The following is a 202,759-nucleotide window of genomic DNA, read 5'->3' as shown; positions in this document are numbered from 1 at the left end:
ATTAGACTTTACACTGATCTGAACGGCTTGATCGGTATCGGCCGATAATTAGCATTTTATGCTGATCGGCTTTAATGTCATAATTCGCCGATCCTTTCTCGTTGGAATGAGAAACTTTCTCCTTTGAATAAGAAAGTTTCTCATTTGAATGAGAAACGTCTACCTGTCTGTCTACCTGTGAGTGGTATCTTATTTACACAAAGACACACACACAAATATGGCTCAGCAATTCTATAGCCTATACTGCTATATTCGTGTGATGAAAGTTTACATTTATACTCACCTTATCTTCTTTTGGTTGGTCGTTTACACTATCAGGTATATTCCTTGTTTTGAGGAAAGAGAGCAATTCCTCTTCTGTTACCATTACCTCAGCTGACATGCACTGGAAGCAAGTTGTAAATAAGCTACTGTACGGCTACCCGCCCGCAGGAAGCTACCGTTAGCAGATAAATAAGCTACCCCTCACAGGTTGATGTTTCTCATTCAAATGAGTCAGACTACTGCAATAAAATGTTGCATTCCGATTACACCGCATCACGTTTTTACAATCGCTGAGCTTTATCAACTTAAACGCAACCGGATACACTTGTTACCATGGCGACAACAACAATAATGGATCGCGCCGTGTGTTTAGAAGAACACAATGGGGAAAAACGTGTTCGTGGTCACTGGTGCTCGGGACAGGACGTTCGTTTAAGGCTTGCTTGAGGAATGTTCACGTACTTTTAATACGATACCGCTTGCAAGCAGGCAACAAAACGCTATGTAGCCTAGCAAGCTAGTGCTAGCACTAACAGTTGTAAGCGTTTAATTACAATAAAGTAATTACAGTAATTTAGCACCCATTATTTCTGTCATGTTGTAATGTTGGTTTGACCTGACTGATTAGAATACATGATCTGACTAGAGCAGTAATTTCGAACCTTTATGGAGCCAAGGCACATATTTTACAATTGAAACATCTCACGACACACCAACAAACAAAACGTGGTTACATTAATTACTGTATGTACTTCCTGCCATCTAATAGAAGACCATTCATTTGTTATGTCTGTCACGATGCCTCACTGGCATAAATAGATGAACAAAGATACATTATTTGTTGTAAATATAATTTTTTTGAGCAATTAAGTCCACAAGTATAAACAGTGAATGAACAAGTCATTTAAATAGACACATTGCTCTGTCTTGTGATCGTTTTTTTAAACTCGCTGATCGGTGATGGGTGATCGGCCCCAAAAATCCTTATCGTGTAAAGCCTTACAGAGATGTAGGTCAATTTTGAAATTAACATGTATAAATATAATCTGTGTCATAATTGTGACACAGTTGAACCTCTGAAATCATACAATTCAGAACTGAACCAAACGTTTAAGGGAATATACAGTATGTTTCTTTTTCAAACTGCCACGCCTCAGCTCAGAGCATTTTAGGATCAACTGGATGTTTTTTTTTTTTTTTCTGTTTGGCTCTCTGTAGCTTTTAAGGGTAATTTTTAAAAACTTTAATTTGAAAATCCTAAGTATAGTTTAAAAATTGTAACAAATAGGGAGGTGACTGAATGCAACCCTTTGATGTTACGTTATTATTTCAAAATTAATGTGTATACATACATCTTGTAATTCTAATAATGCTGTTTTTTACATAATTTTTCAACATTAAAATGTTTAATTTGTTATTACTTTTTTAAAAACCCATCTGGTGCAACTCGTATTTGCCAGTGTTGACCTTTGACCATTGACCGAGAAGGGCAGTTATGATTGAGCCCTATGAACTCTGCCTAGCAACAAGTGGTTGCGCAAATATGATTTGAAAATATATCTGAACAATTCTGTTGATCAACAGTATGTATGTATTATTCCATATAAAATTCCACTGCCAAAGAGTTTTATTTAGTTTCCCTACCGGATGTTTGTTGAAAATAATAAATAAAATAGCAATTTGAAAATGTATTAATCAATCTTGTGTCAAAAGAAAAATGGACAAGCTTTCTGAATGAAACATGTTTGCACAAAAGCCTTTATGACTCCTGTCTTTTCTTTTTGAAAAACAAATATATTTCAAGGGCTTCCGTTCTGTAGCATTCTTCTCTGCTTTCTCTGATGTTCAAGCTGATTTTGATTTTCACATTTGCTTGCTCATTCTTTTTTAGTCCTCCTTTGAGCCAGCTCTTTTTTGGTGGTAGATTGTGAAACAACAAGAATGTGTTTTATTCTCGTGTGGTCTGACCCGGCACATTTGTTTTCAATTTGATTTGATTTTGGAAAAGACATCCACGATAGAGTGAATGATGGTTACATGATGGTTCACATGTAAAATCTTGAGCCAAGGCCAGGTCATGCAGTCTCTGTTGTACAGATGCTTTCTGCTGTATTTCCTTCTCGTCCACTCCTCTTCTGGTTCTGTCCAAACAAAGTCACCTGGCTGGGTATTGTGGGAGATTGTAAAGTTTTCATTGAGCCCATGTGGAAATGATTTAGCCGTAATCTCCAGTAATTGTGACTGTAACACAGAAACAGGCTGGAACACATGGGCCTCCTATTTTTCTTCAGGGTCACGACAGGCTTATCTCAATATTTAGCGTTTTGCCTGATTGAGTTATCGTATCACATTTGCTGTTAAGAGCTGAGTGATGTCAACAAATGTAACCAGAGAGCATGAAATGTTGCTTTAAATCAGGTTCCCGTTTGAAGAAAGCGCACACAGCCATGTCAGCACATCCCCAGTGGGTCCTGACTTTTTAAAATGCATGACATTTAAGGCCGCTGCGGAGATGTTCGACTAAAATGCTGTTAAAAAAAAATATCACCATTAGTCTGTGACCTATCCTCCATCTCAACCCAGTTTTCCGCCCAAAACACATTCACACACACACACATACACACACACACACACACACACACAGAAAGAGGACACACTGCTAAGGTGCAAATGGTTTGTCTCTCCCTACGCATCAGTGAATCAACACCGCTCCCTCACCTTCTCTCTCCCCTGCCTGCTCCTTCTTGACTCTGTCCATCAAAACTCTACCTCAGTCACCCCTGTCTCTTTTAAAGCATTGTCTCTTCCTCACTTTAACAGTGGTAGATTATGGAGAGGGCAAAGGGGGTGCAGAATTTCAAAACGAAATAAACAAACAGTTGTATTTTAGTCAAAGTCGTCGTACTACCTCTCTCAACTAACTAAGAGTCCTTGTCAGTCATGGTAATAGTTTGCCATGAAGTTTTCAAGGTTGGGACCTTGGCTATTTTGTACAGTAAACCCTGTTTAATGCGGCGGATACATTCCAGATTTAAAAAAATAAATAAATAAAAAATAACACTCAATTTAAACACATTTAAATGTATTAAAACATTTTTACAAAATATTTCTTAGCACCTGCTCTCTCGCTTCTCTCTCTCTTCTCTGTCTCTCTCTATCTCTCTCTCTTTCTCTCACATACAATTCTCAAAATAAGAGTTTTAATCTGCTTGCTTCAAGCTATTTGTCACTCCCAGTTGAAGCTTACTATAAAACAGACACATAAAACAAAAGATAATTCAATATTGTACTTTTAAACACCATAACGCTCCACCAAACCAAGAAATTTCATTGACAAAAGTCTCCCAGCTTAATGCTAACATATATGAAATGCTATGCAGGGGCTAACTCTACTTAACTCATCTTTACCGTGCCGCTTAAACCTAAATAGAATAATTAAAATAATATTTAATAAGTAAAATAATAAATAAAGAAATATATAAATATCCACGGTGGCCGACTGGTTAGAGCGTCTGCCTCACAGTTCTGAGGACCGGGGTTCAATCCCCGGCCCCGCCTGTGTGGAGTTTGCATGTTCTCCCCGTGCCTGCGTGGGTTTTCTCCGGGCACTCCGGTTTCCTCCCACATCCCAAAAACATGCATGGTAGGTTAATTGACAACTCTAAATTGCCCGTAGGTGTGAATGTGAGTGCGAATGGTTGTTTGTTTGTATGTGCCCTGCGATTGGCTGGCAACCAGTTCAGGGTGTACCCCGCCTCCTGCCCGATGATAGCTGGGATAGGCTCCAGCACGCCCGCGACCCTAGTGAGGAGAAGCGGCTCAGAAAATGGATGGATGGATGGATGGATGGATATATATAAATAAATTATAATAAAATAAATTATACAAGAGCTCCGTTTACATTGACATTTACCATGCAGAAGGTGCATAGTTTTATTCGCTCCTTGTTGAATTGTCCACATGTTGCGTGAAACTGACAGTAGATTAGAGGTCAGAGCAAGATTGAAGTCTCCCAACAACCAGTATTAGGGCGGTGGGATCATAAATGTCAATGACTGGGAGGGTGGAATTGTAATTTCGCAATCGCAGCATGCATGACGTCAGTTATGTTTGTTACAAGCTGAGTTTGAATGTAAACAAACAAGTGCAGTTTTCTAACAGCCATTAATGTAGTTCGTCCGTTGACGGGTAACACATACAGATGGAATGGTTCAATTCTTTTCTCCAATTTAGTCATTCATCTCTCTCGCTTCACTTTATTTTATCTCTTCTCTTTCTATATCTTCCCATAAGCATTCTTTGTTGAATAGACGTCGGCCAACCGGCTCCAAGCTGGTGTGAAACTCTTCGCGTTTCTGTCATCATATAGACAAACGGCGAAAGTCCAATAGCGCCAATATTCTCTACTCAACAAAATACTATGGCTAAAATGCTGCAAATAATGCAAATGGCCCAGTATGACGCAAAAAGGGTGGAATGTGTAAAATAATGGAGAAGTAATGTAGCTGTGGTAAACAGGCTGTCAGTGAAGGCCCACACAACAAGCACCAATAATCTCCACGAAAGAGTGTCATGGCCAAAACGCTGAAAAAGTCCAAAACCACTTTCCGTGATGCAAAACAAGCATTACATAATTTTAAAGAAAAGAAAACAGGTGGAAAAGTACAAATTAGGGTAACATTAGCGGAACTGTTGTAACAAGCTGACAACTCGCAGGTGCCTCTCGGACATCTAACAAAAATTAGCAAAGGTAATTATAAATCTTCAAACAACTGCTACTTTAAAGGTGTAGTTTGCAATTTACCAGAACTTTTTGTCATCACTTTTTTTTCCATATTTATTAAAACTGTCAGTATGGCCTGACAGTAGTACATAAGTATAGTGATCTGTGGGAGAAAAAAAATCTGCCTTCTCTGAACCCATTTTATACCTCTGATCTGACTTTTGAGACACCACAGTGCCCGAGGAAACACAACCAATCAGAAACAGAAGACTTCACTAATATGTGTCAGTCATGGGCACACCTCCGCAGCTGCTCGGATTTCAGGAGTTTTGCAATATAGCGTGGCCGTGAACAATGAGCCGCAATATGGCAGGGGAACAGTTTTACTTTTACTGATGTTTATGTTATATTTACATTAACAAATGTGATGTGACTTGTTACAAACTCAGATTCAGGTATTGAGCAAAACTGCACAACACAATCCAACTGACTTTGAGAGGTGGGGGACACTTGAGCCAATCCCCAGTAAAATATTGCAGGTTCACAGGTTACAGAGCTCAAATACTTGATGCCACTCCTCGTCATCACCGGTCCATCATGCTTTCCATTTTTTCGTGAGCCCCGTGTCCCTCAAACACACTCTCACACATCCTGATGAATGAGCAATCTTGTTGCATAGCATGCAGTCATCCTTGTCCATGTTTGATAATGACTCTTTTGATTCTTCTATTCCAGTGCTGTGGCGAATGACAGGGACATGGAGCTGGAAGCAATGCAGTTATCATATAAAACACATCAAGTGCGAAGCCACAAAGCCTACAAGTGATTAAAACCCGTCAACTCAGGGTTACTTCATCACAACCATTAGTCTTTTCTTGTCCTACCTTCTGGCTGTAAAAACCCACAGAGCCTTACCCCTCCCTGTGTGTTAATAATATTCACTCTGCCTCTGATACATTAGCCAGTGAATGATAGGGCAAAGCCCCGGCCTAATTGCTTTCTTCTTGTAAAGTCTCAATTCATTTTTGCTGAGGAGACATGGCGATGTGTGCCTGTGCACATTCACACACACACATTCTCATGCACACTTACACACACACATAGCCCCACCTTCCACACTCCTGTTTTATGATGGATGGGGCTGAGGATGCATGGGAGGGTGAGGGGACGGGAGGACGGGGGGCTAGAAGACTGCACATGTGCATGTACTAAGTGTGTGTGTGTGTGTGTGTGTGTGTGTGTGTAGGTGTGTGTGTGTGTGTTGGCTGGAAAAAGAAAAAGAGAGGGAAGCTGAGCAGAGGAGCTCTGATTAACGACACAGAGAAGGGGTCCCAGAGGAGCGTGGGGGCTGGGGGACAGAACTATCTAGGGCCAGTAGATAGAGAGAGAGAGAGAAATAGAGAGAGAGAGAGAGAGAGAGAGAGAGAGAGAGAGAGCGTGAGAGAGAGAGAGAGAGAGAGAGAGAAAGGGGTGGGTGGGAGGGAATTTGTTTTCTTTTCATATGTTTCATTAAGAGAATTCACAGTCGCATGAAACTTCCATTCATCACTGCTTCAGTAAGGCCTCTCTCGGTTTGCTGCACTGCCGTCCTTCTGTATTTGACACACACATACTGATTAAATCGTCTCCTCTAACCTGCCTTATAATTGTGGAGGCCTGAGGCTTGTGTCCATAGTTTTGTCAGCAGAGGAAAAAGTGTTGCCAGAGCGTGGGCCATCACCTCTCCCTGATTGCACATGAGAGGAAAGGTAATGGAGGTGTAATAGCACCTTAAGTACCCTGCTCTCACTGGCACTCCCTGTATAGCATTACCTCTTTAGTCTAGATGTGTGAATGAGGGGATGTGGGCATTGGCATATGTCCATGTGTAAGTTTTCGTGTGTGTAGTGAATCAGAGAAGACCTTCCATGTCTGTGTGCGTGTGTGTGTGTGTGCGTGCGTGCGTGCGTGCATGCAAGCATGTGCGCTGAAATACATTAGATGGAGGTTTGTTTTGTTTTCCCAGCGGGTCGTCTAAGTGGCAGCGATCAAAGAGAAAGATGGAGGTTAACTGACCAGACCTGAGAAGCTCCACATAGGGACCTGAGGGACACGTCTCTGTTAGCCCAGGTAGCAATCATCTGACACACACACACACACACACACACACACAAAATCAGCAGAGAGAGGGAAGGAGGATGACCCATGGGAGTCTGAAGATCTGTAAGGTCCAAAGTTACTTTGTGATTTCGCTCACAAAGCCACAGCCCTTTCACACAATAGCCACAACCTCAGATACGCTCACCACAAAATAGTTATATCCCAACTCCTGCTTCAATTCTGCCACAAAAACATTTAGAAGTCCTATAAAGTAAGTACTGTATAAGTTCGATTTTGAGGGTCCCTGGAGAGGAAGCCAATAACTAGTGTTGTGGTAGAAAGTTAGATGTGTATATCTCAAAGTAACGACTCATGTATGCCCGAGGACCAGCATTTCTGCTGCAAGTTAAGCTGGAAGTTATCAAAAAAATTATTCAAGAGAAAAGAATGTGTGTGCAATTGTGTGAGTTACAGGAGTGTGTGTGTGTGTGTGTGTGTATGTGTGTGTGTGTGTGTGTGTGTGTGTGTGTGTGTGTGTGTGTGTGTGTGTGTGTGTGTGTGTGAAAATGAATGAGAGATAACCATCAGAGGCAGCTGCTGTGGTGAAGAGAGACAGCAAACACCAGCTAGAAATTTCCTTGAAAACGACTTTGACGACTTGTTGGTTCAACAAATGCTTGAATCTACCACATGGTAGTTGTGAGATCAAAGCCTTGTGAAACTTTTTAGCCAATTATTTGTCAGCTGTTGCACGTATATAATTTTAAATAAATCAAAGCAGCAACACAAATTAAATTGTTCTCTTGTTCTCGTTTTGAAAAGTATGTCAACCTATACAACCAATCTTGGTACAATTTATATTGCATTCATACTGTACAGTACACACTGTAACACTACATGTCTGTTTCCTTTAGCATGGAAACTTGTCTGAATAGCATTCATGTAAAATAGTCGACCTCAGTACTGGATGTTATATTTTTATTTTTGATAAACTATTGATTAACTCTACATTGCTACCTCATTTTTAAACTGCTGAAATTAATTAAATTAATACATACAAAAGCACAATCCCATGAAGAGATCCTGTATTTTAAAAAATCTGCCTTTACGTTGATAATGCGCTTTTGTTTGACATAAAAGACATTGACAGAGAGGTATTCATTTAACAACATGTTTATTATTGTGGATCACCATGCAGTAGTGTTGTAACACTCGAGACCGGTCTCAAGACTACATTTTGAAGGTCTTGGTCTTGTCTCAGACTTGACTCCCAAAAGTCTTGGTCTTGTCTCGGTCTCGGACTGGCCAGACTCAGGATTTTCCATCGAGACAGGTTGAGAGCAGCACTGATCTGTTTATTCTTCAACTTCATTAATGTGATAATAAGGAGAACCAATTGATAAAATAACAAATACCTTCAATTAATGTGTTACTATCCCCCAGCCACCTGTGTAATGACTGCAACCTGACATGTACTTTTGGGACAAAACCATGAGAGGTTCCTACATTCATTTAAAAAAAAAAAAGGTTACTGGCCGGTCATTTCATTCACTTAAGTCTAACATGTCACTGGTAATCAATAATTTCATGTTTTTAAGATTAACATGATTAAATCAAGTAGAATTTGCATAAAATCTGGTCAATTTAACATTTAATAGCTTATTTGATGTCGTGATACCACGAGGAAATCACGTTACTATGCTGAGAGGTCATCAGAAGTCAAAATTTAACAAATGGACCATTTGCAGTGGTAATATTGCTTGGGCTTGTCTATGCTTCAAACCTGAGCTACCCTCAAGTCAAGTTTATTTGTATAGCCTTTAATCACAAAAGAGTCTCAAAGGGCTTCACAGGCCCAAAGTTGGCAATTATTGATCTAAAATACACCTTTGAAGCTCTGGAGAAGGTAGTCATGGAATTTCAGTCGATGGAAACAAACTTTTCACAAAAGTGCAAGTTCTCAAAACATTAGTTTCACATGAGAAATTTAAGTGAGAATCATCTCACCATGTTTTTTTTTTCACTGTCATATGTTGTGCAAATGTTAAGGGGGGGAATACATTTTGGAGTATTTTTCCAAGTAATTTTTCAGCAATAATTGTAACTGCCAATTTGAATATTGTCACATGCAGTACAATTTCATTTCAATAGCTCCTGTTTTTTTTAACTGGGTTAGCTTAAATAGACCAAACAACCAAACACACTCTACTACCCTGAATAAATTAAAGTTCCCATGCCATCAGAATAATTTTTTTTCTACTGTTTTATGCATAACATAGGTCAAAATGCGTGTGTGGCCTTGTTTAAGTTTGGCATCGATGGGGTTGGGTGGCACAGTGGATGACTGGTTAGCACATCTGCCTCATGGTTCTGAAGATCTTGGTTCAAATCCAGCTTCGCCTGTGTGGAGTTTGCATGTTCTCCACGTGCCGGCGTAGGTTTTCTCCGGGTACCGCAGTTTCCTCCCACATCCCAAAAACATGCGTGGTAGGTTAATTGAGGACTATAAATTGTCCGTAGGTGTGAATGTGAGTGGGAATCGTTGTTTGTTTATATGTGCCCTGCGATTGGCTGGCGACCAGTTCAGGGTGTACCCCGCCACTCGTCCAAAGATAGCTGGGATAGGCTCCAGCACGCCCGCATCCCTAGTGAGGATAAGCGATACAGAAAATGAATGAAGGAATTAATCTATGGGGTTGGTCAATAGCGTTTGAACACCAAAACCGCTTGCAAACGACAGGATTTGAAATTGCCGACGGTGTGACATAGTTATGCCAGTTAATATTCAAGTACCTGCCCATTTCGTGGTTGCTACACGGCCATTGTTCTCGGGAAAAATTGCTGAGTGACAACGCAGCTGCGTCTTGTGCAAAGCTTAAAGTCTGTTTCACCTGCTAAATTCAGGGGAGTTGAGGAATTAGTTTTGGGAGAAATTCCTAAGCATTTCACAACCAGAATTCTGTTGTGTTAGGGCCCATTTTGTAGAGGATGGCTTTGTAAAGTAAACTTTCACATACTGCTGGAAATACATTTCCGGGTTTGGAGTGAGCCAGCCAGCTGGCTGAGCAGCCACCTCAAGTCATGCAAATACAGAATATAAATGCATTTGCATGTGTTGTGTTTTACAACAACACTTAACTATCTTGATAATGTTGAATGTAACTGCAGTCACTCTCACCAAAATGTGTGCAACAGATGAACACCGTGAGCTGGTGACTTTCTAGTGATAGAATAGGAACCGTTTTCAAAATATCCTCCTCTCTTTTCCTTCACCCACGTGACACGTCCCCTCCTCTGTGGGGTTGTGACTTGTGAGTAAATGGCGAACAGTCCAACACTTGGTTAGTTCTACTTCACAATGATAGTGTAAGAGCCCCCCCAACCCTCACGTCTGAATGAAATGAACGCAAGGTTGCTATGAATGCTTGGCCGGCCACCGAGATAACACCATTTGCCATCGGGCAATCAGAGCAAAGCTTTTTTCCATATTTATATTGGGGAAGATGAGTGATCCAATCAGAGCAAAGCATATTTACACGTCACATATTAATGAGAAATCCAGCCGTCTCATCTGCCATTCGTAAAAAGACCAACAAGAATAGCTAGTTATTTTTTTCCGTGTGGACACTGAAATAACTCTCAGTTCCTGCCTCCTCTGCACCAATTGAGAGGGATTTTTGTAGAGGGGACATTATTATGAGACCCCACTGCAGCTCATTATTGTGTTGATTATATCACTCACCTTTGAAAAAAAGTGAGGGAAGATGACGTAGTTAAAGGCTTTTTGTACGGTGGTGGCATATAACCGCGGCGGACTTTGATGGGCACGACGGACTCGCGCAGTGTTTGTACAATTTTAATCAATGATACCATAATAAATTAGCGATTTATTGATTTAGCATTTTAAATTAGTAATTGAACATTATTTTGGGGTGCTTTTATGTTGATGTGAGTGTGGAATGGTATATGATAGCAATATAAGGTATAATACCAACCTGAACAAAGCGGTGTTTGGAAACTAAAACAAGATGTTTTTTTTATTGTTTTATTTTTTTTAATTATTTCCTGAAAAAAAATCATTTTGGAGGTCGGGGATTCTGCCCGAAAGTGACAACATATAAAATATGAGTAAATAGTGCCACTTTATAGCATAGTACATTTCTTTGTCCACACCGGCTATGCAGTGAATTTGGCCTCCAGTTCCGTTACAAACGTCACACCAAAAAGACATGGCGGCGTATCGATTTTGGGGATGAAAAAGAGACGTTCTCAGTGCAATTAGTTATTTACCGATTATGCCAAAATGGATTGATATTATTGGAAATGATTGCCAGTTTCATTTTCTTGTGCAGAAAATACATGAAGGAAACTTTTTAGTGAAATATAGGCCATCTGGACACTATAGGTCCTTTAAGAAATATACTGGTGACAGATGCTGGTAACCAGATGCTGGTAACCAAAGCCTGCCATTCCAGGGTCGTGAGTGCATGTCTCTCTTTAGTGCCCAATAGTCTCTGCACTATTCTCAAAATGAAATTCAGAAGAAGCTCAGTCCTTCGAGAGAACTTTATCGTCAGTTCCAGATAAAATATGTTTAGCTTTTGTGAGTGAGCAAGAGTCTAGGTACAGTATAGTAGCTTGTAATGTAATGTTACTGCACTGTTAACACAATCCTTTCAAAAACATTTGTACATGTTTCATAAATAAAGCTTGCTAAAATTAACAAAGCAAGACCTCCTCCTATCTACAGTATATGGGCTCCATACATTTCAAATTAATGGTATCTTATTTTTCTACCAAATCACAAAAAGGTAGTTCTGGGCTCAATTCAAATGGAACAAAGGACCACGTCTCTTATATTTAAACAGCTCCAAAGAATTAACTTACGTGTTTGCTGTTTTCTTTGGCCTTTAACGACACTTACAGTGAAGCCCTATTTCTTGTGGCATTTTCATCTCAGACCCACCAGCAACTTGTGACAATCTGTTACATAGACAGCCCATATAACAAAAAATGCTATAGTGGTACATTCACCCAGCTTCAGTGCAAGCAGTGTGGGTTCTATTTTCACTCAGTGATGGTGTGAATACAGAAGAAGCAATGTAAAAAAATGGGTGGATGGATGGATAGATGGTTTCACCCCTCCCAGACACTTTGAACACTCAAACTGATTAAAACAGAGTTACATTGATTAAAACACACTTTCTAAATTATTTCTTAGCACCGGTCCTCACGCTCTCATTGTAATGTGTCAGTCGCAAACGATCTGGTTCTTAGATCCAGCTCTTTGAAGTGAACAACGGGAGCCGATCTTTGTTTTTTTTCCTCATCTTTTTCTGTTAAAGCTACGTGTGACTGGTCGAGATGTGTGGCGGAGCTAGCTTGCCCTAACTAAGCAGACAGGGGGAAGGGGAGGTAACAGACAAGTAGCTCATTGCTACATAATGAGAGACTACACACAGCTGAGTTGAAAATATTTTCACAAAAAAAGAAGTACAATTTGGACACAAAGTTAATAGATAGTCCAAGGGCAGAGTGTAGACTTTGAAAAATTTAAATGTCATATCGGGCAGGCTCCACAAACAACCTGCATTAGGTATATTCGAATTGTTGTTTGTTTGCAACCTTTAACCATTACCCATTACAGGAGCAAAGAAAAGCAAGGGAACCTGCTTTTCATGTGCCGTGCGAGTGTGTATACTGCAATTGTTGCTGCTCCAACAATAGTTCAACAATCCTCAAAAATATTACACTTCTTTGATGTTCCTCCTTGGTGTTTGTATTTTACTTATATAATGTAATAATAATAATATAATGTATTTCTAAAATAAGTAATTGATTTTACACATTATGAATTAGAAGTAACAGAAATATTGCCATTTGGCAGCCAAAAGGGCCGTCTCTTTTTAGGTGGCCAAGCCTAAAGAACAGTCTCTCGAAAAAGAGACTACTGTATGGCTAGTACAGTTCTCCAAATAAAAGGCAAAGCATAATTGCTTCAAGCTGTTTATTTGTCACTTCCAGTTGAAGTTCATTGTAAATAAAACAAAAGAGAATTAAACATTGTCTATTTAACTAACACCAAAATGTTCAACTAAACTATGTTATTCGGGGCGTGCTCGTCTCTTACGCTTAAATACGCTTTATCTCTTTCAGTAGACCTCAGTGTTGCCTGGCATGTTGCAGCACAACGTAGTCACTGAACAGCAGTATTAAAAAAATAACTATTAAAAAACCTTTTAACTAACACTGAAGTGTTCATTCATCCATAAAGCTCATTAGGTGACTGTTCCGAAGTAAATTAATAATAAAAATCTGAAGTCTCTTGTGGCGGGTGAACGATAAACCGCGGGGGAACACTTTATTCCAATTTCAGAAGACTCAGCCCAATCAGGGGTATTAAGCTTAGAATATACACCAATGTGCAATTTCGGGACTTATAGTCTTATAGACGGCTGCATCACCATCCATGTTGTCACTTGTCATTAAAATTACTATTTTGGCTAATTGCTTATTTTGTTTAACAGTGGTTGACTAATTTTTATTTGTTATTATTTTAAGTGGCGGCACGGTGGCCGACTGGTTAGAGCGTCAGCCTCACAGTTTTGAGGACCGGGGTTCAATCCCCGGCCCCGCCTGTGTGGAGTTTGCATGTTCTCCCCGTGCCTGCGTGGGTTTTCTCCAGGCACTCCGGTTTCCTCCCACATCCCAAGAACATGCATGAATTGGTGACTCTAAATTGCCCGTAGGTGTGAATGTGAGTGCAAATGGTTGTTTGTTTATGTGTGCCCTGCGATTGGCTGGCAACCAGTTCAGGGTGTACCCTGCCTCCTGCCCGATGATAGCTGGGATAGGCTCCAGCACGCCCGCGACCCTAGTGAGGAGAAGCGGCTCAGAAAATGGATGGATATTTTAAGTATGAATGGTGTGCCTCTGGGACATTAATAGCTGCATTACCATGTTGTTATTTGTCATTAAAGTGAATAGTGTTTTATTTTCATTTTTTAGGATATTGTTAACAGTGGTTAACCTTTTTTTAACTTGTATGACAGTTAAGAAAGTTCAAATTTTACTTTTGAGGTACTCTGGAGCACACAACAAAAGGAACATGGTTGCAAGTACAAATACACACAGCAGCATGTCTCTGCATTTGTTATTAGCTTTCCCGAAATTAACCTTATCTGTTAACAAATAAAAGACAATACTTTACAATTAATGCTTGCGGTATCAAAATTAAGGACGTCAGACTGACAAAAGCAAACCTTTTAGGCTGCTCAAGTTTTAATAGATAACATATTTAGCTCAAGAACAAGTATCCCTTACTCATTCATTCATCTTCCGTTCCGCTTATCCTCACTTGGGTCGCGGAGATGCTGGAGCCTATCCCAGCAATCTTCGGGCGAGAGGCAGGGTACACCCTGAACTGGTCACCAGCCAATCGCAGGGCACATAAAAACAAACAACCATTCACGCGCACATTTACATCTAAGGGCAATTTAGAGTCTTCAATCAACCTACCATGCATGTTTTTGGGATGTGGGAGGAAACCGGAGTGCCCGGAGAAAAACCACACAGGCACGGGTAGAACATGCAAACTCCACACAGGCGGGGCCAGGATTCAAACCCCGGACCTCAGAACTGTGAGGCAGATGTGCTAACCAGTCGTCCACCGTGCCGCATCCCTTACTTGTAAGTTAAATCTGATCCCATGACATTGAGAGACGGGTTTTAAGAAAATAGCTTCTAGTGTGTGTGCATATGCGTGTGTGTCTGGAACAGGATGCCGCTGCTGGGTAACATCTCTGTCAGGGTGGCTTTGCTCCATCACCACCCCACTTCCACATGCACACACACACCCACACACTCCATCAGCACCCGCTCAAGACTCATCAGTCGCAACGGAGCACATGTGGCCAGAGTATTCTAAACAAAGCTTTATAAAGAGCTCAGCTAAGACAGTCCAATGTGACAGTCAGGTTACTAATGATGTCTAGAGACCGCTAAATACGCCAGTGACAGACCAACGGCCTGCATGCCATGCACACAAACACCTCACACACACGCGCGCGCGTGTTTTCCTTTTGGTGTGCATGAACAAACTCTCACAATCACTCTGGAGGGGTGGAACACATGACCACTGGGACAAACACATACACACTTTGTGCCCAAGGGCATCTGTCCACAGCCTAAGAGCTCCCAACTGTTAAAAAAAACAGCTTAATTAGCTCGGTGGAGGAACTAGCGAAATACATCCATAGACACAGACACCGCCCACACACACTCAGAAGTGCATTGATCCTTCCCAACTCTGGGCCTCTAATTGGTGTGTAGATGATACTGTGAGAGTGTGGGATCTTTCAGGCAAACAGAACGACTTCCATTCTTTATTTCTCATTTAAAGTTAAAATACACCCACAAATTTTCCCAGTCACAGTGTATTCTACCTGATATTCCTTTGGAGAGTCTTATCTCTCTGGGTTTAATCATTTTTCTGCATAAAGTACACACAGGAGCCTTAAAATCTGAAACATTCCTGTGCCATAAATATCTAATAGTTATAACTTTGCTGAACAGAATTGAAAAACCAAGATTCCTAACAAATGCATGTCAATTTCTTACAGTGAGCAGTGAGTTCAAATATACACACACAACCTCCCACACACACATAAGAGCAAGTTGTGAGAGTCCGTTATCGAGAGCAAATGGAGTCGAGTTATTTCCACAAAGGGTCTCAGTGGGTCTTGTGGATCTCGACTCTCGCCGACTGGGAGCGATTTAGAGAAAGGCACACTGGTATATTAGTAACTGAAGACGTCTGGGGACAAAGCTGCTCTCTAAAATCCTATGCCTGCACTGTGACCTCTGCTGAGACTGGGACATGCTCTCCCTCCTTTTTTTCCTTCACTGACCATCAACTTTGTTCTTTTTGCTTTGACTTTTGGGTCATTTTTTACTCACGCTAGGTCATTTCTCTTCTACATCTTTTCTTTTACATCATCTCTTTCTAGATCTCTTTCTTTCACTCAATTGTATTCATATTCTAGCCCATTTTTCCACATTTCTCTCTCTTACATGCATCCCATCTCTCTATCCCCCTCCCTCATTGGCCCCAGGGACGGACTGCTGATAGACTGTGTACACCAGCTGCCCAGGGGCTATTTTTAAGGAGCATTTGTCCTTCTTCTTCCCTCTGGAGACTGACTCAACCCAGCAACATCTCGTCCATGCACAATCACATGCACACACAAACACACATAGGCATTAACACATGCACTCATTAGCCCAGGAGCAAGCGTGTCCCACACTTTTTTCTCACAGACGCACACTCCGTCCAAGGGCATTCTGTAAATGTGGGGGCAGCTTGTAGGGCCACAGCCGACTGCTTAACTGCACAGGAGCCCTGGCGCTCCCTGGTCGGCCTCAGAGGGCTCATAAAGCTGACCCTTCCTCCCAGGTAGCGGGCTAATACTCTCCCTTGTTCTACCAATGCTTTACGATATAGTTTGTAAAACAATACTGTAAAACACTGTTGCAAACTATTGCGTCAGACTACTTTCATCGCTAAACCCGCAGCAGCCAATAGGGGCCCTCAGATAGTGCATACAGGAAGTGACAAGATCACGGTCTTATTTAAATCTACTGCTCCAACATGTCAAGAAATAAAAAATATTGTTGTGAAAAATGAGACAAAAATGAATGATGCAATTTGTCTTCACTGAGAAAAACTGAAATATGACAAAAATTCCAAGTTCACATGTAACCTTGGAAGTGATTATAAGGGGAACTTGTTAACAAGCTTTTGAAATTAAATTCAAAGTATCAAAATCTGGGTTGGGTCTGCGCCGCGTTCAACCGCCACTGCTGCTCAAAGTACATATAAGGCATAAAATGAATCCTAAAACAACTGCTCCGGCAACCTCGTTAAGACATTATTTACTTTCATCGTTAGGCAAGGAAGAGGACACTAAAAATCTGTCAGCAGCCTGAAACGCCTGCTCAAGTGTCTGAGCGCTGCTTAATTGTGCCATTTATCAGCCAAAAAAGCCTACACACTCATAAATAAACACAATGCCTGTGCAAAGGAATTATAAAAATGTCAGGGCTAATCCACAAGTGAGGCCAGCGTTGATGCATATTAAGCGATTTAGTCAGTGAAGAAGTGAAGCAAAAAAATATGATGGTTAATTTAAGAGTCATTAAAATTGCATGAATGTGCATTGCGCTTGCTTGGAGTGGGATTTTCTCTGATCGCTAGAGAAGAGGGAGAAAGAGCAATACAATCTGCCACACATTGTGGGCTATAAGCTCACTGATTGATCACAGCAGAGCCCAGCAAGCCTGAGAGGGAGTCCGAATCAATGCTTCTGATACTGTAGAGCTAATGTATGTGACACACGTGGGTGTGTGTGTGTGTAGGTGTGTGTGTGTGTGTGCGTGTGTGTGTATCGTATTTTGTCTGCACACATTTACAGCCTTGTGTGTTTCATGCATATTGAAGTGCATGCGTTTGTGTCTCCCTCATTTTAGGAGAGACAATGTTGTACATTCCACAGGGGAACACAATCATTACCGAAGCAGGAACCCAAGCCTGGAGGCCAAGGCTCTGCATGTTGTGTGAATAGATTGGGCTACTTTCTCACTGAGACGTGCTATGAACAGACAGTCCACTATTACCAGCGGCCTACAGGTCAAACCTAACTGTCACCTCATTTCATCTGGGTGTAAACACTTAAAGGACGACAAAAACAAAGTTATCCCACCATGGCACTCTGGCAATGATGAACTGATCTTTGCTTCATGCACAAACCGCATCAGTCCATCAATTATACTTAATTTAAGCACCAGAAAAAGTTGAGTGCGTTTCTTCTGTGAGGTGACATTTACAGTAGTCCTAGATAGTTTAGTTCAAACCTAAGTTTCCTAACAGGCCTCTGAGGGCCAAATCAGCTCAGAAGCTCTCTGCTGCCCTCTGTTGGTGGCTACTACTCACCGTCCTTTCCCATGTATGACAAGCAGGTACCAACATATGGCAGCTGTCGATCTCACCAAATAACAGGTGTGTGAGCGATTCCTCTCTTTCCCACCATGCCCCTTCTCTTTTGTCAATTTCCCTGCTGACATAAAGCAGACAAACTATGGCTGGGTTAATTTCCCCTGTTGCTTTCGCGCGCTCGCACACACACACACACACACACACACACACACACACACACAGACACACACATACATCGTAGCACGGCCCACAGGAAACTATTGTTCCATCATAATAGACGACAATCAGAGGTGATGCCAGCTGTCACCAGATACCGTATTTGTTTGTCACACTCAGCTTTCCATGTGCTGATGTGATGTACCTGCACATACTTTGCTTAAGTCTTAGGCCACCGCTATTATTGTTTTCATTACATTTTGTACAGTGCAGTCATATTTGACATAATGTAAAGTTGTGGTGTCATGGGGTCTTTAGATTTTAGTCAGAATGTGAATCAAGTTGTACATGATGGAATTTTCACCATTGGAGTCATTGTATGTTCATCATACTCCATTCAACGGGAAGTAGTCTGCTAATGTTTTTCATTTTTGTTAACAATTTGGCCACGACAAAGGTATGCCTAGTTATACAGTATGTGCTCTCATTGGCGCAAGGCAAGAAGAACAAATAAGATTTTTGCACCATACTGTAAATATCGTATGCAATGTAGTTTCTCTTGTCCTCCCAGCCACTAAATTAAGCATGACATATCTAGGTTGCGATAGTCCTGTACACAGAATAATGCTGCTATACACCATTGATTACACAAATCTACACGTACACACTCACCAGCCTTAATAAACACAAAGATGTGTCTCTAATAACCTCTGTCTCTGCAAAGAATGTTCTCCCTTTTGCTTCATGCATCCTTGGTACTTCCTCATTCAGTCATTTTAAACATATTTCTCTTGGTCCAGATTCCTTTCATATTTATTGTTAGTGTGCTTCCAGAGCTTGTAGTCATAAAAATTGTTCCTGCATGCTCTCAGTATGACACAATAGAGTTGATTTTGATTGACACCACTGGTGAGGTCTAAAAAATATGAATATTTACACTATTAGTATTAGTCATAGTAAAAATTCCAGTCACATCACATACATACGCTTAAACCACCCTTGATCTATAAACAGACTGAGAAGGGAGGGCCTTGATTGGCTGAGAGGATGATTGACAGTTGAACGAGTGGAACCTTTGAATGTAAAACTCAAAAGAAAGATGGGAAGCGTGTTTGTGCGGGTCCCAAGGGGGGAAATGCCTGGGTTTTACACACGTGCACACATACATGCACGCGCGCGCACACACTCACAGTCTTGCTCTACTTTGAGCTGTGCTCCACTTGAAAGCATCAATGCTCCCCGTTGTTTGAGACTAGCTGAGTGTTGCACTGCAAAGGAACTTACAGGTCTTTATATTCTTGTAGGTGGACAGGTGTGTGACGAAATCCAAACAGGTACCACGGTGTCCATCCATCATGGCCACTGTCTTACTATTCTCCTCTATTCCTCATTCTTTCTCGTGCTGCCTTCTGTTTTTGTATTTCTTGTTTTAATCTCCTCTTTTGTTGTTTCTATTCTCATCCCCAGAGATGCAAATGAATGTGTTTCATTCACATCCTAAGCTTCAGGTAAAGCCCAGAACAGCAAATTATTTCCCATTCAATTTTCAATGAGCATTTTGTTTTCTGTATCATTCAAGTAACGGGGATATTTATGTTTTATCCAAGGATGCAAACATACTATAGTGATACATAGTCAAATGATATTAAAATAACAAAATACACTGTGTTCTGCAAATGCTGCATGATTCACAATGGTGAAGGCACTGTGCCCTTGACTATCCCCCTGCTAAAAGTAAGTCTTAGCCAATTAACAGTGTCTTCCACTAGGTCTAAGTGCACACACACAAACACACGCGTGTGCACTCACACACACCCAAATCCTTGCAGCTCATGGGACTAAACCTCATTAACTGCTGTGAGACAGACACTCGCTCTTTAATCAATCCTTTTCTAAGACTGCATGCACATGGAGGAGAACCAAGACAATACAACACAAACACACACATACACACACACATGTACACGAATGTTGGGAGAGGTGTATCTACGTTCACACACCGATCTCCCAGAGAGAAAAACATGGTCATTTGCCAGGGTGATTCAACTCTGAAACACCCTAATTACATCGACAAAGCCACTTTGTTTTGGAGCTGGATAAAATGTGAATGATTTAGCATATTATTATTATGCCTCTAAAATATTAACCAACCTCCAGGGAATATATCTGTTCTTTTAAATATATGCAAATGATTTTATTTTGGTTTGGTTTGTTTCCAATGACTTTTGTGAATTGTGTTTGGATAATTAAATGAGTGCATGCAGATGTAGAATGGTAAGCGGGGCCTGCGCAATGATCGACCAGATTAGCATACAAATTAGGAATGGCGCACCTCGACTGATAATCGACTAACTTTTGTTTTCACTTCAGCCTTGACCCATTTGAAACATCCACCAAGCGTCTGGCCTTGAAGTGCAAATGTAAACACTGGCTTTTAATTGATAAGATGTATTTGATATTGTCCTTCATTAACACTTTCTCTTGTGTCAGGCTCTTTCAGTTATGATTGCCCTTTTTTTGCAGACATTTTTGCACACAACCACTGGATTGATGTTGTAGGAGCTAGACAATGGTAATTCTGCAATGACTTAGCTGTACAATTGGTAGCCTATCATGACAGGCACAAGTTTTTCAGTACAAAAGGTTGATGTGTCTTACTTCACTGATTGCCTTGTCAGTGGGTTCTCCTTTTTACATTCCTTTTGGTAACTTGTGATGTGATTCTATTATTATAATAATTGTCACCTATGTAAACCTAAGTAGGATTGTGGGGGTGCTGGAGCCTATCTGAGCTGACATGACATTCACATTTACGTTCACACCTTCGGGCAATTTAGAGTTTTCAATTAACCTGACTTGCCTGTTTTTTGACTGTGGTATGAAATTGGAGTACCCACAGGAAAGCCACTCAAGTAGAGGGAGAACATGGAAACCCAATGCAGATTCAAATCTGGAACCTTCTTTCTGTGTGCATGACAGCTGTAACCACGGGGCCATTAGTCCTATTACTGTTTACCTATATGCCAAAATGACATCAAACTACAATCAAGGACATTTCACACCGTATTCTCAGACATTTTGAGGAAAATGTGAAAGTGTGCTGCATAATGTTTACAAAGGTGTAAAAGAAAATCCTGCATACATCACTTTATCCACCAAAATGTCAAAGGTCAACCCATCCATCCATCAATTTTCTGAGCCGCTTCTCCTCACTAGGGTCGCGGGCGTGCTGGAGCCTATCCCAGCTGTCATCGGGCAGGAGGCGGGGTACACCCTGAACTGGTTGCCAGCCAATCGCAGGGCACATAGAAACAAACAACCATTCGCACTCACAGTCATGCCTACGGGCAGTTTAGAGTCTCCAATTAATGCATGTTTTTGGGATGTGGGAGGAAACCGGAGTGCCCGGAGAAAACCTACGCAGGCACGGGGAGAACATGCAAACTCCACACAGGCGGGGCCGGGGATTGAACACGGGTCCTCAGAACTGTGAGGCTGACGCTCTAACCAGTCGGTCACCGTGCCGCCAAAGGTCAACCCACTTCTCAAAATTTTTTTTTTTTCTTCAAATGGGGAGCCTCTTCATCGTATCTCAGTAACCATTAATTTTTATTCCAATGAAGATCAAATTCTTTTGAACGCCTGGATATTTTAGCCAAGCTTGTTTTATTTCCCACTACTTCCTCTACGATTATCGAGGTACTTAAACTGTAAGGACAGTTAAAATTCTGTATCTCTTCAGCTTATGTAAAACACAGTGGTGTCGGCACTGTACAGCACTGCTCCATTCATTTGTATTGCTTCTATGCCCTCTAAAGCCCCGTGCTCTGTCCCATTTCTCCCATTGCCTCAGGTCCTTCTTTGACACCTCTGGCATTGTAATGAACCAATCAGAGACACTGTCCTTGAGAATCTCACTTTGCTCATTTTCATACCCCCCCCCCCCCCCCCCCCCTTACTCTCACTCAGATTTATAACCTCTACTCCTTACAGCTCCAGATGTTTTGTTCTGCTTTTTACTCTCTGTAATTGCTAATTCAATCTGGTAGTAAAGGAGCAGATGCTCGCTGGATTTGAGCGTACCTGCGTGGCTTCCTGTCTCGGCCACGTTCGAGGAAAAAGGATTTAGTGTAACATCGCGACTCGTAAATATAAGCTTTCAACATTACAAGAACCTAATTTTCCTCATGTTGGAAAAAGCACAAATCTGCACAGATATCAGCTTCCATTATACAATGCATGAGTGTCCCCTTTAAATCACAGTTGCTGAGCTTTGCCATAGTTTAGTTCTGTCAGCTGACTTTGGAAGCCTTAGCAGCAGTGGGAGCCTCTCTCTGCACTGTTTTTATTATTATCATCTCTCATCCTTTTTCTCACCAGAGAAAGTGGCAGTCAAGTCCAGTTTAAAGAGAAAAATAAACAGACTGGTTATCCACAGGAATGGGAAAGCTGCTTTTGTCCCATTAGGAACATCTGTGTGTGCGGTTTAAGATCACAGCAGGATGTGTGTCTCTGTGTGTAGGTGTGTGTGTGTGTGTGTGTGTGTGTGTATGTGTGTGTGTGTGTGTGTAGGTGTGTGTGTGTGTGTGTGTGTGTGTGTGTGTGACTTTGAGCATGTCACAATTGGACTTATTACTGAAGCGCATTCAATACATGCATACTCAGATAGATATGTTTTATGTAATCGGCTACATATGTGTGTGAAGCCTTTACTGATTTACAAGAAAACTTGACATACACAATGCTTTCTCACATGCCCAAACACACGCACACACACACACCACAGTGGACCTGTCATGTGTCACGGAGACAGGGGTCAGATACTGCTTGATGTGTGTGGGGGTTATATCGCTTGGGAAAAGGACCTAAGATCTAACCGAGGCTGCAAAGGGGCCAACAAAAACAGCATGGAATACAACTGTGGAGAAAGAACACTCACATGGACAAAAGGGAAGTGGAGCCTCACAGAATGACTCCACAGGAACAGAATTGTTAAATTATAGCTAATGTGAGGGGAACAATAAGCATTGTTATGAAATGTTAATAAAGAATAATGATAGTCACAAAAGTTCCATTTTCTTGTACATTTCCGTGTTAAGATACCCTAAGCGTGGTTCTAAGTCAATTCAATCATTGGAACGTTGGAGTTGTAAACACTCAACGTGGACTTTCAAGTTTCAACATTGACTGACATTTACAGTGCCGGTACTTTAACATGCTTACTCAAACGAAGCAGAAAGGCTCATGGAATTCATCTCAGTTTCAGAGAAGTCGGCGCGCCCCCTAGCTGTAAGTATCATAATTCCATTACATTTGATATGGAAGCAGAAAAGTTGTCACTTGAAAAATCATGTCACATGAGATTAGATGAGTGGAAAATAGTATTTTGTTATTATTTTTTACAAAACATGAAACTCTAACAGCCTGATATTGTTTGGGATCAAGACAATTACGCTAATTTTTCAACATGTACCCACTCTATCTACACATATGAGGACAGATTTCTGATGTTTCAGGACACATGGGCTTTTCAAATCTTTGATTGAATACTTTGCTCTCCTCAGCATTCACACAGTCTAAAAACACACACACATTGTTGACAGAGAGTGTCTCAGGCAACATCATTTACCACTTAGGCCCCTCCCAGAGGAGCACGCCATGCCTAATGTGTGGCAGATAGCTTGATCGCTCTGGCTATCTCGAGAAGTGCACGTCAATCAACAGTTCACGTCAACGTCACAGAAGCATAGTGTTCCTGAAAGATCTTTTTACTGAGTGCCTTTCTATCTATCGCCTAACACACATTCACACATGCACAATCACACACGGCCATTTCCATCTCAGCAATCACTTCTCCTAGAGTTCTGCTCTTCGGACGTGTAACAGTAATTGAGGTTGCTCCCTTGGGTGCAGTGCATTCTGGGTCGTTAAGTGCTGTTTCTTGTTGTTCTTTCTCTCCAAAGGCTTGTATTTTGGCTATTGTGTTGTTTCCTTTTGCTCTCCTATAGAAGTCACGGGCCGATTTACGTGTATCATTAGAGTGTCCTGTTGGATGTTGGCCTTCTGTCCTAGTGCTATACTTAATCAATAAGACAAAAAGGCTTTAGATGTTGTTGTTTTTTTTGTATAAGCACGCAAGTCACAGGAGAATCGGATGTGTATTTAAAAACATGACCAAACCTCTACTGTCAGTCATTTTATTGTCTTTTCTCTTCATGAACTTCTTCTATAGCTAAGCTGACACTCATATCAGTCAAGTGTTCACACACACCACGCTGACCTCGCTGCTCGCCACATCAGGCCTGGGTTCAGTGCGCCCCCGTGACCTTTGTGTGCGTTGATGACGTCGTCCGTCCAGAAGAGGGAGTGATTGATCTGGATTGACACAAACAGCCAGTGCCCTAGCTCGCCTGTCACACAGCATCACTGGGCCATTGCATGCCTGAATGCCAGATGAGGGGGGAGAGAGCGAAAGAACATAGGGGGTGACCTGCTCACTTTCATGTGGCTGGAGCACACTTGGACAAAAATGAAAGGTTTTGGTTTGACTGTGGAGCATGAGAAGTTTGTCAAGATACTACAAAAATATACCGAAAACTACTCAAGAGAGTGCAGACCTCCAACAAGGCCATACATTTCAAACAGCAAGTCGTGGCATCCACTCTGACAGACACCCTGCCTCAATTGGTCTGTCTACTAGAACAAATAAACCTAATAACCTAATAAGCCTCATCTCTAGCATTTTCCCCTTCTTATAAAATTCTATACAGTTGTTCATTAAGTCGGAATAAAATTTCTATCTTGTTGGTGAAGACAAAGGAGATGATCATGGAAATCAGGAAATCCAAAAGAATTGACCACATTGCCCTCTGTATCAATGGAGAGGTAGTAGGGTGGAAAGCTTCAAGTTCCTCGGAGTCCACATCTCAGCAGACCTCACTTGTTCAACCAACATCTCCAATCAGGTGGGGAAAGCATGTCAAAGACAGTACTTCCTCTGGAAACTAAGCCAAGTCTCCCCCAACACCTGCTGATACAGTTTTACAGATCTACCATGGAGAGCCTCCTAACCTACTGCTGCACAAGTTTGTTCAGCAGCTGTACTGCAAAGGACCTGCAACACGTGGCGAAAACAGCAGAGTGGGTGATTGAATGTACACTACCCACCATCAGGGACACCTACACTGGCAGACTACTAAGGAAAGCCAGTGGAATTATAAAGGACCCCCGTCACACTGGACACTCACTTCCCCCCCCCCCCCCCCCCCCCCCTCCCCACTTCCTCTGGAAAACACCACAGGACATTAAATTTTAGAACCACGAGGCTTCTTCCACCAAGTTGTGAAATGCATCTGCCCCCCACCCCCACAGTAAGAACTAATTACTAAAACCCCTATCCTTTTTACTAGGCTTTACACGATCAGGATTTTTGGGGCCGATCAGCGAGTTTAAAAAAACGATAACCGATCACCGATACGATCACAAGATGGAGCAATGTGTGTATTTAAATGACCTGTTCATTTACCGTATATACTTGTGTACTTAATTGCTCAAAACATTATATTTACAATAAATAATGTATCTTTGTTCCTCTATTTATGCCAGTGAGGCATAGTGACAGACAGAACAAATGAATGGTCTTCTATTAGATGGCAGGAAGTAAATACAGTAATTAATGTATCCAATTTTTGTGACAGTTTTGTTTCTTGGTGTGCCATGAGATTTTTCAATTGTAAAATATGTTCCATGGCTACATAAAGATTGGAAATCACTGCTCTAGTCAGATCGTGTATTCTAATCAGTAAGGTCAAACCAACATTGCATGATAGAAATAATGGGTGCTAACTTACTGTAATTAAATTACTTTATTTTTAATTAAATTACTTCACCCACACCGAAACTTTACAGCATGATTCGACAAAACGGCGGCATGTTTACGTCCAACCGTTCATGCTCGCAGTAGCTTGCTAGGCTACATAACGTTTTATTGCCTGCTTGTGAGCCGTATCCTATTAAAAGTACGTGAACATACCTCAAGCAAGCCTGAAACGAACGTCCTCTCCTGTCCTGAGCACCGGTGACCACCAACACATGTTTTCCCCCATTTTGTCCTTATAATACAGTCACCTCACTCCATTCTTTTTTTTTTAAAATAACTTTATTGGCAGTCAGATATTTCCAATACTACGTCAAAAGACATGCGACAAGGCTAAAAATAAACTAGCTTTTGGATTCAAATATACTGTGGACGCGGCGACGCGGAGTAAATATCTTTTGAGGAGCCGATCAACGACGTCATTGATCGGATCGGCGAATTATGACATTAAAGCCGATCAGCATAAAATGCTAAATATCGGCCGATACCGATCAGCCCGATAAAATCGGTGTAAAGTCTACTTTTTACATGTAAGTGCAATATAATGAACAAGAACTGCAATACTAGGTGGGGGGAAAATGTACAAGACCCATATGTAAATAATCATATAACTACATATAGAGTAATATGGTCATTCTCCTAAATGTGAACAATTGTTTGTTCTGTAAATCAGTGTCTTATAATAATTACAATATAATAGTAATTGTGTAATTCTGTTCTTTCTATTCTATTCTCATCTTTTATTCTGTAGCACCAAACAAATGTAATGCATGAATTAAATTAGCCTGGATTATGAGACAAATAATGTAATATTTGACAGTTGCTTTCCCCACCCATTTGCTTTCCCCACCAATTTCCCCACCCATCTGGACAAAAGTAATTACTGATGCATTGTGTGTTTTCTTGACATAGTTATGTGATCACACAAATGATGAAAATGCATAGGAAACAAGAAATTGTGGCTCCTCTCCAAGATGTATGTATTATTTCTTGGGTGATTATCTAGAAGAACACAAAATGCATTATGCGCTACCTTTTCATTCAAGGTATTCATTAATTTGGGATGGGTGGCAGTAGTTTAGCTAGTCTGAACGGAATTGGAACCCAGGGGTCATGACCAACAAAAAATATCGCTGTAAATAGTTGTTGGAGAGATGGTGGTCTGCTCCCTGACTACTGTTGAGGTGCCATTGAGCAAGGTACCCCACCTTCCTAATTCAAGTGGTGCAGCACTGCATGCCCTTTGCAGTCTGACATTGCTCCTTGCATCCCTGCATGTATGTGATCTGATTCTGTGCCTTGTGCAACACAAATATACAGCAGCGTGTGAGTTGAATTTCACCTTGAGGGATTATAATTAGTATAATAATAATTAAGAACAAAATTTAAAACATTAAAAGCAGGAGCAAATTTTAACTGGGCAAAATTATATATTCACTATTGCTCTGGTTATTCCATCTAAACATAATAGTAGGCTACAGTAATAATGATGGAGACTACGTAGTGTTGATTGTGATCAGATTTTGGCTCAGAAAAACGCTTGCAGAAGTTCGTTTATTAGGTCAATTAGTATCTACATTTTTTTTCACAATAATGCACCAAGCTATTTGCACTTTCGGGTCTTTACTTAAACATGACTGTAACTACAGCATTCGTGGAGGCGTTTCCACTTTTCAGTACCAGTTGGGATGTTTTTTAATGTAATGACACCAGTTGTGAATTCCCGCAGTAACCTTTATTGACGGCATGGTGGTGCGTTTGCGCCTCCTGTCTAGAACGAGAGGTGTGACGACACTTTACTTTTCGCATTTCAAGGTTTGGTGTCGGTGTTGGGCTCGACTAAAGCGTTTTAGCGAGGCGGAGAGCTTCTTAGCGCCAATATGCTGAATATGTGGAAGGTTCGGGAGCTGGTTGACAAAGCGTGAGTATCTCGAAGGTGTTTCAAGTTGTTTCTGTGCGGAGTTTACCTGTTTGAAAGAGACACGTATCAAAAACTTTGACGTCACGTCGCTCTAACAAGTTAGCTAGCATGTACGCTGCTAACCATGGATGGCACACAACAACCACTATTTCAACATATACCATTTATATGTAGTTTCCACTTTTGTGTCTGCTGTTATGAGATAGTTTGTAAGGTCGCGACAAATGTATTGTTGGTGTTTCTTGTTGACAGATCTAGTTAACTCCCGAAGCCAACAAGCTAATTTCTTAGCTTACTGGCTAGGTGGCTAATTGACCAGGCTAGCCTGCCCAGCTAGTTTGACAGCTTAGGACAGTGGAAGTAAGAATGTTGTGGTACCACAAGTATCGCTCGACGCCCACAGCTTGAAATAATAATATTTATATATTTCAATACATAAACTCACCGTATGACGTGGCTGTTATGGCACTCGTCGTTAAGTTTTACTCACTTCAGCTACACTGTATGGCTATAGAGTATGTGAACGTCTGTCTAGCATGTCGAACAAGACTGAACCCGTGAATCTATCAGACACTGTCTTATAGTGTTATTATATAATATGTTGTTGGCGTGTCCAACAGCGTATTTCCAAAAGTCATTTGCGCAAAAAACAACAACAACGTGCGTTTGCAATATCACCGTTTTAAATCAGCTCGGTGTAAATTGAGACTTAACAAGCGAAATGATTTGACAAACATGCAAGTAATTCCTCTTTACATTGTGATTCTTAGATATCAATCCATTATAATGTCACTTGTTTTATGTCATACTAAGCTCAAGCCAGTAGTAATTAATTACCTGCTCTAAAATCGACTAGCAACTTCTAATGGTTTTATTTTATTTAAGTTTTTGAAGTTTCATTTGGCTTATATTTGTCTGTGACAGGCAATAATTACATTTTTGCAGTCAATTTTTGCAGACTAAGACTTATGAAGGTTATTAGTTTTTTTGTAAACAAACAAGGGGTCTTAGGTGAGTAGATGTTTTTGGAACTGTAAATTGATCTTTTTAAGTATTAACACACTCACAAAATTAAGTGTGTGTTTGTGTTATGCATCATTCACAGTGATGTAGTATAATTACTGTAACAAGTTTCTGACTGTATGCTTTGGTTAACTTTTGTTTGTTTAGTTAATACATATAATTGAAGATGACTGGGTGTGTTAATAGTAAAGCACGTTGGCTCATGAGAATCAGCAAACCTTTGACTAACAACGGAAATATATGTGATAGTACAGTACTGTTATAACTGTCAGAATGCAACTTCCGCTTTATCGCCAATATCTAAGGCAATGGCAAACAGCGAATAGATAAAGCACTGCATCATCACATGCTTTTTTAGTACCCTTTTAAGAGGAGACGAGGCGTTGTGCAGTATTTTAACAGACCACAGAGGCTGAGGATACATGCTGATCGTACAACTTACAGAATGTGACTGGAAGAAATTGAACTACATTATTAGTTATAAAGATGTATCTAGGGAGCCATAGCCAAAAGGGGCCTTCTTCGTATTATAATGGTGAAAAAAATACAAAGAAATGCCACTGTAATAATGATGAAACACATTGTTTGCCATGGACTTAGTTTTCTTCTCCAAAGAACACTATGTACTCCAAGTGTAAACCTTGTGCTGCTGGACAAAGTGACACAGCCTGTCTCCACGACCACAGAACAGGGTGTATCCCGTTTTAACTACCACCAGTTCAATGTTGCTCTTTCGGGCCTCGTGCTGCAGGGGTATCAATATGTGAGGATGTGCTGGATGTAAACATTGTTCCCACCATGTTTTGGTTGATGTTCTGATTGCAGTTCTTGAGATACTCATAATAAAAAGTTAGGTTATACTATACTGTAGATTATGATTCTGTAGTCTTCAGAAACCATAACTGACTCTTAAGAATGGACACGAGACCTGCAATGAGTACTGTAGTACACTGTTAGACATTTCATAGGGTTTTTACGTTAACGTAGTGGCAACGGTGTTGCCACTAAAAACAATACCACGATGCAAGTGTTGCCACTAAGTTACTGTAAACTTGAATTACAGTAACTTACTATGATATTCAGAATCTTACTGTATTTTTGTGCCAAAGTGTTTTTTTAACATCAATTTAAACAAATACAATAGCTCTGTGAAATCCCATGATGCATTGGAAACTACAGTAAATTACTGTATAATCACTTTGACGTATTCTACTGTATTGTATGTGCTAAACAACTAGACTTTACAGAAATGTCTAACATTGTAGATGCCTAGGTGGTCCAATACAAACTGTTCTGTGATACCAGTTGACTTCTGATTTGTTAGAATTTAGATTTTTCTTTCCCTATTGTAAGTAATGGCAATTGATTCACCATTATAAAATATTTGTTTTACTGAACAGGCAATATTGTAGGTAACATTCTTAATCTCCATACAAGTGTAAAAATAAGTTAACTGATGAGTAATAGAAAGAAATAAAGCTACTCACATTAAGTGAAAAAGGTTTGCTGAAAGTGAGTTGACATTGTGCATTGCACTTTCTAACATTCGTAATTGTCATACAAGCGTAAAAGGAAATTACCTGTATTTGAAACAATGAATTGTGCACTTTCCATTTACGGTTATGACATGATGGATGTGGCGCAGTGGAAGGATTACTGCATGTGCATGGAAGGTTAGTCTCTTCACATAAAGACTGCTCAACTGACTAGGCTGAATACATGCTTGTTTTATTGTCGTCAATGACATCCCAAACAGAAACATGAAAAAGCAAAACATACTTGTGGAGTTCGTTCTCTTGATGTTCACTGAGATGAAGTCTCATGAGATTTTCTTGAAGTCTTGCTCATTTTGTTGTTATCTGTCATGAAGTTCCACATTACACTTTTGAGTCATATCTTTACATAATTTTTTTGATACGTTCCAAAATGAATGACCCTGAGAGGTTACTGTGTCGAACGGAAGATGGCCCCAAATTCTTTTGCAAGTTTTTTATTCTTTTGTGGCTTAACCTCTACATACTTGTCAGTATATTTGTGCCATTTTGTGACTGTTCAAAGAGGTCACATTCTAACAACAAACAGAAGTTGCATCATGTTGTGCAGAATGATCGAATGGATAAATTCAACACGTGGCTGTAGTTTGTATTATCATCACAAAGTATTTTCACAGACAACTGAGCCCCCCTCATCAATTACATTGTGCATGCTTAACTACCAATGTAGATTTTTTGTTTTCTTTTTCATTTTTTTTACATTAAATTGGACAAACCAAATCATTCATAACTATATTTTACTGACCTACTTTTTCCTTGTAACTTTATTTAAATGTCACCAAACAAGAGTTCTCTCTCTCACACTCACAATGAGTGCAGTTGCTGTCTCTTCTCGGTGCTGTTTAGTCTCACTGGACCACATTCACTAAGAAAACCTAGAAAAGTTTTTACTTAGCGCACAAGTTGACCATATATGCAAAATCACCACTTGATTCATGATACGTACGTATCCGGGGTAGTCCAATCTGCTTAAACCGCGCCACTGTTTCCTTAAAAGGACAATCGTTTGACGAATCTCAGCCAATGCGTGAAGGTTGAAAGTTGCGACACATGGCCCCAAAACCGTCATTACTTTCTTAATCTTTATCCTATTTTCAAAAGGTTCGTATCATCGGAAAGCTTGTTAAACACATAAACTCACAACATGTAATAATGATGTTAAATCATTTTTCATTAATTCCAAAATTCAATCAGAGAAAGCTGCACAAAAACATGCATAGAAAAAATACATTAAATGTCAAGAATTAACAAACTGCACAAGTTGTTAAAATGGATAGTAAGGGATACGCTTTACACGATCAGGATTTTTGGGGCCGATCAACAAGTCTAAAAAAACGATAATCGATCACCGATCCGATCAGAAGATGGAGCAATGTGTCTATTTAAATGACCTGTTCATTTACTGTATATACTTGTATACTTACTTGCTCAAAAAAATTATATTTATAATAAATAATATATCTTTGTTCATCACTTTATGCCAGTGAGGCATAGTGACAGACAGAACAAATGAATGGTCTTCTATTAGATGGCAGTAATTAATGTATCAACTTTTTGTGACATTTTTGTTTGTTGATGTGCCGTGAGATTTTTCAATTGTACAATATGTTCCTTGGCTCCATAAAGGTTGGAAATCACTGCTGTAGTCAGATCGTGTATTCTAATCAGTCAGATCAAAGCAACATTACAACGTGACAGAAATAATGGGTGCTAACTTACTGTAATTAAATTACTTTATTGTAATTAAATTACTTTATTGTAATTAAATTACTTTATTGTAATTAAATTACTTTATTGTAATTAAATTACTTCACCCACACCGAAACTTTACAGCATGATTCGACGGAACGGCGGCATGTTTACGTACAACCGTTAGCGCTAGCACTAGCTTGCTAGGCTACAGAACGTTTTTGTTGCCTGCTTGCGAGCCGTATCATATTAAAAGTACCTGAACATACCTCAAGCAAGCCTTAAACGAACGTCCTCTCCTGTCCTGAGCACCGGTGGCCACCAACACACGTTTTTCCCCATTTTGTCCTTATAATCGGCGCGATCCACTCTTGTTATCGTCGCCACGGTAACGAGTGTATCCAGTCGCATTTGAGTTGACGATAAAGCCCAATGATCGTAAAAAACGGGACGCGGTGGTATCGGAATACAAGATTTTATTGCAGTAGTCTGACATAGTGCAATCGTGAAAAAGCAAATTTGTCTTGTAGTCTGATCCAGTCGGGCATTACATGTCTGTCTCAGACGTGTTGTCTGTCCCACACTGCCGACATGTTTTTTTAAATTTTTTTTAACGTTTTTCCCCATTTTGTCCTTATAATACAGTCACCTCACTCCATTCTTTATTTTTTAAATAACTTTATTGGCCATCAGATATTTACAGTACTACATCAAAATACACGCGACAAGGCTAAAAATAAACTAGCTTTTGGATTCAAATATACTGTGCACGATGGCGACGCGGAGCCAATGTCTTTTGTGGAGCGAATTATGACATTAAAGCCGACCACCATAAAATGCTAATTGTCGGCCGATACCAATCAGGCCGATAAAATCGGTGTAAAGTCTAGTAAGGGATGAATATAGCACAACAAAGAGGCATTTGTAGTTGATAAAATTCATTAGCGTTGGAAGCGACAGAAAATATCGAAGCCATGCCAGTCGGAGTTACATCACAAGCAAGCCAGCGACAATGCGTGTGATCTGATCTTTTTGACGGTCCTTTGTCAACTGTAGATTTCGGGAAATGTTCGAGATTTTTAGACTGCATATGTACAACCCCAATTCCAATAAAGTTGGGACGTTGTGTTAATACAATGATTTGCAAATCATGTTCAACCTATATTTAATTGAATACACTACAAAGACAAGATATTTAATGTTCAAACTGATAAACTTTATTGTTTTTAGCAAATAATCATGAACTTAGAATTATATGGCTGCAACACGTTCCCAAAAAGCTGGGATAGCGTCATGTTTACCACTGTGTTACATCACCTTTTCTTTTAACAACATTCAATAAACGTTTGGGAACTGAGGACACTAATTTTTGAAGCTTTGTAGGTGGAATTCTTTCCCATTCTTGCTTGATGTACAGCTTCAGCTGTTCAACAGTCCGGGGTCTCCGTTGTGGTATTTTACGCTTCATAATGCGCGACACATTTTAAATGGGAGACAGGTCTGGACTGCAGGCAGGCCAGTCTAGTACCCGCACTCTTTTACTACGAAGCCACACTGTTGTAACACGTGCAGAATGTGGTTTGGCATTGTCTTGCTGAAATAAGCAGAGGCGTCCATGAAAAAGACATTGCTTGGATGGCAGCATATGTTTCTCCAAAACCTGTGTGTACCTTCCAGCATTAATGGTGCCTTCACAGATGTGTAAGTTACCCAAGCACTAACACAGCCCCATACCTCACAGACGCTGGCTTTTGAACTTTGCGTCCAAGTTGAAATGCAGACTCGTCGGACCACAGAACACTTTTCCACTTTGCATCTATGATGAGCTCGGGCCCAGAGAAACCGGCGGCATTTCTGGGTGTTGTTGATAAATGACTTTTGCTTTGCATAGTAGAGTTTCAAGTTGCACTTACGGATGTAGCGCCGAACTGTATTTACTGACATTGGTTTTCTGAAGTGTTCCTGAGCCCATGTGATGATATCCTTTACACATTGATGTCGGTTTTTGATGCAGTGCCGCCTGAGGGATCGAAGGTCACAGGCATTCAATGTTGGTTTTCGGCCTTGCCGCTTACATGCAGTGATTTCTCCAGATTCTCTGAACCTTTTGATCCTATTATGGACCGTAGATGATGAAATCCCTAAATTCCTTGCAATTGTACGTTGAGGAACATTGTCCTTAAACTGTTAGACGATTTTCTCACGCACTTGTTCACAAAGAGGTGAACAAAGAGGTGAACCTCGCCCCATTTTGCTTGTGAATGACTGAGCAATTCAGGGAAGCTCATTTTATACCCAATCATGGCACCCACCTGTTCCCAATTAGCCTGTTCACCTGTGGGATGTTCCAAACAGGTGTTTGATGAGCATTCCTCAACTTTCTCAGTCTTTTTTGCCACCTGTCCCAGCTTTTTTGGAACGTGTTGCAGCCATAAAATTCTAAGTTCATGATTATTTCCTAAAAACAATCAAGTTTATCAGTTTGAACATTAAATATCTTGTCTTTGTAGTGTTTTCAATTAAATGTACTTTGAACATGATTTGCAAATCATTGTATTCTGTTTTTGTTCATGTTTAACACAACGTCCCTACTTCATTGGAATTGGGGTTGTACTTGATCGATATTAAAACTGAAGCCTTGGATTAATGTGAGCAGTTTGCTTCTCTGGGTGCACGATCCATGCATGAACCTGCGCAATCTGCTCGTTAAGTGACTACTGCCAATACACAGACAGTGGCGGATACACTACTATATACATATAATATATACATTACTTACATGCAGCACATACAAAGAGGAACGAGGGTAAAAATGGTAAGTACCTTTTCACAGTTAGGACATTAGTCAACTCATTAGCAAATTCCTGAATTAAGTTATTATCATTAAAATAATTATTATTGTTTTTATGAATGACTGTAGTATCAATTCATTGTGTATCTTGGGTAAAATGTGTGTTTGACATTTTGTTCAAAAGCTGATCATTATTTGTACATACGCATGATCTAAGGATGTTCTAAATTTGTTCGCAGAATACAAACATTGATAAATCACAGATTTGTGCATCAAACGTGCATACCCATGATTTAAGCACAAATCTACGTGTTCGCACAGTTGGTAAACGTGACCCATTGACCCTTTAATGTTCTAAACTGGACACCTTTGCTTTTGTTCGTTCAGGTCTGTGTTATTATTTATTCCTTTTTTGAATGCTGGGTTCATCGAAAGAGCTCACCCAAGCACTCCCCTTTGTCCCATTGTCCACAGGCTGAAAGAATAAGTTTATGGGTGTGTCAATAATGATGTCTTTTTTGCTCGTTGTTTAATCAATAACTATGTGATTTGGATAGTAACTACAAAATATATTTTTCACGTAAGCAACATTTGATGTGTATGTTATGTTTTTATTTTCTTCTTTTTTAATTCTCCTGCACAGAACCAATGTGGTGATGAACTACTCCGAGGTGGAGTCTAAAGTCAGAGAGGCCACCAATGATGACCCCTGGGGACCACCAGGACAACTGATGAGTGAAATTTCAAGGTTAGCACAATACTCACTATGTTCAGGGTAGGGCTGCACGATTATGTCCAAAATAATAATCACGATTATTTTGATCCATATTGTAATCACAATTATTAATCACGATTATTCCTCATGTTAGGGAATAATCTGTTTTTCATTGCAGTACCTTTCAACAAACAATATGTAACAGTTTTCAGTGCAAAATTAATCTTTAAAGTGGCACTAAACAGGCCCAAAAAATGGCCTGTAAATTCAACACACCACAGAGAAGAGCAATGTTAACAAGTCTGCCAAATTTTAATGAATAAAAAAAATCGGCAAGTATATAGAATCAGGTTTCAAAACTTGAATAATAAGGGCCACCTCTCAGCTCTCAGACACTGTGGGAGTGTTGAATGGATGCGCCAAAAGGAATCAAACATACTGAGACGGTGATAGCTTTTATGATGTAAAATCACGTGAGGATGTTCGACTTCTAAATTGAATGGTTATTATGGAATATAATCCTAAAAATAAGAACACAGGTAAACTTACTCTCGTTGTTGGTGACATAATGTCACAGCGGAACATGGCATCTGACAACAGCGGGACTGTAGGAGGAAGCCCAGTTAGTTAAACAGTCGGCACTGCCCCATGCACAAGTATGAAGTTACCCACGAAGCCATGTTATCTCCGGTGAAAGTTTACAAAACGAAATGCGCACTGCAGAGTCACGTTGATGTTCAGCTCGCCATCTGCATGTTTTTAAAATGTCAATCCATAGTATTTTTATTTCCTAATTTTTTGGGAGCTTAAAAAACGTCACCAAGTTCTTCTGTAAATTGAAGCATCCAGTTAAGACGCATTTTCAGGGTGTAGCCATCGTTAGCTTGCTAACTGCACGCTGGCGTGGTAAATGGAGCTTTTTATTGAAGCTAAGCACCGCTAACACTCAATGAGCATCTAAACGAAATGATGTCACTTTGTCCTTATATAGTGGGTGGAGGCAACACTTGCTAGAAAGATCACAGGGCTGTGTTTTAGCTCCGCCCACAAAATCAAGAAAATTCAAACGATGGAAAAGATGCTTACGCTATACATAGATAGATACGCTGCATCTTTTTGCACAATTGTCAAAAAAAAAAAAACATGTAAATTGTACCGGCATTACCAGATAACTAGCAGCCCTTTGTTGCTCAGTGACTGTTTTTCTCAAAGTCTTTCTGTCTCAAAAGTGTTCTCTGTGAATTGACTGTCTGTTGTCGTACTAGAGCGGCTCCAACTACCAGAGACAAATTCCTTGTGTATTTTTTGGACATACTTGGCAAATAAAGATGATTCTGATATAGCTCAACAATGCAGCACTATATTGTAATAATTCATTGCATTTGTTTTCAGCACTTCAAGCATATTTATTGCATTTAGAAGCAAATCACAGATATCTGCTTAGAGCCCCTTTTTAAATAAGGATAAATGATTGATAAATGATGATAAAATATTGAATATAATAAAAAAATAAATGTACCCCAAAAAATTCTACTTTAACAAGGGCTAACTGAATAAACAAAGTGCAATCGTGAATTGCAACTTAATGGAAGCAAATACAGTTAATGCATAAAACGCAATAACATTAGGCTGCAAGCACCAACTTTTCATTTGAAAATCCCTGTCGTCAATATAGTGACTAGTCAAGGACGAGTACGTCTCCTTCTGCTCAACAGTCGTGCACGGTCACAAACTGCAAAGAACTCGACAATTGTGATTTACCTCTCTATTCTGCCTTTTTTGTTTTTTTTTAAATACTGTCAAGGCAGCCGCTACGATCGATTAACGATTAATAGTGTCCTGCCGTGACACGCCGCCTCTCCGCCAATGTGCTGAGAGGGCCAAATTCTAAGACAACCCAGATAAAATATCGAGTATGATCCATTCTATATACTAGTTTTAATATGTTACCCATTTCTTGCTTCTGTAACTATGACAATGTTCAGAGCAACCTTCATGTACGAGCAGTTCCCAGAGGTGATGAACATGCTGTGGATCCGCATGCTGAGAGACAACAAGAAGAACTGGAGGAGAGTCTACAAGGTCTGCTGGCCATGTACCACAAAATCTTTGCACACATACAGTATGTAAAGCAAGGGCAGAGACCCATGGTCACATTGGATAGACTGTAGACTTTATTTTATTACTCATTAACACACCTAAACTATTGTTTGAAATGGAAGAAATTGGATGTTAGACATTTTTAATATCTCCTGAATTGTTTGCACCAGCCTAAAAGGAAATCCCTCTTGACCATTTTGGCTTGTATTCTACAATATGCATTTTTAGAATTAATACTTAAGAGTATGAAAAGTATGTTCTGTCCTGCTCTGCAGTCCCTACTGCTGCTTGCTCATCTAATCAGGAATGGATCAGAGCGGGTTGTCACTAGTGCCAGAGAACATCTCTATGACCTGAGATCACTAGAAAGCTACCACTTTGTCGGTAAGTGTTTTTCTCCTCTTCCTCTAATTTACTCAGTATTTAAGAGGAGTGCATATGCCACCATGTCTACCCACCGCAACTCATTGTCACCTTAATTCTAAAGTTCTGGTTGGATAATGAGAGGCTTTCTCCGAACAGAATGTTAATTAACAAAAGCTTTAGTGTGAGCTATGATGAAAGCTTTGCTTATTCCACAATTCCTTTTACACACACACACACACACAGAGTTCCCTAAAGCTGCTTTCATTATTTTCAAGCATGGGTGTATTTAAGGTGCAGTTCTAGGAAAGAGCATTCATTTTCTACTCAACAATGTTTAACTTTAGAGTGGTCTGTGTACGTGAGTCAGCACAGTAACACTTTTTTTTAACTCAATCCTTGTGTTAATGCTACATATATGTACCATTTCTAGACGAACATGGGAAGGACCAAGGAGTGAATGTGCGCCAGAAGGTGAAGGAGATGGTGGAGTTTGTCCAGGATGATGAAAGGCTGAGGGAAGAGAGGAAGAAGGCCAAGAAAAACAAAGATAAATATGTTGGTGTGTCTTCTGACAGTAGAGGATACAGAGGTTACTGTAAGTCCATTCTTGGCAAATGTATCTAAACTAATCTCAGTCCCTTTAACAAAAAACTTTGACGTTACTGACCTAATTCTACTGCTGTGATTTACTCAAGCGGGGGACAGGTATGACTCCAGTGAAAGCCGCAACCGGTGGGATGATGACTGGGAGAACAACAAAGGGCAGTTCCCTTTCAGCGATAAGTTGGGAGAGATCAGTGACAAGATTGGAAGCACCATTGACGATACTATCAGCAAGTTTAGGAAGAAGGACAGAGACGACTCACCAGACCGATTTAGGTAGGGGGAGTGAGTGTCCCAATGTTCCAAATATCAACAATCATCAGTCAAATACATCTCTGTATGCAAACACACCATTCACGCCAGTAAGGCTGATTTTAAATTTATTGAAAGCTTCCAAAAATTACGATTATTATTACTATTTTTTTCCTGTGCATTTTATTTTCCACAATAGTGCACAGGACTGGGAATGAAGTGGACTACAAAAATTAATTGCTTTTGTTTGAAATACCTTTTGTCTTAGTATTATGAAAAATTCCAATGAAGTTGGGACGTTGTGTTAAACATAAATAAAAACAGAATCCAATGATTTCCAAATCATTTTCAACTAATATTTAATTGAATACACTACAAAGACAACATATTTAATGTTCAAACTGATAAACTTTATTGTTTTTAGCAAATAATCATTAACTTAGGAATTTTATGGCTGCAACACATTCCAAAAAAGCTGGGACAGGGTCATGTTTACCACTGTGTTACATCACCTTTTCTTTTAACAACATTCAATAAACGTTTGGGAACTGAGGACACTAATTGTTGAAGCTCTGTAGGTGGAATTCTTTCCCATTCTTGCTTGAGGTACAGCTTCAGCTGTTCAACAGTCCGGGGTCTCTGTTGTCGTATTTTACACTTCATAATGCGCCACACATTTTCAATGGGAGACAGGTCTGGACTGCAGGAAGGCCAGTCTAGTACCCGCACTCTTTTACTACGAAGCCACGCTGTTGTAACACGTGCAGAATATCGTTTGGCATTGTCTTATGAAATAAGCAGGGACGTCCATGAAAAAGACGTTGCTTGGGATGGCAGCATATGTTTCTCCAAAACCTGTATGTACCTTTCAGCATTTATGATGCCTTCACAGATGTGTAAGTTACTCATGCCATTGGCACTAACAGAGCCCCATACCATCACAGATGCTGGCTTTTGAACTTTGCATCCATAACAGTCCGGATGGTTCTTTTCCTCTTTGGCCCGGAGGACACGACGTCCACAATTTCAAAAAACAATTTGAAATGTGGACTCATCGGACCACAGAACACTTTGCATCAGTCCATCTTAGATGAGCTTGGGTCCAGAGAAGCCGGCGGCGTTTCTGGGTGTTGTTGATAAATGGCTTTTGCGTTGCATAGTAGAGTTTCAAGTTGCACTTACGGATGTAGCGCCGAACTGTATTTACTGACATTGGTTTTCTGAAGTGTTTCTGAGCCTATGTGGTGATATCCTTTACACATTGTCGGTTTTTGATGCAGTGCCGCCTGAGGGATCGAAGGTCACGGGCATTCAATGTTGGTTTTCGGCCTTGCCGCTTACATGCAGTGATTTCTCCAGATTCTCTGAAACTTTTGATGATATTATGGACTGTAGATGATGAAATCCCTCAATTCCTTGCAATTGTACATTGAGGAACATTGTCCTTAAATTGTTTGACTATTTTCTCACGCACTTGTTCACAAAAAGGTGAACCTCGCCCCATCATTGCTTGTGTATGACTGAGCAATTCAGGGAAGCTCCTTTTATACCCAATCATGGCACCCCCCTGTTCACCTGTGGGATGTTCCAAAGAGGTGTTTGATGAGCATTCCTCAGTTTTCTCAGTCTTTTTTGCCACGTCCCAGCTTTTTTGGAACATGTTGCAGCCATAAAGTTAATGATTATTTGCTAATAACAATAAAGTTCATCAGTTTGAACATTAAATATCTTGTCTTTGTACTGTATTCGATTAAATATAGGTTGAACATGATTTGCAAATCATTATATTCTGTTTTTCTTTGTTTAACACAGCGTCCCAACTTCATTGGAATTGGGGTCGTAGGATGCAGTAAATTGCTGACTATTTTGAACAATGGAATTGCTCTGTCCTTCCCACCCTTTAAATATTTGCAGTCATAACTGCAGCGTTTAGAAAATATAAATCACAATTCATGGATAAATGAGGAAAAAACTTTGGAGTTATAGCTGGAATGTGTTTCTGTCATCTGTTACTTTTCCTTTTTTATTTTTTTGGGAGGCATATTCAGTCGGGTATGGTTAGTTAAAATCTTGCACTTGTGGCAACTTGGCTTGGAATTTACTAGGGGGTGGAAATAATTTCTTTTTGATATTTTCACAATATTTTGCCAAAGATATTGATAATATCGCACACAGCCTAAGCATAATGTATATTGGAAGGAGAGTACATCATGTCTATGCAAATTGTTGTGATTTCCACCCTGTCCCAAAAGGGTCGCCACTGCAAGTCAGTTGTGAATAAGGAAGAACACATGAATCATACAAGTCTCCAACATATGAATTCTTTTAATACACATCTTATGGTATATCCATATTTGAAAAGACTGATGAAATTCATGCTTCCAATACTTGTTTTTAATCAAAGGGGGGGAAACACATTACTGGAAAAGTCTATTTGGCAGATGTAGTCATGTTTTTAGTAGGTCAACAAAATATAGTCATGAGTTGATGTTTCTATCTCTAAATGAAAGGGGAAAAAAACAGCAATCTAGGTAAGTTAAGACTGGACAATATAATTAAAGAGGAAAGCTTATTAGTAAAAATATTCATGACAATACAAAATAAAGCCATCAGTTCAGTCCCTCTGCACAAACTGTTGCAGCTTTTCTTAGTGATGAGAATTTGACCGTATTGAAGATTTACAAAATGGTAAATAAATGCTAATGAGAACATAGAAGTTAGACCACAAAAGAACAAATACTTAGAACTAAGAATGAAGGGCCATTTTTTGGTGTACATTTAAATGTTTTAAGATGTTCAAAGGACACAGGGAAATGTAATTTTCCCCCAATTTTAAACTGGTTCCAAGTGTTGTTTTATAGCAAAGCAGTGACTTGCTTTGTTGGTTCTGACTCATGTAAATATTCCACTGCAACACTGTGTCGTGTGCCAACACAAGTACAGCTTTCCATTACCAAGATGACCAGGGTCACGGCTAGGGACTTGCTAGTTACTACTTGTGCTCAAGCAGCAGGTTTTACACAGTAAAAGCATTGGCTATATTTTCAATTGCACTTTATCACCAAGCCCCCGAATTGCGGTTGTCAGTGAGTGTGCAGATCCATAATACCTCCATCACAATATCGATAATTTCTCACACCCCTAGAATGTGTATATCATCACTTGCTTAAGGGCAAACTGAGTTTAATACAGTATTCAAAATGTTACAAATATCTCAAGAAGATAGCATTCAGTATGGGCTTTCTATAATTTGTTAATTTCCCTTTTTTACCAGTGACACTGAGGAGGAGCGAGGTCGTTCGTCTCAGAATGGCAAATCAAGCAAAGAGTTCAAAGATGAAGAAGAGACTGTTACCACTAAGAGTGTACAAATAGTCCAAGCAACAGAGACTACAGCCACCCGCAAGAGAGGTGGTGTCCCATCAAAGAAAGTGGACTTGGGGGCAGCGGCCCAGTACACAGGAGAGAAGAGTCCAAACGCCACTACCGAACAGGTTACGTCTGGATACACTTCAGATAAACTCAATGTTGCTGCAAGCACCATATGTCCCTCTTCTGATCTATCTGTATTTTCTATTGCAGCCCCAATCAACAGCAACACAGTCCTCGAGTAGTGGACTAGTTGACTTACTAATGGTGGACTCAACACCTTCACAGCCTGCTTCCACAGGTATAATACACGTAACCCATTTTCAGGCATTTGGGGTTATTCCCTTTATTTAAACTGTGTTTTGGAGGAGGTATATTGGTGTTAGTTTTGGTGTCTGGTCCAGATGTCAATTTCTCACCAAGTGCTCATACCAAGTAAAATAAATGTAAATGCTGCTTTTGTGGTGTGTAAAAAAAAAAAAAGTATGGTTAGGCACATTGCATATCTTGATTCAACCAAACTACATGTGAATAGAAAATAGAATAGTAAATATAGTAAATAGAGCTCATGCACCTCCTGGTGACTTTTAAGGAGACAAATTGCAACAGATTCAGTTGCCATCAAAATAAACAAAGCTTCACAGCTTAATTAAATACCTGCATCAATACCCACAGTGCAAAGGGTACAGCGGTGTCGTGTAACTTAGTTTAAATCTGTAACATGACATGTCTATCTGTTTGGGCTTGCTCTCTCTCACACACGCACAATACAGGTCCATACGGTGAAGTTGATTTGCTAAGTCTGTGCACCTGGCTTTTCAAGGCAATGGGAAATGCCGATCTGATGGCCTTACAAGCTAGCTGTCACGCTATCTTGCTTCAAACCGACAGTCTTGGACTTGTCACAGTGCGCAGCTGCTGGTGCTAGCATCAGATTTTGGGGACAGTTAGAGGAGGGAGCTAATTTAAAGGAACTAAGTGCACCAGATGTTTTTTGGAGTAGTCCCTGGTGAGTGAAGAGGGCGGGAGGACTGAACAGATGTCACCACCTCTCCTTTCTGCCGAACACTCCTGAACACACTGAAGGAACACTAACTGTCAGCTGAGCACCTGGAGCTCTTCTCTAAAATGGACATCTTTATGACTTTCTCATTGCAGACTTGAGTGGATTTGCCGACTTCTCTTCACCTGCTGCTTCAGCCGGCCTTTCCGCAGGATCTGGTAGGATTCAAGACTTTCTTTTAAGTGTGTGTTGTTCCATTGTAGCTACTCCAGCATACTGCTAGATTATTCAGAAGGAAAGCTGGCCATATGGTGCATGCTACCTGCTCTGCATAACATGAACAGACACACATCAGCTCCAGTTATGGATGACAAGGAGACAGCGACAGAGGCAAGTGGGGCGGTGGTGGATGGGGGTGTGGAGGAAGTTGAGACGGAGAGACAACAAGCAGAATCAATTCAATTACATTTTAAAATGTGGCATCAGTTATCACTAAAAATACCATCCATAAAAATGGACTGACCCTACTTAGACTCAACTGTTTATAGCGAGGACAGGTCTGATTTGTTGGCAGATGCATCAGTGTCACAGAAACCTTTGCACAAATATATGTTTTTGTTACTCTTTCATCCTGCAGCTGCACAAGTCTCCAGCAAAAACGGAGACTTTGGAGAGTGGAATGCGTTCCCTGGTGGCCAGATGCCAGCATCTGCTCAGCCTGTAGACGTCAGTGGAAATGACCTTTTTGGAGCCATGAGAGCAGCTCCTGCTCTCACCACTGCCCCAGTCGCCGCTGCAGGCTCCAGTTCGTCCTCAGCAGATCTATTTGACTTGATGGGGCCAACTCAGACATTTACTTCCTCTCAGAGCCTCAACTTCAGCATGAATAGTACACAGACCATGAACACGGGCGTGCCTCAGTCGAAGTCACAGGTATGCATGGTTGCACTCATACACCAATGCATCCATCCTGAATAATTTATCAATATGCTTAGCATTACATGACATCAGTTTCATGCTGACATTTTGGGGAGAATTATACTTGACATATTCTGAGTGCTGATATGATCAGTTAATCTTCCTTGACTGATGTGTACGATTCAAAATGTGCTAGAGAGCATACGACATAGAGGAAACGATATCACAATACTCTACAGCATTTGTGTTATAACCTATATAAATATGCTTTTTAACTAAAAATGCAACCATGTGAAATGTTTTTTATATTTCTTTAAAAAAAGAAATGTAACCTGAACAAAAATGAAATAATCACATCAATCAATCATAGTATACCCAATTGATACTTAATAAAGATTTGATGTAATGAAACAAAGTACAACTTAACTGATTTTAATTAGTTATTGCAAAACTTAACCAATGAAATCTGATATTTTGCATTAGATACGAGGACAGGAGATGTCACATGACGTTTTGTGACGTCTGTTGTTGGAATTGATAAAACAATGTTGCTTCTGGAGACAAATCATTTTGCAATTTGTATTTTTTAAAGACAAAAGACAGGACATGATCAAGAGAGCATGACAGTGAAGAAACAAAAGACATAATTATTTCAACACAGTCACATGATCAAAGGTAATTGTGTGGGGTAAAACAAACACAATGCCTTCTATGTTACGGGAGTTTTACATAATGGTAATGTTAGTTTTTATTGCTTGTATACAAGTTGTTGGGTCTGTGGAGCCACAATCTACCCATTCAAGTATCAGATTATACATTTGTTAGCTGCCTATTCTGAAGAGGAATGTCAATAAGTGAGTCGTTATGAATTTTGCCATCAATTGTAACATGATACATTTACATGATACCACCCCCTGGCAGGTTTTTTTCAACACATGACTTTCCAGGTGTCTGAATATTCTCATTCATCCAGGTCATTTTATTCTCCGGGCATTGAATCGATTGCAACTGGACTAGTCTAGTCTGAGCGTGCAATTGGCATGCTGACTTCAGGAATGTCCACCATAGCTGTTGCCCGTGAATTGAATGTGCATTTCTCTACCATAAGCCGTCTCCAAAGGCGTTACAGACAATTTGGCAGTACATCCAACCGGCTTCACAACCGCAGACCATGTGTAACCACACCAGCCCAGGACCTCCACATCCAGCATGTTCACCTCCAAGATCGTCTGAGACCAGCCACCCGGACAGCTGCTGCAACAATCTGTTTGCATAACCAAAGAATTTCTGCACAAACTGTCAGAAACCGTCTCAGGGAAGCTCATCTGCATGCTCGTCGTCCTCATCGGGGTCTCGACCTGACTGCATTTCGTCTTCGTAACCGACTTGAGTGGGCGAATGCTCACATTCGATGGCGTCTGGCACGTTGGAGAGGTGTTCTCTTCATGGATAAATCCCGGTTTTCACTGTTCAGGGCAGATGGCAGACAGCGTGTGTGGCGTCGTTTGGATGAGCGGTTTGCTGATGTCAGCGTTGTGGATCGAGTGGCGGTGGGGTTATGGTATTGGCAGGCGTAAGTTATGGGCAACGAACGTAGGTGCATTTTATTGATGGCATTTTGAATGCACAGAGATACCATGACGAGATACTGAGGCCAATTGTTGTGCCATTCATCCACGACCATCACCTCATGTTGCAGCATGATATTGCACGGCTCCATGTTGCAAGAATCTATACACGATTCCTGGAAGCTGAAAACATCACAGTTCTTGCATGGCCAGCATATTCCCCGGACATGTCATCCATTGAGAATGTTTGGGATGCTCTGGATCAACTCTATGCGAAGGAGAGTCACATCAGATACTGACTGGTTTTCTGACCCCCCAGACCCCTACAATAAAGCAAAACTACACATTTCAAAGTGGCCTTTTGTTGTGGCATATCCAGAGTGAAGGCTTCCATGTGTCAAGCAGACCAGGAGAAGCTCATCCATGCTTTTAGCTCAAGTAGACTTGACTATTGTAATGGTCTTCTGACTGGACTCCCTAAAAAGAGCATTAAACAGCTGCAGCTTGGGTTCTGACCAAAACAAAGAGGCCAGAGCATATTACTCCAATTCTAAAGTCTTTACACTGGCTTCCAGTCAGTTCTGCTACTGGTCTATAAATCACTAAATGGTTTAGGTCCTGAAGACATGCTAATGGAATATAAACCCACTACGGCTCTGAGATCGACAGTCTCCGGTCAAATAGTGGAGCACAGAGTCCAAAGCAAGCATGGTGAAGCAGCATTTAGCTATTATGCTGCACACAAATGGAATAAGTTGCCAACAGCAGTGACGTAAGCCCCAAGTGTGCATGTTTTTAAGTCCAGGTTAAAAACTCTTCTTTTTTTCCCCATGCTTTTTAGAGCATTTCCACTTTTAAATGATATTTCTTGCACTGTACGCTGTTTTAATTGTATTTTTATTTTATTTTTTTTAAAAATGTTTATATGCTGTTTTTTCTTTGTTTTTAAATGCTTTTAATCATGTAAAGCACATGGAGTTACCTTGTGTATGAAATGCGCTATATAAATAATTTTTTTTGCAAAACATGAATATTGTTTTCTCTGCCAAGGACAAAGAGAAATGCCTGAAGACTTGGATCATTATGATACTGTTGATTACATTCTATCAAGCTCTCTTTAGAATTGTGAAAACCTGACATTTATATATTACAATGATCTAGGCAGGGTGCTGTGTGGTTAAGACTGCTTTTTTTTTTTTTTTTTTTTTTTTTTTTTTAAAGTACATTGTTTATACCTTTTCCAGCCCCTCCAGAACTTTGGGGCGCCTCTACAACCGCAGACTGCTCAGCAGGGAGTCATTTCTCAGGGTGCTGCAGCCAAAGCATCGCTCCCTTCCACCTGGTCAGACCACTCGGTGAACATCAGCCTTGACTTTTTGGGACCTGGCATGCAGGCACCCAAGCAGAGTCAACCAACCCTCAACACACTTCAACAAGGTAATAGACATTGACAAAAATTCTCATTCCATGACCCAGCTGCTTTCAAGCATCCTGTCACTAATACAGTACAGTGTGTGATTGCATTCAACAAGGATTTACATATTTGGTTGTGTACCACATGGTGCAACTGCAACATGAAAGGCTGATACACTCACAAGTAGTGTAACTAGGGAGATGCTCATGAATAAACAATCATTAAGATCATTAAGAATTTTGTCAATCTGGCAATCTTTTGGCAGTGTAGTCCTAATGAATATGGCAACAAACAGCCAGGTTTACAATTCATTTAATTTCATCTACAGTGGAACCTCTAATCTACTTCAGAGATAAAAAGAGATAAACATAAGTGATATTTAAACATTCTTAACTTTAATGCAAATGTAAAAATAAGTTAACCACTGCTACTAGCAAAACATACAAACAATGAAACAATGAGTGTAATGGTAAAGAGTAGTGTAAATGCATCACAGATGCCCCTCATGCATCTCTCAGCAATGTCTACACTGCATTCCTTATAAATTGGTGCATGACAGTCAATCTGCTTTTCAGACAGAAATCACTAAAGCAGGACATTGCGTTGTCAGAAGTGCATTTCTACTGTAAATATTACGGAGCAACATCAGTGAGGTTGAAGGACTCATCACCAATAATTCTCTCTTAAATACAGTGGAACCTTACTTCATGAACGTGCCTGTGAATATTCTCATTCATCCAGGTCGTTTCATTCTCGGCGCATTGAATCGATTGCAACTGGACTGTTCTGGTTGTCTTAGAAGACATTTCACCTCTCATCTGAGCTGGCTTCATCAGTTCATGCACAAGGGTTAGTTAGGACAGCACTAGACTGGGTTGGTGTGTAAACGCAACTATTTATCCTCCAAGTTGGAGGCACACCCCAAGCCACGAATGGTATCATTCTTTTGGAATGCAAAAAAACGACATTCGTTAAGATGCCTTGCAGAGAGGCCACTGGCAAGTCGTTCGGTGAAAACTCCCTCATTACTATTCCATTCAGTTGTAAAAGAGTTGTGGAGCAGCCTCGTGGCCAAAAGGTGCTATGTTTTTGTTTTAATTTGTTGCAGTGAGAAGTATCGAGTAGCTTTGTAAACGCCAAAAGTACGGCATTGTATGTGGGAGATATATGTAGGTGGTGTTTTAAGCCATATCATTTGACGAACCACCCTGTTCATGAAGAAATTGTTTACAAACAACATAATTTATAATAAAAGCGCGCACCCTAAACGAGCACTGTTAAATCTAACTTGTTGAATACATTGCAGGCAACCAAGCCACTGCCAACATGCTGTCCCAGGGATTTTCTACAATGAGCATTGGACCCTCTGCAGTCAGACCGCCTGTCAACACTATGATGCACCCCGCTGCTGGAATAGGAATGGCGTCCAACCCTGGCATGATGGCAATGGGCATGACCCCCAACCAGGCAATGATGGGGATGTCAATGGCTTCCAACCAGGGCCTGATGGGTATGGGAATGGGCATGAACATGGGAGGGATGACGATGGCAATGCCTAGTGCCATGGGAATGGGAATGAACCCCGCAATGGTTCAGCAGTCCAAACAAGACGCCTTCGCTGACTTTGGTAACTTTGGGAAGTGATGGAGAGCCGAGATGAGCTGAGTGGCTAGTGGTGAAGGATTGTTTTGAGCTTCAAACAAAGAGTACTTGAATAATGTCAACTCTCACAATACCAACACATTGCAATCTCTTTATTTTAAACAAATAATGCTGTGTAGTGAAATGGATCTAAATGGATTGTGTGTGTGTGTGTGTGTGTGTGTGTGTGTGTGTGTGGTTGAACCAATGATCGGTGCAGTCTTCAGACAGCTACTGTAAATTGTGTGCCTTGCTGGTCATGAATGTCAGGTGTGCTTGCTTTTATAACCTCAATCAACTGAAATCAGCAGAATAGCAAAAATGTATATACATGTGTATCGGTAGATGCATCACTTTTTGAGATGCCTCCTATTGAATGATGACCTTGGAGAATATGATCAGCCATTTTAACTTTTTAATCTATCGAGTTACCTCTCATTTTGTCCTGTCTTCCTTTAGCCTGTAAGTAGAAATGTACATCTCCATCCTCGAAGTTAGAAAGAACACGGTGATGGGGGGTAACAATGTTAACAGTTAGGTCATCGACACAAAAGTGATTCAAATTAACAGCAAATTGTTAACTTCACACGCCATAATCATCATTGGGTGCAGAAAGCAGTCTTTCACAACCAGACCATCCTTTCTTATTGGTACAATATTGTGGTTCTTCTCTTGCTGGTGTACATCTATAAATTACTTCTGAAGAAAAGTATAATCACTTGGCATGCAGATAAAATAATCAGTACTTGGAGAATGTTTTTTTGTTGTTTGTTTGTTTTTTAAACACCCCCACCCTCCAAGTACAACCCAGAGTGCCTGGATGACCTTTGCCTTTTTGCTTCAGTTAACTTCCATAAAGGAGACAATGTGACCACGCAGTGTTGAAGGCAGCAACCACACCATGTACAAATACTGTACGTTTGTACTCGTGCCTCAAGCCAAGTAAACTGTCTGTACACAAACCAGGCAGTCGTCTTAATTACTTCACTTTTGCTGTTTGTTTGTCCCTTTAACATCTTTACTTCCTCACTTTAGTTGTGTAATTCTGTTGGTGCAGCCTCTATGCCGATTGCATCACATTTGTGTTTTCTTTTTTCACATTTACAACGGCTCACATGCAGTATTTGTCAGTTTGTGTGGATGTGCGTGCGTGCATTTCCCATATGACTTAGCAAGTGTCGTGAAAGATAAGCGAGAGGACTAACTGGTGCTGATCTGTTAGATGCACATACAAAGCACTGCTCCTCGCTGGATCAAGTGCCTCCTGACCCTTTTAACTGTAATATTACATAAATCATGGGTGCCTGAGATATATATATTTTTTTGGTTTGCCAATGATGTTATCACACACACCAACTCCAAGGAAGTGGATCCTGCAGCCTCAGGGCGCTCACCCTGATACAGTGTAGCCTTTTATTGAAGTCTGGAGCATTACAATGACCAAAATCTGTTTTATGAAGGTTTATTTTTTTTACTTTTCATCTCAAAATAAAAATGCGGTTGTTACTGAAACACTAGTATGCAAATATTTAAAAAAACATATTTTGAGAATTTTTGCATTATTCCCATTTTGATTTACACAGCAATATTGTTTATTTACAACATTAAACTGTTGATTGAAATGACCTAATGGTGTGTGTTATTTGGTGTTTTGTGTCATTAGCGTCATTTGAAAGAGCTTCAAGCAGCGCAAGTAATTTTAGCTGATGGAAACGTGATCAAAAGTATCAGATCTAAGTAAATATTAAAAGTGCACTGCATACTGGCAGCGTTTGGAAATTGTGGTAGGCATTTTAATAGTGACTACTTGGTCCATTTGGCATTTAATTGTAATGGCCAATCAATGGCAGCCTTTACAACCCAAACCAGAAGATTTTCCCTTATTTTCTACATGTCACTAAAGTGTTATATGCCAGTTTGTACGGATACTGTAAATAAAGATTTTTTTTTTTAAATAAAAAACTGCTTATACGGCAGTCGTTTGACGGCATCCGTCCTCTTTGTTTCATAGTTGCAAGCAATTCGTCTCTAGTCGAGCTGACTACAGAACACCTGTCTGGACGATCGGGGGAAATAAACGTGAAGTTTGGAGAAAAGACATGAAAAACTGATGACGCAGTGACGGAAACTATGTCACTAAAACGTTCAGTAAAATGATTCGAAAAGCAACGCGTGAAACTACGTTCTGGTTTAGAATAAGGCAACTGACCTACTTTAAAAGGACTCAAAATCAAAATGGAAAAATACAACAGAAAAATCGGTAAAACGATGAGCAACCTCCACCATTACAACAAAATCTACAACTTCAACGAGATGCAGTAAATTGCGCTTTTATGGGTAATAAGCCCATTAAAGAGTAAAAGCAATCCGAGACGTCAAGACAAATGACAGATTTTGAGTGCCATCTGCAATCTCGAGCGTCGCAAACTCAATTATTCATAATGCATTTATAAAGTCCGCTGAGACCGCGCTGTCATTCCTGCTCAAACTAACTGGAAAAGCAACATCAGGAGACAAGCCGCAGACGATGGCCCCGCCCTAAGCACCGTGTGTATGCTGACACCTGCTGGATGAGGACGATAATACACCCACGCAACCCGTCAATCAATCAATAAAATGAATCCAGTTCATGTTTGTTTGGCCCCGGATAGAGCAAATAATACACAACATTGCTTCGGGGTAAAATCTCTGTTAATCGGGTTGGCAAACTTTTACTTTGAAAACGGACAGATGGGCCAGGTCAATTGTAGATTTAAAAAAAAAAAAAAAAAAAGGTTATTTTAATAATAAAAGAATATTTCATTCTCATTTTGTATTTCATTTATCATGAATTTAAATGATTAATAAATTCTTAAAATTAATAATTAACCAAAACTATTAAAACAAACATTGGGTCCCTGCAGCCTCCTCCGAGTGGCCGGTTGTCGTATCGCTTTGGTGGGGCCGGCGGACCGCCCAGGGTCGGTGTGGGACGTGTCCCGTCCGCCGGGGGTGCTCTCGTGTGGACTCCTGGGCCCGATCCCGCCTCTCGATTGATTGGGTGGGGTCCTCAGCGTCCGCAGTACAGGCACAGCAATTACGGGACACTTCTGTCAGTCATTGTGCATGCAAAACGGTGTCGATTCACTTTCATGCGTCCACAGGCACACACCCCTGGGACTTTTTCACTGGGTGTGGGGACACTCACTTATTGTGACAAGTAACTCATGAATATGCAAATTGCTTTGGCATCCCCTCACACTCACACTCTCGTCCTATAGACTTTTATCATTTACGTAGTCACTCCCACCACACTTTAGTTGTACAGCCGGGTTCACGACCCTTGTCCTGCATGCTTCTTCTCCTGTTCTTGTCCTGTCCTTCCCTCACAGGGTGTAGCACTACTGCCCCATACAACACTCATATCTAATGTTTCATTGTTCTAGATATGTAATGATTTAGTTTTCTCATCTTGTTTACAATTAGTGCTTTGTCTCTTGTCTTCATCTCTCAGTCCCATCAAGAAACTTAGTTCTGTTCGACTCTAATTCTCAATAAATATAAATTATAATACTAAGAAACCACAGCTGCACCTTAAAAACTCCACTGTGACATAGTAAAACTGTTCCGGCATTAAAGGGAAACAGAACCTCCATTCTGCTTGACCTAACAACCGAACAGGTAAAAAAAAAAAAAAAAAAAAAAGGATATTTTTTGTATTAATTACTCTTTAGGTATGACAAAAATTTTACTTTTCTTTTTTAAATATACAATTTTCAAGAAGGTTCTGATTTCCACATGCTCCAACACGTGAACAGTATGAAATGCTTCATGTTTTGATGTTTAACTTATGTGTTCACATATTTAAACGTGTTCTAATATTGTTAAATGCAATGCAAAAATGTTGAACCTCGACTCCTCAGCCTTTCCCTTCTTTCTAACCATCCTCCTTCAATTCATTTTAACCATCGCTCATTCATCGCTTATTGTAGGACAAATACTGTTCATGGACAAGTGGGGTTTATTAGTCATTAAGTAACATCCGTGCACTGTACCCATGCATATTTTATTCTGTTGCATTTATTTTTATCTTCATGTACAGTGACTGCACTAATATATCAGTTGAGAGCTGTTTATTAAGGCCATAAAGGCACCTGAGAAAGCTATAGGGTCATCTAAATCTGGAAAAGGGTTTCTGTACCATTCAATTAAAAAATAATTTGACTTTATCATTATAATCACTGAGACTCGCACTGCTTTATATTTGTGTTACACACCACCCAAAGAACCAGATCATACACATGCCTGCATGCAGGATAAGTGTTAGTGTGAAGAGCCTCCTGCGGCCAAGTCCTTACAAATGAGCAACTCCGGCCCCTGGTCACAAATGTGCTGTGTTTCAGTAAAGGAGATCACTTTTTGAAACCCCCATGATTGGATTTATTTGTGTCCATGTGTGTGACATATCCGTACTGTATTATTCGTCCTTGGCAGAGGTCTGCGCATTACTGAGTTCTGATGTGGAAGATCGCCTGACATGTAAAAGAAAGACACCAACATTAACAGGCAACAAGGTTTAATTCCTCAACTACAAGGTGATTTGCGTGGAACACAATGCAAATCTTACATATCAACATGATATACGGTCTGATCGACTCTGGGTTCTCACAAATTGAACCAGAGATCTCTGGCAGTTCATTGCAGTGCATTCAACATATTGCAATGCAGATGATAACACACAGTTTTAGATTAGGTAGCACAAAAAGAAATGCCTAGTCGGGCTGTCATAGCGGTTGAGGGTTGATCAGGAGAACATTTTCTCCCCGGATAAATAGCTGGTTGATGTGGCGAGTATGGACCTTGCCATACGCCCTGCACTCTTTCTCCTGACCTGCCTTTGCACCCTTTGGTGGCTCCGATGTCTTGTTGTCATCTCTCTGCCTGGCAGGGTGAGCGGACAAGTGTTCTGAAGTCACCTGTGGGTTTGAAGGGGGACCCTGGCTGCTTTCTCCCTGGATGGGGTGCTTCGATGTTTCTCCTTCCCCTCCTGAGCTCTCCTGGAGCTTCAGCTTCTCAAAGAGCTGCACAAACAGTTCGGCCACATTGGGATCAGGTAAGGTGCATAAAACATTATCCACAATAGAATTCCGAGGAATGATTTAAAGTGTATTTTCCTGCCTTGCCTCCAATAAACGCCCCTCAAGAACAAACCTCTGGTATATTGTAACATGTACTGTAATATATTTTAATTCAGTATATACAGTATGTATATTATATGGGGTTTCCCTATTTCATTTCAGGTATCGTTTGGACAGATGAGGCCATCATCATTTTATAGATTAGGCTTTGCAGTTTTTTTAAGCATATCACTTTCTTACCCATTGTTCGCCCATCACTATTGGAGAAGTGTTGCAAAATTGTTGCCAGTCAAGAAGTTTTTGTCCCTGACTGCAGTTCAGCGCCAGTTTAAAGCTTTATGGCCATCACACTGCTCCGAAACGTAAGTTTCAAAACGTAAGTAAACAAGTTTCTCGAAACAGGATCTGTTTTACACAAACCACTCAGTGAAAAGCCTGCTACGACCACTATGGATGAAAACAGAGAACTCTTGAGGCAAGCGTTCACACAAAGCCAGGGTAAGTTTATCTGGAGGGCTACACTGGGACTCAGCATTAAAAAAAAGCTCGATTCAGCCGATTCTTCTGCGAGTGATAAAGATTTACTGCACTTCAGGTTGTTCAAAGTCTTCAGGCGGAAGATTATGATGCTCAACCAGGCGGCAAATTTGCAACACTGCTCCGATCTCAATTGGCAAACCATGGGCAAGCTTACAAAAACTGCAAAGCCAAAGCTGTAAAATAATGATGCCCTCTTAAAAAAATAAATAAATAAATAAATAAAACAAATAAAAAAACACTTTGAATGCTCTGCAGTTATATAACAAAATGACCTTTTTGAGGAAATACAGTTCATGTAGCATGCCACTGTATGCCCCTCACTTGTGCTAACTTCCAGCTTCACCTGAAAGGTTTGGCACTTACACGACCCTTTCTATTATTACAAGGATATCCAATGCTGGGATCTAAAATTCCACCTTCTCAAAGATAATTTGCTTAGATGTAGAAACGCAGTGCACCATACCGAGAGATGTTAATCAGACATACAATGACAAAGTAGTAAATACCCGTGAAATGGTGAGGGCTTTCTCATGGTGCAAGGCCTTCCCAAGAAGAGGCTCTCTATACGTCTCATCAACGTCAACCATGGCCTGGAAACGAGACAGCAATCAGCAACCATCGTGAATCGCAGTCACATCGAAGCGCTCACCAAATTCCAGAACTTGTCGAAGGCCACAACAAAGCCGGAGCACACGCCCCTCAGTCCTTTGAAGGTCCTGATGTGAACTTTGACTCTTATCCTCTGCTCCACACATTTGTGCAGCTCACCCAAAGGGCTGCCTTTGCATACTGCACACAAACAGATTTCATGTCAGTTTAAGCAGTAATATTTGTGGAGGGATATGTGTTAGGTAGGCAGGATCCTTGTCTAGGTGTGTGTGGTGAGGCGAGTTAAAATAACTGTAATGCCTTCTATGGTTGGTTATATGTATACTGAATAGCTATTCATATGCTTTAAGATTATAGTATATAACTAGTACCTGATTTGTTGTTAATCCAATACAATAGCAACAACATACTTGGGAGAAAATATTTTTTTCCCTGTCTATTAGTCATTAGTTCAGTTTTATGATGTAAAGTGAATTAAAGGGACAAGGCATCACTTGGCACTAACCAATGTACTCTAATAATTACAATGATCACAAAAGGTTAGGGACATTTCTTTTGGATGTGATTTCAGGGTGAACCTAAAATGCACTTTTCAGGTAAACTTAATTTGACCTTCTCAAAACGTTTGTCCAACGTATCAGTACTACTTGCACAACTTTTTAACAAGGAGCTGAGTAGTAAAATTCCCTACAGGCGTTTCCCTACAGGCGTTTGAGCCATGACTCGACCAATACATTTCTAAGGACGTCCACTTGTTTGCCTTTCTATGTCTCTCCCAGTCTTGCGCGCTCTCGCTCTCTCTACTAGTTGTGCAAAAAAAATAATAATTATAATAATCAAATTAGGCTCACCTGAAAAGATTACAGTGCATTTTTGGTTCATCCTGAAAATGTAACCGACAGCAGAATATTACTAAGGCTTTCTGAGTGGTGCATTATTATCCACATGTTTATTAATCAAGTATGAGGAATTTTCCTTTTCTATAAGTGTAATATCAATGCTGTGTGTTGAACCTACAGGTCATCCTAGTCAGGACATTTTTGGGGGTCTTGTGTCGCCGTGGCTGTGGTGTGCGGCTGCTGCTTCCTCCCTCCTCGTCCTCATCCACTGACTTCTTGGTCACCATGAGCTTCTTGAGTCTCTCGATACGCTCCGGGTCGGCGACCCCTTTCAAGGCCTTCAGTCGCTTTTTCTCCACATTTTCCGGCTTGGCTCTACCCCGGCCCCCCTTTAGGAACCCCTCGTACTCGGCGACATTGTTGAAACATTTGATGTTTGGAAAAGGCAGCGGTACCGTGGGCGAGTACAGGGCCAAAAGTGGGTCGAACTTTTCAGAACACACGTCTATTTTAGAAGCGTCATCGTCCCGTGCCACAGATGAGGTACTAGCGCTGGAAGCGGAGTGTTTTTCTTTACTATCTGGCTCCTTAATTCTCCTGTCCCTCTCTTTCTCCTCCATGTTTGTTTGAAACAACCGCAGGCAGGCGAACACATATCGTAAGGCATCATGGGAAACTACTCAAAGTTTTGTAGGGAAAGGGTTCACTCTGCAACATTTAGGAACCATTGATTGCCTGGTTCGTTTAAACGTATCGCCTGCGTTTTAATATCTGTAATGTCTAAATGTTCAGTAATACATAATACATTGTATATTCAAGGAGGGTGGGGTGTGGGGGTGGCAAAATGTCGTCCGTAACGACACTACAAACGTGACCTCTCCATTTCAGTGCGCGAAATAGACGATCTTTACGTGCGTCCATGCTCTCCAGAAACCTCTGTATTAAACGTAATATATTTAGCCGAAAATCAATCTGTCTTGTCACTCATGCTAAATTCCAGTTATAACTCAGTGTATTATGATTTTATACAATTACACACGGTGAGAACATTGGCTTGTATGTGTTTGTTAATATAAGGTGTTAGTAATCCGGAACGGTGATCATAATGTCTGTTTTGTCAGTGCGACGGTACACAGTGACGGAGCAAATATTTAGGAGGACCAGTTAGTTAGACTATCAAGTAAATACAGCGATAGAAGGGTGGTTTTAATGCGGTTATTTTGCTTATAGTTGGCCTAAAAGATATCCGTCGTCTCAAGTGCGGTAAACTTGCTTGGTTAGAAAGAAAAAAAAACTGTCGTAATGCTGATTATTATTAAGAGCATTGTAATTCTTGTCTCTTGTTGTATTGTCGCTTTGTTAGAATACAGGAAAATACACATAATCTGACTGATCTCATTCAGGGCGTTTGGAAGACCTGTATGCTATTTTAATTGATTCGACTATGTTTTGTTACATTAATCTGGAAAAATTCTGTATACAGTATATGCTACAGTTTGACACTGAATCTAAACATACTATATGTTGTTAAGGCCCCCCCATTGCCCACTCGTAAAATCTTCCTTGCTTAATTAAGGCCTTATTGGATTAAAATGAGAACATATTACACCAATTGTTAATAAATCCGGATTTGTTTTGTTGCATGAACAGATTGATGCAGATTTTAAATTTCTGCAGACTTCGCAAAGGTGTCAAGTCTTGTGCTGTCAGATCCCTAGCCTGTTTATTTACTTCCACTAGTGCCATGGCTAAAAGCAAGTTTGAATATGTGCGTAACTTTGAAGTAGATGACACATGTCTGAGAAACTGCTACATTGTCGTGAGGCTGGATGGGCGCAACTTCCACAGGTGGGTGTCCTTTACTTGATGCACATCAGTGATCTTTGTAGGAAAGTAATTGTATCAAACTATAGATCATATTTAACTGTATCGCTGTTGTGTTTCAGGTTTGCAGAGCAACACAAGTTCACCAAGCCCAATGACAACAGGGCCCTGGGTCTAATGACCCGCAGCGCCCGCTCAGTCATAGAGGAGCTAGAGGATATTATCATTGCCTATGGACAAAGTGATGAGTTCAGTTTTGTTTTTAAGAGGACCTCCACCTGGTTCAAGAGAAGAGCCAGGTACATGTATGTGTGTGTGTGCGCGCGCGCGCCCATGTATTATCATCTCGTGTTGTTGTGTATCTGACTTGTTTTCTCCGGCCAGCAAGCTGATGACCCTCGTGGCCTCGCAATTCTCGTCGTCTTATGTCTTTCACTGGAAAGACTTTTTTGGAGAGCAGCCTCTCCTCTACCCGCCAGGATTTGATGGACGTGTGGTACTATATCCTAGCAATCGCAACCTGAAAGACTATCTGAGCTGGAGGCAAGCAGACTGTAAGTATGTTACAACTGTTATTACACTGATGATAGTAACAAATGTGTCAGGCTGATTTTGTTGCCTCTTCCAGGTCACATAAATAATTTGTACAACACAGTGTTTTGGACCCTTGTACAAAAAGGTGGACTAACCACTGTTCAAGCAGAGGATCGCTTAAAGGTGACTATTCAACGCACAGTATAGTTAATTCATGTCTGGGTTATCATCTAAAGGTTTATTTAAAATATGTATTACTATGTATAAAGACCCAGGGGGTCATAGGGTTCACGACACAGTTTCTCTCTATTACTAACCTATGCCAATGCAATAATAAACTGCCGATTACAGTAAGTATTTGAATGAAAAATAATTTTAGGTCATAAATATGTAATATAATAAGTAATCAATTGAAAAGCAGTTACAAAAAATAACAATATCTCTACGACTGTGAGTGGCTGGCACACTGTAAGGGGAGCAAACTGGTTCGTCGTGCACTGTTGCTTACCATGAAACATAAACAATGCAATTTATCAATTCATGAAAAACAAATCCTGTTAGTATGAATATTTTAATTGTTTCTTGGAAGCTATACACCATCAAATTTATTAATGTTTTTTTTTTTCTTTCGTGGCAGGAAGTTGTTCGGTTGGTTATTGACAGTCTTCTCTTGCCAAATCTGTGCCATATTTAGATCTGCAGTTATTTTCGTCTGCCACAAGATGGCGTTAATTATCTTTCTAGCGACCTGGAGTTGTCTCATAATTTGTCGCATTTCTGTAAGCCATCCATCCATTTTCTGTACCGCTTATCTTCGCTAGGGTCGCAGGCGTGCTGGAGCCTATCCCAGCTATCTTCGGGCGAGAGGCGGGGTACACCCTGAACTGGTCGCCAGCCAATCGCAGGGCACATATAAACAAACAACCATTCACACTCACATTCACACCTACAGGCAATTTAGAGTCTTCAATTAGCCTACCACGCATGTTTTTTTGGGATGTGGGAGGAAACTGGAGTACCCAGAGAAAACCCATGCAGGCAGGGTGAGAACATGCAAAGTCCACACAGGTGAGGCCAGGATTCGAACCCCGGTCCTCAGAACTGTGAGGCAGATGTGTTAACCAGTCGGCCACCGTGAAAACATTTTTGTAACCGTTACTTATTGAATAGCCACTGATAAATATCAGTGCATTTAATGTTTTAGACATGACATAAAAACTAATTATTGATGAGTTTGTGTTTAAAACATGTTTTTTCATAATTTTTATTTAATACATTCTTGACGCACACTATCACATTTGTGTTTTCTTTCAGGGAACATTAGCTGCGGACAAAAATGAAATCCTGTTCTCAGAGTTTGACATCAACTACAACAAGGAACCGGCTGTCAATAGGAAAGGCACCACTCTCATCTGGGAAAAGGTCAGATTTCATGACGCTTTTTTGCTTTTTTTTTTTTTTTTTTCTACTTGAGATCTTGAGCTAAAGTATTTATATATCAGCAATTTTAAAAATATATATTTTCTATAATGTTCCCTGAAAGTGTAACCTTGTCTTTATCTTTTTTTAAAATCTTTTTTGTTTTTCCAGCATGATGAAACTCTCATCACAGAAGTAATGAATGACAAGAGGAAGGAAGTGTGTGGCACTCCTCGGAGCAGGAAGCGTGTGCAGGCCTACCATTCTGATATAATAGGCGAAGACTTTTGGGATCAGCATTCCAATATTCTGGAAGATGATGGCTGCTAGTGCTGTGGAAAATAAACACACATCATGTTGGTTGTGAGACTAGGGAATCAATTGGTTTACTCAACATACAGTTTATATAGCTTAACAAGTGACATCTTAGCTCTTGTACATTGGTGGTCATTACCCTAGACCGGCAGCAATCACCTTTGAGGCAGACAGCAATCACCCTTGACCAAAACATGTTTCGTACTGCACAGTGGTTTATCGTGATCTCGTCTAACCATGCCAAAGTTAAGAATGTGTTATTTTTCCAATGTAATTCCACCCTTTTGGGGGTCACTCAACCCCTAAATCAAACGAAAATGTCGCTAAACGAGAAGACTGGATGGACTTCATCTCCGCTATGGCGGCGTCCTTCCTCAAATGCGGTCCCCGGGTTGCCGTCATCTCATTGCATATGCCTCGGCCTCAAATGGCTTACCTCCTGTAATCTCTGCCCAAAAAGAGATACTCTGTCTCCCATGGTTTTTAACAACTACCAACCCCTTTACAACCTTCCCCAATAATGGAATGATAATCAATCATTAAACCCATGACTTAATCAATTGTACTCTTCATGCATGTGTAGTTAAGTTTACTAATCATATTTAGCATTAGTACAATCAAGTGAACAAACAATCACTTCTAGAATTCCCCCCTTGGACAGGATTTATCCTGGCTACATCAAAACATTGGAGCAAGCTCATGTTCCCAGAAAGGAGAAGAAAAATCCCTCTGATGCTGTAAAATGAGGTATGGTCATAGTTGACCTTGGGGTAGTGTACCTTGTGGACATGATAGAAAAAACAACCTCCCCCCACGAGCCATCCACAGTACTGCTCACACTAGACCACCAATGGGATTTCTCAACTTACAATTCTGAGTCATCCACAGAGCCTTATACTCATCTGGAACCCCCTAGGTATTACACTGGCATCCATCTACTCAATTGCTATCTAAAGAATTAGCTGGTGCCTCACTTTTTGACAGTGCAGAAATGTTACTTTTTAGGTAACCTGTGTCCAGTCTGCCATAGCTGCAATGAGTTGGACCAGTCTGACCTATGTTGATGGGTTTTAATGTCCCCATCCAGTTCCTGGAAAACACGGAATGCAGATTTTTTTTAGTGCCGAAATGTAATTGAGCGGTAGGGTGAAGTTGCAGTTGCTGAGTACACCCACAACTTCTCAAAACCTCCATTCTGGGTTTTGGTGAAACAAATTTACCGACTACACTACTAATCCAGACTTGATACATAAATGAATTACGACTGCATGAGTTTAAAATATTAATTGTATTCTACTATCTTGTACACATTTTGAAGATATTATGCATACTGAGTTTAATATTAACCACTATGAATTAAGCCAACTTGTAATTTAGTGCAATGGACTTAAAATATTAGGTTTAGTAAATATTCAAATAATTGCTTTTGCAAAAGATTGAAAGTTAAATCAACTTGCATTTTAGTTGTACTAAATAGTTACTTTTGCTCAGGTTTTCATTATTGCATCACTAGTAGGGCTGCAACTAATGATTATTTTAATAATTTATTAATCTGTCAATTATTTTTGAGTAATCGATGAATCAGAGGGGAAAAAAACATTTTAAAAAATGTCCATGGAATTGAGTCATAATGAATACATGTTTGCTTTTTCTTCGCTGTCAATTTGAAATAATGTCATGTTTTGTAATAAAGGGATGGAAATAAAGTTGTCCCCCAGATGAATAGAAAAATAGACATTAATCGTTTAGTAAAATGTTGTAAGCTCTAATATTAAAGTATCTTATAAAGTCTTTAAGGTACATTGAATCTACCGTGACCACAAGTTCCTGTTGTGTGTGTGCATATACAAAACCTGTGCAGTAAAAGCAGCTGGGCTGAGCAATGTGGTTAACTCAAGCTGTTAGTGATGTGTTGGTCGCGAACGAAACTCCTCTAAGATCCGGGCACCCATTCGTGCAATGAGAAGAATAAAAGACAAGCATTTGAACCTGGTATTAATGAAGTTTCCAGTGTGTCTAATGCAACTGTTGCACATTGTAGTAATGTCAGTCCCTTCTGAGAGAACTTTCTCCCAAACAGAGGAAAACAATTTATGACAGAAGAAACCAGATCAGCTCCTCAAAGCGGAGCAATTTAACTACAGATAAGTTATCTGAATGTTATTGTTTTTTTTCCCTCCACATTTTAATTTACTGTATATTTTGTTGTGTGTTTTGCAGTGATTCTGTGTTGTTTCACTTTAAATTTGTTTTACAGAACAAAATATGTATTAGTTACACTCGAAATAAGTATGTTTTTATTTTTTGTATTGTAGCACCAAGTAGCGTGAATGAATAAAGGCATATTTTTATAATATGGGAAATATTGCACATTTTAATATAAATATGCATAATTTTACATTATTTTTGCATAATAAATTAAGTAACAAAAATTCAGAAGAGCCATTCTAGAACCGAAAGAGGCGGCTCTTTTTATTGAGCCAATCCAAAAGAGTTGGTTCTCTGAAAAGAACCGAATTCCCATCATTGAACCCATCGTCAAGCTTGTGGCTCTGTTCTTCACAGGCCTAATTTTTAACCACCTATTCACAGTTGCCCCAAACACTAGAGCTACTGATAAACTGTATCACACACTCACATCCAATCATATTAAACTGTAAAGGCATCTTTAAGCATGGGTTGGGTAAGCGGGTTGTGCAGCCAGCCCGATGAGAGATTTTTTTTCCCCCTGCAGACTTTACACTGCCTTTGTATTGTCAACAAAGTTGCTATCACTCATTTTCGTAACCTTATCAGCACATTCGTGTTTGCTCTCATGACCCCTTGCTTTGTTTCTCTCTCGTCTTCTTCCTTCTCCTGTGTGCTGCTGAGTGTGCTCTCACTTCTCCCCATCTCTGCTCGGCGCAGTCAGGGAGAGAGACGACGCCACACATATTGACCAATCACGTGTGGGCTCTCTCTTCAGTGAAAGATGAAAGCGGCTCCCAATCACGAGCCGAGAGTCATCGTTCACTTCAGAGATCGGCCTTACTTTTTTTTTTTTTTTTCCTATAGCTCGATGCATAAGACATAATTCGTTGTGTTCACACACCTCACACATTGTGTTTGAAGCAAAGATTAAGCGCTTGGCAGGAGTTCTCAGTCTTGGGTCTCTGCCATGCAGAAGTGAATGGATTTGTTGGCCTGCACTGTCATCAGTGCTAAGAATACCTTCACACACACCCCGAGTACACTCTATCCCCCTGACATGTGCTCCGTGGCATATTTATCATCACACTTCTAAATGACCGCCTCAGTATGAATGGCTACTGTGAAAGAACCCGACTGTATTTCATTTCTTTCATAAGCTCACTTACTGTAAGTGCTTTATTTTTGGGTCAGTTGACCTCTTTCAAGCTACTGTAGTTTCCCTCATGGCTGCTTTAGATTTGTAACACCAGTGAATGAATATGTCACACTGCTTAATGCACTGGCATGCTTTAAAAAAAAAAAAAATGCAGCTGCGTTCAGGACAATTCACTTTGGGCCACAGCCAAGCTCAACACAGTTTCTGACCCGACTTGTGGCCTCACAGAACACATTTCATTTAGGAGAACGTGGAGGCAAGTGGATCACTTATTTCAAGACAGTATGCACCTACATTCGAGCCTGCTAGTTGAAACTTGTTAGGAATATCATATTTCCTAAAGTAGTGGGATGTTTATTTACTTACCAGTGAGTACCAGGTGTCCACTCGGGATATGGCATATTATTGTACAAACACTTTTTTAAATTTAAGTCAAGAATAAATAAATAAATAATTAAATTAAATAACGGTGCATGTTTCACATTGTTTTAAATAGTTCTATTAGGGGTATAGTGTCCTTTTTAAAAAAAATAATAATTTATTAACAAAAGCTACAATAGTCATTTAAGACCTGTTATATCTTCTCTCATGTTGTGATGGGTCACTCACTCATTTAATTGTTAATAGTATTTTTGGGGCTAACTGTTTGGTAAAGGTTTAATTTGATAATCCTGACTTTCATATTGTATACTCGCAGTACAGGAGAGCGTTATAATAGCTGTATAAAATGACTCCGAGAGTTAAAAAGAGGTCTGCAGATTCTTTATCTAGAGCATTCTCTTTTTGGGCTCCAGTACTCTGGATTGCCCTAGCCGTGTAAATTATGGTGACTACTTACTGGAGGTCAACGACACCGTGGTGTTTGTTGACCTTGACCGTTAGGTAACTTCGTAACCACTTTTACAACTGAAGGGAATATCAATGAGGGAGTTTCCACCCAACGACTCTGGTGGACTGACAACAACCTCCTGGCCAAGCGGCTTAACGGCTCTCCCCCTTTTTTCCATTTCAAAAGAATGATTTCATACATGGTTTGGGACATGCCTCTAAGTTGGAGCATAAATAGTTGAGTCTTCCACACAAACACTGGCTAGTCTGTTCTACCTACGCCTTGTTGCATGAACTGATGACGCCTGCTCGGATCAGAGGAGAAACATTTTCGAAGACAACAAGAACAGTCAAGTGGCGATCGATTCGGTGGCCTGTGAATCGATTCAATGGGTTAAGAATGAAATGACCTGGATGAAAAACTATTTCGTCTCAAAAATTTACTGTCAAACAAAACATAAAACAAATGGAATGACGTGTATTTAACACAACCAAATAGCTTTGCTTCAGGTCGTACGTCAGACAGCCTAAATAATAGCATTGGTCTCGCAATGTTATAACCCACAAGCAATTGATTTTTTAACATAAATGGCAACGCAACATATGTAGACATAACATACCAATACTCACAAGCGCATATATTCTTTATCCTTTGCATAGAGCGACTGTTACTGCAGCTTACTAGGGAATTCTGACCATCCATCCATCCATTTTCTGAGCCGCTTCTCCTCACTAGGGTCGTGGGCGTGCTGGAGCCTATCCCAGCTATCATCGGGCAGGAGGCGGGGTACACTCTGAACCGGTTGCCAGCCAATCGCAGGGCACATACAAACAAACAACCATTCGCACTCACTTTCACACCTACAGGCAATTTAGAGTCTCCAATGCATGCATGTTTTTGGGATGTGGGAGGAAACCGGAGTGCCCGGAGAAAACCCACGCAGGCACGGGGAGAACATGCAAACTCCACACAGGCGGGGCCGGGGATTGAACCCCGCACCTCAGAACTGTGAGGCTGACGCTATAACCAGTCGGCCACCGTATTCTGACCAGCTCCGTGGATATATGTCTGTGTTATGTCTGTGTGGCCAGGTGGCCAATGCACACACACCGGAAGGACCATCACAATGTCCATTAAATTAAAGCAAGTGGCGAAAAGGGTTGAATTCTTTACATTTTGTTTAATGATTTAATTATATATGTTTTTATAAAGTACAGTATTATTGAGTGCTCTTTTAACACAACACTATTCTTGTTTTATTTTGTTTGTTGTTGAATAGCATTTTCATTTATTTCAGTGGGAAAGATGATTTGACAAGCGTGTTTACAGAACAAATTTAAATCTCTCAAGGGTCCACTGTATAGGAAAAATGTATTATGGGAATTTTCAGCATAATTTGTAGTCACGATTTCGCTGTTTGATTTTGGTCATTCAACTCACTGAATTTCTGGAATGCCACGTTGGATTTTTACCCGTCGTGGTGCCATTGTGCAGTAATTATGATTTATGATGTCTTGTTGAATGCTTTCATCATACGGTATTGTTTTGTATTGCCGCCTTTGCGCACGCATGCGTGTGGGCGCGCGTGTGCTCAAGGGGAGGGATCGCTGAGAATGTCCGTAATCCCTCAGAGGAGCGGCGCCTCATCGCCATGTCACACCGACAGAGAGTCTCCTTGCGTCGGATTTAAGCAATCCCAGCGAGCGTGCACATTGATGTCTCTCCTGTCCGAATCCACTGAGAGCCTCTTGTGTTTAGGATGCGTTCTCCTCCTCTCCATGGCGCGCCGTCCTCCCTTCTCTGCCTGTCCCTCATTGCGCTCCTCCGTTGGGCTCAGCCCGCTGTGCAAGTCGCTGTTGGCCGCGGTGAGTCTGTCTTGTTTACATCGATGAATGGCTTTAATGTAATTAATGCATATTTCTAGAAGGAGCGTCCACTATTCGTTGCATTTTGGAGAGGCACTCACGATTGCATGGAGCAATCAATAAGACGTCTTCTCGGTAGCCTTAAACAGCTGTATGAAGTGTTAGGGTATTTATGAAAGTTGCATAATGTAAAATTGCTGCCTGGAGCAATATACACTCACCTGGTCATAACATTAGGTACAATTGCTCAATCAAATGAGCCTATCGGTTACAGTAAAAACTAATACTGTACTGTATATGATATAGGCTGGTGGACCACTACTGCTTTAACTATTGCATCAGTATTGAATTATTCCAATAAGATATCGCTTTAGATAAAAGTGGCAGCGTGCCTTCCATTGTGCAATCTGCAATCTAATCCAACACGACGCAAGATCCACTGCGTTTAAATGGCATCATTCCTATGGTGCTTCCAGGGATACCCCAGCAATGTAGTAGCTCCACAATAGGCAAGTGCCTTGTGTGCTGTTACATCAATTATTCATGCAAATAATTCACATATTGTGTTTGTTTAACAGAGACTTGCACTAATACGTGCCTCAGTTCATAGAGCTGTATTGTACCTAAACCGACAGAGATGAGTACATAATTTAATAACCGATTTGGTAACCTAAATTGAAGTCACATTGGCTGCCTCTCCATTAAGCAATGGAACCATTTTCAAAACCCAATTCCAATTAAGTTGGGATGTTGCGTAAAATGTAAAAAAAAAAAAAAACAGAATAAAATGATTTGCAAATCCTTTTCAACATATATTCAACTGAATACGCTACAAAGACAAGATATGTAATGTTCAAAGTGACGAAAGTTAATGTTCTATTTGCAAAAATGTTCTCTCATTTTTTTATTTGATGCCTGCGACACATTCCAAAAATGCTGGGACAGGGGCAACAAAAGACTGGTAAAATTTAAGAATGCTCAAAAAACACCTGTTTGGAACATTCCACGGGTGAACAGGTTAATTGGAAGCAGGTGAGTGTCATGATTGGGTATAAAAGGGGCATCCCTGTAAGGTTCAGTTTTAGATTTGGAATTTCCTAGTATTTAAATGTGTGCCCTGTAAGATTTAAAATTCTCACTGAGACGCACCATCAGCTAAAATATTGCAAAATTAAATCATATTCCAGCAACCAAGTAGTTTGTATTGGGCTGTTGGACCACAATCCTATTACCTAGTTCATCTAATCAGTATGTATGCAATTATCTAAATCTACACCTTTCTGCAGGAGAAAGCGGTGCAGTGGAGGGTTATGAGATCACCTATCCCAGATGGCTGCATCCTCACAGGCACAGCAGGTCTGCCGGCAGAGAGGTGAGTCGTCTCGGTATGTTAATGTGATAAACTGATTAAAGACACTATGGCACGTTTTTTTTTTTAAGCTCTGAGTTGAATACTGTATCTTCACAGCATCCTGCCGAAGCTCAAGTTGTCATCTCAGCTGAAGGCCAGGAGCTACAGCTGCACCTGGAGAGGAATGAGTGAGTCTATATATAGCATGTGCATTATATGGGGCGAGTTAAGAGGCGTTTATGACGATGCTCAACTGATCCCATACATGCAAGGCATCCATACTGTCTGCTAGAGGTGCACTAGACTAGACATCCCGACCAGCTTGTTTGTTTGACCAGATGTTAGTTGACACATAGACACTTGAATGAGGTCAGGGACCCCACGGGCACTGGGCTGGAGATTACCGGTGATGTGTTTGGACGAGAGAGTGTGGTGTTGACACCCGATCTGTGTGCCTTTTGGCGAACAGGAAGTTATACTGCGCCACATCCCGCAATCTGGTGGCTCTGAGTGCTTCCCGTCCAGTAAGTATGATATGTCGATTGATAAGACAGCGTCTTATTTAATGGACAGTGTGGTAGCTTGGTGGGTTGTCAGTCAGTGCTCTTGAGATGTCTGTGGTGACAATGAACACACAAGTGCAATCGGAGGATTTTATAAACATTAGAAACACATTTTGCCCCTCTAATGTATGCCTTTAGTCCTTCATTCCTTCACCCTCACATACACACAAACACAATTAACAAGCTGTAACTCCTGTGTGTCTGACTGACTCGCCCCTGAGGGATTTACCCTCTATGTGCTCCCTCCCCAGGAGGTGGTCGCACTCTTATATTTCCTTCTGGTCGGGGATACTTCATCAATCACTCGCTTGTGTACTGGATGTGGAGGGGGAAAACAAGTAGACACTATGATAAGAGAGCATGTCTTACTTTATTACATTATACACTTACCGGCCGGAAAAGTGTTGAAACTATTTTTGAGCAACTTCTCAACAGTTTCCTGGAATGTAAATTATTTCAACATGTTATGGCTGTATTAGCTCAAAAGGGTGCTTCTACTAAATACTGAGAAAAGGGTCTGAATACTTATGGCTGTGTGATATTTCAGTTTTTCTTTTTTAATAGTTTTTTTTCTGTCAATACGTGGTGCTGTGTGTGCATTGAGGAAAAAAAATGAACTTAAATTATTTGAGCAAATGGCTGCAATATAACAGAATGAAAATTAAGGGGGTCTGAATACTTTCTATACCCACTGTATATGATCACACCAGTCCTTATGATAGCACTACAGAATATTTTTTAACATGAATTCATTCATTTTATGTTTTGCTAGTTTGTATTGCTTCCATTTCCATATAAAGCAGGTCATACAATCCTGTACTTTGACTGCCAGCAGCAATTGTAATCCAATACACACATGCACACACACATTCAACAAATTCCAAAGCAGAGTGATGTCTAATCAGCATTGTAACTCTCAATCTGTACAATCAAATGAGGTTCACATCTGGATTCATTTTTCATTGATAGATATTAATTTAACAATACCGAAAGTTAATTATTGTAGTTGTAATCTGGAACTATATTACATCATACTGAGAGGTGTGTTTAATGTTTTGGTCCTGTCATGTAGCAAAATATTAAAATAATAGAACATTGTTTATGTCAGTCAAACGTAATGAAATTAGACTGTATAAATGAGACGCGCTAGGTACTCTTAAGTGTCGTCTACGTGGCTTTACCTTTTCACAAGATCATAAACACTCAACTTCACACTTTCAGGGTCACCTCCTTTTTCTGAACACGAGTTACTCTTCGGTAGTACTCATAACTGTTCCTTTAAACAGCTGTAGGAATAGGAACATGAATTGTATGTAGGCAAAGAGACAAAATCAAGCAAAGTCGACTTCTTCCAAAGAAAAGATCCAAAACAAATGTGGCACTAATGCACAGGTATAGACTTAACAATATGTTTATTATTGTGGCTGTAGTTTGCATCATTTGTAGAGGTGTTACTGATATTTGCCATACTATGTTCAGCTTCATGAGAGGGTTTAAATTGTTTCTACAGCTCTTTAGTGGTGGACAGTGTTGGACGGTGTCCAGAATCAATCCATTTACTATATGTCCTCCTCTTTTGCTTTGTACATTTGCCTGAGCTTTTATCTTAATGAAAGACACAGATTTGGTTCAGGGCCAGGTATGGATTGGTGTGCTGACTCAAAGAGCTGGAAAAGGGAGGTAAAAAAAAAAAAAGGGTGAATGATTAGATGATTTCAAGGGTTGAGGTAAGTAAGGAAAGGGACAATATGAAGTGGGCCCTCTTTTCCATAGACAGAATATGACAGGGATATGTCACTCTGGGCTCTATTTTCATAGACCGCGGATCTGCGGCGGTGCGTAAATGCTGGCGTATCCTGATTATCCTGCAAGCGCAAGGCAAGTTTTCCCACCAACGCCAACCTGGGCGTTTCAGCGCAGCGAGGGTGTGCCATTGGTGATGTCCCCGGCGGCGTGACAATCTGGTGTCAGGAAATTGGTTTAAACTTACACCTGCTGATACCACGTCTAAAGGCTTCTTTATACTTGCGCGGACGGCAACCGCGCTGACGTCACTGCGGCTATCCCGCACGCAGTTTGTCTTGATACTCGCAACCCACCCGCGCTGTTTTGAAAGTGTGCTGCAGTTCTCCAAGTCGGGGCTGTCACTACGGCTGGTATTGGCTAGGACGCCACAGGGTGGCCTTTACGCTGCATTTTGTGGCCATTTCTGGTAGCCATTTTTACTTTCCTTTCCGTAACAAGGAACAAACCAACAACAATGCCGACCGTGGAACAGAGTCTGCTAGAACAAATGGACCAAGATGACCAGATGATACGTTTAATTATGCTGCAAAATTGATTGAGAAGGTGGCGGAGTAGGTGCTATGTGGAACCGGGAGGAACCCTGATTACATAATCACAGCATGTGACTAAAACGGACCAATCACGAGAGATGATCTCCGGTATTCTACGTGCACTACAATTTCTGCCGTGTGCGTGACAAGCAACACAGAGGGGCCGCGTGGGCCAATCTGTCGGTCACGTGATGCAATGCGAGCGTTGTCGGGAGCGCGGGTGTATGAAGAGGCCTTCACTTTTGGCGCATCTGGTCTAACGAGATTTTAATTAATTTGACTGGGCCACAGGCAGACAGATACTGAGGTCCGCTGACATGTTTGGTGGATGTCAAACTTATTTAATTCATAAATATATGAACAGTGGGCCTAAAACCCTCTCAATCATTGTAGAAATCAAGTCATTGAATGTATTATTACTATTATTATCATAATCGTCATTATTTTTTAAATCATCCCACTGGCTGGGACGCAGCTATATCGGGGGGAATCACACAAACAATCGGGGTTGGGGATAGATAGATCCGCGTTAGATCGCTGTGATTGCGCATTGTCCTCTTCTGCACATCTCCATGCGAGATTGTGTGTTGCATTTAAAGGGAATGAGAGGAGCCATTTTGATTGGATACAGGATTGAAGTTGGCTGCAATCACACCCATAGCAGCACAGACGTCCCTCTTTTAAATGCGCAGGCGTGTGCTGGTCCATGAAATTATCAACATTGGGTCTAACCATCCTCCGCGCAGAGTTACGCTACATGCCGCGCCGGATTTACGCCAGTCACGAAAATAAAGCCTTCAGTCTTCATTGGTCAGTCTACTTGTCGATCAGTACACTCCGTACAGTGATTGTTGGGTTACTTTACGTCACTCAGCCGTCATTGGTCAGGCCACATTTCTTATTCACACTTTATTGGTCTGTTTATATCAATGATTTTTCGCAGCAGCAAGGATTTCCATCAGTGAGTTTACCTACAGTATTTACCAGGCCATAGGCCATTTGATGGCACACAGAGAGACTAAACGTGTTTTTGATCATCAGAGCTTTATTATGAAAATCAGCTGCATTTGCCTGTGCCTCTGTCAAAATGCTCATCTCGGTCCCGTGAAACACAAAAATGTAAGCTCACAAGCTAGAAATTAAAAAAAAAAAAAAACAAACATGTTTGGAGAGCTTCTTCGAAAAGGGGAATAGATCAAATAATGAAACTGAGGAAAAGCCTACAACTTCCAAGAAAAATAAGATTGGATATATTTTGAGACTATATATAAAATAATTACTTAAGTTGTATTGCTAGACGTGGGTGCAGCAAACGTGCTTGACGTAATACCTGTATGTCGTGACAAATGAGGCAATGAAGCCATCAAAACTGCTTCTGCAAGGACTGAGGACCCAGCATGAAATGACAAGCCTTTGGAGTTTTTCTGAGTAAAAAATAAAAATAAAAGATTACCCCAAGATGGAACATCGTCCTCTCCTCCTCCTAATTACCACAACTAAATTCAACATAATCTTGAGTTTTATATTTAATCCTTTGCTTTTGTTTGTTTCCATCCCAGTCCGTCAAAATGTGTCTTTATGTGAAACCGCCCGGTAGTGCTCAAAAGTTTGGCGACCACTGCAGGAGTAAATAGTGTCTAGCAGCAAGATTTTATTTTATTTTTTGTAGTTTTTTTTACCAGTTCCAAATGTTGAATAGAAATAATTAACTTTTTGTAATCTGTGACTTTTTAATTGTCCTTCTTGCTAACTTTAAACAAATATTGCCTTCAGGAGATTTACCCGTTACTGTCCCTCCCATCACCTTTCCTGTTTTCCCAACTTCACCTCGTGTCTTCCACTGTCACTCCTAAAAAAACCGAGCAGCCCAGTCTCCCTTCTTTTCTTCTCCTGATATTCCCCAGAGCGCTGAGGACAAACATGCATCTCCCACTCGTTGACTGGTGTCATGCTTTGTGACCACATGCAGGCTCACTGCTAATGCTCACAGAATACACAAACAAGGCTTAAAGCTTTGACATGATGGATTTCAGGGTTAGGGATCAGAGAGTAGGAGATGTATTCGCTTGTCCCTGGTTCACATTATGCTTAGTCTCCTGAAACGTCTTCCTGCAGACGTCTGTGCTTGCTCATGACAAACAAGCGGGCTGACAGACCACACCATTTCGCCATGCAATAAAAGCCTATAAATCATCCGCTGCCTGCGTCAGCCTCCTGCCCCCCTCTCCTTGTGTGCGGTGATCATCTGATACGATGAGAGAATGCGACCAACTGACCTTAATGCATTACCCCACAGCTCCTCCTCTTCTCTTCAACCCCCTTCACTATCTCCAAAGTACATTTGCATTGCTACCCCCCCTCCCAACAGAAGTTGAACCAAGTCTTTGTCTCACTTGCCCGACAGGCGTGATTCAGCCAGCAATGTGCTCCTCAATCACAGCATCTGTCCTCATCCTGGACCTCATCCAAACTCTAAAAAGTCCCCAAAGGCCAGCACATTTATTTACCCCTTTTTTATAGTCTTCATTGAAAAGTGCTTGCGTCATTTAGCAGGATAAAATTCTACTGAAAGGCTTTTTAGATATGATGTAGAGTTTGGACTCTACATCTAGAAATTGTCATAATTTAAGCAATACAACGTTTTGCAGAACAAGTTAAGCCTCAGTTTAAGGCGTTTTGTAAGTTATGGGTAAATGTAGAAATGGGTGTTTAGTAACGTTTTGGGGAGGGACAAACAGGCTTTCTTCACCTTTCTCAGTCATTATACAGTACAGAGAGTTTTTATTAAAGTGGTTGTGGATTCGATTTTTGTGTCCAAATTCAAGTGATCCTTGGTTCAGTTTCATGTAACTTCCTTCTGTGACACATTTGATTGCATAACTGTTCTTAAAAAAAAGTTTGATAGCTAAACTTAAAAACACATTTTCTTATACAAGTATATATTAAGCCCCAAATTATCCCTCCATCCATTTTCCGTACCGCTTATCCTCACTACGGTTTTCGGGTGTGCTGGAGCCTATCCCAGCTATCTTTGGGCGAGAGGGGGGGTATACCCTGAACTGGTGGTCACCCAGTCGTAGGGCACATACAAACAAACAACCATTCACACTGCCATTAACACCTACAGGCAATCTAGAGACTTCAATTAACCTGCCATGCATGTTTTCTGGATGTGGGAGGAAACCGGAGTACCCGTAGAAAACTCAACACGGACATGGGGAGAACATGCAAACTCCACACAGGAAGGCCGGAATCCAATTTTGAACCCAGGACCTCTGAACTGTGATGCGGATGTTCTAATCACACAGCCATCGTGCAGCCTACCCAATTACAAAATGAAAAAAAATCACTGTAACTAAAATTTCAGTACATTAGTACAGTATTTTGAATTATTTTGTAAAAAATAGTATGTACATACATCAGTCCTCAGGAAATCAAGTTAAAATTGATGTACAAATGACGAAAAGCTAATCTATCATGACATTATTTGTTAATCAGCTGGAGATGCTTGATTTTTATAGCATTTATTATGTTTTCCTATTGCTAAACATTTATTATGTTTTCCTATTGCTATGCACTTTTTACTCCTTGTGTAGAAACGGATGATATCATAGACCGTATTTTTACTGGCTTAGTAGTTACAGCAGAAAGTAACGTAAACTGCAACCAAAACCACTGATGTGTTTTTCATCTTAATCTGAATGTTAATTAAATTATCCCCTCAAGTAGTGATTATATCTTTTTATGAAAGGCATGTTGCGTCTATTTGTCATGCATTGGCAGATTTAACAGCATGCACTCTGGTGCACATGCTGTCATTCCCAAAGGAGCAGTATAGGATCATAAATGTAGAGAGCAAGAGTTACTGTGATATCATCCATGCTATGTGATTATGAAAACAGCACCAAGCTAAAACTAAATCAGTCATCTCCCATTTTGCCTGTATTTCTGCTACCATGAGCGATGGTGAATGTTACATGTGCGCAGAGAGCATGCTAGGAATCTTTTGGGGAGCCGAAGGAAGCGTTAATGAGCAAGGGGTTACACCAGGACGGTGATATCAGCTCGCCTAAATTCCCACTAAACGATTAAGATTATGCTGTACTTTTGTCCAATTTGACCATGCGTGTCATTTGCTGACAGTGGTTGACTTGTTTTTATATTTGTATGCCAACTAAAAATTTTAAAAAGTGATGTGTGACACACATCTGTGGTTTGAGTGTTTTATTGTTTTTATGTTACTATTAACAGATTACAGTACATACTGTATGTATGAATAATCTGTGATTGGCTGGGGACCAGTCCAGGGTGTCCCCTGCCTCGCACCCAAAGTCAGCCGGGGTACGCTACAACTCAACTGTGACCCGAATGAGGAGGGGTATAGAAAATTGAAGGATGGACAGTTAATAATGTTTAAAAGTTTAGTTAGTGGAACTAAATTAAATTCAATGCCCCTTATTTTCTTGGATAAAGGTTTTTGAAAGGTTCTACTGTAGTTGCTCTCCCGATATGAGGAAGAAGAAAATACAATATAGAAGGGTTGAGACTCAGTCAGAGGCAGGCTTTATGCAGCAAACGCCAATTTTACAGTATAGAGCTGCAAATCCTAAAGTGCTCATTTCCGTCAACCTACTTTTCATCTGGCAAAGCAGGAAAAGGAATATAAAGATAGTTAAGGACATATCCCCTGAAGTGACTGCAAAGCTTCACATAAAGAGGATTCCAAAATAAAAAGCAAGAGCATCACTAAGGATGTGTTCCATATGTGCTTGAGACCTCAGTCTAATCCAGCATCCCTTCTCTGTCTGTTCTCATTGCGTCATAGCTACAGATGGTTTGATGGATATTAGCAAAACTGTATGGCAGGAGGAATCGAAACAGTTTTTTGTGGGGGAGAGAAAAAAACAGCTGTGGAGTAGGGAAGGGTTATGAATGGAAACAGGAAGGATGGATGGGTTGAGTGAGACAGGGAGGAGGACTGCATGACAAACATCTGGACGAGTAGGTTGTAATGCTCTGCAAAGATTTTGGAGTAATTCTTTGAGACCGTCTGTTTTACGACGCATACGACTCCTCGTAAACAGTGCTTACTGCAAACTGTTTGCATAATGCACATGCTGTGCTGGAAGGTCCAACAGTAGATCCATTAATTGTCGTCAACAATGTATTTTGTATTTTGTTGCATTTTTGCATGGCCACAACAATTTATTTTGTTAAATTTTATTTTGTTTCATGTCGGCATGTGGTAGTAGCAATAGTTCTAGCAGTCTCGTTGAAAGTAAAAGATTACATTACTACATTATTATTGAATATCATTATAAATTACTAGTAGCGTACTAATACCACTCCCAAGTTTCCTTGTCTATCTCTCTCTTCCCACAAATGGTCCAGCAGGCAGATCACCTCCCCACACTTAATAATTAGTAATATTTTAAACACTAATATATGATCCGTAAAGCTTCAATATAATTTCAAACTCATCATACAACATTACCCTTAAAAAAAAAAATGACGTAGATAGGATTTGATTTTGAACAAATGCACCGGAAGCGTGAGGACGCTGGCGTGTAGGAAGCTACTTCGCCAACTGTAAAAGACCAATTTCTACTTTCATATTTGCCATTACATTACGTTTTAGATTCAATGATCCATAGATACTCTGATTATTTTTTATTTTTTTAGATACCGGTACATTTATCTCCAGTTCTGCACTTACTGTACCTTAAATTGAGTAGCTAGCCGTTACCAGCTGATCAGCTGTCAACTTCCACCCCTGCCAATAGTATAGAATAGTTGAGTTAACTGTACTTATCATACAAAGTGCATTGAAAAACTGTAACGTCCTTCAATAAAATGAATGAGTGTGTCCAAACCGGTACTATAAATAAAAGTGAAATGTCTTCCCCCAGGCAGCTGTTGACCCCTGGGTATCAGGAAATATGTTACACTCCGGATGGAAGTCGCAGGTCCTTCTCCCCTATCAACTTGGTAAGTGTGTGAGACACTCTAGTAAGCTTCAATGGAAGTCCGGTGAAGAGAAATGCATCACCTTGCTAAAGGAGAAACATGAGACATGGATTGTTCCGGTGATGTGGCTAACAAGCATGGAGATGGTTGTACATTTAATAAGCTGCATGTTTATATTAGATTTTCTAGTTCCAGAGTCACTGTTTGTACCATGGAGAGGTTGTGGGTGTGGACGGTTCCAGCGTGGCTGTTAGCACATGCTCAGGACTCAGGTAAGAAACACGTGAGGTGGAGCTGCTTGAGAGATGTACATTATGTTACAAGATTACAGTATCACCATATTTTGACAAAGAATACGATCGGGCAATTGAGTGATGCTTGATGTTGGAACATTGGTTCAGTGTTTTTTTTTTTTTTTTGCCTAGACATGATAGATTCAAGCATTTTCAGAAATCAAAGCTGCAGTGAAATTCCTTTTGAAGGGATATAAATAGCTTGTGTATTATTACTGGTATCACAAGATAACGATATAACGCATTACTTTCTCAATATTTTGTCCCACACCTACTAATGTTTTACATTGCTCTCCAAAACCTCCTTTGGAATATTTGTTATATTGTAGAAACTATATATACTATTATAAAAGAAAATATAGAAAAAGAAAAGAAATGAAAGATTTTAACAAGCCCACAGCACTTAAAGGGGTCAAAATATGGAAAATTGACTTTGTTTTGTGATGTGTCCGCATGCGCAGTTCACACACTAATTGCTGTAATTTTGGCAGCTTGGTGAGTAAAAATGCAATGAATGCTTTTGTCTATGGGTGCTTGTTTTTTGTTGTTGTTGTTGTTGTTTTTTGGTTTTTTGGGGTTTTTTTTTGCAAGTAGTAGCCATTTGCCTTGTGCCTTGTGGCAACACCCTAGCTCCACCCCCTGGTTTGTAACGAAAGCCGTACTTGTTGGCCCAACAGTAGAAGAAGGTGGGGTGAGCAATGGCTCATTTAGATGAGAAAGGACGACCGTCAAAAGAGGGTGAGTTCAGTGTGGCTTAAAAAATAGGGTGTAAAGAGTACTGCATTTCTTGATCCTTGGGGTATTTTGAGGAAAGAATCCCACAGATATGTTAAGACACCTGGGAATTGTTTAAAATATTGAAAATATAACATATGTCTCCTTTAAAACAGATAATTATTACATGAAGGCTTGTAAGTGTTCAGCTTTTCTCTGCTTTTTTAGTCGATAAAAGCATAATTAATGAATGAATGTACTATAATTGTTTACCAACTGTGTCAAATATTTTAACGGTTGGTCTTAAAATATTGAATGTATAAGTTAAAATCTTTTGCCACATAAATTTGGCCAATACAGACCTTCAACGAAGGATTTATTTAAAAATCATGAAAATAATAGATAATGTCTGGTGGAAATTGATCATCTCAAATCTGTAAACTATTACAGAATAGAATAACTGTTCTGATACACTCATGAGACATAAAGACAAATTATTTTACAGTTGTAATACAAAGCCTGTACACCAGTGTAAGAGTTGAAATCCTGCTTAAGCAGACAAAATGACAGGAAACTGTCTTGCATGGCTAGTGACTAGTGCAATGCAGTAGGTTCGGAGGTTTCAGCCCGGTGAGGAGATCCTGTGTTTTCTTCTGGTTTGGATCCAACACTTGAAGCAGTGGAAAACACTTTCAGAACTCTTAGCCGTATGTGTGTGTGTGTGTGTTTTTTTTTTTTTTTTTTTCTGTCTGTTGCTCTCTATTTAAATGATTCGATTAATTCTAAAGAAGCTTCTCCAGGCATGGCGGGACACGTGGGTGTGTGTTCAAACCTCCCCAGATGTGCAGTGCAGCGGCTTGAGCTGCTGATCCATTACCTATTACATTATGTACCTGGCCCAATTCAAATGTTTTTCTCCTCTACACTATAGTTGGATCTGGTTAGAATCCAAGCAGCATACAGAGGCTGAAAATTAAAAATACAGTAAATAATGGATAAATAATGTTTAAATTATGACTTGTGACTAGGACAGCAGCAACATTTTCCCCCATTTTTCTTGAAATTTTTTTTTTATAGAGAGCAGTCCATTGAAATGTTGTACCAGGGATTAACCTCCATCCCATACAATTGTCTCTGTCTCAATTGGCAATAAACAAATAGGAAAAAGAAGAAAATCAGAACAAATATTAAATTGATTCATGTACATATGTTGTATACTGCACACATATTCTTTATGAATTGAGAGGCAAAATCCAAATAAAGTTATAATTAGCCCACAATTTAAGTCTGAATATGGGTAAATGTTGACTTGAGTTTAATATGGCATATATAGCATTCGTTAACATCTAATTTTAAGTCCCTTCAAAATATATTGGAACGTTTTTCCCAATCTAAAAATTTCAGGTGTAAATTGTGCTTAAACGAAATTTTTTGCTAGATTTTATGCAAAAGAAGGTATTAGCAACACAGATCTACTGTATAGTGATTTGCTACTGCTGGATGGAACCATGAGCAGCACTTTTTTATTTCCCACAGGGGACTAATTTCTTTAAACGCAAGCGTCAGCTACCTCATTGAGCCTGTCTCCACGGAGACGTCTCAGCACGTTGTTTTCCGAGCCGAGAGTCTCCATCTTCCTCCTAGAAGCTGCCTGCAGCGCCATAGTAACGAGGAGGCGCTTGGCACCTTCCTCCATGGGATGACATCACCACAAAGGTCAAGGGTGAGTGGTCTTGAAAAAAACAAAAAAAACAATACAGTGCATACTGTCATCGGCGAGTCACTATGTAACTATACCAATCAATTAAAGGAACAAAGAGACCTGAGTCAGAATATGAAATACGTGGAGCTGCTGTTGGTGGCAGACAAGGCTGAGGTAAGAATGTTGTCATTATTTTATATGTGCATCTTTAACTAGTGATAGTCATCGCCTTTGTTTTGGAGTTGTTTTTTTCAGTATTTACAGTATATTAGGAAATGGAATAATAATCCATTACTAGAGTGTTGCGTATTTTGTCAGTTGTGTGGAATGAATGAAGACAAAATGGAGTGTACTGTGCATACTGGCTGAACCCAGCGGAGCCGTTGTTGATTTGTCCTCAACAAGTATGTTAGTTTGCGACGAATAACAAAATGACGTCAGCAAAGGTTTACATCCACACAGACAGGCAGTTTGTTTTATACAACAGCATCAAAGCTGGAGTTCAGAGCATTCCGAGAGACATTTTCCCATCTCATTAAAATAATAAAAACATTGAGTGGCTTGATTGTTAAATTCCCTAAGAGTGAAGCAAGGACATTTCGTCAACCGCATATCCCAAGGTCTAAAAGCATGAAGCAGGCTTAATATTATATGGTTTATGCATTATTTGTTGAAAATATATACTCATCAAGTCACAAATGAAAGTAGACCTTCCTTATCAGATCAAATACAAGAGCTATAATAATTTAATATGGGCGGATGCATTAAAATAAATTAGTGTTGTGTAAAACTTTATTTATTATAGTACTTCAATTCAAAAAGTGATATTCATATATGATAGAGATTAATTTCACTCACAGTAAAATGTTTCAGGGTTTTATTTTTTATATATAATGTTGATGATGATAGATTGCAGCTAATGAAAATCCAAAATTCTCCATCTCCCGAAATTATAATATTACATAAAATAGAATAGATTGCAGAATATTTTAAATCTAGAAATTAGGTAAGAATTGGCCTAGTAAAAAGTATTACTATGTTTAATGAATCTGTGTTAATATGAGTGTCACTTATTTAATTCAACTTCTGAAATAAATGTACTATTCCTCACAATTCATTAGACGAGTACTGGATCATACCGAGAACTGTTGTAATATTTTACCATTCTCATGTAGCTAAATATGAAAAAAGGTGCAATGAAGTTGTACAACATTGCAAACAACACCCATAATGATATACAGTCTCGTAAAATAATACATCTCTGACAGTATCAATTAAAAATGAGCATAATTATCTTTGAAAGGGCAGACATTTTCAAGGCAGCTCTTGTATTGTAGGTTAAATCTAAGTCAACTACTGATTCAAATCACAAGTTCCTTGTTTAAGTAGATCGAGGATGAAGAACATTGTATGGGTGTGCCTTATTTGCTGTTAACGAGATGTTTGTGGTGTATGTGGTTTTCAGTTTGACAAACATGGGAGTAGTCTCGAGAAGACCAAACTGAAATTACTGGAAGCTGCCAATTTAGTTGACAAGGTAATCCCTTTGTATATAACCTAGACCTCACGAGTATCCTTTAGCATCTTTATATTCCTTACTTCTACCTTGCAATGCACCGTATCCACACATATGCAGTACTACAAGGCTTTGCGCATCCGTGTGGCGCTGATCGGTCTGGAGGTGTGGACCAGCCAGGACATGATCAACGTGTCCGACAACCCGCATAGCACGCTGGCGGCGTTCCTGTCCTGGAGACGCAAACAACTTCACACGCTCCACAACGACAATGCTCAGCTCATCACGTCAGTATCCCCTCACGAGATGTCAACTTCATCTTGATTGTGAGAGTTGCAATCATACGGAATCTGCAACATGAACGTGGTTTTTATTGATTTTTTTGTCTTAAGGCGCATGAGTGACTTAGCCTACTAAGTTGCGCGCATTACAGTATGTTATGCAACTTAAGAAGTTTTATGAGAGTTTTAAATTGGGTTATTTAGTAAGTTTTAACTGTCTTGTGTGCTCTCAGGTACCGTGCAATCCCGTTGTTGAGCTAATGCGCACTTTGTGTCACCAGGGGAAAGTCATTCCAGGGTACCACCATCGGGCTCGCACCTCTCAAAGCCATGTGCTCTGAATACCAGTCTGGGGGCGTGAACACAGTGAGAAACGGATATTGCATTTAGTCTAGATGTTAAGTACACTCAATGTGAACATTTCCTGTGCATGTCTGTACTGTAAGTACAGTAGATATTAAGTCTTCATACCCCTGTTAAAATTCCAGGTTTTATTTCTTTTGGCCTCAAGGGCCAAATCTGATTTTTAAAACAGACAGATGGGCCATGTAATTTGTAGATGAGATTAAAGAAAAATGTGTATATAATTTATTTAAAATTAAAATAATTGATTATCGTTCTGAATTTTATTTTCTAGTATCCATGATTGTAATTGTTGTATTTTACCGTTTTCCCAAGCAGCAAACAGAGGAAAAATCACTCTCAACCGACCACAGGGAAATAATCCTTTAGAGCTTACTCTTTTTGTCTTGGCTGTGGGGTAGGGGGCTTTTCTTACAAGAAAAACATTCCCCCAAAATTGGATCTAAATACATTTTGTTAAAACACATGATGCCTCTCAAAATCTGTGGCGTGATCTGAAGAGGGTTATGCACAGGAGACGTCCTTGCAATCTGAACGCTTTTGCAAGGAAGAGGGGGCATATTGTTAAGTCAACATTTGCCATGCTGGTAGACTACAACCTACAAAGACTGATTGTTGTAATATAAGCAAAGTAAACTTCAACAACATATTAGTTTACACTACAAAAATAAAAATGTAACCAAGATTAAATATCTTAAATCCAGGCAAAAAAAATGCATGTTCTTTAGCTGTCAAGATATTTCTCCTTAACGGGCGGTTTTTGTAAAAGTACATTTAACTTGCTCAAAGCATTTTTTTCCCAGAAAAATCTTAAGATTTTATAACTTGTTAGTGAGATGTTATTACTGGTTATGAGCAAGTTTAGCAGAAAAATAAGACATTGCATGATTCTATATCAGGGGTGTCAAACTCAAATTCACAGTGGGCCAAAATTAAAAACTGGGACAAAGTTGCGGGCCAAACTCAATATTTATTGAAAATTGATTGTGTACAGGTATGTTTTCCCTTCGCTCCTGATATGTAATGCTAAACCTTATCATATGAAAGCAAATTTAACTGAATCTGGAATAAGCAAACTTTAATATTATAATCACATGAAAAATCAAGTGTGCAATAAAAGACAGTGGTATTTATTTCTATTTAAATTGAGAAAATCTGTAGATCTGGAATCTAAAAGCTCTTGTGAACAGATAATCTCCCTCCTTGAAAGCTCCTGTGTTTTGTTTGGCCACTTTTGGGAAGGGGAGGTGTAAATTTGCCTGAAGAGACTGGTAGCATAGTTGCTAATGACTGCAACAGAAAAGGATGGGGTATTTTGTAGTATTAGTGGCGCATGCACTATATACTGCACTGGCGGGCCAGCTCTACCCTAATACACATTTGATATGATCTCACGGGCCGAATATAATTACATCGTGGGCCAAATCTGGCAGGCCTAAGTTTGACATTTATGCTCTAGGTGTAATTAGTGTATGTAGGTATAATTAGTATAAATACACTAGTTTTAAAACATTGACAGATTTCTTTTTTTTTTTCTAGGCTGGCTATGTTTACTCGTTTTGTTCTATTGGAAGATAATTTTGTTCATATTAATTTGATTCTCATTTTATTACTTTTACGTTTATTTTTTACACCCGTTTTTGCAGTGAAGGATGTGCATATTTGTGCCACGTGGTGATGTTTATCCCCCCCTAAATGATGCAATTTTTAAAATTGAATTGTTCACATTATAGTTAACATGTAATGTGAAAAAAGTTTTGAAATGATTCAGCTTGATCTTGTTTTTTGTTTGTTTGTTTTGCATCACAAGAACCTGGCATTTTAACAAGAGCGTGTATTCATGAGGAGACTGAACGTCAGTTCAAACCATTAACTTTGAAAATGTGTCTGTGCACCTGTGATTGTGGAAAAGGACCACTCTGAGTCAGCTGTTGGCGTCGCCGCCACCATGGCGCATGAGATGGGCCATAACTTCGGCATGAGTCATGACAGCACTGGCTGCTGCCAGGCCAAAGCAGAGGATGGGGGTTGCATCATGGCAGCTGCTACAGGGTAGCTACACTGGGATTACAGTCGGTTGTTTTTTTTTTTGTTTTTTTTGTTGTTGTTGATTATAATGCTGTATCGTGGAAAATTTTAAGAATCAATTCTATAACAGGCGGCACTGTGGGTGACTGGTTAGCACATCTGCCTCACAGTTCTGAGGACCCGGGTTCAAATCCTGCCTCGCCTGTGTGGACTTTGCATGTTCTCCCCATGCCTGCGTGGGTTTTCTCCGGGTACTCCGGTTTCCCCCCACGTCCCAAAAACATGCATGGTAGGTTAATTGAAGATTCTAAATTGCCCGTATGTGTGAATGTGAGTGCAAATGGTTGTTTGTTTATACTGTATGTAACCTGAGTCAGCTGGGATGGACTCCAGCACACCCATGACCCTAGTTAGGATAAGCAGTTCGGACAATGGATGGATGGAATTCTATAACACCCATATATAACTTAAATGTCTTTCAGCTCAGGGCAGACGTCCAACAAGGCAAAACTTATAACAAAAGTTTAAAGAAAAAAAGACTTATTACGACTTTGATGACAAAGAAAAACATGGTGCATTATGAGTCCAAGAGGTCGATGGTTCCAATAACACAATCGGTACCTAAACGAGAAAAAATGATCTGTTTTGATAGCGTGCCTATTGTAACAACATATTTATTATGGTGGTTATAATTTTGAGTGTGTCTCTGAGATCAGGTGTTTTAATCTTGGGTTGGTCCTTCGTCTGTGGAGTTTGCATGTCCTCCCCGTACCAATGTGGGTTTTCTCTGGGTACTCCGTCTTTCTTCTACATTACAAAAACATGTATCTTAGCTTCATTGAAGACTCTAAATTGTGCATAAGTGTGAATGTGAGTGTGATTGGGTTTTTGTCTTTATGTGCCGTGCGATTGACTGGCAACCAGAGCAGTATGTACCCTACCTCTCGCCCAAAGCCAGCTGGGTTAGGCTCCAGTTCACCCGCGACCCTAATAAGGGTAAGCACTGTAGAAAATTGTTGGACAGATAGTTTAAAGTGGGTTAGCGCTATCCTGTCTCAATCAAATATGTTAAAGGCAGAATATTTGCTACATTTTTTTTCTTGCGTTCGATCATTTGAGGTGTACATAAGGTGTACATCAGGTGTACACAATAATGCGTCCCATGAGTGTATAATTATTTTCATTTGTACTGTATGCCTCGCAGGCACCCGTTTCCACGAGTGTTTAACACTTGTAACATGCGGGAGCTGCAGAGCTACTTGAGCTCTGGAGGAGGAAAGTGTCTCTTCAATGAGCCAAACACCAGAGCCATGTATGGAGGACAGCGCTGCGGCAATGGCTACCTGGAGGATGGGGAGGAATGTGACTGTGGGGAAGAAGACGTCAGTGTTTTGCTGTCAGTGTAGTATTTGTATGTATGATGAAAGGACTCATCAGTTACCTTCTACACAGGAGTGTACCAGTCCCTGCTGTAACGCAAACAACTGCACTTTAAAAGCTGGAGCCGAGTGCGCCCACGGTGTCTGCTGTCATAACTGCAAGGTACGCACGTCATCAACAATATGACAGTCATGTGACCAGGGTTTTGTTCACGTCCAATCTCCTTTCATTTCGCCATGTTAAGATGAAGAGTCCAGGGGTGCTCTGTCGAGCCCCCTCGGGCCAGTGTGACCTGCCCGAGTACTGCGATGGCAAGGCTGAGTCTTGCCCAGCTAACTTCTATTTGGTGGATGGCACATCATGTGCGGATGGGAAGGCTTACTGTTACACTGGCATGTGCCTCACGCTGGAGCAACAGTGCCGCTCACTTTGGGGACGAGGTGGGTAGAGCATGTGCGCAGGAACATTCAACTTTATTGTCATTGTTTGTTGCACAAAACCGAGATAGGGTGGAGATACAAGCACACCAGAAAGAAAGAAAAATACAGTATATAAAAGAGCCAAACTGCAAACCTTCTGTAGAATAAGACAGGGACAGACATATGACAGAGACATGCTCTGAACATATATTTTAACATAAAATGGCAGGGCAATGTAATGTAAACCATATAGAACTGTGCTCAATGAATGTCACAGATTTACTATTATAACAATATTGGATATTCGTCACAATATAAACAGAGGTTAAAAAAAAAAAAAGAAGAGGTGTCAGTTTTGAGAAATTTGATTCAAAAACTTGACTTGGACAGAAAAAGTCACTTGTTGCAGTCTTTTCCTTCTCAGTCACACTGTGAATGCGAATAGTCTTTTGTCTTTATGTGCCCTGCAATTCACTGCCAACCAGTCCAGGGTGTACATGGCCTCTCGCCTAATGTCAGCGGTGACTCCAGCACACCTGCAACTCTAATGAGGACAAGCACTATAGAAAACGAATGGGTTTATTTAAATGTAACTATGAAGAATAAAGAGTACATTGATTACTTCATTGTTTAAGGATGTAAATGAAGGCACATTGTGAATGGAGTCCTTATCTTGTAACGTTACATTAGCCCTCTCTTGTGGTTGATTTAAGGATTACTTATAAGCTTTCCAAACATGCAAGACTACAAAATAATTATCTCCATTTCACCCTGTTGCTAAAACCTTTCTGCCAACCAAATTTAAAGATTATTGTAGCAAACAATTTTATTGACATTTTTATGAATCTTTTTTATATTCAATGCTATCAAACAGAAGGTGTCTGAAATAGCTGAGGGGAAAATACATGTTATGTAAAACGTTTATGTATGGAATGGGAAATTTTCTTCAATACCAGGTGACTTCTCAAAAAGATCTTAAAGTAAGGTACTGTTCATACAGTACCATGATTTATGTTAATGGATGAAGATCATGTGCCAGCCATGTAAATGTATATTTAGACAAAAATAAATTAGATCAATCAAACATCTAAAGGTTTGGTTAAAAAAAAGACAGGGATAATTTTTGTATGTAGCTGATTTCAGAGTATACGAAGAGCTGTTGAAGGTCGTAGCAGAGGTCAGACGTTAGCCTCACTGGCGGAGCCTCAAAAATTGTTGCTGGCTGGTGTCCAAATTCACACTGAGACAGAACTTCCCTGGAGCGTTGTATTACGGGAGTCCCACACAGTACAGTGAGGGATGCCATCTGCTCTCCATCAAGGTGGTCAAATAACACACGGTGCGCATGGATGTGCGTGGGTGTGTGTCCTTTACAGATGGCCGTCCAGCCCATGACGTGTGTTTTAAGAAGGTCAATGAAGCTGGCGACATGTACGGGAACTGCGGCAAAGATCTGTTTGGGAAATTCAGGAGCTGTAAGGACAGGTAAGATACACATTAAACATATTGCACTTAGACAACTGTATTTGATTTCATTGAAAAAGTATTTAATTTCTATATCATCCAAACCGAAGAATTTTATGTTACCTTTTCTTTGTTTGTGCCAGAGATGCTAAATGCGGGAAGATCCAGTGTTTATCGTCAGAATCCAAGCCAATAGAGAGCAATGCAGTTCGCATTGAGACCACAGTAAGTGTGGGCAACAAGAGGGTGCAGTGCATGGGAACGCACGTGTACAAGCCTGGGCAGAGAGACGAGGAGGTACAGGGAGACACTCTTGACCCAGGCCTCGTCATGACAGGCACCAAATGTGGCGATGACTCAGTGAGACTATAACGATTTAAAATCATTATATCTTGTCTGTCTCTTTCCACCCACATTTGAGTTTGTTCATTTCAATTCATTTCCCACTCTCAATAGATTTGCTTTGATGGCGAATGCCGTAATGCATCTTTCCTCAGAGCTGATGACTGCCATACCAAATGTAATGGACATGGGGTGAGTTTTGTGTGAGTGTGAATGAGTTGACATTATGAAAGCTCTTTGAGTACCTTGAAAGTAAAAAGGTCCATATCGCCCATTTGAGACTAATGTAAGTTGAAGTACAGTACTGCGTTTCTGTAGGACTGTAATAAAAAGTACCTCCAAAGTGGCCTCCACTCGAATAGACAGTGTGCCTCAATAAACGCCTCGTGTGCCTTTCGCAAAAGGCCTCTCCTCAAATGAATACCTCTGTTTTACCCCTCAGGAAACAATAACTGCTAAAATAACAGATAAAATATGTCATGCTGTACCACCATTACATTACACATCATTACCACATTAACTCTTGTTGTTGTTTTGCTTTTTAATCAGGAGTCATTCATTGTGATCCATTTGTAGAAATAGTTTTTTTTTCATGGTACTAGTAAATTATCACTATCTCCAAGTATAGTTCTTTGCAACTATGGTAAGTTTGTAAACAAAACTATATATACTGTAATTGACAAAGGGGATGTGATTAGTTTTGAGTGCAACTGTACAGTATATTGTATTTATTGTATGATATTGTAATATATTATTCTAACTGTTGGTCACTGATGGTGTAGTGGTACACTCGCCTGACTTTTGTTTGGGTGACTGTGAATGGTTGTCTGTGTCTATATGTGCCCTGTGACTGACTGGCGACCAGTTCAGGATGTAGTCCGCCTTTCGCCCGAAGCCAGGTGGGATAGGCTCCAGCGCCCCGTGACTCTAACAGGATATTTATAAAAATGTTGTAGTGGCAAAAGGAGGGCTCAACTCAGTATTTTCTTACATTGTCACTTCCTGTTGGTAGCTGTCATGTGGCCCAACACTTTTGTCCAAGAAGTGTGCCTCTGAAGATCTAAAATGTCATACAACTGAAAGATCCAAACAGGAAATAGTTATGCAAAAACGTATCTCCTCTTCTCTCGCCAGCTGTGTAACAACAACCACAACTGCCACTGTGAGAGTGGCTGGGCCCCTCCTTTGTGTAACCAGAGAGGGCCGGGCGGGAGTCTGGACAGTGGACCTGTCATCAGTCACAGTGAGACAACATCCTTCAGTGTATGAATTAGGGCTGCACGATATTTGGAAAAAAATGACGTGATTTTGTATTTATTTTTATTTTTTTTTAAACCTGCGATATACGTATATTGCAATGTGAAGTAATACAGGATCAGTGTTGGGAAAGTTCATTTCATCGTTCAAAAATATTAGCTGGTTTAGTTCATAATTCAAAGATTGGAACTAAGTCCAAAACCAAACTAGTTCAAAGTTCTTTTTTTTCAATATGTTGCTGATGGGCTATTATCCTCAAAACACTGGCATTTCATTTTTCTATTGTTGCCACCCTTTCAGTCCACACTAGTAGCCAGCTGCAGCTTTCACCCTACAATCTCAAAAACATGAGGAAAAACTTGTGGCTTGAATGGTGTTTTTTTTAATGACAGGACTTTTGTCCTTAAAGTGCAAACAAAAACATGCAACACAGTACGACAGGAACAACAGTGAAAGGACAAAATCGATAACATTGCATTCCTCGCAGCTCAGCCTGACTATATTAAAAAAATAATTGATCTACTCTTACATTACAAAACTAAATACATTTCATATTATCACAATGGCGGCACGGTGGCTGACTGGTTAGAGCGTCAGCCTCACAGTTCTGAGGTGCGGGGTTCAATCCCCGTCCCCGCCTGTGTGGAGTTTGCATGTTCTCCCCGTGCCTGCGTGGGTTTTCTCCGGGCACTCCGGTTTCCTCCCACATCCCAAAAACATGCATTAATTGGAGACTCTAAATTGCCCGTAGGCATGACTGTGAGTGCGAATGGATGTTTGTTTCTATGTGTCCTGCGATTGGCTGGCAACCAGTTCAGGGTGTACCCCGCCTCCTGCCCGATGACAGCTGGGATAGGCTCCAGCACACCCGCGACCCTAGTGAGGTGAAGCGGCTCAGAAAATGGATGGATATTATCACAATGTCACTATGCTCCTTTCACACACTGTATTCTAACAGGTAGCCTCCTTCCAGTCCTGCTGGTCCTTCTTCTGCTTTTCTTTGTTCTGTTGGCTGTTGGACTTTGGTGTTGCTATAAACATAAACTCCAGCCACTTAAAACATCAACTCCAATCACTGTACCAAGGTATCTAATGCTGAACTCAGCGTATTAAGTTAGTTTGTATTTGCTTGACTTTGAAAATATTTGCATATGTGCTTGTGTTTGGACCTTCAGTTGTTCAATCCCGGCCGAAGCCAAGCCTCTTCATGCAGACGGTCATGTGAACGGTCACACCAACCCAACATTCTTGCTTAAGAAACAAGACTCGGACCAACAGGTATAGAAATGGATAATCAAAACTAACATATGGGAGTTGAACATCATATTCCTGGCTCACAGTTCTGAAGTTTGGTGTTCGAGTGTGAATGGTGTTTCGAGATACAGGGCGTTGCTCGGATTTTTTTGTCTTGAGTTGTGGGCAAACATTCGCGTTACGAGCGCTAGCTACGGTGCCAGCAAATGTCACAACCAGTAATATGGCAGATACTGAAGAATTCTTCAAAAAAGAGGCCAGGTGCTTCCTTCAAGCTTGTTTTTTGCCACTCCCCGTTGAAGTTAACTTAAAACTTAACATATAACAGAGAGAATTTCACACTGTGTATTTAACTAAGCCATCAAATCTGTCATCATCATGCTAACACACAATACACAATGCCACAGCGGGGCTAACGAAACTAGCATTGAAGTCGAGGTAATTGTTAACCTTTAAACAACTCATATTTGAACACAAGCTGTAGCAACACGTGCAGACGGCACATATAACGATACTCACAGATATATATTATTTATCCCCTGCGAAAAACAACTCATAATATTGCAGCTTAGATACAATGTTCTTCTTTTGTCTTTCATCAAATCTACATGCATGTCTTTTTATATTTTACTGCCCCCTGTTGGGAAGCACACCAGAAGATGGCCATTGAATTATCATGATGCACAAACTGTTTGTTTACATTTTATTTATTTATGTGATTACTTTGCTTTTATAATTTAGACTATTGTATAGTGCTATTTTTATTGTTTAAAAAAAACACATTGCAAAAATGTGGTGGTGTTTTTGGGATGCTGGAACAGACTAATTGCATTTCCATTAATTTCAATTGGAAAAGATGATTTGAGATGTGGGTTTTGTGTTACAAGCGTGGTCACAGAACGAATTAAATTCGTAAGTCAAGGCACCACTGTACAGTGAACTGCCACTGATTGCAGAGGATAAGAACTGAGTTGTGCCATGAATAGCAAAAATGATGCATCCCTGACTTCAGTTCCTTAGCCACAAGACATGGCTTTGGCCCGAGCAGAAAAAGAGTGAATAAGTGATGTTTTTGGCAAATACTAGAGGATAGAAAAAAAATAAAAAATAGGCAAATTTGTGAATGCTGAACTGAAAATATGTGGTGGTTCACTGTACAATACATCTTTTAGGAGGAATTTTAAGCTACTACCAGTCCTTTTACAATATTAGCACACATTAGTAAAATTTTTGTATTATTTTTTTTTAAACATAGGGAAAGTCCTCTCCACATCTGAGCCGGGCGTATCCAAGCCGGCCCAAACATACTGCCGTGCGTCCTGCCGTGAAGCCCCCACCTGTACCAGTGCATGCTGCTCAGCAGAGTGGGCCGCAGAATCTTATCCAGAGACAATCCTCACTTCAAAGCAACAGTCCCTTTAAACCTGAGCTGAGGCAAAAGCAGGCTCCTCCGCCACCTTCGCCTGCACTTTCACCCTCCGCACCCCGACCAGAGCCACCTAACAGGCCTCCGCCACCTTGTCCTGGCAGCAAAGCGCCAGCGGTTAATAGGATTTCGTGGATCAACATTTACACGGAGCCTTATGTGAATTATTAACCGCATTTCTTTTTGTTGTGACTTACAGTACCAATCGAGAGCCCAACCTGTCCCCACTGATGTGCTGCTGAAGGGAAAGTCTGCTGAACAGAAAAAGCCAAACAGGTAACTGTTTAACTTAACTGGATTTATACTGCATTGACTTAGACTGGATTTATACTGCATTGCTATAGTGAAACAATTCTGATTAGTTGTTCTCTCAAGTGGCTCAATTCAATATGATTCATGGAAGTATAAATACAAAAAATGCATTGAATCGGATATCTTCAGATTGGAATCAAGCCTCTCGCAAATACCTGCTTGACCTCATCAAAATACATAAACACACTTAAAAAAAATAAAAAAATAAAAAAACTCCCGCTACGGTGGAAGAACAGACAATGTTTATGTGGCAGTTACCATCATTTAAATTTATCCGGTACGGGAGAAGTCAGCCCAGGCCAACTTTGAATATTTGTAGTCTTTCTATATTATTGTTTACTTCCGCGTTGTCACTGCCTGTTGTTGACGCCTGTGGTGTTAGTTTTGTGCAATTGTGTTTTTCTAAAAATCAACTTGCTCCAAACAATTGTCTACTGCAGTAATGCGCTTCAATATAAAATAATGTAGTAATCCACATGCCATAACATTGCCATTAAAAATGTAAACCGAAAAAAAGAAACTTGAAACTCAGGAAGTTTAACTGAAAAAAAACACAAAAAAAACAGTTACTGAAAAAAAATGTACAGGTATGTGAAGGGTAAATCTGAAGATTGACATTGAAAGACACATCATGACATATCATAACAGTGAAAATGTTATTAGAGTTAAAAGCCATTGCTTACTCGATGTATTTTTATTTTAACCTTTTTTTTTTTGCTTTTTGTCACGAGCCATAATGCTAATTATGAGCCAGTTTTAGATAGACCGCTGCTCGAGTGAAGTGGGAAAAGAAAGTGCCTCAGTCGCTGGTGCACTTTCAGCTGTTTATTATATGGTACAGAGTCAAACACTGAAAGACTACTGCATATGACAACATCTTTTTATTATTCCAGCTCTTGTATTGCATCTCATTTATTTGTTCAACAGTGTATTAGTCATCAATCTTAATGTTATTGTTTCACTCCTTCTAGATTTTGAACCAAAAGCTCAGGGAGATGTTGAGGACCAATTTGATCGCATGAACATAATGTCCGTACTTGACACCCTGGACCTGTGGACTGCATTCTATTTATGCGGTAGCCATGTGGAAATAAATGTGAATGATTTCATATGTCAGCAGTGTTGTAAAACAGTGGCTGGAGTATTTATTCCCAAAGTGAAGAAAAAAATGAAATGTTTACAGTATCGACTAAACATGGTGCCTCTGAAAGAGCATCGGCTGTAAATGGATGTCTTACATTAAGAAAATACGCCAGTACTGAAGTGGTTATGCCTCTTTTTTGTGAGTAATATTGGGATTTTAACTGGACTCATGAAACAGTTGAGATGCATATGATCTCATTTTTATATTCTTTTGGAAGGCCATTCTATATTTTATGTGGATTTTGTTTTTATAGCTTTATTTTAAAACCTTTGTACATACAATAAATATTCTGTACAATATTGCCATTTCTACATTCTACTGGTAATGAGAATTTTGTTTAACCCAAACCCTTGGTCCACACCAAGAGTTTTATTTTATTCATTTTATTTTTTATTATGTTAAACCCTCTTGACTTGCACCGTGATTTTAATTTAATCAAATTTGAAATCAGTGTAAATGAAGATTACATGTTGCTTGTCCGTCACGTACAGGTACATCTCAATAAATTAGAATAGTGTCAAAAGCTTAATTTAGTTGGGTAGTTTAATTCGAATTATAGATGAACTACACACACTCAGAGTGAAATATTTCATGATTTATTTTTAATATTCATGTATAATTTTAATAATTATAGTTTACGGCAAACTAAAACCCCAAATTCCTGATCTTCAGAAACTAGAATATCATGTAACAACCAATCAAGAAACAAACACAATTATTTTTAATGTAGAAATTGGGCAGGAATTTGCCCTCTGAAAAGTATTTTCCCAAGAGTTTAATACATCATCATAATGTATGAGTACTGAACTAAACCATCTACCATATTCTACTTTATTTGAGATGTACCTGTATACATCATTGCCAAAGGTAGGCATTGCAATAGGGAAGTGTTAGAATTAAGGTACTATTAAAGACTTTGGGAACTAAGTAACATGGAAGCAGAGTTGCCATTTTGTGTCCTTTCCGAAGATCTATGCAAACTCAGGCACTGTAACATTGAATTTCCAACTGGAAGACATTAAAAATATTTAATGTTTCACCTAATATTTGTCACCTTTTTGAGTTTTTCTTATTCAGACAAGGAAGAAAGGAAAGCAACACCTCGATTATACAGAAAGCAGAGAGAAGAAAAGAAGGGGGAAAAAAACATAACTTAATATAATAAATATCCTTTATTAAGCTGCTTTTTGATCTCTTCTAATCAAAAGTCTCTTAAATACCCAGAGTAGACCACATGAACAAACACACACATGCACACACACTGAAAAATACTGCATGTACTCAGGACACTCAATAGAAGTGATGAGAGTGTGCCATTGAGGGACACTTGTCTGCACTAGCAGACAGGTTTAATTGCAAGTACACTCCCCCGCTGAGCACAATTAGTGTCTGACTAGCGTGTCCCTTCCTGCTGTGATTCATTTATAATAGATGATTATTGGCTGAAGGATGAAACACCCCTGCCTTTTCTCACAGCGGGTGAGCGTGAGGGGGCAGCCAGGGGTTGGTAAAGAGACTACTGCAGCCTTGTCAAAAGACCTAATCACGTTTTGGGGATTTTTAACTTTTAATTTAGATCATCTCAACCTTTTCAAAACACTTTCTCCCTATCAGTCGCTGATTAAAGCTTGATTGTATTCACCCTGATCCCCATTATCATCTTCACATCGGGGCCTGTACTGTAGACCTGAATAGACAAATGGATGTGTAGACGCCGGCTGATTGACTGGTACTTACGTATTAACAATGGGTTGGTCCTACCAACTGTATTGTTGTATTGTGGTCTTCTTGCCCTCAATGTTTTGTGTCCAGATCTCCACCCCAGGGACTGATGGCAGCTTATAAAGTTAAGTCTTGCTCACTTTGAGGCGCTTGCTTCAGGCAAAGAAAGGTCAACATCAATGATTAATGAGAGGGAAAATGTCACAGAGAGGCGAGGCCGTAGAAAGAGGAATTCAGTGTGGACGCTTACATTCAACATTTTAAACAATTCTGATAACAGGTGGCTGGAGGCATCATTTGAAAAATAGATCATTATCAGAGACTCAGACAGAACCTATCCTATCCGTCCCGGGAAAAAAAACTTGGGCACAGTTTTCTTTCATGTTGTTTATCGCTTGACGTGAGAGCTCTTGACCTATCACCTTCACGCAGATCAATGAGGAGTAGCGAGTCCATTGAATGGGTTCCATTTGAGTTCAGAGGAAAAGACCAATTAGAGAGCCTCATGGATGCCCTTATGAAAATATATTTAATGAACTGATGTCAGCGGGGGATCATCCGGTGATTTATGATCCAGCTCGGTAACGTGTCATCTGCAGATTTTGACAGACACGACCTATAAGGCACTCTTGTTCGAGATGATTTTATTGTAAACACTGGTATGAATGCGAAAAGAACAAGACTGGAATTACAGACTTCCACAAGTGCAAAAAACACTGACATTTAAGATAAACTGGGTTAAACGTGTTTCCAAGAGGAGCCAGGTCAATATTAAATAGAATGAACTAACATTTTTCACTGTACGTACTTCAAAAAAGCTGCACTTTACAAACAGCATTCACTGACGGAAAAATACATAGGTTTAATGTAATAAGCCCCAAATCATTATTATTTTATTATTATTACTTGTTGAATGGATGTCCTCTAGCAGGAAATGACACAAGAAAGTGGCAAAATACTAAATTGTTGAAATTGAAAAGGATTGATTTCCTTGATAATTTTGAGAAAACACATCTATTCGACACATCGAATGAACTATACATTTAGAGCACACTGAATAATTTGGGATGTGGAAAATGTCAAAATGTATTTAAAAAAATGAAAATAGAATTCTCTTTTTAAATTAACATTTTGTCCTTTTCAACTTTTTATTGTAGTTCAACTTTGCAATCTGCCTTTTTTTCTGCCTATTATTTCAATTTCAATTGACTCAAGAAGACATACACAAGAAATTCCCCATATACCCGTAACTGCTCTGTGCCTGTACAAATGATGATAAATCTCCTTATCTTTTGCCATTTTTGTGTCATTACCAGCCAGAACATGACCATTCAAAAAATAGAAACATTCACTTACTCAAAATTAGGCCCAGTTATATACATAATTGTGGGCTTAATTGTCTGTCTACTTTACATGCAGTTTAGATTTTTTATACATATTGACACAAATACTTTATCCTCATCCAACCAACAATGAGCAATAATTTAAACAGATAGTACTACTGTACAATTAGTTGTATTCCACACTAATTGCACCCCACAAAAGATGAACACAGAAATACACAGAACATCAGTGATTACATTGTGCAGTCCAATTCGTGGAGAGAAGAAAGATGTTGTTGATATCATTCTGAGGATTAGCTGGTCGTTAATTTCTCTCGTGGTGGTCCTGATGGTCCCACGGCACCGGGTCATTTTCATCCAAATGTGATCCGGACTCCCTCTCGTGCCAGAACTGCTCCACGTCGGGCAGGATGAGCCCATCTTTGTCGACATCGCCTCCTCCTCTCACTGCGCCTTGGGCATCTCTGCTGGTTTCCGGCTTGGTGCTTGATGATCCAATGCTCCTCTCACTCCTCTGCTGGCCAGAGGTCTCTGGTCTGGGACAAGGTGACTGGAGCGAGGTGGGTTTGTGAGGTCCGGGCTTGGAGGGAGGATGCTTGCGCAGGGTGAGGCGCCTCCACAGCCCGCGGTAGCCCTCTCGGAACTCCTCGGAGAGGCAGACCACGATGAGGGGGTTGATGAGCGACAGCGAGAAGGTGAGCAGCTGTGCCGAGAGGGCGATGAGAACAGGAGGAGGTGAGATGAAGTTCTGCGATCCTCCTGTCGCTCCGTCTGCCGAGAGGCGCTCCCAAACCCACACCACCCACTGTGGAAGCCAGAGGATGGCAGTGGCTATGGTGAGGTTGAAGAGCATCAAGGTGAGCTTCCTGGACCTGATCTGTGTGCGGAGATTCTGAGTCTTACTGGTGCGGCGCTGGCACTGGCTGTAAGCCTTCCAGAAGTACATCAGGGAAAAGCTGAGGGGGGCACAGTACACTCCCAGTGGGTACGCCTTTATGTACACAAACATGAACCCCCATGCTTCAGGGGGGACATGCAGCACACACATGAGCCCGTGGAGCCCTCGTTGCAGCGTGGCAAAGAGCCAGAGAGGGATGGGGACGCTGCAAGCCGACAGCCAGATGAAGAAGAAAACCACGAGGATGGAACCAAGGTGGATGCTCACCTGCTTGGTCGGGTTGGACACGTAGCGGTAGCAGGCTTTTGCCATGACGGCCACCGTGAAGCTCTTGGCCGCCAGGCACGAGTGAAAGAACCAGTTGGACGTCTTGCACACCACCCAGCCCAGAGTCCAGCTGGCCCTGGAGTAGGAGGCGGCCCGGAAGGGCACGGTAAAGAGCAGCACCAGGCTGTCGGCGAACATCAAGTTGAAGATGAGGGAGTTGATGAGGGACAGTTTGCCCTTGTGGGCGTTGGAAAACAAGATGGCCATGGCGGTTAAATTACATGCCAAGCCCAGGACACAAATGATGCCCAGGATGGCCGGCACCAGGACCCTCAGCTCGCTGGGGTCCAAATGTTGAAAAGAGCCGCCATCGTTGAATGACCACTTGGTTAAAGAGCTGTTCATCCCCGTCGAATTGTTCCCAGACAGTTTGTTCATCTCTCCCCTGAAAAATGAGACAAATTGAAAATGATGTAAAAAATGACAGAAACGATTTCACCCTGATTTATATATATAAAACAGATTGAATGTTGTTGTATGGATCGCCAGTGTATGATCAGAGGGAAGCGGCTGTCTGCCTGTGGATTTATTTCAAGACATGAAGCTGCAGCTTGTGTGGCGACTTATAAAGATGCTGTTTGATTGACAGCTGGGGTGCCCATGCATTTGACAATAGGCGGTAGACTCAGATCTCACGGGGCCAATTAAGGAGACCTCAGTGATAAGTACCATTTCGCATGACTTAACACATGCAGGTGATGAGGATTATTTTATACTGAAGCCATTCTATTTCACGAAAGACAAAAGTAACAACTAACAAAACTGCAATTTATTGATGCTGTGGGAAAATAGTAATGACCTTAATTCTTTTAAGTCTAAGAAATATTGTGTCCTTTTTGGGTGTAAAAAGGTCAATAAATTTCCCCCACACTTTTGGTAATACTATACAATTTATCAGTACAGTATATATTATGAAATTAATATTATTTTTATATCATAAATTTACTAGCATAGCATTATTATAAAAATTCCCCAGCTATACTTGTCAGCACCCTGAAAAGGGGCACCGGCTTTCTTTTTACACATGAATTACAGTAAGTTGAGTTCTTTCTTTTGTTCACATTTATATTTTTATATATACAAACCCTAATTCCAATAAAGGTGGGATGTTGTGTAAAACGTAAATAAAAATGTTACGTGTGTTCAAATTTCTAGACTGTCTCACTATTGTTCTGCTGTGGTTCTCACCCCTAGTCCCCTTGTCCAATCTATCCCGCTGTCTGTCCCCTCATGCCATTTTCTGTAAGGCTGCATTTTCAATAAACATCAGCATAATTTAAAAAATTTAAAATAAGAGGGAGTATTTCAAACTCCCCTGTTGCACAGCAAAACATTTTCAGCACAAAGACATACAGATCCACCATTCTGCAAGGCCATGCACCTGAACTGGACAGCTTTGAATTTTTTTTTAAATAAAATAAAAAATGAAACCCTAATTTGAAACCATAAACCTCTTTTGAAACCCTACTTGGAAACTGTAACCCGTTTTTAAACCCTAACCCTGTTTTGAAACCCAACTTTGAACCCCTAGCCCCGTTTTGAAACCCTAATTTGAAACCCTAACCCTGTTTTGAAACCCTACTTTAAAATCCTTATCCTGTTTTGAAAGCATAATTTGAAACCCTAACCCTGTTTTAAACCCTTCTTCGAAACCCTAACCCGGTTTTGAAAGCATAATTTGAAACCCTAACCCTGTTTTAAACCCTTCTTCGAAACCCTAACCCGGTTTTGAAAGCATAATTTGAAACCATAACCCTGTTTTGAAACCCTACTTTGAAACTGTATCCCATGTTTTGAAACCCTAACCCTGTTTTGAAACCCAACTTTGAAACCCTAGCCCAGTTTTGAAACCTTAATTTGAAACCCTAGCATTGTTTTGAAATCCTACTTCGAAACCGTACCCCTGTTTTGAAACCCTAATTTGAAAAACTAACTCTGTTTTGAAACCTTACTTTGAGACCCTAACCCTGTTTTGAAAATCTAATTTGAAACCCTAACCCTGTTTTGAAACCCTAATTTCAAAAACTAACCCTGTTTTGAAACCTCACTTTAAGACCCTAACCCTGTTTTGAAACCTCACTTTAAGACCCTAACCCTGTTTTGAAGCCTTACTTTGAGACCATAACCCTGTTTTGAAACCCTAATTTGAAAACCTAACCCTATTTTGAAACCTTACTTTGAGACCCAAACCCTGTTGTGAAACCCTAATTTGAAATACTAACCCTGTTTTGAAACCTTACTTTGAGACCATAACTCTGTTTTGAAAACCTAATTTGAAACCCTAAAACGTTCTTTAAACCCTCATTTGAAACGTTAAAGAAGTTTTGAAACCCGAATTTGAAACCCTAACCCATGTTTGTAACCCTACTTTGAAACTCTAACCCTGTTTTGAAACCCTAATTTGAAATCTTTATCCTGTTTTGAACCCCTCCTTTGAGACCCTAATCCTGTTTTGAAACTCTACTTTGAGACCCTAACCCTGTTTTGAAACCCGAATTTGAAACCCTAACCATGTTTTGAAACCCTACTTTGAAATTCTAATCCGTTTTCAAACCCTAAACCTGTTTTTAAGCCCTAATTTGATACCCTACCCATGTTTTAAACCCTAACCCTGATTTGCAACCCCAATTTGAAACAGTAGTGCTTTTTTAAAACCCTAATTTGAAAACCTAAAACTGTGTTGAAACCCTAACCCGGGTTTCAAATTAAGGTTCCAAAACAACCTTAATTTGAAACCCGAGCGCTGTCTTGAACCTTGAAATTTTATTAAATTAAATTCCGTTCTTCTATAGAAACTGTAGAATGGCCTGCCTGCAGTCCAGACCTGTCTCCCATTGAAAATGCGTGGCGCATTATGAAGGACAAAATACGACAACTAAGACCCCGGACTTGAGAAACTGAAGTTGTACATCAAGCAAGAATTGGAAAAGAAGCAAAAAGGTTGCACGCATCAAATTCAAAATGAATGAATATTTGCAAAAAACATATAGTTTATCAGTTTGAACATCAAATATCTTGTCTTTGTAGTGTATTCAATTGCATATAGGTTAAGGATTTGCAAATCATTGTATTGTTTGTATTTCCATTTTAAACAATGTCTCACCTACATTGGAATTGGGGTTTGTGTTATAATTGAATTCATAATTATTATATCATAATAATCATCATCATATTAATAAATCAATTCATCTATTATCATTATTACACACTTTTGCGCTACATTATTATTATTATAGCGCTTTGTCCACATGGGGGGCCCACTTACTTCAAAGGCTGCTTGATACACAGAATCAGAGGTTTGGTTTGAACTTGCACATCTTTATTACATTTTTTAATCAAAAAAAGTCCAGTAAGCATGAAGACTGCATGGTCATTCGTATTATTACATTCTGAGCTATAAAAGTTTCACAAATTAAGTTTGTTTTAAAGTTTGTACAGTATGAATTCCCTGATTTCACAGAGTTTGCTTAGACCTTTTTATTTAGTGCTTACCTCAGTGGACGCTGGCTCTTCACACAAAACTTCAGACAGGTGCTAAATTCCAACCTGCAACATGTGACCACCCTCCTCCGACAAGTATGGACAAACAATCTGAGATAAAAACACGACTTAAGAAAGTAACTACGACCCCACAGAGTGCTCCAGATGGTCTGTAGAAGTTCAATGATCTAAATGTCATCAAGTGTTGTCCATCACATGCAACATTTTAGAATTGTAATTTGTCTCTTAAAGGGGACATATTATGGAAAATTCACATGCGCCACATACACAGTAAAGCGTACAAACCGCTGCCTACACGAGTTAAAGCCCAGTGTGCCCAACCCCCCCCCACACACACATACACACAGACACACGGGCCGGCCACAGCGCACTCTCGCCGGCGAGAGGATGAGAGAGACAGCCCCTGAAGCCTCGCAAGTCGCAAAGCTCAGGCTCCTGAAAACGGCAAGACAGCGTATAAGGTGTACAATGTATGTCCTACAATTCTTGATTCTTGACGTATTTTGATGAAAGGAGACAAGTTATTTAGTCACCAAGAAACAATTTTCAATTGTGAAAAAATGCATATTATGTCTCCTTTAAGGGGAAATTACAACTTTATTTTCTTTGTACATTTATCGGTGAATCAATTGGTGCTTTTATTATTTCAAGGAGGGAAATGAGATTCTAATGTCACTTGTAAACCGACCTCACATTGCCGACAGGCTTGTACTGTACTTACATTGTACACGTCTTAGTGTTAAAGCCCCTGGAGGCGTCGTCATTCTTGTTACCTCAAGCATTGCTTTGCAATAAAACCATTTTGTTCATTGAAGAGACAGACGAGAAACAAAACAAAACCCCTAAAGTTGAAACATTTACACTCCTGCCCGATGCTCACAACCCCTACATTGAACCCCCACATACCAAAAGAAGGCACCACAGCAGCTAACCACAATCATTGATAAAATAAAACCATTAAAAATAGTCTCATTCACATCACAGACTAAAGTAGAAAGACTCATCACTTGTCTGTCACAGGCAGAAAAGTCTCTTCTTCTGCCCTTTGAAATTTGCAGCAGCAGGTGGTGCCGTCCCAAATGATGCCTCACTTGCACTGCAGCAGATTGATAGAGAGGAGGCGCTCTTGGTACATGACAACGAGTCACTATCACGTGCTCGGTTTTGGTCATTGTATCCACACCCCCTTCTTTGTCTCCAGGGTCTTGCTACATCTTGTTGCTCATGCAGCTGTAATCTTGTTGTGCAGGATTCCCTTCTGTCCGTGTGCGTATGGCTAAATAAATTAAATGATAGGAAAACTTTGTCACGTCCCCAAAGATTCCAGAACTACGTCCATTTGCGGGAAAACACTGCACATTCTCAGTGCAAATCAGGTTAGCAGTGACAAGCCCCAGGGAGGCCCAGGATGTACATCAGGACTCCATACTGCTTTCTGTGTTTAGACAAACACAACCCGACGCCCCGCACGTGTCAGCACGCTTTAGTTGACCTTGTCTTGGAAGATGTAAAGGTTGTTGGTGGCCGCTACGGCAATGATGTTCTCGTGCGGGTGCCACGTCGTGTGAAGGATCTTCTTGCTGAAGTCTAAGCTGTCCACGCTGATCTCATCCTTTCTGCGTTTGCCGCCCACGCACACCTGCCAGAACAGTATGCCCGATCAGGGGGAGCAGTTTTACAGCAAATAAACACTACAACAATGACCACACGCACAATATATTTATATTTAACATGTTTCAAATGTGGCAGCACAGTGGACAACTGGTTGGCACATCTGCTTCACAGTTGTGAGGACCGGGGTTCAAATCCCATCCCCGCCTATGTGGAGTTTGCTTGTTCTCCCCGTGCCTGCGTGGGTTTTCTCCAGGTACTCCAGTTTCCTCCCACATCCCAAAAACATGCATGCTAGGTTAATGGAAAACTGTAAATTGCCCATAGGTGTGAATGTGAGTCCAAATGGTTGCTTGTTTCTATGTGCCCTTCTACTGGCTGGCGACCAGTTCAGGGTGTACCCCACCTCTCGCCCGAAGATAGCTGGGATAGACTCCAGCACGCCCGCGACCCTAGTGAGGTTGTGGTACAGAAAATGGATGGATGGATGTATCAAATGTTCCGCTTTTACAAAAATAATAATGTTCAGTTTCTATTGACACTGTCAGGATAGTATAGTGAACCCCCGTCTAACGCAGGGGCTACGCTCAAGACCCACACGCAACGGGTGAAAAGCCACGATATACCGTAGAGACCACATTAAAAGAGCCTATACTGTATAATTTTATCACTTCCACATGCTTTAAACACATTTAAACATAATTGAACATCAAAAAATGCCATTATAAAATGTCTAGAAAACAATTGACACTATTGACAAGCACCGTGAGCAGTGACTACCCTTAGATGTCAGTGATGGCTAAGGCATGGCGTTCCATAGCCAGTTGTTTTGTCAAGCTGGAACACAAATAAAGCATTCTTAACTACAATGGCCACAAATCCATAAAATGTATTGCTATTGACCACGGATTCCCACAATATGGTCTGGATTTCTGCAACAGAAAAATTCCACAAAATATGTCTGCAATATAGCAGGGCCGCAGTGGGGGGTTGGGGGGGGTGGGGGGGGCACTGTATTCACAAAAACAACGTTTATTATGGCCGTGGCTGCAGTTTGCAGTCGTGTAGAACTGTACTGTATCACAATGACAGCAGTGCCTAATATTTCAGTTAACTCTGTTAATACACATTAACACTTAAGTCTGTTTGAAATGTTGCTTGTACCTTGCGAGGCTTGAGAATGGCTCTGGGCTTGCTGTTTTCTCTGGATGCTTCCAGCGTGACATCCCGTTTTGTGTTCCGGTCAAACATTCGGAAGAAGTTGTTATAGGAGCCGGTCATTATGACGCTGAGTGGAGAGCAGAAAGTAGAGAGAGGAGTGTGTTATTGGGTCTGATGGGAGGTGGGTGTACGGATGGAGGCAATGTCACCTGTCTGATCCATTCCAGACACACTCGAACTTGTCAAAGATGCAGTCGTTTTCATAGAGGGAGCAAAGTTTGCCCCGTAAGTAGTCGTGAACCTAGAAAAAAAAAACACAAAAATAATCATGTTGGGAATGTCAAAGCACCCTCCCATGTCACTTCATTCATGTATGTGTGTGTGTACAAGTACATTTTGTCACATACTCAATAATCTGAAATAATGTAAAATGTGTATTAAGCACAATAACTATGAGGTCTATGAATAATTGTTGAGTGGGTGTCAGGTTTAGAGCTTGAGTGTTTGACATGCAACCTAGGGTGAATATCAAATGTTTGCTTTAATAAAAGATTTGTAAATAAAAGCAGAAAAATATGTCATCGTATGAACTTATCTTGACAATATAATAACAGATGTAGAAAGCCATTATTTTATTTTGGACATGGAACCTTTTATCAGAAAAGAAAAGTTTTCATTTTTTAAATGAAAAGTTTCCATTTTCCAGAAAATGGATGGATGGATGTTAACACATTTGCTCATATGGCTTACAGTCATTTGCTACTTTCTTGTATCATTCTCAGCTAAAACACTAGCATTCCATTAATCAAATTGCAGTTTAATGCTATTATTTTTAGTCTCGACTTTGGGCTGAACTCTAGACTTTAGCAGCTGTAAATCTACAAAACGTCCATCAATCTCTTCAACAAGACTTCAACAGACTAACAAATGTTAGTCTGCATCCTAACTACTTTTGAGGTGCTCTTGAACTTTTTGTTGCGCTCTAGTACTCTTATATTTTAGTTTCTAGAGATGGTGAATTTGTTTTTTTTTGTTTGTTTGCTGTAAGCCATAATCATCAAAATTATACATATTAAAAAAAAATTAAGAAATATTTCACTCTGCGTGTGTGTAGTGCATTTCTATAAGGAGTTTCACTTTTTGAAATGAACTACCTATTGGTCGATGTCAATGTGTGCTGTCGGAGAGCCGTCGTTCATATGTTACACCACACGGAAGCTTTCCAAAAAATCAAAAATGCTAGACTTTTCATTTTGGCGTCATTGTTATCGTAACGCCAAATCGTTGGTTATGGATTATGTCACACTACAAGAAGTTTTGTTGCTCCCGACAACATATGTCAGGCCCGATCCGTGAAATTGTCCGTGATAGCAAATCGGGCCAATATCGGGGCTAAAATCCTGTAGTCTAATCTAGGCATAACTAAATTAAGTTTTTGACACTATTCGTGTGTGAGTGCGAGCGACATGTGAGTGTGAGCGCGTCTGACGTGCGCGCATTTGACATGCACATGTGAACGCAATAGACATGCATGTATAAGCGCATTTAAGTTTTGCTAGTGGCATGGTGGAAGACTGGTTAGAGCATCTGCCTCACAGTTCTGAGGACCAGGGTTCAATCCCCGGCCCCACCTGTGTGGAGTTTGCCTGTTCTCCCCGTGCTTGCATGGGTTTTCTCCGTGCACTCCGGTTTCCTCCCACATCCCAATAACATGCATGGTAAGTTAATTGACAACTCTATATTGCCCGTAGGTGTGAATGTGAGTGCGAATGGTTGTTTGTTTGTATGTGCCGTGCGATTGGCTGGCAACCAGTTCTGGGTGTACCCCGCCTCCTGCCCGATGATAGCTGGGATAGGCTCCAGCACGCCCGCGACCCTAGTGAGGAGAAGCGGCTCAGAAAATGGATGGATGGAAGTTTTGCTAATGAGAGCAAGACATTCAGTTGTGTGTATGAGAGCGTTTCACTGGTGGTCATGAGAGCAGTTAACAGGTGTTTATGAGTGAAAACGTTTCAGTATTGTGTATGAGAGCCTTTCAGTGGTGTGTATGACAGCATTTGAATTGTAAGTATGAGAGCTAATCCTAAATTATGTCCGTAGTGGCCCCTCATAAAGTGGGATGGGTAAAACTATATCAAAACGTTTTCTTTATATGGTCTATTTATATTGCAGAAGTTCACTGCAGTGGACTCCTGTTTATATGAACTCTGAGTAATTTGTTTTAAAAAAATCAAAATGTGGAGACAATTGAATACAGATTGCAGGGCGACTTCTATTTATGCACTCTAGGCGATATGAATCCTTTTTCTGTGCCCTATTTCCTGTCACAATGAATTAACTGATGCACATGATTGTTCCTCAGGATACTTGGAGAATAAAAGAGATTTTGGTCAGTCAAGTGTCTCTCTGGAGTAGCTTTATTGTTTTTGTGCTACATGGACACACAGCTACACTTCCTTTACTTTTCTCTATCTCTTTCTCTCTTGCTCTCTGCCTCTGTCATATCACAAAACACAGACTATTTTCATTATTTTACCAATGAAATGGTAGAGAAGGCACTTTTATACTAAACTGTTAGTCTGTTTACTTTTGGCCATGGGTATATCAGGTTTTCGACTGTTCTGGAACAAAAGGGTGAACGTTCTTGAGTTTAAAAAGAGGCCTTCAAAAGCTTCTTTCAGTGGAATCGGCGGAATCCTCATACCTCCCAAAACATCATTTTTCAGGAAACCCAAAAAACCCAAAAGAAAAGTTTGTTGAGTCATTAACATTGCACTGTCAAAGAGAGCAAGCCATTTTCAACACTTTAGATTGGTCAATAAGTTCTAAAAATAAAACACACACACACAGACATGTGGACTGACCAATAGTGTAGAATTGTGAAAAAATGTAAAATTGACCAAATTTGGACATAAGAGGTTACGGCCGGAAGCCAGCACTATGTTGCCAACTAGAATTTATTGGAGCCTTGTGAATATTAATGTGTTTGTCTTAAAAAGCTACGGTGTCAAAGACCTTAAGCGTGTGAGTATCGAGAGAATGAAAAGCAAGCGATGCAGACAAAAAAGTTTTATAGTTTGAATTATGTCCACACTTTTCCACAGTGCTGCCTCCCAAGAGAATCACCAAGAGAATGAGCAAGCACCTATAAACTGCACGTCCACACGCTTGACTCTGGGTAATCCCCGCAGACCCAGTGACGGTGGTGATACGGGCAGCAGGTGGAGAGGGAAGTGGACTGAGAAATCCCTTGAGCCCTGCGGACGCCTTATCAATCATGATCTGCCCTCAGATAGCTTCCCCCTTGATCAGACAGTGCGGATGTGACCCGTGTGACCCGCCACAGTGGGAGGTTTTGCCCTTCAGGCTGAATCAATAGCACGTATATCTGTCTTCTTACAGGCTCAATAAGCAATCCCGGCTTGATCGCTAAATATGGCGTGGTTGCAGTGTGACAGTATAACAGGATTATGTTGAGCGCTTAGGCCAAAATCAATACGTTGTGATTACATTGCAAGGCAACATTGATACGGTTGTGCGTATGCATACCTGGTATGTCTCAAGCGGCTTGTTCTCCATTTGCAGGTCCCACACCTTAACAGTGAGGTAGTCCCTTGTCATCAAGTAGCGGCCATTGTGGCTGAACTTCACATCAGAGATAGATGAGATGATTTCGGAGAAAAAGGAGCGTGTGGCGGGATCCTCCGGCTCCTCAAAGTCTATAAAAGAAACAAAATGTGCCGATATTTTCAACATAGAGAGCAGATTTGACATCGCATCACGCTGAGATTTCACTGCGGAGGCGTCATCCCCTGACAATAAGAACACAACAATGCCAGGGTATTCTACAGCATTACTGGATTATTCGTGTGTGTGTGTGTATGTGTGTTTTGGGAGACAGCCATGGGTCAGCATGATGGGTAAATATTGGTTATGATTCATATTGATTCTGGCAGCTGCTCATCTGCACGCAGCCGATGAGAGGCAGATATTCCATCGTGAGGCGTCAAGTTATTGTTGTTTTCTGCTCTTCCTCCTCCTCTTTTGCCCCTCCACAATTCCTCACCTCTCTCCTCCCCCTCTCCAACAACCTCCCATCTCCCTCTCTGCTGTGGTGTGCCAGTGGGGAGTCTAATGAGGGATGTGGAGTGAAAAATGGAAAAATGAGAGGGTGAGGAGGGCGTTAGACGGAGATAAAAATAAGAAAAAACAAATCAATGTCTAAGTGTTGGGCCCATTCGAGCCCCGCTGGATTTACGTGTGTGTGTCAGTGATGCATGTTTATATGCGTGTGTGTGCATCCTTGGCCTCGCTCCTGCCCCACGCCCCCCTCTAGGGGCACATAATAGGCTTCCAGGGGAGTTGGCAGGGGGGCTGGTCGCTCTCTTTCTTTCCATCCTGGGGCTCACTATCTTTGGCATTCTCCTCTCTCTGTTCATCCTTCTCTCATTTGTCTCATCTCATTGCGAATTTCAGCTCACCTCCAGTGCGTGTACTTCTGTGTGTGCGCTCTTTGTGCCTCACATTCACTCCATGATGCTCACAATTCTAACATTCCCTATTGAACCAAAATGCATCATGTGTCACAACAGGCTGCGTTAGTTAACACATGCGACAGTGAACACGTCAATACATTGAAGGAAATGAAGGACATTATTGGACAACAAGGTGTGTCCATGAAGGCCTAATGCGATTGCTCTTGCCATCGATTATTCTGCTTTAAATGTCAATGTATTCATTATTCATTCAACTTAAGTGCTTGCATGTGATGTTACGCCTCGGAGGCTTGGCCGTTCATTGTTTAAGACACACACTGAGATTTATTGATGGATTATCAGTGGTGGCATATTGAACAGAGGAACAGCTGCATGTCACAGTCACACAAAGCTGCAGTCCAGTCTGAAATAATGAAACTGTCAATTTGCGAATGTAGGCCACCACGTGTGTACTTTCCTCCATCCGCAGTGCCTTATACAGTCCACAGTATTTAGCATTCCACAAGAACATGCAACAATTATGTCTTATATTTCAAATACTTTTTGTAAGACTTTGTCTTTGTTCCTTTGTCGAATGTTAACTGTTTTGTTCGTTTCACCTAGCACTTCATGTGCCTTAGCCAATCATCTAGTTCCCTCCGCCCATACTCTCTGCACTCGTGTTTCATCTTCTAATTGCACTCTGTATATTTATCTCCTGGGTTTATTTGGTACGCGTTGTCTGGTTTGTGTTCCTTCACTTTTTCTTCTGTTTTTATCTTCTTCTATTGTGCCCGTTGGATAATTTTGTTATTGGGCCTGGGTCTTAAGTCTTGAGTTAGGCTACTCTCTGATCAAAGAAAACAAAACCTTTTGAGCACTGAGACTGCACTGCTTGTTTGTTTGCCTCTGCCATTTCCCCCATGTCTGAAACCCTGATAGCAGAGGATTAAATTTTACAGCTCTAACCCCACCACCATCACCAAACAATAATAAATAATCAAATAAATTAAAATAATGCACTACCCTCGAAAACTAATATTACAACAAATTAATGTTAGACTGTCTTGTGAGAAAGCTCTACAGTCAACGAAATGTTTACAATTGTAGTTAGCAGAGTACTGCATTGCACACTGAGACGTGTTTGTAATATTTTTAACATCTCACAAAATATCAAACTAAATATCTGGCAATCAAAATGAAGCATTACTGCATTAAGCAGTATTGTGTTTAAAGGGAAGATGAGAAGGATCGGCTGAAATATGCATTTGTCATGAACAACAAAATATGCTTTATAAATAACTATCGTCATCCAAAACAATTACATTGTATTAGTTAAATGTTAGGCGGCACGGTGACCGACTGGTTAGAGCGTCAGCCTCACAGTTCTGAGGACCCAGGTTCTATCCCCGGCCCCGCCTGTGTGGAGTTTGCATGTTCTCCCCGTGCCTGCGTGGGTTTTCTCCGGGCACTCCGGTTTCCTCCCACATCCCAAAAACATGCATTAATTGGAGACTCTAAATTGCCCGTAGGCATGACTGTGAGTGCGAATGGTTGTTTGCTTCGATGTGCCCTGCGATTGGCTGGCAACCAGTTCAGGGTGTACCCCGCCTCCTGCCCAATGACAGCTGGGATAGGCTCCAGCACGCCCGCGACCCTAGTGAGGAGAAGCGGCTCAGAAAATGGATGGGTGGATGGATAGTTAAATGTTGGCGACACGGTGGACGACTGGTTAGCACATCTGCCTCACAGTTCTGAGGACTGGGGTTAAAATCCCGGCCCCGCCTGTGTGGAGTTTGCATGTTTTTCCCTGTGCCTGTGTGGGTTTTCTCCGGTCACTCCGGTTTCCTCCCACATCCCAAAAAAATGCGTGGTAGGTTGATTGAAGACTCTAAATTGCCCGTACGCGTGAATGTGAATGGTTGTTTGTTTATATGTGCCCTGCGATTGGCTGGCGACCAGTTAAGGGTGTACCCTGTCTCTCGCCTGAAGATAGCTGGTATAGGCTCCAGCACGCCCGCGACCCTAGTGAAAATAAGCAGAACGGAAAATGGATGGATGGATAGTTAAATGTTTGTCACTTTTTCACTTTCAAATCTGCCACCCTAAACAACGACGTTGCCCCTTCCAGTTTGACGTGTTGTAAGCAAATGACAGAAAGTTGCATTGTTTACTAGCTCATGCATTAGTATTTCAGCAAAGCGAGTGGTTGTATTCCAGACAAGTTAAGATGCCGAAACGTTGTGTGGCTGCAGGATGTTCCAACGTGACAGGAGAGAGCATTAGCCTGTTTAAATTCCCAAAGGATCGCCATTTTACTGATTTCATCGCTGAAGTCACTGCCACAGCCTTCCTTGCGTTCGTCCATGCTGGTTTACAAGCGAAGGCCACCGCTCCCTCTAGCGATAGCATTCAACCGCTGACGTCACAACACGGCAGCCGCATGTTGAGGTGGCATTTTGAATGCCCAGAAGGTGATTTAGTTATTATCATCAGACTCAACGAATGACGAGCCATGCCTCTGATATCATGTGAATTTTGTTTTTTAAACTATATATCCCTGAATCTCCACTTTAATACAACTCTTGCATTGGATTTAATACAGAACTACTGTTAGTATTTTGTTTATTTTAAAGCATTTTACCCATAATGCTCTCCGCTGGTACTCACATTTGCAGTGCTTGTCGCAGAGCGCGGCCTGCCTCATGTCACACAATCTTATTGAGCCCTTGCTGCTGCTGTATGCGAAAGTGTGACACTGTTGGGGATGAAATTCAGCTGAGGTGATCACTTCGGTCAGCTCCTCCATATTGGCTGGTTTGATGTCCACAATGTCTGGGAGCAGGGAACTAAGGAAGAACTGTTGTCGTTAAGCATGGGATTTGTGTCAAATATTTGTTCACGATGCCGCACTGAGGTCCATGATTCTAAATTAAGCAAGGAAAGAGGATACTGAAGCTGCGGTCAGTGATCTCCAGATTCCACAGATTCACCCGGAGGTCATCGGTGGAGATGAAGGTCTGGAGGTCAGAGTTCACGGAGATGGAGTTAATGTGGTAGGTATGGGCGTTGCTGAACACTCGCCTGGCTGTGGCTTCAACCATCAGATCCATCGGTTGCAAAACTGGCACCTGAAAAGATGGAGCAAAAAACGGAACGTAAACTAGGACTGGCCGATTAATCGAAAATGTAATAGTGATTTCAATTTTGGCTTCTCACGATCATAAAAACATTCGAATTGAAGAAAAATTATTAATTGACCTAACAGCTTGCTTGGTGCATGCAAGTTCCTGCATTGTGAAAGCACCCTGAAGGCATCTGTGTTGCTTGCAGTAGCAAGTGTGAGACATGTTATTCTGCCCTCCCTTAACATGCTTTAAGCTGTTTGGTGACACCCCAGTTGTAGTTTACTTTAAAACTAAACAACAACAAAAAGAATTACACACTTTGTATATTTAAATACAAGACATAGTTCATTTTACAAACATAGCGAGCTTATTGCTAGCACTCAATGGAAAACCCAATTGACTGACTAGCAAAAATTAGCATTCGACAGGGAGGGAGAGATCTACCTTCAAATAACGAATATTCACATACAAACGCTACAAACACATACAGTTAATACAACCAGACTCACGGGCATAAATTCTTTATAATCTGTGAAAATAATAAAGTTCAACACATTCTTCTTCTCCTCTTCGTAGCTTAATGTAAGTGTATGTCCATGTGTGCACCACACTGCCCCTAAAAGGCCAAAACCTGACAAGCAGGAAGAGCAGGTATTTTTTTTATTTCTTTTTTTTTTATTGCTATTATTTTAACATATTATTTTACTTGTTTCTAATTTATTTTCACGTTCCTTTTTTCATTTATATTTAAATTGAGTCCTGGTACTGTAGTTCAATAAATACTATATTTTGAAATCATTGAATAATCATGTTTATTAATTGTGATTTCAATATCAATCAAAATGAACATTATTCCCCCCCCCCCAAAAAAAAATTTCCCTGCCCTAAAAACATGGTGAAGCCTCGCATGTGGCCAGTATCACTGATATGATAATCCATGTTCTTTGAAGCTGGTTTAGCTGGAGGTCTGTATATCTGTATTATCAGTGCAGACAACACACGTGCAAGTGTGACCACAAAGATTCCGACTATGTACACGAACCACAAGCTTGTGATTGCAGGGATTCATATGACATTTACTCTACACATCTTAATGATGCGCAGGGAGCCATGCAAGCGCTTGGGGCTGTTTGATGAGCCGCCACGATCATCCATCCATCCATTTTCTGAGCCGCTTCTCCTCACGGGTCGCGGGCGTGCTGGAGCCTATCCCAGCTATCATCGGGCAGGAGGCGGGGTACACCCTGAACTGGTTGCCAGCCAATCGCAGGGCACATACAAACAAACAACATTCGCGCTCACATTCACACCTACGGGCAATTTAGAGTCCCCAATTAATGCATGTTTTTGGGATGTGCGAGGAAACCGGAGTGCCCGGAGAAAACCCACGCAGGCACGGGGAGAACATGCAAACTCCACACAGGCGGGACCGGGGATTGAACCCCGCTCCTCAGAACTGTGAGGCTGACGCTCTAACCAGTCGTCCACCGCCGCCACGATCAGACTGTGAATATCTGTGCTACTCACACACACGCACACACACACGAGAGCTAAAATAGTCTTCTCAGTTTTATGTATGTGCACGGTCGCAAGAGAGGAAGTAAAGGGTAAAACGTAAGAAGATACCGATACCCTAAGGGTGTCAATAAATCCTGCTGAGGAACGATAACTGAGTTCGCCAGAATTAGCAATAACGCTCTTACACACACACACACACACACACACACACACACACTATGCATATAAACAGTTGCTGCGCCGAAGCTTCAAAGATACCCCAGTCCCTGTCTGCATACAGCCCCCCGTTGGCCAGATAAAACCCAGACAAAGAACAAGGGTAGGGGAGTGAACAAGGAGAACAAATCGACTGCTTCTTCCCTCTTTTTCTCGTCCGACGCTGGCACTGACAGAGAGACGCGTCAGCTCAGCAGGCTGCTGTATCTTCACGGGTGTCACTTCATTCCCATGTCTTTCACTGGCTGTCCAGAGGGATGGAGCATATTAACCCATAGCCCCCCTACAATGACACTAACACTGCTCAGCTGGCCCATAACCCTTCTCGATAAACTCCCTCCTTATAGGAAACAAAGATGTAATATTTTGCAATTCCGTCTACCGTGCAAAACACAACATCACATCAATTACAAGTATATTCATGTTTTTTTTTAAGGCTCTGTAGACATGAAATTTCAGCAACACTCTATCCCCACCCCTCTGCTCATGCAGATTTCGCACCTTCTAAATAGGATTTCCACAGTCCCAGCCTGTCTTCTATGTCTCTATGATCCCCTGGCTAGCCAGACAAAGAGGTACAGACACGCTGAACACAGCACTAATCTATTATGACACACACAGACACACACTGTCCTATGTGAGTTCCGTGTCATGATGAAAACAGCAGGAGGAATGATAACGAGGATGATCCCGCCGTGGTCTTCACCTCATTGCACATATTGATCACTCATTCCTCACTTTCAACTGGCTGTCTTCTCTCTGTCTTCATATTGGTTGAGACACAGCACATGGAAGTTGTCATAAAAGATAAAGCCTAAATCTGAAGTTTTGGGATTAGATTGTATCAGATCATGTTAAGCAAAGTCTGCAGCACCACATTCTAATTAAAATCAATGCACAATGTGTGAGAAGTCAAACAATAACAAAACATTACAAAATACGTCACTGATAAAGTCATTCCATTAGCTTTGTTGGACATTATAGTCAAATGGCTATTCAATTTTGTTTTTATTGTCATCAAACTACATAATGTTTTCCTTCATTTATTAGCTTTACTGTGAATAAGTATTTGTATTAATGCGATTGTGTATTTAAAATATTTCTCCTGGTGAGCTATGACTTGTTGGTTCTAAAATGTTGGACTTTTTGGAAAGAGGGACAAAGGAAACATCCTTCCATTTTCCATGTTGTGCTTGTCCTAGGGTCACAGGTGAGCTGGAGCCTATCCCAGCTGACTTTGGGCGAGAGGGTACACGTGCACCCTGAACTCGTTGCCAGCCAATTGCAGGGCACATACAGTATAGACAATGACCAGTTCCACTCACATTGATGGACAATTTAGAGTGTTGAAATAACCTAACATGTTTTGGAGGAAGTCAGAGTACACAGAGTAAACCCACGCAAGCACGGGGAGAACATGCAACCCCCACAAAGAGCTGAGATTCAAACACAAAACCTCAAAACTGTGAGGCAAACGTGCTTACCACTAGATCTATAGCAGATGCGGGAATGATGGCCTTTTGGGGACATATGATGTGTTAGCCAAAGCATAGTCCTTATTCTTGTGTATCTTTGACATTTTGTCAGTGTATTTATTAACATTGTATGCAGAATTGTTGACTAAAACGAGGTGAGAGTTCGGATCTTGCTGTGCGTGGTTACCCGTAGTGACGTGATGGTGGACGGGTCTTTAATGCGTCCATCGTCATCCTTCAGGTTGTAGCCCTCTGGCCGTTTGTCTCTCCCACTGATTTTCCACAGCTTCACGGTCTTGTCTGAGAAATGGGGAAAAAAATAAAAAATAAAAATCACTTCAAAAAGTTCTCGCTATACAGTCAGTCTTGCATACAAGATAGATGTGTGGGGGTTGGGCATCCAATCTGGCATGTAGCTGGGTGCAGGATGATGAATGATGGTGGCACAGATTGCGATGTCACCGATACCAATCTACAAGTTGATGACATTCCCCGCCTTGAAAAAGCCATCTGGGTGCATTCCAATTCTGCATTATAAACATCAGTTACATCTCATCTTCTCGGTCCAATGAGAACGATGGCACCACTCACGTTGTTCCTGTTTTTTTCCCCATTTTTTTTCTTTCAATATCCGCTGTGTATATTGATGTCATGTTGGCGTTGGCCTCGCCACAGGACCCTCCACCATCTGCTCCACCCTCCACCAGCGTTTCCGTAGCAGCCATGCATGACGACCACAATCTGCAAGACGTCTCCTCCGTGGATCTTGGCGCGCAAGTGAAGAGATGATATGATTTGATGTGTGTGTGTGTCTACGTGCACTGTGGTAGCCATGCGTGAAACTCTCAATTTAAAGCCTTCTGTTGGTGGCACACGCTTGACCGAGTGGAACACAAACACCTTCGCACGAGCAGATGAGAAGATACTTTCTGTGACATTAGTGTCATCAACCCTTTTTTTACTGGAATGTCAGAGGAGATGACTGACCATTGGTTGAGAGCAGGTAGTAGGCGGCGTTCTGCTGTGGAAGCCATTTGATCTTGTTGATCTTCTCCTCTATCTCCAAACTCTTCAGGTAGTCAAACTCTGGCTCGTGACTCTGGAATGTGCTGTAAACATTGTACTCCCCTCGACGCTGGGGCTGGCTTTTACTCTGCAAAGTTAAAACATATACTAAATAATTACAGATTGACTTTTTTGACTTCAGAAGACTAAAAAGATTATGTGCCAAATCTTGGCCCAAATCTTTGTGTATCTGAGACCATTAATTAAACTCTGCATTTGGCTATGCTGCAAACATGAAAACATTGTGTAAGCCTATAAGGTACATGAATATTTTCAGTCTTTGATATTAGGTACAGTACGACTGCACAATCTAATGAGATCAATAAAAGTATGTATGAAACAAGAAAGGTCATGTTAATACTTCACTAAGATTTGACCTCTCTCATGTCGCTAGGGTTGCGTAATGTTTTTTTTTTTTTTTGGGGGGGGGGGGGCTTTCCATGGGAATTTTAGTTGGGATATTGTGGAAATATTCATAGTAGGACACTTTTAATGACAATTGTTTTTAATTGTTCCAGACTAATCTGAAATTTGAGTAATTTCCAGGATATTCCCATTAATATATATGTATATTTCCATAGATTCATGTGAATTATCAAGGAATGTTTCACAGACTGTTGCAACACTTTGTGTAAATACACGTAAACTAAATAAAATAACCACATAAAGCTTTTAGTATGATGTATTGCAGTCCTACACCACCATATATTAAATAGTAAACTAATTGATTAATACATATCTTACAGTGTGAGTGAACACTAGCGATATTATCTTTATAAAAGAAGAATTGTGGTCAGGTAAGTGTACAATAATTAACAATGCAAACTGGATCATTTTTTTGGGGTGAAAATTGGAAATTCGATTATTCTAATGTGCAACATCGTAGATGCATTTGGTATATCTGAACAGCGCTGACTATTTAGAATTCTTTTCAATCATTTTCGTGTATTTTTGATGCCATCGTCTGAGTCTGAGTTTCAGGTTACTTTACAATTACAAATAATAAAATGTTCCCACATTACAGATGCTATAATGTGTTGAAGCTGTCAAAGTGGATTGGAGGTTCATCATGATCTGTGTTGCTTTGTGGGCATTTCCTACCTCCTGCTCTCTCTGGAAGACAACCACTCTGCCTCCTTTATCCCCGGTGGCCAACAGCTCCCCTGATGAGTTAAACTCAACTGTTGAGATAATGTCAGCTGCAGCACACAGAGAGGAGAGAGAGAAATGTCAGTGTGGATGTACACAAGGCGTATCAGCCTCTAAAAAAAAAAAAAAAAAAAAAAAGCAGACACAAATTAGAGAGTGGTGCGATTTCGAAGAATGCGGGCATTAAGTAGCAGAGGACACATCTCAGACACGCTCGGGTCACGAGAAAGTGACTGGCTGATATCCAGAACCATATTTCAGAAATGAGAGCCAAATTTGTGTCATATAATTACACTCTTGTGTTTTCGAAAGGATGTTGCAGTCATACTAATAGGTCTGAAGTCCCTGATCTCAGCTTAGTTGCAGCTTCATTAAAAAGGTATCCAACACGTCTGCATTGTCCATATTTGCTACACCAGCACATTGTAATGAGATCCACTACAAGAGCTATAGCTTTTGCCAATAAGATGGGCTACATATTAGAAACACTGATTTGTATGAAGAAGTGCCCTGCGATTGGCTGGCAACCAGTTCAGGGTGTACCCTGCCTCCTGCCCGATGATAGCTGGGATAGGCTCCAGCAGCCCGCGACCCTAGTGAGGAGAAGCGGCTCAGAAAATGGATGCATGGATGGACTGCAAGTGTACAGTACAGGTATATCCTGTAGCCCATGTCGGAACATACTGTATTAGTGATGTAAAAACATATGTATTTGATTGTTTTGCTATTTCTAACGACAGTTCTTAATGCATATCTACAGTGGTACCACAAGTAAATAACACACACCTCGCCTTTAAGTACAGTAGCTTTTCCTATGCAAGAAAATACTGTTGGCGGCTGCGACAACTACACATCCCTGACCTACTATGTGTGTCACACATTGCACAGCAGAGCTCCTCTCTCTTTTAACAAAGAAAATTATTTTAGTCGGGAAAGAGAGCAAGAGAAGAGCTATAGTTGTTTAGTATCCCCCCCTCCCACACCCTTTGTGGACCTTCTTGTGAACAGAAGAGGGGAATGTTGCTATGGAGACCATTTCCTTCTCAAGCAGCAGGCAGAGGGGTTGTGTGTATGTGCATGTGTGCCAATAGACTTTGCTGCTGATGCTAGCTGTAATTCAGCGAGAGTGCAGAAACCATATTTCCGGAAGCGTAGGATTTGTGATGTCCTCACAATAGACTACCTGCAGACCAGCTTACTGTGTGTGTCCGAGTAAAGCTGCTACATAAGCATGGTGGAGGGGCCAGGGAGAGGCTAGGTAGGAATAATAATATTTTCACGGCCCTGTTGATTTGTTTAAGCCTTATTTGCTTTATGCTTTATTGTTCAAGCCTATTCCAGTAGACATGAAGTGGCGCCATGACCGATAACATTTCAATCAGGAAACAAATAACATTTTGTGAAAAAATAAATAAATACATTTTTAAAAACAGTTACAGTTACTCATGTATTGCACAAGTGGCACATGCTCTTACAAATGCATCTCCCTCTTTGTGCATTTATTTGAGGGTTTCTACCTCACACACACATACACATATGCGCACACACGCATATGTGCGCGCACACACACACAAACACACGCACACACACACGAATCAGGCCAAAACTATTGCCACATGAATCAGCTGAGCAGTATTACAGCATCCAAGGTTTTCTTTTCAACCCCTTTAACTCTCGGTCTCTCTGATGCTCTTTCTCTCTCCACCAATCTTTCCTCATCATTAACTCATTAAGTCAGTGAAGAGAAACAGCAATTGATGGACGCCATTTAGCAAGTTTACACACCAATTCGTCCTTCAGTCATTTCACAGAATGAACAAACAGCAAAAGTCACTGAAGCTGAAACTCGAGATGAAACCCCTAAATTAGTTCCCCCCCTGCATGCAAATGTATTCAAGGCAGACAAGATCTATTCTATCTCAGGCACTAATGGAACTCCTATTTGACTGGCCTAAACCCAAAGTGATTTATACGTGGTCAAATTTTGAGTTTAAGAGGATTTTTACTTGCTGAATGGCCATATTCTGGCGCCACAAAAAAAGTGGAAAAACAGTAAGAAACTCTGTTGTTGTGTTGAGGATCTTCTTAATCTTGTGCATTTTACTGTAAATACTGTCCAAATTTAACACAGTTTTTTATCAAAATGAGAGAAAAATACTGACAATATAAAGAGAATGTCTTTTGCCACCCTCACACCCCCCATAACTCAGAATTTGGCCAGGGTGTTCCTGGTGTTGGTGTCTTAACCTTGCTAATATGCTTCCTTTTACAGTCAAGTTAGACACATCATAATAGAGCAATTGCAAGTCAATAAATTCCAATTTGTAATTAACTATAGGTTCATGGGAGATTAACAGTAGGGTGGTGATTATGAAGCTCACATGTAATTATATGCAGAAATGAACGCACGCACACACACACACACACACACACACACAAGCATGGTTCATCAGCAGACCCTAGCCAGACAAAGGCCATCAATTGTGTGTCCAGCTAGGTCTGACATGGACAGGTCAGTGCTTCTTGCATTGCTTGACATAACACACATTTATCAAACCAGTAAATAACACAGTGTTGGCTTGCTGCTGTGTGATGTGGTGAGCTGCTATAAATCTCTTCTAGTTTTCATTCACCAGTCTAATATGGAATTGCGAGTCCAAATAACTAAATGAAATATAGATACAGTATGTATTATTGATTCTGAAATGCAATAGGGAGCCAGGAGAATAAGCAGGGTGCTGGGATATTGAATGTATTTATAGACATGAGAGCATTGTTAGTGATGGAGAGAAAGGAGGAGGGAACGACTGATTCAGTACAGGTGACGGTTTAGGCTTGTTGCACTAAGTAGGTCAATAAATGATAGTGTAGATCCGCTGATTGGAACAGACTGACCCAGGCGAAAATAGACGCACCCTGGCTCACCTCGAGACAACACTTTCTTCTGACATCCAGTCAAGGGAAGAACACAAACTGAGGTTTCAGCCAACCTCGAGAGGTGTTGTTGTGTAAATCATGCAGCCCAAAACGGTTCATCTGCACGGAAAGCGTATTTTGTACATCAATCCAGAGAGCAACATAGGCTTTGTTCTAGACGTGGTGAGGGCAGGATTAAAGCACTTGCATTGAGCTGCCTACGTCAAAGGATCAGACTCATGGGGATAATTCACGTCACGCTCTCTTTCCCTTCACTATGACAACCAACAGCATCCATGTCATCGTCTTTTCCGTAGTATTATCAAGGGACACAGCAATGCAAGGTACCTCAACATTTAAAAGCCCCAAAGGTTTACACAGATACTGACCAAAATATGGGTAGTTGTTTGTCCCAAAAATTGCCCAAAAACTTGAAATTTCCATTATGCATTCAATGTTCTTCACTACAGCTCAGTTCAGCTGGCATCGAAGGATTAACAGTGTTTTGATTTTTCTTTGGCTTTTTTTTTTTGCAACACCAATACCAAACAAGGATCCACCTACAACAAAGACTATGAGAAGAGCGTGACAAGAAAATAAGAAGGGAGTCTTTGCAATTATACGACCGTCAAATCTCCCATTTATTTGGAACAGTCTTGAAAAAAAACTTCAGCACAACATCTTAATGATCACATGGCCTCTACCAATCTATTTGAACTATTGATATTTTGACTATGGCTCTTAATCTACGGACTGCGACACCACATCAATACCTCGAAATGTATATCGGTATTACAGGCTCAGCACTTTCTTGGTTTTCTTATCTCTCAGATAGGACGCAACGTCTATTCCATGGTAAAGTGACTGCTGACTATTGTAATATCACTTGCAGAGTCCTGCAGGGATCAGTACTTGGCCCTGTTTTGCTCAGTGTTTATATCCTGCCACTTGGTGATATCGTACACAAATACAGTATAAGATTAGCTTTAACTGTTATGCCGACAACACCCAACTATACATGCCATTAAAATTATGTAACCCACGCGATTGCTGTAATCTGGAGTCAGGTCCTGAGGCAGAACCACTTTCCTGAAGGCATCACCTCTGGTGCTTCATCTCTTTAAATTGACTTTTATGCCATCTTAATTAACATTGTACAGCACCATACTACAGTATGTGATAAATGTTGACCAATCGACATCCATTGCAGCCTGGTCATCCTGAAAGGTGGATCTCCCACTTTGCAGTTCCATGTGCCTGTGAAGCCCTTTGAGACTCTATTTTGATTAAGGGCTATACAAATAAACTTGGCTTGGACTAGAAGAATATACACCAGAAGTTACATGAAAACATTCAAAGCAGGAAGGCCCTGTTTCAACACAAAGCCATTTTCCATATTAAACCAAACCAGCACCGGTTCTCTGAGTTTTGTTTGTCAACTGTTCAAGAACCTGGAAAACTGGTGTGTGTCAGGGACCAAAATGTTGCTGGGCCAGAAGCAGTTGGGACAAAGGTGAGGAAACTGAAGAGGACGGATATTCTATTGGATGATAATTGAGCCAAGTAGGGGTAGAGTAAGGGTCTCCTAAATGTAGCTTGCCACTTTGTTCTTGAGTAATTCACCAAAGAGTCACATGTGAAGTTTCTTGGTGTTTTAAGAAACATTAAATTCATTCTTCCTGCTTTTCACGACTAATTCACACACGTCACAGAAATAAATTACCATTAGTGTTTGAGTTGAGAATTACTACAAATGTTACCAGTCGTGAATAAAATATAAGTAGTACAAGTGTACGTAACCCTAGAAGTGTGCGTAAAGCGTGCGTATGACCATTCCCAAGCAAAGTATAGGATTTATCCAGTTGGACTAATGCGTGGGGATGTGCATAAATTTACACACAGCTCTTTCCATGCATACACTCAAAACCTTGTGGTAGAAGAATGAAACTACAAATTCAACACACCAAGACAGTCACCAAAGCCATCCGAGTTAACAGCAGGGGTTAAACTCTCCCACCACCCCATGTCATTTTTCCTATTGTAGGTAACACCTACATTAATTGTTCCATACAGTATTTTTTGGTTTGTTTCTGTAACCCATTTTCCATTTTCTGTACCGTTTATCCTTACTAGGATTGCGGGCGAGAAGCGGGACACATCCTGAACTGGTCGCCAGCCAATCACAGGGCAGATATAGACAAACAACCATTCGCACTCAGATTCACACCTACGGGCATGCATGTTATTGGGATGTGGCGGGAAACAGAAGTACCCGGAGAAAACCCACGCAGGCACGGGGAAAACATGCAACTCCACACAGGCGAGGCCGGATTTAAACCCGGATCCTCAGAACTGTGAGGCAAATGTGCTAACCAGTCCTCCACTGTTTCGACCATTTCTGTAACCCATAAAAGTAAATTATAGCTGGGTTACATTTCCACTTCTCTGACAAGTTCCTCAGTCATGTCGGTCCCGCGGAGACATTCTTTTTCTCTGCCCGCTTTTTTGGAGAGGGAAGTCAATCCGTGGATTTTTAAAGGGATTGCTGCAACCATATATGGTCAATTGAAGGCATTTTTCAATGCAAATGAGGCTCAGCAGTTCAGAATATGTCAGATCTTAAAATAACTCAACACACATACATTCATGTCTAAACCGCTGGCAACAAAAGTGAGTACACCCCTAAGTGAAAAAGTCCAAATTCTTTTCTACCTCTGATTAAATACTCTTGGGTGTTCCCATGTACTTAAGAAAATACTGCCTGTACGGTTAAGAAAGGCTTTATGATGGTTTTGTTTTGAAATACACCCAAATTGGCAGTCGACCAGCATACCGGAACCAATTGTGTTTGGCCTTTAAGGGTCCACTGTATCACACATGCAGTATATTAAGCATTAATTGATCACTTTTCTGTCAAGAATAAACAGTTGATCACAGCCTCGATTCAGAGCTGTATTACAATAAAGATCAATTAAAACTTTGAACAAACCCTGCTGCTAACCTACTAGTGTGGCAACCATGTGATTAAGGGGTTTATTAAGCTTTATGAGCTCCACACAAAGCCAAAGAGCATAAAGCAGCTCTTTTCATGAGAGGAGCATGACTCTTTGTAAAGATCTGATGTGAACAAGCTAATTAACCTGGTTTCTCCTCGATCAGCCCCATGAGAGCATGGCTGCGTCTTTTGTCCTTTTGCGAGTGTGTGTGTCTGCGTGCATGCGCGTATGTGTGGTGTATGTATGTTCGGCATCGCCCTACTCCACAGAAATAGGCGTCACTCCCCAATTTCTTTGACTTTCTTAACGCATGGCAAATGGCACACATCTAACAGCAGACACAGCACAGGACAGATATTAGAATGAAGTCGATGATCGATTCAGGCACCCATCAAACACCAAGAAGCCTTCCAACCTTTCTTGTTGATATTGAATCGAAATTAGACATGGAATGGAGGGAGGAGTGATGCATCAGGGTGTGCAGTGGGGGGTGTAACGGGGACACATTGAATTTTAATCCGCCAAGAAAACAAAAGCTCCCCCACGCTTTCTATCTGAAATCCTTTCATCCTGTTTTCAAGGCTGAAGGAATCAAAAATGAGATGTCTCTTGGAGAGTCGCAATTCATGTTTCTACATCAACATAATCACCAGAATATAAAATACTCTGTGTGCTGTCCCATACGAACACAGCGATCAGCTATCAAAATATACTATAATGCACCCGATTATTAAGTTCAGAGGTCAAACATTGCTCAGCCTCCTGGCTGTCAGCACACTGAAAGACTCACACATGGTGAAGCCGTCACAGCGTCTCAGCATAGCTGACCAGGAAACCGCAGCAGAGCTGAGAAAAAAAGATATATTTGTAATTGTGCAGCTTTAGAGCCACTGGTATACTTTCATAAATTCTCATTAAATTTTCATGGCGCTGCAGACCTAATATGAAGCTAATCAGGGCAAGAAAGCAGCTGCTGAATAAGGAGTGTGACTTGCCCCAACTTCACAGCTTGCCATTAAGCGCCCACCCCCATCACCCCCATACGCACACACATTTTATTCGACTGGCACTATGTGGTGAGGCGAGGTGTTATGAACATTTCGTGGTGAATAATGGATGGGACCTGGGGGTATAGTGGACTAAGTCTTTTCATGCCGGGGTCCTAAAGTGTAGCCCCGGGCCGTTTGCCTTGGCACAGGCAAGCTGAGCTGCTCTCACAAGCGGGAGCAATAAGAATTGTGAGCTCTCTGATATGAATTCTGCCTCAGTAGTCAGTCAGACGAAGGGTTCATATCACATAGTGCCTCATAGTCACATGTATAAACTGCTAAAAATGAGAGAAAGTGGGGGGCATGGGAGAGAAGGAGGAAAGGATTACGTGTACTACCAAGAGATCTTTAGGTCATTGTTCCGTAAAGGAACAAAAATCAATAGCAAGGCAGACATTAGGCTAGGTCCTGCCTCACAGCAAGGAAGCAATTTACATCTTTTTTTTACCCTCTTAGGTAGAGAGTATTAAATTGATCACTGGTCTGTGTTGTAAGAGAACAACATTAAGTCAGCGCGCACCTTAACAGCGAGACATGCAGTCACGAAACCCAGAACCATCTATCCAGTTGCCATTAGCGATGGATGTTTCATCTGCAGGTGGCTGCTGCTGAATTTGGCAAATGAGACCATAGTGTCATTTTCGTTCTTTGAAATAACGATGACGTTTTGACGGGAGGTGCCTAAAGTGACTGTGAATGTATAGTTACTGACATCTCGTCTCATCAGTGTAACTACCCACACACTCAGCCAGGCATGGGATTGGTGCAAGGCAAAGGTCAGCGCCATTGATATCATTAAAATGTGACATCATTACAGGCTCCTGCTGCTCTGAGCAAGCACTGCCTAGGGGAGGGTGGGGTGGTGGGGGGATCCATCAAAGTTCGCTACCACTCATCAGAGAACTGTCTATCTCTGTGAGTGTTCTGAATGGACTGGGCCTGATGGAACGTGTTTGTGTGTGTGTGAATCATGAGGCTGGGAGGTAGACCCAGACACCTGCTCTTATAATCTTTGGCTGTAGTCTGACTTCATATCACTTAGGGGGAGCAAGCAATAGACTCATGCACACCCATTCATGATATACGAGGTGTGACGATCATAAATTAAAGCAATAAAATGTAACAAAAGTAGGCCTGGCGTGTTTGAGAAGCACAGATGGTCCACAGGCTGGGCAGTCGTTTACAACTTGTGTCCCTCTCATCCACTTTGTCTTGAATAAAACAAGGAAAAGACTGGGACTCTTTTGTAGGAGTCAGGCAGAAACACTAACTGGAAGATGCTCCAGTTTTTCATCTCTGCGCAAACAAAGATATCCATCACATCCATCCCCCACTTCTTAGTGTCCTCCTCTGTGTGTAAGCAACCAGTCAGCCAGTACTCCACCACACTGACCTGAAAACACTGCATTTCAAGCTTTGCAACTCCGGGAGCATTAGGGTGCGGCCTCTGACCCATCCTGTAAACCTGCACACACCCAGCAAGAAGCGCACTGCTATTTGAATTCATAAAGATGCTAAATTTAGTTATGCTGCATTTAAACTGAAATAGTGGAAGGAGTTGAGGTTCTTTGAAATCAAATAAAAACATCATTAAAAACATTGGCGCTACAGTACCTAAGGTGAAGGAACTTTAAAAATAAACAAACTTTTAAAAGCACTCAAAAATGATGCATGACAATATAGCACATTTAGTTAATTGCTGCAAGTTAAAGTTATTATTGTTATTTTCTTACCCGTCCCACCTCAGCCATCAAAAACCACAAACCAATCTGCATAATTAGTGACTATGGAGCCAGAGCAGCCCTAACGAGACAAGTGATTTGATTAATGACAGCCTTTAGCTTAACTTAAATCAATGTTTTTATGTTGAGCAAGCAGCTTGGCGAGCTGATTGGTGGAACATGAGGGAACTATTAACCATCAAACAGCTAACAGGCAAATAATCAAGAGGCCGATGTGTGTGGTCAAGGAGTACAACAGACACGCATGCACGCACACGCGATATAGGAGCAGCCGCAATTATTGCTCTGAAGCAGCAATAACAGCTTTTGTTCAATGCTCAGTTATCAGTGTGTTTTTGTTTGTGTGTGCGTGCGAGAGACCTTTGACATTCATTGGTTCCATTTCCAGTGAGAGCAAAATGATACAATTGAGTCCCCATTCTTTTATATTAGCAGTGAAGCAAAGGAGAGGCGAAAGAGACACTAGTTGGGTCTAATTTAGACCTTAAACTATAATTCTTTGTTGGAAAATATTTGTCATTCTTTACTCAAGAGCTTTATGGCATTACATGTTCACAATGGAAGATTTAACCGCCTTTTTTGATGTATTTTTTTTTTTTAAATGTATTTATTTATTTTTAAAATTAGGCTAGGCCACAGAGATTAAAGCCTTGGTCATCCTAAAATGGCATGACTGGATTTGCACCTCATCATGTCCAATTCTCCACCAGGCTACTCCGTGACGATGCTCGAAATGGTACCTTGTGTCATTACATTATAGAGCCACTGCTCAAATGTTCTGATCCATTCATTTATCAGTCCTGTTGTACGAAAAGAACCACGCGGTGGGTTTAAAATGGAAATACCTTCGGTTGCATAGTTGTGGTCGCGAAGGAAGCTGCTGTTAATTTTCCGGGTGTCGCTCTCCTCCTCCATTGATGAATCGGCTGCTTCGGGATCCTGACAGCGGCAGACCTCTCTCCCATCCTGGCCCGGTTCCGTCAGCAGGCGGGCCGTGGAACCAGCGGGGCGCTTGTCATTGCGGTGGAACGACTGCGATCAAATAGTCGGACTCACTCAGGTGATCAAACGGTGCCGGGAGGCGCTTGCAAGTTTTGTTTTTTTCCAATTGCGTTGCTTTAAAATGTCGTCGTCTGTTTCACGTTAATCTCCAGTGAATGGCGTGTGACCCAAAGATAAAAAATAAAAATAATAAACAAATGAGGAAAAATGTCACGTGAAGCCAGGTGCAGCGGCGCACTCGTAAATCTCTCCTCCAGGATTTGAGTTCAGGTCGAGGATGGCTCTGCTGCCCCCTCCCAGTGCCAGCGGGGCGGGCCGGATTATGCGTCAACACAGCTTGCTCACTTCTGCATTGCCAAGTTCGCCACCTCTGTTGTGGTTCCGTTACTATTCCTCCAAATCGAACATGATCGTCTTCATCTCATTCACGGAGCTGACTCGCTACACACACGACACACGCTGCTGCCTCCGCTCTTGAGCAGAGAAGGGCCCCTCCCATGCAGGCTGGGAGACACACGGACTCACAAGCTGCAGACTCTCGCGCACACCCAAAGAAGAATCTAATAAAGTATGCTGATGAACACCAGTCACGATAGTTCGTGTTAAACTGACAGCAGCCTTATGGTCTGGTAGCGCGTTGCCTCTTTAAACCCTGTGAGACCATTTCTGCCACTCCTCTGCCGAGGCATCTCTAATGTCATTGCACACTTCTACGATTGACTAATAGCTAATGGCATTTCAAATGAACATTCATTAAGGGAAAATGTAAGGCAGCGGTCTGAAACTTGTTTTCTTTTTATTGTTGCCCTCGGGGGGAGGGGGGGCTGGTTCTAACATTGAAACGACAAAAATGAAAAATCGCAAAGGGTATAACAATAGGACAAAAATCACCATATATGGTCAACATCACTTAAAAATGCCTTTGGGGTCCTCTTCAGAATCACTCAGATGTAGGATAGTAATGAAACTCTGAGGTCTTGTAAGTGGTCAAACAATTTAGCACAATTTATGACAGTGAGAAGTCTTTTAAAATGTAATTTCTTCATTTTATACATTTTGCCCCCACACCCTTTTCTGCTCACTACAGTGTGTGCAATAATAATATAATAAATTGTTATTTGATATAACGGTCATTTTGACCATGCATTTTATATTTCCCATAATATTACACATTTTGCATGCATCCCTGAAATTGCTGTCCACCATGTCATTGTGGGGTGACTGTGTCTTTAAGAAACCCTTTGATGCTTTCACTGACATACCAATATTTCTTCAATCTTTCTTTAATGGGGGTTGAAACCGTGGATAGTTGCAAGATAAATATTTACACTTATGTTTCCTGATTTTCATTATATTTTGTACAGTATGTAGTTGGATCCTGTCAATCTTAATATGTCAACTCTGTCATAGTTAAATATCAACTGAGAGAAAATCTTTTCATAAATGTAAAGCAATTGTTAAACACCATAAGCTGCTTAATCATAAGTGAAGGTCCACCATGTGCTTGCTAAATGCTAACATTTGCTAAAAATGTCCACCCTGTCAGCAAGCCTACTTATTTGCTGTTTGCGTGGACATTGACTGCTTGCAGTTCCATCCATCCATTTTCTGAGCCGCTTATCCTCACTTGGGTCGCGGGCATGCTGGAGCCTATCCCAGCTATCATCGGGCAGGAGGCGGGGTACACCCTAAACTGGTTGCCAGCCAATCGCAGGGCACATACAAACAAACAACATTCGCACTCACATTCACACCTACGGGCAATTTAGAGTCCCCAATTAATGCATGTTTTTGGGATGTGGGAGGAAACCGGAGTGCCCGGAGAAAACCCACGCAGGTACGGGGAGAACATGCAAACTCCACACAGGCGGGACCGGGGATTGAACCCCACTCCTCAGAACTGTGAGGCTGACGCTCTAACCAGTCGACCACCGTGCCGCCCTGCTTGCAGTTAATTTATATAAAAAATAAGTGTGGGAGCTTGACCAATATGCATATCTACTTAATACAAAGAATATGAATTTTACAGAAAATGTGAATGCACATGTACTGCATTTATTTCCATTTGGTCCCTCAAATATTAGTAGCAGTGCATTGCTCTGTTGTTACCTTTTTTTTTGTTGTTGTTTTTTTTTGTTTTACTCATGAACTGTGTTCATAAAGAAAGACAGCAGCAGACAGCAAAGACAACCGAGGCTTTCAGAGGAGTGTATGCCAGATATTGCGGGATAGGCAGTGTATTCAAATAAATCAAAGCACAAAGGCTTACAAAAACAGACACGGAGAAGAAGTGTTTGTTAAGAAAGGAGGATGCAGAAGAAAAGAAAAAAACAAGGAGCCCAGACGCTGATTAATTAGATTAGTAGACCTGCCGTCTGCGCCTCCTTCTAGAAAGATCTCATTGACAGTTTAATAACACTGCAATATGCGTACTCCTGGACCTACGGTAATCTTTGATGGTCCTTTGTGTATGTGAGAAAAGCATAAGTCCCTGCTCTTATCTACTCACTTAAACCTAAATCTCTCCGCTTCCACAAAGGGACTGGGTATCACCCCTTGTGCAAGCCCCCAATGCACAGCAGCAGCAGCAGCAGCGGCAATAAAGGGATTGGTGAGCCCCCTCTCTTAAATGCATTAGCTCTTTAATCCACAGGACCATTTGCACATCAGATCCTCAGCACCACTTCTAATGGGGATCTGGCTGTGAGGAAGGCAGACTGTCAATGCAAAAAGCACCTTCCTACATTATGCTATTTTACACACCATCACCCTTCACCTCCATTGGAATACATTACTGGGCATTATCCATGGAGGGAATAATGAAAGCTGTTGGAGAATTGTGTGGTTGTGTGCTTCCCTCTCTACATCCGTTGCTCCCCTAATGAAATTTGCAGAAAAACGCTTCCATCCTTGACCTCCTAGATCTGACTGAGTGGTCCGCAGTGTTTCCCGTCTCTATCAATATTTAAACAGGATCATTCTAGAAGGACAATAGGGATACTCTGCCACTGAGAAGTCAGCTAAGCTGCACACCTGAATGGAATTGAAATCAATGAAACAATGGATTTAATAGAAAGGAGTCACACGCTTGGAAGGTTAATTTTTGCCAGAGGAGAGCGAGAGGTTTGGTGTATGTGTGAAAGACAAATAAGGACCAGATAAGGATGTATAAGGTACAGAATTGTGTGTATAAGGAGGAAACAAAGCCTGCGATCAATGCCGCCTTGCTCTGCACTTATGCATATATACTGTATTTCAATCACATCTCCCCTTATCCATTCATCATGCAACAAACTGCAGCTGTTTTTACACTGATTGTCACACAACTTAATGTAACATCAAACTGCAAAAAAATGCTATCGCAAATAGACTTTCTGTTTTCTGTGTACGTTTTTTACTCTGAATTTGGAAGTATTAAAAAAAATTGAAATGTATTGAAATGTTTTAATTTGAACCCAATGCTCTCAGTCTACCGTATAATTCTTTCCCCTCATGGGATTACTAAAGAATCTAATTTATCGATGAAAATATGGCCCACCAGGGGTTTGTGACCTGTGACCTCTTGCACTATTTGTGATTTGCTTGCACTGATTTATGCTGTAATTTTGAGTCAATGCATGAAGAAATGCCGTATATCTTATTGTTCAAAAACATTCAAACTGCTGTATACTCTGAAGGTTGATGCCATGAATATTATATATTTACATAATTAATTGGAACACAGTACTGGATCTCCTCTCATATACTGAACTGGACACAGTTAGCGTGCCTGCCTCAGGTTTTGGGTTCAAATCTCTATTCAGGTCCTCGTGTGAAGTTTGCATGTTCTCCCCCTGCTTGCGTGGGTTTTCTCTGCATAATCTGGCTTCCACATTCCAAAAACATATATGTTAGGTTAACCAAAGACTGATTTGATCTGTGTATGAATGGATGGAAGTGACTGGTGAGTGTACTCGCTCAGGCTTGTATTACATCTTGGCTTTTATGTTGTAAAATTTAGAGAATATCTAAGTATACAGTATGTTGTTATGGTTGTAGGCCCATGGTTCTTAAATTGATTTGTTGCATTAACTGGATGAAATCTTTAGTGAATGTTGGCTGTCAGTGTTGATATGTCCACGCCTACATACGATACGCACATATGTTACTTGGTATGCAGACAGCGGCCTTTCACCGGCATCCCCGAGTCAAGCAATTACCACACATCAAGAAAAGCAATTGGGCATGACTAAAATATCATTGCCCTGTGATTGTCCCTATACGTTTGGATCGGTAGAATCTAATTTAGCCCACTTTGTCGAGGAGAATTGAGGACACGCTTTCCAATTGTCGAGTGCTCCCCCTGAGCATTTCCTGCAAGCGTGAAGCACGGCGGCCCGGCCGTATATTTGTGCTGTCACAGGTCTTTACCCAGCAGACATGCAGTGCAATGAGTAAATAAGTGAGGGACCAATGAACCATGAGATGCAGAACTTGAGGTCCTTCATGAGAAAATGATTATTGAGCTTAGGTCATGTAAATTGGCCAATTTACGAGGCACAGCGTTATTGTTCTGAGCCACTTGTCTTTCGTCCATTGGCCACTTTCTGAATTGGCTCCAGAGAAGTATGAGGGGTGGGTGGAATGGAGGGTGACATACTGTATCTCCTCTGTGTTATCAAACAAATGAGGATGATTATGATTTAGTAGCATGAGATTCTACCAGCAAACATGCATTGCCTCCCATTAACTATGCAACCCACCCTGGCATTTAAAGGAGCTCAACACATGGGGGTAATAGGATTGCCCTGCCAGTCCATCTGTCAGGGGACTGAGCAGCAGCAAAGCCCAGCGAGCAAGCACCCTGGCCCGGATCCACCTGCTCATCCTGTTCTAACTTTGCACTTTGGTCGGGAGATATTTACTCAGCAATAAAACCTAACCTTTGTGTACATAGTCAGCCAAGTGTGTAAATCATATTAAAGGTGTAAGTTTTTAAAAAATGCAGTTTGTTAGCATCTAAATGAGATGAAGTGCTGCTACACTGTTCTGTTAAAAGGGTGCAGATGGAGATGCATGGCAGTAGCTGGTGAATGAATAGAGTGTGAGGCAAGGTGGAGGAGATAAGGTGGAGAAGGGAAGAGGCGAAAGATATAAAGGGATGGGGTGTATAGTTTGTGTGTGGGCTTTAAATCAAGCCTACAGGCTGTGCCTAAACCTGCAAGCTTTACTCTTGCTGCCATTCCAATTACATCAGCATGTGACTAATGCTGTATTGCTCAGAGTCCTCAGACCAGCAGGATTGGATTTCTTTTTCCCCTGGCTCTCCTTTCCCCTCCCCCAAAATCCCCATTCTCAACTCCCTTGACAGTGAATTAATTGAAAAGAATGCATGTACAATCATTAGCTCAGGATGGAAGATTCTAGGACAGAATTCATCAAATGAACGGATTGTACAAGTGTTTTGGGCTTCAAGCCCCCCCACCCCCACCCCACCCCCCCATGACCAACAAAATATGAGCGGTAAGATGTAAATTGACAAACAATTTGGCCTAAAGGTGAAAAAGCATGTACACAACTGTGGATTTGGGGGAATATAGACTGAAATTGCTGAGTGGAAATGGTGCCACTTAAGCGGGAAGAAAAATAATTTAATTGCACCTCTCCAGTTGCTAGGAAACTGCAATTCAACTGGCATTGCAATACAGTACAACAGCTGTCAACATAATTGGACAATTAACATCATAAAATGTCTTTATGTTGGTCATATTCATTTCAATAAAGGCCCAAACATGTCCCAACATGTTTTATATCGGTCGGGTTAATGGACTGAATATGAAGTACATGTTCTCAGAGGAATCAGGTTTCATTAGTCAAATAATCAGTGATGCGTTCAGGGTAAAGGCAGAGACAATAGTCGGAACCATTTGTGTGTCTTGAAATACATGGACAAACTGTGCACGTTGTTAAGCCTGCTATATTTATCTCTGTAGACGGATGAAAGACAGCCAAGTGGAAAGTAGGTTAAGCAGGTTAGAGAGTGAATACAAAGCCACCTGCCCGTACAGTACGTACAGTAAATGAACATGCACATGCTCACATTCAGGACCGTGGACAGTTCTCACTGCAGCAATAGTAAAAGATTCCTTTTTTTTAAACATCATAGGGTTAAAAAAAAAAAGTGCTGTGTATGAAGATTCTCTTATTTCCATTCTACATTCAAGTAAAAGTAGTTTTCCCTCAGAAGAAACTAGGAAAGACATTGCCTAACCCCAGAAGACAGGAATGCAAATATCTGCTTCTGTAATTCTCACTTTATATTTTGCTTGAAGAACAAAACAATACAGCTAATATCATTTTTTTAACTAAGATAATGAAGAATTGTCTTGTATGTATTCCACATGAGGTAGTGCTGTTAAAAGTGTGTCTATGGCACCTGCTGCCAGCACCTCCCCTTTTGGTGGCGACATGCTGCCAGAGAGGTTTTCCCTGCAGCCATTTAGTCATGTTCCAACCAGCCCCATGTGACTACAGAGCATGTTCTCTATGCACCTCAGCCCAAGAGTCTCACACACACCAAAAAACACAACGCGGTGTTACAACAGTCCACAAAGCACTCTGTCAACAAAAAGGCAAACACTTGCGAGGTTGTCTCATTTAGAGGCTGTAATCTCCAGGAAAATCCCATTTGGCAGAGCAGCTGCAGCGTGGATCACAGATAGACTGTAGTTAGGGTGCCCACAGGGTGGCAAGCTGTCAAGCCACAATTTTCTCTTTATTAGGGACACACTCACACATGCTCAAACACACACACACAAATTTGAACTCAAGGTGGATCAGTACCACCAGAGATAAATGACACTTGTTTTAATAGAAACATGTCATGGGCTCACAGAGACAGATTCTCATTGCGAAAGGATTTTATTTTTATTGCCTCTGTTATTGATCTGGCATGAGGGATCACGGTTGCAAAGTCACCTCAGGGACTGATTATTTGAAAAATAGCAGAATGTGAGCAGAATTGCTTGCAGCAGTGGCTTGTCCGTCTGTATGTTTGTCATCATGGCTGTCTGTCAATTATATTTTCTCATCTACAATCTAATGCACAGTCAAGCCCTAAATTAATCATATTTCTCTAATAAATTTATTATTATTATTATTAATATTATTTTTATTAATAGGTATGTTTGAGGGCAGCACTGTGGAATAGTGGTTTTCGCATCAGCCTAAGAATTCTTACGTTTGGGGTTCAAATCTTGGCCCTGCTCTTCCTGTGTGGAGTTTGCATGCTCTACCCGTGCTTGGATGGGTATTCTCCCATCTTCCAAAAACATACTTCCTCGGTTAACTGAAGACTCTAAATTGCCCATTATGTTATTGTAAGGGTGTTGTTTATTTATATGTGTCCTGCTATTGGCAGGGCGACCAGTTCAAACTATAGTAAGGAAAAGTGGTATAGAAATGGATGAATAGAGGCATAAAAACATGCAAACTCCAGACATGATGGCCGGACCTGAGAGTCAAACCAAGAACCTCAAAACTGTGAGGCATGCTGCCCCTCCCACCACACCATTTCAATGCCGCAAATTGATAATGCTGCTTTCTAGGGCAATATCTCAACCTTAATAACAGTAAAGACAATTTGCATTTTATTTTTATTTGTTTGTATTTTAACAAGAAATATGAAGTCGATGCATATGATTTACTTTCTCGGGCCACATACCATTATGTGGCGGGCCAGATTTGGCCCCCAGACCTTGAGTTTGACACCAGTGCTCTAAAAGGTTCAAAGGTGTGAATGTGAGTGTAAATTGTTTGTTGATATTTGCCCTGCGACTGACTGGCAACCAATCCGGAGTGAACCCTTCCTCTCACCCAGTCAGATGGGAAACAGACTTCAGCTTATCCACCAGCCTAATGAGGACAAGTGGTAGAGAAAATGGATTGATGGCTAAAATGCTCCAGATCACATAGATCACATGTCAAACTCAATGCCCAGGGGCAAGCTCTTGCCCACCACATTCTGTAATTGTTTGTGGCCCACTGAAGCAAATTAGGTGTGTCTACTTCATGTTTCTTGCTAGATGCCAGCAAATATGCACAAAATATCACAGATATTACAAGCATTAATTGACCAATAGTATTTATACTATATTTATACAATATGGGCCATATTCTCCCATTGATGCCTAAGTCTTCATTTTTACGCGCCCGGCTTGCCCGGTGTCAAGGTGCGCCGATCCTCCCGTATCTGACTTCTGACACACCCTTGTATGTACGGGGCAAATATGTGTGCAACCGCTCGTGAGACGTCACTCATCGAAGTCTCAGGGAGGCTGTAATAACTGGCAAGTGGCGTTTCATTGAGACGTGATTACCACAGAAATCCATTTGGAAAATATGTTGAGCCTTTAAACGTGAAATGAACCCCTGTCGCGGATTTTACAGAAGTTAGGCGTCACCAGTGAGACGTGAGTGCTGCTCAGCTAACAAGCTACTTTGGAGGAGCATGTGTTTTTGTATTCTCTATCAAATAAATACTGTACAAAAAAAGCAATATAATCAGACTTATATGCATATGAGTGAACTGTTTGGAAGGCCATCAATGGGAAAGCAAGGGAGCCAGCTGATCAGTGTCTTCCAGCAACCATAGTAGCGCCACACACGCTAAACGAATTTCACGACCGATGATGACATGTTGTATATAAAATAAAAACAAATGAAATTTCAAAACACAACACACCATTGTGCCATGAATTTGACTGCAGTTGTTGTGAGCGCCGCTTTCAGACAAATTCCAAGCCGCCCTACACCGGTTGACCCCAAGATGCCCCTTGCAATCCTTGCATGTTGAGAAACGTTCTGAAACTGTTGGACTATTGGCTCACGCAGTTGTTCACAAAGTTGTGAATATCGCCCCACCCTTGCTTGTGAACAACTGAGCCTTTCCGGTATGCCCCTTTTATACCCAATCATGACATTTACATTTTTCCAATTAACCTGTTCACTCGTGGACTGTCCCAAACAGGTGATTTTTGACCACTCCTCAACTTTCCTAGTCTTTTGTTGCCCCTGTTCATGTTGCAGACAGGCATCAAATTCAAAATGACAGAATATTCGCAAAAAAACAAAAACAAAAAACAATAATGTTCATCAGTTTAAATATCGTGTCTTTGTAGTGTATTCAATTGAATATAGATTGAAAAGGATTTACAAATCATTGAATTCTGTTTTTATTTACGTTTTGCACAATCTCCCAACATCATTGGAATTGGGGCTTGTAAATGCAAGTAAAGAGCGCCGAATGAGTACCCTGCGGCAGACTATAGTGTTGTTTATTATGCCGCTTACATAAAGGCAAATTTGGAGGTACACTCTTACAAAAAGATACAGAAACAAAAGGGGACTCCACAAAACAGTAAATTACATTTCAATTATTGGCGTTTGTATGGGGAATTTGCGCCCCCTTTAGGAGTCGGCTTGTGGATGAAAATTGCTCTTACTCGCCCTGTCACTGTGACTCGAGCAGATAACCTTTTCAAAGCTCAAGCTATTTTAAAAACTTCCAACCATGCCCCACGAACGTTTAACTGGCCTCAGCATAATGAGCATCAACCACACAGTTGGGGAGCACGTACCATACAAGGACATTTAGACGATTTGACATCAAGGAAGGCCAGAAAGCAACACTTTTGAGATCATTTTACAAGGTAATCCTTAACATAAAAGAAAGCAAGCGCGCTGCGAAACAAAGCAAAAACTATGGCAGTGTTTTTTTTATTTTTTTATTTTTGCATTGCAAGATGTGGGTTATTGTTTTAACTGTTTAATTCTTTAATGTTTGCTTCTGTTTTGTTTCTTTCATTTTATTTAATTATTCTCTGTTATTGCTGTATTCATATTTGTTTATGATGTAATATATTTTAAAGAAAGTATAAGGCTTACTACAGTGTGCATTCATGTGTGTGAGTGTGTGTGTGTTTGTGTGTGTCTGTGTGTTGATGATGCTGGAGGGGGGCGTCAAGGGGTCTCATTAACAAAATGTAAAAAACAATGACAATGATGGATATTTTTTCATTAATATCTCTAACACAACTTCTTCCAGACCTTTTACTTCTCTCGTCATATGCAGCCTGAAAAAAAAAAAAAATCACATTAGACAAACTATTTGGCTAGGGTATTAATTATTGGGGGCGGTGGACGTATATGATTGTAATATTGTACCGGAAAATTATAGTCATATCTTTTAGCATCACATACTGTATATATACACGCGCGCATTAAAGACAGTAGCAAGAGGGACAGCTGCCCGAATACAAAGTGATGTTGGAGCACCACCGTCTGGTTAAAATGAGTATTACAATACTATACTACTACTGTACTACAGTACATATGGAAATACGTTGATGTGTGACCTGATATTAATCATCCTGTTAAATCACCATTATGTGTATACAGAGTAATAGTATGTGCCCTTGCTGGAAGTCAAGATCAGATTTTAAAACAATAAACAGTTGATCGACACGTGCGTGTGTCCTGAGCGAGCACTACAAAGGCCATTTCGATAGACTTATGTGACTGTATCAATTTTAAATCCATATTTGGCCTGCCCCTGGCCTCACAGTAAGCAGAACTAATGCCCAGCAACACGCAGGGAGCAGGCTGGCAGTTGAGGTCTGGCATGGGAGCTCAGCACTGGATAATGATGCATTGGGACAGCACTATGCATTCAAATGCAGACAACAGAGATCATGTAGAGGCACACCGGAAAGCAGACACCGCTAAACACAAAGACAACAATAATGAGACGGACTGAGATGAACCAGGTAATGTGTTATGCAAATGAAGACATTCAGCATACTTTTGGCTTAAAATTTTATTATTTTACACAAATGCAACCTTTATAAGCAGAATTCAACATGCAAGCAATGACAGTGTCAGTGTATGTATGTTGACATGTACAAATCTGTAAATGAATGTTTTAAGTGAGTGTAAACAGTAAACAACCCCGGTGCCAGAACAGCTTGGCCCAGTTGCACATTGTCAATAGTAATGACATCAGGACACAAAGTATCACTATGGTAACCTGGAGGCCCTGACCCTATCCCATCAGCCCTCCGTAGGAGCGGAAAGGCTGGAGAAAAGCTTGTCAATGAGCAGAGAGAGTGCGAGAGAAAGAGAGAAAGAGAGAGAGAGAGAGAGAGAGAGAGAGGAGGCAGAGATTGAGAGAATGATGACAATAAGGAGTGAACCTATGAAGCAAAAGAAAGGCAGAAAAAAAGAAATAAAAGCAGGAGGAGGTGGGTGTTATAGGCCAGCGCCCAGTGCTTGGTATGGAAAGAGGCAGCTCCGTGTGCCACAGCCAAGCCCAACATTCAACTCTTTGCCCGCTTAAATCTTCTCCCTTATCTTCTCCCCTCCCCCAGCAACTATCCCCACCGCTTACTGTCCGACCATCTCGCCTCGAGACTCAGCAGCACTTTCGGGCAGGCCAGATGGGCTCAGTGAAATATTCCCCCCAGTGTGGTGTCACCTAAATCCCTTTAGTGGTGCGTACTGCTCGCTTGGGAGGCCATTTCCAAGTACACCGTTGTCAAAATACTGTAATGCCCTAAACATTTGATTCCAGAAACATTATACCAGTGAATTGGATCTGAGCATCAGAGTGGGAAAAAAGTGAATTACTGTTAAAAAAAATTTTTAAAAGTGCTGGTCAGCATCGCGTTGTGGAATGTGGTTAGTTTGCCTTGCCCTCTGAGGTCTCGGGTTGGAACCTCAGGCCTTTCATTGTGGAGTTAGCCAGTTCTCCCCATGCTTGTGTGGGTTTTCTCCAGGCTCTGTGGCTTCTCCCCACATTCCAAAAACATAAAACATGCAAGTTAGGGAACTAAAAATGACTTTAAATTGTCCATAAGTGTGAACCTGGGTGTGAATGCTAGTTTGCCTATATGCGCCCTATGATTGACTGACTGTAGTCTGCCTCTCCTTGACTGACTGTAATCCGCCTCTCTGGACACACTTTGTCATGTTGCAATCTACACCAAAACACATCACAATCCTGGCTATTGCCAGAGCAGAATACAGTTTGTTATTCTAATCTAAAAATAATTTCTTCCCATAGGAAATATGTAAAGTGATTTGGTCCAGGCTCAAACTGTCGCCATCATAAAACCTTTAAAGACCCTGTCAAGTGAATTCAGCGATTTGATTACCAATCCATTACACATGTTTGAAGTTCACTGCTGATAACATGTGCAAGGATTGAGGACAATGTATCAATGAATTGCGCAGAGCTGTATCGTTTTCCACGATTTCAGTTTTCCTGATTTTTTAAATATTTTTTTTGGGGGTGGGGCTAAAACGGCGCCCGTTGACATAGTTTGCCATCCGGCATTAGCCACCCCTCCCCTACTATATAAGAAATGAGAGTCTTAGCATCAGTGGCTATCAAGCCCAATTGCAAATTACTTAGTTGTAATTACTTGACCCTTTTCTACCGCTACAGCTTGCATTTAGCTAGCTAGCTATGCCTACACCCCAAAAATGCATTTTCCCTGGATGTCACAATTTACAGAACAGCTCGGTGTTGCTATTTAAATTCCCAAGTCTTATGTAATTTGTGTTTTCTGGGCTACCATAATATAACCTATAGCCTACATTTATATGGATTCACAGTCATTACGGCCTCTACGAGGTGGCCTGAGACAAAAATGAGTTTGACACCCCTGATTTACAATAATGCATCTTTATGACCCCATAGATAGAACAGCCTAAATCTGACAAAAGGAGCAAGTATGGAGCATTTTACTGGCTTACATAAATTTGGTGACTTAAATACTTCACGCCATGTGGTCTTGCTTTCTTTATTGCTTGCCACTAGATGAGGTGGCATTCGAAAACTAATCATACACCAGTGACAGACAGAGAATTGGCTTGCAGAGTTATGACTCCACTTGTGGCATCGTGCATCATCCATCTGTGTGTGTATATGTGTGTATTATGGTTGTGCTTCGACTATTTTGCACCTCTTATGTTGCTCTCAGTGTTATGCAGACCACTTGTACACCACTGAAAATAACAACCACAATAATATAAGCAATGTTAAATCAGACATGCAAACTTCAAAGGCATGAAAAATGTGACAAAAAAACAAAAACAAACATTGCAGAGAATTTTTTTTATTATATTTTTTATAGCAATCTGGAAGACTCTGAAGAGGACAATAAGGCAAAATAAACACATTTTCTTCACGCAGAAAAACATTTATTTACACCACTCAAGTACATGTAGATACAAATTTAAGATTAAAATTACATTTTTGCCTCATTTCTTTGCTTTTTTTGTTTTGGCCTCCCACTTGAGCAAGGCCCATCTCCACCTGCACCTGATGCCTGCTTCAAGTTGTGCCACATGAATCGCAACCTCCTCTTTTAGCACTCATTTTGGAAAATAATTGACTAAAGTCATTGTCTGTTTCACTTCATTTTTCACTATTACCGACTTCAAAGGCTAATCCCAAATGAATCCTCCAGGAAAATATTAAGTACAGTATTTTTCTGTTTTTATTGGCCATTTATGAATTTGAAGTTAATTCATTCTGTGTTGTGACATAATCCCTAACATCGCTCCGTCGCTTAAAACATTTAACACTAAGATCCGTAAACTAATTATATAATTGTAGGCGCGTTTCCTAATTAATACAAGATGTACTAGCGGATCAGCTCTTGCCGCCGATGTTACGTGTGCTTCGTGGTTCCGCTGGGACCACAACCAGGGCCACAACCCGCGGCACCTCAACGCGAAAATACAAAAGATCAGTGCAACAAATACGACACTGGCTAATCTGATGAGCAAAAATGTTGCTTATACGTAAGAGTAGCAATAGAGGATGTTCGCTCAAGAGGTGGCTAGAGTAGGCAAATATTGTACTCAAGTAAGAGTACTGTTACGTGACGATAATCTGTCTCAAGTAAAAGTAAAAAGTAGACCTCCACAAAATTATTTAAGAATAAAAAGTACACAGTGAAATAATTACTCAAGTACTAAGTAAATAGTGAGTATCTTCTGATTTTTTTAACCACAGCATGAACATCAATAAAATAAAAATAACAAAATAAAATGTAAATGTACAAAATTCTGATATTACTTCGTGTGCATATGTGTGTGTGTGTGTGTGTGTGTGTGTGCGTGTGTGTATGCACAGCCAAAACTACATCTGCAATTACTGCACGGTGTGTTCCCAAGTTATAAGTGGGCTGAAATATCCACATTGGTGCAGACAGTTCCAGACAAATACTACAATACATGAAAGCTGTTGTTTTTGTTCGTCTAAATGTAAACACGAGTGGTGCGCCGTAGCCTTCATAGTAACAATGACCTTCCCAACATGGTGGCCACGTAAGCACGACGATCAGCCGGGCTGGCTTATCTAGTGTTAATACCTATGCCCCGGAAGCCCAATAGAAGACATTGTGTGAGGTCTGGTGACTTTCCTGTGTCGTTTGATTGGTGAACTAGACTTAAACGTCACTAGTGCTTAAATTGGATTGGAGCAAACAGCGCCCAATGCCGAAGTCGAAGTCGTAGTCTCCTGCACGAAATAGTTGATAAATGTAGCGAGCAACATTTAGATCATTGTAACAGACTAAAAGCACTGTTACTTCTTAACAGCAGAAGCGGCGTATGTGTTTTTTTCTGGTCTCGTCAACTCCTGTGACTTATCCAAACCAGGTTCCGAGCGCACAGGCGGAACCTCGGGCCGATGCGCTCGCATATTAGTCTGCCGCCAAGTAATATTCAGAAATTACACCTGTGTGTGGATGGTGGATGTGTGGAATGGATCTAGCTGCCAGCGGTCAAGGAGTACGAAACAGCCGATGACGACAGTGACAGCGGCAGCAATGCATGTATATTTGTATTTGTATGTACACCCTGAACTGGTCGCCAGTCAGTCGCAGGGCACATATAGACACAGACAACCATTCGCGCTCACATTCACACCATCACTGAGTGGGAACTGAAGCCACGCTGCCTGCACCAAAGTCAGGCGAGTGTACCGCTACACCATCAGTGACGATTTGTAACATCTTAACCAATTTTTAAACAGATGTATTTCATAGTACCAAGACTGACTTGTGAAAGGCAGCTTGGTGCCACTGGGCATCATAAATATCAAACAGGTTTTAACATTTACGATTATCAGCACCGACTGTTTTCGAAGCCGATTGGCAAAAGAAATCATTCGTAACACACCCCACATCACAAGATAATTAGTCAAAAATCAGGTCTGTGCTGACCTCAAATTCGTCCCCATGATCAGTATGTGTGTACCCCACTTTTGGCATGACAGGTGATGTAATACATTTCCTTTGTCAAAAATGCACAAACACATACTACCCAGTGTCCACGGCGCTGACAAGACGCCCTTATAAAACAGCATTCTTTCTATGTAGTTGTCCCTGTTCGGCTATGTTTTTATCCCTGATTCATATCGACCCCGTTATACTGAGGTTATCCCGTGCAAACAAAGGAGTGATGACTTGGCAAAGCTATTTTCAGAGGCAGATTGAAAATAGTGTATGGGGGGGAGCATTAAAAGTCCAAGATGGAATGTTGCCATTACTCGAGTCGGTGCAGCTAGGTTTGCATGCTGACAGCATTAACTCACTTCAAATTGCACTTTGTGTTTTATTTTCAGGGGATTGTTTCAAATGAATACTGTTTCGGTTTGTGTTAGGACACTTAAGTCCCTGAATTTCTACCTGGGCCACTTAACCTGTGAGACTGAGTCCACTTTCCCCTTCCTCCCAAGTGAATTACCAAGAGATCAGAAGGTCAACTGTCATCTGGGGCAACATACAGATCTACTGAATGAAAATAGACAATTGTAGTGTGTGTTTTGCTATTTTACATCAATGAGCATCAGAGGAAGGTGAGCGTCTTCAAACCAACTGTGGTTGCGTGTATTTCTTTTTTTCGCAAATTAAGATTCTATTACCCCTAGCCCATACCGCGAAGTATGGTTTAGAGCATGGGTCACCAATCTTTTTGAAACTGAGAGCGACTTCTTGTGTACTAATTAATGCAAAATGCTAGAAATTTGATACGCACTTTTGAAATAACCAATTTGCTCAAATTACCTTTATTATGTTATTATTAATATCAAATCATATTAATTTACGTGATTTCTTACAATAATTATCAACAACAATGTAGCAAACAGATAAATATCAGTATGCAACACTTTATTTCTATCATTTGTTGCATTTTCAAATCAATCAATTCTACAACATCCGTAGAAAATCACAATGTCCAGTTACTGGAGAGCTATATTTAGAAAAGGCCGGTAGGCTAGTCATGTGATCCTTGGGGGCTGCGGGCTTAGAGGGTGCTGCAAATCCTTTTCATCATGAAATTATGAAATACTGAGCTCATGAAAACGGACTTCCCAAAGACATACACGCTTGTTTGTTCTACTGCTCTGAAATGTTCTGTACCTCCGCCAAAGCGAGGGGTATCATTTACTCGGTTCTGTTCAAGATTTATTCCTAAGAGGGCATTTAGAGAAGCACAGTATTATTGTAGATCTGCTCCACATGCGCCTTGAGAAAGTTTTTATTGTAAATTCCTTGCGATTACAATTGGCTTGACTCTCCCTGTTAGTTAGTTTGTGTGTGGCCCTATCAGCCACAGAATCAACAGCAACTCACATGTGTTTCAGGTATTTTACGTTTTGTTTTTTGGTGTGAATAGTGTTTGGCGCCTATATCCAAGCTGACTTTGGGCGAGAGGTGGGGTACACCCTGGATCACCAATCACCAATAACCTCTCAACTTTGAGTCAGATGTGCTGCTCCCCATTTCAATTTGCTGATTTTTACTGAAGAAGCAAAAACAAATAAATAAATCAAATAGCAGTTAGAAGCACCTTGTCTCTTTTACCCCATCAGGATCTTTCCTGAAAACCACTGAGACAGATGGGCAGGGAGAGGGAGTGCACATCCTGGTGTTCTATATATAAATTTCACTTCCAATAGTAGTGGTGTCTCTGTGCTGCAGCCTGTCAGGCCCAGCAGTCCAGCTCAATAAGGAGTCTTTCTGTCTGACTTTTTGTAACAAAGGGGATCACGACGCTGAGCTGCACCACCAAGTTGAATAAGAGGACAGAAAAACAACTTCAATGTTTTCATCTTGTGAAAGACAGGTAAATAGACAGTAAAACTTGCATCAGTGTTTACTGTAAGAATACACGGTCTCCAGTGGATGCGGGGATTCATGCTGATACTGTGACTGCTCATATCATTCCTTGTTTTCATGTCGGCTCACTGCAAGAGACCGAGCAGGAAGTGTTTGCGGTAATGTGAGACTACAGATGAGTGCCGTGAGAGAAAGACGCGGGCATGTTGTTGTTGTGTTTTCACAGACATTTCAGCTCCCTCCAGAGATTCACCTGATGGGCTTTGGATACCAGATTGAGCCCATTAAAATCACATCATGTGTAGTTACATTATTGCACTGCAAGCATGATGACGACCCTCCTTCCACAAAGCCCACTCAATCAATATCCTTGATTTTCTTCAATATCAAATTAATGTTGCATTTGCCTGACTTATCTATTGTGCTGTTGTGAGATGAAAAAACTCCTTTCCAATACATCCCTGTTTTGCGTTTTACCATTCACAGGGTCACTTAGATCACCTTACATCAAATGTATAAAAAAAATACAGCATATAAACATCAGCATATTTCCCGATATGCTGACGTTTAACATGATGCCATGTACAATGGTCTTTCATTTTATTTTGTGACACAACCAACATTTTTGGTAAAATTATTCCCTTAGGAAATGTCCAAGCAGGCCAGTGAAATAGTCAATAGCACGTCTGTCCCACAATTATGAGATCTATATTTGACTTCCCACTGGAACATCTGTGTGGACTATGCATGTTCTCCTGGTTGTTTGTCTGTGATTGACTAGCAACCAGTCCAGGGTGTACTGCACATCTTCCCTGAAGTCAGCCAGGATAAGCCTCAGTTATATGTGACACTAATAAGCGGGTGCATTCGACTAAAGTGGTTCTGCGGTACTTTTGTGACTGTGAGTAGCATAGGGGATAATGTAAAGAACAAGAAAGAAATGAAATGCTTGTTGATACATTAAGGTACATCACAGCAGACATGCCTCCCAAGAGTTGTGAGAAGCATGGGGGGATCAACATCACATAAATCTTTTTTGTGTGTGTGCATTGTGCTCTTTGTTCCTATAAGGACATCATTACTTTTCTATCAACTATCTCACTTTGAATTGCTTGAAAATATTTCCAAGAGGAGTAGAAGTATTTTAAACTGAGAAAGATAAACATAATAAAAAATATATTTTCTGACACATAATATAATTTGTGCGAATGCTTGATACTCAGCATTCAGATGAAGGCTTTTACTGAAGATTGACCTGCAGAACCGACTTGACTATTCTCTTGTGCTGAGTAAGCAGATTCACCACAAGCCCCAAGTATCATATTCCACATGATTATTTAAACCAGTCTCAATAGATATTATTGATCAATTAAACTGTAATCTCTTTTATGTGAAAAGTATGATACAATTGAGTGAGTGAAAGCTCAAGAAGTACAGTACACAATAGGGAGTGAGAATCCAGAAAATCACAGTGCTATTTTTGGAAATTCATACTCAAGCATGAAATAAATATAAGAAATTGCTATAGATAGATAGATAGATAGATAGATAGATAGATAGATAGATAGATAGATAGATAGACAGAAAACAGACAGACAAAAAACCTAAGGTAAAGCAGAATGCGTAATATTTAATAATATTAGAAATATTAAAAATATTAAGAATATAATCTATACAAGTAATTTTTCTCCATATATACAAAAGAATAGAGGTCATGATTCATGCTAGAGGTCTTGAGAGGTCTAAAAGTTTGGAAAAAGGTGCGTGGTGATTTGTGTTGCTATAGCAGGCCTACAGTCAAATAAATATCTCTTAAATAGTAGAGCATGGAAACTCTTAGCATCTCAGCATAGCTGGTCAAATTGCATCAGACAGGTTGTGGATGAGGACTCATGGTACATGCCTTATGGGTGTTTGCAAGCACAGCGGCGTACTACATGTTCTATATGAAAGGATAACTTGCCTGAAGTATGGTGATGGAGCAAACATACCCATAAAATTCACATTCCCCCTTACTCACAAAACTAAGTGTTATACCATTAAAATGCCAACCGAATCCCCCTAAACTCAACTGGGATGGGGGGAACCAAAAACCATAATAAGGTAAAAGCCAAAGGAAGTCATTCATCACAAAACTTCTTTGCATAGCATCTATTGTAGTCATTGAGTAATGTGTCACTGTTTTTTGATGACCCTATACAGACAATGCTGAGGCTGAGGCGACACTTGCTTGGTTGATTGATGGACAATGTGAGATGTGACAAAGTGTCACAGAGTGGATACCCATTTTCCCTTACTCATACACAACAGCACATAGCCATCGGAAACCTGAAAGACTTAATCCGTCACACCAGACTTAATGTGCTGAAGTAAAAAAATAAAAAGTTCAAAGCTGCGTGTGTGTGTGCGTACATGCGTGCAAGAGAACCTAGGTGAATGCATGTGCTGTCAGCCCATCACAGCCATCCCAATAAATGAGGAACACTGTGGTCAACAACCAGGATTATGTAATGCATTTTCCACTAACATGGTAACTGCACACTCATCTTTCCTGGGGCGAACTCTGCTCAGCTGGAGTGGGCATAAATGCTGAGAAATGGTGGCGTGCGGTGTGGAGTGGAGTGGGGAATGAGTAGTTGGATCTACTCCGTCTTCTTGCTCTTCTTGCTCCTTTGGGCTTGTCCAGGTAGGGGTCACCGCAGCGTGTCAACCTTTTCCATGTAACCTTCTCCTGTTAGATTCCAGTCTAATCACATCTGTCAGCCTAACTATCACCACTGCAAACAGGAAGGGGCTCAGAGTTGCATACATACAAGTTTTATCAAGGTTGGTTGGTGTGATCGCACTGAGAATCAAACTTAAGTATAAGCGAACACATGTGTATGCTCTGATTTTTGCAAGTCACTCATACAGTGTACAATAGATTGTGTGCGTGCAAGGGGCAGGGGGCTGTTATTTCCAAGGTCATCTGCTGTGTCATCATACTCCAGTAGGGTCCAATACAGCCAACAGCTCACATTTGCTTTCTGCAGCTAACTGCTTCTTATTCCTCCATTTAGACAGCAGCAGAGAACCAGCTCTCGTCTCAGGTAAGTGAATGCAGAGCGGACTGGCATTCTGTCCTAACATTTAGGGGCTGTATGAAAAACATAAATACCTCACATACTGTACAATTTGACGTCACATCCAGAATGGTCACTTCAGTGTTGATTGACGAACAAGCAAACAGAATATTTGAAGAGTTCCAGCAAACTTGATGTATCAAATCCTGTACATGACGGTAGAGCTGGCATTTATTCAACTGTACAGAGTTTGACAAAGTGGAAGATCTGTGTGCACTTTCACAGAGCAACACAAGTTCCCGCAAACAGATAATCAGATGTGTGGCAACTTCCTTGCAGGCATCTAGTATGACGTATATAAAAACCGACAGCCAGGAACGTGATTTTTGGAGGCAGGTCCTCAAGCTCAAAAACCCTCAAGCCCAAAAAAAGGACACCCATCTATCCATTTTCTGTACCGCTTATCCTCATGCGGGTCGCGGGAAACAGTACACCCATCACCAAAATTATTTATACAATTAAGAAAACAATTTTAACTTCTGTATTTATTTCAGTTAACACAATCAACACTGTCTAAAATACCACTATTAACAAAGAGGTGACTTTTAATAAGCATCAGTAATGTAATGTACAAATGACACTAAGATAACTCATTTTTAAAGTTTTTTTCCACTATTACTTAACCTATAACTTGTACAACTAAATTGATTTTTTGGGGGGGAGTATAAGGTAAAAAAAAACAACAACTGTGATAACATGGTTGCACAAGAGCACACACCCTCTTATACAGTAAATGGGATGTGGATGTGTGGCTGTGCTGAATTATGTAATCACATTCAGTCTCATGTTAAATGGGGGTCGGCACACACCTGCCACCATTTAAAGTACCTCTGAATAACCCCAAATAAATGAGGATGGGCGCATATATTCTCGCAAGGAGTCCAATACAGGTCCCTAGAATATCAAAACACTGTAGGTGGAATTGATGACAGAGAAGATGATTTTCTTTCTTTTTTTTCCAAAAAGATCAATGAAGAAAAAAAGGGGCTGCAGCAAAAAGGGCACTTTTTTATCCAGGGCAAAAGGACAGGTGCTTAAGCACCACTTGGGTTCTATATGTGCACGTGCATGCCGACAGTAAAATTTATTTCAACCCATAACAAAATGGGAGAAGTGAGTGTCGAGTGTGAAACGTCATACCCCTGTCCTGGCATTTCCTTTTACACAGGAGTTTTTCTCACAGTGTTACTACCTTGAAGTATTGGCTAACCAAATTATTCCCACCATTCCGTGTTCACGCCATTTATACAGAACAGCAACCTGGGAAAAGCGTGGATAATTTCTGGCTGCAACAGGCAGTGTAAAAGGAGCTATTGAGTACTGGTACACAGGGAAAAGCTTTGCACTTTCAAATGCCTCTTGTAGTCTTCAAATGACAAACTGTGATGGATGAAAGCTTCAGAGACACTTATGGGGGAATGGGAGAAAAAAAGTGCAGGTTTGGGTTTACATTTGTACAACAATGGCGTTTTGGAGACGGAAAATGCAAACTGTTGTATACAGGTCTCAAAGGTCTGTTTTTAAAAACGATTTATTGCTTCCATTCCAACATTTTCTACAGCCTTTTTCTTGATCAGAGTCATTGGGTAGTGCAGAGCTGGAGCCTATCTCAGCTGACATCAGGAAAAAGGCAGATTAGTTGGCAGTCACTCGTTTACACTCATATTCAAACTGTGACTGAGTGGGAACTGAGCCCATGCAGCCTGCATACAAGTCACGTAAGTATACCATTACTATACCATCAGTGACTCATCTTGATTTATTACAGGGCAGTTGTTGTGTGTGTCACCCCAAATTATAAGCTTGATAACGCTTCTGTGAAGGTTACATTTATTGTGACCAGCAGAGAGACATGACTGAAAACGCAAATCCTCAAGCTAAATATATGCACGAGTATTGAAATGATGCTTTTTGATATTTTTTTTTTTTTTCATTGTTAATTGTGAAATGAACAGCTCTGAAAGTGTCAATCAAAAACTAGACAGTAGGCGAACCTAACGTGGCTGGTTACTATCGGTACATACCATATACAGTACTATACATTTGCTGTGCATAGCTCTATGTAGGTTGTGGTGGCAGGTTGGCAGCAGATGGTGAATGTATAAAGTACAGGACCTGAACTTAGCCCACAAAGACATACTCTTGAGGGAACATGTATGAATGGCTTGCATGTCTTGTAGTGTATTCTACAGGCTTTGACCATCACATACTGTACTGTATCAGTCTACCTTCCTGAGGGCAGAGCGTACTGGAAGGAGGGCAACCATGCAAAACTAAATAATGCAGCGGCCCAGTCTCCACACGATGACCTAGTAATCGGCTGCTTATAGCAAATACTGATGATACTCTTGTGGGCTGTGCCGTCTGACAGTGCAATCACCACCAGGATAAATTGACCAGCTCTTATGAACTTCCATCCATCCATCCATTTTCTATTCCACTTATTCTTAGGGTGATGGGTGAGCTGGAGCCTATCTCAGCTGACTTCAGGTGAGAGGTGAGGTACACTCTGCACTGGTCGCCAGCCAATTGCAGGGCAAACATGGCAAACATGGACAAAAAAACACCTACAGTAAAGACAATTTAGAGTCTTCAATGAACCTGCTCTGTAATTGTGGACATGGGTCAGCATTTCAACTTCGCCCATACACTTTGCTGACATTTTTATATGGGCACTTTACAAGGGGAAGCCTATTAGCCGTCCAAAATGTGAATCACGAAACATGTGGAATATATTTATCTTGCTGCAAACACCATAAAAGAGAAAATGCACCCCCGTCTCTAAAGAAAAACCCAAAAAACATGCATCACAAACACCATAAAGTCATTTTCAACCGTGGTACCATTTCCAAATATTGACATTCAAGGATGTCCCATACAACTTCTCCATCTGTTTTAAATCCCTACTCGCTTGCGACTTGCTCACGCATCATTTATAGATGATCGCACACATCCATGTCACAAAGTAAACAACTCACTGCCTTTCTCGAGATCCCCTCCGTGTCCCCGCCCTACCTTCGGTGTGGCAAGTGGACGACAGGATGGTGCTCGGCGGCCGGAAGATGTACGGAAGGTAACGGGAAAAACATTTCATCTTCTCCTCCTTCTCCGATGCTGGCCAACGGGTGTGGAGTGTTTGCTCGCAGGTTCCACATCCGCACTGCCTCCACGACAGACAGCCAGAGAGGAATCAGTGGGTTGCTGCCTGCCGGTCGTTTGGGAGGGGAAACGGCTTGCCCACTACGCGGGGGGCTATGACAGCAACTCCCCCCACCCTCCGCTTTTTTTTTTTTCCTCAGGTAGGATAGCTGCAACTGACCGTCCCTCGGCCCAATGTTGTTTGACGTCTTCTCACCCAGAAGGAAGATGAATTATTTATGTGTAGCTGTCTATCTTTGCCTTCACTGTATTAAAAAAAAAAAAAAAAAGTAAGCTACTGCTGACGGTGTTCGTTTTTGCACGTGAAAGATGTGCTAAATGTTGAATGTGGGCCAACATATACATACATTTGTAAAAATATGTCCTCGTGTCAAGAAAGATACTTCATCAAACTTGATGAATCATACACAACTTATTTCTAGTTTATAGTCTACATTCACACGTTTAGCCCCATCTTGTGGTTATATTTCGTATAAAAAAAAAGTAAAGCAAATACGCCACAATGTTACAAAGGTGAGCCCTTATAGAAGAGACACATATCGTTTACGTGTTACTTTGCGGTTATTTGTCCAATTAAACTCACGAAATGCAAGTTTAGAAGGACAAAATCAGGATAAATACTGGATAGTTGTTTATGATTAGGTTTATGTTACATCTCGCGAGACTTGAGTGTGAACTTGTGCCAACGGAAGTACTTCGCCAGCCTCTTTTCCGCCGGCCACAGCGGAGTACACTTCAGGGTAAGATTCTGTGCGTGTAGTTTCGCTCACGAATCGTGATCCATCCACGTTACAATACTTCAATTTTACTAAATAAAAGACCGAAGACCCCTTTAAAACTGTCCAACCTTACAAATAGACCCAGATTGTAGCGATGTTCATGAACGATGACTGAATTACGACGTCTGCTGCTAGCCCCTCCATTAGCGTCCGTGAATATCCGCATGTTGTCAAGTCAACGAATGTAACAGATCTCGTCTGCAAGAAAAAATGTTTAAGCATTCGACTTCGTACGCTTGTAATTATGTAGTCTGCGTTTGGGGTTGGTCAACTTTGCGAAGGGAAGACTATTTAGCTCCTTGGCCGAGTTCTCTATTATGCTAATGATGCTAACGCACTCGGTGGCGTTCAGACATGCTCAGCTAGCTATAGTATGTGCTTTTTGGACCGTTGTTATCGTATGCATACAATAGTAAACTACAAGCTAGAAAAGTGGAACCATTTTGATCCCATTTATATTGGCATCGGCTTAGAAAGCCCTAAATGTGACGCTGTCTGTCATGGTTTACCACCATTTGAATTCCTGATCACTACTGTGATTAGTACTGTTATATAAAGTTTTAATGGTAATTAATGATGTGATTTATGTGTGCATTTTTAATTGTTTAGGCCTCTGCCGCACCAGTCAGCATCTCCGTTTACAATTTTGTTTTATAGCATATGTAATGATTTGACGATGAACTCTTTATAAATTTTCCTTTAAAATTGCCTTTTCTCCTCCAGAATCATGAAGTTGAACCCGTTTGTAACATCTTCCCGCCGCAAAAACCGCAAGAGGCACTTCAATGCTCCCTCACACATCAGGAGGAAGATCATGTCCTCACCCTTGTCCAAGGAGCTTCGTCAGAAGTACAACGTGAGGTCCATGCCCATCCGCAAAGATGATGAAGTCCAGGTACTGAAATTAAACTTGATTATTGGTAAGAAAACTAATGTGCATATTCTTGATTAGTTTTTTCCTCCGGTTTGCCACACAGGTTGTCCGTGGACACTACAAAGGCCAGCAGATTGGCAAAGTGGTGCAGGTGTATAGGAAGAAGTACGTCATCTACATCGAACGTGTGCAGAGAGAAAAGGCGAATGGAACCACAGTCCATGTTGGCATCCATCCCAGCAAGGTGACCACTTTCTCTTTAGAGTGTTTGTGCTTGCCCAAGTGGATATGAGAAGAGTGCCAACCTGAAGCGAGTTGTGCATACATTAACCTGCCTAAGTGAAATGAAATAAATCTTAAAAATGGGTGCAGTGTAGTCTGTCAGTTAATGTGCACTTTCTTTGCTGAAGGAAATATCTTAGATCTACTGGTTGTTATAAGTGTACTTTCCATTATTTGCCTGAGTTGCATTCGGTGTAACACATTTCCATTACTTTGACTGGACTACCTTTTACATTTTTAGTAACAATTGCTTTATGTGATACATTTGTCTTACCACCTATTATGTGGTGACCGTTTGCTGGTTAAATCACTAGATAAGGCAAATTTATGCTTTATACAGGATATGACTGGTACAGCCGGTCGAGTGTTCTGCATTCTTTTTGAGCAACAACAAGCGATACTCCTCCCTCATGTTTGGGGAAATTTACATTCAAAGCTGTGCCTTCGGGTAGATTTATTTACTAATGTGTTGCTGAATGTTCAGCCCCAGCTCAATTGCCTCATTGAAGTATGAGGGAAATTTCATGCAGACAGTCAGGTCCATAAGTATTGGGACATCGACACAGTTCCCATCTTTTTCGTTCGAAACATTGCCCTTAGGTATTTCTTGAGAGTTGACAACAACAGATTCTGAGTGCAAATAGCACACAAGATGGACTGTAGACCATCTACTCCTTGAAAGTGGGATAATGAAGGAATGACATACACCTGGCCATAGAACAGCTGAGCTGTCAATTGTCCCATTACTTCTGGTCCCTTAATGTTGGAGGTGCATATACAGTACAAACTGTAATTCTTTAAACAGTTCACCTGATTTGGACATAAATAGCCTCAATTTAAAGCTAAAAGTCTGCAGTAACAACATACCATGTTTGTTTAATTTCTAATCCATTTTGTTGGTGTTTAGAGCAACAACAAAAAAATTGTTCCAATATTTTTGGGCCTGACTAGACAGTAAGTAGAACATAAGCCTTAACTTTGTTCACATTGGTGCATTAACGTGGCTTGTGAATCGCAGGTTGTTGGCAACACTGGTGCTTTTCTTTCTTGACTCATCTTAAAATTATCCAAAAAGGTGCTAAAAAACTACCATTTTTATTTACTTCCATTGACTGCCCATTTTATTCAATATCCCCTTTTTCCCCACAGTTAATTCACTTAATTGCAATAGCTAACATAGAGGCTGCATTCATGGGTGCTTAAAAAGTGAGAAATCTCTTATCTTGACATCTGTATACCTTTCAAATGTACAAGAGTGATAGGTTTTTGTAAACGGTGTGACTCGACTACATATTAAAATATAATCTTGACAATACCCAATGACTCAATACATCAGGATTTGACAATGCATCTACACCCAGAAGAATTGTTCAAATTGGTGATTTTTAAGGAAACCGATTAAATAATTTATTTTGTGCATTTTTGTTGTGACGCTAATTAAAGATCAACATGGTGCATTTTTTTTAAACAAATCTAAAAAGATTCCAATAGCTTAACATCAGAACCTGATGTGCATAGACTTTTCCTATAATTCTTTTGTTATTCACCTAATTAATCAGAATTTTAAAAAGTCCAGACAAATGAATTTTATTTTATTTATTTTTTATATATATATATACCCACGTCTGCATTTAAAATAAGAGGGGGGGGAAACAAAAAGGTAATTTGTCTTTTTTAGGTTTCCAGTTATCGTGTGAAAATTCATCTGGAAGTATTTCCTTTTTTACTCATGGTTTTAGGGTGCAACTTGTTCCAAATACTTTCCAATAGCTGATATCCCCCAAACAGGTAATGTTTTAAATGAGCATATTGAATCAAGGACGCTAATGACATTAAAAATGCCATTTGTTGTAGCGGAGTCATTCTGCATACTGTAAGTCGTGATCAGTGTAAATTTGTACCATCAGGCTTTCTCAATGAGCCCCATCACAAATAGGATAGCAAGCAATTAATCAATGATGCCGTGTTCATGCTGTTCAAGGTCACAGAAAAGCTGCAACGCTTTCTAACTGATTTTGTGTGAAAGGAGTACATGATCACCTGTTCTTCACAGACACACCAGACAGTGCCATCTTTGTTCCTGTCTCAGGGTTGAATGTTTCTACAATCTCTTGAGTCACTGTGCCATGCTGCTGCTGTTGTTTTTTTTTTTTATTTTTTTTTTTTAAATCCAACATTCATTAATTATGCTAAAACTCTCAAATCAAAAGACCTGTGCTAACCCATGTGTTCAGAAGACCTGACTTAATAGAATATTTATATTGTCGGACTAATGACTTGAATCAACAGAATGTCCACTGTACCCTGAGGCATGCAATCCGCACAATCATTCTAGTGGCAATCACAATTAGGACCTTTAACTGTTGGTGACGCGAAAGCAAATTTGGTCAGATTTTCAGTCGATACTGATGCGTGAGGATCAAACAAGGGGGCACAAAAATCATTTTAATGACCCTTATGAAATTTGTTTGCCTCGTAGGTGGTCATCACCAGGCTAAAGTTGGACAAGGACCGCAAAAAGATCCTGGAGCGCAAGGCCAAATCACGCGCTGATGGAAAGGAGAAGGGCAAATACAAGGAGGAGACCATTGAGAAGATGCAGGAGTAAACATCTTTTGCTATCAATAAATTGTATAAAATGATTTGTCCATGTCATGTTTTCTTGTATGGATAAGATTTGAAGGAAAAAGGTTCATTGTTGCAAAGGACCCTGCGCATATTCACACAAGATTGAGGTTTTACAGTTAATGCTGCAGTTGCCAAGCAGAGGAAATGTATGACTTTGGGTTTGAAGTCTAATATATTGTTGGACATTAAAGAAAATATCTGACTATTCATATCCTTAGTATGGCACTTTTTGGTCACACATTTGTTGACTTTTAACTCATCCAACGTAAAGGACGTCTGTGCTGCAACAGTTTCAGGTTTAGTGCAACTATTTACAGTGCTTCACACGTACACATGGCAACGTAAACTTATCATCCGGCCAAATTTACTTTTAATCATTAAATACGATACTGTATTCCTGGGTACAAAAGCAGTTGGTGGGACTGAAGAGTGACGCCACCAAAAGTGCTGCTGTAAAGAGATGGATGCAATCTTACCAACGCGTACTGTTTTGAAAATCTGACAAAGTTAAGGAGAAAAATATTCCATGCGTTGACTTGGACTACACAAAGGGTTTTCAGCGTGTTTCGAAAATAGTATAAAATACTACGAGCAGTGTGCACGCGTGGATGTGAGTCGCGCATGCGCACTGGCACTATCTTCTGGGCTCGTGATATGATCACGTGACGCGCGCTGACTCTGTTCTAGTTTCAAGTTGCGACAAGTTTGTAGTTTGTAGCCGTGTGATCTTCTCCCTTGTAAGGCCTCTGCTACCATGGCAGAATTAGGTTTTGTCATCTCCATGTCCGTGATGACCTTATTTTGGGGCATAGTTGGAGGAGTGGTGCCCTGGTTTATCCCCAAAGGACCAAACAGAGGGTGAGTGCGTTAGCTTCACTTCATTAGCAAACTACGAACGTAACGCCAAAATAATTTCAATAACTTTTACTATTTTGCGGTGTGGGTCATATGTCATAATTATAAGTGTATACTGCCGGGCTTTATTTTGTATTGCATCAGTGGTGTTTACTGTTAAACAAACTTCTTAGCTGCCGAGAGTAAAAGTTGGTTTTCGTAACACGAAGCTAATTAAGTGTCTGCTGTGTGAAATCCCTAAACGCATATTACATTTTATGTTAGTCTTTTTTAATTATGCCGTCATACTATTTTGTTTTAAAGAATAAAAATAGCCCATCTATGGAAAAAACAATGCAACTTCCCATATTTCTGCCTGTCATTAACTTGGGCTGTTGTGTTGAAATGGATTATTCCTCAAACAAATCTTCTTTTCCCCACAGAGTTATTATCACAATGCTGGTGTTAACTTCTGTTTGCTGCTACTTGTTGTAAGTATCATTAGGCAATTTTTGTGTGAAACACTTAACACTAGACCTTGTTGTGTACAATTCTATGCCATGTGTCTTAAATACACAACAACAAAAATAAAATACACATCACTTGAAACCACTTCACCACTAAACAAAATGATTCCCATAGGATTCATTATAATGTTAGTTGTATGATTGTGTGTTTTAGATCAAAATGTCAGTGTTGTAAAGAGGCAGTGCTGAGTAAAATTTAACACTTCACAGGGCTTTATTTTATTATGAATGCATTTTCTGCACTGCTTATCCTTATTAGGGTGACGTGTAGAGGCGCTGCGATAAATCGACCATCAAATTAATTGACAACTATTTTGGTAATCAATCTTTTTGAGCAGTTGTTTACCTTCAAATTGTCCAAATACTATGATTTCAGTGTCTCAACTGTAAATATTCTCTGATTTCATGAAATCAGAATCAAAATAAAACATTTCCAAACATCTGCGTTTAGCTTGAAAAACAATGATCAATATTTTTGCGGAGGGATATTCAGTTTAGTCTATTACAAAAATCATCGTTATTTGCAGCCATTGTATGAATGTGTAATTGACATGTTGTTGAAGCTGAAGCAGCCTCAGAACTGTATATCAAACTAGTAGCCCTTCGCATTAAACAGTACTCAAAAAGTAGCTCAGTTTAAAAAAGCCTGGGGAGTACAAAATCACTCCCTCGTATGTCCATCCATCCATCCATTCATTTTCTGAGCCGCTTCTGGGTCACGGGCGTGCCGGAGCGGGGGACACCCTGAACTGGTTGCCAGCCAATCGCAGGGCACATGCAAACAAACAACCATTCTCACTCACATTCACACCTACGGGCAATTTAGAGTTGTCAATTACCTACCATGCATGTTTTTGGATGTGGGAGGAAACCGGAGTGCCCGGAGAAAACCCACGCAGGCATGGGAAGAACATGCAAACTCCACACAGGCGGGGCCGGGGATTGAACCCCGGTCCTCAGAACTGTGAGGCAGACGCTCTAACCAGTCGCACACCGTGCCGCCCTCGCATGTCGTATTGCTTAATTGGGGTTTATTTGGGTTTTTTTATTCTTTAAACTGCCAAATAAACAATAATTGGTTAAACACTAAATGGGAAAAAAATATTTTAATGCCAAATATTTATTATTTGATTAATCGATGGCAAAATTGATATAATAATAATAATAATAAAATATAATAAAATATTTGATAGTGACAGCCCAAGTTCACATGTGACCTCGAGGGTGTGGGTACACCATGGACTGGTCGCCAGGGCACATATAGACAAACAACTATTCACATTCTCACTTAGGGAAAATTTAGAGCAAAGTCTTGAGTGACACTAACTTTGCATGTTTTTGGATTGTGGGAGGAAGCCGGAGAACCGGTAGCAAAACTATGGGGAGATCATCAAAACTCCATACAGGAAGGCCAGAGCAAGGATTCAGACGCTGTGAGGCAAACGTACTAACCACTCATACACCGTGCAACACAAATGAAAAATGTGTTTGTAGCTGAATATCCATCCTTCCATTTTCTGAGCCGCTTCTCCTCACTAGGGTCGCGGGCGTGCTGGAGCCTATCCCAGCTATCATCGGGTGGGAGGCAGGGTACACCCTGAACTGGTTGCCAGCCAATCGCAGCGCTTATACAAACAAACAACCATTCATGCATGTTTTTGGGATGCTGGAGAAAACCCATGCAGGCACGGGGAGAATATGCAAACTCCACAGAGGCGGGGCCGGGGATTGAACCCCGGTCCTCAGAACTGTGAGGCTGATGCCCTAACCAGTCGGTCACTGAATAATTTACCGACATTGTGGTGCCAGTTTTCAGTTTGGGTCTTGTTACATATGACATGGACACAAGGGGGCAACACAGAGACAATTACGGTAGTTGTTGAGCAGGAAACCTAATCTCCATATGTATTCTTTCCATCAGCTGGTTGATAGCCATTCTGGCCCAGCTGAACCCACTGTTCGGGCCTTCTCTGTCCACTGATGCCATCTGGTACCTGAACTACCACTGGTCTTAAATGGTCCTGACGGTGCAGGTAAAACATTTCGGCTTGTCAAATCCATCATTTTCTGCACGTTGTAGTGATTTTTTTTACTGCAAAATTCTAAAGAAATGACGTGCTTGTTTTACTCTGCATTACTCTCAACACAGACATTGCTGCAGTGTCAGGGAGTGTCTTCTCTTCATTTCATGCTGTGGTTCAACCCCTTTGAAATGCCTTAAACTCGCATCCCTGTGTGGCCTTACGGAGTGACGCTCGCACCTGTGCCTTGTACAAAATACAATCTCTAATCTCTTTAAAAATGTATCCATGCTGAGTGTGCCTTATTGTAAAAATCCTCAATAGTTTTTGGTTTGTGTATGGTATACTAATGTTTAGTGCCGCTGTTCAGTGGAATAAACCTGCAATTAAATGTTATACCTCATACTTTGTCCATTTGTTTGTGCAGATCCTGTTAAATTATCATTAATCTAAAATGATTTTCTACTGACACCTATTTTATATATTTAATTGACTCATTAGTGCTATTGTGAGCTACTATACCATCCACCAATCAAAATTTTTCTCTTGGTGCTGCTTTTCATTGATTGGATTAGAGATTACATTGTTGCATATAGATTGTGAACTTTTGTTATACTTTAACGTTTTCTATTTAGCATAATTGTTCATTGATACGTTTTGACTTAATAACATGAAATAGTTAAAAACTAATGGGAGATCATGTGAAAAATAGTGGCCGGAAGGCGGAAGTAGAACTGTCCTTCTGGCTTGCCGTATCCAGCTCATGCGTTGAGAACATAGATATATAAGCAGATACGACCGGTTTCTTTTCAGCTGCGTGCCTACGATGACGCTACGACAGAAGGGTCAAAGTCGTCTGTGTAATTCATGTGTATGGATGACAAGAAAGCCAAAAGTCCAAGGATGCCAACTCAGGCACATTGTACTTTATACGGTTGCACACAACGCTTTACAATCACAGGAGAAATAGGACTTACCTCTATCAGGATAATATCTTTTGGGTGATTTGCTTAAAATGTTCCAAAGTAATATCACACACTTTGGCGTTGACAAAACATAAACCTCGTGAAAATCGGTTTAAAATTGAGCAAGCTACGACTCAATTTCGATCTCAATGTATTGCCTTTGATTGGAACTTCGACCTTTCCAACATGGCCGCAACGTATGCACGTTGGTTTGCGGGGCTGTTACAGGGTACCGTCGTATCTAGTCTTCATATCTATGATTGAATTCGTGTGCAACATGGCGTCTTCCGACGTGCACGTCCGAATTTGCGAACAAGAAATATTAAAATATGACCTGGAAGTCAAGGCTCTCATCCAGGTGCGAATTTTTATTTGACAGTATTGATTGTGGCCGTGTTAGAATACAGCGGTCTGTGGCCTTGTTGTTTCAGGGAAGTGCTATTATTCAGCAATTAGCTGCGTGTGCGTGGACTACTACGTTTATTTCAACCATAACGCGGGATTTTCGTAGAGAATGAACTCTTGTTTTCAGTTGCAGTAGGAATATATATGTGTGTGTATGTGTATATATATATATATATATATATATATATATATATCTTGATTCCGATAGATCGGTGTGTCAAACTCAAGGGCCGGGGGCCAGATGCGGCCCGACACATCCTTTTATGTGTTCCGCGAAAGCAAATCATGCACGTCAACTTCCGTGATTTTTGCTAAAATCTGTACCCAAATTCCAAATTGTCATAATAAACAGTAACGTTGAGATATTGCATTTTTCTGTTACCAAACCCTTCTTCTACAGTAATTTAAACAATACTTGAACAAACTATTATCCTTATCTTCTGATTTCAAAACTAGTTATCCCTCAATTTGTTGTGTAATGGTAATAATATGATTTGGTGATTAAACATTTCACTGTTCTAACGGCCCTCTGAGGGAAATCATAACTACATTGCGGCCCAAGACAAAAATGAGTTTGGCACCCTTGCTATAGATAATAAAGGGATTACCTCTTAACTCACATTAAAAAATATCTAAAACGACACTAAGAACATATTCCAAAACTATTACATTTTAATATAAAATGTCCTATCTGCCCAATTATTATCCTATTATTATATTGAAAGTAATAAGTTGCCCGATAGCTATAACATTAAAAAAGGAATGGGAGGAAGGTGTTTCAAAGTAAAGGTGTACATCGCCTTCCATATTTTTGTTTGAATATAAGTTAAAATTTACAATATGTCAATGTCATGCGGCAATGTCCATCCATCCATTTTCTAAGCCGCTTCTCCTCATGCGGTAATGTTTGGTATTCAATGGTGGTTAGCACGTCTGACTCGCAGAGGGTTTGAATTTCGGCTCTGGCCTTCTGTGTGGAGTTTGCATGTTCTCACCATACTTGTGTGAGTTTAAATTGATTGAAGATTCTCAAATGTCCATCAATGGGAATGTGAGAATGTTTATTTATTTATTTATTTGTTTTGTCTGTATTTGCTCTGTGATTGGTTGGCGACCAGTCCAGGGCGTGCCCAGCTTGCTGGGATATTGGCTCTTGCTCACTCGCAACCCTAATTAGGATTAGCAGTATAGAAGATGGATGGATGTTTGCCGTTTATGTGCTACGGTTATTTAATAATGAAGCTTTTCTTTTGTTTTATTGTAGCATCTGGGCTTGTGCTTTTATCCTATCCTTTTGCTGGTAGTGATCCCATCAAAATGGTGTGTGTCATGTTCTACCAGGACATTAACGAGTGCAGAGGTCCTCAAAGCAAGTTGACGGAACTGAACGCTGACGTGAAAAAGAGTTTTCACAATCTACGGTTGCGCATACAAGTGAGAAGTTCTATCTGACAATTTGCACATTTTATATCGTTATCAACGCTAATGGTGTCTGTGGCAGGATTTAGAGCAGATGGCAATGGAGCAGGACAAAGAGTCTGAAAAGCTGGCCTTGATCAGTCAAGTACAAGGACACAGGAAACAGATGCTGAGGTAACTTTTTAGTAAAATACAAATTTCTAATGGGCTATTATATTATATATATATATATGTTAATAGTTGTATGTCTATATGTACCCTGCTGGCGACCAACTGAGGGCGTACTCTCCTTTTCGGATGGGCTCAAGCTCACATGTGACCCTAATCATTTTAGAAAATAGATGAATGGAATTTCTGTCACTTTTTTCTGTGCAAATATGCTGACTGGGATGATCTAAAAGGACGTATGTTTTTGTGTGTGGTTGGGTGTGTGTGTGCGCGCGTTCTCTGGCAGCAACCAGACTGCCTGGAGGAAGTCCAACCTGGCCAGCAAATTGTCAATCGACAATATGGAGAAGCAGGCGCTGCTTAGTGGAGCTGATAGTGGCGCCAGGCAGAGGTGAGGGGACTGTGTGTCACTTTCAGTAAACGCATCAGAGTCGGGTTTCAGTTTGAGCAGATTGAAACTGGTACAGTGGAACCACATTCCATTCCGGCACACTGATTGACCTCCAGTTTGTGGCAATTTAACACCAACTTTTCGCCATAGCAAATGGACCTCAAATAACCCGTTCCAGAGTCAAGTTGTTGACATCATAAGGCTGTACTTAAACAACAGGCCGTGTTGTAATACTTTAACATTCTTATCTGTCATATGAATTTCTATTACTGTGACTCTCTTCCCATTAACATGTTGTGGTCTACATTCCATTCTTCATTTATTATTACAGGGAGTCCTCAGTCGGCGATGAAACTGTTTTTCATTTTATAGTTTTGGATTTATGGCCTTTATTTTATTTATTATATTATATTATATTATATTTATGTTTTACAGAATCATTGTTACAGTAAATAAGACGTTACCACTGCGGTAGCTAGCGTAAGTTCGTGATAGACTACTACAAATGTGGGTTTTGTTGCTGCCGTTGGAATGAAACTACAACATAAACCGAGGACCCGCGTACAGTGAACATCGCTGGGGATACCTTCCAATCCCACCCGCAATAGCTAAACATCTGGATAGAGAAAGACCATATAACATCATATCACAATATCAGGTCCAAACCAGCGGGAAAAACATCTGACTACTTCCTGTAGGCTGTAAAGCAACCACTTCCAAATATGGGCAAGCTTGCACTGGGACGCTGCCGTCCCTGCGCTGCCCCGCAGTGAACACCAAGAACACCAAGTCAGCGTAAAAAGGCCTTCACACTAGACGTCTGTGCTGCCCAGCGTGTTGCGGCCCAACGCGGCACTCCACTGAAGGCACGCCACATTGTGTACTGTACAAAAACAATAAGAAAGGATGGCTTAAAAATCTGCGATATAGTTGGGGTACAAATAATAAGGGGAACACTGCATGGCCAACTTATTGCCTCTGTAGTCATATTTTCTATGCTGCAAAGGCGAAGAAACCCGTACTGTTTTCATATATCACAATAATGTCAATTTTAATGGCTATGAAAAACAAAAAACACATTTGTATAAAGGAGCATGCAACCTTGAAGGTTCCACTGTATTTTTTTTTTGTTTGTTTTGTTTTTGTTTTGTAATCATAGCTTCAACGACATTATTTAGTTTTCTTATTCTGTGTTTCAGGAAGACCACCAAAGAAGGCCTGGCCCAGACGTCCAGTGACATTACAAAGAATCTGATGAGCATCAGTCGAATGATGGCCCAGCAAGTTCATCAGAGCGAGGAGGCGATGACCACACTGGGTAGGACTGATAAATAATTCTTTTATTTTTGGAAGGGGTTAATCAAGTGTGTCAGGTTGTATTCAGGGAGTTTGAGCCAGGTTGTTTGAATTCTGTTTAAACGGTTTCTCCTGCTGTTTCTAGCAACCTCGTCCAGGACCATCCAGGAGGCCAACGATGAATTTAAGACCATGACAGGAACCATTCAGCTTGGGAGAAAACTCATCACCAAGTACAACCGCAGAGAGCTCACTGATAAACTGCTCATCTTCCTTGCGCTGGCCCTCTTCCTCGCCACAGTCCTCTACATCTTGAAGAAGAGACTCTTTCCCTTCTTTTGAGGAGTGCAAGCCATGACCACATTCCAGTACTTTCCCCAAGTGAGCGCAAATGATTTCAAACGTCCTGCATGTTTTGTTACCTCGCTAGCTTCTGCTCACTGTCTCCATTTAGTATGTTGAACGAAATACTGCACATCACGCAATGGATAGGTTATATTTTTCTAGAAAAAAAAGAAGAAAGAAAGAAAGAAAGAAAGGGGGGGAGAGGACGGACTTTTAGCATAATGTGTGTCTGAAGCCTCTGTATGTGAAACTTGTTCTCTCAACCAGTGCCAACATAAACCACTGTAGTTAGTACAAAATCCACAAATAAAGACACAAATTTGACTAAACATTCATGTAGTATGAAAATAAGAATGACCTTATGACAGTATAGATTTTTGGGCAACAAAGTACTCCTGAGAATATATTGTTCGTGTGACAATGGTGGTCTCTAAATTTCTCTCTCTTTTTTTTTTTGTAATGGTTCATGTTAAAAGTCTCTGCATTTCTATCAACTATCAATTCTCCAATCAAATATGCACAAATTATGTACTTATCTAATGCAAGTACCGTGGAACCTCTGAAGTTAAACAAAACCGAATTCCATAGAAAATAATGGATAGAAATAATGTTGCAATGATAAAACCTTTATTAACTGTATAGCCAACTATTAAAAGAAGTCTCCCGCTCTTTGAATTTAAATGTAAAAACAACAAAGTCATTCTTATCTTTTTTAATGAATCTCACTTTTTCGCATAGTTAACTGCTGCATGGGTGTAGAAAGCAGTTAACCTCTGTGAACAATAATAATAATAATCACAACATAACTTGTTATAGACCATTCTTTTGGTTTAAGGGTAAGCAAAATATCCTTTAATGATTGTCTCTTAAAATATGCTCAGGTCTCGTGTTTCATCATCCACAGCAACAGTCCTATTAAAATAATTAGCAAAAAGCCAAAGAAAAAGCAAACCACACATATCCAGAATGAATCCTCTAATGCGGTTGGAACTCTGAAATTAGAGGAATACTCTTCCTAAAAACTTTGAAATTGTACAACCTCAGGACTGTTTGACTTTAGAGGTTTCGCTGTGAAGTGCTTGAGCATTTTAAAGATGAGAAACATCACACTTTTGAACCCTTTTACATTTCAAACACAACTCTTCATTGCGTTTTACTCCGATTTGGAGCGTTCAGTGTGTTGGCGCCTCACAATGCACCTGTTAATCTTGCAAGCCGAAAAAATGCATGTCGCTGCGTAGCCATGAGCGTCCGTGAATGACCGAGACAGAACAGCGCACGTCCCTGTCTTTCTTCAGATAAGACCCGGAAAAGCAAAGTTTATCCCGCCCGTTTTTCCCCTCTCCAATGTGGCTTGAGTTGTGATGGTGGGGGATATTTTTGGTGTGTGGGGATTTGTTATCTGACGTCGCCTTTTCAGCACCTCGTAGGAGAGCGTGTCCAGAGGAGCTGCGTGACCTCGCTGCAATCATCTCACCTTGCCATCATTTTGAATATGTTCATGTTTAATGAATAAATAATCCTTCTGCATGAATGGTTGAAATGTGTTATTAAGTTAAGTTGTACCTGCGGTTCTGGAACCAAAGAGGCTCTTCAGCGTCAAGTCGATGATAGTAAGTTGAAGCCGTTAGTTTCCCACATCTTCCAACATGTTCCTGTAAGAGTTCAACTCAGCCAGAACCTCTGGTTGTCTGAGTTACTTTTCTCATGTTTAAAATGATAGTGTTGAAAGTGTCAGACAAGAACAGAACCAATCACGTTCAGGGTGCTTAATGAGCAAAGCTTGTTTTGAATTACTCAAACTATTGCTTGTTTGTGCTCTTTAAAAAAAAAAACATCTCAATGGATTTGCAGTAACTTTTTGCACTGCGACTCTACAGTGTGTTGGATAAAAAGGTGTATTGTAATTCACCATGATTTATGTTTTCATACACTATGCTAAATGAAATACTATTCTTAACATTCCGCTGTGACTAAAGTAAAATGCATCTTGAGTAAAACTACAGAATTAGCTTGAACCCCTTTTTTATGTTTCTATTTTGTATAACAGTAAAAGTATTTGCCCTACATGTAAGCATGAGTCAAGGTCATGTAGTGTATAGCCATCAGTGCGCCGGCTGCAGCCATTCAACAAGTTGAGTCAGTGTACATGTGGATGACAGCAGGTTGTAAAACATGTAAACCACTAACAACCTTTTAACCTTATTTAAGAACATTGAATGAAGCCTCATAATAGCCACTTGAACATTTTAACTAGACGCAAGCCATATGCAAGAGGGCTGAGCATGGACACCCCCTTGTTTTTAGTCTGCAGGATGCTCTTATTTTATTGAGGTGCAATTGAGATTAGGCCTTTTTTTGGGGGTATTTTTTATCATCCACGGAGCAGAAAACAATATTACATTATTTCCACGCCAACCTTCAATGATAGGCTATATTAGAGTGATCAGCCAAAGACCAGCTTTAGGACTACTTACTTTGTTGCAGTGGCCGGCGTTGGTAATATTTTGGTTTCTTTATTTAACTTAATAAGTGAGTCAACAATTGCACGCTATCTGTAGGCCTATGATGTATGCAGTGCACCGCTAAATTACAACCACAATAATAAACGTTAAATTTATATACACTTGTGCCCATCACACCAACTGAGCATATATGACAGAATTTATATTGTTCTTAAAGATAAATTCGATGGTATTACGTCTGTGCAGGTAGTCATATTTTGTCTGGTCTGTTCAATTATTTTTATTTTGTTTTAATATTTGTCACATGCACACTGGAAGAAAAAGTCGTTTGAATTGACTTAATTCGAACACGTATTTGTTGCACATTCATGATTAAAACGTGGTAAATGACGTGTTATTTTCAAGTCAGTTATTCATGTGCAACATATGTACATGATCATCAGTGCATATTTAGAATGGTATCACATTTTTTGTGATCTTTTATTACTTTTTATTAGTTTGTTCTCATGCCACAAAATCCCATGACCCAAAAAAAAAGGCATCGTTAAATATTCAAACAAATCAACCAAAACGTTTTGCCCCAATGATGATGATGATGATGATGATGATGCACGCAGCCAGTTACCAAGTCCGAATGCCGTGCAGCGAGGTCCCACCGTTGGGTGAGGGAAAGGTGGGCTGCGCGTTGTTGAGCTCCCCCACGCCAAAGTTCATGTAATTCCCATGACTGGACGATCCCGTTTGCACGCTGGCTGCGGGATAACCGCACGCATAGTTTGCGCTGTTGGCGTAGCCGCTGAATTGCGGGTAGTTGTTGTAGGCGAAGTGGTTGACGTGAGCCACACAATAGGGAGGGTTGCAGGGGCTCGCCTCGGCCGCCACGCAAGGCTTGCCGTCCCGCACCAGCACCGGCACCGACACCCTCCTGGGCGGCGGCAGGGACACCATCTCCAGGCTCTGGTCCTGCCTCTGCCGCTTGCACTTGTACCTGCGGTTCTGGAACCAGATCTTCACCTGCGTCGGGGTGAGCTTGAGGACGCCGGCCAGGTGGTCTCTCTCCGGGGCGGACAGGTACCTCTGCTGCTTGAAGCGGCGCTCCAGCTCGTACACCTGCGCCTGGGAGAAGAGGATCCGCGGCTTGCGGCGTCTGCGGGCCTTCGGTCGGCTCGGATCGTCAGGTTTCGTCGTGTCGTCGGCGGGTTCGGCCGGAGGGCTGAACTCTTCTAATTCATCGGAACCAAAGACGAAAACGTGGTTTTCGTTTAATCATAATCATCATAATAATAGTTGTTTCCCCCCCCCCCCCCCCCCCCCCCCCCCACACACACAAGTTACCTGTACATTTGTGGATTAAGTTGTATGGCCCCTTTTCAGTTCTTATAAAAAAAAAAAATTTAAAAAAAAACTTTTTTTTTTATATATATATAAAACAAGTGACCACTGTAAGCTTCAATAATTAAATGAAAAATAAGACGATTTCAAAGAAAACGTAGGATGGACTTTGGGGCCAGTGCTGCCTTCTGTATTTGCGTCACATTTGACACAAATACAGAAAATGACGTACACGCTTCAGTTTCGTCGCATTTCAATCAAGATTGGATCATTTTTCAGTAGTCTCTTTTTTTTCGCCCCCAGCAAATTGCCTCATTTATTCAGCGGATTCCCACACAATATTGGGTTAAATGTTCTGTCACTGTACTATATTGTACTGTTTTATGACCGTGTCACTTATAGCTTTGAGTTGCACTTTTCCCCCCCAAAGTTACAAACAATCCACTAATTAGCCCCGATGTTAAATAATTGCATATATTATTTGACACGTAGTCGGTCAGTAACGTTTAAAAAAAACGCATCAAATATCTTGTCTTATGCTATGTTCGTGCAGACATTTCTTTCTTTCTTTTTTTTGTCACGAACTAACCTTTGGCATGCATCTCCTCTAACGGGCCTGATGCTCCCTCCTTCACCAGGTCCAACTGCGAGAGAGGTTTCCCGTAAATGGCTGCGGCCAATTTGGGCTGCTGGAGGTGGAGGTCCTCGTCAAACAGCGGCGCCCCGGTGGACGTGTCCCGCAGAGGCTCGTGTCTGAGGCGGCCCAGCATGCAGCAGGAGGAGGTTGCGCCGCAGCAATCCATGCGAGAAGAAAGCTCCAAAGAAGACATGAGCTCATGGCCGGGGTCCAGGTTTAATATATCCTTGACGGAGAAGGGAGTGGACGTGCTGGGGCTCGGAAACATCGTCAGCGACTATTAAACTGTCATGTGGAGGCAACAAAAAGACGACAAGTCCTTCTTCTCCCTAGCAATGTTTACCAGATTGAAGTATTTCTTTGGTATACCACACACTGGTCCTTAGTATAGACCGCCACTCATTTTCAACGACACACTCACTCTCTCTCTCTCTCTCTCTCTCTCTCTCTCTCTCTCTCTCTCTCTCTCTCTCTGTGTGTGTTTTTCGTGCGTAATGACGCATGGAGAAGGTGGGAGTGAGACAGACTTCTCAGCATGGTCCCTGTGGTGTATTTCCCACTGACACGACTGAGCTCTGACACATGTTGGGCCCCCATGTGTTGTCATCCGCTGCAAGGGAAGTGAAACTAACGACGGTAAACTGCTCCGCTCGCCAGATCAATTTATTAGGGAGCCTACACGCGTGCACAATGACACGCCAAACAAGGGTTGAATGAAGTAGTTTACCTTTACACGATAATATAGTAATTTCGTTCACAAATATGTTTTTTTTTTTTTTTTGTGCTTGTTTATTATTGTGACATAGGACTGCGCTTCATAAGATTGAGAACCGCTTGTAATATTTCCTATAGCTAAAAGAAAAAAGGGAAAAAAGTCATCAAATAGCCAATTAAACAATTAAACATCAACACGGCTTCTATGAAGAAATGAATGTAAATGTTCTCAGAATCTCAATTCTTGCTTTCGCACCTGCACAATGACATGCAAATATCAAATCTTTATGCCTTCACAAAAAATAATGCTCAGTTTTCATCGACACTGAGAGATTGTTTATCAGAATCAGAATCATCTTTATTTGCAAAGTATGTCCAAAACACACAAGGAATTTGTCTCCGGTAGTTGGAGCCGCTCTAGTACGACAACAGATAGTCAATTTACAGAACACTTCGGAGACATAAAGACATTGACAAAAAAAAAATAGTCACTGAGCAGTAAAGGGTTGCTAGTTATCTGGTAATGCCGGTACATTTTTTTTTTTTTTTTATTATTATTGTGGTGGTTCTTTCTAATCGATTGGTTACAATGGAGGCTTTAAATGAGCCCTGTTTATTGTTCCACGAGATGTTTTCTTTTGGCGTGAACCAATTCCCACCAGTCACAATCGAATCCTGTGTTCGTCCATGGCTTCTCGTATACTTTTACTTACAAGATACAAGAATAATATACTATATGTCGTCACGAGGCACAAGAAAGCACGCTGTGTATACTGTCGTATTTATAGATTGTTTTACATTTATGGCCGGAACGTATTTCCATACACATATTTCCTGTAAGTATGACTCGTTAACGCAGGTTGGTACACGTTCAGGTTAACGCCGCGTAAACCGCCGTCGTAAACCGAGAATCGCTTTCCCGCTGTATCGTGCAAAAAGGGTCGCTGCTACATTACAAGCATACACCACCTTACCCAAATAAAACAGACACATACAATATTTTAATGTGGTTACAAGGCTGGCGGGGGGAATTATATTTCATCGACAGTTTCAACATTGAGTTGTTTTTAAGTAGTAGGCTATACTGTAACTCCAGTTTTTCTATGTACAATGGAAATAATGATATAAATATAGATAAGAGCCTGATTGATTCAAACAACAAATTGAATGGAATTTGTTTGCTAAGCTTCTACTGCAGCATCTATTTTCTTCATCAACATTTCAGTTACCTGATACAACATGCAATTTTGCACATTTCCATCCACTTTATAACTCAGTTACAATTTCCACTCCCTCATAATGATAATACTGTACAAGTATGACATTCATTACTATCCTTTATTCATCGATTATAATTTTACCTTTCTTTATTCATTGGCTGGGGAAACGCTCAGTTCTTTACTTTGAGTGAGGGGTTCATGTGAGGTGACCAATAGGTTCATTTTTAAAAGGGCTACATGGCACCTGAAGTAATGTAGGCCGATGCATATCGACAATGACGGTGTGATTTTTTTTCTCTCCTCGCTATTAGACAAACAAGATTTTGATGCGTCTGCACACTTTGGGTGTCATCTCGTCGCTCATCGTGGACGAGGAAATGGGGCAGCCAAGAGGTCACCAAAGTGAGCAGACAAAAGGTTTGAACACGGAACCTGAAACCAGGAGCTACACACGCCGCCGTCTGGAGCCACTGTCGGCCTTATCTGGACGCGATAACAGACGACAACAAACCTGGACGCACGCGCGCGCACCCACCCACGCTGCTGGCCCAGTTATCCCACAGAAGTGTCATATGTGACACCCACAAATTAAACCAGCCGATCAGCGCCTAAATTATTTGCCTCTGGCTTGCTTTTAACTTTGAGTGGTGGTATATACATTTCGTTGTTTTTTTGTTTTTTTTTTCAATGCACCAGAGGGGAGGGGGGGGGGGGGGGGGGGGGGGAATCAGCCGCATATCAGTGATTATGATTATGGGGATCATGAAAGGATTATTAATTTTTTGTAATACTTATATTTTGGGATATCTATGATATGTCTGTAACAGAAGCGATGAAAATAGTATTTTTGCAGGTCAAGCTACACAATAGTTTGAAAATGAAATATTTATTGATTGATTTATTTATTATATTTTTTCACCACCACAATATAGTCGGATTAAATGTCCAATGAACATTATTTTTATTTATTTTTTTATTTTTTTTGCAATGGAAAAAATACAGGACAGAAAGGTCTTCAGATTTAGATTTTGTATTGTTATACTGTGAAAGATTACTGCGTCACCTGTTTTTCCCTTCTCCGTGTGTATGGCACTTGCTTGCTTCACAAACTATCAGTTATTGCATAATCGCCGAATAATCGTAATAGTGCTTTTTGAGCTACTTTTAACATTTTTCTTTTTGTTTTTTTTTGTAATCAGATCGCATCATGGTGAAAGTGATGCGACTACTTTGCATTCACAGCTTGTTGATACATGAAACAATATCGATTAAAATCAATAAAAAGTGCAATAATGCGAACCGACTGGAGTGAAGTGTGCGCAAAACACCGCGCGTGTGTCTACTGCGTGTGCATGTGCGAAGCTGCTTAATGCGAGTGGAGACTGTGCCAGGAGACAGACAGTATTATCGTTTATTTTATCTGCAGCGTTTAGCACAGCCACGGGCTAAATGGGTCCCCCTGGCTCCGACCTGGACGATGTTTACAGTTTTAAAGACTATTTGTGCGCCTCCGCAGCTGATGAATGGACGTGGAATCCCGAGAGTCAACACTGTCCTAATTATTGGCCAATAAAGTAAACCCGAGACGTTGTCCACATTTTTCGCTCGCCAAAAAGCGCCAAACTCGCAGTGTGGATCCATTTGAGACGTGCGCAAAATGAAACCCTGAGCTGTTAGCTGCCTTGTAAACTGTCGTGCTGACTGTAAATTGAACGTCCGGCATGTGTTTCATATCCCTAATGCTTCGTACCCTTTGACCTGTCTTCCTGCAGCACATCTCCAGCCCAGATAAAGATGCAGATAAGTTGACTTAAAAACTTCCGCTTCGCCAATGTGTGGGTATTTTAAAACGCGCGCGTCTGTTTGCGTGCGTGTGTTTGTGCGTGTGCTTGTGTGCGCGCGTGCATGTGTGTGTGTGTGTGAGTGCGTGTGTGTGTGTTATGTCTACAGTAACTAAGTGTCCATCCATCCATTTTCCATACCGCTTATCCTCACTCGAGGCGCGTTTGTCAAGACAAAAAAATAAATATGTGTATATATATATATATGGCTGTGAATAGATTGTTTGATTAATTGCAATTATTCACAGGCGCCAAATATAACACACATAATACCACATCTTGCTTTGAGATGGTATTTTCAGCTGAGATGGTATTTTCAGCTTGTTGTGCTTCGATGGAAAGAGAGTTCAGCACAACAAGCTGCACTATATATGCAAATGACCTTTGTTTTATCCAAAGTCCCATCGGGGTGACTTTTCAGAATCAGAATCATCTTTATTTGCCAAGTATGTCCAAAACACACAAGGAATTTGTCTCCGGTAGTTGGAGCCGCTCGAGTACAACAGACAGTCAATTTGCAGAACACTTTGGAGACATAAAGACATTGACAAAAAACAATTGTGCAGAAAGATGCAGAGTCCTCTAGCACTTAGAGCAGTTCGAATGACTAATATTGCAATAGTCCGGTGCAATGACCATTGTGCAAAGGGCGCTGAGACTTCAAGGAGTGTATGCGGTTTAAAGTGACGAGTAGTGCGATAATCTGGGACAATGTTGGTTGTGCAAAAGTTACAGATACTCCTCAATCAGTGTGCAAATGGAGCAGATGCTACTCTGGCATGAGTGGCCAGTATATGCAAATAGTGCAGCATGGCGAGACAACTACAGTGAGTGCACGAGTAATACATAATTGGCCCCACAGAAATGTGACAACGAACTCAAGTCAAAAAATTGCCAGCTTGTTGTAATGGAATTATAGGTTAGGTGTTTAAGAAGTTGATCGCAAGAGGGAAGAAGCTGTTGGAATGTCTACTAGTTCTAGTTTACATTGATCGGTAGCGCCTACCTGAGGGAAGGAGCTGGAAGAGTTGGGGACCGGGGTGCGGAGGGTCAGAGAGGATTTTGCACGCCCTTGTCTTAGTTCTGGCAGCGTGAAAGTCCTCAATGGTGGGTAGGGGGGTACCGACAATCCTTTCAGCTGTTTTGATTGTCCGTTGCAGTCGGAGTTTGTCCTTTTTTGTAGCAACACCAAACCAGACTGTGATGGAAGAACACAGGACTGATTCGATGACCGCTGTGTAGAACTGTCTCAGCAGCTCCGGTGACAGGCCGTGCTTTCTCAGAAGCCGCAGGAAGTACATCCTCTGCTGGGCCTTTTTGAGGACGGAGTTGATGTTGGTCGCCCACTTCAGGTCCTGAGAGATTGTAATTCCCAGGAACTTGAAGGTCTCGACGGTTGACACAAGGCAGCTGGACAACGTGAGGGGCAGCTGTGGTGAAGGATGCCTCCTGAAGTCCACGATCATCTCTACAGTCTTGAGCGTGTTCAGCTCCAGGTTGTGTCGGCCGCACCACAGCTCCAGCCGCTCCGCTTCCTGTCGATATGCAGACTCGTCACCGTCCTTGATGAGGCCGATGACAGTGGTGTCATCTGCAAACTTCAGGAGTTTGACAGTCGGGTTCGCTGAGGTGCAGTCGTTCGTGTAGAGAGAGAAGAGCAGAAGAGCAGAATTTGTCATTGAGCAAACCACTCGGAGTCTCCTCACTCGTCTGCACTGGTGGAAGCATTCATCTAATCAAATAGCAAGCTGCGCCGCCTTTCAGATATACAGGTAAAGGAGCATGCACGGTCAAAATAAATTGTGTGATTAATCGGAGTTAATAAATAATGCGTTATAAATATATTTTTTTAAATCATGACTTAACACTTTAATTTTGACAACTGTCATATCTATCTATCTATCTATCTATCTATCTATCTATCTAGTGACAAAATATTTGCACTGTATATACTGTATACACATTTGTGTGTCTTAGTGTATGTGTTTGAATATTCAAGTTAAATAAATAAATAATGAAATAAAGTTTGAGAGCAAGACATTGATCACACGTAATTTACGGCTCGTACAATATCACTTCGGGGCCCCGGGGTCACAAATTCTGACGGGTCTCAGATTTTTCCTTAAGACAAGTGTCACAGCTCAGATCTTATAGGAAAGTTAGATTATTATTTTTTTAAATATATTCCTGAAATTTTGTTTTTCATGTCGCATGTGCCCTTCGTTGAGCCGTCACCTTATCGTGGTGGAGGGGTTTGTGTGTCCCAATGATCCTAGGAGCTAAATTGTCTGGTGCTTTATGCCCCTGGCAGGGTCACCCATGGCAAACAGGTCCTAGGTGAGGGACCAGAAAAAGACCCCTTATGATCACGACAAAAAGTGGACTCAGGTTTCCGTTGCCTGGACACGGGTCACCGGGGCCCCCCTCTGGAGCCAGGCCTGGAGGTGGGGCTTGAAGGCGAGCGCCTGCACCCATGGGGCCCGGCCGGGCACAGCCCGAAAGGCACAGCCCGAAAGGGTAACGTGGGTCCCCCTTCCCATGGGCTCACCACCTGTGGGAGGGGCCATAGGGGTCGGGTGCAGTGCGAGCTGGGCGGTGGTCAAAGGCGGGGACCTTGGTGATCCGATCCCCGGCTACAGAAGATGGCTCTAGGGACGTGGAATGTCACCGCTCTGGCAGGGAAGGAGACCGAGCTGGTGTGTGAGGTCGATAAGTTCTGACTAGATATTTGGACTCTATTCCACTCTGGAGTTGCCCACGGTGAGAGGCGCCGAGCAGGTGTGGGTATACTTATTGCCTCTCGGCTCGGCGCCTGTACTTTGGGGTTCACCCCGGTGGACGAGAGGGTAGCCTCCCTCCGCCTTCGGGTGGGGGGACGGGTCCTGACTGTTGTTTGTGCCTATGCACCAAACAGCAGTTCAGAGTACCCACCCTTTTTGGAGTCCTTGGAGGGGGTGCTGGAGAGCGCTCCTGCTGGGGACTCCATCGTTCTGCTGGGGGACTGCAATGCTCACATGGGCAATGACACTGAGACCTGGAAGGGCGTGATTGGGAGGAATGGCCCCCCGATCAGAACCCAAGCGGTGTTCTGTTATTGGACTTCTGTGCTCATCACGGATTGTCCATAACGAACACCATGTTCAAGCATAAGGGTGTCCACACGTGCACTTGGCACCAGGACACCCTAGGTCGCAGTTCAATGATCGACTTTGTGGTCGTGTCATCTGACTTGCGGCCGCATGTCTTGGACACTCTGGTGAAGAGAGGGGCGGAGCTGTCAACTGATCACCACCTGGTGGTGAATTGGCTCTGATGGTGGGGGAAGATGCCGGTCCGACGTGGCAGGCCCAAACGTATTGTGAGGGTCTGCTGGGAACGTCTGGCAGAATCCCCTGTCAGAAGGACTTTCAACTCCCACCTCCGACAGAACTTTGCTCATGTTCTGGGGGATGCGGGGGGCATCGAGTCCGAGTGGCCGCCTGGAACTGTGGCCGTAAGGTGGTTGGTGCCTGTCGTGGTGGCAATCCCCGAACCCATTGGTGGACACCAACGGTGAGGGATGCCGTCAAGCTGAAGAAGGAGTCCTATCGGGCCTTTTTGGCCTGTGGGACTCCTGAGGCAGCTGATGGGTGTCGGCTGGCCAAGCGGAATGCAGCTTTGGTGGTCGCTGGAGCAAAAACTCGGGCATGGGAGGAGTTAGGTGAGACCATGGAGAAAGAATTCCGGACGGCTTCGAGGAAATTCTGGTCCACCATCTGGCATCTCAGGAGGGGTAAGCAGTGCACCATCAACACTGTGTATAGTGGGGATGGGGCACTGCTGACCTCGACTCGGGACGTTGTGAGCCGGTGGGGAGAATACTTTGAAGACCTCCTCAATTCCACCGACACGCCTTAGTATGAAGGAGTAGAGTCTGGGTCCTCTGAGGCGGGCTCTCCTATCTCTGGGGTTGAGGTCACTGAGCTGGTTAAAAAGCTCCTCTGTGGCAAGGCCTCGGGGGTGGATGAGATTCGCCCGGAGTTCCTCAAGGCTCTGGATGTTGTAGGGCTGTCCTGGTTAACACGCCTCTGTAACATCGCGTGGACATCGGGGACAGTGCCTCTGGATTGTCAGACTGGGGTGGTGGTCCCCCTTTTTAAGAAGGTGGGGTGTGGTGTGTTCCAACTACAGGGGGATCACACTCCTCAGCCTCCTTGGTAAGGTCTATTCAGGGGTGCTGGAGAGGAGGGTCCGTCGGGAAGTTGAATCTCAGATTCAGGAGGAGCAGTGTGGTTTTCGTCCTGGCCGTGGAACAGTGGACCAGCTGTACACCCTTGGCAGGGTCCTCAAGGGTGCATGGGAGTTTGCCCAACCAGTCTACATGTGTTTTGTGGACTTGGAGAAGGCGTTCGACCGTGTCCCTCAGGGGTTCCTGTGGGGGGTGCTTCGAGAATATGGGGTACCGAACCCCCTGATACGGGCTGTCCAGTCCCTGTACGACCCGAGTCAGAGTTTGGTCCGCATATGCAGCATTAAGTCGGACTCGTTTCCGGTGAGGGTTGGACTCCGCCAAGGGTGCCCTTTGTCACCGATTCTGTTCATAACTTTTATGGACAGAATTTCTAGGCGCAGCCAAGGTGTAGAGGGGGTCCGGTTTGGTGGCCTCATTATTGCATCTCTGCTTTTTGCAGATGATATGGTTCTGTTGGCTTCATCAAGACGTGACCTCCAACTCTCACTGGAGCAGTTCGACTCGGGGCCACATGCCTGTTTTTCAGCGGACCATGATGTGTATTAAAATCATCCTATGACACAACCCGTGTTGTTTACCTGCATTGTACTACAGTGAACACCCTGCATATTCTCAGTTTGGCTTTCATGAATTTGTGGATTTTTTGGAGGTGGGAACCTATTCTATTTGTTATTCGCAATTTAGTCTTCAATTAACCTCACATGCATGTTTTTGGGATGTGGGAGGAAACCGGAGTACCCGGGGAAAACCTACGCAGGTACGGGAGAAAAAACTTCACACAGGCGGGGCCGGGGATTGAACCCCGGTCCTCAGAACTGTAAGGCAGACACTCTAACCAGTCGTCCACTGTCAAGCAATTATGTGGAAATGAGAAGAAGAGCTTCATTTAGTCAGGCTCTTGAATTCTTGACTGGATTATCACATAGCTCTTTTTTTGTTTTGTTCATATATACGTATACACAGGCAATACAATGGAGCCAAGGTTTTCATGAATAATCCATTTGAAAATGTGTGACTGAAATTGAATGTATGAAAACTGTGCCATAAGAAATAGTGTCAATCCAACTAATCTGTTCCGGACACCCAAAAATATGACCAAAAATATATTTTAAAAAGAATAACTACAGTTTTACATACAGAAAACAATTTGAAATAAATTTAAATGGCCAATGAAATGAATAAATTAACGTTCAACATCACTTTTTTTTTTTAAGGATTTGAAATCTTTGTCTTTATTTAATAATAAATAAACATAATAAATAATTGAACTATCAATAATTCTATGCAGTGTGATGACAAACCATCCATCCATTTTCTGAGCCGCTTCTCCTCACAAGGGTCGCAGGCGATGACAAACTATACATTATTTAATAATATATAAATATTGGGCTCGTTACATTTTGACTGCATGTCGTATATTTGTGTATGTACAAAAGCGCAAATATATTAGAAGAATAAAGTCATGACTATGACAATGTATTAATTTTAAAAGTCCAACATTTGGGATGGAAAACAGTTTCAGAAGAATGTGTACAATACATCCTATGCAAAATTCAACCATACATCCTATGTGGCGGGTGGTAGCGACCTGATTTTGACTTGCATGTACCACTTTACCTGAAGATGCTGAAATGTCATATTTTGTCATATAGTATCATAGATCACATTCACAATTGCATTCACCATCAGATTCACTAAATTCAGGCAGGGTACACTCTGGTTGGTAATTAATTGCAGGGCACATACAGTATAGATAAGCATTCATAATCATTCACACTAATGGACTATTCAGATTTACAGCCTGCAGTGAAACTTGCATCTTTCTGCAATGTGGCAGGAAGCCTGAGTCCCAGAAGAAACCCACGCCAGCTCGGGGGAAACATACATCTCCACACAGGAAGGCTCCAATCGAGATTCAAACCCCGACCCTCAGAACTGTGAGGCTCACGTGTTAACAACATTCTGCTTTTAAAATATTAATATCTATTATATTTTAATCTTTATCTAATTATGTAGAAAGGAATTTTGCAACACTGACCTTGTTAACTCCAAATACAGTACTGTATTACTGTAAATGTGCAGAATTCATCTTCATCATACTGTATAAGACCTGTATATAAGACCAAATTTGTAAATGACCAACTTCTATTGTAGTTTTGCAATGTATTGTATTGTATTGTATTGTATTAGAGTTGGGGGCACTGTGGGCGACTGGTTAGAGCATCTGCCTCACAGTTCTGAGGACCGGGGTTCAATCCCCGGCCCCGCCTGTGTGGAGTTTGCATGTTCTCCCCGTGCCTGCGTGGGGTTTCTCTGGGCACTCCGGTTTCCTCCCACATCCCAAAAGCATGCATGGTAAGTTATTTGATGACTCTAAATTGCCCGTAGATGTGAATGTAAGTGCAAATGGTTGTTTGTTTCTATGTGCCCTACGATTGACTGGCAACCAGTTCAGGGTGTACCCCGCCTCCTGCCTGATGATAGCTGGGATCGGCTCCAGCACGCCCGCGACCCTAGTGAGGAGAAGCGACTCAGAAAATGGATGGATGTATTAGTGTTCCTACTGCATTGTATTTCTTTTCATCACAGTAATTCTCTTCTGCTGTAAAAAAAAAAGTTGATTTTGTCCCCTATAGCTAACCTAGTATTATGTTCTCTTTTGCGGTTGAAATATGTTCAAGCAATCGACTCAATAACAACAATGATTTCACCTCCTGTCTTGAAACTTAATTCTTCAATTGACCTTTAAACCTCAGATGAACCCGAAACTGGACCTTGAATCACGTCTGCCATAACACATCAGATATCACAGCTGTTGTGCAGCTGTAGCCTCCCAGTGATGGAAATGCAACTGGAAATGTCTGTTTTGAAACCATTTTGTTTTCAGGAAAACACGTTTAGTTCACGCTGTACTTTATTTGCAAATTAGTTACTAGAGGATGGTCAGACCTACCTGGGATCCAGCAATAATAATTCGTCTCTAATTCTGTGGACTCTCCAATTGGTGCTACGTCGCCACCAAGTGGTGACTAATGGAGGAACTCACACACTCCAGCTGTCCATTCTGTTGCATAGAAGTATGTGAACCCTTATTTAGGGGTGTTCCAGCATCTCACCCCCCCCCCAAAGAAAAAAAAATAATAAAAGATTAAAGGCAATATTTGTATATATATATATATATATATATATATATATACATACATATATATTTTTGGGGGAACAGATGGGCAGGCCATTCATAGATGAGGTAAAAAAAAAAAAATTTCAATTGTTTATGAATGAATTTGTGTGTAATTGTTTGTCTATGTGCTTTCTGATCAACTGGCGACCATTTCAGGGTGGTTCCCACCTCTCGCCAAAGGCACCTGGGGTAGGTTCCAGCTCACCTGTGACCTTAAGGACGACAAGCATGACACACATTCATATGGTCAGCTGAGACAGGAGTGAATAAAAATTTATAATATTGACTACTTTGTGAAGTGTTCTATTTATTTAGAAATATTTTTAGGAAAAAAAAGAAAAACTCATGGTTTATTTTGAAAGTGTTGTAAGCAGCAAATTGCAAATAGATGATCTGTTTTTCAGCCTTTGTTTTATTATTTTGCTAATGCTTTATAATGCAGTAATGCTTTATAGTTTGATTAGGGCCAGAGCCCCCCTAAAGCTCATAATCTAGATTCACATCTCTCCCAAGTCAGTCAACCGTATCATTTATCACATCGCACTGCTGAAACTTAAAGCATCCACTGATCTGGAGTCAGGTTCTAAGGGAAAATAGACTATGATATCTATGTCAAGTGCCGTCTGTCTGTGCATCATTTGTTTTGTGTGCGATGCAGCCAGCAACATCTTCGTGCAACCTTCTCCCTCCTATTCACACACTTGCCAGGTCAAGGTCATAGTTTGGCAGGACTTCATACAGGACTTTGCTGAGTTGAAGGTGTTGTTTGGGCCCCCTTGGGGACCAGACACGATGACATTTACCCTGCATCTGCTTTAGTTTTGTCTACAACCTCCTGCAGCTGACGTTTGAGGTCAGTAGTAGGATACTGTACTTTATTATGAGCTGATGAATGGACTTCAAGGGACTAACTTTACTACAGTACAACTGTTGACATACAGACAGGATATGTAAAAGGGATTAATAACTAAAGTAAAATGCCCATGAGGTCATACAATTAATCATTTTAGGAAATACTACCTTTACAGGATACATAATATGCATTTTTCCCCACAACTGTTTCAACAGTTTCAATTGTTCAGCTTTGGAAACAACTCCCATCAGAAATATTAATAAGTAATCTGTGTCACGATTGTTTTTTTTGATGGTGAGGAAGGCAAGGCAAAAACGTGGAGGACCCAAGTGCAGGGAAGCAGGGAGACAAGGCAGGAGTGCGGGAGTCTCCAAAAATAATATTTAAACAAGCAACATGGATAAAGCAAATTAAACAAAGTCCCACAATAGATAACCAAAGTAACAAAGAAACACTTGAATAAACCAAAAACAGAAACAAAACATGACTGGTGAGTAAGACGTGGAACAAACAGAGACAATGACACCTGACAATGACATACCACAATGACAATGAACCAACAAGACCTGAAAGAAACCAAGGAGCTCACTACAAACAGTTTGATGAGACAACGAGGAACACCTGGACAAGACGCGAGTGGCTGGAGAGAGCTGATTGGTCGACACAAGGTAGAAGGTTGCCGACAACAGGTTGACACAATTACTAAATGAGCACACAAAAAACATGGAACACAGGAAAAAATGGAACAAAACTAAACCCAAACCAAAACACAGATCATGACAATCTGTTCCAGGGTCAAACTGTTGCCATCGTAAAACATGTACTACCTGTACAGGCAATATTTTCAGCAGTGGCAGGATGTCAACATAGGGTGCAAGGGCAACGCGCCACCACACACGGTGGTTACCATATTACTTTCCTTGAAGACAAAAAAAAAAACAATATAAAAATATTCATAACAAAACACAAACATTGAAATATACGTATATCTATTTTTGAGCATGATAAATAGAATAGTTAATTATGAGTAAGTCCAGGGGTGAGTACCCTCAATCCTAACCAATAATAATGGTGGCAATGTGGATTCGAGCCCAGGTTTGGTGGACGGCACGGAATACCACTGTTGGTCAGGCTTGTTTTATTAACCAAATCACATTTAAGCTCTTGTACCATTTTATTGCCGTACTGTTTGTATGCTTTTTAAAACACTGTGAGAGCCTTAAAAATTTGCCAGCAAGGGTAAATTAAAAGGGTAGAAATACATTTCATAATTTAAATGTCATATAATAAGATAATTGAATGATGTTGTCAATGATCTTACAAGAATGATGTTTACATGTGCCAATACTTTCTAGTGGGTATTTCATTTAGCTAATTATAATAATAATAAATAATAATAATAATAATAACAATATCCCCTTGGAGAAAACTCTACCAGCCGCAACTGCATGATAGGCTAATTGAAGACTTCATTGTTAATTGTTACATTTTTCCTTAGAGGGCTGTTATGACTGTGAAACCATAAAAATGTATAATCACCTCATCATATTGTGACACATTGTACACACACAAAATAATAATAATAAGGATAACTACTTTGAAATAGTCTACACAGTTTATCCATCCATCCATCCATTTTCTGAGCCGCTTCTCCTCACTAGGGTCGCGGGTGTGCTGGAGCCTATCCCAGCTATCATCGGGCAGGGGGCGGGGTACACCCTGAACTGGTTGCCAGCCAATCGCAGGGCACATACAAACAAACAAACAACCATACGCACCTACGGGCAATTTAGAGTTGTCAATCAACCTACCATGCATCATTTTGGGATGTGGGAGGAAACCGGAGTGCCCGGAGAAAACCCACGCAGGCACAGGGAGAACATGCAAACGCCACACAGGCGGGGCCGGGGATTGAACCCCGGTCCTCAGAACTGTGAGGCTGACGCTCTAACCAGTCGTGCACCGTGCCGCTATTGTTAAATTAATTTGAAAAAAGTGGTTTGGTAATAAAAATGTCTACAATCTTTACAATCTCTTAATGTTATTCAAAGCGAAGACAATTTATATTTTTTTCCAACAGATTTTAGCAAGACACATGAAGAACCCGCACATGAGTTGCTTTCGTGGGACATATAAAATGATGTGGTTGGTCGGATCTGGCCCCCGGCCTTGAGTTTGACACCTGCGCTATATGCGAATGTGAGCATGAATGATTGTTTGTTTATATAAGACCCTATTAGCGAAAGCATTTTAGAATGGATGGATGGATGGATGGATCTGGATATGAATGTGCTCTCTGTTGACTATCAGTAGTCTTTTTCCACACCAAAACTTGACTTCTGTGATACAATATACGGACTAACCTGTTTACTGCTTGGGCTTGAGCCCTCAAATCTTCAACTTACAAAGACATTTCGAGCAATCCTACACTTCTATGTTGGACCAGTTTTGAGAAGGCCCCTTTCTGCACAAAAGACAAAGTGCATCGAAATATGGTTGGATGAGTTTGGCGTGGAAGAACTAGCTCAGAACCCTGACCCATCGTGACCCAATCAACATCTTGTGCCAATCTTTCCCAAATCAATGGAAGCTGGAATAATTTTTGTTCATTGAGCACAGTAATTTAACTCCAGTGACCCTAGTGAGGCTAAAGCGGTACAGAAAATCGATGAATGGATGGATGGATTACAAACCAGTGTGCTGTGAGAGATCATTTGGTGTGCCACGGAAAATTATCCAAATTCAATTAAGTAGTTTGAAAATTGTTATTAATTTCCTACAAATTATGTATATACAGTATGTTCATCTTTCTATGCCAGCAAGGTTTAATGAAAATTAAACTCTCTTCCATTAGACGGCAGAGACTAATTAATTGGCCCGTGTATCCACTTTTTAAAAATTATTATTGGTTTTGCTCGGTGTTGAGCCGTTTTTTTCTAATGTAAAATGTGTATTGGGTCAACGGTTGGGAAACACTGCACACACTTTGACCACAAGAGGGCAGAATCATATTATAATATGTAACAACAAATGCACTGACACTATAAAACGTATTCCCCGTTCAAGGTCGCGAGGAGCTTGAGGCTTCCCACATGATTTCGGGCAAAAGGCAGACTACACCATGAACTGGTCGCCAGTAATTCACAGGGCACTGAGACAAAGAGGTTGGAGGTAAGAGCACCTCTAACCTACAAAAAGGCAAACATACTGTAATAATAATGCTTGATTACCATTCTAGGCCCAACACATAGTTCACATGGACATGAAGCTGAGCACTGGTGTCTGTGCATGTGTTTGGTCAAGGATGGGCGCTTTGGTTTCCATCAAGTCTGCAGACAAACGCACACTGTTGACTTTCTCCGCACCCATTTTCACCACTTTTTAATTGGGTGGCAACTCCTACAGTATTTAGAACATCGAACATGGTGTCGTCATCTTGGCACATGCACTGTGTCTGACAGAATCAAATTAGTTCCAACCCATTATTCCTTGGCTTTGACAGCCAGGGACACTCACAGCATTGACAGTCAACAAGATGTGTGTGGCGCAAGAGTTGCTGTACTCCAGTCCTAATAAAGAATCATACACACACAAAAAAGATGTAAAATATTGCAGTTAGGTCTAAAAGTATTTAGACAATGAGAGGGTTTTCACAAGTTTGCCTTGATACACCACCCGAGACCTTCACCTTTAAGAGGTTTCACAAATCTATGACATTTGCCATTTAGAAATAACATACAAAGTAGTTATTTTTAAAGGGTCAATACTATTTGGGCAATTAAAATAACTGTAATTATAACTATTTTCAAAACTTGGATGAAAAATCATCCCAAGGCTATTACCAAATTCCGAGATTCCTCTCGGGAGTTGCTTTGCCGCATTTTACTGCAGCCACTGTCACTTGCTGCTTGTTTTTCACTCTTGCTATCCTCAGTTTCTTGTCTTAAGATCAGGCCACTGAATTGGACATTAAAGAATCTTTATTTTTCTTTGCTTTCCAAAAGTCTCGAGTTGCCTTCCCACCTCACAATTAAAATTGTTTCTCCTGGCAGCAGTCGCGTTATCAGTAAACACAAGTGATCCTGTTTAATTAGCAGTCATACACACTGTAGGCATGCCATTGAACAGCTTCAACCATGTTTGACACATGATGCGGTATCCTTTGGATTGTAAACTGTTCTTATAATGTTCTTTAACCCTCCTGCTGCATTCGCTTTTCAGGAAAAGCAATATTGTCCAATATTGGCGTGTTTAATTATCCAAAAGGGTCAGAAATAAAAAAATCACAATAAACACTATTTATATTTTATGATCAACTCAATTACTAACCATTTCATTGTAAATATGTATAACAATGTTAGTTGTACATGTTGACTTACTAAGCCAAGCGGAACAAGTTTCATTTAAAAAAACTACTTTAAACCAAGTCAGTTGGATCCGCAATATAACAGGAGGGTCAGTGGCCTGATCTGAATCCGAAGAAGCACGATTTTCACTTACTGAAGACAAAAACTGAAGGCATCAAAAGCCACAAACGAGTGCTTGTGAAGGTGGCAGCAGTGAAGGCATGGCAAGACCTCTCTAACAATTTGGTGATGATGATTTGGTGATGTTCTAGATATAAGGCAGTATGTTCGTCCAAGTAATAAAAATGATGGGAGTTAACAATTATATCACTAAAAGTAGACATATTCTGAAACAAAATGTCTCTTATTCTGAAAGGTTGCAAAAACTCTTCAAGCTGACTACACTTCAGTCACAGTTATTTAAATCAAATGAAATACATCATTGTCCAAACTGCAAATAGTACACAGTACTTCTGGACCTAGCAGTACAAATTAATCAGATGAATAGATGCGTAGGGAAATGTCAGTGAGTGAGGGTTCTCTCCCTGTCTCCTCTCACTGCCTGTCTCTCTCTCTTTAGTGGGGACTGTTTGAGAAGAGAGTTTGTGCTCTGTCTGGATCTTTCTAATTGCCACTTGCCACAGAGCCCTGATACAGCAACACACTGTTTTCCCAGCAGTGAGTGTGTGCATGTGTCAGTGTGAGAGAGAGGTAAAAAGAGAGCAGGAAAGACAGAATCATCGCTCAGGTGGCGCACCCCTCCGCACGACCACACATATTCAGGCGACCACATAGAGAAGACCATTCATGATAAGTATTAGACCGATGGGAGCGGAGCAAGGAGGCAAAGGAGAAGGTCTGAGAGCGAGATGACCACACAGTACAGATCGATATTTGTTGAGTCATAGCTCATTAGAGTCTGCTGAAGTAAACAACTGTGTGTACTACACAGATGTCCTCGTGTACACACATGCATTTACAACTTCTTATTCAAGCTCACAAGCTTCCTGGAGCCTTAAGGCCTAATGCTACTTCCAGGCCAGGTTATGAAATCCACCCAGAGCCAGGTAACAAAATCCTCTCTGTGGTATCTGCCAGCGAAGGCAGCTCCATATTGACAGATGGGCACAGCATTCCTGCAGCCGGGGCCATGCCAGCACGCTGCCAGGAGCCATGGAGAGGCTCAAGCATTTCTTTACACCTATGTGCTTCATTTCTGTGACAACCTCAAGGCACGTACAACATGAGTTATATTCCCCAAATGCTCCTCAAATTGGCACTTTGGGCAGCGATAGGTGCTACTGAGGAATGAATGGCCAAGTACGGGCCAGACGTGTCAGATTTAATTTAGTCTCCCGTAACAGTGAATGACAGGTTTGTCATCTTAATACCTCCTTGTTAGGATCATTTCTTGCAAACAAATACAATTATATGAAGATGTAAACAAGTGTTCACATAGGGCATCCAGCTGAAAACTCACAACCTTTACGACCATTTGCACAATCAAATGAAAACCAGTAGACTAATAATGCAAATTTTTGTTTGTCTCAAGGGCTATTTTGGTTTGTGTTAATAAATATAAAATAGTTTTTCCCAACCTGCACTGCTGCCTGTTTCTGCATCAAATTGTTTGACTAAAGACAAACTAATTTCTCCACTGTACACAGTAATCACACTTCCATCCACATGCATATTGGAAACCATGTGAAAATCTAGAACTGGTCCAGTGTGACTGTTAGCACCAGATGCTTTTTTTTGTCATGAGATTGTTGTCACAACTGTGTCGGGCCAAATATACATTATTCATGCACTCACTGTAGTAGTCTCGCCACTCTGCACTTTTGGATATCTGTTGTACTGGCTGGCCAAATGGAATGCAGCTTTAGTGGTCGCTGAAGCAAAAACTCTGGTGTGAGAGGAGTCCCAAGTGGCCATGGAAAATGACTTCTGGAGAGCTTCGAGGAAATTCTGGTCTACCGTCTCAGGAGGGGGAATCAGTGCAACATCAACACTGTGCATAGCGGGGATTGGGCGCTGCTGACCTCGACTCAGGACGTTGTGAGTCGGTGGGGAGAATACTTCGAAGACCTCAATTCCAGCGACATGCCTTCCCATGAGGAAGCAGAGTCTGGGGTCTCTGAGGGGGACTCTCCTATCTCTGGGGTTGAGGGTTAAAAAGCTCCTGGGTGGCAAGGTGGTTGAGATTCGCCCGTAGTTCCTAAAGGCTCTGGGTTGTCGGGCTGTCCTGGTTGACATGCCTTTGCAACATCGCGTGGACATCAGGGACAGTGCCTCTGGATTGACAGACTGGGGTGTGTTCCAACTACAGGGGGCTCACCTTCCTCAGCCTCCCTGGTAAGGTCTATTCAGGGGTGCTGAGAGGAGGGTCCGTCGGGAAGTCGAATCTCAGATTCACGAGGAGTAGTGTGGTTTTCGTCCTGCTCCAACCAGCTCTACACCCTCGGCAGGGTCCTCGAGGGTGCATGGGAGTTCGACTGTGTCCCTCGGGGAGTCCTCTGGGGGTTGCTTCGGGAGTATGGGTTACCGAAGCCCCTGATACGGGCTGTTCGTTCCCTGTACTACCAGTATCAGAGTTTGGTCCGCATTGCTGGCAGTAAGTCGGAGTTGTTTCCCGTGAGGGTTGGACTACGCCAAGACTGCCCTTTGTCACCGATTCTCTTCATAACTTTTATGGATAACATTTTTGCCGCAGATCAGGAGTAGAGTGTGTCCGGTTTGGTGGTCTCAGCATTGCAGCTCCGCTTTTTGCAGAAAAGGTGGTTCTGTTGGCTTCACCAGAATACTACAACTGATATTTATTGTTGTGTACTGTCTCTTAATTGAGACAACAAATGGTTACAGTCAGCACTAAGAAAGCCAAAAATAAACATCAAACAAATTGTCCGTTCAACTAAACTGCGGCGGAAGGCTGTTGTGTGTGCAGACTGTGCACTCCTACATCCAATCACAAATCTCGCAGCAGCCGTGTTAGATTTGTGATCGACAGTCAGCAGGGGAGGGATATTGTATTGGCGGTGCCCAAGTCTGCTTTGACTCAAAATAGTTTCGGTAAACTAGGAATTAAAATGTCATCAAAATCAGCAGAATCCATAACAACAGCTCAGCAGAACATCTGACATATCAAGGCAGTTAGTGTTGTCACTGCGTGGCTCTAGTAAAAACCGAAGCACTAACTACTTTAGCAGGCTACTAAGCAACAACATAAATTCCTCACCATCATCATCGTCATCATTCTAACAGTTGACGTGTAAGTACAGGCAGGGGCGTCCAACTGGGGGGAGAAATGGGGACAACTGTCCTAGCGCCCTGAGCATTTTGGGGCCCCCTAGCTGTCCAGCAGGGGGCCCAAAGCCCCCCCTGTAGACAAAAAATATCTGGAAGGAAAATATTGTTAAGCATTTGAAATGCTATTAAAGTATTTTTGGATCGTAGTTTGTGGTATATTTATGGTTTAAACTATTAATATAGGCAATCATAATAATTTTTTGGGGGAGTGTAAATTATTCTAGAAAATCTGCTGTTCACGATCGAGCTCCGCCTCTATTCCTCGCAAATCCAGCTCCACTGCACCTGATTTTCATTCGTTAATTTTCTCGTAGCTTTGTCTGTTTCAGGTTATTTCAATGACCATTGTTGGGTTTTTTCTTTCTTTAGCCGAAGGGTACCAACAATTTAACCTACAGTATGTGTGTATAGCTTAATACCTCAGTATTATCTGTCTTTTCCTATTTATCATACATCTGAGCGCATTGGAGTCGATATTCCACGATCCACCAACAGGTAGCGAGAAGTTATTTATTTGCTGCCACAGGGATAAACTGTGGTCATCTCCAGGAATTTGGGTACAGCTCTTGCACTGGACCTGAGTAGATGAGTCAGTCTAATACTGACCTGTATAGAGTAAACTGTATGCACTGTACTATATATGTACATCCATATTCCACTCCCCTCCACATGCTCAAGGGGAGTGGAATAAAATGACAACTTGGGCCAGATCCTCTTAGAGAATGTCAAAAGAAGATGATAAGGTTAACAGGAAATAATTTTAAATGTCTCTTCCATGCAAAATGTAGTTGTGTTTTAAATGTTTGCTCCGCTGAACATTTGAAACACAAATGTAGCTTTGGCAAGGGTGAACTTAACAGGGCAACATTTTGCAAAACTGTGCCACATTCTCCACACTCATGTTCGCGACGCACTACGTACACAGCGCTGCATAGACAAAATGTTCAGAGACAAGCAGGGTGCCCTGCCAACTCCTGGGAAACTGTGGGATTACAGTGATTACTCCTACAGCAATCACACTATGGACTTGTTTGCACCAACTGAAAGAGGAGGGTTGGGGTGGATGAACAGGAACACTGGAAAGTTTCACAGAAGAGCACAAAAATACCAGGAAAACGTGAGCGAGCTGTTAACCTCAAAATCACTGTTAAAACATGATGTCCCAATTTGGTAATTATCCTATTCCAGACAGATGAGGTCAGACTGAACATTTAGCTGCATACAAAGTGGACTGATAATGGCAGTGTTGATAACACGAGCGAATGTATGAAAGAAAGAGGAGACTGTGGCAGAGAAAGAGGGAGAGTGTCATGGAACTGACTGCTGGGGAGTGGGTGAGTTTCAGAGGTTCGTGGGACTTGTGGATGTGCTGAGTGATTGATCCACGTCAATATATCGATTTCATATTTGTGCAATAGAAAAACTTGAATAGCGTATTCTTTACAATACTTCAATGATTCAGCGACACTAACCCTAATCTCCAAACCTCAGTAGTACCCCGACCTTGAAACTTGAACCATAATTGTTACCACAAGCTAAACCCAAAACTAACCCTAAACCAAACTGTAACATAGCCCTATCCCTTAATGAAAATCTGATGCTGTCACGCGAACAATAACGCTAACCTTGACTCTAACATATACTTTACCAATAAGTCTTTCTAATAAAAACTGCTGTATTTGTTCATTGAAGGGCGATCAGGCTAAACTCTTCGGACGAGTGTTCTTGGAGCACAAACAAATGTCAAAGTCAAGCCTATCGTAAGTTTATTCACAGCCGACAATAAACCTAAATTCCAAAGCCAGTACTTAACATACTAAATCAATTCCACTTCTCACTTTTCCAAAACGATACGAATTAAATGCGTTTAACACGATAAGACGATTCACAAGAAGAGTTTAGTCTAATCGCCCCTCAATGCTCGAACATAGTAGTTTTAAACACTACCTATATTTAAGTTAAAAAAAACTCACACTCATTACTTATAATTTATCCTTTTTTGTCCACTGTGTTTTTAAATCAGGAATTACATGTCAGAAATACAAAAAACAGAAATATTGTAATATGGCTTCAACACTTCCCAAATTCTTACCATGGCCCTACTCCAACCCTAACCCCAAACACTAACCCTTAATGGTATCCATTAGCATCAGGATCGAGCCACACTGGATGGGGGCACTGCAGTGTGTGCATGACCGAGAAGTCCTCCCCATCCTCGTTCTGATACACTTTTGTTGATCATTTTTACCATCCCTAATATTATTTCTTTGAAGTTTTTTTGTGTTGAACTTGCCAGTAACCCAGCAATGTGGTTTGTGAGAACTTTTGTTCACTGGATTCTAACTTGGAGCATAGCAACACTGCTGCCAAACTTCCCCACCTGTCATGGTGTGGAGGAACATGGCATGTTGGGGAGAGTTTCTCTCAGCTGTGAATTCGTCATCTCCCTATGGACATCAATCGCGATATGCCAGCGGACATCCTAGCTCAGCTCCAGAGACTTGACACAAAAAGCAAGAATCGAAATGGGAAAAGAGGAAAAACAGCTGTATTACGTCGGAGACTGAAACATCTCAGGCTGGACTACCACAGACTGCCTCCCCTTCCTGCTATCCTGTTGTCAAATGTCCAGTCTATCAGATACAAGTCAGACGAGCATTAAGTGGAAACCTTGCATTAAAGATGCAGAAGAACACGTCTTTGTCATTGATCTCTGTTTTGGATCAGTAATTGTACGTTGATCCTTGCCAATTCTGTCTCATGGTGCTTCTTACCATAACAGCGTGTACTTAATGCCTGTGTTAACATCCGCCTTCAGGTACCCAGATCAGCACGAGAAGACTATAAAAATCTGATCGGATGACAGTATTTCCTCACTCTAAGGATGCTTGGAATGTACAGACTGGCAATGTTTTTACATTGACGATGACTTGCCAGATGCTTTAACCTGTTCTTCTCCAGATTTGATGTACAGCCTAGGTAGCAGTGGAGCCATTAGAAAATCAGACTACGGGTAAAATAAAAAGATAAGCCCAAAAAAAATCAAGGCTGCCTCATAGGTAGACACAAGGTGCTACGCTGTGAAATGCAGTTTTAAAATGGCAAGACTTGCATCAGACGGCTGTGGGTAGCCATACAGTTCACACCCATGCATTGTTTTTTTTTCTGTTTTTAATATCTGTCAGTGCAGTGCGGTTTAGGGTCAGAAATACATGAAATCACTGTCACGTGCCGCTAATACATTACTGTGGAGTGTTACAAATTAAATTACAGACAGAGACAACTGATGTGAAGTATAAACCGAGGCTTGGTTGTAACCAAATCACACTTTACTGGTCAGTAACGCCAGTTTCACCAGACACAAAATGTGACTTGTGCATCATGTCCACTAAGTCAGTTATTCACGGAGCTCAACTGCTTGCACCAGACAAGAATGAGTACAAACAACAACAACAACAAAAATACAACCTAGTAATAATTGTACGAAGTCATCACTGCAGTTGTATTCTAATTCAGTGGCTTGAACAAATCCACTATTTAAAGGGCAGAGGATGAACATAGGCTGCTTTGAGTAGATGGAGAAAGGTATAAATAGACTATGAGGAAGGCAACAAGCGAATGTTTCTTATGAAATGGCAGGCGTTACATCATTGCCTGGGAGAGTGAAGTTGTGGCAAGTTGCTTGGCCAGCCATTATGGTTTGCACTAATGTTCTGGTTTCATAATCCAAACATTTGAAGAGCTGTTATTTGCTCTCTTTTTCCCTTTTACTCAGTAATTCTGCTGCTTTGCTTATTTTTTTTTTAAGCAAAGCAAAACTGTCAACAGAAGGGACATGTAGCTTTAAGTGGAGATGGTAACAACACACTATCAACTATTAAGCTCTGAACTCCACATGTGGCCTATGGTTACATCTAGCTTCCATTATGCATCTTGAAAATGTGCATAGTGGAGTAAGGAAAGTAATTAATTAAATAAGTAATTAATTCAATTTAGTGGCACGGTGGGCGACTGGTTAGAGCATCTGCCTCACAGTTCTGAGGACCCGGGTTCAATCCCCGGCCCCGCCTGTGTGGAGTTTGCATGTTCTCCCCGTGCCTGCATGGGTTTTCTCCGGGCACTCCGGTTTCCTCCCACATCCCAAAAACATGCATTCATTGGAGACTCTAAATTGCCCGTAGGCATGACTGTGAGTGCGAATGGTTGTTTGTTTCTGTGTGCCCTGCGATTGGCTGGCAACCAGTTCAGGGTGTACCCCGCCTCCTGCCCGATGACAGCTGGGATAGGCTCCAGGACGCCTGCGACCCTAGTGAGGAGAAGCGGCTCAGAAAATGGATGGATGGATGGATGGATTAATTCAATTTAAGTAATTAATTCACAGGACGAAAACCACAAATAATCTTAGTTATTAAAAAAAGTAGTATTAACAGGCGCGGGCTATCTCCTTTTCGGTCCCCAGATGGGGGAAAGGGGTAGGGGGGGGGGCACTCGCTCGCTCTCCTTTGTGCATTAAAGGCCGAAGCTCCTTTGTCCTTCGCTCGCTCTCGCTCGTTCGTTCACCTTGTAGAAGTACCTGGCCCAGCCAGGAAGCCCCACCTCTCACCACAAGGTGGTGAGGACGCACCTGACCTTCCCCCGCCGCAGGGCACCCTGCCAGCACCCCAAGGTACCTGTGCGGGTGCTTGGGCAGCTCACGGACAAAGCTCCATTGGGAAGGAAACGGGAGGCGCACGTCTGCTCCGAGCGCCCACTCACGGGCTTCGGCCGCTCTGCACTTGAAGTTTTTTGTTTTTTTCTTCCTCCTTTTTCCATCAAAACCACATGTTCTCGACCGGACCGGCCAAGCATCCGGGAGATCGACCAGCCTGCCTAAATTGTATTTCAAGCAATGTAAATCCAACGTGCGGTCTACTAAAGTCCAGCGTGGTGCATCTTTGGGTTTAAATTAACGGCAACAGGAATCCCAGCTTTGTGCACTGCTCACCGTACATCCTCACTTCACACCTACACCACAAGTTCGACCTGCTTTACGAATGCTTACCTGCTTTGTTTTACCTTTACTCTGTATTGTTTCCCTGTAGTTAGACCCCTGTTAGATTTCATTAAATTTTATATAAAACCCACTACCTGTATCGTTTGTGTGTTTGGATACGACAAGAGACCTCTGGGATCTAGAACTCTTATTTAATTCCTGTAGCAACCTTCAGAATATGAGACATAGAGGTTTTTCGTAACTTTTTCCTAGTTTTACACATCTAAAAAGAGACATGGTGCACATTTATCAGATAAAATAGTCTAATTTTAATGTTAAAAAACGTAAAATCGGACCAACCCGGAAGTGAACGCAGGCGTTCACCTTTGACAAATTTATTTCTTAAATAAGTTACGTTTTATCCCAAATCCTTATACGCTACACTGTAAAGAGTCAGAATTGCTCTCGTACTCACACTAGTTGCATGGTTCATGAGTTGTACTAATAAGTGTACTGTTTTTCCGCAAGTAGAGCTAGTGAGTTTTAGCAACCGTAAATATGGTACAGTGAAACCTGGATAGAACAGACAAATAGGGTGAGGGGTTTGTCCGATATAGCTGATTGTCCGTTACACTGAAGCACCTTTTTGAGGCCATATGCACCCATATTGCTGTACAGTACAAAATTGTTTTGTAGGTTTTTTCACCTAAAACACCCAGTACAGAACACCCAGTGCCTACACTGTTGGTCAAAGAGTCGGGCTCAGCTCCAGGACTCTACCACTCAAGGTAGAATCAAAGAAATTGTCTCCCCGCTTCATTGGTCCGTTTGAGATTGAGGCTCTGGTGAACCCTTGTGCTGTGCGCCTTAAGATCCTGGCCACTCTACGCGTTCATCCCATTTTCCACGTCTCACAGATTAAGCCAGTTTCCGCAAGCATACTGTGCCCCCTCCTCCTCCCCGGGTGATTGATGGACATCCCGCTTACGCTGTGAACAAGCTCCTGGATGTGCGACGCCGTGGGCGTGGCCTCCAGTACTTGGTCGATTGGGAGGGCTATGGCCCAGAGGAGCAGCGCTGGATCCCAGCCCGGCAGCTTTTGTGCAAGGCACTGAGCCGTGAGTTCCATCGTGCCCACCCTGTGATCGCCTGTGTCGTGCGCCAGGTGGCGCCCGTCGGAGGGGGGGGGGGGGGGGGGGTACTGTCAGGTCTCCTGTCTCAGCATCCTGAGCTCTGCCCCAGTGTGTGTGTGTGTGTGTGTGTGTGTGTGTGTGTGTGTGATTTCTTGCAGGTGTGGTGCATTGGAGTTACTTAGCAGCTGTTTTCCATCCCCAATTAGCTGCCCTATTTAAGATGACCCTGGACTTCACCACACCACCAGATTATCTACTACCTACTTCGAGTTTGTAATCGAGCAATCCTAAACCTTGAGACTTTTGATAATTGTTCTAACCCGTTCTTGCGCTTGTCGCAGCCTGCCACCTGTCTCTGTTCCCTGCAAGCCTGCGTTTATCAAAATCGGAATCAGAATCATCTTTATTACTCGCTGACCACCAGACTCATTCCCTGCAAGCCCGCTCATCTCCAGCTCCACCTCCTCACCTGCCAGCAGTTGTCTGCCTCCGACCTAGTGATTGCCCAATCAACATTCATTCTTGAACCGTCGATTTTGTTGCCTCTGTATTTGGGTCAAACTCATTACAGGAACCCTGACACAACCAAATCCCGAGCTTTTCCTGTAATAGTCCCAACATTCAAAGTCCCCACATTCCGTGCTAGGCTCTGTGCTTTCCTCTTCTCTTTCTGCCTAAGAACCCGCTTTCCACCTATGCTTTGTCTTTGACCCACAGTAGCCGAATTTCCACTTGTAGGTTCACGACGCCCGTGGCGGATGTTGTTAACCCGGGCCACGACAGATGCGATATGGAATTCTTTGGCTGAACGCACATATTTGTTTGGCAAAGTTTTAAGCCGCAAGGCCTTCCTGACACAACCCTCTGCATTTATCTGGAATTGGGACCGGCCTACAAATTGCACTTCCTTGTGCCCTGCATAGGGCTGCATCTTTCACAGATACGTATAATTATCAAAAAATCTATTCAGACTGAAAATATCTTAAATATCTTTGTTTGATTAAAATTTAAAATTTATTAGCAAAGCCTTTAATTCTATTAAATATATCACTGTTGTCTCAAATAAACTTGAAGGAGTTTTGCATGCATGAAAATACACTTTGTTTGTTGCTGTTTACAATTTGTATTGCCAAACAGTACATTGAGTTGGTGAGTTTATATTATGGTAATGTCATGATAATGCAATATAATGGTAAAAGCTTGGGTCATGATAATAGTAATATGATATTTTTCTACCATTTCATAAGATAATATTTGCCGGTCTGCGCATTTGCTGTAGTTTTGATATTCCGCCGGTGTCTTTTTTGGTTTTGGTTTGGGTAGCATGTGTGCATTCCAAATTAATTGCTGTATTTTTGTATCAAGTGATACTAGTCTTTTTTATTTATTTTTTTGCCTTCACTAGCACAACTAAAGTTCATTTGTCCGTAACTAGTCCAAATAAGGAGTCACCGCAAAATGCTAACTCGTGGAAGAAATGCTTACCATAAATAGCAGACAATCTGCCTGCTTTATGGCACCAAGCACTCAAATAGTGAGGAATATTGCTTCGTCTGTGGTGTTTGTAAGGAAGATGCTGCAAGTCCACATTAATGTTGGCCCCACTTTGAAGCTGAAACAGTGCCATGTTGGGGATGGTGAATGGCAGCTAAACACAGGACATAGTCAGCCACCATGCATTTATCCTCTGACAGCACAACAGCATGCTCTTTTTCAAAGACAACATAATGAAGTATGATTGAATCAGCATGTTGTGACACCAGACTTGTGTCTCCCACTTGGTTCATTGCTCCCAACATATAATTCCCATTTGGAAGTAAGACACTTATTTGGAAATGAAGCACAGCCAATGGTGGTCTTTGCCATGGAAGTGGTATTTACGAAATAACGCTCTGTGATGCTTCCCAAATTTTACATGGGAGTGAATTCACATTGGACAGATTACAAAATAAATGCAATTAAAATAATAACATTCCAAAATTGGACTTCAAACTTGACAGGAGTGTTGCATAAATAGCTTGTGTGAGAAAGCTATAAAAACAGAAAAATAGTGTGGCAACTTTGTCAATAGCTCAAAAACAAAAAACAAAAAAAACTGAGGTGTTGAATTCTTGCAGATATTTAATACTACAGCACATATTTTATCTTATTTATAATCTGTTAATACACAAATCCAGTCCTGGAACCCTCTTCTCTCTGCATGTTATTTTCATTTTGAAAGTCAGGGGTCAAGGAAAGTTATTGCTTACACAGTTGCGTATCATTTGTCGGCAGGTCGTCGGGAGAGGGAACGTATGACAGGCGGTCGCGTGAGCAGGTGGTCAGCTTGATGGTGTGGTGGAGGAGGTCAGCACGGCGGGGAACACGGAAGGAGCACTGAGGACAAAGAAGAACACGGAGGTCAGAGGTATGGCAAGACTGGCGTAGCATACGTGCAGGTTTGAGAGCCGTTGTACCACGGCGTTAATACTCTGGTGAGGGCTTCCGGGATCTGGCAGGCTTTTATGCAGGTGATGATTTAGGGCTGATCGATGACAGGCGCGTGGCCGAGGTGGTGCTGATTAGAGAGAGAGAGAGAGGGAGGGAGAGAGAGAGGGCGAGAGGAGCACGAAGTGCCACCCAAGCTCCAACAAAAGAACTACAGGGCACAGCTCATGACAAAACATTCCTCAACATTAAATTTGTAGCTATAGCTGATTGGGACTGAAGTGGGTGCGTTGATGATGAGAGACTCACTGATCTTGACTTTACTCACAGTAAACACTGAAATGAAGCAATAATTAACAAAGTCAATGATAAAACTGCATAAAAAAATAAAAAAAACATTATTAAACAACATAAAAAAATAAAAACTCATCTAAAAATGAAAAGCCTGAAAAGCATGATACACTATAAGCAACCACAGAGAGACACACAATTAAAGCACGTCCAGACACTGCTCCCAGCCCTATATCTGTGGGTGCTATGACTTTGGAGAGCTTCATTTACCTTGGCAGTGACATTCATTCTACTGATGACTTTGCTCATGAGGTAAACATCTCGGCCGAGCGTGGGGGATAATGGGGTTGTAGATATTTACACCCCAGGACACGTATTTAGAGCCCTGCTGCTCACAGTCTTGCTTTATGGTTGCAACACCTGGACATCAACCAGGGAGCTTAGACACATACAGGTTTCCCTGAGGAAAATATCGACTGAAGCTAACAATTGGATGCCGTTTGGCTACAAGAGGAGAACCATTTTGGAGTTAATTGAACACCTCTTAAAGACACTAAACCTAAGCATACTTTCCAATGAATAATCCGACTCTCTCAACGCTAGGGTATTGGACAGGTGCTCATAACTCAGGTGGGACACTTGAACATCTGGACCTGAAAGATTAACAGGGCACTTGATTTGCATGGCAAAACTGTTTGGATTAATTTAAATCTTCAAATCTAAGTCAGCACTTCAACTGTGAAAGTGTAAACATCCCAAAATTTCAAACTGGAAACAGATAGGTTTTTATCCAGACATACTAAATACTACATGTCAGGCAGTTTGTCTCACAAGTGAGTTAAATACACAAATCTGGGAAAGCACGGATAGATTAAGTTTGAAGAAGGTCAGGCATTTAAAAGTTGCCTGGCTTAGGTCACCAGTTACCAAGCGGGGAAACAGAAACAATGAGCCATGATAATGTGCGTCTTGTACATTTTCTTACATGAACTGTTTAGGAAAAGGCAGAGTCTTGTAAACTGAAATGTTGATTGGATGAAATGTCTCTGACTGTACATCCATTAGGGGGACAATCAGGCAATTTACAAGAAGATACATAAAACTGGCTTGAAAGCGGACAGTGTTTTGCTGATGCCATTTAGAAGAACAGTTAGTATAACATCACAATCTTGCCAAAGTTGCTTTCACATCTAGGACCATAGATGACACACGATCGAATAATGAAATGCTGTTTGAGAGATAATGTGGAGGTGGGTCATGGGCATCACAAAATGCAAGCATGCAAGACATTAGGCATAATTTCTTCAAAAATCACTGTTGATGCACTTTTCAATTTTGGATTGTACCGTCAGTACCCACAAAAGAACAGGAAAATGATGTTTTGATGTTAGCGAAGGCTGGTCCAGTCCCATTTAGGTCACAGAGAGGTTTATTGGATCTCAATTCAAGGAGAAACATCATGTCATTCCAAAAAAAAAGGGACGCAATGTTCTTGCTGTGTTCTTTTTAAACTGGCATGCAATTAAAAAGCAACTGGTCTTTCACCATGTCTTGAGCTGCTAAAGGCATATTTGTTTGAGAGTTTGTTGAGATTTTTTTTTGTAATGACTTTCCGCTTGCTGTACAGCTGTGAAATCATAATGATGGCTGTTATGAACATAAAAACTGAGGGCATGAACTGTTAAACCCCTCCCAGAACTTTTGTTTTATCCGTGTAACACAGCAAGCAAATTCTCCAGAGCTATTGGACTGTCCTACACTCCAACGAATTGCTGTTAAATAAAAGTAAAAGACTGTTAAATAGTCATCCTTTGCTGGTAAATTAACAGTTAAATTAGTCACTTAACAATAACAGTAAATAACTGTAATTTAACAACATAAAACAAAATGTTTTAATTAATATCTGGAAAATAATGGTGGCTTACAATAGTACATTACAGTGTTTTTTAATCATTGTAAAACACTGCTAAATTGTCATCCCCCACAAATAAATTAAAAGTCAATGCCTGTTTGACGTGAACTGTAATTTAACAGTGTAGAACAGTATAATAATCATAATTTCCTTTGTTTAAAAGGTTAAGGGAATTGAGAAGTATTCCTCATTTACAATGCCGACCTGGAGAGAATTTAGGGTTCAGTGTGTTGCCCAGACGCTTCAACAGCAGACAGTCGAAGCCGGGACTCAAACCGCCAACTCTTTGGTCAGTGGATGACTGGCTCTACAAACTGAACCACAGACGCCCTGCGCTTGCTCTCAAGTGATGGAAGTAGGCAACATCATTAGGTCATATGCCCAAACCAGCATCTTACTGATGATTGACAATTTTTGTGGCAACACGTGATTATTCAAACTATGCTACTCATTTTTGAGTGACTAACTTGGTTTTGGAAAGCAAAGCCTCCTCCTCATTACAGTCAAAAGAAGAATTCTAACAGGATTTTCCGATATTAACTGGCTGTCATGATGAACATGGCTGGGTCCAGATTGATTTGCCATTTAGCCTCAAATAAGAGGCCTTGCAGCAATGGGTCATCCACCCCAACATTCCGCGGACCCACGGCTGTGGTGTCCTTAAGCAAGACACCTATACCCCGGGCGCTTAAGCTGCCCCCTGCTCCAGTGTGTGTGTCACCACTAACAGTGTGTGCTTGCTATGTCCACAACTGTGATAGGTTAAATGCCGAGGAAAACAATTGTGTGTATGTGTTCATGACAGTAAATTCTGTGTGGGAAGAAACAGTAACATACTTGCTATAAAATTACCATAACCCACAGTTATCCTACTATTGTGTACTGTCATCCAAAATAAAGTAACATACTGTTTAGATACAGTAAAAACTCACCATTAAATTATGGTAACATACTGTAATCCAAAATACAGTAATATACAAAATAAATTACCAAAGCACACTATTAAATTAGGGTAACATACAGTAATTCATAATACAGTAATATAGTTTTAACATAAATTACGGGAGATGTACTGTTAAATTACGGTGACATACTCCAATCCATAAAACAGGAGTATACTGATTAAATAAATTAAGGTAGATGCACTGTTAAATTACGGGAACAATGCTGTAATCCAAAATACGGTATTATATTGTAAAAATTAAATGCACTGTAAAATATTCTGTATATACTGTATTCCTGCTACCAGTATTTTCTTCTTTTTTTTTTACAGTGAGATTCTTTAGCGTGTACTTATGAAAGTCTTGTGTACTCTAACAGTTCAAATGGAATTCACAGTTAATCCCCATATTGAAAACCTCAACTCTCAAAGGAAGATTGCGAAACTAAACACTTTTTAATGGATAGCTGCATGTACCAGATGCTTGCCTGTAGTTACAGTAAAAAAACTTTCCATTTAAATTCCTCCTATTGTGGTCCATTTTAGGAGGAACATTGACATGATAGTGAAAGGAGGTGATAAATGATCATCTTGCTTGGGAAAAAAAAAACTAATAAAAAGCTAAATATAAAAGGAGAATCAAAGGAAATCTTTGTGCGCTATCATTCTACAACCCCATTAGGAACAGGTGGGTGCCATGATTGTCATTCACAAGCAATGATGGGGCGAGGTTCACCTTTTTGTGAACAAGTGCGTGAGAAAATAGTCGAACAGTTTAAGGACAATGTTCCTCAACGTACAATTGCAGGGAATTCAGGGATTTCATCATCTACGTTCCATAATATCATCAAAAGGTTCAGAGAATCTGGAGAAATCACTGCATGTAAGCGGCAAGGCTGAAAACCAACATTGAATGCCCGTGACCTTCAATCCCTCAGGGGGCACTGCATCAAAAATGTGTAGAGGATATCACCACATGGGCTCAGGAACACTTCAGAAAACAATGTCAATAAATACAGTTCGGCGCTACATCCGTAAGTGCAACTTGAAACTCTACTATGCAAAGCAAAACCCATTTATCAACAACACCCAGAAACGCCGCCGGCTTCTCTGGGCTCGAGCTCATCTAAGATGGACTGATGCAAAGTGGAAAAGTGTTCTGTGCTCCGACGAGTCCACATTCCAAATTGTTTTTGGATATTGTGGATGTCGTGTCCTCCGGGCCAAAGAGGAAAAGAATCATCCGGACTGTTATGGACGCAAAGTTCACAAGCCAGCATCTGTGATGGTATGGGGCAGTGTTAGTGCCAATGGCATGGGTAATTTACACATCTGTGAAGGCACCATTAATGCTGAAAGGTACATACAGGTTTTGGAGAAACATATCCTGCCATCCAAGGATTTCCAAGCACTTTTTCAGCAAGACAATGCCAAACCACATTCTGCACGTGTTACAACAGCATGGCTTCGTAGTGAAAGAGTGCGGGTACTAGACTGGCCTGCCTGCAGTCCAGACCTGTCTCCCATTAAAAATGTGTGGCGCATTATGAAGCGTAAAATACAACAACGTACACCCCGGACTGATGAACAGCTGTAACTGTACATCGAGCAAGAATGGGAAAGAATTCCACCAGCAAAGCTTCAACAATTAGTGTCCTCAGTTCCCAAATGTTTATTGAATGTTGTTAAAAGAAAAGGTGATGTAACACAGTGGTAAACATGACCCTGTCCCAGCTTTTTTGGAACGTGTTGCAGCCATATAATTCTAAGTTAATGATTATTTGCTATAAACAATCAAGTTTATCAGTTTGAACATTAAATATCTTGTCTTTGTAGTGTATTCAATTAAATATAGGTTGAACATGATTTGCAAATCATTGTATTCTGTTTTTACTTATGTTTAACACAACGTCCCAACTTCTTTGGAATTGGGGTTGTACAACCGAGGAAGGAGCAGAGCACATTGAGCACAGGGCGCACACTGCATCTGGGGCCGAGAGCACCTGATATGGTTGGTCAACTGCCACAGCCAGCGTTGCCTGCTGCATGCTTCTCATTTCTGTGTGAAGCTGAAACTGTCGCCACATGGACAATTGGCTTGGAGCTGCAGATTCCTGCAAGAGTGCAAACCTCCACATCTATTTACACCCTCAATAAGTTAGGGAATAATACTTGCAGTATCACTTTCCCCTCTCCAAATCACGAGCAGAGAAATGCGTTTGGGGGCTATGGACCTGACCTGATACCAGTAGATGGAAACAAACACCCTGCAGCATTCTAAGCCTGGGCAACATGATCACAGCACAAATCAGCCAGGAAATCACATCCAATTATTGTATGCAACCCTATAGCACTCACACTGGTGTAAGAGCCCACTACGGTCCGGCTGCCAACCTGCAAGGCTCAAACTGATGGCTCGTATTACATAGTTTGTGATGCATACATTTTATTGCTGTATTTTTTGTCTTTTTAATAACACTGGACATGCATTTCATCACAATAACACCTGCACACACATTATGGTTTGTTTACATGTTTGCAAGACCATTTGCAGATGGTCACCTCTGGGTTCAGTCAGACTAAAAACTCCAGCATACATGACACCCCATATATTTAAAATATAAATTTACTATATAATAATAATAATAATAATAATAATACTATTGAATGTTATTTACTATATGTCACTATTTATAACTGCTTGTGCAATTACCCTCAGCGACATGTGTGGAACATGATGGATCTTCTCAGTGCTCGTGTGTGCTTGCTTGATGCGTAAAGCAGCTGTTAGGCACTATGCATGATATGTGGCACATTTTTTTAGTGGTGAACTAGATTTGGATTGGACGGTTGCGACATACTGTAGGCTGACATGCATTCTTTTGGCTATGTCTCTTATATTGGATAATATTATATTGCGCATGAGCTCATAACGTGGATGATCGATGTATCTGAAAATGATCTACAATATGTGCTGTATACTGTATGCAGTAATTGCTTGAGATAAAGAATTAGAAACTTGGTCATGTAAATGCTTTAAAGTAGACATATGCTGCTTGTTTTTACAATTTTAAATATTTACCAAGTGTTTTAATAACATGTCGGTGACACATTCTAGTCAAAATACCGCAGGAATCAAGAATTATAGTCCAACTTACACACCCTATTTCTCATCTCGTTGTACTTAGCCCATTTTAAGTGGCCTACCCTGTCTTAGCCAAGTAAGTGACTGTACGTGTTTGCCAACTATACTGCTGGGACAATGGAAAGTCCAGCTTTCATTACTATGACGACTGTGGGCAGAGAGCTTTGGACGACCTTGGACATTACGACCGATTGTTTCCCGGATATTTAAAAAAATCCAGCGTCAGACATTAACGGTGGCCCGGGGCCAGTAGCTCGCTGTGTCGGGCCACCAAGACGCTTCAGATGCCAGCCAGTTCAAATTCCATAAAATAATTTGATAAATAAACAAGATATTGTTTAAAGTCACCAAAACTCTCTGCTTTCCATTGTTCATGTTGGGAAATTCTTTTTTAGCTACCTTTGTCTATTTGTGCTCTGCGAGTGACTGACCACCAGTTCAGGATGTACCCCGCCTCTTGCCCGAAGTCAGCTGACATAGACGCCAGCACACCTGCAACCCTAGTGAAGATAAGCGATTCAGAAAATTGAGGGATGGATACTTAAATTGAGGAATAGTCTAGCAAGTTTGAGTTAAAATCATCATGTAATCAACTTGTACAGTAGTTCTGCTAGTTATTGCAGCATACACGGGGAAGCCCGCTATCCTGATTTCCGGGTTTGGTCATGTGACTTTGTGAAGTTAATTTCAGTCAACAGCAGAGGGTGATATTGCCTAACATGGCTGCCCCTGGTATCAGTGAGAATTGATGAATTTATCGGATTCATTCTTATTCCATGAATGCAATATTAATCAGAATACCGTGTTTGGACTAGTGGAGGCACATTCAACCTTTTCTTGCCCCCCAAAATTTTGGGTTTCCTTCCGCTTTAACCACTTGGCCACGGCTGCGCATCCATTTAAAGCTGCAGAAGACGATCGTGTGGTCTGGGTAGTGTTAAGAGTAATTTTCCTTCCCCTGACTGCTTGAAAAACAGTCGGGCCAACAACCGTAAATGTTTAATATTTACAATGGCAAATCCTTATTTTTGTGGTCAACAGAGTTCGGCCAAGCCACGGACTCTGTGATTGTGATGATAACCAATAATGAAGCGACCTGAAGCTGTCGATAGACACAAATAGAGGAGGAACTGGTTGTGTTGAATGTTCCTATAACATGTACCCCAACTCGTTCACTACAGTAAAAATGACAAGAAGAGTTCATTGCAAACATAATGTACTGTGGTTACCACATAAGCTAATAATTGGCTTCTTTGTATTTTCCGGCAGTCTGGCTGCCCTGTGGTACTATGCTGCCTCTCAAAGTACACAACAGACATCTAGTTTGGGAGGTGAGATTTGCACTTGTTAATGGAGCTATTGTTACTTGTGTGGGGTTCCGTTTATGTCATATTGAGCACCCCACACAGTAAATCATAAAAGCACTAAGCACAAACTTTTCCCCTCATCATGTCTGGGCTCTCTCACATTTTAAAAATGGGTCTTTTGGTGATTTTTTTTAGTGGCTTTCAGGGAGATTTTAAGATGCAGGCCTTTTCTTTTCAGTCATGAGTGTAACAAATTACTTACAATGGTTTTCTCACCTCAGTTGGCCCCCAGGCAAGAAGCGTTCAAGCAATAGCAGCTCCCAGTGTGGACTGAAAGCCTGCCAAAGAGATTTAATCCCAACCACTGTGGTTGGCTGCGTGTGTCTTTCCATCTCAGCTGTGTCACCATAAAAGCATATGAAATGCCCCCCCCACACACATATTTCCCCCAAACATC

General features: G+C 41.1%; 10 protein-coding genes and 1 long non-coding RNA gene across 17 annotated transcripts; 7 read left to right on the top strand and 4 right to left on the bottom strand.

The window, feature by feature from the left end:
* The first annotated feature begins 27,805 nt into the window (after positions 1 to 27,805).
* clint1a (clathrin interactor 1a) lies at positions 27,806 to 50,642 on the top strand. Of its 2 annotated transcripts, XM_061787828.1 has the most exons (12): positions 27,819 to 28,012; positions 35,712 to 35,816; positions 37,769 to 37,865; positions 38,159 to 38,267; positions 38,680 to 38,844; positions 38,945 to 39,128; positions 42,379 to 42,598; positions 42,687 to 42,774; positions 43,632 to 43,694; positions 44,114 to 44,409; positions 47,207 to 47,399; positions 48,683 to 50,642. In XM_061787828.1, exons 1-12 carry the CDS (start codon positions 27,972 to 27,974, stop codon positions 49,018 to 49,020), a joined length of 1,899 nt encoding a protein of 632 aa, XP_061643812.1. In that variant the 5' UTR covers positions 27,819 to 27,971; the 3' UTR covers positions 49,021 to 50,642. The 2 variants fall into 2 exon arrangements, with proteins under 2 accessions (XP_061643814.1, XP_061643812.1); XM_061787830.1 differs by lacking the exons at positions 47,207 to 47,399; positions 48,683 to 50,642 and adding an exon at positions 45,503 to 47,157 and having other exon boundaries at positions 27,806 to 28,012.
* A 2,491-nt stretch (positions 50,643 to 53,133) lies between these two features.
* lsm11 (LSM11, U7 small nuclear RNA associated) lies at positions 53,134 to 56,872 on the bottom strand. 2 transcript variants are annotated; one of them, XM_061788028.1, is made up of 5 exons: positions 56,301 to 56,872; positions 55,324 to 55,463; positions 55,181 to 55,264; positions 53,973 to 54,077; positions 53,134 to 53,528 (listed from the first exon to the last, which is right to left on the bottom strand). In XM_061788028.1, the coding sequence occupies exons 1-5, from the start codon at positions 56,740 to 56,742 to the stop codon at positions 53,502 to 53,504; spliced, it is 798 nt and encodes a 265-aa protein (XP_061644012.1). In that variant the 5' UTR covers positions 56,743 to 56,872; the 3' UTR covers positions 53,134 to 53,501. The 2 variants fall into 2 exon arrangements, with proteins under 2 accessions (XP_061644012.1, XP_061644011.1); XM_061788027.1 differs by lacking the exon at positions 53,134 to 53,528 and having other exon boundaries at positions 53,554 to 54,077; positions 56,301 to 56,867.
* A 78-nt stretch (positions 56,873 to 56,950) lies between these two features.
* On the top strand, positions 56,951 to 62,206 carry thg1l (tRNA-histidine guanylyltransferase 1-like). Of its 2 annotated transcripts, XM_061788030.1 has the most exons (7): positions 56,951 to 57,162; positions 57,863 to 57,970; positions 58,069 to 58,245; positions 58,331 to 58,500; positions 58,575 to 58,663; positions 59,795 to 59,902; positions 60,071 to 62,206. In XM_061788030.1, exons 1-7 carry the CDS (start codon positions 57,140 to 57,142, stop codon positions 60,227 to 60,229), a joined length of 834 nt encoding a protein of 277 aa, XP_061644014.1. In that variant the 5' UTR covers positions 56,951 to 57,139; the 3' UTR covers positions 60,230 to 62,206. The 2 variants fall into 2 exon arrangements, with proteins under 2 accessions (XP_061644014.1, XP_061644013.1); XM_061788029.1 differs by having other exon boundaries at positions 56,951 to 57,970.
* A 3,584-nt stretch (positions 62,207 to 65,790) lies between these two features.
* On the top strand, positions 65,791 to 93,410 carry adam19b (ADAM metallopeptidase domain 19b). 2 transcript variants are annotated; one of them, XM_061788152.1, is made up of 23 exons: positions 65,814 to 66,254; positions 67,541 to 67,626; positions 67,723 to 67,793; positions 76,414 to 76,492; positions 76,661 to 76,743; positions 79,015 to 79,201; positions 79,289 to 79,354; positions 80,646 to 80,717; positions 80,817 to 80,983; positions 81,259 to 81,343; positions 83,253 to 83,392; positions 84,573 to 84,750; positions 84,821 to 84,910; positions 84,993 to 85,188; positions 86,544 to 86,652; positions 86,775 to 86,991; positions 87,088 to 87,165; positions 88,108 to 88,216; positions 89,189 to 89,315; positions 89,406 to 89,508; positions 90,740 to 91,027; positions 91,110 to 91,186; positions 92,194 to 93,410. In XM_061788152.1, exons 1-23 carry the CDS (start codon positions 66,149 to 66,151, stop codon positions 92,198 to 92,200), a joined length of 2,721 nt encoding a protein of 906 aa, XP_061644136.1. In that variant the 5' UTR covers positions 65,814 to 66,148; the 3' UTR covers positions 92,201 to 93,410. The 2 variants fall into 2 exon arrangements, 1 of the variants encoding a protein (XP_061644136.1); XR_009790540.1 differs by lacking the exons at positions 89,189 to 89,315; positions 91,110 to 91,186; positions 92,194 to 93,410 and having other exon boundaries at positions 65,791 to 66,254; positions 90,740 to 90,878.
* Positions 93,411 to 94,748: 1,338 nt separating this feature from the next.
* On the bottom strand, positions 94,749 to 97,034 carry gpr151 (G protein-coupled receptor 151). The gene has a single exon (XM_061787943.1). It carries the CDS (start codon positions 97,032 to 97,034, stop codon positions 95,736 to 95,738), a length of 1,299 nt encoding a protein of 432 aa, XP_061643927.1. The 3' UTR covers positions 94,749 to 95,735.
* Positions 97,035 to 99,953: 2,919 nt separating this feature from the next.
* ppp2r2ba (protein phosphatase 2, regulatory subunit B, beta a) lies at positions 99,954 to 149,247 on the bottom strand. 2 transcript variants are annotated; one of them, XM_061787855.1, is made up of 10 exons: positions 148,972 to 149,247; positions 115,908 to 116,005; positions 114,729 to 114,894; positions 113,929 to 114,041; positions 110,358 to 110,535; positions 110,075 to 110,239; positions 106,479 to 106,648; positions 103,139 to 103,230; positions 102,933 to 103,056; positions 99,954 to 101,796 (listed from the first exon to the last, which is right to left on the bottom strand). In XM_061787855.1, the coding sequence occupies exons 1-10, from the start codon at positions 149,048 to 149,050 to the stop codon at positions 101,641 to 101,643; spliced, it is 1,341 nt and encodes a 446-aa protein (XP_061643839.1). In that variant the 5' UTR covers positions 149,051 to 149,247; the 3' UTR covers positions 99,954 to 101,640. The 2 variants fall into 2 exon arrangements, with proteins under 2 accessions (XP_061643839.1, XP_061643840.1); XM_061787856.1 differs by lacking the exon at positions 148,972 to 149,247 and adding an exon at positions 125,504 to 126,256.
* A 457-nt stretch (positions 149,248 to 149,704) lies between these two features.
* rpl26 (ribosomal protein L26) lies at positions 149,705 to 153,692 on the top strand. The gene is made up of 4 exons (XM_061788131.1): positions 149,705 to 149,855; positions 150,618 to 150,789; positions 150,872 to 151,012; positions 153,530 to 153,692. Exons 2-4 carry the CDS (start codon positions 150,622 to 150,624, stop codon positions 153,656 to 153,658), a joined length of 438 nt encoding a protein of 145 aa, XP_061644115.1. The 5' UTR covers positions 149,705 to 149,855; positions 150,618 to 150,621; the 3' UTR covers positions 153,659 to 153,692.
* A 628-nt stretch (positions 153,693 to 154,320) lies between these two features.
* atp6v0e1 (ATPase H+ transporting V0 subunit e1) lies at positions 154,321 to 157,463 on the top strand. Its single transcript, XM_061788132.1, has 4 exons — positions 154,321 to 154,536; positions 154,956 to 155,003; positions 156,961 to 157,072; positions 157,189 to 157,463. The coding sequence occupies exons 1-3, from the start codon at positions 154,433 to 154,435 to the stop codon at positions 157,052 to 157,054; spliced, it is 246 nt and encodes an 81-aa protein (XP_061644116.1). The 5' UTR covers positions 154,321 to 154,432; the 3' UTR covers positions 157,055 to 157,072; positions 157,189 to 157,463.
* A 763-nt stretch (positions 157,464 to 158,226) lies between these two features.
* On the top strand, positions 158,227 to 163,583 carry bnip1a (BCL2 interacting protein 1a). 2 transcript variants are annotated; one of them, XM_061788229.1, is made up of 6 exons: positions 158,227 to 158,383; positions 159,772 to 159,864; positions 159,932 to 160,023; positions 160,304 to 160,408; positions 161,608 to 161,726; positions 161,850 to 163,583. In XM_061788229.1, exons 1-6 carry the CDS (start codon positions 158,282 to 158,284, stop codon positions 162,044 to 162,046), a joined length of 708 nt encoding a protein of 235 aa, XP_061644213.1. In that variant the 5' UTR covers positions 158,227 to 158,281; the 3' UTR covers positions 162,047 to 163,583. The 2 variants fall into 2 exon arrangements, with proteins under 2 accessions (XP_061644213.1, XP_061644214.1); XM_061788230.1 differs by having other exon boundaries at positions 158,294 to 158,383; positions 159,695 to 159,864.
* Positions 163,584 to 163,738: 155 nt separating this feature from the next.
* On the bottom strand, positions 163,739 to 166,939 carry nkx2.5 (NK2 homeobox 5). Its single transcript, XM_061788228.1, has 2 exons — positions 166,436 to 166,939; positions 163,739 to 165,737 (listed from the first exon to the last, which is right to left on the bottom strand). The coding sequence occupies exons 1-2, from the start codon at positions 166,749 to 166,751 to the stop codon at positions 165,136 to 165,138; spliced, it is 918 nt and encodes a 305-aa protein (XP_061644212.1). The 5' UTR covers positions 166,752 to 166,939; the 3' UTR covers positions 163,739 to 165,135.
* Positions 166,724 to 169,105, top strand: LOC133484973 (uncharacterized). The gene is made up of 3 exons (XR_009790559.1): positions 166,724 to 166,846; positions 166,994 to 167,119; positions 168,729 to 169,105. It is a non-coding gene; the product is annotated as an uncharacterized LOC133484973 (long non-coding RNA).
* Positions 169,106 to 202,759: the final 33,654 nt, after the last annotated feature.

Source organism: Phyllopteryx taeniolatus, chromosome 10 (assembly GCF_024500385.1).
Source record: "Phyllopteryx taeniolatus isolate TA_2022b chromosome 10, UOR_Ptae_1.2, whole genome shotgun sequence".
Taxonomy (NCBI): domain Eukaryota; kingdom Metazoa; phylum Chordata; class Actinopteri; order Syngnathiformes; family Syngnathidae; genus Phyllopteryx; species Phyllopteryx taeniolatus.
The sequence above is the reverse complement of the archived record's forward strand: the minus strand, read 5'-3'. Positions and strand labels throughout refer to the sequence as shown.

Excerpts from the sequence above, each read along its gene's own strand:
- lsm11 (XM_061788027.1), bottom strand. The coding sequence starts at position 56,742 with ATGGAGGAGAAAGAGAGGGACAGGAGAATTAAGGAGCCAGATAGTAAA. Across the intron at positions 55,265-55,323 it reads TCGACAAGTTCTGGAATTTG|GCCATGGTTGACGTTGATGA; the intron begins GTGAGCGCTTCG and ends TCTCGTTTCCAG. Across the intron at positions 54,078-55,180 it reads AAGCCCTCACCATTTCACGG|CTCTTTGAGAAGCTGAAGCT; the intron begins GTATTTACTACT and ends CTGTTTGTGCAG.
- rpl26 (XM_061788131.1), top strand. The coding sequence starts at position 150,622 with ATGAAGTTGAACCCGTTTGTAACATCTTCCCGCCGCAAAAACCGCAAG. Across the intron at positions 150,790-150,871 it reads GCAAAGATGATGAAGTCCAG|GTTGTCCGTGGACACTACAA; the intron begins GTACTGAAATTA and ends TTTGCCACACAG. Across the intron at positions 151,013-153,529 it reads TTGGCATCCATCCCAGCAAG|GTGGTCATCACCAGGCTAAA; the intron begins GTGACCACTTTC and ends TTTGCCTCGTAG.
- adam19b (XM_061788152.1), top strand. The coding sequence starts at position 66,149 with ATGCGTTCTCCTCCTCTCCATGGCGCGCCGTCCTCCCTTCTCTGCCTG. Across the intron at positions 76,493-76,660 it reads CCTTCTCCCCTATCAACTTG|TTCCAGAGTCACTGTTTGTA; the intron begins GTAAGTGTGTGA and ends TAGATTTTCTAG. Across the intron at positions 84,911-84,992 it reads TCTGCTGTCATAACTGCAAG|ATGAAGAGTCCAGGGGTGCT; the intron begins GTACGCACGTCA and ends CGCCATGTTAAG.
- gpr151 (XM_061787943.1), bottom strand. The coding sequence starts at position 97,034 with ATGAACAAACTGTCTGGGAACAATTCGACGGGGATGAACAGCTCTTTA.
- nkx2.5 (XM_061788228.1), bottom strand. The coding sequence starts at position 166,751 with ATGTTTCCGAGCCCCAGCACGTCCACTCCCTTCTCCGTCAAGGATATA. Across the intron at positions 165,738-166,435 it reads AGAGGAGATGCATGCCAAAG|AAGAGTTCAGCCCTCCGGCC; the intron begins GTTAGTTCGTGA and ends CCGATGAATTAG.
- ppp2r2ba (XM_061787855.1), bottom strand. The coding sequence starts at position 149,050 with ATGAAATGTTTTTCCCGTTACCTTCCGTACATCTTCCGGCCGCCGAGC. Across the intron at positions 114,895-115,907 it reads TCTTCCAGAGAGAGCAGGAG|AGTAAAAGCCAGCCCCAGCG; the intron begins GTAGGAAATGCC and ends TTAACTTTGCAG. Across the intron at positions 103,057-103,138 it reads GTCTGGAATGGATCAGACAG|CGTCATAATGACCGGCTCCT; the intron begins GTGACATTGCCT and ends CTCTCCACTCAG.
- atp6v0e1 (XM_061788132.1), top strand. The coding sequence starts at position 154,433 with ATGGCAGAATTAGGTTTTGTCATCTCCATGTCCGTGATGACCTTATTT. Across the intron at positions 154,537-154,955 it reads CCCAAAGGACCAAACAGAGG|AGTTATTATCACAATGCTGG; the intron begins GTGAGTGCGTTA and ends TTTTCCCCACAG. Across the intron at positions 155,004-156,960 it reads TCTGTTTGCTGCTACTTGTT|CTGGTTGATAGCCATTCTGG; the intron begins GTAAGTATCATT and ends TCTTTCCATCAG.
- clint1a (XM_061787828.1), top strand. The coding sequence starts at position 27,972 with ATGCTGAATATGTGGAAGGTTCGGGAGCTGGTTGACAAAGC. Across the intron at positions 42,599-42,686 it reads CAAACGCCACTACCGAACAG|CCCCAATCAACAGCAACACA; the intron begins GTTACGTCTGGA and ends TTTCTATTGCAG. Across the intron at positions 42,775-43,631 it reads TTCACAGCCTGCTTCCACAG|ACTTGAGTGGATTTGCCGAC; the intron begins GTATAATACACG and ends TTCTCATTGCAG.
- bnip1a (XM_061788229.1), top strand. The coding sequence starts at position 158,282 with ATGATTGAATTCGTGTGCAACATGGCGTCTTCCGACGTGCACGTCCGA. Across the intron at positions 158,384-159,771 it reads AAGTCAAGGCTCTCATCCAG|GACATTAACGAGTGCAGAGG; the intron begins GTGCGAATTTTT and ends ATGTTCTACCAG. Across the intron at positions 161,727-161,849 it reads GGAGGCGATGACCACACTGG|CAACCTCGTCCAGGACCATC; the intron begins GTAGGACTGATA and ends TGCTGTTTCTAG.
- thg1l (XM_061788029.1), top strand. The coding sequence starts at position 57,765 with ATGAACAGATTGATGCAGATTTTAAATTTCTGCAGACTTCGCAAAGGT. Across the intron at positions 57,971-58,068 it reads GATGGGCGCAACTTCCACAG|GTTTGCAGAGCAACACAAGT; the intron begins GTGGGTGTCCTT and ends GTTGTGTTTCAG. Across the intron at positions 58,501-58,574 it reads GAGCTGGAGGCAAGCAGACT|GTCACATAAATAATTTGTAC; the intron begins GTAAGTATGTTA and ends TGCCTCTTCCAG.